Source organism: Sarcophilus harrisii, chromosome 2 (assembly GCF_902635505.1).
Source record: "Sarcophilus harrisii chromosome 2, mSarHar1.11, whole genome shotgun sequence".
Classification (NCBI taxonomy): domain Eukaryota; kingdom Metazoa; phylum Chordata; class Mammalia; order Dasyuromorphia; family Dasyuridae; genus Sarcophilus; species Sarcophilus harrisii.
The window spans coordinates 341,391,728-341,680,085 of record NC_045427.1 but is presented as its reverse complement, the minus strand read 5'-3'; the positions used below and the strand labels follow the sequence as shown (position 1 = coordinate 341,680,085).

Here is a 288,358-nt window from a genome sequence, read left to right as displayed (position 1 = left end):
GCCCTCTAAAGTCATCTCCAAACTAAGTATCTCCAATTCTTTCAAGGAAAAACTTAGAGAATATGATCCTCTCCCTGTAAGTCAGCCTTCTCTGGGTGTTCTATGGCTCATGTCTTTTCTAAAGACCTGAGTTGTAATTCCATTCTTACTCTTATTACCAGTGTGATCTTCAGCAAGTCACAAAGAACCCTTTCTGAACCTCAGTTTCCTCATCTATAAAAATAAGCATTAGACTTGATGGTCCCTGAATGCCTACTTAAAATTGCTTATTTCCTGTATTTAAATTATGATAATGTGGTTAATTTTTAAAGGTACTTAAATAAATATTTAAATAAAAAGTAAATTAGCTCTTTCCAGATAGCTTACTAGTGAGTATATTTTAAGTCATTGTGTTAAATTTCTAATTTCTGTTATATCTTTTTGTTTGACATTGATTAATATCATTTGTAATTTAATTAACTTTTCATTTAGGAATTGTATTAGAGCTAAAGTGAGCATGAGAATAAAAGATATCTTCTCACTCATTGGGATTTGGAGTGGACCTGTGCAGTGTGGTCACCTGGGGAAGGGGAGAAAAGCTTAAGTTGCAGCTGGAAATCACTGGGTTACTTTCTTTCTCTTTCCTCCATGTTCCTGATCAGGTAATTTTTTAAAAATTGCAATCCCAGCTGCCATGGAAGCCAACTCTCCCTCAGGAATAACTATTCTGTCAGTGAGGCCACTCTTCCATGAAGAAAAAATGGTCTCCAAAGAGTGGAGGCAGCAAGAAGGACCTCAACACCAACCTCAAGTATACTTGTCAGTCTCAGAATATGAATTACTTTGAAGAAATGGAATTCTTGCCAGCCAACAATTCAAGGAAGATGGGAAAATGAGAGCCAAAGGTCTTGGCTTTGCTGCTGGCATTGATGATCTTTATCCTGTTGTCCCTCGTGGTTGGAATCTTGTGAGTTTAATTATCAGAATGTATGGGTAGTTGATTACAGATAAAGACTTTATAGCTGACTATAAAAACTCCAATTCTGTAGAATTTTCAAACCTGGCCAACAACATAAAGGAAGCACTAAAAGTGTTAAAGAGTGAGAAAACAGCTGTTGGGTCCTTCTGCAATGAATCTGTCGGAACAACTTTCTGTGAGGTCAGTCAGTTTCTACTACATGTTTAGTATTCCCCTTATGAGATGGGGAGAGGCTGAGCAGGCCATAGCAAAAGAATCTCACAGTTCTTCAACTTAGCTTCAAATGGGCCTTTCCTCACTGAGGTCAGAACAGCACAGACAAAATGAGATTGCAGGTATACTTTTTCCTCCTGAATTGGGAAGATGGCATATTTCAGTTCTCCAGAATTTCTAGATAGCCACTATTCAGAGCCTGCTTGCTGCCAGAGAGCTCTTCAGGAAATGTTGACTCTTCTAAAGCTTTGATGTTGATGACACACCATGGGATGGACTTGGGAGTAATATGGTCATGACACCCTAAGTCCTGAGAAATCTTGAGATGTGATGCATCCTGTGGCCCTTATCCTTCTTCTTATAACTCTACCTTTCCTCCTTTTAGAAAATCATACTCATTAGCAGCATTGTCCAGCATTGTCTTGATTTTGACACCAAGTTCTTCAAGGTGCTCAAATTGATCAGTTGTGGAAGTTACTTAAAAAGAGTGCAATCATATTGGCTGTTACCCAGGTCACTCCTCCCTTAATATTGACTGCACATGGCACATTAAAGTCCTGAGTAACTAAAATGTCAAAATTCATTTCACATGTTTCAATCTGTTGGAGCCCTACAAAGCCTTGGGTACCTGACCCTAGGATGATGTGGATATCAATGAGGAAATATTCTGTGGAAAGAAGTTCCAGTTTGTTGTTACCATCAACAGTAGCAGGATAACCATCCATTTTCCACCACCCATCATTTATGGGTATAGAAAAGGCAGTTTTAAGAGATCATCATGTACCCAACTTTCAATGACCTTTGACTATGGCGTTACTGCTCAATCTGGACAAATCCATCTAGTCTAGCTCTATAGTTTGAGCCTTCTGTCTACTTGCACCTCACACTTTTGCTATAGGTAAGCCCATCCAGGTAACAGACTTATACAAATTTCTCATAGAATATCTCTCCTACAACTCTAGTATTCCTTGCCTTGACAATGTTCATCAGCAAAATGGGATGCTTTGTGAGCACCACCTTCGACTGTGATAGCTAGGTTGACTTTATAGACTTCAATGATTAGCTCTAGTATGTGTGTCTCAACCTTGCAGTTCACTTGCAAGAACAAACTTTGCTGCCCAGCTCAGATCTTCAAATGTGGTGATCAGAAATGCATCTCCAAGAGCCAGAAATGTACTATGCAGAATTAATTATGGAGACAAAAATGCTGCAGCTGAGTATGGTAGTGTTTGGATTGTCCCCTGCACAAATACATATATAGATCTGCAATTGATTATGTAAAAGCAAAGGAAATTCAGAATATGATAAGGAAAGATTGTCACAATAGCTCATGAAAAAGATCATGATTGTGAGCTCAAGACTGTCAATGATTAGCAGAGGCCAGAGCTCAGATGAAGGAGAGTGACCATCACAGGTAAGCCTCCCTATGGAGGGCCATGGGAATCAGGAACGGCTGATGTGTGGCCTCATGAAGCTCCATCTGACTGGTTTCTGCAGACCATTGCTTTTGTTATGTTTCACAGACCTGGACTACATTATGTGAATATATCTCCCTAGTACTGCATTACCAGAGTAAATAAAATTCCTTATAGGTATAAAAAAGACAATTTTAAAAGATCATTATGTACCCAACTTTCAATGACCTTTAACTATATAGCATTACTGCTCAATCTGGACAAATCCATCTAGTCTAGCTCTCTAGTTTGAGCCCTCTGTCTACTTTCACCTCACACTTTTGCTACAGGTAAGCCCATCTAGGTAACAGACTTGGAGCACACTAAGAAAGAGACATCAGGGCATTGATCCTACTTAAGGGAGAAATCTGAGAAATCAACCCTTCTTGCTCAAGTAGGTAACCCCAATTTTAATGTGTTGGTTTCCTTAGAGAGGCTGTTGATGACTGCCAAAGTGATTCGAGGGGCCCTCTATTCAATGTGGTGAGCTGGGACAAAGGTTGTTTTAACAGAATAATGCAGGTATCTACATAGACAAGGGTCTCTATCCTTGGGGATTAGATTAAAGAAAAACAGGAGTAGACAGACTAGATACTCTGTTCCTTTTTCACATAAGTATATGAAAATTGAAAATGGATCAATGGATATGTTTTCCTCCTAAATATACCAAATAATGCTCTACACATGGATGGTCTGCTTGTTAAATACCAAGACTAAGTAAGTGATGCTTTTGAACCACAGAGAGACAATACTTTTTGTGATTTTGACACTCCCCTTGTTCAGCCTTGTGGATTCTTGGGTACAAGTGATGAAAATTTGATACTGCTTCTTTAAAACTTCCTCAGCTTTTTTTACTTGGTATGGCACTATTGGGATTTATGTGATGAATCCTCAGTATTAGAGAAGAAATCAATTTAAATCAGTAGACATTTTGAAAGCAGGTACCATGCAAATAATAATGTCCTTGGCCCTAAGGAAGATATAGAGTATAAACAAAATAGTAGGTTTCTGTTGGAATGTTTACAAACAGTTAAGTCATTAGAGTTGATAGAGACAATAATTATCTAATTTAGCATGGTTCAGTATGATTAATCTGATCCTACAAGGAGATGTTATGGGCCAGAAGAAATAAGGTACTAAGTACAACTGATAGAAACCATGCTTGTGTTTATACCTTTAGAGAGCTCATATAAGCAAGAAGTATTTAAATACTCATTGGAGTTCATACGTTTGGGAGATTTCAGGATTTAGTATGAGATATCCAAATTCACACCTCCCTTGAAGCACTCAGGGCCAGAGAGCACTCTGGGAGGAAACCCATAATCCCACTCTCTCAGAGATCATATATAAGAAGCAGACAGAGGCCCAGTCAAGTGAGTTCAGTTGAAAAGATTCAGGTGGAGGAGCGTCAGTTGGAAGATTGCCACGAGTCAGAGTTGAGGCCGAGGCAGAAGCAAAGGGCTAGCAACAAGAGCTCTCGGAACCAAGCAGAGAGATAGGCCTCTAAGAATCTAGCTATCCGGGCCCAAGGAAAGAGACAAGACTTGGAAGGAGAAAATAAATGTTTGCATTTTGTCAGCTGGCTGCATTTTGGGTAATTATTACTTTTAACTGAAACTAAGGCTGCCTCCAGAAAACCTCCCCAAGAAACCTGCTCCCCAAAAGAACGATCTTATATTTTAAAGAAGAAGAACACCACATTTTGGCACCCTGGACGTGGGACTGATTTCAGTGGAAAAGCTTGTGATCCTGATCCAGTGGAAAAGACTCTTCAACCCAGAAATTAGGGTGAGTACATCAAAGAAATTTTGTTAAAAGAGTTAAAGTAGAATTTCAGCTAAGATGGGACAGATGTTTAGAAAAACAGCCTTCTGTTTCTGTTCAAGGAAAATGTTTATAGAGCATTGTCAAAGTTATGGAAAGCCAAGGTGTTATTATAATTTTTCAGCAGATCACTGAACTTTTAGAAACTGTTAAGTACATATGTCCTTGGTTCTCTATGGGAAAAAAATTGGATTTAGACAAGTGGAAATTAATAGGAGAAAAACTGGGTGAATACTACAGATCTAATTCAAACTGAATGGAGTGGAAATTAGAAAGAGAGGATCTTTGTCAATTTTATAATAAAAATGGACCTGATGCAATTCCCAAAGACATAATTAATACATACAATTTAATACAATTGGCTATAAGAAATTATTTAAATGTTAGAATGAAGAAAAAGAAAGTGCAAGAAGGAGAGGTGCCAACTAAACTAGGTGAAAAGGATGAACAATCAGATAAGAATTCACAACAGGAGAAATTAGATCATTCCACATCTCATGACCCTCCCCCCTCAATTAACCCTTCATGGGTGGAGGAAGAAGGGGGAATGAGAGAGGCAAAAACACAGTCAGCAGAATATGACAAGATTAGAAGAGGCATTAATTAAGGCAAAAAATGAAGGAGACGATATATATGATTTTATAAATGCATATCCTGTGATTGAAAAGCTTGACTCTTCAGGTCAAAAAGAGAGAAAATACGCTCCTTTTAATTTGGTAAAAATTAAAGATTTGAAAAAGGGTTGCACTCTTTATGGGGCTACATCCTCTTATGTTAAGATGTTACTAGATAATTTGTCTTATGAAATCTTAATCCCAAATGATTGGAAATCCATAGCAAAGATATGTTTAGATCCTGGATAAAATTTATTGTGGCTTTTGGAGTTTCATGAATTATGTAGGATTAAAGCCCAACGCAATAGGCAAACAGGAGCTATTGGACAAATCGCTTTTGATCAACTAGCTGGTGAAGGTCAGTATGGAGAGAATTCAGAACAGATTTATTATCCCATACACTGTCATAGATGGGATGGGATAACAGTGTATGAGCAGATTTCTAAGGCTGCAATGAAATCTTGGAATTCTCTTCCTGGACGGAAAGACGGAAGTAAAACTTTCACAAAAATAGAGCAAGGTCCCAATGAACCTTTTACTGATTTTGTGGGACGTTTGCAAACAGCTGTAATAAGAACTATTGGAGATAATGTTGCCACAGAAATAATGACCAGACATCTGGCTAAGGAAAATGCCAATGAGGTTTGCAAAAGAATTATATGGGGACTAGACAAAGATGCTCCTTTAGAAGAGATCATAAGGCGCTGTGCCACAGTGGGCACAAATGCTTATTATACCCAAACTATGATGAATATGGCAAGACAGGGTCCCTCTTGGCAACGGAATTCTAGAGAAACTCGTCGATGTCTTCAGTGTGGAAAAGTTGGACATTTGAGAGCTCATTGTAGATATAGAGATAGAATGAGAAGACAGGGTGAGAGAATAAAATCCAAAACCCCATCTCCAAAATGTAACCAAGGCTTTCACTGGGCCTCTGAATGTAGACTAATTCAGGGAAATGAAAGACGGTGCCCAGTTTCAGGCTCTAAGTGGGGCAAGATGGCAGCCGAGGTTACACCCAGAGAGTTTTTAGAAATTCGATAGTTAAGATATGATCAATCAGCCAAAAGGCAATGGGATAGAAGAAGGAGATTACACAACCAATCAGCCAAAGGGCAATCGGAGAGGAAAAGGGGATTGCAATTAGGAAAAACAGAGTTGTATGCAGTAGAAACTACTGAGATAATCCCCTGGAGAGGTGAAATCTGTTCCTGTCCAGCCTATGGATCCCTTGCCTCTAGGCACAGTAAGCTTGACCATTTTCACCTCCAGAGAGTGCTTACAAAACAGTGGCCATCCACACACTAATATGGGAAATTGGAGAATTTGTAGCTAATATCCCAGTCACTAACACAGGTAGACAACCTGTGATTTATCAACCAGGAAAAGTAGTAGCATCAGGCTTACTGTTACATACTCCTAATAGACAATCTGATGATAGTTGCCCAGATTCTGACTTCAAGCAACAGAGTCCAGGAATATTTTGGACTGCAGCTGTGACAGATGAACGACCTATGCTCACTATGTATGTGAATGGAATACCTTTAAAAGGATTGGTAGACACAGGTGCAGATCGCACTTTCATTAGAGGTGCCAGCTAGCCCAGCCACTGGCCAAAGATTAAGGCAGACACCTACATGTCTGGTGTAGGAGGATCAATAGCAGCAGAAGCTAGGGCATAGAATGCCCTATGAGATGGACATTTGAAAATGGAACAGGAGTTTTTACTCCTTTTGTGGTTGAAAAAATCCTGGTCAATCTGTGGGGAAGAGACATTTTACAGCAGATAGGATTGCAATTAAGTACTTTGGCTTTTTAGGCAGGGCTGCTATTGGAGGCCTCTTATCTTTTCCTATTCAGTGGAAAACTGATACACCAGTGTGGATAGAACAGTGGCTCTTAACAAGAGATAAAATTCAGGCCTTAGTAGATATAGTGCAAGAGCAACTTGACCAAGGACACTTACAACCTTCTCTAAGTCCTTGGCATTCCCCAGTATTTATTATAAAAAAGAAATCTGGAAAATGGAGGCTGCTGACTGATTTAAGAAAGGTAAATGAACAGATGGAAACTATGGGAACTTTTTAACCTGGACTTCCATCTCCTACTCAGTTGCCTAGAGAATGGCCTCTTTGGGTTATAGACATTAAGGATTGTTTCTATTCTATCCCTCTAGATAAGGAGGATATGAAAAGATTTGCCTTTTTAGTGCCCAGTGATATGAATGGACAGTTTTGCCACAGGGAATGAAAAATAGCCCTACTACGTGCCAAATGTATGTTGCTGCTGCTCTTACTCCAGTAAGAAAAGCATGTCCAAAATTATATGGATGATATTTTGGAGTGTGCACCTGAGGAACAAATGTTAGAAGCATGTCTACAAAAGACCATAGAAACACTAAGAAACTACAAACTTCATATCGCTATAGAAAAAATTCAAAGGCAATATTTAGGATATGAAGTATATCCTAAAGCACTTACAGTACAAAAACTTTCTTTAAGGACAGAGAAGTTAAATACTTTAAATGATTTCCAAAAATTAATAGGAGATATCCAATGGATGCATCCAGTGTTAGGTTTAACTACCAATCAATTGCAACCTCTATATGACATTTTAAGGGAAGACAGTGTTTTAAATTCACCACGCCAGCTTACAAAAGAAGCTTGAGAGGCTTTGAGAGAAGTTGAACTGGCTTTATCCAATATGGTTGAAAGAGTAACTCAAAAACCCTTGGAAATATCAGTTTTTGCTACGAAAGAGGCACCCACAGCAGTGCTTCATCAAAGAGACAGTGTGATAGAGTGGGTGAACCTCCCAGCACAACCAGAACAAAGCCTTACACCTTACCCAGTGCTTGTGGCTAGAATTTTATTAAAGGCCATTAAGTGAGCAGTACAATTATCTGGGGCAAGACCTGATAAGATATACATCTTTTATATCAACGTACAAATTAATGTATGCTGTGAGACTATCCCAGAGTGGCAAATTTTATTGGCCATGGCTCCAAATTTTGCACATGCATCTCCATTAAAGATAACTAGACTGTTGCATAATTGGCAATGGATTTTTGAGGAGAAGGTTTCTAAGGTTCTTTTTAAAGGACCAACTATCTTTACAGATGCATCCAAGCAAAATATTTGTGCTGTATACTCTTATGATTTAACCATAACAAGAGTAGTCAGAACTCCTTTTCAGTCCACTCAGCAGAACGAATTATATGCAATCATTCTAGCTCTCACTTATTACCCAGGAGAAATAAATATAATATCTGATTCGGCCTATTCAATAGGTGTGGTACAAAGAATTGCCACAGCCCAAATAAAATTTGCAGCTTCTAATATATATCAGCTCTTTAAGGAACTTCAAGAGCAAGTGAGAAAGCATCCAGGCAAGATTTATATCTTGCATGTCCACTCACATAGTGGACTTTCAGATCCAATTTTTGATGGAAATTCAAAGGTAGATAGCCTTTTAACTATGTTAGCCAGTACTCCTTTATTTCAGGAGGCCCAGGAATCCCATTCTAAATACCATCAGGATGCTCGAGCTTTGCATTTATAATTTGGAATAACAAAAGAGGAAGCTAGGAGCATAGTAAAAAGCTGTACAGCTTGCCTTCCTTTCCACCCTCCTACACTCTCTCTAGGGAAGAACCCTTGTGGTTTGAGACCCAATGAAATCTGGCAAATGGATGTGACCCATTATAAATCTTTTGGTCGTCTGTCTTTTATTCACATTGTGGTAGATACCTTTTCAGGATTCACTTTTGCAATACCAGCAGCAAAAGAGACAGCCCGAGTGGTCACTGAATTCCTCTTACAAGCATTCACAATTATGGGTGTGCCACAAGAAATAAACAGATAATGCACCCAAATATACTTCAAAACATTTTGAACACTTTTGTGCACAGTATAAAATTTTACACACCAGTGGCATACCCTTTAATCCTCAAGGTCAGGCAATCGTAGAAAGAAGAAACAGAGACATCAAGACACTCCTCCAAAAACAAAAGAAAGGGGGAGCCACAGGTAACCTAGAGAATTTCTAAATTTAGTTCTCTATACCATTAATTTTTAAAATTTTTGATAAAGATGCACTGGCTCCAGCAGACAGGTTTTATAACCCACCAGAAGAGCAGTGTCCAGTGCGAGCAGCTCCACTATCTTTAGATAATCGCCAGGTGATGTGGAGAGATCCAGAAAGTGGTGAATCGAAGGGATCAGATAGGTTAACTGCTTGGGGAAGAGGGTTTGCTTGTATCTTCACAGGTGAAGAAGGAATCAGATGGGTGCCAACAAGCTGTATTCGCCTTGTCCATCAGAGAGAAACAGAAAAAGCAGAAAAACCTCCAAACAAAGGAGAAGATTTAAGAAACATCTGACACTGAAGGAGCATGGCTGACAATGAGACTGTTAAAATAACTTTTAAAAATCTTCATGAATCATTGGATTCCTTAACACAAGATGAGACTCTTTCAGTTCTTGAAAACCGGCAGGAATCATTGGATTTCTTGAGATGAAAAATTGTTGATGAGACTTTCAGTACTTCAGAGCTCATGAACTAATGGACAATGGATTCCTTTGGGACTATTTCTAGGACTTATGGACATGTGTAAATTCTTCATGTTGATTCATGTTATTTGTTACATTACTACTAGCCTGTGTTATGATGCTATGTGCTTATGTAATTATGTGTAATGCCTCCCATATTGATGGATTTATGTACACCTTGTTTCATACCTGTTTCAAGTGAGCCCCTTTAGAAACCCCCTGATGTGATTTGATTTTTCTATTTCCTTTGGTGTTTTCATCTCCCTTCCTGAGATGTCAGGGAGGGTGTGACCACCTTCTTTTTATGATGTTTTCACTCCTTTTTTTGAGCAGTCAGGGAAGGCATGATCACCTTCTTTTTGGGGTTCTCACCTCCTTGAGAAGTCAGGGAGGTTATGACCACCTATGTTCTAAATCAAAAGAAAAGGGGAGATGTTGGAATCTTTACAAACTGTTAAGTCATTAGAGTTGATAGAGACAATAATTATCTAATTTAGCATGGTTCAGTATGATTAATCTGATCCTACAAAGAGATGTTATGGGCCAGAAGAAACAAGGTACTAAGTACAACTGATAGAAACAATGCTTGTGTTCACACCTTTAGAGAGCTCATATAAGCAAGAAGTATTTAAGTACTCATTGGAGTTCACATGTTTGGGAGATTTCAGGGTTTAGTATGAGATATCCAAATTCACACCTCCCTTAATCCCTGCCTCCGGAAGGAGGACTTAACCTTTGGGAGATCATACATAAAGAGGCTCTTAGCTTCCAGTGAGTTACTTCAGAACATTCCCAGGGGTCGGAGAGGAGCACTCTGTGACAGACACAGAGCATTCTGGGAGATTGAGAGCCAGAAGCCCTCTCTTGGAGGCAAAACAGATTTACCTTGGTGCTGGCTGGAGGCTGAAGAAAGCAGGGGCAAAAGACAAAGCTGCAAGAGCTCTTGGAACCAAGCAGAAAGATAGGCCTCTGAGTTAACTGGGCCCAAGGAAAGAGATAAAAAATGAAGATCTGAACTTTTATCACCTGGCTGCATTTGGGTGATTATTATTTTTAACTGAAACTAAGGCCGCCTCCAGAAAACCTCCCCAAGAAACCTGCTCCCAGAGAGAACCATTATTATTTTAAAGAAGAAGATCACCACAGATTTCAAAAAAAACGACTAAGTGCTATATATTGTTGTAATTGTTGCTCTCTTCTTGATAGGGACCTTATCCCGGTCTTTCTCAGTTAGCTGTATCTAAGATGCCTGAGTCCAGGAGAGATAATGGGGACAAGATATACATTAAAGAGGAAAGTTTTACATGACTCCAAAAATTATTTCTATCTTTTGTTGGTGAAAGTGTGTAGAGATATAAAATTTCTCCTAAGGCCTAATATTCCAGCATCCAAGAAGTTTAGTCTCTTTATTACCTTTTAATGAAGTTTTCTATTGTTTCTATGGCCAGTCAATCAATAAGTATTTATTAGTGGCCTATTGTGTGCCATGAACTATGCTAAGTGCCAAGAATACAAAAAAAAAAAAAAAAAAAAAAAAAAAAAAAAAAAAAAAAAAAAAAAAAAAAACAAAGGACAGTTCCTGACCTCAAAAAAACTCCCAATATAATGAGGGAATGAACAAATAAATAAAATGTACAAATAGTACATATATACTGGATATACTGGATCAATAGAAAATACTTAACAGAGGAAAGGCACTAGAATTAAGAGGAATTGGGAAAGTCTTCCTGTAAAAGATGATATTTTATCTGAGACTTGTTGTGAACCTGGGGCATCCAGGAGGTAAAAATGAGAAGGGAATAGCCAGAGAAAATGCCAGAATGTGAAAGATAGAAAGTCTTATGGAACAGCATGGAAGCTAGTGTCTTTGGATTGAAGGTTATATGTATGGGGTGGTGAGGTGGGAGATGCAATGTAAGCTATTAAAAGGTAGGGCGCAGGCTGGGTCATGAAAGGCTTTGAATGCCAAACTGAGGATTTTGTAGTTGATTGTGGAAGTGATAGACCACTAGAATTTACTGAATATGGGAGTGACATAGTTGAAGTGACTTTAGGAAACTTTAGACAAATCACTTTGGTAGTTGAACATAGGATGAACTGGAGTGGTAAGAGACTTGTGAAGGCAGACCAGTTAGCAAACTATTACAACAGGCTAAGCACAAGTTGGTGAGGGTCTGTACCAGGGGGTAGCAGTATCACAGGAGAGGGAAGTATATTCAAATGATGTTGCAAAGGTGAAAATGACATGCCTTAGCAAAAGATTGGATATCAGAAAAGTGGGGGGGGGTAGTGAAAAATACTGAAGAATTAAAAATAACACCTAAGTTGTAAGCCTGGGGAAATCTGAAGATTAATAATGCTCCTGACATTAATGGAGAATTTTGGAACAGGAAAGGGCTTAGAAGGGAAGATAACCTCAATTGAGGTTAAGAGAGCAACTGGAATCCAGTTCAAGATGTTTGTATCTCCAACTGTTTACAGAGCAATTAAGGGGGGTAAATAGATTACAGAGATGATAATTAATCCATGGGTACTAATGAGATCACCATATGATGTAGTTAAAAAAAAGAAGAGAAGAAGGCTCAGAATGAATCCCTGTGGGTTGCCCATGATTCATAGAAATGGTCTGAATCTAGCAAAGAAGATAAGAACACCAGGAAAGAAAAAAGCTATCCTAAAAACTTAAAGAGAAGAGACTATCAAGTAAAAGAAAGTGATTATTGGTGTTAAAGTCTGCAGAGAAGTCAAGAAAAATGAGAATTGAGAAAAGACCATTTTGGCAATTCACAAGATAAATTCTAAATGGGTTCATGATTTAGACATAGTGATTTTATAATCAAATTAGAAGAACATAGGATACCTCTCAGATCTGTGGAGAAGGAAGGAATTTGTTTCCAAAGAAGAACTAGAACTCATTATTGAACACCAGACAGATAATTTTGATTATATTAAGTTAAAAAGGTTTGTACAAACAAAACTAATGCAGACAAGATCAGAAGGGAAGCAATAAATTGGAAAATCATTTTTATATTTAAGGGTTCTGATAAAGGCCTCATTTCTAAAATATATAGAGAATTTACTCAAATTTATAAGAATCCAAGTCATTCTCCAATTGATAAATGGTCAAAGGATATGAATAGACAATATTCAAATGAAGAAATTAAAACTATTTTCAATCATATGAGAAGGTGCTCTAAATCACTATTAATCAGAGACATGCAAATTAAGACAACCCTGAGATACCACTACACACCTCTCAGATTAGCTAAGATGACAGGAAAAGATAATGATGAATGTTGGAGGGGATGTGGGAAAACTACATTTGTTGGTGGAGTTGTGAATGGTTTCAGCCATTCTGGAGAGCAATTTGGAACTATGTTCAAAAAGTTAGACTGTGCATACCCTTTGACCTAGCAGTGTTTCTGCTAAACCCAATGGTTTATATCCCAAAGAGATCTTAAAAGAAGGAAAGGGACTCACATGTGCAAAATGTTTGTGGCAGCCCTTTTCATAGTGGCAAGAAACTGGAAACTGAATGAATGCCTATGAGTTGGAGAATGGCTAAATAAGTTATGGTATATGAATGTTATGGAATACTATTGCTTTATAAAAAATGATCAGGAGGATGATTTTAGAGAAGCCTGGAGAGACTTACATGAACTGATGCCAAGTGAAATGAACAGAATCAAGAGATCGTTGTACACAATATCAATATTATATGACGATCAATTCTAATGAACGTGATTCTTTCCAACATTGAAATGATTGATGTCAGTTCCATGATCTTGTGATGAAGAGAGCCATCTGTAGAGAGGATTGTAGGAACCGAATGTGGATCACAACATAACATTTTCACTCTTTTTGTTGTTGTTCACTTGCATTTTGTTTTCTTACTCATTTACTTTCTTTTTTGATCGGATTTCTCTTGTGCAGCAAGAGAATTATATATATATATGTTTATACATATTGGATTTAACATATTTTAACATGCTTAACATATATTGAATTTCTTGCCATCTGGGGAAAGGTTGGGGGAAGGAGGAGAAAATCTGAAACACAAGGCTACACAAAGGTCAATGTTGTCAGATTATCCGTACATATGTTTTGAAAATAAAAAGCTTTATAAAAAAAAAGAACTTGCAACTCAGAGATCATTGATAACTTCGAGGTAGCACTTTATGTGGAATTATAAGATCAGAAGCAGAGTTAAGTAGAATGCAAAGTGAGATGAAGTTTGAGGATGGAGACACATAGGCATGTTTGTAGACAATTAGGAAGCATTCAGGACACAGAGAGATTGAAGATAAGTGAGAGAATAGAGAATACAATAGAGGTGACAAATAATCTGTTAAAGGAAATAGGATAGATTGGGACCATTTATTCAGGTAAAGAATTAGTCTAAGGCAACCTTTTCAGGAGAGATAGGAGTGAAGCAGAAAATAGTAATAAAAGATATCTGAATACTATGATATGAAGAGAGGGAAGAAGAGGGAGCTCTCAAGGAAAGGCCTAAAATTTTGAGTGTGTTCTTTAAAACACACCAGTTCTTTAGAATTAAATTATTCCATCTCCAATTCATTTTGTCTTTAAAAAAAACCTTCACTTGAATATAACTTTATTTTATTGTGGTCAGACAAGGATATGTTTAATATTTTTCTACAGTTTTGTGAGATTTTAAAATCCTAATACCTAATACCCTATATACCATCAAACCTATTTTTTCAGTCTTACTTCACTTTTTGCCATATATTGTACAATTCAGCTTCTGTGACCTACTTGTTGTACTCCACTTGCCATTTCCATGTTTTTTTCCTTAGTTATCTCTCATAGTTAAATATGTTTCTAATCCTCTTATCCCAATCATGGTAAAGGAGGCAGACTAGAGAATTTCTTCTTTTTCTCCAAAGGCAGGATGACAAATGAATAATGATATGACATTTCTCGTCAATCTATTCTGCTTTGTACAGAGAAGTGTTCATTTTATTTGGTTTTTATTGTCAAAATAAATAAAAATGGACATAGGCTAGTAGGTTTGTATTAATATTTTCTTTAACAAAAATATTCTTCTAGCGATGTCAATAAATTAATGTTTAGAGATAACCATAGAACAGTAGAAAGATATATGATGGATGTAAGTAAATTGTACAATATATTACTCCAAAAATTATACAAGAAAAGCAACTTTAAGGATGTCATAAAAAATGTTTGCCTAGAAAAGCAGAGCAGTAATATGGCAAGAGCAGTGGATCAACATTACATGCTCCCCTGGAAAAATCACACAATTTCAAGAGTTCTAAAGGGAGGAAGATTTTGAGTTGGTGATCTCATAAGCTTCCATGTATTTACATACCATCTCAAAGAAGATTATTCTCAGAAATATTTCCAGATCTAGTCTCTCCTGAGTTCCATTCCCACATTATCAATTGATTTTTGGATATCTCAAGACTAGACTGCTATAAGCAAAACGGTGTACATTAACAATTCCCATCCTCTCACTTTTAATGTCATTCTGGACTGCTCATTTTCTCGCACTTCATATATCCAGTCTGTTGTCAAATTGTGTCTTTTATATATTTACATCTGCCATATGTGCTCTCTTTCTACTCACACAGCCATAATCTTAGGGAACATCCTTATCACCTCTTACTTAAACCATTGCAGCAACTTTCTAATTGGTTTCCCTTGTCCAAATCATCCAATTATAATTTTCTTTCATTCAGCTAAGAAACTAAGCTAAATCTTTTTAAATGCAGGTCTGATCATGTCACTCCACCCCTTCCTCAATAAACTATAAACTATTATCCACTGTTTGGCATTAAAAGATCTTCATCACTTGGCCCCTTCCTATTTTTCTAGTCTCACTTCACTTCTTGCCATACATTCTACAATTCACCTTGTGTGACCTACTTCTTGTACTCCATTTGCCATTTCCATGTCTTTTTACTTAGCTGTCCTTCATGCCTAAAATGCTCTCCTTTCTCATTCTAGCTTTGCTAGATTTCTTTCCCCCTTTTCTCCCTTCCTCCATCCAGTGTTTACCCTCTGAACTACCTTCCATCTATCCTCTATCTGGGATGTACATGTTGTCTTCACTATTAGAATGTGCCAGAACATTAATTTTACCTTTCTTTATATAGCCAGGAATTATATAGCCAGTTTTGTGCTTAGTACATATTAAATAATAAATGCTTGTTAACTGACTGAGGGAAGCATTAAAACATGAATTTATTTCTGTCAATTGTGTATTTAATCATGATATAGTTGCCATGATGTCTTTCTGAATCTTTTCATATCTTTATCTCACTTTAACTTGTGATTTTCTAAAGTTGGCTGGTGCATAACACATCTTCCTTAGATTACCATTTTAAACATCTAGTTTTGTATTTTATACATGAATTTCCTGAAGGCAACAAATTGATGGGCTTTATCTTTTTATGTATTTTGTAATTTGTAGCCTGCAAAAATTTCTAATGACATATCTTTCCTCAGGCAGGCAGTCAATTAGCATTTATTAAGCACTTTATATGTTCCAGGCAGTTTAGCATTGTGCTAAGAACAAAGAAAGGAAAAATAAAATAAAACAGTCCCTTTTCCCAAAGAGCTAACAGCCTAATGGAGTAGAAAATATTTAAAAAAGAAAACTGTATATAAACAAGATATATACAGTATAAAGTGGTATTACTCTTGGGTACAAAGTTTGATATTGTGTTATGGGATCCACCTGACTGGCTGCTGGAGATCCAACCCAGACCTGCAGAATGGATCTCCTTGTGTGAGAGGCAGCTGCTATTGGTGTATAGAGAGATTTGGAGGAGGGATTAGAGGGTGGAGTAAGACAAACCAGTGTGATTCCTGGCAGGGAGAGGAAGAGGAGATTCCTGTGTCCATTCCTCTCATTTCTACCAAGAATAAAGACCAAGGATTTTTGTTTATCCTGTCTCCGGCTGATTCTAAAATATTCAGGGTGTTAACTTGGTCCCCACATATTCTCTCTTTTTCTCCCCATGGTTCTTCCTTTTGAATCAAATTTAACTCTACATGTTCCTTTTTTCTTGAGTCTTTTTCCCCTTATTATATCACTGATCTTGCTCTTCTAAGCCTTAGCCTTAGATTACTCCTAACATCCACTGCTTTTGCTCCTGCATACATATTGCAAAATAAATGTGGTAAAAATCATACAAATATATTGTACAAATATATATTGTACAATATATTGACTGGATTCATTACAAATTTATGGGCTTTCATTGTTATAAGGCTATCTTTCTACCTCTTCTCAATTAACTCACCATCTCTCTCACCACAAGACCTTACCTCTTATTTTGAAGAAAAAACTGAGGTTACTTATTGAACATTCCTCTTCTCTCATCCCCTCTTCTCATATTACTTGGATGACTTCAGCCACTCTGTCCTCTTTTACCTCTGTTTCAATGATGAGATGGCCATATTTCTTAACAAAGCTAACTCCTCTACTACACATGTAATTCCATTCCCTGCAACAGATTGCCTCTCTATCATTCCTATTCATATCACTTATTTTTATTCTTTCCTACTGACTCCTTTCTTACTGCCTACAAATATACCCATGTCTCTCTGTCCTCAAAAAATTTCATTTGATCCTTCCATTTTTATTTATGTCTTCTGTCCTTTGTGACTAAACTCCTTAAGAAGTATTCATCCAATAAGAGAGTCCTTTCCCTCTAATTTCCAGTAATTGTGCTAACCATGAAGTTTGTTCCAGTCATGAACTTTTATGTATATCTTTTACACAATTTTTACAGCCTGATTACGTTTACAATGAATCAAACATAGGAAAATTCCTATAGATTAATTTGTAGTGCAATTAAGAAGATAAAAATATATATACATATGCATGTATATGTTTTATGTACACGTTTGTATATATGTTTACATACATATTTACTTATGTATGCATATTTATACATTTGTATGCAAGAGACAGCCCATTCATGAAGTTAAGAAAAAAAGTACCTTTCAAAGACTATAGAGAAAAAAGGCACCTTGAGGGGATGAGACTAGTGGTATAGCAGGATGAGCAAAATAAGGGAAGATTTCTATAAAGCAAATCACAATATAACTCCTAGGTTCTAATCCAGTGTCTCTACTGTCTGACCTGAGGAAGTTTATTTCCTTCTTTAGGCCTATGTTTTCCCAAATACAATGATCAAGTTGCACTGGATAATTTCAGTGGTTCCTTCTAGCTTTTCTGTAGTAAGTAGATGGGCACTAAAGATAAGGTGGACCCAGGTGAGTAACGGGCATCAGGGTAAGGGAGACATTATAGAAAAAGGCCAGACATGCCCTAGATTGGGCTAGACAGGTCACAGCTTGGGGATCTTAGACTTTAAAGGAGGTAAATAATCTTAGCCTTCAGTCCTTCTGGGTGTTTCCTGTGGTCTTACTCTATTCAGCCTCTACAGGAAATTACATTTTTCTGAGCAACAGACTTCTAAACAAACTCTTTTATACAAACAATATGTATTGAATTGGGTTGGCAATTTTTTATGATTACCAGAAGCTGCTACTACTGATAAATCTCCCTCTGAAGTTGAAATGGAGCCTAGCTACCCTAGATTAAACCATATTACACCTCTCTTAGTCTCTGTCTTTTTTCTGTTTTGTGTGTGTGTGTGTGTGTGTGTATGTGTTTCTCTCTCTCAATTTTTACTTCCCTTCTTCCTCTTCCCCTTTTTTACTTTCTTTACTTTACTTTTCTTTACAAAGGCTTGTAAAATGATAGAACCAGATAGATTACCAGACACCAGTGATGAGATTCTAGTCGATTGTTCTACCTAGGGCAGGAATTTACTCCACTCTTGTCCTGGGTCATTTAGCTTCCACTTAAAATTTTTAAATGACTTTGTGAAGGAAAATTAGGCCATCTTTTGCCTCAATTCTGGCCTAATCTTTATTTATTGAATGAGCATTACCTCAGACAAACTGAGACCTGGGAAAGAAAGACCTTAGTTTAAAAAGGTTAGGATCTCCCATTGCATCTGGGACCACCATTGGTCATCTTGGCTTATGGATTTCCATAACCCTGGAGGAGAGAGAGAGGTTGATGACTTTGCACAACTCTGTTTCATTTAAATCAATTCACTTGAAAGTCAAGACATCACTTTCTTGATGTCATTGGTCTTCTTCAAAAATGAAGGATGAACAATAAAAACAACAATCTAGGTTTAATTAGGATGTTTTTTCCCTAGCATCAAGTCTAAACCTGTCACTCTGCAACTTTCACCCATTACATTTTGATCTATCTGTTGGTGCCCAATAGAACAAATCACAGAATCTGAAATCTGGAAAAGAACATTATGAATTATCCAGTTCTATCCATATTACCCTAAATTTACCCTCTTATATCTCTACAAATAGAATATCCATGTTCCTTTGGAAGTAATTCAGAGAGGAGGAAATTTACTGTGTCCAGAAACAACTCATTCTACTCTCAGATCATTCTAATAGTCAGAAAAATTTTAATATAGTAGAGCCTAATTCAGCTTTGGAGATGCAGAATGCAGCTTTGATCAATTATATCTCACTTTTTCCTCCAACAATAAGCAGAAGTCTATACAGCAGCCCTTCAAATACTGGAAGATTACAATCATATTTCCACTTTTAACCTTCATCTTTTTCCCTAAGAAAATCTTTTTAAATTCCTCCAGCTAATTCTTAAATGTTATCTTCTTTTCTCCTCTTGTTTTACTGGTTACTATCTTCTAGGTACAGTTTATTTTATATGTGTTCTTTCTTAAAATGTAGTGCCCAGAATTGAGACCAGGAAAGAGTTCACTATGTCTTTCTTAATGAAGCTTAAGATTATAATATTTTTGGTTTCTTATCTTATTGGTTGTTATATATCACAAAACTGAGAAAGCACTAAGTCTGGAATCAGGAAGACTTTAGTTCAAATCTAACCTCAGATACTTTTTCTCTCATTCAATCCTGGGCAAGTTTGCTCAGCTGAAAAAGTGAGACTACCTCCCAGGTCAGTTAGGATGATAAAATGATATAATATTTGTAGAATACTTTGCTAACCTTAAAGCACTATATAAATACTATTAAGTCCACTGGATCCTATATATTCATTCTTCAAATCTTAATCTTTGAAAAAAAATCCTTCTCTCCATGAAAGACTTTCAATAGTTATTATCTCTTTCTCGCTCCCTCTATCAAGCTCTCTCAGGTTCTCCAGGATAAAATAACTCCAATCACATAGGACATGGCTTCCAGTCTCCTCACATTGTTCTGATTAACTAGTCCTGAAAATAAGAACAAATTAACATCAGAAAAAACAAAACATACTGGTATCCTAGATGTATAGGGAATTGATTTAAATATACATAAGCAAGAGCCATTTCACAATAAACAAATGGTAAAGGACATGGGCAACTCTTAAAAGATGAAATCCAAGCTATCAAAAGCCATATTAAAAATGTTTCAAATAAATAAGAGAAATGCACATTAAAACAATTCTGAGCTTCCACTTAATACTTACCAGAATAGTGAAGATGACCAGAAAAAGGAAAAGAACAATTATTGGATTGGGGAGACAGGGATACTGAGGAGCTATAAATTGATGGCATTATAAATTGGTCTTCCTATTCTGGAAAGCAATTTGAAACTGTACCCAGAAAGTTTTTTAAAAAATCCAATTTTACATACTCTTTGATTTATATTATCACTACTAGACTTATGCCCCTAAAAGAAGAAAGAAAGGAGGAGTGGAGCCAAGATGGTGGAGAGGATACATGCATCTATTTAAGCTCTTCCTTGCCCTCAGACTACTTCTTTTATGAAAGGCCTTGGAATTAGTGCTTGACTGAAAAAAAACCCCATGAATATTGGGAGTACAACACATTAACAACAGAAGATATCCCTGAAATTCACCAGAAAAGGTTTGTTTTGCTCAGGGGTGGGGACAATTAGAGCAGGCACAGTATTAGGAAAATTGGCAGTGAGAGGATGGAAGGCAGCTCATGCTGAGCAAACTAGAAGGGGGCAGGGTATGGTCTCAACCAGTGGAAAATTTGAGGGGAGAACTTTACCACAGTGTGAGCTATTTTGCCCTGGCAGCAAGCCAGTAGATCAGCAGAGAAGCTATAATGCAGGGGGTAAAGATTATAACCCTAAAAGCTAGAGTCTCTCAGGACCTGCACACACCACCAAACACCCAGAGTGACTCAGCATGCTCTCACAGCGCTGTTGCTGTCCCACTACTACTTCACTGCTACTTCCTGTTGTCTGTCGAAGAAGCTTGGTAATAACCTACTGCCACAAAAGCAGACCACAGGTTTTTGTTGTTGTTGTTGTTGTTTTGTTTTGTTTTGTTTATTTCTTTTTTGTCAAAATGAATAAAAAGTTAAAATGGACTCTAACTATAGATACCTTCTATACTAATAAAGAGCAGCCTTCAAAGTCTTAGGAGACTAAAACAGATTGTCTCTATATGAAACCCCAAAGGGGCCTATGATCTGGTCCCCACCACACAAGGCTCTCATAGAAGAAATTAAAAAGGCTCTTAAAAGAGAACTAGAAGAAAAATGGGGAAAGGAAAGAGAACCTTGGCAAGAGGGTCTGAATAAGTTATCCTACTCATTAAAAGATACAGTGGATAAAGAAATCAACTCACTGAAAAACAGAATTAGTGAATTGGAAAAACAAAATAGCTCTCTAAAAAATAAAATTGGTGAAATAGAAAAAAATTCCATAGAACAAAACAACTCATTTAAGAACTCAATTGGACAATTACAAAAAGAAATAAAAGGTAAATAAAGAAAATAATTCATCAAAAATGAGAATTGAACAAATAAAATGAAGACTCGAGGATCCTCGACACCAATAATCAAACAAAACCAAAACAATGAAACAATGGGAAAAAATTCAAACACCTTCTTGGGAAAACAACAGACCTGGGAAATAGATCTAAGAAATAATCTAAGGATCCTGAAAATCGTGAAAAAAAGAACCTAGACACCATTTTCAGGAAATAACCAAAGACAACTGCCCAGATGTTATAGAAACAGAGGGTAAAATAGACATTGAGCCTTTTAGTCAAGATCCCAAAATCAAAACTCCAACAGATATTTTGGCTAAATTCCTGAGCTATCAGGCCAAGGAAAAAATACTACAAGCACTAGAAAAAATTCAAATACAGAGGAGCCACAATAAGGATTACTCAGGATCTAGCAGCTTCCACATTAAAGGATCAAAGGACCTAAAATATGATATTTTGAAAGGCTAAGGAACTTGGTATGCAGCCAAGAATAACTTACACAGCCAAAATGAGCATTTTCTTTCAGGAAAGAAGATGGATATTCAATGAAATGGATGAATTCCATCTATTTATGATGAAAAACACGGAACTAAACAAAAAGTTGAGCTCCAAATATAGGACTCAAGAGAAACATAAAAAGGTGAAAAGAAATCTTGGGAACTATATTTCTGTTAAGAGTATACATAAAGAATATATGTATAATTTGATTTTACTGTTATAAAAAAGAAGCTAGAGATGGAAAGGAAATTGTATCAGAAAAAGGGAAAAGTGGAGGTACTACATCTCATGAAAAGGCAAAGGAAACCTATTATATCTGAGGGAAAGAAAGGAGGGGGGTGAACATAGTGTGTATCTTACTCTCATCAGACTTGGCTTAAAGATTCTGATGAGAATCTGATGAGAAGAGAAAAATATCAGACATATTTAATTTACAGAGAAACTTCTGCCACCTCATTGAAAAGTTAAAAGGGAATGAGTAGCTAAATAGAAGGAAATACAGAAATTGTGAGGAAATGGGGTAAGAAAAAGGGAGGGACTCTAAGGTGAGGGGAGGAATCCTAAACAGGGAGGGCTGCGTGAGGCAAGTGGTGCTGATAAGTTTAATACTGGGGAGGGGAGTAAGGAGGAAAGAAAGGAGAAAAGCATAAGCTGGGATTAACAAGATGGCAGGAAAAAGAGAATTAGTAATTTTAACCATAAATGTGAATGGGATAAACTCCCCCATAAAGTGGAGGAGGATAGCAGACTACATTAAAAGCCAGAATCCTACAATATGTTGTTTACACACTTGAAACAAGGGGATATACACGGAGAAAAGACTAGAGCCGAATCCACTATGCTTCAGGTGAAGTCAAAAAAAGCAGGGGTAGGCATCCTGATCTCAGATCAAGCAAAAGCAAAAATTGATCTAAATAAAAGAGATAATAAGGAAGGGCACTATATCTTGCTAAAGGGTAGCATAGATAATGAAGCAATATCAATATTAAACATATATATATATATATATATATATATATATATATATGCACCAAGTAGTGTAGCATCCAAATTATTAACGAAGTTAAAAGAGCTGCAAGAAGAAATAGACAGAAAAAGTATAACAGTGGGAGATCTCAATCTTGCACTCTCAGAATTAGATTAATCAAACTACAAAATAAAAAAGAAGTTTTAGAATACTAAAAAAGTTAGGTATGATAGATATTTGGAGAAAACTAAATGGAGACAGAAAAGAGTACACTTTCTTCTTGGCTATTCATGGAACCTATACAAAAATTGACCATATATTAGAATATAAAGACCTCAAATTCAAATGCAGAAAGGCAAAAATAGTAAATACATCCTTTTCAGATCACAATGCAATGAAAATTACATTCAATAAAAATCCAGGGGAAAATAGACCAAAAAATAATTGGAAACTAAATAATCTCACCCTAAAGAATTATTAGATGAAACAACAAATCACAGACAAAATTATTAATTTCACCCAAGAAAATGACAATAATGAGACATCATACCAAAAGGTGTGGGATGCAGCCAAAGCAGTAATAAGGGGAAATTTTATTTCTCTAGAGGCCTACTTACATAAAATAGAGAAAGAGAAAATCAATGAATTAGGCTTGCAACTAAAAAAGCTAGAAAAAGAGCAAATTAAAAACCCCCAATCAAACACTAAACTTGAAATTCTAAAAATAAGAGGAGAGATTAATAAAATTGAAAGTAAAAAAATTATTGAATTAATAAAATTAAGAATTGATTCTATGAAAAAACAACAAAATGTAAATTTGATTAGAAAAAGGAAAGAGGAAAATCAAATTGTTAATCTTAAAAATGAAAAGGAAGAACTAGGTACTAATGAAAATGAAATTAGAGCAATAATTAGGAGTTACTTTGCCCAACTTTATGCCAATAAATTTGATAACTTAAATGAAATGAATGAATGCCTTCAAAAATATAGGTTGTCAGCAGTGTTACTACTGGGCTTATATCCCAAAGAGATCATAAAGAAGGGAAAGGGACCTGTATGTGCACAAATGTTTGTGGCAGCCCTCTTTGTAGTGGCTAGAAACTGGAAACTGAGTGGATGCCCATCAGTTGGAGAATGGCTGAATAAATTGTGGTATATGAATTCTATGGAATATTATTGTTCTGTAAGAAATGACCAACAGGATGATTTCAGAAAGGCCTGGAGAGAGTCACACAAACTGATGCTGAGTGAAATGAGAAGGACCAGGAGATCATTATATACTTCAACAACAATACTATATGATGACCAGTTCTGATGGACCTGGCCATCCTCAGCAAGGAGAGCAACCAAATCATTTCCAATGGAGCAGTAATGAACTGAACCAGCTATGCCTAGAGAAAGAACTCTGGGAGATGACTAAAAACCATTACATTGAATTCCCAATCCCTATATTCATGCCCATCTGCATTTTTTATTTCCTTCACAAGCTAATTGTACAATATTTCAGAGTCTGATTCTTTTTGTACAGCAAAATAACAGTTTGGTCATGTATACTTATTGTGTATCTAATTTATATTTTAATATATTTAACATCTACTGGTCATCCTGCCATCTGGGGAGGGGGTGGGGGGTAAGAGGTGAAAAATTGGAACAAGAGGTTTGGCAATTGTTAATGCTGTAAAGTTACCCATACATATAACCTGTAAATAAAAAGCTATTAAATAAAACAAAATGAAAAAAAATATATATATATATATATATATATATAGGTTGTCCAGATTAACAGAGGAAGAAGTAAATTGGTTAAATAGTCCCATTTTAGAAAAAGAAATAGAATAAGCTATTAATCAACTCCCTAAGAAAAAATCCCCAGGACCACATGGATTTACATGTGAATTCTATGAAATATTTAAAGAATACTTAACTCCAATGCTATATAAACTATTTGAAAAAATAGGGATCAAAGGAGTCCTACCAAATTCTTTTTATGACACAGACATGGTACTGATACCTAAACCAGGTAGGTTGAAAACAGAAAAAGAAAATTATAGAGTAATCTCCCTAATGAATATTGATGCTAAAATCCTAAATAAAATATTAACAAAAAGATTACAGAAAATCATTCCCCAGGATAATACACCATGACCAAGTAGGATTTATACCAGAAATGCAGGCTGGTTCAAAATTAGGAAAACTATTAGCATAATTTACTATATGAATAACCAAATTAACAAAAACTATATGATCATCTCAATAGATGCAGAAAAACATTTGATGAAATCCAACATCCATTCCTAATAAAAATACTTGAGAATATAGGAATAAATGGACTTTTCCTTAAAATAGTCAGGAGCATATATTTAAAACCATCAGTAAGCATCACACATAATGGGGATAAACTGGAACCATTCCCAGTAAGATCAGGAGTGAAACAAGGTTGCCCACTATCACCATTATTATTCAATATTGTATTAGAAACACTAGCCTCAGCAATAAGAGTTGAGAAAGAAATGAAAAGAATTAGAGTAGGTAATGAGAAAACTAGATTATCACTCTTTGCAGATGATATGATGGGATATTTAGAGAACCCTAGAGATTCTATTAAAAGGCTATTAGAAATAATTTACAACTTTAGCAAAGTTGCAGGATACAAAATAAACTCACATAAATCCTCAGCATTTTTATCTACCAAAGGAAAGTTAGGAATTATATGAGCAAAACTATAAAACACTTTTCACACAAATAAAATCAGATTTAAATAATTGGAAAAATGTCAAGTGCTCTTGGAGAGGCCGAGCAAATATAAGAAAGATGACAATACTCCCTAAACTATTTATTTAGTGCTATACTAATGAGATTCCTAAGAAACTATTTTAATGACCTGGAAAAAATAACAACAAAATTCATATGGAAGAACAAAAGGTCAAAAATTTCAAGGGAACTAATGAAAAAAAATCAAATGAAGGTGGCCTAGTTATACCAGATCTAAAACTATATTATAAAGCAGCGGTCACCAAAACTATTTGGTATTGGCTAAGAAATAGATTAGTTGATCAGTGGAATAGGTTAGGTTCACAGGACAAAATAGTCAATAACTATAGCAATCTAGTGTTTGACAAACCCAAAGATCCCAACTTTTGGGATAAGAATTCATTATTTGACAAAAACTGTTGGGAAAATTGGAAATTAGTATGGCAGAAATTAGGCATGGACCTACCCAAGATAAGATAATATGGGTCCATGATTTAGTCATAAAGAACAAGATTATAAATTAATTAGAGGAACATAGGATAGTTTACCTCTCAGACTTATGGAGGAGAAAGGAATTTGTGACCAAAGAAGAACTAGAGATCATTACTGATCACAAAATCAAATTTTGATTATATCAAATTAAAAAGCTTTGTACAGACAAAACTAATGCAAACAAGATTAGAAGGGAAGCAACAAACTGGGAAAACATTTTTACAGTTAAAGGTTCTGAGAAAGGCCTCATTTCCAAAATATATAGAGAATTGAATCTATAAGAAATCAAGCCATTCTCCAATTGATAAGTGCTCAAAGATATGAATAAACAATTTTCAGATGATGAAATTGAAACTATTTCTACTCATATGAAAGGGTGTTCCCAATCACTATTGATCAGAGAAATGCAAATTAAGACAACTCTGAGATACCACTAAATACCTGTCAGATTGGTTAAGATGACAGGAATAGATAATGATGAATGTTGGAGGGGATATGGAAGAACTGGAACGCTGATGCATTGTTGGTGGAGTTGTGAATGAATCCAACCATTCTGGAGAGCAATTTGGAATTAGGCACCAAAAGTTATCAAACTGTGCATACCCTTTGACCCAGCAGTGCTACTACTGGGCTTATACCCCAAAGAGATACTAAAGAAGGGAAAGGGACCTTGATGTACCAAAATGTTTGTGGCCACCCTTTTTGCAGTGGCAAGAAACTGGAAACTGAGTGGATGCCCATCAATTGGAGAGTGGTTGGGTAAATTGTGGTATATGAATGTTATGGAATATTATTGTTCTGCAAGAAATGACCAGCAGGATGAATACAGAGAGGCTTGGAAAGACTTACCTGAACTAATGCTGAGTGAAATGAGCAGAACCAGAAGATCTTTATATACTTCAACAACAATACTGTATGAGGATGTATTCTGATGGAAGTGGATATCTTCGACAAAGAGAAGATCTAATTCAGTTCCAATTGATCAATGATGGACAGAATCAGCTACACCCAGAGAAAGAATGCTAGGAAATGAATGTGATCTGTTTGCATTTTTTGTTTTTCTTCCCAGGTTATTTTTAACCTTCTGAATCCAACAAGAGTGCAACAAGAGAACTGTATGGTTCTGCACACATATATTGTATCCAGGATATACTATAACATATTTAACATGTATAATAAGACTACCTGCCATTTAGGGGAGGAGATGGAGGGAGGGAAGGGCAAAGTCAGAACAGAAATGAGTGCAAGGGATAATGTTGTAAAAAGTTACCCATCTATATCGATAGTATAAAATATTTGGAAATCTATCTGACAAAGGAAAATCAGGAACTATACGAGCAAAACTACAAAACACTTTCCACACAAATAAAGTCAGATCTAAACAATTGAAAAAATATTAAATTCTCTTAGATAGGTCGAGTGAATATAATAAAGATGACAATACTACCTAAACTAAATTATTTATTTAGTGCTATACCAATCAGACTCCCAAGAAACTATTTTAATGACCTAGAAAAAATAACAAAATTCATCTGGAGAAACAAATGGTCAAAAATTTCAAGGGAACTAATAAAAAAAATCAAATGAAGGTGGCCTAGCTATACCTGATCTGAAACTATATCACAAAACAGCGGTCACCAAAACTATTTGGTATTGGCTAAGACATAGACTAGTTGATCACTTGAATAGGTTAATTTCACAGGACAAAATAGTCAATAACTATAGCAATCTAATGTTTGACAAACCCAAACACCCCAATTTTGGGGATAAGAATTCATTATTTGACAAAAACTGCTGGGAAAACTGGAAATTAGTATGGCAGAAACTAGGCATAGACCAACACTTAACACTATACACCAAGATAAGATCAAAATGGGTCTATGATTTAGGCTTAAAGAATGAGATTATAAATAAATTAGAAGAACATAGGACAGTTTATCTCTCAGACTTGTGGAAAAGGAAGGAATTTGTGACCAAAAAAGAACTAGAGATCATTATTGATCACAAAAGAGAAAATTTTGATTATATCAAGTTAAAAAGCTTTTGTGCAAACAAGATTAGAAAGGAAGCAATAAACTGGGAAAACCTTTTTACATTTAAAGATTCTGATAAAGGCCTCATTTTCCAAATATATAGAGAACTGATTCTAATTTATAAGAAATCAAGTCATTTTCCAATTGATAAATGGTCAAAGGATATGAACAAACAATTTTCAGATGAGGAAATTAAAACTTTTTCTACTCATATGAAAGGGTGTTCCAAATCACTATTGATCAGAGAAATGCAAATTAAGACAACTCTGAGATACCACTACACACATACCCATCAGATTGACTAAGATAAGAGGAAAAGATAATGATGAATGTTGGAGGGGATGTGGGAAAATTGGATCACTAATGCATTATTGGTGGAGTTGTGAACGAATCCAACTATTCTGGAGAACAATTTGGAACTATGCTTAAAAAGTTATCAAACTGTGCATACCTGTCATGGGCCAGAACTCTGAAACAAGGATTCTTACAAGGTTTTAAGTCAGTAGATTTGGTGATACAATGGTTATCTAGTTTAGCATGGTGCTTAATAGTTCTCTAAGTTCAGTATGATTGATTTAACCTTACAACAAATAATGGTTTCCTAGCAATATAATGATTGGTTTATACTCAGCATAGAGCATATAAGCTGGGACCCTCAGTCAGAGTCAGGGCAGAGAAGACAAAGGCCTGGAGGCAGGAGCTCAAGCTCTTGGAACGAAGGAGAGAGATTCATTCCACCTTCAGTCAGACTCCTGGTGGCTTTCCTGGGGGACTGAGAGACAGATTCATTCATCTCATCTCATACCTTGTGGTGGCAGGCCTATCCCCCTTAGCTTCTCCACTGAAATCAAGACTCCAGAAGACCTTTAAGAAAGCTAACTGGGCCCTAGAAAAGGAGACAAGACTTTGAAAGAGATAATAAAGGATCTGGACTTTAACACCTGGCTATTTTTGTGGTGATTAATCTAGTGAAAAAAAGGCTTCCCCCAAGACCTACAGAAAAAGAACTTTATTCCAAAGAGATATTAAAGAAAGGAAAGGGATCTGTATATGCCAAAATGTTTGTGGCAGCCTTTGTAGTGGCTGGAATTGAATGGATGCCCATCAATTGGAGAATGTCTGGGTAAATTGTGGTATATGCATGTTATGGAATATTATTGTTCTGTAAGAAATGACCCACAGGATGAATACAGAGAGGCTTGGAGAGACTTACATGAACTGAGGCTGAGTGAAATGAGCAGAACCAGGAGACCATTATACACTTCAACAATAATACTATATGAGGATCAATTCTGATGGATGTGGATATCTTCGGCAATGAAAAGATCCAATTCAGTTCCAATTGATCAGTGATGAACAGAACCAACTACATCCAGTGAAAGAACACTGGGAAATGAATTTGAACTACTTGCATTTTTGTTTTTCTTCCCATGTTATTTTTAACCTTTCTGAATTCGATTTTTCTTGTGCAACAAGGGAACTGTACAAATACATACACATATATTATATTTAAGATGTATTTTAACATGTTTTACATGTATGAGAACATAAGAGATTGCAAGGGACAATGTTATAAAATTATCCATGCATATGTTCTGTCAATAAAAAGCTATAATAAAAAAAGAAAGGAAAAAAAGAGGAAAGAAGAAAAGGACTAATATGTACAAAAATTATAGCAGAACATTTTATTGTAGCAAAAAGCTGAAAACCAAGCTCCAATCTTGATTGAGGTAGAGTAGAAGAGTGGGTCATAGAAGTTAAGGAGGAAGCCTATCTTTGAGAGTTAGATGCTTTCTGTGTGCCATAAAAAAAGAGGAATTCTGTTTTAAAGGTTCAGATTGCTTTTCTTTCTACCCAGGAAGAGATGCTATTACTTACTCTGAATCTTGAACTAGGTTCCACTGAGCTCAGGCTTTTGAACTGAAATGTGGTAGAGATTAGAAATGATTATACATTGATAGAGGAGAAAAATAAAAGATTCTGTGGGTTTAGATCTAGTGGCTAAGCCTCTACTCATGGGGAAACAACTGAGATGTGGAGGAAGACTAGAATGGATTGAGAATTTTGGTGGTGAGTGCTTATTGTAAGTCAGAATAAGGACAATAAAATTTTCTCCTCCCTCTTTACCTTCACCTATCTCTGTTTCCAAGTAACAGGCTTTTATTCCAAAGCGTCCCTGCTCTTTGTCTGTAACTCCAGATTTAATTTATTTCTTTGAAATCATCTTACCCTTTATTTAAAACTATGGTCAATGATAATTCTTTTGTGATGCATATCTACATATTCATATTAATTTTGTGCAGATAAAAAATAACAGAGAAAGACTGTGACTAGACAGAAATACACAGAATTCAACCAAACTAAAGATTTAAACTATAATATAAAAGTTTTATTTTCCTAACTAAGGGCTCCACTGTGTAATGATAAAAAAATTTATAGTTTTGTTTAGTAATTCAAAAAAATTATACAGAAAAAACAGAATATAATTCAAATAGAGACACATACAGCATTTTTTACAGCCTTCTTACATTTAATTGTAAGAAAGCTCTTAATGTAACAGAGGCTGTCCTCATGTGGTTCAAAGAAAAGCAGAATAGATTCCTCTAGAGTCTTCTCCTCTCCCCCTTCTCTAAGGAAAATTTTAATTCCTTCTAGGAAAGGAAACAGGAAATTAGGGCCAGAGGCCATTATTCTGCCCTCCTCAGAGAGAATAGATAATTTGCTATAATTATGTCTATCCATTTCCTTGTATATTATTGTTAATCTAAAGGATGTAATTGAATGCAGTCTTAACTTCTGATAGGTCTGTCATTATTTGGGAGGAAGAGGACTCAGATTTATATCCAAAGATTTATTCCCTTTCCACCAAATATCAGTCCTACAATGAACAATGGCAATAACAATTGTCAAAGAAAATCTACTTATCTAAAACAGTAGCAAAATAGAAAAAAGAGAAAGTATACAAAGGAGAACATTTACCAACAATACAGAATGAAAGAGCTCTTCCATTAGGAGAACAGGAAGCAAGAAAGTGAGCTCAACAAAGAGATGAACCTGACTTTTACCCATCTGGAAATTCCCTGAAGTCTTTCATGTAGCAAATTAGAGACAGGAAAATGATGGAGATTGTCAGCTCTGATCATGTTTTCCCAGAGTCTTTTCCTTTAGAAATCTCTTCCTTTTCCTTCTCAAAACTGGAATCCAGAAGCATACAAAATTATTCAAATCTGGGAGAATCCTGAAGAAAACTGAAAAGAGTTACGTCTTTTCACTCTCATCAAGCCTATTTTGGTCTCTCATGATGGTCAGAAGTTATAAGTAGATACTTTTAAAAATGTAATAGAAATTGTATATAAAAGAGGTATCCTTTATTACTTTTTTATACATTAAAATGTTTGCGTTTGTTCTTCATTGCTAAATTCATGGTTAAAAAAAAAAGAAGAAAAGTTAAGTTGGCCTAATTGTTGACTCATAACTCACTGAGGAAGACTGGGTTGAAGATTAGTTTCAAGGATAATCTGAGACCTCCCCTGAATATTAATATCAACTCAAGCCTGTGAAAGTTTTCTTTTTATGAATCATATTGTTCTGATTAAATCAAGTCCCAAACTATTTCAAAGCTTTCTAAAGAATATTTTTAATCATAAGAAAAAATGTATATCAATTTTTTTCTATAGGACATAGATCTAGAATTGGAAGGAATTTTGTCACTAGGTCATCCCTTTCAATGTTATTTTTTACACATTTTTGTGCAAGTTATTTATCATTGGCAATGTGTTTCATCTTATTTACATGAATCTTTATCTATAGGAGGTTCAACTTCATTTTATGCAAGAAACTGAGACCCAGAGAGAGCAAGATGACTTACATAAGATATCAGAGCTAATAACTCCGAATCAAACACTCAGTCCACATTACCATGTTGCCATGATACTCAGCTAGGTAGACCAACCATTCAATTGTACAGGCATTGAAAACAGACAGCAAACTAGGCCTAGAATTGAGTAGAAGGAAGAAAGAGGTTTGGATTGTATTTGGAAAATTTTGCATCCCTTTTAATAACATCAAACTTCTTCCCTGAAACAAAATCCCATTTTTTCAACAGGACTAGGATTTTAGTATTACTACGTAGCTATGAATCACAAATCCACAATTTTTAAGAAATCAAAAATGGAAATCGTGTACTAGGCAACAGAGATGTAGAGTGCATATAAATAGCCTATAACTGATTGTCACTTGTGAATAATTTACATTAAATTGTGTAAAAGCTAGAGAGAGAAATAATAGAAATTAGATATGTCCCATTAATACCAATATAATGTAAAGAGATCTAGGGAAAAGTTGTAGGAGAATCTGAAGAATGAAGAGGAAAGAAAGGAATAGGGGGGGAAAGGAAGGAATAAACATTTATTAATTTATGCTAGGTGCTGTCTTAAGTGCTTTACAAGTATAATCTCATTTAGAAAATATGTTTTTTATGACTTCCTATGTATAATTGATATATTGCTTACCTTCTCAATAAGTGAGGAGGAGAGAGAGGGAGGGAGAAAATAGGGAACTCAAAATTTAAAAAATGAATGTTAAATGGAGAGGATGTGAGAAAACTGGGACACTTGACTGTTGGTGGAGTTGTGAAATGATCCAATCATTTTGGAAAGCAATTTGGAACTATGCCCAAATGGCTATAAAACTGTGATGTTTGATTCAGCAATGTTACTACTGGTTCTACATCCCAAGGATACCATAAAGGAGAGGAAAGGATCCATAAGTGTAAAAAATGTTTGTAACAACTCTTTTTGTGGTGGCAAAGAATTGGAAAATGAGTAGATGCCCATCAATTTGGGAAATGACTGAATAAGTTGTGGTATATGAATGTAATGAAATATTATTGTTCTAGAAGAAATGATGAGCAGGCTGATTTCAGAAAATCCTGGAAAGACATGAACTGATGCTAAGTGAAGTGAGCAGAACCAAAAGAACATTGTATGGAGTAACAAGATTATGTGATGATCAATTGTGATGGACTTGGCTCTTTTAAAAAATAAGGTGATTCAAGATAATTCCAATAGAAATCCATGGAGACTGAATGTGGATGAAAACATAGTATTTTCACCATTTTTGTTTTTGTTTGTTTGCTTGTTTTTTTTTCTTTCTTGTGTTTTTCCCCTTTTGAACTGATTTTTCTTGTGCAGCATGAGGAATATATAAATGTTTAGAAGAATTGCATATATTTAATCTATATCAAATTGCTTGCTGACTATGATGGGGGAAGAGGGAGAAAAATTTGGAACATAAGGTTTTGCAAAAGTGAATGTTAAAAACTATCTCTGCATGTATTTGGAAAAATAAAATACTATTTTAACAATGAATGTTAAAATAAAGTAGAATTATTTTTTAAAATCTTACTTAATTCTTTTAATAGTGCTAAGAAATAGGAGCTTAAAATCTCATTTTATACTTGAAGAAAATTAGGTAATGGAAGTTAAGTGATTAACTCAGAATTATATAGCTTAAACTTGGATCTTTCTGGTTCCTGGTCTAGACCCAGTTGCACCTACCCATTGTACCACTTATTATTTTTGTCCTTCAATTTTGAAAAGAATCAATGACATCACAGGTATTATCTTGATCTGTGCATGAATTAGATTTAAATGAAGCAGAGTTGCACAGTTGTCAGCTTTATTCTCTTTTCCAGAATCATTGAAGACCAGTGGTAAGACAAAAGTCAAGATGACTCTTGATGGTCTAAGAGGCTATGGATAACCTTGGTTTCTTCAATGTCTAATTAAGGTATAAGCACTCCATAGCACCTGGGACCGATACCTTCATGACCATCGAAATAAATTCTTCTTATCTGCCCATTCCTCCAGGGGAAATCTCTACATGTTTGGGTAGCAACTCACTGATGACTTTGAAGTCTGTGGTAACTCAGCTTGGTTACCTATCTCTAAAATGGTTTATTGAAATGTGTCTTCTGTGTATGCTAAGGCTTCTTGGAGCCACAGGTAGATATGGAAGCTGGATGAATGGTCCTGAAAAGGGCCCAGCAATCCCTCATGCCAGAGATGTTAATTTACCTTGAACACACTATGTGTCATTTAGCTTCCATGGAAGTAGAGATACAATAAGGACAGATAAGTTTAGGAGGAGTGAGACAGAATGAGAGACAGAAAGACAAGAGATGATGGTCAGAGAAGAGCATACAAAGGGATTATTGTAACACGAGTGATGATGAGGTCTGAGGTATGACTACCTCTTTGGGTGGTTGATGTAGTTTGAAAATATAAATTTTGGGAATTCTGGCATTTGATGGATTAGTAGATCATGGTGTTTATAGCTTTGTAAATACTGAAATCCCCAGTTAGAAAGTGAGTTGGAGTGGAACATTGTGAAATAGGTATTGATATCCTTGAGGAAGAAGAGAATGACCTATGATTCAGGACCTAGAAGCAACAAGAATCTAGAGTAGTATAGATATATAGTAAAGTCCAACAAACTTCCCTTTCCACTTTGTGTAGGTGACCTTATGCAAATATTAGGAACAATACTAGGGAAGGTATGGAGCGCTCCTAGAACCACTGGACCCAGCAAGAAGCCAGACCAAGAAATTTATATTTTTTTATTCTAGAGGCAATAGAAATACACTAAAAATATTGAAATATACTAACTATGAGACCTTGAATTTTCTAGGGAAACTTTCTTGTTACATCATACTGTCAACTTTTCTCTCAACTTTGTTCATATTGTTCCTTTGCTCACAAACATACAACAATATCTTTCTATCATCTTAGAACTTTTACATGAACAGTTCCTTGTGCTGAGAAATAAAGTGATGATTTTAATACTTTAGGACTTTATATTCTTTATTACTTTTTACCTCTGTATCATAGTTATTATGTATATAATATACTACTTACCTATGTAATATATTTAATATGATATATTAATTGTGTATTATAATTTTGTTTGTATTTTAGCCCCCAACTCTACAAAGTCTAGGTCTTCTTTGCCCCAAATGGAGTGTGAGTTCCCTAAGGAAAAAGGTTAGAGCATAGATAGATATGGAGAGTATTTCCCAGATTAAAGAGCATCTTTTTCCCCCAACCCCTCATAGCAAAACTAGGAGCAATGTTTTTCGGTGACAGAGAGGCAGATTCTATTCAATATGAAGATAAATTTCCTAACAATTAGAATCAAACACAAATCTCAATTTGTCATTAGAATTTTGCCTGAGAATATGAGTCCCAAACTCCTCCCTAAGCCTTCTTTTACAGAGCTCAGACTACTACTAGAGTCAGCTCACTCCTCTTTGTATCTGCTGCCCTGCCTGTTTTCAACTCCAACAGAACAAGATGCCCTTTGGTGTTCTACTCCCCACATCATTTTCATCCCATCCTTTCTTGCCTCTGAATGTGTGTTGTTTCCCCTTTTAGATTGTAAATTCCTTGAGGGTAGAGACTTTTTTTATAATTATATCCTCAGGCTTTGTACAGCACCTGGCACACAGTATGTGCTTAATAAATGTTTGCTGGATTCTTGGATAATGAAATCTGCTGGACACCAACATCTCTAACTGGGGCATACTTCTTACCCATTCCTAGCTCTTACTGGTCTATAGTGGATTCTGTTTAGTTTGAGCTCTTTCCTCCCAGCATCAGCTGGGAAATTTAGAGGTTCTAGAGAGCAATGACATCCTAAGTTTCTGCCTTCTACTGTGTTCTTCCTTCCCCAGCCTACCAACCCATATCACTGCTATTCCAGGACCTAATCCTTCCTTCTGGTGGACATCTGTATGATGAAAAGGAGTTCCCTCTCCCCCAGAACAGTGGTTAGGCATTCAGTAACATTAGATTTTCTTGGGGTACACTTCCCCTAGACTCAATAAACCCCTGGTCCACCCCTAATACTACTTGCCCTAGATAGTAGAAAGTAATCCTCCTCCTCTGCTCCAGCTACTGACTTCTCTGAATTCTTTTCTATGCCAAATGAAATCTCTCCTTCTATAGAAATTGGTCCCCAACCTCTTGATTTCAGTGTCTTTCCTTTATTAATTATCTCCTATTTATCCTGAATATAGCTTTGTTTTGTATATATTTCTTTGCATGTTGCCTCCCCCAGGAAATTGTAAGCTCTTTGTAGGCAGAAACTAGTTTTTTTTCCCCTCTTTTTTGTATCCCCTCATTTAGCACAGTGCTTAGCACACATAGTAGGTATTAAATAAATATGACAGATTCTGTTTAAAAATGATTCAAAGTGGAATGGGCATTAATTTCCCTTCCTCCAGTCTTTAACTGGAGCCTAGTTTAACACTTTTATAAAGTGAATATCAATACAGTTATGAACTGGACCATAATTTTTCTATCTTTTCCCTTCCCTCCTCCTCAAAGCAGCATTCCATATTCATCATGTTGTGCAAGAAAAATCAGATAAAAAGAGAAAAAAATGAGAGAAAAAACAATACAGTTATGAATTGGACCAGCCCCAAGATTCTGGATTCTGGGATTTTCCTGACCCCCACTCCTAACAAAGCAAAAAGAAGTTGCTTTTTTTCTTTCTTTCCCTGATCCCTGTAATCTACACAAGTAGAGTTTGTTGAATGTTGACTCTTGACTTGTAGTGAAAATTTTATGAATTCATCAAGAAAGTTCTTTTGACTATCAGGGAACCATAGACCATGTCTGAGCTTACATGAAACAGACTGCCTCATAGTCTTGCCTATACAGGCTCAGGCAGGTGACCTGTGCACAGATGGTGCAGAGGAAGTAGTGGGCTTAGCCAAGAGGAGGAACCTGCTGAGACAGGCTTCAAGTGAGGTGTTTCACCTGAAATCTGGTGCCTGCTTTGGTATTTGGTACAGACAGAAACTTAATTGCAATTTCTAGCATTTCTGTGTAGAAAGTGTTTTAGAAACTTTTTTAAAATATATAGAAATATGGGATAGAAAGTTCAGAGATTCTTATTATTTTACAGAGAAGGAAGCTGGGCTCAAAGAGAGGAAATAAGGATTTGAGTTCACAATCCTTGCTCCAAATTTAGTGCTCCTTCCAAATAGTAATTTGCAGAATGGTTGGGTTGGGTTTTATTGTTTGTTTTTTTGGTTTGTTTTATGAGGGAAAAAACTGTGAAGAATTAGAGGATGGAAGAGACTGCATGGGAATAAATGTTAAGCATAGGTCTCTTTGCCTGTCCCAGATGATGAGTTCGATGAGCAGTATTTTCTTTCTCCTGATCTCTTTTGTGGACAGTTGCCAGATTCCTCATACTAAGCCTCAAAACTGGTCATTTTCTTTTTATTCCTAGTTATCCCTTGCCTTAGTTAGTTCCCTAAGTAGGAAGTAGTGTAGACTGCTCAATGAAAGATGGGTAAAAGGGAAGGAAGAAACGCAGGCTCTCTGCCTTTTTGTTTGTTTAGGTTACTTTGGATCTGAGGGGATGGGCAGAGAGGAAATTCCCAGGTTACCAAAGATCTGAGTGGAGTTAGTTTTCAACATTCACCTTTGCAAAACCTTGTGTTCCAAAATTTTCTCTCTCTTTTCCCTTCCCTCCTTCTCAAAACAGCAAGCAAACTGACCTAGGTTAAACACAAGCAATTCTTCTGAACATATTTCCATATTCATCATGTTGTGCAAGAAAAATCAGATAAAAAGAGAAAAAATGAGAGAAAAAACAAGCAAACAAACAACAAAAAGGTGAAAATACTGTGCTTTCATCCATATTCAGTCTCCATCTTTCTCTTTCTGGAGGCAGATGGCATTTTTCATCACAAGTCTATTGGAATTGCCTTGAATTATCATATTGTTGAAAATAGCAAATCCATCACAGTTGGTCATCATACATATAATCTTGTTGTTACTATGTACAATATTATCCTGGTTCTGCTCCCTTCACTCAGCATCAGTTTATGTATATCTTTATAGGCGTTTGTGAAATCATCCTGCTCATCATTTTTTATAAAACAATAATGTTCCATTACATTCATATGCCATAACTTATTCAGTTATTCTCCAACTGATGGGCAGCCACTCAATTTCCAGTTTCTTGCAACAATTCTTTAATTCTCAGACATTTATTTTCCAGATAAATAATTTACAGAAATTAGAAGACTCTTCAGTAAGGAGGTGCAAATTCAACTGCTTTACAGGTTTCCTTTGCCTCATCGACACATGTAGTTTCCCTCTTTTTATCTCCCCTTTCCCCTTTTTCTGACACTATCTCTTTTCCATGTTTACTTCCCTTTTTATGCTATATCAGTAAAATCAAATTATACATGTGGTTTTTATGTATATCCACAACAGAAATACAGTTCTCAAGAGTTCCTTTTACTTTTTTCTACTTGTCTTGAGTCCTGTTGTTGGAGATCAGATTTTTTGTTTAAGTCTGGTTTTTTCTTTAGAAACAGATGGAATTCCTCTGTTTCATTAAATGTCCATCTTCTTCCATGGAAAAAAATGCTCAGCTTAGCTGGGTAGTTTATTTTTGGCTGCATTCCAAGTTCTTTTGCCTTTTGGAATATCCAATTCCAGGCCCTTCGATCCTTTAATGTTGAGGCAGCCAGATCTTGGGTGACCCTTATTGTGGCACATTGGTATTTGAACTGTTTTTTCCTGGATGCTTGTAGAATTTTTTCTTTAGTCTGAAAATTCTGAAGTTTGGCCACAATATTCCTTGGAGTCTTTATTTTAGGGTCTTTTCCAGAAGGTGTTTGATGGATTCTTTCCATGCCTATTTTACCTTCCAGTTCTATTACTTCTGGGCAATTCTCTTTAATGGTTTCCTGTAAAATAATATCTAGGCTTTTTTTCATCATAACTTTCGGGTAGTCCGATGATCCTTAGGTTTTCTCTCCTAGATCTATTTTCCAGGTCTGTTGTTTTTTCAAGTAAATATTTGACATTTTTTTCCAATCTTTCATTTTTTTGGTTTTGCTTGACTGATTCTTCTTGTCTCAATGAATCAATCATTTCTATTTGTTCAGTTCTGATTTTTAGTGCATTATTTTCTTCATTAGCTTTTTTTTACTTCTTTTTGTATATGTCCAATTGAGTTTTTAAATGAATCATTTTGCTCTATGGAATTTTTTTCCATTTCACTAATTTTTTTTTAGTGAGTTATTTTCTTTCTCCAATTCACAAATTCTGTTTCCCTGCACTTCTTGGGAGTTTTTTACCTTTTCCAATTCACATTTCAGGAAGTTATTTTCTTTTTCCACTTCATCAAATTTTTCTTTTAGTGAGTTATATGTCTTTTCTGAACTCTCTTGTATAGCTTCTCTTTCATTTCCCCATTTTTCTTCTAGCTCTCTTTTAAGGTTTTTAATAGTCTCTTCTAGGAGAGCCTTTTGTATTGGGGACCAACAATTGTCTGGAGACTGTCTGCTATTAGTCTCTTCAGGGTTGAAAAGCTGTTCTCTTTCTGAGTAGAAACTATCAATAGTCCTTTTGATTTTCTTACTCATTTTGTTAAAGTCGGTCTGCCTTCAGAGCCAGGAGGTTACCAGCTTCCTCTGCAGAGCAGCGAGAGGTGTATGGATGGGTAGCTGTCCTGCTAGCCAGCCACAAAAAGCAGTGAGGTACTGGAATGCTCTGGGAAAGAGTTCCCCACCTGGAAGTAACTCAGGCCTGCAGGGCAGAGCTGGGAAAGTGCCCTGCAAAGAACCTCCGCTGTGTGAGATAACTACTGCCCTGGGGCTAGACAATGAGCAGTGAGAGTTTCACTATCCCAAGCCAAATCCTGCCCTGGGGCTGTGGGTATTAGCAGTTGAGCAGTGAATGGATTTGCAGGTCTCTGCCCCCAGAAGCACAGTCTGCTGGGAAGTTCTATTGCTCCAGGCCGAGTTCCACACTGTGCTGATTAGAAATTGCCCAGACTGTGCCCCCCTGACGTGCCGGTTTATAGCTCCCCCCACAAAAGCCCAGAACTGCAGGATGTGGCTGCAAGACTGCGTTTCAGTCTTCCTGAGTCACTTTGGGTTTGAGTAGCTACAGCCAGATCTTGTTAGGTTCTGGCGTTTTTTTAGAGTACCCTCTGTTTTAGGCTTTAATTTCTCTGCCAGTTTACTGCTTTGTAATCAAGGCAGAGCAGTTAGCCTATAGCAGAGTGGTCTCTGTAACTTCTCTAGCCACAGAGATCACTCCCACCCCTGGTCTGCTCAGGATGCTAGTCTCTCACTGCCTGTGCTCGTCTGTTCCTGGCCCCTCAGGACAAACCTTTCCTGGTGATCTTCCAGATTGACTTCAACTGGTAAGTTATATGCTTCTGATCTTCATGAATTTAAGCAGTAAAGAGCTATTTCTGAGGCTGGATAAAATAGTTGGTTATGTGTGGAATGAGAGGAGCTTAGAAAGTCGCGTGTGCCTTCTCTGCCATCTTCCAGATTACTTTTCTCAAGTCAGAGTCAAGTATTGACTCAAGTAACAGAGTCAAGATTGAATTCAGGTCCTCTAATTTCAAATCTATTACGTTTTCTACTGTATCTTGTTTACAAGGAATTATAACAGAAACCTTACCTCAAATAACCAATCTCTAAAACAGAATCACAAAGTAAATGGCAAGACAAAAATCACACAGAAGACTCATTCTTACCCTCATAATAAATCATGAAAATCTCCCCAGAAAACTCAACTCATGCAGGAATCATAAAACTTTCTTATGGGAGTATATGAAGTGGTAAAAGGTCAATCATTCATTCTCCTAATTTAGGACTTAGTATCTGAGCTGAAGATCTTCAAGCACCTCTCAAGTGAGTTATGCTCAGTCTCAGAGTTAACTGGATTTTTGCCAAGACTTTTTGTATCAGGACTACCATTGTAGACTCACCCTATTTGTATCCTGTGTCCCATATCCCTCAATCTACCTCCTCACATCATAGTGTTTCTATTTTTCATCCAGTCATTACCACCTCCTTGAAAACTGAGTGGAAAGAATTTTCCTCAATGAATATCTTTGGGCCCTAAGCATCAAGAGAAATTAAAACAGAGACTATTCCCTTTGACCATGTCCTCTACAATAACAAGTAAATGACAGTTTTATTTATTTATTTATTTTTGAGAGAGATATAATACAAGAATGACTTCTATAGTTCTTTTCATCCCTATGACATGGGACTTCTCCTTAGGAATTTCCAAGGAGGCTCCATGAAGGAAGTGACACTTAAGTCTGTCATTATAGGTTGAATTTTGAACATCAATGTGTGAGAGCAGTCTCTATGTCTTAAGTACTCCTTACCCCCAAGAGCATCTTCTTTCTGGATGCCCCTAAAAAGCCTAAAACAGTATACCATTATGGGTATTCCCTTCACTGATGAAACTTATAACCCCTTTTTGTTTCAATGTTAAGCATATAATTATTACAATAAATATTACAATTATTACAATTATGTATAGTGAGAGTAGGGGAGAATGGAATTAGATATGACCCCTTTATCCAAAGACTCAAAATTGTCACTGAGCCAACTAAAGTATCTGATCCATTTATTAAATACCTACTATGAGTTAGACATTGAGTCAAGCATTGTGAATATAATTAATAAAAACACAGTCCCCACCCTCAAGGCAAGCCTTAATCTAATGGGGAAAGACAATATACAAAAAGATACAGAAAATTGAGGAGCAGGGAGGTATTTGGCATAGAGGCATTTTGTTTGATGGAGTTGAAGCTAAATAGAGCAGAAGATGCAGAGTGAAGTGAGCTACATATTCAGGTTAGTTCATGTTCATCATGATTATGAAAAGATAATTTCACCTTCCCAGTGTCATTAGAAAACAAGATGCCTCCCAACAATTCCACACTTTGATCCATCAAGGTCTTTCAAGAAAGTAGTTATCCTAACCCTCCCCAAGGTCAATTAAGGGCAGGAGCCATTTTCCTGGAATGTAAAATTCCTTAGCTAAGAGTGGTTGCTATGAATTATAGTGACTGTACCCTAGATGACTGAAGCTGAGATGGCTTAGCTAGCCTTGTGCAGAAAATATTTATAACAGAAATATTTCATAGAGATGGTGTACTTGACAGCATCCATAATATCATTCAATACAGAACATCAAGAATCAGCAAAACAAACAGATCAACAACACAACAAAACCCACAGTGGATTGGATCCAAGGAGTCCAGCAGGGTGAATTTACATAGTATCCACTGAGAAGTAGAATCAATGAAAGCTAATCTGTTGATGTCACCATGAAATATTAGAGGTCCTGCATGATTGAAGATGCATTTCCACTACATTTATATTTTTCATATGTCACCTATGATCCCTATGCATGCTCACTCTCCCCACTGATAGTGTATATATTTGTGGGAAAGTGTGCCTTAGGTTTCTGGGAAGGTGGGAGATTGTATTACAAATGTTCTTACAAATTTTTCTTTCCTATTTTTTAAGTTTTGCTGATGATTTTTGTTATACATTATTGACAATATTTTCATTTCTTGAGAGGTCTCTTAACAAAATAAAAGTAAAATAAAACTATAATACACTGAATTATCTGTCAGTATCTGCAAGGTTAGTACATACCCCATCTCTCTATTTAAAAAAAAATTAACAGAAATGTATTTTCTTGCCCTCTTTGCCCCCATCCAATTAAAAAAGAGAAAAAAATTTCTTAAATCAAATATACATACTCAAACAAAACAAATGTCCTAAGTAGCTATATCAAAAAGCATATGTCTCATTCTGCACCCTCTTTGTAAAGTCATCACTTCTCTATAACAGATAGCATGTTTTGTCCTCTGGAATAATGAATTATCATTTTTTATAATAGCTTCCTTTTTTTAAATACATGCAAAGATCATTTTCAACATTCACCCTTTTTTATTTATTTTTTTTTATTTAATAGCCTTTTATTTACAGGATATATGCATGGGTAACTTTGCAGCATTAACAGTTGCCAAACCTCTTGTTCCAATTTTTCACCTCTTACCACCCCCCCCCCCAGATGGCAGGATGACCAGTAGATGTTAAATACATTAAAATATAAATTAGATACACAATAAGTATACATGACCAAAACGTTATTTTGCTGTACAAAAAGAATCAGACTCTGAAATATTGTACAATTAGCTTGTGAAGGAAATCAAAAATGCAGGTGGGCATAAATATAGGGATTGGGAATTCAATGTAATGGTTTTTAGTCATCTCCCAGAGTTCTTTCTCTGGGCGTAGCTGGTTCAGTTCATTACTGCTCCATTGGAAATGATTTGGTTGATCTCGTTGCTGAGGATGGCCAGGTCCATCAGAACTGGTCATCATATAGTATTGTTGTTGAAGTATATAATGATCTCCTGGTCCTGCTCATTTCACTCAGCATCAGTTTGTGTAAGTCTCTCCAGGCCTTTCTGAAATCATCCTGTTGGTCATTTCTTACAGAACAATAATATTCCATAATATTCATATACCACAATTTATTCAGCCATTCTCCAACTGATGGACATCCATTCAGTTTCCAGTTTCTAGCCACTACAAAAAGGGCTGCCACAAACATTAATGCACATACAGGTCCCTTTCCCTTCTTTATAATCTCTTTGGGATATAAACCCAGTAGTAATACTGCTGGATCAAAGGTCAACATTCACCCTTTCAAAATCTTGTGTCCCCAATTTTTTTCCTCTCTTCCCCCTCCCTTTCTCCCAAATAGCAAATAATTAAGATAGGTTTAATATGTGCAATTCTTCTAAACATGTTTCCACATTTAGCATGCTCCAAAAAAAAAAAAATCAGATCAAAAAGGAAAAAAATTGAGAAAAGAAAAAAACAAACAAGCAAACAATCACCACAAAAAGATGAAAATACTGTCTTGTGATCCATTCAGTTCCCCATGTCCTCTCTTTGGATGCAGATATCTCTCTTCATCACAGGTCTATTGAAAGTGGCCTGAATCATCTCACTGTTGAAAAGAGCCAAGTCCATCAGAGTTGATCATCGTATAACTTGTGTATAATGTTCTCTTGGTTTTATTCACTTCATTTAGCATCAGTTCATGTAAGTCTCTCCAGGCCTCTCTGAAACCATCCTACTGATCGTTTCTTATAGGATATTCCATTGCATTCATAGATTATAACTTATTTGGCTATTCCCCAACTGATGGGTATCCACTCAGATTCCAGTTCCTTGTCCCTACAAAAAGGGCTGTTACAGACATTTTTTGCACATTTTTGCACCATTTTTTATGATATCTTTGGGATATCCAAAGTAGAGATCCAGTAGAGACACTGTTGGATCAAAAGGTATCTATAGTTTTGGATTATGCCCCAATTTGGGCATAGTTCCAAATTACTCTTGAGAATGGTTGGATTAACTCACCGCTATACCATATTTCAGTTTCCCCACATCCCCTCCAATATTTATCATTATTTTTTCCTGTCATCTTAGAAAATCTGAGAGGTGTGAAGTGGTACCTCAGAGTTATTTCAATTTGTATTTCACTAATCAATAGTTATTTAGAGCATATGACTAGAAATGACTTTAATTTCTTAATCTGAAAATTGTGTATTCATATACTTTGGCCATTTATCAATTGGAGATTGGCTTGTATTATACATTTGAGTCAATTATATATTTTAGAAATGAGACTTTTATCATGACCCTTGAAAGTAAAATTTTTTCCTAGTTTTCTGCTTCCCTTCTAATCTTGGCTGCATTGGTTTTGTTTGTACAAAACTTTTTAATTTAAAGTAATTAAAATTATTCATTTTGCATTTCATAGTGTTCTCTTGTTCTTCTTTGGCCATAAATTCCTTCCTTATCCACATATCTGAGAAGTAGACTATCCCTTGTTCTCCTAATTTGCTTATAGTATTACCCTTTATGTCTAAATCATGAACCCATTTTGACCTTATTTTTGTATAGGGGGTTAGATGTTGGTCAATGCCTATTTTTGCTATCCTATTTTCCAATTTTCACAGCAATTTTTTCATATAATGAATTTTTATCTCAGAAGCTGGAGTCTTTGGGTTTATCAGACACTAGGTTACCATAATCATTGACTATTGTATCTTGTGAATCTAACCTATTTCATTGATCCACTGCTCTATTTATTAGCCAGTACCAGATGATTTTGATGACTGCTGCTTTATAATATAGTTTTAGGTCTGGTATAGCTAGACCACTTTTGTTTGCATTGTTTTTCATTATGAATGATCATTTATTTTTCAGAATTCTCATAGATTTCATAATTTGCTTTTAGTGTTTGTTATTTAATTCATTTCATTCTTTATCAGTTTAAAAAACTTCAAAATTGTCCATTCTTTACATTGATGTAGTATAAATTATTCTTATGGTTTCATTTTCTTTACTGTGCATGAATTCATATGTTTTTTCATGCCTTTTTTGAAATCATATATACCCTCATTTCTTACAGTCCAATAACACTCTATCACATTCATAAATCACATCTAATTCAACTATTCCTCAATTGATGGAAATCTGGTTTAAGGTCCGGTCTTTAAGAATCAGTTTTTTCTGTCCTGATCAATTCTTTTTGAATGTAAACAACAGTCATTTCTGCTTTGGCCAAAAACTCTGAGGGTCTTTCCTTCCCAGATTCATTCATTCATTCATTCATTTAGATTTTTTTCGACTATGTGAAAGAGAAGGTTCTTTGTCTCAATTGGTTTTCATTTGATTATTTAAATAAATGAAAACCAATTAAAATAATTAATTTCAGCAAACTTGGAAAATATAAAATAAATTGCCTCAAATTGTCAGCATTTCTACATAATACCAATAAAATCCAGCAGGAAGAGATAGAAAGAGAAATTTCCCTTAAAATTACTACAAACTGTATTTAGCAGTTTACTTTCTAAGAGTCACTCAAATTTTATATAAATACAACTATAAATAATTGTTCACAGAAATAAAGATAGATTTAAATAATGGGGAAAATAGTTAATGAGTAGAATGAGACAACATAATACATAATACTATCTAAAAAACATAGGTTGTATTATAGACTTGTGGAAAAAAATTCTACATCATTACTAATTAGACAAATGTAAATTAAAGCAATTCTTAGATCCTACTTCATATCATCAGAGTGGAAAAGACAAAAATAATAAATAATAGAGGTACTATATGAAAACCTGCATAGTGATATACTGTCAGTGAATCTGTAAATGGATACAAGCATTCTGGAAAGCAAATTGGAATTATATAGCACAAGATGTGTGCCCTTTGACCCAATTATACCACTAATAGATATATTCCCATAAAAGCTCAAAGAAATAAAAATTTCTTTATGTAAAACAATATTTATGGTGGTAGTGGTAAAAACACTAAGTGGATTTCCATCCTTGCTTGTCCTTCATTCTAGAAGAAGACCATGACATCAGGGAGGTGATGCCATAACATACAAGTGAATTGTATTTAAATGAGGGAAGACTGTGCAAGGTCACCTGCCTCACTTTCCCTTCTAGAGCCATCTGGATTCAGTGGCCAGATATAAATCAGGATGACTGGATATATATATATATATATGTATATATATATTAGTATAAAGGAAATTTTGCTTTCTATCTCTTCTGGCTGGATTTTATTGGTATTACATATAATAAATGCTGACAATTTGAAGCAATTTATTTTATATCTTGCAAGTTTGATGGAATTAATTATTTTATTAGGTTTTCATTTGATTATTTAAGATTCTTTGAGTATATAATCATAACATCTGCAAAAAAGTGATAATTTTGTCTCTTCTTTACTCATTATAGCCAGCATTTCTAGTATTATGTAAAATAGAAGTGGTAACAATGTACATACTGGTTTTACTCCTGAATTTATTAGAAAGGAACCAAATTTATATGCATTATAAATAATGGTGGCTCTTGGTTTTAGATATATGCAATTTGTGTTTTTTAAGGAAAGGTTCATTGATCCCTGTTTTCCAGTGTTTTTTTAAATAGAAATTCATGGTGTATTATGTCAAAAATCTTTTCTACATTTATAATAATATGATTTTGTTGATTCAAGTTAATTGTTTATAATTTTCTTATATTAAACTAATCCTATATTCTTAAATCTGATAGGGTCATAATGTATTATTTTTGTGATAAGTTGTTTAAAATCTTTGCATTTATGTTCACTTAGGATATTGGTCTTCAGTTTTGTTTTTCTGTTTTTGATTCTCCCTGGTTTATGTATCAAGAAGGTATCTGTGCCATAGAAGAATTTAATAGAATCTTTTTTTTGCTATTTTCCAGAAAATTTGTCTAATATTGAAATTAGTTTTGATTTGAATGTTTATTAGAATTCAGTTATGAATCTATCTGGCTCAGAAATTTTACTTTGAGGTTTTTTTGATTTTTGTTTTTGGAAAGTCATTTATATCTTACTTATTTTTCCCTTTTAAATTGAATTATTTAAAATGTCTGTTTCTTATTCTATTAATTTGAGTTATTTCATTTAAGCTGTTGATTTTGTTGGTATATAATTGACAAAATATTTTAATATTATATTTTCTTTATTCTTTATGAATTCTCCTTTTTCATTTTTGATACTGATGCTGAGGTTTATATTATTGTTTTCTCTCTCAAAACCAGATCCTAAATTATTTATTAATTTAATGGAGTTCAATTTCAATTTTGTTAAGTTAATTTTAGACTTTCTATTTTGATGTTTAGTTGGATTTTAAAGTTTGTTGATTTTCAACTATTTTAGTTGCACTGATATGTTCTATCTCTGTCTGCCTCTCTCGCTGTCTGCCTCTCTTTCTCTCTCTTTTTCTGTAATAAAAGTATTTAAAGCTAGAAAATTTCTCGATGGGTTTTTTTGACTGCATCTCTAAAATTTTGAAATGTTGCCTCATTGACATTCTTATTGAAAGTATCTATAATTTTTGTAATTTATTCTTTATCTTTAGGATTCTTTAGGATTAAGTTATTTGTTCCCCCATAGATTTTTATTGAGATGCCAGCATATCAAAATGGTTATAAGATTTAGACATAAAGGGTGATAATGATCAAATTAAGAGAGCAAGGAACATTATATATCAAATCAATAGATAAGGAAAAAAATTTGTGATTAAACAGGAGACAGATGTATAATACATAATTTTGATTACATTAAATTTTTAAAGTTTTTGTACAGATGAAATCAAAATTAGAAAGAAAGCAGAGGGAGGGGAAATTACAGCAAGCTATATGATAAATGTATGTAGAGAACTGAGTCAAATATATAGAGAATGGAATGAAATTTATAAAAATAAGATGCATTTCCCAATAGGATAATAATAGAATAATAGATATAATAGAATAATAAATAGAATAAATTCTCAAAGTATATGACCAGGCAGTTTTCAGAAGAAACAACAGTCATATGAAAACATAGTCTACATCACTAATAATTAGAGAAATGCAAATGAGAACAGCTTTGAGGTATCACCACACACCTATTAGATTGGCTAACATGACAGAAAATTAAAATGATAAAAGCTGGAGGAAATGTGGGAAAAACAGTTATATTAATGCATTGTTGGTAGAGATATGAATTGGTTCAATCATTCTGAAGAACAATGTGGAACTATATTCAAGGGATTGTAAAACTATACATTCTTTTGACCTAGCCAGCTCTACTCAGTCTCTCTCTCTCTCTCTCTCTCTCTCTCTCTCTCTCTCTGTCTCTCTTTCTCTCTCTCTCTCTTTCTCCCTTTCTCTCTCTCTTTCTCTTTCTCTCTTTCTCTCTGTATATATATATATATATCTATATATCTATATATATAGATAGATAGATAGATAGATAGATAGATATAGATACAGATATAGAAGAGAGCAAAGAAATAGGAAAAGGACCCAAATATTTTTGTACATAGAAAAATATTTATGGCAACGTTATTTTGGTGGCAAAGAATTGGAAATGGAGGGGGGAATACCTGACAAAAAAGGGAATGACTGAACAAGTTGTGGTAGATGATTGTGACAGAATATTATTGTGCTAGAATAAATGACAAAAGGGATGGTTTCAGAAAATCCTACGAAGACTTAAATGAATCGATTCAATATGAAATAAGCAGAACCAAAAAAACAGAATACAGCAATATTGCAATAATAAACTGTGAAAAAAAGTTACTCTAATCAATATAATCATCCAAGTTAATTTCAAATAAGTCATGATTTAAAAAATGCTATTTATCATCAGAGAAAGAATGTATACACTCTAAGTATAGATTGAAGAGTATTTTTTTCACTTTATTTTTCTTGGGTTTTTTTGCAATTTAACTAATACAGAAATATGTTTTGCATGACTTCCCATGTAAAATGAGTATCATAGTGTTTGTCTTCTTAATGGATAGAAGAGAGCCTAAAGGGAAGGAGAGAACTTGGAACAAAAAAAACTTTTAAAATAATTTTTTTTTAAAAAGCAAACCAACCACACCAAATCCATTCTTTTTGTGATATATTTGTCTATAGTGGAAGGGATTTGAGGAGGAACATCAGAGGAAATTTATGTTTTCCAGAGTAGGGGCTGATTTTTAACCAGAGACACACATATATAAGAAAAAAAATTCATTTCAAGAATTAAATTTCTTGGTAAATTTTTATTTTGGGAGTACAAGTTAAAAGTAGAAGAAGCCTTAGAACTCAAAGTAGTCCATTCTTCAGACAGGTAAAACCAGATTACCATTGAGACTGTGTACACAGGTGATTCTGTCTTCATGGGAGCAGGCCCCAGTAGTCCTGGTATATATGAGATATGGGTTGCCTGCTTTGCAGGCAAGAAGCATTCTCCAGCCTCACAACATTCTGAAAAGCTGAGCAGAAGATAATAGAAAGCATTTATTTTTCTGCCTGCTGGAATTGGGAAGTTCCACAATTATGTAATCAATATGGGTTAAACTGACCAGGAAAACTCCAATACATCCATTTTCCTCCCTTTGCTTATTTTTTTTTTTTTTACAAAGTGTCAGTGTAATAACTCCATATTCTGTGATTATATTATTTTTTAAACTTGTTTTTGTAAACTGCATTATTTTTCAACATGAATTTCAACGTGAACAACCTACCCAAAAAAATCTTTTTAAGATCTTAAGAAGGGGTTAGTGCAGTTTTGAGGTCAACTAAGTGATTCAGTGAGATAGGTAGGTGGCACAGTGAACGGGATTGATTTTGTTAATCTTTGTCCCTTGGGGAAGGAAATGGCAAAGCACTTCATTATCTTTGCTAAGATATTGGCAAAATCTTTGCACATTTTGCCAAGATAACAACAGGGCATCTTTCAGGGGATCACTCTGGATAAAATAGTTATTTCACAAACAATTATTTTTTTAGAGGCAAAAGAAAAACCACCAAAAAAACTAATAAACTTCATTTTAAACTTTAAAAATCCATCAATCCTGCAAGGAAGATACTACAAATATTAATTATTCTCACTTTACAAAGGCAAACACTAATACAATATAAATGCTTCCTATTCCTTCAAATGAATATGTCTCTAGTCCATTCACCATGCTAAATACCCTTCTTTGGACCCACTCCATTTTATTAATGTCCTTTCTTGAGCTGACTACAATACTAAAATTCCAGTCTGGAAGTAATTTAAAAAAATCTAGTGAACCAAATTTCTTAATCTATGGTCCACAGTCTATAGACAGATTTCAGGGGCCTATGAGCTTGGATGGGGTAAAAAAAAATAACATCTTTATTTTCATTAGCCTTTAAATGAAATTTTTTTCTCAGTTTCTTCATTTACAAAAATGAGGTAATGATAGCACCTAGTTACCAGAGTTTTCATGAGGATCAGATGAAGGTATTTGTAAAGAACTAAGCACAACGATAAGCACTAGCTTTTATGCTTGTAAGCAATAAATGATATTTCTAGGAAGGAGTCCCTATTTCACCAGATTGTCAGAGAGATTCTGAATATAAAAAGTTAAGAATTCCTGACTGTCCAATGTCTTCATTTTATAGCTGAGGAAATTGACTGTCTGGTATATTTGTAGGGAATCTATCTCAGTTCCCCACAGACATCATTTTCCCCTTAGGTCCTTTTAAACCTGACAGGGAGTGCAAGTGGAGGAGAAGGGAAGAGTGAAAAAGTCAAAACAATTATTTAAACCCTAGTCCTTCCTCCACTCTCACCTACAAGCACTTCTCAAGTCAGTATAATAGCAGAAAGTTTTCAGGTGAACCCTGGAGAAAGCTTTTTATTATCATCTCTCTTCAAATTAAATTATTGTCTTTTAAGGTCCCTTGTAAGACAGGGGTCACTGTCCATAGTAGAAAGTGCCTCTTTCAGGTCCAATTTCTGGAATTTCCCTTTCCCTTGGACAAGAGACATAAAAATGTGCTACATTCTAGGCATTCTGGTCCTGACTTTTGTATTGCCCTTTCTCCCCATTTTTCACCTTGTTCTTTTGCTCAGGTCCCAGGCCTAGGCCCCATAAGCTCCTGGGGCTGATAGGATAAGATCCTACAGATTGTCCCAACTGAGCTTGATAAGGAAAGGATAGTTTTCCCAGAGCAGCAGCCAAACTAGAGAAACAAATCCCTTAACAATTGAAAGCTTTCTCCAAATGAGAGGAAATTCTTCATCTTTGGTGGCAGCTGTTAAGGTCAAGGCCCTGCTCCTAGATGAAAGAGCATTTCCTTTACATTGTACTCTGCTCAGTACCAGTGTGGGGAAAGACGGGTGGGAGCAGCCACACAGCCTTGCCTTCCCCTAGGCCCTGGCTACTCACTCCACCCACACAGGTTCCCATTGTTCTCAAAGCCCTGGGGTTTCTGGCATTCTTCGTTCCAGGGACCTGGGAGCCTAGCTTTTTCCTTTTGAGACAACATAGAGGGACAAAATCTTCCTGGAGCTTCCTTTCACCATATATTCACAATTTTTCCAATCACCACCTTTTAAAAAAATCAATGTAATAAATAGTCAAAATATATGAACAGATAATTTTCAGATGAAGGAATTGAAACTATTTCTAGTCATATGAAAAGGTGTTCCAAATCATCATTGATCAGAGTAATGCAAATTAAAACAATTCTGAGATACCACTACACACCTGTCAAATTGGCTAAGATGACAGGAAAAGATAATGATGAATGTTGGAGGGGACGCAAGAAAACTGGGACACTGATGCATTGTTGGTGGAGTTGTGAATGGATCCAACCATTCTGGAAAGCAATTTGAAACTATAAGCAAAAAGTTCTCAAACTGTTCATACTCTTTGATCCAGAAGTGTTACTACTGGGCTTATATATCCCAAAGAGATATTAATGAAGGGAAAGGGGCCCATATGTGCAAAAATGTTTGTGGCAGCCCTTTTTGTTGTGTCTAGAAACTGGAAACTTAATGGGTGCCCATCAGTTCAAGAATGACTGAGTAAATTATGGCATATGAATTTTATGGAATATTCTTGTTCAGTAAGAAATGACCAGCAGGATGAATACAGAGAGACTTGGAGAGAATTACATGAACTGATGCTAAGTGAAATGAACAGAACCAGGAGATCATTATACACTTCAACAACAATACTATATGAGGATCAATTCTGATGGAAATGGCTATCTTTGCTAATGAGAGGATCCAAATCAGTTCCAATTGATCAGTGATGAACAAAACCAGCTACACCCAGCGTAAGAACACTGGGAAATGAGTGTGGACCACAACATAGCAATTGCCCTCTTTCTGTTGTTTGCTTGAATTTTTGTTTTTCTTCCCAGGTTATTTTTATCTTCTTTCTAAAACCATTTTTCTTGCACAACAAGATAACTGTATAAATATGTATACATATATTGTATTTAACATATACTTTATTTTTTTTTTAATTTAATAGCCTTTTATTTACAGGTTATATGTATGGGTAACTTTACAGCATTAACAACTGCCAAACCTCTTGTTCCAATTTTTCATCTCTTACTTCCCACTCCCTCCCCCAGATGTCAGGATGACCAGTAGATGTTAAATATATTAAAATATAAATTAGATACACAATAAGTATACATGACCAAAATGTTATTTTGCTGTACAAAAAGAATCAGACTCTGAAATATTGTACAATTAGCTTGTGAAGGAAATCAAAAATGAGCATGAATATAGGGATTGGGAATTCAATGTAATGGTTTTTAGTCATCTCCTAGAGTTCTTTCTCTGGGCGTAGCTGGTTCAGTTCATTACTGCTCCATTGGAAATGATTTGGTTGATCTCCTTGCTGAGGATGGCCAGGTCCATCAGAACTGGTCATCATATAGTATTGTTGTTGAAGTATATAATGATCTCCTGGTCCTAACATATACTTTAACATGTTTAACATAGGACTGCCTGACATCTAGGGAAGAGGGTGGAGGGAAGGAGGGGAAAGTTGGAATGGAAATTTCTGCAAGGGTCAATGTTGAAAAATTATTCATGCATATATTTTGTCAATAAAAAATTATAATAAAGAATGAATTCACAAAAAATCAATATGACATCATGAATATCTATGAATCACACCATTTTTAAAAGTATTGATTTAAATTTCTCATGGTAAGTGCAATATTGTCCAGTTTATCTGTGTTCCATACTGATATTCTATTTGTTCTCTTCTGTGTGTGTGTGTGTGTGTGTGTGTGTATTTGTTCATTTATTTATTTGTTTACTTATTTCACTCTCTCTAGTAACAAAGAATAAAGTCAAGCTACAGAGATTATTATTGGTCATGGCTAAAATATATGTCTCTTTCTGCTTCTCTAGCTCTTTACTTTCATCCTCTCTACCAAGATTAGGATGGTTCCAGTGCTTTCAAGAAATGATTGGTTATTGTACTAATGAGAGTTATTAAATATTTCATTTTCTTTTTTTGTCTTGTAGTCATTGTATGAATTTTTTCTCTGATGCTATTTTCCTCACAGCATGTCGCCCTGGTATTTCTGAATCTGACCCTTCCATAGTTTCTTGTAGCACAATAGTACTTCATTACATTAATAGGCCTTTGTTATATTTCCAGTTCTATACAACAACAACAAAAAATCCTGTTATAAATATTTCAATGGATATATGCAATATCTTTCTTTCTCTGATCTCCTTGGGATATAAACTTAAGAGTGATATTACTGATTTAAAAGGTATGCATAGCTCCGTGACTTTGCATATAGTTTCAAATTGTTTTTCAAAATGGTTGAATAATTTCACAGATCAACCAATAATGCATGTGTGCTTGTCCCTCCACAGTTCTTCCAACAATTGCCATTCTCCTTTTTTCCATCTTTTCATTTGTATGAATTTCATTTCAGAATTATTTTCATTTGTATGTGTCCTACTAGTGACTTGGAAATTTTTTTCATATTTGATGAGGGCTTATATTTCTTCTTTTGAGAAATGACTTTTTATAATTTTGGACCTGTGTTGTTAGTGTTGGCTGTATTCAACATGTAGTAATGAGAGTAAAACTCTGTATGTCCTGAGTGAGCCCTGTAAAATTATGTAAAATCACAAAAAAAAGTCTCCTTTGATGTACAAACCCAAATGGTCTTGCATCCTCTGGAGCAAGATATGCTTTCTTGAGGGAAGTCACAACCCGCAGCAAGATTTCACATTTATTTGAGACTTCCCTTAGACTCATACAGATCACTTCTCTCTTGGGAATGATATACCTGCCAAGAGAATCCCTCTTGGTGTTTCTTTAACAATAAAGTTTTTTTTTTTTTTTTTTTTACCATAGCCTTTATGTTTAGTGAATTCCTTCGCCCCCAACCCATGCCTTGGAAAACAGAACCTCACTCATTCCTGCCTAACCTCTTCTTTGGTACCCTCATCCCTCATCATTTGGTGACCCTTCCATGAGGTTTTCATCCATGATGGTTTTTCTGGTTGAGGTAAGCCTACCATACCACCCTTCTATAATAGGGGATAGCTTGACTTTCCCAGGGCACACACATTGGAGCTGTCTGGACCCTTGCATTTGTGCAGATTTGTCTCTCTTAGGATACTTAGACAGGCAAACTTCTGTGGGGTGGCAAATAGCCCTCTTACTGAGGAGAGCTTTTGTCACATCTTTCTATCTCTCTGGGGACGCCTAGAGCATGAGAGCTATAGAATTGGAAAACTTGGGGCTTGTGGCAGGATAGGTCAGCTTCCTTCCTCCATTCCTAAAGATTATCTCTTAGGCTGTCTCTAAAAATAGGGACAAATTCGGCTTGAGAGATTTAAAATCGAAAAAAGCTCATCCATTTTTGCAATACTGTCTGGCTGCAATATAAGTTAGACAATCAGGAGACATGACCAATTAATGGCTCAATCAATTTCACTACTATTAGGGAACTAGACATATTTTGCAGGAGGCAGGGTAGATGGACCGAGGTTCCCTATGTTTAGGCCTTCATGGGTCTGTCTTAGGATCCTAAATTAAGGTTAAATTGAAGAATGTTGCTAGTTAAGTTTACTGCTGGGGAACTGGAGATAGACACATCTCCTGAATGATCCCCTCTTTTCCACTCCTTTGGGGGTGCAAGGAACATCTGCCCCCCCCTGCAGCCCTCAGCAGGATGTTCCCAAATTGCCTCCAGAGCCACCACCTTATCAGAAAACCTTGGATCCCATGCTATCCAACTCCCCTCTCCCCCAGAGCTGGACTCTGGGACTACCCCACTCCTTAGTCCTTCTTGGAGGAGAAGCAGTGCCTCCTCATCCCACTCCCTCCTGCCTCTTTCTGAGGCCACCCTGCCCCCAAGCCTCTATCCTTCTCTTACTTCTCTCCATGAACCTGATTCAGCTACAGCTGCTGCTCAGGACCCTGATTTGGCTACCTCCTCTAAATTCTGCCCCTTGAGGGAAGTGGCTGACCCTGGAGCAGGGGGGAGGGGGGGAGGGGGGAAGGGAGAACTCTTAGAGTGTGGATGTCCTTTTCCATGTCAGATCTTTCCCAAATTAAGAAGAAACTGGGCAGATACTCTGAGGATCCCACAAAGTATATTGAGGGGTTTAAAGCCATTACCCTCCAATACAATCTGTCCTGGGGAGCTATTAATGCATCATTATCTTCTCTTGTTGTACCATAGAGGAGAAAAGGAGGCTCTGGGACCTGGCCCAGGGGATAACATGGCTGCTTTCTCCCCTGGTAGATATCAAGCAGGAGTCATAGCCGTGCCCATCTCACACCCCAGGTGGAACTATCAGGAGGGGAGGAGGGACAGAGAGAAGAGGGATCATCTCCTAACCTGCCTCATTGAGGGCATGAAAAAAGGGATTAAAAAGCAGGTGAATTATAGAGGCCATGAGGAAATACACTCATCTGGACCCCACTTCTCCAGAGGGGACCACTGTCCTTGGCATGCATTTTGTCAACCAGTCTTCCCCAGATATAAGATGGAAGCTGAAGAAATTGGTTCTAGGGCACCAGACTCCCATAACTCAGTTATTGGAAATTGCCTTTGGGGTATTAAATAATAGGTACTAAGAGGAGGATCAAAAGGCCAGAGCAAAGAACAAAGAGCAGGCCTAGATTCAGGCTGCCACTGTTTCTAAGGAGCCCCAGGGCTCGTGCTTTAGGTCCAAAAGGTACTGCCACTGGACAAGGAATTGCCCTCTGAAAGGTTGGTCTCCAGGCCCTTGCCCTAGATACAAACAGGAAGGACATTGGAAGCACTACTGCCCAGAGAAATGGAGGGCCGCGGCTCCCAGTCTCACCCTCAGGGCTTCTCAAGACCTGGGCTGACAGGACCCAGGGTTTGGCTATGGCTCGCTTTGCTCCGTCACCGCAGCTGAACCAAGGGTTACTTTGGACATAGCAAGTATGCCCATCTTGTCTCTCTTTGATAGGGGGGCCTCTCTTTTGGTTCTGCTCGAACATTTGGGTCCCACTCGCCCCTCCCCCATGAGGTGATGGGAATTGATGGGAGACACTGGAACTGCTTGGAAACCCTCTCCCTGCCTTGTTGGTTCAGGGACCTATTGTTTCCACATACGGTTTTAATTATTGCTTCCTGTCCCACTCCATTAATGGGGAGAGACTTGATGGTAAAGCTGGGAGCCCAATTCTCTCTGCTCAAACCTCCAAATAATCTTTGTGCTCCTTTCCAGATCCTTCTACATTCCCTATGAAATCTGGGGGGACATATAGACTCTTCTGTGTGGGATCAGGGCATCCCTGGAAGAGCCACGCATGCCACCTCAGCCTTCATTAAGCTGGAGGATACTAGTGTGTTTCCTCATAGGCGCCATTATCCAATTAAGCAGGAAGACAGGAGAGGGCTGCAGCCTCTGATTGACAAGTTCCTTAAGTTTAAACTCCTGATTCCCTGCCAATCTCCCTGCAATACCCCGATTCTTTCCATCAGGAAGGCAAACGGACATACTGCATGGTGCAGGACCTCAAGGCAATTAATGAAGCTGTCATTCCAATTCATCCCATAGTGCCCAATTCATATACAATTTCCACACAAGACTCCTTGAATATACGATGATTTTCTACCCTGGACCTTAAAGATGCCTTTTTCTGCATACCTTTGCATAAGGACTGGCAGTTTCTCTTTGCCTTTGAATGGGCTAAGCCAGGGGAACTCCCCCACCAGTTAACCTGGACTGTTCTACCTCAAGGCTTTCAAGATAGCTCCCACCTGTTTGGGCAAGCATTAGCTAAAGATTTGAGAGACCTTGACCTGCCCGGAAGCAGACATCCAATATGTGGATGATATTTTGCTCTGTAGTCCCATCAGGGAGGAGTCCCTAAAAGCAGCCACAAAGCCTCTAGAGACTACAGGATCTCCCTACAAAAGGCCCACATTACCTGACAGTCTGTCAAATATTTGGGCCACAATCTCACCCCCACCTCTCTCTCTAACTGAGGAGAGGAAACAGAGGCTATCATAAGCCTGCCAGATCTTGCTTCAAAGAAGCAGCTGTGTCCGTTTTTAGGCATGGCCAGCTTCTGCAGGATCTGGATTCCCAATTTTGGGATTATTGCCAAACCCCTCTATGATTCTATTCAAGGTCCCAATAATCTTCCTCTTGAATGGGGACCTGATCAGGCCAAGGCTTTTAAAACCCTGACAGCCAAACTGACTTCTGCCCCTGCCCTTGCCCTCCCTGACTTACAGAAACCTTTCACCCTGTATGTGAGGCATGGACAGGCATTGGGAGTCCCTACCCAGACTCTAGGACCTGATCCCAGGCCTGTGGCCAAAGTATCCCTCAGTATCCCTAGGATGGCCTTCCTGTCCCAGAGCAGTGGCTCCACAGCCCTATTAATTGAGGAAGCCTCTAAACTGACCTTAGGTCAGCCATTAGAGGCTCTAATCCCCCCACCCCTCCACAGAGTCCAAAACATTCTAGAAGCCAAAGGTCGTCAGTGGTTCTTGAGTGGGAGGCTTATTGGGTACCAAGCCTGTGAAGACCATGTTAGCATCCTGGATACTTTAAAATCAGCCAGAATCAGGATAAGCAAAAGTCTTTAATCTTTATTCTTTATCAAAGGGAGAGGAGAGAGAGTGGACACAGGAATCTCTCCTCTTTCTTCTACTACCAGGAGTTACCTCCCTCGTCCTACTCCACCTTCTAAATCCTCCTTCCAATCTCTCTATCCACCAACAAATCGAGCCATCACAGAATGGTGGGGCGGGCCATTTTCCAAGCAAATACTAATACAGTATTGTCCAATTGACAATTAGCCTTAAGTGCTTGCTTGTCCAAACCTCAGTGCATGAACTCAAGAGTTTCAGTCCTTTACCTTACTCTCTGAGTCTGTCACACTTTAAATTCTGCCACTCTTCTCCCTGAAGTCTCTCAACTGGGAGAGATTGTCCATAATAACGAGGAAGTTATAGATTCTATCTACTCCAGCAGATCTGACTTGAGGGACACTCCTCTTGAGAACCCAGATGGGGAGTGGTTCACAGATGGAGTTAGCTTTCTTGAGAATGGGGAGAGAAAAGCAGTGGTGCTTCAGTGGTGTCTCTTCATACCACCCTTGAGGCTAAGCAATTATCTCCTGGGACTTCTGCTCAGAAGATTGAGTTCATAGTCCTAACCAGAGCTTTATTTTTTTTAATTCTTTTTTTATTATAGCTTTTTATTTACAAATATATGCATAGGTAATTTTTCAACATTGACAATTACAAATCCTTTTGTTTCAACTTTTTCCCTTCTTCCTCCCACCCCTTCCCATACATGGCAGGTTGACCAATACATATTAAATATGTTAATGTATAAGTTAATATATGTACTATATGTACATATGTACATATGTAATATATGTACTATATATATGTATATATACATATCCAAACAGTTATTTTGCTGTATAAAAAGAGTCGGACTTTGAAATAGTGTACAATTAGCCTGTGAAGGAAATCAAAAATGCAGGCGCACAAAAATAGAGGGATTGGGAATTCTATGTAGTGGTTCATAGCCATCTCCCAGAGTTCTTTCCTTAAGTATAGCTGGTTCAGTTCATTACTATTCTATTGGAACTGATTTGGTGCATCTCCTTGTTGAAGTGGGCCATGTCCATCAGAATTGATCATTATATAGTATTGCTGTTGAAGTAAGTAATGATCTTCTGGTCCTGCTCATTTCACTCAGCATCAGTTCATGTAAGTCTCTCCAGGCCTTTCTGAAATCATCCTGTTGGTCATTTCTTACAGAGAAATAATATTCCATAATATTCATATACCACAATTTATTCTGCCATTCTCCAGCTGATGGGTATCCACTCAGTTTCCAGTTTCTGGCCACTACAAAGAGGGCTGCCACAAACATTCGTGCACATACAGGCCCCTTTCCCTTTTTTTTTAAATCTCTTTGGGATATAAGCCCAGTAGTAACACTGCTGGGTCAAAGGGTATGCACAGTTTAATAGCTTTTTGAGCATAGTTTCAAATTGCTCTCCAGAATGGCTAGATGTATTCACAATTCCACCAACAATTTATTAGTGTCCCTGTTTTCCCACATCCCTTCCAACATTCTGCATTATCTTTCCCTGTCATTCTAGCCAATCTGACAGGTGTGTAGTGTATCTCACAGTTGTCTTAATTTGCATTTCTCTGATTAATAATGACTTGTAGCATCTTTTCATATGGCTAGAAATAGTTTTAATTTCTTCATATGAGAATTGTCTGTTCATATCCTTTGACCATTTATCAATTGGAGAATGGCTTGATTTTTTATAAATTAGAATCAATTTTCTATATATTTTGGAAATGAGGCCTTTATCAGAACCTTTGACTGTAAAAATGTTTTCCCAGTTTATTGCTTCCCTTCTAATCTTGTCTGTATTAGTTTTGTTTGTACAAAAACTTTTCAATTTGATGTAATCAAATTTTTCTATTTTGCTATCAATAATGATCTCTAGTTCTTCTTTGGTCATAAATTCCTTCCTCTTCCACAGTTCTGAGAGGTAAACTATCCTGTGCTCTTCCAATTTATTTATAATCTCTTTCTTTATGCCTAGGCCATGAATCCATTTTGACCTTATCTTGGTGTATGGTGTTAAGTGTAGGTCAATGCCTAGTTTCTGCCATAATAATTTCCAATTTTCCCAGCAATTTTTGTCAAACTGTGAGTTCTTATCCCAAAAGCTGTGGTCTTTGGGTTTGTCAAACACTAGATTATTAAAGTTATTGGTTGTTTTGTCCTTTGAACCTAACCTATTCCATTGATCAACTAGTCTATTTTTTAGCCAATACCAAATCCTAACCAGAGCTTTAGAATTGGGGAAGGGGATGAGAGTCAGCATCTACACTGACTCCAAATATCCTTTTCATATTTTGCATGCTCCCAGAGCTATTTGGAAAGAATGAGGCTTGTTGACAGCAAAACTCTCCTGTTAAACATGAGGGCGAAATTCTGCATCTATTGCAAGCTCTCCATGAATCTAGAGAGGTCTTGGCCATATTCTGTAAAGGGCAGCAGAAGGAAGATTTACTTCAAGCTAAAGGGAACAGGCTGGCAGATTCAGCTGCTAAAGCTGCTGGCCTTTCACCATTGACTATGGCACCTTTGATTCCCCAGCTGCCTGAGTCTTTGTTTTTTCCTATAACACACAAGGAAAAGCTCTTGCAGAGGAAAGGGGGTACACCCTTTCTCCCTCGGGTTGGTTTTTAAACACCCTCAGACTACTTCTTAATTCGGAAGGCAAGTCAGTGGAAACTGATCTCTGGTCTTCATCAAGCTGCGCACCTGGGGAGAAATGCTCTCTGTTCCCTGGTGAAACGCATTTTCACTGGCCACAAGCTGGGAGAAACAATCAAACAAGTCTGCCAGACCTGCCCAATCTGTGCCCAGGTGAGTCCTGAGGGAGCTGCTAAACCCGCAATGTGATGACCGCGTATTTTAAAATCAACTGAAGTCAGGAATTCAGGTTAGGGGAAAATCGTCAATCTTTATTCTTAGCAGAGATGAAGAAAGGTCGGAGGTAGAAGGGAATTGGCAATAGCAATGTCAGCAGCTGAGTCAAGAAGCTAGCTAGACCAGAAGCCACAAGACCAGCAGCTACCAGAATAGAACCCAGCCAGCAGTCTCTCCCAACCTCTCTTCCTGTCTCTCTGCCTCCACCCACCAAAATCGTCATTTCCTATACAACACATCAGGACTTGCACAGAGAGTGGGCGGGGCCATTCTTTCTCCAAGCATGTATATTATTAGAGTATGGTCCAATTACTATTTAGCCTCACGTGTTTGGGACCTCAGTGCATCAACTCAAGCCTCAGCCCATTACACCCCACCTCTCCTGAAGCCAGTCCAGAGGAGAGGCACGTACTCTGGTGAGGATTGGCAACTAGACTTCACACATATGCCCCCTTGTAGGGGTTTCAAGTTGCTTCTGGTATTTGTTGACACATTCACTAACTAGGTAGAAGCTTTTTCTTCCAGGACTGAGAAGGCTAAAGAAGTATCTAAGTGCTTGCTGAAAGAGATTATACTGCATTTTGGCTTGCCCAGCACTTTACAGAGCAATAACGGGCCGGCCTTCATCTCTAAAAATGAACTCAAGAGGTAACCAAGGCACTTAACATTTCTTATCTCCACTCTGCCTGGCTTCCTCAAGCCTCTGGGAAGGTGGAGAAAATGAACCACTTGCTGAAGAGAGTCCGTACTAAACTATGCCTAGAGACTCTGGAGGACTGAATAAAAGATTCTCCCACTGGGGCGACTCAGAGTCAGAATTGGCCCCCAGGAGATAATTAAACTGAGCCCCTTTGAACTCCTTTATGAGAGGCCGTTCTTAAACACTGACATCCTTGTGGATTCCGAGCAGAATGGAGTCATTCAGTTTGCTACTCAGCTCAGTGCATTTCAAAAGGCACTCTCTGAATATGCAAATGAGCACCTTTCTAGGCCCTGGGAGGCTCAGGCTCAAATCCCATCCTCTGGCAAACCTGGGGACTTGGTGTATTTGAAAACCTGGAAGCCCTAGGGATCCGACCCTTTGGGTGTAAAGTAGAAAGACCCATGAAGGGTCATTCTGACCACTCCAATGGCAGTTAAACTGGAAGAGTCCCCTAACTGGACTCATATTTCTAGAATTAAAAATGCTGCTTCTGTTACCTCTCCTTCAGATACCCCAGTGTATTCCTGTGAGCCCATAGAGGACCTGAAGTTTCTCTTTCGCAAGAATCCTGTGAAATCTCTGGAGAAGGAAGGGTGACATTGCCTATCATCTTCCCTCCTCATCATGAGGACCCTATTCCTGATGTTCTCTCTTATTCTGTGGACTCTTGCCAGTGGGGTGACAACTTCCTGGTCAGAGTAGGAGACTTTATGGTCCCTACTGCCACTCCTCTTCTGATTATTATCCTTTTGCTCATATTTGGTCCCTGCATTTTCAGATTGCTTATGAGATTTGTTTCCTCTAGGGCTTCAAGCTGCAAACTTCCAACTTCTCCTGCGACCTGGGGATCATGAGACAACTGATGGGCAAACTCAACATCCACTGGATGCTGCAGCTGCTGTGTTCAGATCTCATTTCTCTCTTTCAAGCACAAACCCCCATTAGGGTCAGCTCTACGGCCATTTTTAGTGGGAAGTAGTTACAGAAGACCTGAGACCTTCAACCCTTTTCCTAAAAGAATTTGTGCTTATTGCTTGAGGGGAGAGATGATGAAAGTAAAACTCTGTATGTCCTGAGTGAGCCTTGTAAAATTATGTAAAATCACCAAAAAAAATGTCTCCTTTGATCTACAAACCCAAATGGTCTTGAATCTTCTAGAGCAAGATAAGCTTTCTTGGGGGAAGTCACAACTCCCAGCAAGATTTCACATTTATTTGAGACTTCCATACATAAAATGGGTCTTCACAAAATGACTCTTTGCAGAATCCCTCTTGGTATTTCTTTAACAATAAAGCTTTTTTTCCCTCATAGCCTTTGGGTTTAGTGAATTCCTTTGCTCAAATCTGAGCCTTGGAAAGCAGAACCTCACCCATTCCTGCCCAACCTCTTCATCAGTACCCTCATCCCTCATCAGTAGTATTGGAGTGTCATTGTATGGCTGAAGTGAAAGGTGAATAGACATCTCCTATGACCCTTCTCTAAGGGAAACTTTAATTCTTGTCAGGAAGGGAAACAGGAGGTAGGGGACAAAAGCTTGATCATTCTGCTCTTTTCAGAAAGAGGGGTAATAGGCTAAAATTATATCTATCTGCTTCTTATATAATAATGTTATGGAATATATTTTTTCATGTTCAAGCTAAACTTCTGATCACTGTTTATTAGTTATGGTAAAGGAGAATTTCACATTTTATGTCCACAACTTAGTTCCTTTCCCTCAAAATACTAGTTCCACAATGAACACAAATAGTGATTAGCAAAGAAACTCATTTATCCAAGTCAGTAGTAAAAAAGAAATCAGAGAGATTACACATAGGAGAATATTGTATTTAACATATACTTTAACATATTTAACATGTATGGGACTACCTGCCATCTAGGGGAGGGGGCAGAGGGAAGGAGGAGAAAAAATTGGAATAGAAGTTTTTGCAACAGTCAATGTTGAAAGCAGGGCCAAGAGTTCATTATATACTTCAACAACAATACTATATGATGACCAATTCTGATGGACTTGGCCATCCTCAGCAATGAGATCAACCAAATCATTTCTAATAGAGAAGTAATGAACTGAACCAGCTACGCCCAGCGAAAGAACTCTGGGAGACGACCAAAAACCATCACATTGAATTCCCAATCTCTATATTTTTGCCCACCTGCATTTTTGATTTCCTTCACGAGCTAATTGTACAATATTTCAGAGTCTGATTCTTTTTGTACAGCAAAATAACGGTTTGGTCATGCATACTTATTGTGTATCTAATTTATATTTTGATATATTTAACATCTACTGGTCATCCTGCCATCTGGGGGAGGGGGTGGGGGGAAAGAGGGGAAAAATTGAAACAAGAGATTTGGCAATTGTCAATGCTGTAAAGTTACCCATACATATAACCTGTAAATACAAGGCTATTAAATAAAAAAAAAAGTCAATGTTGAAAAATTACATATGTTTTGTATATAAAAAGCTATAATTAAAATAATTAATTAATTAATTTGAAAAAAGGAATAAGGGGTAAGGGATGGGCAAACAGGGAAGCAAAAGGTGTGGGAAGAATACAAGGAAGGGATCCATGGGTGGGAAGAGATTAAGTAATAGCAAGGCAAATTAGGAGCAGAATTAAAGTAAAGGATCATCAGGTAAAGGAAAGATATCTCTGTGTGTATATATTTGTATATACATATATCTACATATGTACATATAAATATATTTTTTCTTAACTATAGCCTGCTTGGGGGTGGGCAAGGAATAAAAAGGAGAAAAAGAATAAAATAAAAATGGTTGAGAACAAAAGAACAATTTACAAGGAAGTAAAGAAAAGATGGATGCTCATGAATATAATTTCTTCTACTAATATATGTACTTTCTTGAACTGATAATTTGTTGTTATATATTTTGAATCCTCCCTGATGTTCTAGTGGGCACGACAATGTTTTTTTGTTTTGTTTCATTTTGTTTGCATTCCTTTTCTGTTTTCTTTTTTTCTTATTGTTTCTTTAAATAAAAATTAAAAAATAAAAAAATTTAAAAGTATAAAAATATGTATTGAACATTTTATACATACACACCTACTGTGTCTAATGGTAATCATTTTAAGGGTGGGGAAGCAAAGAGATCATAAAGAAGGGAAAGGGACCTGTATGTGCACGAATGTTTGTGGCAGCCCTCTTTGTAGTGGCTAGAAACTGGAAACTGAATGGATGCCCATCAGTTGGAGAATGGCTGAATAAATTGTGGTATATGAATATTATGGAATATTATTGTCCTGTAAGAAATGACCAACAGGATGATTTCAGAAAGGCCTGGAGAGACTTACACGAACTGATGCTGAGTGAAACAAGCAGGACCAGGAGATCAGTATATACTTCAACAACAATACTATATGATGACCAATTCTGATGGACCTGGCCATCCTCAGCAAGGAGATCAACCAAATCATTTCCAATGGAGCAGTAATGAACTGAACCAGCTACGCCCAGAGAAAGAACTCTGGGAGATGACTAAAAACCATTATATTGAATTCCCAATCCCTATATTTTTGCCCACCTGCATTTTTTATTTCCTTCACAAGTTAATTGTACAATATTTCAGAGTCTGATTCTTTTTGTACAGCAAAATAACGGTTTGGTCATGTATACTTATTGTGTATCTAATTTATATATTAATATATTTAACATCTACTGGTCATCCTGCCATCTGGGGGAGGGAATGATTGGTAAGAGGTGAAAAATTGGAACAAGAGGTTTGGCAATTGTTAATGCTGTAAAGTTACCCATACATATAACCTGTAAATAAAAAGCTATTAAATAAAAAAAAAATAATTACACATAAAAAAAGGGTGGGGGAAGGGAGAAAAAAGAAAAGAAAAAAGAAATTTACATAATTTTGTTGTATATTTGAAATAAATAGCAAGTTTTGCATAATAGATTTGCAGTCTCATGCACAGTCATCTTTTTATTATGGAAAATGTTTCCATATGTTATGGAAATGCCTGTTTTAGTTTCAGAAATTAAAAATAAATTTTAAAATACAAAAAACTATATAAATTTAGATAAATGATCATTCTTATTATATTGGCTCAGTTTACCCATAAGTAATTAACAATTTATCAGTTGTTTGAATCTGTCTTCATTTGACTGAAAATGTTTTGTGATTTGTTCTTATGATCTTGGGTTTGTCTTGGAAGGTAGACTCCCACAAATTTTATATTGTTTATATTTATTTTAAATGAAATTTCTCTTTTTATCTCTTGCTGCTGAACTTTGCTGGTAATATAAAGAAAGGGTCATGATTTAATTGGTTTATTATACATTCTGCAACTTTGCTGAAGTTGCTAATTATTTCATCTAGGTTTTAGTTGATTTTCTGGTATTCTTCAAGTATATTATTATGTCATTTTCAAAGAGTAGTAGTTTTGTTTCCTCATAGCCTATTCTAATTCCTATATTTCTTTTTCTTTTCTTATTGCTATAGGTAGCATTTCTTGCACAATATTGAATAATAATGGTGGAAATGGACACCCTTGCTTTACACCTAATCTTATGAGGAAGGCTCCTAGCTTATCCCTATCACAGATAATATTTCCTGTTGGTTTTGGATAAATATTACTTATCATTTTAAACAATGCTACAAGGGGCAGCTAGGTGACACAGTGGATAGAGCACCAGCCCTGAAGTCAGGAGGACTTGAGTTCAAATATGGTCTTAGACACTTAACACTTCTTAGTTGTGTGACCTTGGGCAAGTCACTTAACCCCAATTGCCTCAGAGGAAAAAAATAAAACAATGCTACATTTATTCCTTTGCTTTCTAAAGTTTTTAATAGAAATGAATGCTATATTACGTCAAAAGCTTTTTTTCTAAAATTGGTCTGTTTAAGTAATCTATTTTCTTATCTATTAATGTGAGAAATTTATATTTTTATAAGTATTTATGCATTTCAATTAGTACACCAGTTTTATTGATATACAATTGGGTACAATTGTTCCTAACTGTTTCTTTAATTTTCTTCTCATTGATTAATAAATTTTCATTTTTCATATTGACAATTTGATTTTCAGAATTTCTAATTTATGTTTAATTGAGAACTTTTGATTTATTCTTTTTCTAGCTTTTTTAGTTGCATGCCCAGTTCATTGAAGTGCTCATTCTCTATTTTACTGAAGTAAGGAGTAAGAGATATAAATTTTCCCCTAAGTACTGCTTTGGCTGCATCCCATAATTTTTACAAAGGCTTGCTCAGTAGTGTCATTTTATGAATTTGTTATGAAATTTCTTTTGAAAATTTTTTTCTTTTATGAAATTGTTGATTATTTCTGTTATTGTTTCTATTGTTATTTGACATCTATTATTTCTATTCTATTGTTATTTGACTCACCCATTCTTTAGTTTCCAATTCATTTTTAATCTATCTTTCTATGGCCTATTATTAAATGTAATTTTTATTGTATCATGATCTGAAAAGGATGAATTTAATATTTCTGAATTTGATTTTGAAATTTCTACCCTAATATTCCTTTTTTTATGTAGATGTTGTGTACTGCTGAGAAAAAGATATATTCCTTTTTATTTTTATCCCTTCACATTCACATTGAGCTTTTGTACCTCCTTTTCCACTTGGTCAATTCTACTTTTTAAGGAGTTATTTTCTTCATTGGGTGTTCGTACCTCCTTTTCCATTTAGCCTATTCTATTTTTAAGGAGTCATTTTGTTTTTCCAAACAGTTGACTCTTTCACAATTCTCTTGCATAACTCTCATTTCTATTTCCAATTTTTCTTGTATCTTTTTTGTTAGATTTTAAAAATCCTTTTGGAGCTTTTCCATGAAGACTTTTTGGTCTAAACAAATTTGTGTTTCTTTTTGAGGCTTCACATGTAGGCATTTTGATGTTGTACTTTTCTAAGTTTGTATTTTGATCTTCCTTGTCATTATAGCTTTCTATGGTCAGGGCTTCCTTTTGTCTCCCCACTACCCTGCCACATACACACACTATTTCCAGACTGTTTCATGACTTTTAAAGTTGAACTCTGCTCCTGTGATATTCAGGGCACTAATCTAAAGTCCTTGTTCTGGGGGCTAGCTTTGGTCAATTCCTTTCTGTGCCAGGGCCTCTAGGCTTGCCATTCCAGAACACTAGTCTGTCATATCAGCGCTGGAAGCCTCATAGCTGGCCCACTGCACTGCTGTCCTGTGGAACTTAAAGCACCCAACCTTGGTTATTGATCTGTGTTGGAGTTAAGAGCCAAATATTCTCTTGTCTGGGCACTGACTGTGCTGAGTTGCATTCACTTCTTACTCAAATGAGACAATCCTTTCCTGCCATCCTTCAAAGTTATTTTGGGCTGAAAAATTATTTTTTCCTATCCTTTTGTGGGTTCTGTTGCTCCAGAATTTGTTTTGAGGAATGACATGAAGTTGTTCTGAGGGAAACTGGAGAGAGCCCAGGCAATTTTCTGCCTTTTCTAGTATGACTTTCTCAGTATTGTCATTTTATGGCTTATCAACAGCTTTTTCTGCATTTATTGAGATAGTCATATGATTTCTATTGGTTTTGTAATTGATTTAGTCAATGATACTGATGTTTTTCCTAATAGTGAACTATGTGGTCATAATGTGGTCATATTCATCTTTGTGATGTGTTGCTATAATCTTGCTAATATTTTATTTAATTTATTTTTACATCAATATTGATTAAGGAAATCGATCTTTCTTTGTTTTGGCTGGTTTCAGTATTTAAACCATATTAGTGTCATAAAAAGAATTAGGTAGAACTCTTTCTTTGCCTATTTTCCCCAAACACTTTATATATTTTTGGAATTTATTGTTCTTTAAATGTCTGGTAGAATCCATTTCATCCTGGACATTTTTTTTCTTATGGAGCTCATTGATGAATTGTTCAATTTCTTTTTTTCTAAAATAGAGTTACTTATTTGATCTAATCTGTTAATCTTGACTTAAGTTATATTTTTTAAAATATTCATCTATTTCACTTGGATTGTCAGATTTATTTGGCATATAATTTGGCAAAATAATTTCTAATGCTTTAATTTCCTCTTCATTAGTGGTGAATTCACCTTTTATGTTTTTTTGATACTGGCAATTTTTCTTGGATTTCCTATGAAAATTTATGTATTTTCTAGATTTTTTTGGAGGAGGTTTGATAAGGACAGAGGCTGCACTCTTTCTTGCTATTCTGACATTTTAGCATTAAGAAATTTCAGGAAAAGATTAAATGACTCTTGTTCTAGTAATCCAAATCTTTATTAAATACAAAATTTATCATATTGTTACCTTTTGCTTGTTCCAGAGTCACATAAATGCTACCACACTATCTTGTGATACATAGATATATGAAGGCATACAGGGGAGAGTGGGCAGGAGGAAGGACTATGTCAGTTTAGACATTCTCTCTATAAACTAGAAATACTTGAATTTAGAATAATGACAATTATTCTAGACAGACGTACTTAAAATGTAGAATATTATATTACTATTTTTTCTTTTATACTATGAACCAATTAGCATTAACTAGATTTTACTAGATGAGAACTAATTGAAGGAGCTGGGCATATTTATCCAAAAAAAAGAGAGCGATGACTGGAAGATGCAATGGGAGGAATTGGGATTTTTTCTTTTTTTTTCCTTTTGGGCCCAAGAGGGCAAAACCAACAGTTTTGGTAGAAATTACAAAAAGGTCAATTGAAGCTGTGAAGTCAGAAAACCTTACTGACAACTGAAGCTGTCTGAGAGGGGAATTGGCTATTCAGAAGATGGTGCATTTCCCATCCTCAGAGATCTTCAAGTAGATTTGTAATGGGAATTCCTTTTAGTATGAGTTGATTTCTGTCATCTTCTCCAACTCTCCAAATTCTGTTTTAAAAAAAAGAAGGAAGAAAAAAAAGATTTTATAAATCTTTATGATGCCCAGGGACCTAGCCAAGGGAAGTATAAAGGAAACTACTTCTAAGCCCCCCTAAATTAATCATTATTTTGTGGAGCTTGAAACACTCAGAGAAATTCCCTCCCTAACTCATGGAACCACTTTTGTTTTCCTGACTAGTTAATAATGCTAGTTGCATTCACCTAGCAATACTTCCTTCTCCTATTTGTAAGGTAATTTATAATTTTCAAAGTATTATCCAATTAAAAACTACCTTTACAAGATTTAGAGCTGGAGAAATTTAGGATCAACCCAAACCCCATTTTGCAGATAAAAAACATTTAAGCTCAGAAAAAGAAACTTGCCCCAATATTACACAATAGCAAGTACATAGGCAAATTAGTTTCCTATTGAATCTTTAGGCATTTAACTCGCCTGCTCAAAAACCTTCATTCATTTTCTCTGAATTCTAGAATATAATCTTTGTAGCCTGAGTATTCAGACTCTCATATAATTCAGACATTATGATTCCAATCTATATATCCCAACCATATTTCATATTATTCCCTTTCCATGGCTTTCAAGTCCAGTCAAACTAGACTCTTCAGTTTCATCCTACCTTTTCTCTGCTCCTTGCTGTCACCTAAGCTGATTGTCCCATACTGCTTCTCATTTAACCTATAGAAATACTTTTCTTCCTTCAAACCCTAACTTGAATATCAGCTCCTCCAGAAAGCTAACCATGATCTTCACTGCCAAGTGTGGACAAAAACAAATTCATTCTTTTTTTTTTTCTTGCATTACTTTACCTTTTCCCCTTTTCCTAATTATATTCTACTTCTCTAGTTTTATCTTTACTCTGCTGTCTCCACTTCTGAGGAACTATATTATTATTTAAGTTTTTGAGTTCCCAACTATTAGAATAGGACTCTGAGAAGTTTTAAAATGTTAGTTAAATTATATTTGATTGAATCTGTTCTGTAGTGAATGGGATAGGGCTTAGTCACTATTGACTAGAAATCAAGATTAAGGCTGTCTCACCCAACTACTTTCAGTCACTTATGTGAGACTCCTGGGCTGATTTAAAAGAATTGGTAGCTGGGGTAACTACGGAAAATAATCTGGCTGGCAGCAGGTTCAAATCACAAAAGGTGAGATAGTCCTAGGACAAGAAACTTAAAAACTCAATTGCTTTTCCTGTGGAGAAAAGCTTCATAGCTGCTGCAATTTAGCATAGGACCGGCAGAGGGCAACAAACGTTTGCAACAATACATGAGCAGCGGAGAGGGAGGTTAAGAGATGGTCCAGCCAGAAAAATGTTACTTATCCTAGCTCTAGGTTGTTTTCTGTCTATATATATTCCCTATGTTTATCAAACCGAATAGAAATACTTCTTAAAGAATAAAGTGCTTAGTACTTTACTGGTGGTAGATAGTACATAGAAAATGCTATATAAATGTGTTATTATTATCTTTTTCTTTATCATAATTTTCATTGTTTTTGTCATTCACTTCATGTGGGTTCCCCACAAACTAGGACGGGGGCTTCTGCAAACATATCCTGATCATTCCTCTGGTTATATGGGATTCTCTGGGAAGGTATATACCTGTGAAGATTTTTTTTTTTTTCATTTATCTTTCTATGATGTTTTAAGAAAGTGTCTTTCACTTTGGATCTGGTAAAAAATAAATATTGCTGGAGTTTGTGAGCTATGATTTCATATAGATGCTAATCCAAATCATGCCTTGAAACAACCTAGATTATATGTCCCTTTTACGGGTGAGGAAAATAAAATTTCTTAGGAAGCTTGCCCAAAGTCATTGTGGGAATTCCTTTCCAATTCAGACATATAAGCAATGTAGGACGTTATGCTTCTGAATCTTTCCTAAGTTCTGAGTTGTCTTCCTGCTAAAGGCCAGACCTGTCCCACAGTCCAGCCTCTGCCCCAAGTTTCATTTCTTCTTTAGACCTTAGCTTTTAAAGTTAGTCTAGATCTTGTTAATCCCTTGATTTGCATATTTGTCACAGTCCTACAATAGACCTCCCCTTTCCCAATCCCTTTACTTTAGCTGGAGCGTAGATAATTGTTCTGTGGAGGGAGGCTTACCTTGAACCCCCTGAACAAATGTTCATTTTAATGGGACTATTGAATTTAGAACTGGAAAGGACCTTAAAAATTCTTAAATATAATCCTATTCATTTTACAGACAAGGAAACTGAAGCTCAGACAGGAAAAGATCCTTGCCTATAATCATAGAATTCAAACTCGGGTTTTCTCAATAGGCACTTCTCTAGTGTTCTTTCCTTTATAACAGAGTTATGGCCTCAAGAAGGGGCCATTGAGGGTCAGGGTGATGAAAGAAGGTTTCCAGGAAAAGCAGGGAGTAAAGCTGGACAATGTAAAGCAAAACACCGCTAGATTTAGAGTCAGGATAATTGAATAATTAACACCTAACTTTGAATTCCAACTCTACTACTGACTACCTGTGTGAGCACAGAGAAGTCATTCAGCTTCTCTGAACTTTTTTCTGGGTAATCTTTACAAATATTAACCTTTCTTATCTATACATAGGATGAGGGAAGGATGATTTTTAAAGTCCTTTCAAACTCTAACTCTATGATGTATGAGGTGATAGAAGGCTTTCAATCCAACAGATATTTATTAAGCATTTACTCTGAATAAAACCCTGAAATTTGAACTTAATCATAATAAAGCTAGCATTTATATAGTGTCTACTATTGTGTCAGGCACTGTACTTAGTATATTAAAAATACTTTCACATTTGCTCCTCACAGCAATCCTTGGAAGTAGGTATGATTTTAATTTATATCTTCCTGACTCTAAGTCTAGTGCTGTATCCATTGGGCCACCTACCTGCATAAAACAAATGAAAACACATTGATTGACTAGAGCTGTGCTAGAGAATCTTTCAGCACCCAGCTGAGAAATCAATTTATTTTGAAACCAAGATGAACTGTTATCATCAGATGCTTAACTGATTAATATCTTCTATGTCTCTTAAGAATATATCATGGGGTGCAAGAATGTTTGTGGCAGCCCTCTTTGTAGTGGCCAGAAACTGGAAACTGAGTAGATAGATGCCCATCGATTCGAGAATGGCTGAATAAATTGTGGTATATAAATATTATGGAATATTATTATTTGGTAAGAAATGATCAACAGTATGATTTCAGAAAGGCCTGGAGAGACTTACATGAACTGATGCTGAGTGAAATGAGCAGGGTCAGGAGATCATTATATACTTCAACAACAATACTATATGATGATCAATTCTGATGGACCTGGCCATCTTCAGCAATGAGATGAACCAAATCAGTTCCAATGGAGCAATAATGAACTGAACCAGCTACACCCAGAGAAAGAACTTTGGGAGATAACTAAGAACCATTACATTGAATTCCCAATCCCTATATTTTTGCCTGTCTGCATTTTGGATTTCCTTCACAGGCCAATTGTACAATATTTCAGAGTCCGATTCATTTTGTACAGCAAAATAACGGTTTGGTCATGTATATTTATTTTGTATTTAATTTATACTTTAATATATTTAACATGTATTGGTTATCCTGCCATCTAGGGGAGGGGGTGGGGGAAAAAGGGGAACAATTGGACAAAAGGTTTGGCAATTGTCAATGCTGTAAAATTACCCATGCATATAACTTGTAAATAAAAAGCTATTAAAAATAAAAAAAAAATAGTCTGAAAAAAAAGAGAATTTATCATGGGGAGGGGTGGGGGAAGGGCAACTAGGTGGTGCTGTGGGTAGAACATCAGCCCTGAAAGGAGGACCTGAGTTCAAAAATCTGGCCTCAAACACTTGACACTTCCTAGCTGTGTGACCAGATCTATCATGGGGAACGCTTTCAGGAAGGGATCAGAGAATCGTGTTTTTAAAGAAGATATCTAGTTCAACCTTTAAATTTTGTAGACAAGGAACCTAAGATGCAGAAGAGTTAAGTTACTTATTCAAGATCAGACAAATAGGGAAAGAATCAGAGAAAAGATTTTAACTTAAGTCCTATGATTCCAGAATCACTACTCTTTCCACTGTACCAGTTTGTCACCATACTTAGCAAGCAGGTGCATACCCCTATAGTTAATGCACTCCTCTCAAACAGTCATATAAGCCAGGGCTTATTAAATTTTTTCCACTTGTGACCCCTTTTCACCTGAGAAATTTTTACATGACCCCAGAAATGGAGTTATATAAAATAGGCATACAAATCAAACATTTACTGATAATAAATAATAATATTGCAAATCCTACATTCATTTATGAGACTCCATGTCCAATATATAGTAAAGCCTTCTGATTTTGTATTGGCATGATTAATTTTAGTTGGACACACTACACATTAATCCCAGCATCATGGTGTCATTTTGGTCCTCATTGAGCATGAAGGACAAACAAGAAAGAAGTGGTATCAGAAGGAAGTATATCAACCCTGGGTCATTTGAAGTCACATACTCTTTCCCACCCATCACTATCACCACTATGGGATCCCAGGTTCCCTTCTCTTCTGACTTTTTGGGGAGGACTCTCTGCAGAAGTAAAGAGTTGTAACTCTTTAGAGTAAAGGAGGAAGGCTGGATCTAAGGTCCAAAATGAACCTGTTGATAACCAGATAGGCTAACTGATCCTGACGTCCCTCTCACCATTTTGCCTAGCTGAAGCTTCTCTTTTACCACAAGAAGAGCTCCTTGGCCAAGTGGCATATAGCCCATGCTTCTCCTACCCTAGATGCTTAGATCTAACTTCTCCATGGCCTAATGGAAGAATGGTTTTTAGCAATTAATTAGTTATTAATTAGTTTAGCAATTAATAAGTGTCCAGACCTGCTCACAGGAAGATTTTGGTACCAGCCCGAATCCTGATCACGGGTGAGGAGTGAAGGGGCAGAACTCATGAAGATGGTCAAATAAGAACCCTTTTATTAAAAATTTTCTCAGCCTTATATACTCTAATACACTTACATAATTATAGCATACTGTGTGTGTACTAACTATATACTGTACATTTGGGACCATGTACACAACTTGCTATTGTGTACAGATGTCTCTTTGGCACTTTAGTATAACTTTGCTTCAAAAACAACACAGGTTGTTATGCCCCCTGACTTCTCAGGAAGGCTGAGACACACTTGGGGGAGATGGCGAGCCAAACCAGACATGTCAGCAGGGTTCCACAGGACTAAAGGGTAGCCCAGGATTCCCCATTATCTGTGACCTTCTACAAATAAGGGGGAAGAAAAGTTCCCTAGCAGAGACCCACTAAGATGTGGCAACTAGAAAATCGAGGGCTAACCTTAAAGTGTTTAGGGTCCTAATACGCGTTAGCTTTTGTAATATTTAGCAAGCAGACTAATTACAAAAAAGCTAAATCAGCTATAAGGAGAAAGATGCCATGAGGTGGGAAATAGACCATGGTGTATTTACCCTAACAAAGAGTTTAGGAAGCTGCTAAGGAACAGTTAAGTCCTTTTATAAGAGACATGTAATCTTAGGGGTTTGATATCATAACTGGGCTTTTGAATTGTATGTAGTAATGTTGAGGTCTAGATTTGGAGTACCTAAATGAAATTAGGGTTTAGTTAAGGTCTAGTGGCAGGTTTGGGGTACAGAGAGTCAAACAGAGTTCCCCTGCAACCCCCTTGGATTCGGCGCAAGGATACGGCGGTATATGAGGTCTAGTAGCCGTGCAGAATTCCCAATAAAAGCATTTATTGGCCCGGAGAGCTAGAGTGATAAAAGAGGTTTATTACTGAGTTTAGAAGTAGGAGATAGGTTAAGGTAGAGATAAGGAGGGCACTGGACAGAGGGTCCAGTGGACAGAGGGTCCTCACATGGCTGGCATGTTTGGAATCTCTGCAAAGAGGGGTTCTCAGTGTGGCCCTTTTAAGTCAGAGACTTAGCTCCAGGGGCTTTGGGGTGTAGCCCCAAAGTTGGCTCAGATGGGGTGGGGCTGGGACAGGTCCAGATCTTCTATTGGAATTCAAAGGGACCAGGATTTGTGAGTCAAAGGGTAATTTACATTAACTGGGGGTGGGGTGGGGTGGGAATCAAAGATTGGAATCTTTCCCTCATCAGTAAGGGAGGGACTGTAATTAAAAGTCCACTTGAACAAAAGGCCTATTTAAGAACAAAAGGCCCACTTAAGGCTGAGATGATCCTATCAATGCTTTAGTTCCTTCTGCTAAAGTCCATCCTGCATTTAATATTTTTCCAATTGGTTAGATCAGACTTAATTTGTGTGAAAAGTGGTCTGTAATTTTGCTCATAAAGTTTCTGATTTTCCCTTGGCAGATAGATTCCTAAATATTTTATATTATCAGTAGTTACTTTAAATGGAATTTCTCTTTGTAACTCTGACTGTTGGATTTTGTTAGTGATATATAAGAATGCTGATGACTTATGTGGGTTTATTTTATAACCAGCAACTTTACTAAAGTTGTGGATTATTTCTAATAACTTTTTAGTAGAATCTCTGGGGTTCTCTAAGTATACCATCATGTCATCGGCAAAGAGTGATAATTTGGTTTCCTCATTGCCTATTCTTATTCCTTTAATCTCTTTCTCAGCTCTTATTGCCAAGGCTAGCATTTCTAATACAATATTAAATAGTAACGGTGATAGTGGGCAACCTTGTTTCACTCCAGATCTTATTGGGAATGGTTGCAGTTTGTCTCCATTACATATGATGCTTACTGATGGTTTTAAATAGATGCTGCTGATTATTTTAAGGAAAAGTCCATTTATTCCTATACTCTCAAGTGTTTTTAATAGGAATGGATGTTGGATTTTGTCAAATGCTCTTTCTGCATCTATTGAGATGATCATATGGTTTTTGTTAATTTGGTTATTAATATGGCCAATTATATTGATAGTTTTCCTAATATTGAACCAGACCTGCATTCCTGGTATGAATCCTACTTGATCATAGTGTATTATCCTTGGAGATGATTTTCTGTAGTCTTTTTGCTAATATCTTATTTAAGATTTTAGCATCAATATTCATTAGGGAGATTGGTCTATAATTTTCTTTCTCTGTTTTCAGCCTACCTAAAGTCCATCCGGATACCCAGGACTCATCATTTGTACCTAAGCAGGAATATTAAAAATATCCTTTGCATATCCTCAAAGCAAATACTGCTTTGTAAAATCTAATCTAACTATAACTAACTAGCTAAATGGAACTGGGATTCAGGGAACAACATTATACTTGGACATACCATAAGTGGAGGACTGGAGCTACTGATAAGGAGCATAGACACACCCCAAATCTTCTTTAAAGTATTGAAAAATTCCAGGAAAGAGGAAAAAATTAATATTCCTGGCCTTCCAGACAGTAAAGGTTGGGGTAATCAATGTTACATAAATAAAAGATACATGCAATGTAGATAAAAAGTTACATCAGAGATGGAGACACTAAAAACTTTAATTCTAAGAGGAATACAGAGATTAAAGAAGGAATAAATAGATACATGAATATGAATCTAATAAAAATATCTAGAAAAGACTGAAAAAAATTTAATAAAGAAAATTATGGGTAAAAATCCTTTTTTGCAAAAAGTCACACACATAAAAACAAACAAACCCTGCCTCCCCAAATTAACAAAAGAATTTGAAGGACACAAGAGGATTTTACTTGATTACTTGAAGAGGAAAAAAGAATTAGATAACTAGAAAAAGGGAACAATACAGAGAAGTACAATAAACCAATAGCATATTCATTAATGAATATCAATTTTAAATTTTTATGTAAAATCTTGTCACACTACAGCAATTCTTCTTTGAAATCATTCTTGCTTCATATTGCTGAATCCTTATGAAATCTAAAGAGGTAGAACTCTTACTTACACAGACACTAGTAAATTTTCTACAGTGGCTCAGTATAAGGTGACCTTTGAGTATGCTCCCTAGATCCACATATCACCACATATACTCCTTCTTTTATAAGAAGGTGAAAACTTAATGGATTTGTTCCATACCTACTTTAAATTATAGCTAACTTGATGCAGATTTACAAAGAACCTTAGGGATTGTAATTTCATAAAACTAGAGGAAAGCTCAAAGGTGAATTAGTTCATCCTTTTAAACTTATTATTTTTCTTAATTAACAAATCTATTTTATGTTCCCTCTACTCCCTATCCCATTAAAAAATTTAAAAATTCTATTTAACAATTATGTATATAATTAAGCATGACTGCATTTAAAAAAAGTCTCATTCTGCAATCTGAATCCAAAATCTTTCTGTCAGTAAGTAGATAAATTGCCTTTATAAGATGAGAAAATAGGCCCAAGTAAGTTAAGTGACATATCCAAGGAAGAAGAAACTGATTTTCTGCACAACTACTGCATATCATACCCTAGTCAGTAGATTTGTGGCAGGTGGGTAAGGCTAATGTGCTGGAGATCATGAAGCCCTGAGATCAAGTCAGTCTCAAATATGTCATCTTGAGCAAGTTGCTTAGCCAGTTTGCCTCAGTTTCTTCAACTGTAAAATAGGACTAACAGCACCTATCTCACAGAGTTGTTATGAAGATCAAATGAGGCACAATGCCTTGTATATAGTAGGTGTTATATAAATATTTATTACCTTTCTTTTCCCTAATCATTTTATATCATAGATCTTTTTGTTAAAGAAAGGCTTAGGGCACGAGGAATTAGTGTAACACCATCTTCAGAGCTGGGCTTACTGATTGCCATTGTTAATTTTATATCAAGAATAGCAATAACTGGCCATGTGTCATCAAAATGATCTCCTAGGAATAAATGTGGAGTAGATAATCACCATTTTGAATAAAGAGAACTGGTTGTAAACAATAGACCAACTATTCTAGCCAAAGCATTTGCAGAAAGTGGTTATACAGATGAATAGAATAGTACTGTAAAGAAGTCCTTATTCTGGAATAGAGAGTAAGGATCTGACTTGGGGTCCTGAAGGGATTAGGATAATTCTTCTAAATAAGTGATACTTCAATATCACCTCTTCCCACAGGTCAACTGAGACTGGTTTAAATATGCTTTGAGTCTTAAGGTATAGGTTTCATTAAAATCTAGGGTTCTAAGACAAAAAGTAAAGAAGAAAGGAGAATGATTGTTTTGCCACTGAGGAACTCTACCAGCGAATAGAAACCAGGATGTAGAAACAGAATTTGAAGGTAAACTGCCCAGAGTTGGCAAGACACTATGCAAAATCAAATGTTTGAAATAGGCAATTGAGGGTGTTTATTTTAAAAATGTTCAGGTGGATGATCCATTAATGGAAAGCATTGGGAGAGGAAATGTAGGGATAATGAGTAATACTGTAGCATTGACTAGTCAGATCAATAATCAGTGCTAGGCACTATGTTAAGCATTGTAGATACAAAGAAAGGCCAAAAAGAAAACCCCAAACCAAAACCCTAATCCCTGCTCTGAAGGAGCTCATAATCTAATGAGGGAGACAAACAGGCAAAACACACACACACACACACACAAAGCCCAACTATGTACAAACAAGATATATATATGTGTGTGTGTGTGTGTGTGTGTGTGTGTGTGTGCATGTGTATGATAAACTGGAAATAACCAGTTGATTAAGGGGGTTTGGGAAAGGCTTCTTATGGAAGGTAGGACTTTAGCAGAGAGAATTCCAGGCTGGGGAACAGAGAAAATCTAATGGGCTGAGGCTTGAGTTGATGCACTGAGGTCCCAAGCACATGAGGCTAAATAGCAATTGGACTATATTCTATTAATATACATGCTTGGATAAAGAATGGCCCCCGCCCATTCTCTGTGCAAGTCCTGATATGTTGTATAGGAAATGAGGATTTTTGTGGGTGGAGGCAGAGAGACAGGAAGAGAGGCTGGGAGAGATTGAGCCTGGGTTCTATGCTGATAGCTGCTGGTCATGTGGCTGCTGGTCTAGCTAGCTTCTTGACTCAGCTGCACACATTGCTATTGCCCATTCTCTTCCACCTCCAATCTTTCTTCACTGAGAATAAAGATTGATGATTTTCCCCTAACCTGAATTCCTGACTCCGGCTGATTTTAAAATACACAGTCTTCACATTTAGTGCCCAAGTGTGGGAACCAAGAACCCTACCTTCACTGAAGAAGTCTCCGGTGACCTGGAACTTGGGTGAGTATGTTAATAGACAAACAGGGAACTTATTTTCTTAAAAACTAAACTAGTAATCTTTTTTTGGATGAAATGGGACAAATGTTAGCTAAAGACTCTCCATCCCCGCCCCCAACCTCTTCAACCCCACCCACGAGTGGTGCTATAGAAAGCATGCTTAAGCTGATAGAAGGACAAGGGCTACTTATAACTTGGGAACAGGTAGCTAGACTTCTTGGTACATTAAACCGCATCTCCCCTTGGTTCTTAGAGGAGGAGCAGATCTCTCGAGATAATTGGTGCCTGGTTGGACAACAATTATCTGCATATTACAGTGAAAACAGTCCTCATTCAATTTCCATGGAGGCATTCTATTTATACAATATAATTCAGTTAGCACTAAGAAATCCTATTCCTAGAAGAAAGAAAAAACCTGCTCAAAGTAGCCAAATGGGGAAGCCTGATATTAAGGAGGAAGACAATGAAGAGATTAATGACTATATCCCCACAGGGCATGGAGACTTAAGTGAGCAAGGGTCTGGTGACTTTCCACCTCAGGAGGCAGCTTCAGTCCCACCTCAGGAGCAGGTGATTGACTCTCTTCCATCAACTCCACCCTCCGGGATGGAGGGAGGAGGAGCAGTGGGGGGGGGGGGGGGAGTGACAGCACCAGCACCTCCCCCTCAGCATCCAACTACTCCTGTGACTAAATTGCAACAGGGCTTAATGAAGGTCAAAGAGAAAGGCATAGATGTAGTAGAACTTCAAACCCACATTTTTCCCATACTACAACAGTTTAATTCCTCAGGTCAAGAAAGTCAAAGATATGCTCCTTTTAACATAGAAATCCTCAAAGACCTGAAAAAGGTTTGCACTCTTTATGGGGCTACATCAGTTTATGTTAAGATGCTGTTGCAGAATTTGGCTTTTGAAATCTTGACCCTTAATGACTGGAAATCTATAGCGAGGGTATGCCTAGAACCTGGACAAAACTACTTGTGGCTTTCTGAATATAGTGAGCTCTGTAGGATACAAGCTCAACAAAATAGTCAAAATGCTGTTCATGCAGCGATCACCTATGACCTACTAACAGGTGAAGGTCCCTATGCAGATGTCATAGTACAGATTAATTATTCCATAGCAGCATATGAGCAAATTGCTGCTAATGCTATCAAAGCGTGGGCTTCAATTCACAATAAAAATGACAAAGGTGAGGCCTTCACAAAAATAACATAAGGGCCAAATGAACTCTTTGGTGACTTTGTGGGATGTTTACAGACTGCTATCACAAGAACTAATGGGGAAAATGCATCAACAGATGTTTTAATAAGGCAACTTGCTAAGGAAAATGCTAATGAGGTCTGCAGAAGAATTAAACTAAGACTGTGCAAGGATGCTCCTTTAGAGGAGTTCATAAGACGCTGTGCCACAGTGGGCACAAATGCCTTTTATAGCCAGACTATGATGCAGACTTCCCAAGATCCCAACATGGGAAGAAAGGGTCCCTTCTGGCAAGGGACTTCCAGAGAGACTCGTCAATGCTTTCAGTGTGGTAAAGTAGGGCATCTGAAAGCTCAGTGTTGGTATGGAGACAGAGTGAGAAAACAGGGTGGGAGAACAAGACCCAGTACCCCATGTCCAAAATGCAACAGAGGTTTCCATTGGGCCTCAGAATGCAGACAAGCTCAGGGAAACTGGATGAGGGGCCCAGCCCCAGGGCCCCAGACAAAAAACACTTGGGGCATGATGGCAGCCAATGGTGCACCCAGAGAGTACCTAGAAGTCCAATACCCCAATATGATCAATCAGCCAGGCAGGCATATGATGGGAGAAAAGGATTACACAATCAACCAGCCAGGAAGCAATCTTGATGAGAGAAAGGGACTACAATTAGGGAGAATAGAGTTGTATGCAGCTGAGACAACTGAGATATCCCCTGGAGAGGTGAAATCTGTTCCTCTCTAGCCTATGGATCCCTTGCCTCCAGGCACGTAGGCTTTGACCATTTTACCTCCTGAGAGGCATACAAAACAGTGTCCATCCACACACTGGATGTGGGAAACTGGGAATGTTGGAAAATCCCAGTCACCAATACAGGCAAACAATCTGTGACTTATCACCCAGGAGAAATAGTAGCATCAAGTTTACTCCTAGAGAATCCTAATAAGCAACCTGGTGATGGTCATCCAGATTCTGATTCCAGATCACAAAATCCAACAATATACTGAAGCAGTTAAAACGACTGACCTATGCTCAATCTAAAAATGGCCTCCATTAGAAGGATTGGTAGACACAGGTGCAGATTGTACGTCATTAGAGGGCCAATTGGCCCAGTCACTGGCCAAAGATTAAAGCAGACACCCATGTCTGGATAAGAAGATAAATAGATGAAGAAGTGCCCCTATGAGATGGACTTTTGAAGGCAAAACGGGAGGTTTTACCCCTTTTTAGTGGAAAAAACCCCATCAATCTGTTGGGAAGAGACGTTTTAAGCAATTAGGGTTAAAATGAGTACTTTTTTTTTAAGAGGGCTGCTGTTGAAGGCCTCTTAACACTTTCACCTGTTCCTATCCAATGGAAAACTGATACACCAGTGTGGATAGAACAGTGGCCCTTAAGTAACGATAAAATTCAGGCCTTATTAGATATAGTACAGGAGCAGCTTGACCAAGGACACTTACAACCTTCTCTAAGTCCTTGGAATTTCCCAGTGTTTGTTGTAAAAAAGAAATCTGGAAAATGGAGGATGTTAACAGATTTAAGAAAGGTGAATGAACAGATGGAAATTATGGGAATGCCTAGAGAATGGCCTCTTTGGGTCATAGATATTAAGGATTGTTTCTATTCTATCCCTCTGGATAAAGAGAATATGAAAAGATTTGCCTTTTCAGTGCCCAGCGTTAATTAGCTGAGCCTTATAAAAGATATGAATGGACAGTTTTCAAGGGAATGAAAACAGCCCCACTATCTGTCAAATGTATGTTGTGCGTTTTGCTCCAGTAAGAAAAGCATTTTAAAAGTTATTATTACTTATATGGATGATATATTGGGATATGACCTGAGGAACAAATGTTAGAGGAGTCTAAAAAGACCAAGAAACACTAAGGAATTTAAAATTATACATAGCAAGAAAAAATTCAAAGACATGTCCTTTTCAATATTTAGGATATGAAGTATATAAGGTGCTTAGAGTTCAAAACTGTCCTTAAGAACAGAGAAGCTAAACACATTGAATGATTTTCAGAAATTGATAGGAGATATCCAATAGATGCGACCAGTGTTAGGCTTGACTACCTATCAGTTACAGTCGTTATATGACATTTGAAGGGGAGACAGTGCTTTAAACTCACCATGCCAGCTTACAAAAGAAGCTCAAGAAGCTTTGAGAAAAGTTGAACTGGCTTTATCCAGTGTGGTTGAAAGAGTCACCTTTGGATTTATCAGTTCTTGCCACACAAGAGGCACCTACAGCAGTCCTTCATCAAGGAGACAGTGTGATAGAGTGGGTGAACCTCCCAAAAATAAAAAAGCCTTATTACCAGGGCTTGTTAGAATTTTATTAAAGGCCACTAAGGAGAGTAATTATCTGGGAAAACCTGACAAAATATACAATTTTATACCAAACACAAATTAATGTGTTTGTGAGACCATCCCAGAGTGGAAATTTTATTAGCATGGCTCCAAATTTTATACATGGGTCTCCATTAAAGATAATCAGACTATTACATAATTGGGATATTTTGAAGAAAAAGTTTCTAAAGTTTCTTTAAAGGACCAACTATCTTCACGGATGCATCCAAACATGATATTTGTGCTTTACTCATGATTTAACTATAAAGAGAGTAGTCAGAACTCCTTTTTTATCCACTCAGCAGAATGAATTGTATGTGATCATTCTATTTTACTTATTATCCAGGAGACATAAATATAATATCTGATTCGGCTTATTCAGAGGTGTGGTAAAAGAATTGCCACAGCCCAAATAAAATTTAGCTCTAATATATATCAGTTTTAAGAAACTTCAAGAGCAAGTGAAAGCACCAGGTAAGATCTATATTTAATGTCCATTCTCATAGTGGACTTCCAGGTCCCATTTTTGATGGCAATTCAAAGGGATAGCCTTCTAACTAGGGTCAATACCCTTATTCTGAAGCCCACGATCTCATTCCCTAAATATCATCAGGCTGTTGAGCTTTAGTTTACAATTTGGAATAATAAGAGAGGAAGGTAGGAATTAAAAAGCCATGGTTGCCTTCCTTTCCATGCTCCTACACTGCCTCCAGGGAAGAACCCTCTTTGGTTTGGGAAACCCAATGAAATCTGAACGGATGTGACCCATCATAAACCTTTGGTTGTCTGTCTTTCATCCACGTTGTTAGACAATTTTTGGGATTACTTTGCAATACCAGCAAAAAAGAACAGCCCAATGGTCACTGAATTTCCCACAAGCATTTGCATTAGGGTATGCAAAAGCCATAAAACAGAAATGGTCCGTTTACTTTGAAACATTTTACACAGATAAGATTTTTTTCAAGATAAGATTTTTTACATACCACTGGATACCTTTTAATCCTCAAGGACAGGCAATATAGAGAGGAAAAAGAGATATTAAGATGTTCCTCCAAAACAAAAGAAAGGGGAGCCACAGGAATCCTAGAGAACTTCTAAATCTAACCTTTTATACTATTAACTTTGATTTTGACAAAGATCCCTGGGCAGACAGGTTTTATAACCCACTGGAAGGTCAGTGTGGCAGTTTGGGAGCAGCTCCACATCTTTAGATAATCGCCAGGTAATGTGGGAGACCGAAAGGGGAATGGAAAGGACCAGATAGGGCTAACTGCTTGGGGAGGGTTTGTTTTATCCACAGGTGGAGAAGGAATCAGATGGTGCCAACGAGGTATTCCTTTGTCCATCAGAGGGAGACAGAGCAGACCCTTGAAACAAAGGAGAAGACCCAAGAAATATCGGATGGTTCTATTGCTGATTGTGCTCACCATTGAAAGAGTGTGGCACAGTTAAAGGTTCTGATAAAGGCCTCATTTCCAAAATATATAGAAAACTGACTCTAATTTATAAGAAACCAAGCCATTCTCCAATTGACAAATGGTCAAAGGATATGAACAATTTTCAGATGATGAAATTGAAACATTACCACTATATGAAAGTGTTCCAAATCATTATTAATCAGAGAAATGCAAGTTAAACAACTCTGAGATACTACACACCTGCGATTGGCTAAGATGACAGGAAAAAAATGAGATTGTTGAGGGGATGGGAAAAACTGGGAAGATACATTTTTGGGGAGTTTGGAAAAATCCAACCATTCTGAGAGCAACTGAATTATCCCAAAAAGTTATCAAACTGTGATACCCTTTGACCCAGCAGTGTTTCTATGGGCTTATATCCCAAGGGATACTAAAGAAGGGAAAGGGACCTGTATGTGCCAAATGTTTGTAGCCCTGTTTGTGTGGCTAGAAACTAGAAACTGAGTGGATGCCCACAATTGAGAATGGTTTAAATTGTTTATGAATGTTATGGAATATTATTGTTCTGTAAGAAATGACCACAGGATGAATACAAGAGGCTTGGAGAGACTTTAATGAACTGATGTTAAGTGAAATGAGCAGAACCAAGAGATCATTATATACGTCAACAACAATACTGTATGAAGATGTAATCTGATGGAATTGGATTTCTTTGACAAAGAGACCTAATTCAGCTTCAATTGATCAAGGATGGACAGAAGCAGCTACATCCAAAGAAAAAACACTGGGAAATGAATGTAAACTGTTTGCATTCTTGTTTTTCTTCCCGGGTTATTTTTACCTTCTGAATCCAATTCTCCCTGTGCAACAAGAAAAGTGTTTGATTCTGCACACATACATTGTATCTAGGATGTACTACAACATATTCGATATATATGGGACTGCTTGCCATGTAGGGGAGGGGGTGTAGGGTGGGAGGGAAAAATCGGAACAGAAGTGAGTGCAAGGGATAATGTTGTAAAAAAATTACCCTGGCATGGGTTCTGTCAATAAAAAGTTATATAAAAAGAAAGAAAGAAAGAAAGAAAGAAAGAGTGTGGCAGTTATGGCATTTGACTCATGGACTTCAAAGATTTATGGACTTCAAAACCCTCAGGAATCATTGGATTCTCTGAGATATGAGATTGTTGTAGGACTTGAAAACCCTCAGGAATCATTGGATTCTCTGAGACATAGGACTTGAAAACTCTCAGGAATCATTGGATTCTTTCAGAAATTATAAGACTGTTACAGGACTTCAAAATCTGCTGGAATCATTGGATTCCCTAACATATAAAAAGACTTTTGCAGGACTTCAAAAACTCAGGGGATCATTGGATTCCCTGACATGTGAAACAATGGACAATAGATCTCTTGGCTGCTGAAGAAGGTGTATGTGTGACTGTTGTTTACATACCCTCCTTCTAGGACTTCTGGCGATCTTTTCCAACACCATGTTGATTTATATTGTTTGCTGTTCTGCTACTTGCATGTACAATTCATGTTTGTTACATCACATTGAACCTGTACTGACTGTGGGGAGAGTCATTCCTAATAGCCTCTGCGTTATTGCTATGTGCTTGTGTAATACCTCCCATGCTGATGGGTTTGTGCATAATAAGACCCTTCATCCCAGACACCCGCTAGCAACTCCCAATTCCCTTTGGTGCTTTTCATCTCCTTTCCTGAGATGTCAGGGAGGGTGTGATCATCTCCTTTTTAGTGCTTTCACTTCCCTTCCTGAGAATCAGGGGGATCGTGATCACCTCCTTTTCAGTACTTTCACCTCCTTTCCTGAGAAGTCAGGGAGGGTGTGATCACCTCCCCTTGGGGGCTCTGACCTCCCTGAGGAGTCAGGGATGGCATGACCATCTGTGTTCTAAAACAAAAGAAAGCAGGAGATGTAATGGGCTGAGGCTTGAGTTGATGCACTGAGGTCCCAAGCACGTGAGGCACGTAATTGGATTATACTCTATTAATATACATGCTTGGATAAAGAATGGCCCCCGCCCACTCTCTGTGCAAGTCCTGATGTGTTGTATAGGAAATGATGATTTTGATGGGTGGAGGCAGAGAGACAGGAAGAGAGGCTGGGAGAGATTGAGCCTGGGTTTTATGCTGGTAGCTGCTAGTCGTGTGGCTGCTGGTCTAGCTAGCTTCTTGACTCACCTGCACACATTGCTATTGCCCATTCTCTTCCACCTCCGATCTTTCTTCATTGAGAATAAAGATTGACGATTTTCCCCTAACCTGAATTCCTGACTCTGGCTTATTTTTAAATATGCGGTCTTCACAAGAAAACAACTGGAATTTTGTGAGACTGGAGTGTCAAATACAGGGGCAAGAAAGGTAATCATCATCTTTAGCATATATAAAAGTGAACAAGGTATAAGAAGACTGGAAAGATAGGGAGTACCAGGTTATTAAGTACTTTGAATGCCAAACAGGATCCAACACAGGAACTTAAAGGTAAAAAGTAGCCAACTAGAGTTTATTGAACTAGGGACAAATGCGGTGTGAGATGAGCAGACCTATTCTTTAGGAAGAACAATTTTCCAGCTAATTTGGGTTGATAGGAGTAGAGGTAAAGATCCATTTCAAATTCCATCTCTCATATCTCCACACTTCCCCAAGCAAGTCACTTAACCTTTCTATACCTAAATTTCCTTAGCAGCAAAATGAGGAGGTTGGATGAAATAGTTTCTGAGGGCCCTTCCAGCTTTCTATTATGCTTTTGTAATCCAAAGGGGTGAGGATATCTGCATTAAACAAGAATGTATGGACTCCAAGCTTAGTCAAGCTTTTATTCTCCCTAAACTTCTGAAACTAAATTCTAAGTGGAAAAAAAAAGTGAAAAGCTATGCAGGAGAATTACTTTCTCTGAACCTACCTGATGGAATTTATTTCTAGTTCTTCATTCTTTCATACCTCGTTCTTTAAGTGTCCATATCTATTAGACAATTAGACATAGACTGGAGTCTATGAACTTTTTTTAAAATTGAGAACTCTATTTCTTTATGTGTAATTTTATAACAAAATATTTTATGTTAAAATATAATTTTCAATAAAACAAAGATTTGTTATGATACAATTTCATAGGGCTTCATTGTGCTACAACATACTCCCCAGAAATTCTAAAGAAATCATTCAACATGCAGAAGCATTCAACATTAGACAATTTATCTGAAGTAGTCCTTAAAAAATTCCTACTTATATTAAAATTTAAAAAAAATTGGTTCTCTCTGCAAAGTATCACATCACTGACTCCTAAATCTGTAACAGTTTTAGGGTGAAGCTAACAATTAATGGCAGTTGAATTCACTTTCACTAAATTAATAGTGAGAGCAATAAAATTGAGAGTAAAAAAAAATATTGAATTAATAAGTAAAACTAGGAGTTAATTTCATAAAGAACAACAAATAATATAAATAATTGATTAATTTGAATCACTAGTATCAAAAATGAAAAGGCTGAATATACCACTAAAATGAAGATGAATAACAAATATAAAATTAAACAATTATGAGGTGTTATTTTGCCCAATTACATGCCAATAAAATTTAAAATTTAGGTAAAATGGAATATTTACAAAAATATAAATTATCAGAAAATAGAACATCTAAATAGGCCTATTTTAGAAAAGGAAATTTAACAGATCATAAATGAACTTCTAAGAGAAAAGCACTAGGACCAGCTAGATGTATAAGTGAATTCTATTACAATTTTAAAAATCAACTAATTTCAATATTAAATTTAGAATATGTAAAGAAGCGACCCTACCAAACTCCTTTTATAAAACAAATATTGATACCTAAACTAGGAAGAGTTAAAAACACAGAAAACAATTAGACCAATTTCATCTTGCATTTTCTAAGAAAATGAATGACATTACAGGATGCTATCTTGATTTAAGTATGAATTGGATTTAAATGGGCAGGGTTGCATAAACTTATCAATTTTGCTCTCTCTACTATAATCATCAAAGTCCAATGGCAAGGTAAAAGCCACGATGACTGACAATGGCCTGGGATGCAGAGGATGACCTTGGCTTCTTTGATGTCTGACTAAGGACTCCACAGAACCTGATTCAGGCACCTTCATGGCCATGAACAAATCTTTTCATTCTACCAGGGCAAGTCTTGAGATAGACATCCATATCTTCAGCAAATATTGCTTTGTAAAACCTAATCCAACTGTTAGTAGTTATGCATACACATCTTTACAGAAAGTTTTTTTTTCCCCTTACCTTCCTCACCTCTGTGCTCACTGACTATTCTGTTTGGGGTCAATTGCTTACATCATAGCTCACTAACAGTTTCTTAAAAACATCTCCAAGAGATGAACTTGAATGTTCACTTTTGATATTTGGATTATAAAGGAGTATAAATACTAAAAATATCTTTAGGTGCATTGGATTTTTTTTTTCCTTTTTTTAATTTCAGGAAGAATATAAACTTTCATATCAAACTTTGTCACTGTTTTTGCAGTCTTCACGATGATTTTTCTTTTATAGACATGGTCTTCCTTTTCTCAGAAGTCTTGAGAGAAAATTGACAGAAGAGTCTGGATACTTCTTGTGCTGCTCAGAGGTCTCTAGTCCAAACTCTTTCAACACAGGGATTCTCTTTCAGTAAGGGTTAACTTGTATCTTCAAATGTGTTCCCTTTTCTTAACTTCAATATGCCATGATTTTAAAAGAAAATTCATTCTGGAAACATAAGACCTCTTGGTCCAAGATAGGGTTGGAGATAGCAAATATGGAGTACGAAATTTAATTTAATTAAGATAAGATCTTCTGTTCATAGCCCATTGGCTATTGATATGACTAGTTTTAAATGGTTAGTTTTTAAAACATACAACCAGGCAACCAGTGATTTCCTTTTCTGTGTTATGCCAAAATAACACCAGTTGAATATGTTTGTTTCAATTGCATTTATGATGTTTGTTCGCAAAATGTTTGATTTTTTTTTTTTTTTTTTTTTTTAGGAAAGTGTAATAGAAATAGGTTGAGAAGAATAATTTTGTAGGATGGAGGAAAAACACTGAGTGCCATGTTTAAGGGGTAAAAATGAGCAGGTTTTTTGATATTATTGTGTGATAAAGCTCTATGTGTTGATCTGGAAGGTTTCCCAAGTAAAACAGTTTATCATCAGCCACAGTACAGTGACATTAAAAAGGAAAAGTTGAGGACAGTATTTCTATTTCATGGCACCCAACTTCCCTGGCTCTTGAGCTGTTTTCTCATGATGGGAGAGGAACTTTTTTCTGAAGTCAGTAATGTTTCTGAAGTCCCAGTATGTTCTGCTAAACTGACATTTCTTACTCCTTGGAAACAGTACTTATTACAGGAAACTAATATATTATTTCTCCAATGACCACCCAAATATTTACTGTGCAGATTATCCTTGGCCTGCTGCACTGGAGGGAAGACTGATATGGGAAGTTTCCTTACCTATAAAATAAAGGAGTTAATCTGCATCTATAAGATCCCTTTGGCTATAAATTTATGATCTTTAGTAATATCCGGTGATGAAAATCAAAAAGCCCCACCAACTCTTGCCCTTGTCTTCTTCCTCTTTCCTCCAGTCCTTTTCCTCTTTCTTCCCTTTCTCATTTCTCATCATTTTTTTCCCTCTCTTGCCTCTTCTCTCATCCTCTTGTCTCTTCTCCTCCCATTCTCCTGTCTTTTCTGTAGACCTCAGTTTTCCATCTGGCTTCTTTCTCATCTGGCTTCTTCCCTTTGCTTTATTTTTTTCTTTGACTTGATTCCTTTCTCTCCTCTCTGATGAATCAATGAAAAATCCAATGTAGGCTTTATGCTCCAGAGTGGAGAAAAATTGTGTTTCTCCCCACAGACTATATCTATCAGACTATGAGGTTTGGATATGACATAGAACAAGATCTGAAGAAACTTATAATGGGAAAAATGGACACGTATATAAATAATACCTAGAAAAGTATCAGATTAGATGTGCAAAGGAAAGACACAGGTAAAGTTCTATAAGAAATTTAATGGAGAGCTCATTTTCAACTTAGGGTGGGATGATCAAGATGGTTTCCTAAAGTAATTCTGTAAATTGAATCAGACAAGGGAAAATTGCATAGGCAGTGATAGGAATTAGAGGAAACAGTTCATGAGCAGAAACACAGAAATGGAAGTGCAAAACTCAAGTAGGAGATGGAAAGTTGATGCGGGAAAACTGGGACACTGATGGAGTGGTGAATTGGTGGAGTTGTGAACGAATCCAACCATTCTGGAGAGGAATCTGGAATTATGCCCCCAGAGTTATCAAACTGTGCATACCCTTTGACCCAGCAGTGCTACTACTGGGCTTATACCCCAAAGAGATACTAAAGAATGGAAAAGGATCTATATGTGCCAAAATGTTTGTAGCAGCCCTGTTTGTAGTGGCTAGAAACTGGAAAATGAATGGATGCCCATCAATTGGAGAATGGTTGGGTAAATTGTGGTATATGAATGTTATGGAATATTATTGTTCTGTAAGAAATGACTAGCAGCATGAATACAGAGAGGCTTGGAGAGACTTACATGAACTGATGCTAAGTGAAATGAGCAGAATCAAGAGATCATTATATACTTCAACAATGATACTGTATGAGGATGTATTCTGATGGAAGTGGATATCTTCAACAAAGAGAAGATCTAGCTCAGTTTCAATTGATCAATGGGAAATGAATGTAAACTGTATGCATTTTTGTTTTTCTTCCCAGGTTATTTTTACCTTCTGAATCCAATTCTTCCTGTACAACAAGATAACTGTTCGATTCTGCACACATATATTGTATCTAGGATATACTGTGACATATTTAACATGTATAGGACTGCTTGTCATCTGGGGGAGGGGAAAAATTGGAACAGGAATGAGTCCAATTACCCTGGCATGGGTTCTGTCAATAAAAGTTATATTTAAAAAAACAAAACAAAAAGGAGATGGAAAGTTGTCTGGTTCACTCTTTGACATAAGTCTTAATTGGACTATCCCTTTTCCTGGCTCTCCCCCTTCTTCCAATGGTGATTTCATTCTGGGACCTCCATTCTGTGAGGGGGGCCATTCTCTTCTGGGCTCTGCCAAAATCCAAATATTATTGTCCTCTCCTTGGGTACTTCCATAAGTATGTAACTGGAGAAGGGCGTTTAATCTTTTTACTTGCATATCAATAAAAGCTTGTTTCCTTTCTTTAAATTCCAGGGGCCCAGCTGGATGTTTAATTGGATTGATTTTAAGTAGAAACAACAGAAACCACATCTTTTTTCTTCTCACCATTCACACCAACCTGAAGGTTAAGCTGACAAAGATTGGGGAACACTTCCCAAGACTATCTTATGCATTTCCTAATTCCTTTCTTTGCACTCAGTTTTTTCTCTCCATTCTACCTTCCACACAGCAGTTGAACCGTTCTTCCTAAAGCACAGGGTTGATCACTACCCACTCCAGAAGCTCCCTTCCAACCTCTAGGATAAAATACAAACTTGAACTTGAGTTCAAGTGCCATTTTCTAGAATGCTAAAACTTTGTTAATTCCCCCGCTGTTAATATTCTCTGGTAGAACTTATTTTATGCATGTTTTATATTTACTTAACTATACATATGCTGTTCTCCATTCCCTATTCCCATTGTTTAAACTGTACATTTCTTAAAGGCAAGGACTTTGCATTCCCAAAGCACAGTACGGTACCTGGCATATCCATATTTAATGTTATTGAATTAATGACTGAATGAGATTGCACTAATGGCAAAGTACTAGAGTGATTAACCTTCTCGGCCTCTTGAATACATTCTTCAATTTCAAGACAAACATTCATAAATAAAATCATGGTTCCTAGAGGCCTTCTTTTGGATGCGTATCATTTCACAATGAGGCTCTCAACAGAAAAAGCTCACTATTTACCACCATATATCAGGTACCTTCTCACCCTGGAAATTCCCTCATCCCCTGTGATCCTCTTACTGATCAGGTCCAGAATAGTGGATATGTTGGGCAAAGAGAAACTGAAGAATTGAAGGCACTGGTAAGAGATCTGTTTAGCTCCATGGTTCCACCCTCTGGGGAGGTTATCCAGAAATCAAAGTTATGTCAAACCCCTGAGACCCACCCTCTTTGGGTGGGTCTCATCTCATCTTGCCATGTTCTGTCAAAAATCCCAGTCATGTCCCTGAGCTTAAATTTTCCCTTTAAAATCTACTTATGGTCCATGTCATGAACTCACTGCTTCTCTTGGAGTCAATCTGCCACTGGTACTCTGCCTCTTAGTCTCTTTTCCCTTACTTCTCCCCCGACTCCACTATGCTCCTCACCCCACTTCTCCTTAGAGCTAACTTAACCCTTTCAGGATTTAGCCTGCCAGCTAAAAGCATGCCCCAATCTCATAGGGTGTTTCCATTCTCCTGAAGTATGGCAAATTCCACTAGGGAACCCCAACTTTTGGTGTCTACATCAGCCACATCATCACTATGGAATATCCCTTTGCCCCTTTGGCACCTCCCACAGAGTTTCTCCACGAACTTTCATTTTGGCAATGGACTCAGCCCTGCCTCCTTCACCACTCTTCTTTCAATTCTGTTTCTATATTTCTATCTTCACTATCATGTCACCATATGGAGTGCCTTTCTACCTCTTATCATCCCCCAATTTTTAAGCTCTTTTTTATGGGTTGTTTTCCCCCATTAGAATGTAACTTCTTTGAGGGCATGACTATCTTTTTTTTTTTTTTTGCTTCTAGTGCTTAGCTTCTCCAATGCTTAGCATAGTGCCTGACATGTAGTAAGCACTTAATAAATATTTATCTTTATGTATCATAGTAACAGATCATGTGAGAAGTGATGAGGGCCTGAATATATATCTTTAGGTATCATAGTAACAGATCATGTGAGAAGTGATGAGAGCCTGAATAAGCACCAAGGCTATGAAAGAGAAAGGAAAGAGATGGTTTCAATAAATGTTGTAAAGATGGCACTGACATGAGATAGCCAGATGGCACAATGAATAGACCAGTGGCCCTGGAGTCAGGAGGATCTAGATTCAAATCTGGCCTCCCTTAAGACCTTCTAGCTGTGTGATCCTGGGCAAGTTACTAAATCCCAAGTGCTTCACCAAAAAAAAAAAAAAAAAAAAAAAGACGGAACTGATAAAATGTGGCAACTGATTTAAGGGGCTAAAGGAGAAGAAACAAAGATCATTTTGAGATTTTGAACTTAGGTGTCTGGTTCTAAGAAGTTTTTGATGTATCAGTAGAGATGTCCCCTAGGAGCAAAAGAGACCAGGTCTAATACACTCGATTGAGGGTCAGAAAACCAGAGTCTGAATATCATTTCTACTACATAACTTACTGTGTGAACTTGGACACATCCCTCACCCTCTTGGGGTCCCAATTTCATCATAAATATGGATGTTGGCCTGGATGATTTTTCTAAGGTTCTTCTTAGGTCTAAATCCTGTGATCCTATGTTAGGAATGTCCCCACTAAATAAGATTTTTTTATTGTCTTGGGGTTATTGTGAGTGAATTTTCTATTTGGATAGAGAGAAATATTGATGTACAAAGTTTTATTTTCAGCAACAAGATTATATTTTTGTTAAGTCCAAACAGCTGGATAAATATTTTACATTTCAGACACTCTGGGTAAAATTTCTTGACAGTGGCAGCAGCAGGGCCTGGGCTACCAAAAGTGGAGCCAGGAAGAAGGCAAAACCCACGCTTCTAACCTCAGAGAGACACAGACTGTCTTTGCTTGCTGAGTAGAAATATTCCTTACATTTCTTAAAACATGATCCAAAAATTAAAGTATGACAAAGCCCAAACTTTTTCTCTGAATGATGAGTTGATATAAACTGATTAAACACAAACTGCAACTAAAATTATCTTTTAAAAAGTCTAGACTGTTCATGAACATGGGGTAATCCAGAAACTCCTTTCACCATTTGCACAATCAAAAGATATATCCAATAACCAGATGTGGTTACAAGTCCTTTAAAAGCTTAAGTCTAGTAGCCATCATCATCATCTAAGTCACAGCCATAATCTGAAATGTAAAGAGAAAACATATATTACCAGCGAATACAACTATGAGTTACAAAACAAAGAAAACAAAAATGAATCACTATTCATGTACAATTATATTGCTAAATTCAGAGTGAGTTCTTTTGACTCTGAATTCATGGTATTTATTACCTCTGCTACTTTAGGCAATTAATTGCCTCCTACCTTGTGACATATTTTATATTATTATTATTATTTTTATCAGTCGACAAACATAAAATGATTACTATATAACAAGTACTGTGCTAAGCACTATGGATATAAGAAAGGTCAAAAAAAAGTACGCCCTACTCTCAAGGAGTATATATACACTTTATAATGGAGGAGATAGTACATAAAAGCTCAACATACAAGATAAATGTAGACTATGATGATAACTGAAAGAGGAAGGCAGCCACTGAAGAGACCAGTAAGAACCTCTTATTCTATAGCAGTATTGTTAATTAATGTGCTTATTTTGTCTTTGTTAAATCTAGAGAGGCTCTGTGACTTAATCCATAATAAGTACTTATCAATGTCTATGAATGTGTGCGAATGATGGCAAAGGAAAATATATATTACTGAGCATTTTCACTGAATTATGTAATTTTGGAAACTTATTGTCAAAAAGTAGAGTGCTGCCCGGAACTTATAATAATACAACAACAATGATGTTGATTACTATTACCACTATTACTACAATTACAACTACTATCAGTAAGGTGGACCTAAAGATAGGAAACCTAGGCTCAAAACCCAGTTCCATTTCTATGTGACCATGAATACCCTTCACCGCAAAGGGCCTTGATTTCCTCACTGAAGGATGGATCTTAAAGAATGATAGTAGACAATGAAAGGGGACAGAAAAGAACTGTGGTAAATCGGATAATATACTACTACATATAAGTAGTCCAACTAACTGATTTAAGTCCCAGGAACTGGATTTACCATTATTCTTAATTTCACTTTCTTAAGCTATATCAAAACACCTTCTCTCCCACTCCCCTCCCCCCCACCCCCAGCCCATCAGCCCTACCTACCATTTCCTCCCATTAATTGAAGGGCACTCATGCAATGATCCTCTTCTTCTTCTATCTCTTCTTCTTCAATATCATCATCATGATTATATAGTACTGGTCCACTTTCAACCACAATATTTGGAGGGTTTACAAGGTCTACAATCTGTGTCTGTGAATTGAGAAGTGATACCTACAAAAAAAAAGAGTTAAAGTGGAAGTTCCTTCTACTTTAATCCCAATAGGTGATACCTATACTTTTTAGGCCCCTTTGAGTTCTAGCATTTGAGAGAGTGATAAAAGACCAGAAACAGATAATTAATTCCATGTCATTTTTCCACATCTGAAAAGCATTTCAAATTCAAATATTTTAAGCTAGATCAAACTTCAGAATGAAATTAAATATAAGACAACTGGTCATTGAGGTTCTTACTCCCACTAATTCAGACAATAAATTTCTGAGATGCTATCATGATGGGACATGAGAAAGTCTCTTCATATGGTGTTAAAATAAAACTGGTGTATTTGCTATTGGTACTTTTATGGAAGAAAAAATGCACTTTTAAATCATGTCACATAAAATAGGGACAAGTTCTTGGAATAAATAGAATGCCAACATAAAAGAAGGTGGCAGAACTCAGCTTATTTTGCTTTTTTTCTCTTTGTCATCTCCAAGAACATTCTTCCCTCCTTTGTTTCACAAACATAGGTCTGGACTACTTTATTGAAACAAAAACTCTGGCAGGTTCTTTAAAGTCTGAAGGACTTTCCAGATCTCTGGAAAAGAGAGTTTTTAGCAGACTTCAGGGACAAGTTAAGCCAAAAGTATAAGATGAAAGATGAAAAAAGTTATGTGATCTTAAACTACACTAAAGTGAATTGGCATCCAAAATATAACAAGGATTTTATGCAACTTTATTCTACCTTAAATGAATCTTTTTTTTTTAAAACAAAGTAAGCCAGTCTCCCCCTTCCCATCAAGACCTGCCCAACCCTAAACCCCAAACCCTCATTTTGGCAAACAGAATCCCAAATTAAAATGCCTTACTTCTCCTAGAAGTGCTAACCACCCCCTTCTATCCCCTTTTCAAGCTTTGTTTTGACTTCCTAGCTATTACAAAGTGCTGCAAGGCAAGTCAGTCACTTGAAGAACATATTTACTTGTTATTTACCTATTTAACAGATAAAATAAAATAGACTGTATAATACTTAAGTGGACCTGTTGTTTTAAAAATATAGAAGCACAGAATTTATAATTAGGAGAGACCTTGGAAATCATCTAGTTCAGTCTCCTAATTTTTATAGATGAGGAAACAAAGTCTGGAGTTTCAGTAACTTGTCTAAGAACATGTAATATATAAATGTATTGTAAAGGTATCGGTTCATGCCCTTACTCATACAGCTTTACATTCACATATAACTGGTTAAGGAGCTAACAGCCAAAGGGAGCCTTTCTTTTTCTGTTCCTCCAATACCTTCAGAAAAAGTCAGGTCCTTAAAAATGTTTAAAACAAAATTCTATTGAAAACAATTTTCTGAACAAGAGTAAGACAACATGACCACTGTCTTAGTCTTTAATAGTATGGCTCATACCATTTTATCCAAAAATCAAAGAGTTTCAACATTAGATAGCTCAGATAGAAACTAGTATTCAAAATTTGGTGTTTACTTAAAAGACTCAACTTAGGAAGATCTAGAAAGCTGTTTGTGTTTTTGCTCCTCTCATGAACTTCTACTCAGTTCTCTAAATTCATGTTGGTAAGGAGCTATAGAACTTAGAGAGAAACTTTATAAAGCAGAACAGACTTGTAGAGCTGATATCAACCTGTAGACTTACACATTCCTTACAGAAGGGAAGTAATCATATTTCCTTCTTTAACAACTGTTAAACCTAAATATAAATCTTTGTCAATGAAAGATTAAGTAGTATATATAGTTTAGATTACCAAAACTCTGGATACCAGAGATAGAAGTTAATCAGACCCACATTTTGGACAAATGTTCTAGATTCTTTATCTAGTCATCTTTACTCCCTTCTTCAGGGTAACTTCTTTTTTTGTGGGGAAGAAAACCAAAATAAATGCCCAGCAAATTGAATGCCTGTCTCAAGGAGGTCTAACACATGCCAGTCTCCCAAGGACTTGAAGCATTTGCGACCTTAGGGAAAGGAATATTTCAGTAATATTCATTTAAGAAAGAGATCAATAGTAAAATGTCAACGCTTTTAACTAACCTCTCTTGTTGAAATCTTTTTAGCTGGTTGTGTAGAAACTAATGGTCTCAATCTGTAAAGAAAAAAAAAAGGTACTCATAAATGAAAATAAGAATAATTTTGAAGGCATAGACTAATTTTACATTTGGATCATCACAGCCCTGAACTAGCATACTGAAGGCACTAAATAATACTTTTGATTTTAGATACATTTTTAATATTTTAAAAAGGCCTATATTTTGTAGAATTTTTAAAAAGCAAAATGAATGCTGTCAAAAAATTTTTCTGTATTTACTGACACAATTACATAGTTTTAGATGTCTTGTTTTTAATGATTACATTGTTTTCCTATTGTTGAACCATCCCTGCAATACTAATATATATATATATATATATATATATATATATATATATATATATATATCCCATTGTGACTTGGTTTTTAAACTCATCACTCAACTGGAAGTGTTCTCTCCAAAGTTAGCAATAATTTCTTAATTTCCAAATCTGATAGTCTTCTTGATCTTAATCCTTCTCCTACATCTTACTGAATTTAATGCTTTGCTACTGTCTTTTTTCAGGGTTTTTGTGACACTACTCTCATCTTCTTTATCTCCTAGTTGTCTAAGCAAATATACACAAAATATTTAAATGTGTGTATTTGCTTTATTTATGCTACAGGTATTTTTATTATGTAGTTGCTGTTCGCCTCTTAGGACAAACACCCATTGAAGGTAGGGATTGTTACATTCTTTGTACTTGTATCTTTCTATTACATTCACATATCACAATTTGTTTATCATTCCCCAATTAATGGACATCTGTTTTATTTCCAGTTTTTTGCTACTATAAAAAAATTTTGCTATAAATAATCTGGTATAACACTCCCAGAGAAAGGGGTATATGGCATTTTTCCTTCCAGATTCAAGTGAAAATAAATGTATCCCGTAGTGTATTTTGGTGTATATGGGTTCTTTCTTTAAAATTTTTTCTTTCTTACAGTTACAAACCTGATGAATAGCAACACAAATTTCAACATGAAAAGAAAAAAAAGGCTCTTAAATGAAATTATCAATCTCTATTATGTACATGTTTTTTTTAAAAAGTATATATTAAATATTGTTGTACCAAAATTACCCTACTTGTCTCTCTGACCATTTTTCTGCTCTCTTTTGTGCATTTTTTAAAAAATTAATGCTTTCCTCCTCACATTTCTCCCTGTCCAATTCCTCTTCCCAAAATAAATGCTTTTCCTTATAATAAATAAGTTTATAAATTCACATACTAATCATTTCTAAAAATATATGTCCAACCCTGTTCATTACCTATCAAGAGATAGAAGTGTATTGCTTCTCTAAACTTTTGGAGTTTTAACTTGTTATGAATTGAAGAGAATACCAGTCTCTCAATGTTGTTTTTCTTTACAATATATTCTTCTTTGTTCTGCTCAATTCACTTTATATCAATTCATAGGTCATAGGTTTTTCAGGATCTATTATTCCTTTCATTATCTGTCAGATAGTAAATTCCATCATATTCTTATGCCATAATTTGTTCAGTCATTCCCCAATTGATGGGTAAACAATTATTACAAGTTTTCTAGAGTAAAAAAGAGGGGATCCTTAAATAAATGTGTGTGTTTACATGATACACATGGCAGTGGTACCAAAGGGTATAAACAGTTGAGTGATTTACAGAGATAGTTCCCTTTTCATAATAGCTATGTGTTCTGTTTCATAGTTTTGTCAACAATGCTTCTCCCACTGCTCCCTAACAACTATCATTTTCCTTTTTATTATTTTTGTTAATCTGATTGAGTGGAAGGTAGAGGTTTGGAATTTTTCAAAATTATGTTTTTCTTATTATTAGTGATATTGAGCATTTTTTGTTTGCTACTAGTTTTCTTTTGAAAACTACCTTTTCATATCCTTTGATGGTTTATCAACTGGGGAATGGTTGTTGTTCTTATACATTTGTATTTATTCTCTATATCAGTTCCAGATAACATGAGCAATAACATGAAAAACTAGATAATTTCTCTTATCCTCATAACCATACAAGCCTCTTTAAAACAGAAATTATGGCATAAAGAAAAAGCTACTTCACCCATCTCCATGATCAAGGTCACCAAGAATAAAAAAGAAGGCAACAACTTCTCAAGCCCCCAAAGAAAACAAAACCATGAACTTATGCTCACTGACCCTGGGTTTGCTACCAGTTAATAAGCTTGCACCAGCAGATCTAAGGATTGGACACACAGTCACAACAAAATCTAGCTCCCCACCGTGGTTCCCTCTCTCTCTCTTTCCAGAGACTCTGATAGATAGGTGGAACAAGAGCCAGGCCAACAGTCCCATGATACCAGTAGGTACTAGACTGGACAACACTGTAGCACTAGTGGAGTCTGGAACAGGAATGGACATCCTGTACCACCAGTGTTGCAATGTTTAAAATGCTAGTGCTAGTCCAAAAGTACCAAGGAACAGGGGACAAAGATAGCAGCACTTCACCAATACATCATACAGCTGGGACTAGGTCTGAAGCAAGCAGAAGTGGGCAGAGACTTAGCGAGGCTGGTGAATGATGATTTGCTTAGTGTAGGAAGAGACTGAGACATTCTGGAATGAAAATCACTATCAGAAAAAGTGAGTGTTGTCAGCAAGACTTTAAGATTAGCAAGTTTAATGTTGAAATTAAATAAGGCACCCACGAGGCAATGAATGTTAGAGCAAATTTACTTTACCACACAGTTAGAATATATAATAAAGAGCAAAGCACTTAAGTCTGGCAGAGAGGTCCTGCCCATCTAAGAGAAGAGGTTTGATATATGCCTATTTCTAGGATTTTTTTTTTTTTAAATGAGGGTGTGGTTGCTGCACAGGTAAGGAGATGACAAGTGAACAACAAAGGTGGAGGAGTAGTCTTGAAAAAAGCTTGGCAAGATCTTCATACCAGAGGTATTATTACTCCTTAAACACCCTAAACCAGGTAGCCAAAAGGCCTTCAACTGATTGATTAGTTGGGGGATGTCTGCCCAAACATATAAAGATTTCCCCTGGTGGAATTAGCAGATGAGAACAATTCCAACAGTCATTTAGGTGGCTGAAGCAGGTGCTGTAAATCACTTTACTTTGGTAAGACATCAAAGACTCCATGACTGTCTATTGCAGTTTGGATCAACTTAAGTTGTCCTGACTTTTGTCATGCTACTGGACTTTGATGATTCTGGAAGAGTAAGACTGGTGTTTTATGCCACTCTGTCTCACTTGAATACAATTCACATGCAAGGAAGACATCACTCTAGTGAGGTCATTTCTTTATAAATGAAAGATAATTCACTACATAATAGCAACAATGATACAGTAATGATTTCCCAATCTGGATATGGCCCCTTGTCTCCATCTGAAAATATGTCTAGTCTGTCATGAAGATATAGTAAATATAGATGAAAATATCATGAAGGATATCTTCATGCCCTGGGGCTTGCATCAAGTCTGAGAAACTCAGAGCTCACATGATATAGATATTTTAAATTAGCTTTAGGCCAAGATGCTTCATTGGACCAGCTGTGGCCAATTAGCTTTCCTGAGGGGAGGAAGTTTTATTAAGAAAGCACCTATGGAAGCTGATAAGGATTAGGTTTAATGATCATTTCTATGTAGATGGCTTCCAAATCTATATCTAGTTCTAGTCACAACTGTTTTCTGGACATTTCAAACTGGATTCCCATAGGCATCTCAAACTCAACATCTCATTTTCCCCATGAAACTAACTTCTCTATTTCTTCCATTCTTCCATGTCAGCCAGGATTGCCACTGACTACTCATCTTTACATATCCAATAAGGTGTCAGATCTTGTTCATTCTACTTTCATAACATTTCTTGGATTTATTCCCTCTATTCACCATCTTATTTGGACTATAACAAAAGCCTTTTCATTGGTTTCCTTGATTTCTTTTTTTCTTTTTTCATCTTTCACATGGCTATCAAATGATATTCCTTAAAAATAAGCCTAACATTCCTCTGTTCTATAAACTCCAATGGTTCAATCTTGTCAAAAGGGTCAAATATTAATTCTTTTGTTACTTTTAAAGTCCTTTACAACCTGGTACAAGTCTACCTTTCCAGACATTATTCTCATTTCTTATTTCTATGCCTTTACTAAACTTCCAACCAATTATATTGCTTTTTGCTACTCAACTCTATAACCAATCATACTTTTCTCAACCTCATGTCACCTACTTTGTCCTAGTCTTTATTTTCTTCTCAAAACTTATAAAAGTGAAGCTGAATTTTTGCTCAGGGTTTGTGGCCAGAGGCAGAGCCACTGACCCTTGATGGCCTTTAATAAAATGTTATTTTGCTCAGAAAAACATTTCTCAGTTTACCTTTTTGTTAAACAAAACATAAGAGAGTAAAGTTTAACCAGTCAATGAGCTTGATTTTGACTATCGTCAAATGTATGAGATCATTAATGAGTTTCTGTAAAAGGAAGCATTAATGGCAAAAAGCCATCATGACTTCATGAAAAAAAGGTAGATCACAGTAGAATAAAAATAGCTAACCAAATATACAAATAAAAAGAAATTAGGAGTTTGCAAGAACTAAAAGAATCTACCTAACAACTTCTGGTTTATATTTTTCCATCTTGTCTAGAAAAACATAAAGAGTAAACCTAGATATACATTTATAGAAACTGGAAGAAAGTACAAGCATCATTTAGGCAGCAAGTACTCTAGCCTAGTTGGATTTATCTTTTTCATTTCATTTCTACTCTATATTTCATTAATCTTTGTTATTATAAGCTCATTTCCACTTCAAAGTATACCCTCTCCCGCCATTATACTCCTGCCTCCATGAAAAAAAAAAAAAAAAAAAAAGAAACATTACAATAACAAAATGATGCCCACACAACTTAGATGGGTACATCCTTATTCAAAACACCATGGCAACACCTTAGATAGAAAGTTATACTGAAGGAAGGAAGTTTATTCTAGAAAAAATAAAGGATTTTTAATTTTTTAATAGAATTCTTTCTCTGGTTTCTTTTTTGAATAAATATCTTCATTATAGTTGAGATTTAGTGAGATTGTTATCTTAACCCTTGACTTTCATTGCATGAAGCCAACTTCTGTCTAGACTTTCATATCTTAATGATATTAAGGAGTGACTTAAACTAACGACTTAAACAACAATAATATAACAATATTATCATCTGTCAAAACAAAATAGTGAATTCATGATTTTGCTAATGGTTCTTCCCAACTGCTGCATGAACTTACACTCAAGAGACTTAATGTAACTATAAGTCTGAAATGTGCTGTTGTTTATATAAAAAGATAATGATAATGACTTAATCATGGGTAGAGTATGTGCTTTAAGTTGTTCTTCTTGTGGTAAAAAGAAGTACATTTGCCTATTCACTACATAGACTTCAAAAGACTGAATTTGTGGAAAGTTAGATGACATAGCTTCTGACCATAAAACAGAACCAATAATCAAAAGCTGAACTTGCCAGCATGGCTACATTGTTCTAGAAAAGAGCAAACCCTAAACACCTGCACAAAAACATGCTAAAAAGAGAAAAAGTCACATGTACTAAATTACCTACATGACAAACCCTGTAATGAGAAGCATCTCCTCCCTAAGGACATGGTCAGTCCTTTTGACAGCATGGTAGTTTAAAAAAAAAAAAGAAAAAGAAAAAAATGATTGCACTTTTGAAAGGTGAAATGCAAGAAGGGACTAAGCATTTATTCAGTGTCTTTAAAATGTTTTAAACACTGTGCTAGAAGCTTATATTATTTTATTTAACCCTGCCAATAATCCTAGAAGGCAGATGCTGTTATTTATTCCTACTTTTACAGTTGAGGAAAATGAAGCAGAAGTAACATGCTCAGAGTCACACAGCTACCAAGTGTCTGAGATTAGATTTGAACTCAGATCTTCCTTATTTCAGGCTCATTCAGCTGCCTCATTCCTCCTAACACTCAATAAATTCATAAAGTTGACAAAAAAGGGAAAAAGACATTCTGGAGGAGCTGTGGGAAAACAAGCAAAAGCAAAAGGAAAACAAGCTCTTTTGGTGAAACTGTCAATGGTTTAGCCATTATGTAAAGCAATTTATTATATACAAAAAACTAACAATGAAATTATCAAACTCATTGATTCCTTCAATGCTACTACTAGATATGTATTATGCGATGAAAGAAAGAGGAAAGGGATCCATGTGTACAAAAATATTTATAACAGTTCTTTTTGTGAGGCAAATATTTGGTAACTGAGTAAGAACTCATCAATCGGGGAATGGCTGAACAAGTTATGGAATATAAATATGAAGAAATATTATTATGTTGTAAGAAATTATTATGTTGTAAGAAATGTTTAAGTTTCAAAGAAATCTAGAACAAGCCGTATGAACTGATGCAGAATAAAATTGGAAGAATCAGGACAGCAATTTATACAATAACAACAATATTACAAAGAGAAACAAATTAAAAGACTCAGGAATGCTGATCAATACAATAACCAGTTACAATTCGACATAATGATGAAATGTACTATCCACTGCCTGATAAAGATGTGAAGTACTCAAGAGTGCAGAATGAGGCAACTATTTTTTTAGACATGGACAATTCTGGAATTTTTGTTTGACTGTGCTTTTTTATAACAGAGATTATATTTTTATCGATTTTTCAATGGGGGGGGGGAAATGATAGAGAAAAAATGCAGAAATTCTGCAGAGAATTAAAATGCAGAGAAAGGAAAAATTTATTCTTAAAAAAAGCATCTCACTTATCAGTCCTTAGGTCAGACATATACTTGGAAATGGAGCAGAGAATAAGGAATTCAGAAATTAATTAGTCTAATAACCAAACTCTTTCATCCTATATATGTAATAAGTCACTTGTCTAAGAACAGCTAATTAAAATGTGAAGCCAGAAATTAGACTAAGGTTTCCTTTCTCCAAATTATTCCTTAAGTCATAGAAGAGCAGATTTAATTTAAAGCAAATTCCACATAATCAAAATTAAATTTATTTTTATATACAAATTTCATAGAACAAATCTAGCCAATTCAACTGAGGCAAATTTGGTGTCAGTAGAGAAACAAATAGTCAGTTCTAAAAGAAAAGGTCAAATTATCTCTAAGTACTGAGAATGTACCCAAATAAGATCTTTAGTACAAGTTAGTTTGGAGACATTCTCTCAAACTCAAAACATGATACTAATCAGTCAATAAGAATAAAAAGCAAACTCATACAATACCTTTTTCCCATGCTGCTGTTCAAAGGATCTGCTAGAGTTCTACTTGAAGGACATTTTCTGCGTGCCAACTTCTTGGTGCTGCTGCTATCATTAGGTGGCTCATTTTCCCTCTTAGGGGTCATACTTCCTTTGCTGTTCAAGTCCCTTAGTACATTGTAATTAATTTTACTTGAGATTTTCTTTTGTTCCAACATCTTTTCAATGGCTTCTCCTGCAGTGCTGGCCTGAATTGGCTCCCGTTTTTTGGAAGACTTCTTTGGCTTAATTTAAACATAAAAACAGATAGATGAGACATAAATAACTGTCAATCAAGAGTTGATTTTATTACTCATAATTAGACAATCTTTCAACAGGTCTCTAATGAACCAAGTGACTGGATATTCCTCACAGTAAGGGCATTCCAACTGTAGGTCACAGGGCCCTATCTAATCAATAGAACTAATGCTTCCATCACATAGATGTTATTGTTGTTCCAATTGTTCAGTCATAGCTGACTCTTTATGACCCCACAAACCATAGCACACTAAACCCTCCACTAACCTTCCAAATTTGTTCAAGTTCATGACACTGTTGATCCATTTCATCCTCTGCCATCCCCTTTTCTATTTGTTTTTAATCTTCCTCAACATCAGGGTCTTTTCCAATGAATCCTGTCTTCTCATTATGTGGTCAGAATATTTCAACTTCAGCTTTAGTTTTTAACTTTCTAGTGAATAGCCTGAATTAATTTTTTTAAGTCCTGACTGATTTGACCTCTTTGCTGTCCAAATGACTCTCAAAAGTATTTTCCAACACCACAATTTGAAAGCATTAATTCTGTGGCATTCAACTTAGCTTATAGTTTAACTGTTGTACTATAGTTTAATTTAAATTCAGTTATTAAATTCATATGATATGCCCTGGAATTTAAAAGAAAAAAAGTTTATTTTATCATGCCCTAAAATCACTGAGGACAATCCAGAAAACTTTGGTCCGGGATCAAATGCTTTTCACTTTTACATTCAAATGATGGGAATTAACAATGACAACAGTAGCCAGAATTCAAACTTTGGAAAGGGAGAACACATTTCAAAGACAATGGATACTGTTGACATAAAACTATACTTCTCTGGACCAAAAACTCAACTGTCAGAACACTTTATTTCCAGTTGAGTGAGAAGTAGGCCTAGCTTAAGAAAGATCTGAATTCAAATCTGATCTTAGCCACTTAATAGATGTGTAACTCTGGGGATACAACCTTATTTGCCTCAGTTTTTTCAATTGTAAAATGAAGTGGAGGTGGAAATGGTAAACCTCTCTAGTATCTTTGTCCAGAAAACTCAAATGAGAGCAGGAGCACTAATTGGACAAGAAATGATTAAACAAATTTTATTTTTAATTTTTAAGTATCTGAAAGAGGAACAAACTCTTTAACCAGTATAGCACCATAAATTCATACACATCACTGCTTGTCTGTTGAAGCATTTATGCATTGCCTTTTCTCTTGCTCAATTACCCAAACTATAAATGGCTTAAAATACAATGCAATGCAATTGTCAATTTAACTGATTTAAGTAATAAGTTGAAGAATTGAGCAAAAAAGAAATAAGGTTTATGACAGGAAGAAAAATATCGTTTCTTTAAAGTTAGTAAAGAATGAAAATAACAGCTTTTCTCATTTCAAACCTTAGAAATATAAAATCATAGAATATCAGAAAAAGCAGAGAATTTAGAGGTCATATAGTTCAAATCTCTTTATTCTAACATGGGGAGATTGAGACTCACCAAAGACTTTGCCCAAAGTTATGCAATTAAAGATCTTTGGTTCTACAAAGTTCTCTAGATTCCCAATTCAGGGTTCTAACACATCATGGTTCTTTTTTAATAAAATTTTTTCTTTATAATTCAAATAAGGAAATATCTATTTGGATTTTATTTTTACATGTTGAAAAAAATTATTTAAAAACTTCAAGCCAGCACACATTAATGCAATTCACTAGCTGAGAGGTATTTTCTTTGGGGAAGTCTGGAATATACAGTATATAACATGGCCACCAAGTTATGTATTATTATTTAATCTTTCTAATATCAGTGAAATACTGCTCTTAGTATGGAAGCATGAATTCTTTAGCCAAATTACAAAATAACAAAAGACTCTTATAAATTTAAGCTCAAAGCCACAAAATTCAATAGGGAAATTTTTATCCAGTAAATTTGGAGATTTACTAGAAAACCGATGATCTTTTTAATAAATTACAATGTTACCTTGTGTTCCTTATAAATGCCAAGTTCCTTCTCTTTTGCTATCCTTGCTTCTTTTTCTAAAAGATAACGCAACCAGTATGAATGACAGTATTAGACAATATTTCATAACATGTGAAGAGGCAGGGACAATAAATAACTGCTTACCCTTTTGTTCTTTTACATAGTCAGCATGTTCTTTCATCCACAGTTCAGCTTTGATTTGTGCTTCATTTTCATTGAGAATATACTGAAGATACAATAAAGTAAATTTCTTTATAAACTTTTAAAAAGCAAATAGAATTTTAACATCTCAAAACTATAAACAAAATGCATATTTAAATATATAAAGTCATTAAAGGAATGAAATGGGACTGCAACACAAAAGAAAAGTATATCTGGAGGCTATCTAAAAATGTGGACCCAACTTTCATCTTCAAGAACAGAATTGTTAATTTGACACTTTCACATATACTCCTTTCTATACTAAACTACACATACTATTTCTGCATATCAAGGACAACTGATCTATTTGGAACTAATGGAAAGCTAAATAGTATACTCCCCTTCCCCACAGAGAATTTTAATAGGTTAATTACCTCATATTTATGGGAATGAATTAAATTTTTCATGAACTGTATGAAGGAGTATGAGGGTCAACTTGGGAACAAAATCATCTATCAAGTACTTGGTTTCAATTCTTCTTTTTAAAAAAAAAAAGATATTTTACATATAAAGAATTTCTATTGAAAACAAAATTAGAGGAAAAGCAAAAAATAGAGGAAAATTTCAAATTGTTAACTTTAATTAACAATACCAGTGACAATTTGAGGATATAATTGGTATTATCTTACATGATTACATTTGGTAATGTCAAACATTACTAGGGCAATCAACTTTTTGCCCTTTTAAAAGTTAGATATTCTTTGAAATCATATTTCAAAAGGGTTCTGACCCATCTGATATTTAAAAAACAAAATTATTTGCTACTATTGCACTGTTTTTCTTAATATAACCTTAAAAAAATCTTATTCTTGCAACTTCATAATCTCCTATCAATGATTCTTCACTTACAACTTTTAACTGCTCCAGAGTCCATTCTTTTAGGTAGTATATGATAGGGGCCACTGAAATGTTTTGGTCACCAAGTTAGTGTCACATAACATAGATTGGTTTATCTGAGGCACACATAACATAGATTGGTTTATCTGAGGCTTAAGAGAGTTTAATGAACTCCCTCTGGAAGACAAGGCACTTAGAATAGGATCCCTGATGCTATTAAAATAGATGGTATCACAAAAAGACTATCATGAGAGTCGGGAATCTGAGAAACTACAATAGCATTTTGATGTTGTCCTAACTTCTAAATGATGCAAAGTATAACAAAACAAATTGAATGGCTAGATATTGCCATGACATTTGATTTATGTTAACAAAAATGGATTGAACACATATTATGTGCAATACATACCATATGCAAGGCTCAATGTTTTAAAAACATTTCAAGAATTCTAAATCAAGGACAAGGTTTCAAGGACAAAATGTAATAACAAACAACTGCAACATACCGAATCCCCACTATGATTAGAATGACATTACCCTATTAGTTTGTAGTCTTATTTAAAAACCAAATAAACCTACTGGGTGCATTTGCAAAAAAAGTATCATTTAGATACAGCATTAATCTGAATCTAGTAAAAATACCTGAGAACGATGTCACACATAATGTACAGAAATAAATTAAAAAGCATTTTCTTCTTTAAGGGTAAAGTATAAGAATAGAAGAAAAATAGCTTACCCTATCAATTTCACTGTCATCAATTCCATTAAGATCTAATTCACCATCACCTGAATTTTCATCTAAATAAAGAAACAACAACCAGTCTCAATTAGAGTTCATGGGTGTTTAAATACAATGTCTCAAGCACTTTAAATTTGCGATTATCTAGAGAATTGTAGGAATGCTAAGTGATTAAAAATTGTATTTTAAAATACAGTATCTCCTTCTTCAAAAAAGCAACCCAATCTGGCCTCAAACACTTAACATGTACTAGCTGTGTAATCCTGGGCAAGTCACTTTAATTGCCTCACCAAAAAACACATGCAAAAAAATCCCTATGCTATTTTCTTGTACCTTAAATTGTAGCTTTGTATCTTTGAAGATCATTCTAAATATAGTTACCCAAATAAGATCTTATAAATACATACTTATAAAGCATATAAGTATGTATATATGTATATAGTGTGTGTAAAGTATATAAACTTATTAAAAATAATTATAAAGTAAAAGAGGGAGATAATTGAAATAGACTATATTGTAGTGGGCAACATATGTTCACTGGCAACTGAATCTGCTCATTGTATTAGAGATTTGAATTTCATTTTAAAATAAAATAATAATATTTTATAGAATAATGTCCTATGAAACTTTTTCTAAGGAAAAAATAGGACTCCTATTTTAAAAAATCTGAATGTCAGGTTTTACCATAAGTGTTCTTAGGGTTTTATAAAATTCAATTCATTTCACTTTACTTCAACATAATGTGATGATTTTTAAATACTCTTTATGTACAGAGCACTGTACTAGGCTCTTTTTTTTTTTTTTTAATAGCCTTTTATTTACAGGTTATATGTATGGGTAACTTACAGTGTAATGGGCTGAGGCTTGAGTTGATGCACTGAGGTCCCAAGCACGTGAGGCTAAATAGTAATTGGACTATACTCTATTAATATACATGCTTAGATAAAGAATGGCCCCCACCCACTCTCTGTGCAAGTCCTGATGTGTTGCATAGGAAATGACAATTTTGGTGAGTGGAGCCAGAGAGACAGGAAGAGAGGCTGGGAGAGATTGGGCCTGGGTTCTATGCTCATAGCTGCTGGTCGTGTGGCTGCTGGTCTAGCTAACTTCTTGACTCAGCTGCACCCATTGCTATTGCCCATTCTCTTCCACCTCTGATCTTTCTTCACTGAGAATAAAGATTGATGATTTTCCCCTAACCTGAATTCCTGACTCCGGCTGATTTTAAAATACGCAGTCTTTACATTACAGCATTGACAATTGCCAAACCTCTTGTTCCAATTTTTCCCCTCCTTCCCTCCACTCCCTCCCCCAGATGGCAGGATGACCAGTAGATGTTAAATATATTAAAATATAAATTAGATACACAATAAGTATACATGACCAAACCTTTATTTTGCTTGTACTAGGCTCTTAAGGACCCATTTTCTGTCTCATTCTCTGTCCTCATTGAGCTCACAGTTTATTAGAAGGCTATGTATGACATGTAACATACATCAATAAGTAGATTACAAAAGTATGAAGTCAAGTACCTTGTAAAACTGAAGAAAGGAAAGGTTATAATTCCCTTGAGAAGGCTGAATAGCATCTGAATTGGGTTTTAAATAGTGGGTAGAAATTCAGTAGGCACATTTTCAGCATTTTCCTGGCACAAAGTAATCTCTTAAAAAAGGCTTATTGACTGACTTATTGAATACCTCACATTAACCATGTTCAAAACTGACCTAAATCTTTTTCCTTAAATCTTTCCCTCCTCCAATCTTTTCTATTTCTGTTGATCACATACTATTCTCTCAATCACAAATTCAAAATTCTGAGGCCATCGATTCTTCCATTCTCCTGATGCTCATGTGCAATTAGTTCACAAATCCTGTCTAACAATTTTTCAGAAAATATTTCACATTCAATCTCTTCTATCCATCACTATTGCCACCATTTTTGTTTTAGCTATCAACACCTCTTGCTATTAATATGACTAGTCTTTTCATCTTAATGTGTTCGCCTTTCCTACCTATCCTTAACATAATTTTCAGAATAATCTTATTATAGGCATCAAAGAATTACAGTTGTAAAGGATCTCTGAATCATTCTGACAAAAAAAAAAATCCTCTGCACCATCAACATAGTCATCTGTGATCTGAAGATCTCAAGTGAGAAGGCACTCTTGAAGGAACCCATTTCAATTAAGGAGAATTCTTAGTAAATTTTATTCCTATCAATCATAAATAAGTCTCTCTGAAACTTTCACTCCTTATTCCTAAAGTAAAACAACAAATTTAATTCCTTTCCCCAGGAAATACTTGAGGACAATATTCAAATACTTGAACAAGGCTTTTAAGTTCCGATACTTAGATTTAGTCTAACTTCTGTAAGGCAGAGTATAGTACACTTCTGTTTAAAGAGCTCCAATGACAGGAAACATCTAATATTTCACTTTTGGACAACTAAATATTAGGAAGTTATTCCTATTATCAAGCCTAAATTTACCTTTTTGTAATCCCATCCATTGCTCTTGGGGCATCTTCTAAGGTCAAAAGGAAGCAGGCTAATTCCTCTTCTATTTAAAATTCCTTAAAATATTTGATTACAGCTATCATAGCTTCTGAATCTTCAAATATAAGTATAAAGTATAAAACAAAGGTTCTCATTGACCTTTTCTGGATATTTTCCAATTTATTAATATCATTCATTACTATTGAACCCAGAACTGAAAACAATATTCCAGATGTAGTATGACCAAGGCAGAATATATATATATAAAAACTAACTACTCTTATTCCTAGAAATTATTCCTCTCTTAATGTAGCTCAAAATCAAATCAGTTATTTTTAGTTTTTACATGGAAATGTAAGAATGTCAGGAATTCTTGAATTCAAAATTGGCCTCAGACACTCACTAGCTGCTGGGTAAGTTATTTAACCTCTGTTTGCCTTAATCCGTGGAGAAGAAAATGGCAAACCATTTCAATCTTTGCCAAGAAAATTCCATATGGGATCATGAAGAGCTGGACACAACTAAACAACAATAACATTCTGTTATCAAGCTTATAGTTATTAAAACACACAAGGCTTTTTTTGGACAAACTGCTCTATGACACATGCCTCTTTCCTAATCCTATATTTATAATTATTTTTGAACCCAAATGTAACACTTTACTTTTGCCTGTCTAGAATTTCATATGAGTACTTTTAGTGCGGTGTTCTATTATAAGGCTATCAAAATCTTACTGAATCCTGTCACCACCATATTAGCTATTTTCCCCATCATTTTGTCATCTCAAATTTTGATGAACTTAACACCCAATTACTGATAAAAATGTTAAAAAGCATTGATCTCTGACATACACTTCCCAGCTGATAGTGTCATTCAGAACAATAGTCCTGTTTCTTCCAAACTAGTCCCAAGATATCCTTATAAAAAAGGAGTCCCACTTTCCTAGATATCACCATTAAATAAACATATGTCAAATGAGATGTGTCAGAAGTGTCAGACACAATCAGAGTGCCAGTTTTTTAAAGAATAATCTTTATTCTCAATATTCCAGAATTATTTTCATAAAAATAATCAATATTTTCTTAATGGCTAAACCCAAATGGGATGTTATGGGGAATTGTCCTTAATAATCTATATGATGTGGTGTTGTTCATGTTGGAGTTAAGATACGGTGAATTCTACCATTTGAGTCCCATGTGAGCTCAGAAGGCTCTACCAGATGTCAGACACAAATAATCTGTCTGACCATTCGGGATGCTTGAACATAGTTTTGGCACATTCTTAGTGATAGCTATAGGTTGAAATCACATGAAATATAAGTTTCATAGTCTTTCATGAACTGTGGATGTTATTTGTTTTGGGGTTTGAATTTTTATTTTTTGAAGTGATGGAAAATGTACACATATTTACATGTTTTCTTTAGTTGAGACTGGGGCAAGAAGGAAAATCAATAGCAAAGCAATCACATAACAATATGAAAGTGCTAAAAAAAAAAAATTTAAAAATCACTTAATTCAAAAGTTCCCTAATTGAGAGGGAATTCCATCTTATACCATGTGTTATCTCTTTCTATCAACTCAAATGGCTTCTGATTACTTTTAGGATGAAATATCAATAGTCCTATTTAGCCTTTTATTTAAAAAAAATATTGTACTTTATCTTTTCCCCATTAAACATTCACTTAAAAATTGTTTTAAGTTTCAAATTTTCTCTCTCCCTCCCTGAGATAAGTAATTTGATATAGATGATACATGTTGAATCATGTAAAACATATTATTAGCTATGTTATTGCTGTATTAGTTATGTCTTTCCCCCAAAAAAGCAAAAACCATGAAAAAAAACCACACACAGAAAGTGAAAAATAGTATACTTCAATCTTCATTCAGACTTTATCAGTTATTTGTCTGGAAGTGAGTAGTATTTTTCATCATGAGCTCTTTTACTACGCATGTTCTGGTTTTGCATTTCACTTTGCATCAGTTTAAATGTTTTTCCAAGTTTTTCTGAAATCAGAATGTTCATAATTTCTTAAAGCATAATAATATCCCATTATTAATACATCCTAACTTGTTTAACCATTTCCCAATTGATGGATATGCCCTCAATTTTCAATTCTTTGCCCCCAAATGTCCATGCCTTTAAAAAAAAAATCTTTTTTTTTATGATACAGATCTAAAAGTCTAATGCTATATCAAAAGATATGCACAGTTTTATAGCCCTTTTTGCCTAAAGGGCTATAATTCCAAATTGCTCTTCAGAAGGGTTGGATCAGTTTTACAACCCCATCAAAAATGCATTATTTAATTTTTCTACATCTTTTAAACATCCATGATTTTTTCCTTCTGTTATGTTAGTGGATTTGATAACAATGAAATAAGATCTCAGAGCTGTTTTTGCTTTCTATTTCTCTAATCAATAGTGAGTTGAATATTTTATCAGATAACTAAAAACATCTTTTTTTTTTTTTCATTTAAAAACTGACTATTCATATCCTTTGACTATTTGTCAAATGGGGAATGACTTGTATGCTTAGAAATTGAATAATTTCTCTAATATATGTGAGAGATGAAAAATTTACCAGAAATATTTGCAAGATCCACTCCCCTACACTCAGTTTTCTGCTTTCCTTCTAACCTTGGGTTTTCTTTTTGCAACCTGTTTTTATTTAATGTAATCAAAATTATCCATCTTATTTGCCTCGATCAAAAATTCTTCCTTTATCCATAGGATCTGATAAGTAATTTATTCTATGCTCTCTTAATTTGTGTATGGTATCACCCTTTTTGTGCAGATCACATATCCATTTTGACTTCATGTTGATATATGATATGAAACATTTGTGTATACCTAGTTTCTGTCAAATTACTTTATATTTTTCCCAGCACTTTTTGTCAAATATTAAGTTCTTGTCCCAAAAGATGGGATATTTGAATTTATCAAACCCTAGATAACTATGGTCATTTACTACTAAGGCTTATGTACTTAATCTATTCTATTGACCCATCATTTTATTGCTTAGTTAGCACTAGATAGTTTTTATGATTACTGATTTATAATTCAGTTTGAGATTTGTTAAAGCCAGGCCACCTTCCTTAACATTTGTTTTCATTAATTCCCTTGATATTCTTGACTTTTTTTTCTTCCGCTGGAGCTTTATGATTTTTTCAGCTTTAAAATTAGTACTTTGATATAGTACAATATAAGTTAATTTAGATAGAAAAGAAAATTTTATTATCTTGGCCTATCCATAAGCAATTAATATTTTACCAATTTTTAAGATCTGATTTCGTGTGAAAAGCATTTCATATATGAGTTCATATAGCTACTGGGTTTGTCTTGGTAGGTAGATTACAGAGTATTTTATATTTATATTGTCTACAATTATTTTAAAAGAAATTTCTCTATCTTTTCATGCTAAGTTTTGCTGGTAGTATACAGAAAGGCTGATGTTTTTATGCAGATTTATTTTATATCTTGCAACCTTCAAGAAGTTATTTCAACTATTTAGTTGACTCTCTTGGATTTACTAAGTATACCATCATATAACCTGCAAAGTGTGATGGTTTTGTTTTTTCACTGCCTATTTAATTTCTTCAATTTTTTTTCCTGCTTTATTGCTACAGATGGAATTTCTAGTACAATATTGAATATTAGGAGATAATGGACATCCTTGTTTCAACTTTTGAAAAGTTTTTTTAACTTATCCCCATTACATATGTTTGTTAATGGTTTAATGTAGATACTGTTTATCATTTTAAAGAAAGCTCCATTTATTCCTATGTTCTTGAGCTCATGTGTCTAGTATGTACTGGGTATTGTATTTTGTCAAAAGCTTTTTTTCTGCATCTATTGAAATAATCATATGATTTTTGTGGATTTTGTTATTGACATAATCAATTAAACTCATTTTCCTAATAGTGCATTCCTGTAAATCCTACATGATGTATGAACCTTGTGATATATAGCTATAATTTCCTTGCTAATATTTTACTGAAAATTTTTACATCAACATATATTAGAGAAATTGATCTATAGTTTTTTTCCCTCAGTTTTGTGTCTTCCTGGTATAAGAATCAGTACTATATCTGTATCATAAAAGGAATTTGGTAGAATTCCTTCATCCAATTCTCCAAATAATTTATATAGTATTGGAATTAATTGTTGTTTAAATGTTTAGTAGAATTCACTTTGAATACATCTTGGCCCTGGGGATTTTTTCTTAGGTAATTCATGGATGGCTTGTTAATTCCCTCTTGTTAATTTGGACATGTCTATCCATTTCACTTAGATTGTCAGATTTATTGCATATGATTGTACAAAATGGTTCTTAATTATTGATTTAATTCCCTCTTCATTGGTGGTAAATTCACCCTTTTCATTTTTGAAACTGGCAATTTGGTGCTCTTCTTTCTTTTTTAAATAAAATTAACCAATGGTTTACCCATTTTACTGTGAATTGTTACCCACCAACCCACCCCCAAAAAAGCAGATCTTACTTTTAATTTTGTTAATCTCTCCTTTGATTTTCAGGGTTTCCCATTTGGTATTGGTGATTTTAAATTTCTTTTTCTAATTGTTTTTCGTTGCATGCTCTTTCTCTATTTTACTGCTGTAAGCATTTAGAAATATAAATTTCCCTCTACATACTGCTTTGGCTGTGACCCATAAATATTGTTATGTTGTCTTATTGTTGCATTCTATTTAATGAAATGATTATTTCTATGATTTGCTCTTTGACCTACTCATTCTTTAGGATTAGATTAATTATTTCCAGTTAATTTTTACTTTATCTTTCCATGACTTTTCATTAAATAAATTTTATCATATCATGATCTGAAAAAAAGGCACTTAATATTTCTGCATTTGACTGTGGAGTTTTTATGCCCTAAAACATAGCCAGTTTTTGGTGGTGGACATGTTCTCCTGAGAAAAAGGTATATTCCTTTCTATCTCCATTTAATTTTCTCCAGAGAGCTAACATTTAATTTTTCTAAAATTCTACTGAATTATCTATTTCTCAGGGAGTAAAGTTGAGGTGCCTCACTAGTATGATTTTACTATTTCATTATAATTCATTTAATTTCTGCATTAGAAATTTTGATGCTACACCATTTGATGCAGATATGTTGATATTACTGATATTACTTCATTGTCTATGGTGCCTTTTAGCAAGATATAATTTCCTTCCTTGTCTTTTAAAATTAGATCTATTTCTGTTTTACTGTGTTTGAGATCAAGATTGCTACCCTGCTTTTAAAAAAAAATTCAGCTAAAACATTATTATGTTTTTGTTCGAGTCATTCACATTTACTCTGTTCCTCTGCTTCAAATGTGTTTCTTATAAACACATTGTAGGATTCTGTTTTTTAATCCAACCTATCCATTTCCATTTTATAGATGAGTTCTTCCTGTTCACACTTAGTTATTATTAATTGTACATTTTCCTCCATTCTATTTTCCCCTACTTATTCTTCTCTCTTTCTCTCCTTTTCTCCTGCCCCTCTTCTTCTGTGCTTTACTTTTGACTAGTGCCTCTGCTCTCTCTTCTATCAGCTCCTATTTTTCTTCTCCCTCTCCTCCTCTCTTATGTTCCCATAAGGTAAGACAGATTTTGATATCTAGTCAAGTGTGTATGTTATGCCCTCTTTGAGTCAAATCCAAAATAGTAAGGTTTAAGTGATGCTTGCCCCCTTCCTTTGTTTCCCTTCATACATCTTCCATTTGCCAATAATATTCCCAAATTCTTTATTATAGAAGCTGCTAAATCCTTGGTAATCCTAACTCTTCTATATTTGAATTGTGTCTTTCTAGTTGCTTGAGGTATCTTTTTGATTTTAGTGTTTTGGAATTTGACTATAATATTCCAAAGAATTTTGATTTGGGAATCTCTTTTAGGAGATCATCAGTGAATTCTTTCAATTACTATTTTATTATCTGGTCCTCAGGTAGTTTTCCTTGATAACTTCTTGAAAGATATTATCTAGGTGTTTTGTTGTTGTTGTTGTTGTTGTTCACGGCTTTCAGGTAGTCCAATAATTCTTAATTTAGCTCTCCTAAATCTTTAACTCTCCTAAATCTCTTTTTCAGGTTAGCATTTTTTCTTTTTCATTTTTTTCCTTCACATTTTCTTCTATTTTTTTTTTTTTCTTTCTTTGGGGATTTTGTTTGACTCTTTTTGTTTCACTTCCATTTCCCCAATTCTACTTCTTAGAAAATTGTGTTTTTTGGACATTCTTTTCCACTTGACCAATTCTACTTTTTAAAGGTAGTTTTCTTCATTAAATATTTTTTGGGTCCTTTTTTTCAAGATTCTTTTACATTACTCTAATTTCTTTTCCCAATTTTTTTCTACTTCTCTGATTTTTAAAATCCTTTTTTTTTTTTTTTTGCTCTTCCAGTTCTTTTTGAGCCTGAAACTAATTCATATTTTTCTTTGATGCTTTGCATGTAGATGTTTAGACATTATTTTTCTTTTTTGAGTTGTGTTTTGATCTTCCCTGTTATCACAGTAATTTTCTATGATTAGATTTTTTTTGGCTTTTGTTCATTTTTACTATTTTATGTATATATGTAATATTTATTTATAAAATTATCTTATTACTTTAAAAGTTTAATTCTGCTTCTAAAATGCAGGGGGCACTATTCCAAGCTTCTTTCACTAGGTGTCTGGTCATTGGCCTACTATGCCAGGGCTTCTGAGCCTGGGAGCTCACTTGATATGTCAAGAGGCAGAAAGCTTCAAAGCTAGCCCACTGTACCACTGGCCTGCTGAATCAGGGCTGCAGTGTTTCGATTTGTGACCTATCTTGGGGCTATAAGCCTATGGCTGGTTTGCCTAGATACAACCTGCATTATATGAGTGAGACAGAACTTTCCTAAAGTCCTTCTAAGTTGTCCTGGAAAATTATTGTCTCTTATCCTTTTGTATGTTTTCTCACTCTAGAATTTGTTTTTAGATATGATTTAATGTCATTTGGAGGGGAATTTGGAAAAGCTCAGGCAATTTTTCCTGCTTTTTCTCTGCCATCTTGGCTTTCCTCCCTCTCAACTAACCTATTTAACTATTTAACTTTAAAATTCACTTGGTTCCAATCTCTCTTTCCAGGTACATTTGCTGTTATTTTTGCTACGATCCAAACTGCCTTTTTCTCTATTCTTCACGTAATTACTCATTTTCATGCATCTGCATGGGTTCTTTCTATGTATCTAAAATTCATTCTCTCCTTACGTCTACTTCAGAGTTTTCCTCTTCCTTCCCAATTAGTCAGTCAGTCAATAAGAATTTATTGTGTTCATCAGAATGTAAGCTCCTGGGCACTTCCAAGATTGAAGCCAAAATGATATCGTACAGGAAGCACTATAGCCAAGCTCTATCAACATTCCCCCCAGACAACTTTAAATTATGCCTCAAAGCAAATTCTGGAACTGCAGAGTCAATAAAAAGTCAGAGTAAGAAGTTTTTGACACAGGAAAACTCAGGAGATTAAAAGGTCTGTGGCCCTGGGATTGAGACTAATCCATAGAACAAAAGGATGGTAAAATCAGCTGCAGGAGATCTTGGCGGCAGCAGCAATTTGGAGGAGCTCTTATCTCAGAGATGGAAAAGGACTTAAGCAATGGGCAAAAGAGTATCTAGTATTAGCACCAGGCATAGAACAGAACTGTTTGGCAACTCCACAGATATGCCCACTTCTGGGTCACTGATCTGGGGAATAAAAGAATATAACCAGAGAGCAGAGGTCCTGAGAAACAATAGTATATGCAGTCACAATAGAACTGGGGCCCTGCAAAAAAAAAAAATGATCACAGAGTATCAGGGCCTTTTTTTGGATAAGAACCATTAGAAACAATGACTATACCTTTCCATGAATCTACCTTGGAAACAACAACTTCCAATTTCCCAGAAGAAGGCTATGAAAACTGCAACCCCATAAAGTCAAGTTCTTGGGACAGGGCTGCCTACCACCCCGAATGAGCAGAATCTAACTTTAATATAAATTTCAAAATCAACAAATAAGTTGGAAGAATGAAAAAATAACAAAAACAAAAAGAACCTGTTCATAAAAAGCATGGTGACAGGAAGAACAAGACATAATAAGAAAAAACAGCTATAAACAAAGGCTCAAGGGATAAAAAAAAAAAAAAAATTGCAACAAGAATTCCTGGAATACCTAAAAATTATTTTAAAATTTAAATTAAAAAAAAGTTGGTAAAAATGTACAAACTTCATTAAAAGAAAACTTAAAAAACAGAATAAACTAAATCATTGAAAAAAATAGTACAAACTTCACTGGTGAAAATAATTCTTGAAAAAGTAGAATTGACTACATATGTAAGAAAAAGAGGTACTAAAGTTCACTGCAGAAAATAATTCCCCCAAAATTAGAATTGGGCAAGTAGAAGCTAATGATATAATGAAACATCAAGAAGCAATGATACAGTCAAAAGAATGAAAAAATTAAAGAAAATGTAAAATATGTCATCAGAAAAACTGATCTGGAAAATATTGAGGAGAGAGAATTTAAGGATTACTGGACAACCTGAAAGCCACGATTAAAAAAAAAAAAAAAAAAAAAAAGAGTATAGACACTATATTCAAAGAAATGATCAAGAAAATTGTCCAGAAATGTTAGAACCAAAGAATAAAATAAATTTAATTATAGGATAAAACAAACAGTAATAACTACCACTAAGTTTAAAATCTTTCCTTCTCAGACTGAGATAAATCTAACAACAAAACAAACAAACTTTTTGGAAAAAAATTGAATGAGAATAAAAAGGAGTATATATTTTTTCTTAGCTATTCATCACATCACAAAAATTTGTCATTATTGGGCACAAAAATCTTAAATGTAGAAAAAGTAAAATTTGATTAAAAAAAACTAAATTACTGGTATCCAAAATGACAGAGTAAATGTGCCAACAATCAAGTAATGAAACAGGAGCTATTTTGTGCCAATGAATCTGACAAATCTAAGTGAAAAATGAATATTTACAAAAATATAAATTGCTCAGAAATAGGACACTTAATATCTCTACCTTAGTCAAGAAAACTGAACAAGCCATAAATAAGCTCCATAAGAAAAAATCCCCAGGACTAGATGGATTTACAAGTGAATTCTACTAGACATTAAAAAAAAAAGTAATTCCAGTACTATATAAAATATTTTAAAAGAAATATATAAAGAAGTAGTCCTACCAAATTTCTTTTATGATACTAATATTTTTTGATACCTAAGCACAAGAGGACAAAAACAGGGAAAGTAAACTACAGACCAATTTCCCTAGTAAATATCGATATAAAAATTTGCAGAGACATTACAACAATATACCATGAAGATCATGAACTACAACCAGATTTTACTTATATTAGAATACAGATTGGTTCAATATCAGGAAAACTCTAAGTACAGCTGATCATATCAATAAAAAGCCCCAAATTATGACTGTTTAAATAGATGCAGAAAAACTTTTTAATAAAATATAATACCCACTCTCATCAAAACTACTAGAAAGCAAAAGAATAAAAGGATGCTTTCTTAAGATGATAGGTACTTAAAATGACAAGTACTAAAGGTACAATTGATGGTTTGTAATCCTGAAGTCAAGAAGACTCATCTTTCTGAGTTCAAATCTGGCCTCAGACACTTTAAGTTCAAACATGGTCTCAGGCACTTAGGCATCAGTTCTTCATCTATAAATGAGTTGGAAAAGGAAATGGTAAACCATTCCAAAATGTTTGCTTAGAAAATCCCAAATGAAATCAGGAAGTCAGATATGACTGAAACAACTGAACAACAATCTATCTAAACAAAGAGTAACCTTTATCTAATGTAGAAGAAATAAACTAAAAGTCTTCTCATAAATTCTGCAATATCTTGAATTGTATATCCTTCAGACATCTTAAACTTAATATACCCAAAACTGAATTTATTATCTTCCTCTCCTCCCCTGTTACTATCAAGGGTACCATCATATTCCCAGTCAGTACCATATGGAAATTTTATAAAAACTGAGTCAAGCAAATGAATCAAGATCTGTTACTAAAATGGGAATAAGTCAGCCAACAAACATTAAGCATTTGCTATATGCCAGCCATTGTCCAAAATAAATACACAAATAAATAAAGTGTTCAAAATGCTCAGAACAGCTAATAGGTGAAAAAGTCTATAATTGGTAGCAGCTGTTTTTAGTAAGAATTCTTCATTTAACCCCACATAAGTGAAAATATTCCCGAATGATATTTTTTTATTCTTATAAAAGCTGGGGTTAATTCCAACAATGGAAAGACATTTAAACTTATATAAGTGGGCTGCTCCCTCTGCTGCTAACTTCTGGCATTACTATTTGGTAAAAGAAAGTTGCTTATAATTTATAATTTAGTACAATAAAAAGTAGTTCTGCCCTGGTACATTTAGTGTGGGCAGAAGACAGGAAATCACTTAGGTAAAACTCATTTATCAATTTTTATACATAATGTATGCATGTTTTTCTTTTGATAATAATGTAGGCATGTATTTCATTTGATAGCCAAGATTATTGGCAAGTAAATAAAATATTAGTTTCCAACTTAAGAAATCATAAGCTGTTAGCGCACACTTGGGAAACATTAAGTCACTCTGTCTTATCAGTTCAATTTTCTTTCAGAAAATATTCTCATTCTTTCTGTTAAAATTTCTACTTTCCAGTGTTGTATTCCACTTAGTCTCTCCAATCCTAAAAAACAAAAACGAAAAAAAAAAAACAAAAACAGACCTTTCATTCTTCTACTCCAGTTTCATTTCATTTCTTTGTTTCTCCATGTCACTTCCCCAACAAACTTCTTAAAAATTGTGTTTGTACCCTAAGCTTCCATTTTTAAGCCATCTAATATCTTTAATCTCTTATAATTTAGTTTTTAAATAAATCACAACCTTCTAAAACTACTTTATCAAAGATTATCACTTTATTAGTGCCAAATTCAACAGGCTTTTTTTGACTTCATCCTATTTGAAATCTACATCATATGAAACCTGATCATCTTTTACAACTTTACATTTTCTTTTACCCTGGCTTCTTATACACCACATTTTCCTTGTTTTCCTTGTCCACCAACCACTCTTCACTGCTCACGGTCCTCTCCTTTGCTCTTTCTAAAAATCTCTTTTTTCTAAATTTCATTTATTTTCATGAATTCAACTCTGACTTGCCTATAGCTTCTGTCTCACATCTCCAATAAGCTACAGCAGTGATTCCCCACATTCCAAGAATGAATAATGCTTTTTAGCATCAAAAACTTAACAGACCTCAATAGTACATTAACAAAAAGTTTTTATGAATTCAATAATGCTTTTAAATAAATGTGTGTTTTATTACATAGAATGATAGAATCTAAGACCGGAAAGAAATTTCAGGGGTCATCTACTATAAGCTGTACCAACAAGAACCCCTTCTTTAAATATCCCCACCAAGGAGTCATTCAGTTTTTATTTGAAGACTTATAATTAGGAAACATCTATTATTTCCCATGGCAAACTATTACACTTTGGGATAAACTCTAGGTGTTAGTTTATATCAATGTTTCCCATTTAATGGTTAAAAGATTCAAGCTAAAAATTCTTTAATGGTGTTATACAATTATGAATGTGCATATATATGTGTGTGTATGTAACATACCTACATATGTATTTATGTACACATAAATATACATAAACATACATATATAATATTTCCTCTGTGACAACTGTGTGTTTGAAGCATTGTAGGTTGATTTCTATAGAAATTCAAAATTATCATGATCATGCACAGAATGATTTTATTTGTGCAGCAATTACATCAAAACTCTGAGCAAAATATTATTGCAGTTTTGCATCCTAAGATCAAATTATTTCCAAATCACCACAAAGGTTTGACTTTCAAGCACAATCAGTTTTAAATGGATGGTCAGGAGTGTGCATATTCCCCTTATTTACATTCTACATATTATATCACAATAGGTCCCTTGATCCCCTATTATTTTGTATCATAACATCAAGATGTTATGAACATTTTTGTTGTTTTGTTGTTCAGACATTCAGTTTGTGTCTAATTCTTCATGACCCAATAGATCATAACATGTCAGGCCCTCCTGTTCTTCACTATCCAAATTCATAGTTTCCATAACTCCATCTATCCATTTATCTGTCATTCCCTTGCCTTTTGCCTTCAACCTTTCCCAACATCAGGATATCTTCCGTCAATTTTATGTGCTCAACTTTCTTCATAATCCAGTTTTCACAACCCTACACAATACACTGCTAAAGGAAAAACCATAGCTTTGTCAGCAAAGCAGTGTCTTTGTTTTTTTAATATGCCATCTAGATTTGCCATAGCTGTCCTTCCAAGGAGCAAGCACCTTTTAATTTCATGACTATAGTCACATTGTAAAACTATTGATAACAAAGAATTCAGAACAAATCATACAATAATGTATTACTAACTAGTACAGGGCAATAAAAATTTAAAAGAAAAACAACAAAAAAACCTCATTCACCCATAAGACTAGATCAGAAAAAATAAGATATTATATTGAAGAATTACTAAAATCTATCAAGTTTGAAAAAGTTAAAGATCTTGAGGTCATTGAAAATCTTTAATGGAAACTCCAGAAATTATACCTAAAAACAAAAAGGATTTTACAAAAACTATATTGATGTCTCAAAATGATTATGAAGAGAATATGGGCATATACATAGAATGGAATTTTGGGAAACTGTCTTTGAACATGATAAAGTAAATATACCAAGCATTCTAATTAAAACAAAACAAAGTAAATTTTAAAAGCTGCTATCTTCTATAAACATCATGGACAAATGGCACTCACCCATAGTATTTGACAAAACACATAAAAATATTTAAGGACTTATACAACATAGGAGGGAAGAAAAAGAGAATAATCTTAAGCATGTGTCAACCCATAGCAGAATTGACTTGAGAGAATAACTAAAGTGGAAAGGCACTGGAAGAAGTAATTGATATTTAACTAGCATACATAACAGAAAATTATATTGCACAAATAAAGTCAACAATAACCAAAAAAAAAAAAAAAAACAAAAAACCCCAAAACTTAAGAAACTGAATCTAGAGAGGAAAAGGGAAATAAAAATTTAAGGTTCTTTTAATTACCAAAAATCAAAATTCTTAAACTTTCACATATATAAGAATCAAAGTAATATATATTGTTACATTCATATAGCTTCACTTAAATAAGTCACTTCCCAACTTATGGACATCTCCTTGGTTCCTAGTTCTTTGCCACCACAAAAAAGATATTATATATTTTTTAACATATGGGATCTTTTCTTCCTCCCTTGAACTCTTTGGGATAGAGGCCAAAAAGTTGTATAGCTGGGTCAAGTGGCAAAGTCAAAAGAGCAGAAAATGAAAAGAATTTATAAGATATCTAAAAAGAAGTCCCATAAAACAGGTCAAGATTATATAATTCAATTATTATTGAACTTACTGAAATACACATCCCCCTTTTAAAAAAAAAGGATACATCTTAATTGCTCAAGCATTTTAGAAAGAAAGGGATGCATAAAAATGAATTGTCTAAATAATAAAAATAAATAATAAAATAAAAATAGGTAGGAACATTGTAGCCAAAATCCAGTTGATTGGCTAAAGAAAAAATACTTCAAGCAACCAGAAAGACATAAGTACAGTGTTGGAATCCTAGTGTTAACACTCAACTTGAAACAAGGTACTAAGTGGAACTGAGAAACAATGCTTGTGTTCACACCTGTACTCACTGGAGTTCACACGTTTGGGAGATTTCAGGGTTTAGTATGAGATATCCGAATTCACACCTCCTTTGAAGCTCTCAGGGCTAGAGAGCACTCTGGGAGAAACCCATAATCCCTCTCTCTTAGAAGAGATCCTATATAAGAAACAGAGGCTCTTTCGGGGAGTTGAGCTGAAAACAAGTTCAGCTGAATTAGATTGAAGAAGGGAGCGTTGGTCAGTTCAGCAGAAGTCCACTCTCGGAGGCGCAACCAGATTGGGAGATCATATATACAGAGGAAGCTCTTAGAGCTTCAAGGAGTTTTTACTTCGGAACATTGTCAGGGGTCGGAGAAGAGCACTCTGGGAGGAAGCCCACAAGCCCTCTCCAAGGCAAGAGAGATTCATTGCATCTTTCACCTTGGTGCTGGCTGGAGGCTGAAGAAAGCAGAGGCAGAAACAAAGGACAAAGCTGCAAGAGCTCTTAGAACCAAGGAAAGAGAGAGGTCTCTAAGAAAATTAACCGGGGTATATTGGAGACAATAAAAGATCAGAACTTTTAGCACCTGGCTGCATTTGGATGATTATTACTTGTAACTGAAACTAAGGCTGCCTCCAGAAAACCTCCCTGAGAAACCTGCTCCCAGAGAGAACCATTATATTATTTTAAAGAAGAAAAACACCACAATACAGTACTAACAAACCAAAATCATAATCACAAAAAACAATACTATTATTAAAATATGGGAGAAAAATTTTGAAAATCTGATGTTCAAAAGGAAAAAGTACTATAAGAATAACTTTCCCTGAAAAACTAAGGGATATACTAGAAGGGAAAATATAGATCTTTATTAAAAGAGCACATAATAAACAATAATAGCTAGCAAAGTGCATTGCAAATGCTATTTCACTTGTTTCTCTGATTTTCAAAGATTATGAAACATTATCTCCTCGCCTCCTTCTGGGCCTCAGGTTAATTTACAGTAAGTCTGGAATGTGTTTCTTCACATGGCTTGGATAAAACAACTCAATTCTTTTTAGTGTCATCTTGCCTGTTATAGCATCACCTCCTATCCAACCCTTATGACTGACCCTGTTTTTACCCCCACAGATCCCTGGAACTGTCTTCTAACCTAATGAAATAACTTTAAGAACTCTTGGACTTTGTCATTTGTCTCAATGCTGAAGCCTTGGAACTTCTGGGCTCTTCTATCTGTCCTGAAGCTGAATTTTCTTTTAAATGGGACTAAAGTGGGAGTTGTTTGAGAGAAGAAGCCATGAAAGTTTTTTATTTTTCAAACTATCCTTAGCAATTATCAGAAGTAAACATTTAGTTAATACTATTTCATTCATTCAATTATTCAAAATGCCAGAGTCTTTTAAAGGCAAAAACAGGACAGAAACTCAAAAAGACAAATATATCTGAGCAATTGGAGTGAATGATGATGAAGAGCTTACATGCTAAAAGAGGAAGAAAAAACATGTGTCTCTTCAGAATCTATCTTCAAGGGTCACAGATGGATTAAAAATAGCCAGGATCTATTGTTAGCAGTTGTTTTCTGTCAATCTGGTTTTAAGAGAGAAAAAACAAAGGAAGAAACCAGAACTAAGTAGGGAAGAAACGAGAAGAGGAACATGATACTTCTTATAATTGGGATGTGTGACAAAGAAGCATATGTAGACAGGGAGAAGGGAGTAAGTAAAGTGGCCATCCTATGAAATAAATAGGTTTATTCAAATTTTACATGAACTGCTTATTTGAAGTTGGAAAAGAATAGTTAAAAAGAGTTTGGTGTAGAAACATATTAAATTCTATAAGGGAAAAAGCAGGGACAGCGATTTTTTTTTTTTTTTTAATGGATAGGGTATTTTAAGAGGGAGGGAAGTCAACAAAACAAACCAACTTCAAAGGGCAAAGCATAAAGAAGAAATAGCCTTCTGGATCTCGACAAGAAAAAGTCCAGAAAGGAATTCAATCAGACCATTTCATTTATAAATTAATAATGCTGATCACATTTTTTTTTTTTTTTTTGTAAGCAATATGATGGTGGTAGGAAGGGAAGGTTAAAAAAAACTTAGAGAAAATGGAGGGAAAAAAATGAACATTTAACAATCAAATCCCCGATATGAATGGCTAAGTTAACAAAACAAAGGAAGAAAGCAAAATTCAACAAAGAAACTTAATTGAATCAAAGATGAGACCCAGAGAAAAAGGGAGGTTGGAACAGAGTTTACTCAAGCAATTGCTTAAGCAATCTTCATCCTCAGACAAGATAACATTAAAAATAGTTAAAAATAGATAAGCAAGAAAATTTTAATGTGGCACCATTAATCATAAAATGCTATCAATATTCGATATAGAGGCACCAAATGAACTAACATCTAAGTACATAGAAAAGTTAATCAAATTACATTGAGAAATACACAGCAAAATTATAATAATTGGGTTCCTCAAAGTACTACTTATCAGGCCTAGACAAATAAAAAAGAAAACCTAAGAAATAAGTTAAGGACTCAAATAGAATGTTATAAAATTTAGATAGTTCTCTGATACCAAATAGAAAATGAAAAGGATATATGCAATTTTCAGTAATGTATACCACCTGACTTAGAAACAAAATGGCTCCAAATGCAAATTCACTATTAAAGAGAATGAAGCAATGAGGCAAAAAATTTTTTAAATGATGAGCATTTATATAATGCTTTAAAGTATGCAATGTGCTTTATAAATGTCTCATTTTATCCTTATAACAATTCTAGAAGGTAGGAGTTACTTATATTATTTCCATTTCAATGGAAGCATACCTAGGTTGAATGATTTACCCAAGACCACCCAACTAGTAGATCTGAGGTCAGATTTAAACTCAGCGTTTCCTGACTCCAAGTCCAGTAATTTATCCACTGAAATATCTAGCTGCTTTAAAAACAAAGCAAAACACCACCACCAACAACAACAATTTTACTAAATATAAACAAAGATATACCAATATCCTGCAAGGATATACACATGTCCATCCATAGATGCAATCTGTCAAATCCAAAGAGTTGCCCCTGTCTTCTTAATATTGATTTAGAAGTAAAGTTCTTTCATCACTACATATAAGGCCTCCCTAAAGTGGGTCTTAATGCATATCTTAATGCAATAATCCTGATTCAGTCCCCTAATGGAATTAAATGATTATGCATGCATCCTAATGAATCCTTAGAGCCCAAGGCATTGCCAAAACAGAAAACCATGAGTTAGAGCATTAAAAAATTCATATATGTGTGTACAGAAAACACATGCACACACATACACACACACATATGCATATCTATCTATCTCAAACACATCACTGATCATAATGTAATAAAATTATAATCAAATTAAATTTGAAAAATTGATTCAAACTTAAATAATATAATCTAAAGAACATTTAGCTAAATGAATTAACAGGAAAAAAAAAGCATCCTCCCCCAAAAGGCAATAATGAAACAACATGCCAAAACTCTGCGATTCAAACAAACAAAAAATCAGAATAAATCAATAAACTGGGCATACAAATAAAAAAATAAGAAAGCAACAAATGAAAAACCATAAGTAAACATAGAAATTATGAAAATCAAAAGATATTAATTTATAAACAAAGTGAAAAAAATAAACTATTAACCAGATATAAAAATGTCAGAATCAAAATTTCATGAAAAATTATTACAAATTATTTTGCCCAACTCTATGGTAACAAAATAAATTAGAATAATGAATATTTACAAAAATATAAAATGCCTATTTTAACAGACTAGAAAAAGTTAAATAACCTAATCCCAGAGGAAAAAAAAATTGAAGTAAAAATGAAATTTTCAAAAGAAGAAAAAAAAGGTCCAGATCCATTTGTATCAAAATTTCAAAGAATATTTCTCTTCCTACTAAATTATAAGCTCCTAAGACTGTTCTTGCCTCTCCCCCCCGCCTTTTTTTTGGTATCCTCACTAGTTTAGCAGAAAACAGGTACCTAGAAAATGTTCTATTCAGCTTTCCCTAAAGCATAGGTCTGATCATGTCATCTCACCTATTCAATAAACCCTCGTGGCTCCCTATTGCCTCTAGGATCAAATAAAAAATGGTCTGTTCAACATTTATAACCTAGCTCCTTTCCCTACCTTTCTATTTTTTTTTATACCTTATTTCTCTTTGGTACTTCCCTCACTCCACACTTTTTTCATACAAATATACAGGTCTCCTATCTGATCTTCAAATAGTATGCCCCCATCCCTCAGCTCCAGAAATTTTCTCTGGCTGTTCTCCATCTCTGCCAGTTGGCTTCCTTGGCTCCCACTAATTCCTAATTAAAATCATATATTCTACAGGAAATGTTTCCCAAGTCTGCCTAATTTTAATGCATTCCCTCTATTAAAGTATTTCTTAGTATATCCCATTATATTGTGAACTCCTTGAGGACAGGGATTGTCTTTTTTCTCTTTCTACAACCCCAGCACCTAGCACAGTGCCTAATATATATAAAAGGCAATTAAAATATTTATTTATTGAATGCTGACTTTTAAACAATGAACAATTAATTTCAATATTACATAAATTGTTTACCAAAATAGAAAAAGGGAATCCTATTAAACTCTTCCAACAAGATAAATATAGTCTTGGTATCTAACCCAAGCAAAGATAAAACATAAAAGGAAAACTAATAGATCAGTATCTCTCATGAGTATTGATACAAAAATATTGTAGAAAATATTGGCAAAGAGTTTACAACATATACAACATGTCTTGGTTATATTTTTATCCAGAATGCAGCACTGATTCAATATAAGGAAAACTGTTAATAAAATAAACCACATTAAAAACAAGGGATAAGGACTATATCTATGATTCTATATAAAGCCCTCAATATATAAAGAGAAGGTTCCCCAAAATGGAACTCATCTCCCAATGCAAGTATGCATTATCTCTATAATTTATGTTATGAAAGTGTCCTAGACTACTGAAAAGTTAAGTGATTCACCTGGGGCCAGTACGTATCAGACCAGATTCAAGTCTTCCTGATCTTTGTTTATTTTAAAATCCTGATATGTAAGAGTCTAAGTAAATCAGATTTTCTGGCCCTTAGTAGCTACATTTCATTCCTTTTGGTCAAAAACAAAAAAGAAATTCAACAGCTTGAAACAGACAATGAAATGAAAGGTAAAAGAAGAATAGCTGTCAAAAGGAATACCAGGTCAGAACACAAATTTATCTGTAAATTCTTACAAAGAAAAAAAGATAATCAATTGTGATGTCATAAAACAGAGAGAAATAGGAAAAGAGTAAAATCAGTCCAAAGGAAGCTTAACAACTCAGCAAAGTTATCCCAGTGGAATATGAGGATGAATTAGGATGAATAATGGAAGAGATTTTCAAAAATTATTCCAACATCCTTTTTCTCTATCAAGGATTGGAACAACAACTATATGTAGACCCCAACAACACATTCTCTAAGGTGCAGATGGAAAAACAACTAGATTGGATCACATACAGATAGAAGAAATCTGTGCTGGATGCAATAAAATTGTGATGATATAGAGGGTAGTTAAGTTTTCACAAAAATTATCAACAATGGCTTTACTATCTCACAACTGTCTGCATAAACATTTATTTGATTAAAAAATGATACTTTAAATCTGTCTTTCACAATTAGATGTTTTATATTCATATAAGATCATCATTTAGGATTTCTATCATTCATAGAAATTGATTATATAAAATTAATAATCATTCACACACAAACCCAATGCAGTCAAAATAAAAGTAAAAGATAAAGATGGGAAGCAGAGGAAGAAATCTTCATATTATATGATTCTGATGAAAGTCTAATATCTAGAATCTACAGGAAATTGACACTTTTTAATTTTTCAATATAAAATGAAGGTTTGGGAGACAGAGTCAAAGCAAGGCATACACTTGACCTCTCCCAAATTCCTCTGAAAACCACTTCAAAATGTGTCAAAATAAACTCTGCAGTGGCAAAACCAACAAAAAGGCCAGATAAACAATATTCAAGCCCAAGACAACTTCAGCAAAAGTCATTCTCACTAGGGTAAGAGAGGTATACATTTCAGCACTTTCCTGGCTAGCAAGACAGTAATGAGACCCTGAGCCCAGGCAAAAGCTAGCAGCAAGGTCCTGACCAGGTACAAGGCCCAGAGTCCACAGTGCAAGCCAGCAGCAGACCTTGGGGGCAACAAAATCTGTGATAGTTACTTCTGAAGCTCTCAGTTCACAGATGGTAAGCAGAATGAACAACTGGTTAAAAAGAGAATACAGGGCACCCTTGGCTGGCACTGAATGTAGGACTCTGTTGCATTGGCCATATGAGAATCCCAGTCACAGTTCTAGGGTGAACACACTAAAGCACAATCATACCAAAATACTAGAGTTTATAGATGCAGAGGAACTAGGATTTTGGTCTACATTCCAAGATGAAAACTGTGCTGATAGTCACTTACAGATCAGAGAATATGCTAAGAAACAGTGACCACATCTCCTTTGGTATGTTCTAATACCAATTCTAATAACTGAAAACTTACAGACCCCTAAGTCCTAGCTCTGAATAAAAACCCTGAAATTTTAGATAGTGCTCTCCAAACCATGGGAGTTGAGCCCAAATTTAACATAAAGCTGGAAGTTAAGAAAGAGACTGGAAAAATGAGCAAAAACCAAAAAAGGAATCTGATTATAGAGAACTCTAAGGTGACAAGAAAGATTCAACTATAAGCTCATAAGAGGGCAATGTCAAAATGACTTCACATAAAGCCTCAAAGAAAAAAAAATCAATTGGTCTTAAGTCCCAAAGGATTTATTGGAAGAGTTCAAAAGTATTTTAAAAATCAAATTAAAGAGGCAGAGAAAAAACTAGGGAAAGAAATGAGTGATGCAAGAAAATCATGAGAAAAGAGTCAACAGCTAGGTTAAAAAAAAAAGCACAAAAATGGGAAAAGATGAACAAAAATTCACTGAAGAAAAGAAAATACCTTCTTAAAAAGTAGAACTGGCCAACTAGAAAAAGAGATACAAAAATTCAATAAAGAAAATAATTATTTAAAAATTACAATTGTGTTAAGTGAAAGCTAATGATTCTATTGGGTATCAAGAAAAATAAAACAAAATCAAGAGAATGAAAAAAGAAAATGTGAACTATCTCAGAAAAAAATTGTTCTAGAAAATAAGACTGAAAAGAGATAATTTAAGATGTATTGCACTGTCTAAAAACCATGATAAAAAAAAGAGCTAGAAAAGATCTATGGAGGATGATTATGGAAATATGGTGTAAGCTAGAAAAATTTTCCTCATAAACCAGAGAAAACATTACTTCAAAGTGAACTCAGAGTGACAGAAATAATTTAAAGTTGGAGTAAAGAATTGGCCCTGTTAAGACAACCTCTACTGGCTTCATTGTAGGGAAGAGGATCATAGGTGTACTACATATAATAACAGATTTTTTTTTATGTCTTGGTTAGTTTGCCAGAACCACTTTCATCTTGTTTTTATTCTTGATTATATGATTCCAAGAATGACCGTGATGGAGGAGGTTAGGAAGAAATACAATGGGAAATGCAGATGACAAGGAAATAAAAGATAATAAATTTTATATTTTGTTACATGACTTTAAGCAAAAGGAGCTGTATAGCAGGAAATAACCTGAGGAGGGGGAACCAGGTGTGCAGAGCAGGAAAACAGGAAGACAGTAGTCAAAGGTTGTTTACCCCAAGATTAATGATTTTGTTATTGAGTAGCCTGTATTGTGACGGGGTAAAGACAAAAGAGAACTGGGTATGAGATGATGTAATGAGATAGTATATATGAAGGAATGTAACTGTGAGAAGATGCAGACGCCATTAGAGAAGATGTAAGGGTGCTTAATAAATGCTTGCAATACTTAGTAACATCTGGTGTGTCGGGTGCTCTGTGGGGAAAGAGAGCAGCTAGAGGGAGCTGCTTCGGAGACGTCCAAGTACCTGGTGAATGGTAAGGAACCCAGTTATAGTTCCCCTTGGTGAGTAGAGGGAACTCAACAATATTTAACAAAATAATGTTTTGCAAGAAGACCCAAGAGAAGATAAATTCTGTGAATGAGTAAAAATAAAAATTGTGAGCATTGGAAAAAAAAGTACCATGGAGTAAAGCTCTTGTCCACTTATATAAACACATTCCAAAGATTACAAAGTTCCAAAGATACAGTCCTAAAAATTTCATCCAGAATAAAACTATTTTTCCATATAGTAAAGATTGTATTTTACACAGAAATATATATGCATCCTACAAAAGTGTAACCCTGGAGTAGCCCTAATTTGCTATAAATCATGGACCATGTGCTAAAAAGAACATAAGTATAAAAAGCTAACAGTTTGTGCTGATACTGAGTAGTGTAGTTCTAATCTTTCTACTGTCCTTCACATATTCATCCTTTTATCTGATAAATTTTCTTCTGCTAAAAAGGTATTTATATGATTATGCTCATTATGGACCACCTCATTTTAACTTCATCAATTTTCACTACATTAGGGGAAAAAACACCAAGTGAAAACCAGTCACACTTGGAAGATTTTTTAAAAAGTGCTAATTTCAGAAAAGATCACAGTTTTTCAGTGGTACTTACTGGGCTCTCTGTTCTGTGGTGAAATACATTCTCTGATGGATTCAGTGATTCCCAAACTGGCTGCTGTAGGCAGAGGACCAAGTAACGTTTCTAAAGCTGGTGGTTTAATAGGATCTATGGTTCCATTTCCACAACTTAAATCATCATCACTGCTCAATCTGTTTCTATCAAGAAGTTCCTTATAAAAGTCTTTATTTAAATGATTTGCAGCTGCTTCTAGTTCTTCATCTTCTGCCTCCTCTTCTCCAAATATGCTGGAAGTATTGTCATCTATGGAATCTATTAAAACAATTTAAAAAAATCACTGTCATGTTACTAAAAATGAAAACAGAAATGAACAGAAAGGGTCAAGTTATTTTTTTAAAAAATGGAAGAAAAAATCCTTCACTAAGTTGCAGAAGCTGATTTCAACTTTTAAAGCAATTATGAAAAGATAAACTGTCAAAAGATGTGATTTTAAAATAACACCTTTTTCTCTGGGATTGATGAAGTTTGTAAAACAATTTACTTTTAAAAAATATTTTATTTAAGAGCACCTAAAATTCACCACAGGAATTATAAATAAAGAGAATGTCATACTAAGACTTTGTCATTCCGACAAGTGTTTATGTTAATAAGAATGCTGTATTTCCCACAAAACAATAAAATTAAGAAACCACAGGCAAATATCAAGCATGCAGAAAGAAAATTAACAGACATTAAAATCCTGTGACATAGTAGAAGAAGCACTGAATTTGATTGCAGAATGTCTGTTTTAATTTAGCTTGCTTACTTAGTACTTAAGTAACAGTTAACAGGTCATTTAGCTTCTATGGGCCTTGGTTTTCTCCTCAAAAGAATGAAAGGGTTGGACAAGATAATATTTAAGATCTCTTCTAATTTTAACTCAGAAACGTTAGGAAGTGATTAAAATTTCACTGATTGTGATGCCTTGCTAACAAAATACAATGACATTTCCATTTTAATGAATCACAATTCAAGTCATTATCTTAGAATCAATGTATTCAGGTCACCTTCCTAACACATAATGAAACTTTCAAGACTATTAATTCTTAAAAATGTATATGAAGGATAATACCTTAAAGGTATATAAATTCATAAAAAGAAATAAAAAGTTATGGATATTTCAAATGCATGTATTAATCTTCTGAGGTGACATTAGGGTGGGCTTTCCATAAACCATCACTAGGATGACAGAATCCAGAACTGGATGATTCTTCAGACTAACTTAATATGGTACTTCTCATACTCTTTATTACAAATAGACCAAGAAAAGATATAATACTGAATTTAAAACTAATTGTAAGTATATATTGTTTAAAATTATTCTTAGTCTGCATATGTAGTATAAGCCATCACTCTATCAACATAGGTATGTGTCTTTGTAGCTATCATAGTAAGCTTCTATTGAGAGCCACAAAGAAATGTTTCCTATCTTAGAATAAAAAAAACAATAGCAGCAGGCTGAAAGAAAATGTGGTATAGTTGAGAGGACCGACTGGCTTTGAAATCAGGAAAACTTGAGTTCAAACCTCAACTCATATTTGACATTGATTAGCTTTATGTCCCTAGACAATATTACCCAATGCCACTAAAGAAAACTAAGTTTAATCATTAAAACTTTTCTTTTCCTTACTACAGAATATTTCTGCTTTGAATAGTTACTATAGTTATTTCCTATAGGAAGTATAAAAACACTTTCAATGTTACTTTGTGACATAATCAGATTTCCCATTAAATATTTGTGTGTGTATAAGCATGTGTATATGTATACGCATACACACACACACATATATATTTAAAACTCTTAATTTTTTTCAACCAAAGAATGGCTCCAATAATATGAATATTACTAGGTTTATATTTTCTTTAGAGATTTTTTAGTCCAACCTTTCATTTAGTGCAGTAATTCTTTTTATATATTCACTGAAAGATAGGCATCCAAGATTTCTTCATTTTGTGATTTTCTGACCATTCCCTTGACCCTAATAGCATTAATAACAATTAATGGATAGCTCCATACATGTGTATGTATATATGTATGTATATACATATATGTGTGTGTTATATGTATATACATTTAATAAGCCATTGTACTTGTAGGCTATCCTGCACCTGAAGAAATCAGTCTATGATAAACAAGAAATCCTTCTAAATTCATTAATTGGCACTTTCTATCACAGAAACTAGTCTTCAGATACAAATTACTATGCATGCTGGAATGCAATGGCAAATACCTTTTCCTCTAATCATCTGACGTAATTTTTTTGTGTGTAATACAAAGAAAATCAAAATTGCTTTATGGAATTGAAAACATAATTCCATAATTTTAGTACAATTCACAATTTATTTAAGAAGATTGAGTTAACTTACCATCTTTAGTGAAATGTGCAAGTGCTCCTTTCACCTTTGGCCTACTATTTTCTAATTCAATCTCTATCTCATCTTGGTAGCTCGATATTTCACCTTTTGCAAAAAAAAAAAAAAAAAAAAAAATTAAAATAATCAGTAGTATTCAATTCCTAAGGAAAAATAAATAATTTGAGATGTAAGATAAGACTGCTACCTTCCACATCCTCAAGTTCTTTTGATAAGGCCTGCTCCAGCTAAAACAGAAGAGGAAAAAAAAGATGCATTTTAGTAAGAAAAATTTTAGTGAGCAAAACATTCTTGAATAAAACTTTTATTCTGAAATTCTTGTACAATTGATTATGAAGATGTTTGTTTTTCCATAGTAAGTTTCTTTTGCTTCCACTTTAAAAAAAAAAAAAGTTACAATAATCAACTAGCATTTCTTAAAAAATTTGGAAGCCCCCTAAAGAGCTTCCTTCTACTCCACTGGAAAGGATGAGAAATGTTTGGCCTTGTCTGAATTATTAGTATCTTGATTGAAAAATGTAATTTGGGGGAAAGAAGACAATATTCTCACAAAATTTTAATAGATATTTAGTTACTTCTGTAGTACTGTAAAGCCTTAAACACTGTTCCAGGAATTCTAAGGATTCAGGAATGCTAAGGATCAGTGCATGTTGGGTGTCTGTATTTGTGTGTGTAATTGATCTTTCTCACTGTGGCACAGACCATCTATAAGTATTATCCATGAACAAATCAAAATGATGAACTCGTAATATCAAACAGAAGAGCGTTCATAATTAAGAAATCCTAGATTGGGAAAAATGCAATTCACAAAGAGGAGAGTTGTTTGAGAAAACATCTAAGGAATAAAGTTAAGACATTCAGTGTTCTGGAGGAAGAACTAAATTACAAAACTAGAAAAGAAAATCTAACCCCAATAGTGAATCAAATAGCAACAGGATAAGGAGTGGGCTTAACCTTAGACATTAGTCTTCAGGCTAGAACTGTAGCAAACTCATAAAAGCTTTTAACTTCATCCTTAACTCACATTTACTTCATTAAAACGCTTTGTTACAAAGGATAGAGTACATGTGTAACAATATAATATAGAATTCATGGTAAGATTTCAGAGTCAGAGAACAGATTTGAACAACATAGATAATATTCCTGAATGTTAAAATAAATGTATAAAGAGAAATTGTTTTTAATCTTATCTGAAAAAGTAAGATTATTTAAAAAATGTTATAAAGAGTTAAGATGCCAATGTACATTAGTCTCAAACCAAATTATTTTCAATTCTTTTATTAACTGCTTAAAGACCTGAATGTTAAGAGCCAGAAGGATCCTAAAGATTATCTATTCTAGCCTCCTCATTTACAGATGAGAAAAACCAAGATGTGACATTTTCAAGTGCATACAATAAACTAGTAGCAGAACTGAGATCACAACTCAAGCTTCTGGATTAATAAAACTTTTAAAGTTCTGAACTTAACACTAAATAAAGTATTTCAATAAATGTAATGGAAGAGAAAAAGAAAATTGTACATTAAAGCAATATTTATTGTATGGAACTTGATTTTCCCTTTAAGTAAAAATATATTCAACATGTAACTTTCAAAGCTATTTAGCTTGTTCCAATATTCTTTTCACAAAAGAATACCTTAATAATTTCATAGCAGAGCTAGTCTCATAATCTTTATCTTTGATAAAGATACTCTACTTAAGTCTTTTTCAAAAATGTATCTGTTGGGGCAGCTAAGCACAGTGGATAGAGCACCAGCCCTGAAGTCAGGAGGACCAGAGTTCAAATCTGACCTCCTAGCTGTGTGACTCTGGGCAAGTAACTTAACCTCAACTGCCTCAGCAAAAAAGAAAAATAAATGTATCTGTACTATTTCAGCACTGGTTTTTAGAAAACAAATCTTCAAATAATTCATTTTTTGTTTTGCATATACATAAAAGATAAGTTTTTTAAGCACTTCTTTTCTAAATTTTTTAAGTATAAATTTTGGAACTTTGAGAAGTCTTTCACTATAATTGTCAAACTATTTGCCAGCCAAAATTACTCTCTCCAAACTTCAATAGGGTCTACTCTGCTTTTTTATGGGACAAACATACCTCTTTCCTCTAATATATGAAGGAAGATTATAATAATTTTAACACTCCTGAATTCCTTGAAAATCTTTATGGCACTATAACTTCTTTAATTGCTCAAATTATCTTTTATCAAGTAAATTTCTGTGCTCAAGATGACAGAAGTGAGAACTGCCTAGCACTCATCAGTTTATCTTAAATCTAAATATTTATGAAACAATCCATTTCACATTCTATTTACGTATAATTGTGAAGAGTTTTCTTCAAACTATATTGGTGAACTATGTGAATAACTACCTCACTTAGCTGACAACTAAAACTTGGCCTCATTTATACATTCAGTAAATTTTTTATGGATCAATTTAACTTTAATAGTGTCATTTGAAATTGTAATTATCATACAAAGAAATGTTAAACACTTTTTTTTTAATAGCATTTTATTGAAAGAACATATGCATGTGTAATTTATCAACAACTTTTCCCTTCCTTTCCCTCTCTTCCCTACCCCCGCCCCTAAATGGCAGGCAGTCTCATACATGTTAAATTGTTAAACATTTTCATATGAATTTTATTAAAGATATATTTATCCTTCTTCCCCCAAAATCTTTTTTTTTGCTGAGGCAATTGGGGTTAAGTGACTTCCCAGGGTCACACGTCTAGGAAGTATTAAGTGTCTGAGGCCAGATTTGAACTCAGGTGCACCACCTAGCTGTCCCATTCTTCCCCTAATATCAAGGCTTTGAATGAGATCCTACTATATATAAAAATCAGACATCTTGAAAAGGCAACAACATTCCTTATATTGTTGTCTGGTCATTCTGTCATATACAACTTTGTGGACTAATATAGTCCACAAAATATAAATATAGCCCTTATAATACCTGCTTTATATAACGATAATCCAATTTTGCTGAGCACTAAAGAAAAAAGACAAAAGCGGAGCAATAACTTCTTTTTTTTTTAAATTAAAAAAAAAATTCAGCACTGGGAAATGAATGTAAACTGTTTGCATTTTTGTTTTTCTTCCCGGATTATTTTTACCTTCTGAATCCAATTCTTCCTGTGCAACAAGAGAACTGTTAGGTTCTGCACACATATATTGTATCTAGTATATACTGTGACATATTTAACATGTATAGGACTGCTTGCCATCTGGGGGAGGGGATGGAGGGAGGGAGGGGAAAACTTGTAACAAAAGTGAGTACAAGGGATGTTGTAAAATATACCCAGGCATGAGTTGTGTCAATAAAAAGTTATAATTATGGGAAAAAAAATTTCAGAATATTGTCACTAACTCAAGATGCGCAAGTTAAAATAGAATGTGTCTGAAGAAAAACAGCAAGGAATAGGCATTTGAAGAAAGGGCTACTTCCCAAAGGCTGACTTCCCTTAAGTTACAGAACACCACTCTCAGCAATAAGTTTAATAAAGTGATTTACACACATTTTGACATCACAATTCAATTAATTAAATTTAATTAAATAGCAATAGCCTTAAGCAGCACATTTGCATATCACTAGCAGTAAAATTTCTATTCTCCAGAGGAAATAAGTGCCTTCAAAGCAAGAAAGGAAGAAGAAGAGAGAGACTGAGATGGCACAGTCCAGAGACCTCACTCAAACTTCTCCAATCTTACAGTGGAGGCTTCAGATAGGCCAGATGTTTCTTCTTTCTTTTTTTTGTTTGCTTGGAAAGTTCACTAACTGTCCACATATCCATCTAAACTGTTCTCAAAAACTGTCTTTCATTCTTTAAGGTTTTTCTTTCCTAGTGCTTCAGTTTCCTATCATTGTGGGCTCCTTCATTACATTTATTTACATAGTACTTTATAGACAATAAATCAAAATAGCTATACTTCTATTTCTTAACTACCAGTTTGAAAAACTCATAGCCACTTTCTACATTTGTAGGTTTTCTCCCCTTCCTATGTCTCTTTTTCATAATATGTTATATAATCTTTTTGTGCCTGAATTATATGGAGGACCCTTTTCTTCTGTCCCTGATCTAGGAGTAACTTATAACCACTCAAAATTTTTTTGTAATCTTTCTACATGAACTTAGTTTCTACCATGATTCAACAAAATGGATAACTGTCTAAAGTACTTCTTTAACTCTCATATTACTTCAAGATCTGTAGAACATCAAATGAAATCATTGTACACAGTAACAAGATTGTGTAATATAAACTGTGAGGGAACTGGCTCTTCACAATAACTCAAGGCAATTCCAATAGTCTTGGGATGGAAAATGCCACTTGCATTAGAGAGTACTATAGAGACTGAAAATGGATTGAAGCATAATATTTTCATTTATTTTTGTCTTTGTCTTTCTTCTTTATTTTCCCCTTTTGCTCTGATTTTTCTTGCACAACATGAAAAATATGGAAATATGTTTAAAAGAATTGCATATATTTAACCTATATTAGATTACTTGTTGTCTTGGGGAAGGAAGGGTAAGAGAAGACGAGAGGGAAAAGAATTTGGAACATAAAGTCTTACAAAAATGAATGTTGAAAATTATCTTTAAATGTATTTGGAAAAATAAAATTATATTGAAAAATTTTTAAAAAGATGTTTGCAAGAGGGGGGGAAAGTAGAGGCAACAAGTTGGAAGAAATTTCTTCCACAAGTTCAGCTGAGAAACAGAAAGAAGATATAGGGTGATAGCTTGAACATAAAGTGTTTTTTTTTTTAATAGGATTATTGAACATCTTTGATGGAAGAGGAGGCCAGTAAATTTCAAGCTCTCTCTGTGTGTTCTCCTGTTGGAATCTTTACAAACTGTTAGAGTTATTAGAGTTGATAGAGACAATAATTATCTAGTTTAGCATGGTTCAGTATGATTGATTTGATCTTACAAGGAGATATTTTGGGCCAGAACCTGAAACAAAGTACTAAGTAAAACTAATAGAAACAATGCTTGTGTTCACACCTTTAGAGAGCTCATATATGCAAGAACTATTTAAGTACTCATTGGAGTTCACACATTTGGGAGATTTCAGGGTTTAGTATGAGATATCCAAATTCACACCTCCCTTAATCCTTCCCTTGGGAGGAGTCAACCTTTGGGAGATCATATATATAATTGAAGCTCTTAGAGCTCATGTGAGTTACTTTGGAACATTCCTAGGGGTTGGAGAGGAGCACTCTGGGAGACTGAGAGCCAGAAACCCTCTCTAAGGAGGCAAGACAGATTCACCTTGGTGCTGGCTGGAGGCTGAAGAAAGCAGAGGCAGAAGCAAAGGACAAAGCTGCAAGAGCTCTTGGAACCAAGCAGAAAGAGAGGCTTCGAAAAAAGCTAACCGGGCTATATTGAAGGACACAATAAAAGATCTGAACTTTTAGCACCTGGCTGCGTTTGGAGTAATTATTTACTTGTAACTGAAACTAAGGCTGCCTCCATGGAGAAAACCTCCCCAAGAAACCTGCTCTCAGAGAGAACCATTATATTATTATATTTTAAAGAACAAAACCACCACATTTTGGCGTCCAACGCGGGGCGACGGGGGAAGGGGTCGGGAAGAACGAGGGGCGGGAAAGATCCGCCAGAAACCACCGGCACGGCCGGCCAGGGACCGCCAAACCAGAAAACTTCCCCAAGAAACCTGCTCTCAGAGAGAACCATTATATTATTATATTTTAAAGAACAAAAACACCACATTTTCCCACAAATTGAACAAAGGTGCTCCTCAAGGTGAACACAGACTAGGGAAAAATCAAGAAGATTTGGAGCAGAACAGGGATCCTCCTGATATAACCCAAGATGATCTGAAGACAGACCTGGAGCTGGGGCTTAACCTGTCTGAAGGGCAAATGCCTCCTAGCTAGCTCCACAGAAATATCAAGTGGAGACCCCTTGGGCAGGCTGGGTGTGGCTGGAACTTCAGCACAAACCACAGAGACTTTCACTTTCTGGACTGTTTGTCCAATCAGGTTTTGAGTCTGAGAGTAAGCCTCTACTGGCTGGTACTGCCAAGACCCAGCTGTGCTGCTGAGACCTAGCTGGGCAAGAAAGAACAAGTACCTGATGAGTGTAAAAGCATCAGGGCAAGGATTGCTGCTGGCAGTGGGCATTTGTATGAAGGTGGAGCTCTTGGTTTGGGGTTCATGGTCAGAATGGAGAGATGAAGAGAAGCTTGAGACACCATCCCCCTGAAGAGAAAGGGAAACTGTTCCCCTTACTTAAGCTGTGTTCCTGTTAAGATTCCTTTTATTGTGTCCCCTTTTCTTATCTCAAGAGATCAGGATCTCCCAAGCTCCAAGGAGTCTAGAAAAGACCCATCTTCCCATGATGAGAGAAGCAATACTATTCAAGGGCAAATCAACTCCCATAGAATTTTTTGAAATTCTAAATTCTCATTCAATTGAGAAATTCTGCTCTGATCCGCTCAGGCTGTCCCAGCCCCCCACCAGGATGCCCTTCAGCTCAGCTCCTTGCAGAAGGCCCAAGCAATTTGCTAGGATCCTGCCCGCTAATTCTCAGCATAAAATTCCATTTCCTAATAGGACTCTGCCACTATAGAAGTCAGTCTCTTAGCAAACTGGTTCTATCCAACAAAAACTTTCATTTTGCAATTAATAATTCGGGAATAAGTGAATTCTTTCACTTTAAATCTGCAGCCAATTAAAAGGGGATTTTTAACAACTCTTTTATTCCCACTAACCTCATCACCACCAGGAATTCAGGGGATTCAAACCTCATCACACCCATCCCACAACTAGAGGGGCTTATCCTAATACCTTTAATTAAAAAAAAAAATGAACTGGCAAAGAATAAAGAACCCCACCATTGAAACATATATAAGGAGAGGAAGGACCAGAGTTCATCTTCAGAGGAGGACACTTTAGTGGAAAAAGGTTTCTTCCCCAAAGAGTAAAACGAAATGGCTCCCCACCCAGAGAGAATTTATACAAGAAATCAAAAAAGAATTTAAAAACCAAATGAGAGAAATTGAGGAAAAACTAAAAAAAAAATTTAAATCAAAGAAAAATAAGAAAATTATATATAAAAAAAGTTAACCAACTAGGAAAAGGAGGTACAGAGATTCAAGATGAAAATAATTCTTTGAAAATTAGAACTGGGCAAGGGGAAGCCAGTGAAGCTATGAGAGACCAAGAAATAATAAAATAGATTATTAAAAATAGAAAAGAATGTGAAACATAAGAAAAAAGATCTGGAGAACAAATTAAAAAGAGAAAATATAAAGATAACTGGACTGTCAAAAAGTTATGAGTGAAGAGGGGACCCTGAAACTCTGAAAACCCTTGAAGGAGAAAAATCTCCATCTCTGCCTCAGTGAGGGACTCTGCCCCAAGGACAGTTTCACCCTTGTTATCTGGGTGGGGTCGGCTCAGGCCTGAAACTCATTGAATTCAATTCAAACACTAGCTCAAGCTGAAACCCAGTGAGGAGCCAACTTGGGACTCTACCCATGGGCCCCTTTCAGCTAAATCTATCATTATAAAAAGAGGCAAACTAAAATCCTCTCTTTGCAGAGGTTTCAAACATGCCAGCTCTATGCTTTGCAGGCTAAGGCCCTCTGTCCACTGGAATACTTTCCAGTGCCATCTCTCTTTACCCTCACCTATTTCCCTAACCAGACTCTATGCCTCTCTGTCAGCATTTCTAACCTTACTTCCAATCCCCATAATAAACCTTTTTATCAATCTGGGTTTTTGAGTCTGTAAATTTAGAGAACCTCTGCCCTGCCAGAAGGGAGTACCCAAAACTCCCTATCCTTGTGCCAAATCCCAAGGAGTTGCATGTTAGGATTCTTACAAGGTGCTAAGACAGTGGAATTTTCAGAGACAATAATTATCTAATTTAGCATAGTTCAGTATGATTGATCTGATCCTACAAGGAGATGTTATGGGCCAGAACTTGAAACAAGGTACTAAGTGGAATTGGGGAGACAATGTTAACCATTGGTTAAACCATGTGGTTTAGCACTGATTTAATCCTACAACAAATAATGTTTCTGAGTGATATAATGATTTTTGTATACTCAGTGTGGGATATATAAGGAGGAGGTCTCAGGGCCAGGAAAGAGAAGCCCACTAGAGGATAAGCCCACTAGAGGACAAGCCCACTAGAACAGAAGCCCACTAGAAGGTCTCAGAGGATGAGACAGATTCATTCCATCTTCCACCTTTGTGCTGGCTGGAGACTGAAGCAGAAACCTTTGGACTCCAGGAGATTCAGAAGCCAGGATTCAATCGAGGAGATTCACAAGTCAGAGAAGGCAGCTTAAGCTCTCCACTGAACTGAAACTAAGGCTTGCCTCCAGAAGCTCCCCAAGAAACCTGCTCCCAGAGAACGTTATATTTTAGAGAAGAATATTACAATTGTATGTGGATGTTTTTCTCTTCCTTAAAATAATAATAATAGTTCTCTCTGGGAGAAAGCAGGTTTCTCAGGGAGATTTTCTGGAGGCAGCCTTAGTTTCAGTTACAATCAATAATTACTCCAAAATGCAGCCAGTTGGTAAAAATGCAAACGTTTATTTTCTCCTTCCAAAATAACCTGGTTAGCTCAGACCTATCTCTCTGCTTGGTTCCAAGAGCTTCCTCCGAATGTCTCCAAATCCAAAGCTTTGTCCTTCCGACTCCAGCCAGCACCAAGGTAGAAGATGCAATGAATCTCTCTTGTCTGGGACAGAGGGTGTGTGAGCTTCCTCACAGAGTGCTCCTCTCCAATCCCTGGGAATGTTCCCAAGTAACTCCCCCGAGTGGCTCACCGGAGCTGTATTTATGCTACTTCTCCGAGAGTGGGATTGTGGGATATCTCCCAGCATGCTCTCTAGCCTTAAGAACTTCAAGGGAGGTGTGAATTCCGATATCTCTTTCTAAACCCTGAAATCTCCCAAACATGTGAACTCCAATGAGTACTTAAATAGTTCTTGCTTCTATGAGCTCTCTTAAGGTGTGAACACAAGCATCATTTCTATCAGTTGTACTTAGTACTTTGTTTCAAGTTCTGGCCCAAAACATCTCCTTCCAAGATCAAATCAATCATTGAACCATGCCAAATTAGATAATTATTGTCTCTATCAACTCTAATGGCTTAACAGTGTGTAAAGATTCCAACAATTGTAGGAGAGCCAAACCTCTCCATTTGGGTCCCTGAACCCTGAACCTGCCATTAGACCTTATCATCTAACTCCCTGACCACCAGAAAACCTAATTTCCCTAATCTAAATCTCATCATGAGCAAAAAGAGGAATCTTGAAACAATAATCCAGGAAATAACCCTCCAGGGAGGGTAAAGTAGAAATAGAAAAAATCCACTGATCACCACCTTAAAGAGAACTTTTGTGGAAAACACATGGGAATGTTACTGTCAAATTTCAAAATGCCCAGATCATAGAGAAAATTTTGCAAAATATAAGAAAATTTGCAAGAAAAAAAAAGATTCAAATATGCTGGAGCTACAATTAGAATTGTACAAAATTTATCAGCAACTGCTGATAATAAAAGACTGTAGGTCCTGGAGTCATATCTACCAAAAATCAAAACATTTAGGCCTGCGGCCAAAAATATCATACCCAGCAAGAGTATCTATAATTCTTACTGAGAAAAAATGGACCTTCAATGAACTTGCAGATTTTCAGGAATTTCTATCAACCAAACCCGAACTTAACAGAAAATTTAACATATAAAAGCCAATATCAAAGATCAATTTTAAGGAACCCAACATGGACATACTATTTAAACATGGACATACTGTTTATTTTTTTACATGAGAAATGTATACTTTATGTTTAAGATTTACATCAACAACAGAGTAGCTGTAAAGAAAGATGGGCAGAGTTAGATAAAAATAATTATCATATTATACAAATGAGATGCAAAGAATAGACACAGAGGAATTAGAGGAAGGAGGTGGTCTCATAGTTCTGAAAATCTACTCACATTGGGAATTGATTCAATAGGCAACAATACATATATACCATGAAGGATATAGCACCCTCCAAAATCTATAAAGAAAAAAGGGGGGGAGGGGAAGCAGAGGGTGAGGGAAAAAGACAAAGGAGGGATCCTTGGATAGGGAGAGATTAAGAAATAGTAAAGCAAGTTATGAAGCAGAATTTAATTAAACAGTAGGGATAGGAAAACCATGTGTGTGTGTGTGTGTGTGGGGGGGGGTTATGTGTATATCTACATATATACCTTAATATATATATATATATATATATATATATATATATATAATCTTCTGAACTGTAGCTTGCTTAGAATGCGGGGGTGGAGGGGGTATTAAAGGAGAAAAAAGAGTAAAGTAAATAAGGCATACATACAGCAGAGAACCAAAGAGGAAGTAAAGAAAAAAATGGACATTCATGAATATAATTTCTTTTACTAATACATATACTTTATTGATCTGGTAATATGTTACGTATTTTGAATCCTCCCTGATATTTTGCTAGTCAGATGACAATGTTCTTTTTTGTTTTGTATTTCTTTTCTGTTTCTCTTTTTTCTTATTCTGTTTTTTCAAATAAATTTAAAAAAACAAAATAAATTTTAAAAAAGAAAACATATAGAAGGGAAGGTTGATCAAATGGAAAAGGAGGAAAAAGAGATACAAAAGCTCAGTGCAGAAAATTCCTAAAAAAATTTAGAATTAGGCTAATGGAAGCTAATAATTCCATTAGGCATCAAGAAGCAATAAAAACAAAGTTGAAATGCTTTTAAAAATCAAAAAACAACTGACCTGGAAAACAGATCCAACAGAGATAACATGAAGATTACTGGAATACCTGAAAGTAGTAGCAAGTGCTACACATCATCTTTCAAGAAATGCACAAAGAAAATTGCCTTGATAATCTAGAACAAAAGGGTAAAATAGAAATTGAAAGAATTCACTAATCATCTCCTGGAAGAGATCCCCATATTATAAGTACTAGGAATATTACAGCCAAGTCCCATAGCTTCAAGTCAAGGAGACTTGCAAGCAGCCAAAAAAATTTCAAATATTATGAAGTCACCAGTAAAGCTAACCAAGATTTAGCATCTTCCACATTAAAATATAAAAGGGCTCAGAACATGATATTCTACAGAGCAAAGGAGAATCACCTACCCAATGAAACTGAATATAAACATTCCATGGGAAAAAAAAAAAAAAAGTCTATTAAATAAAATAGGACTTTCAAAGCATTCTTAAAGAAAAGGCCAGAAATGAACAGAAAACATGCTTTTCAAATACAAGTTTTAAGAAAAGCATAGAAAGGTAAATAAGAAAAACATAAGGGATTCAAAAAGTTTAAACTTTATACTTCTAAATGGGAAGATAATACTTGTAACTTTTCATTAAAGAGGCATGAAAGAATTTTTTGAGTAGAGGGGAAAAATGGGGAGATGATGGATAACACTTGAACTTTACTCTCATCAGAATTGGTGGGAAGATTATGGGAAAATAGTTTCAAGCACTCCAGATTTCCCCCACGAACTAAACGAAATTGCACCTCAATATACTATGACATATTTAACATGTATAAGACTGCTTGCCATCTAGGGGAGGGGGTGGAGGGAGGGAAGGAAAAAGTTGGACAGAAGTGAGTGCAAGGGATAATGTTGTAAAAAATTAGCAAGGCATATGTTCTGTCAATAAAAAGTTATAATAATAATTTAAAAAATCCTAAAAAACCAACCAACCAACCATCCAAACAAACAAACAAAAAAAACAACAAAATTGCACCTCAGGGCTAAGTCAGAGTATAAAAAACAAACAAGATTTGGGATGGAACAGGAGTCCTCCTGGGACAACCAGAGAAGCCCCCCAAGCCTCCCTAGATGGAGGACTAACTAGTATGAAATATAAACATCTCCAGGCTAGCTATGTTGAAATAGCAAAGAGGGAAATCAAGGCCCCACTAAGATAGCCTCAACTCCAAACACAAGAACTTTTAACTCCCAGACAATGTATGGGAAGTCTAGGAAGATTGAGGAAAACTGGGGATAAGGAATGCCAAGTTTATCTGTGCTCCTGAGACACATACCTGGGCAAGAGGAAATCAATATAGTGAGTGCAGAAATAGTGAGGAATGATAACTGCTGGCTGCAGGCACTTATAGGAGGGTAGGGGTTTTTGGTTTTGGTTTCTAGGTCAGAGGGAAGAATTCAAGGAAGACCTCAAGACAGAGGCACCCTCCCAAACTCAGAACAAGACATGATTAAGTTCAACTCAACCACAGAAAGTTACTGTGGTAACAGGGAAGACTGGAGTTTACCAAAGTAAAAATAAAAAAAAGCTTCCCCTATCCCAAATAATAATGTTAAATGGCTACCTTATCAAAAAGAATTTACAGAAGAACTCAAAAAAAGGCTTTGAAAATCAAATGAGATCAAGAAAAAGCTAAAAAAACAAAAAACAAAAAAACCCAACACAATCCTCAATTTCCCCCCCCCCCAAAAAAAAAAACCCAACCCTAGAAGATTATGAAAAGAAAGTCAATCAACTAGAAAAGGAGATCCAAAATCGTAAAGAAGAAAATGACACTTTGGCACTTTGGGGCAGTTAGGTGGTGCAGTGGAGAGAGCACCAACCCTGAAGTCAGGAGGACCTGAGTTCAAATGTGGTCTCAGCACTTAACTCTTTCTAGCTGTGTGACCCTGGGCAAGTGACCCTTAACCAAATTGCCTGGGGGGGGGGGGAGGGAACACTTTGAAAATTAGAACTTGGTGGGGGGAGAGGGAAAGAAAGTGGAGCCAAGAAGGCAGAGTAAAGGCAGGGATTCACCACGTTGTCTCCTCCAAATTCCTTTAAATAATGACCCTAAACATATTTTAGAGCATCAGGATACACAAAAAGCTGGTGGGGAACATTTTCCAGCCAAAAATAATTTAGAAGGTCAGTAGAAAAGGTCTGAGGCATTAGGGTGGGAGTCCAGCAGGCAGCCCCAGCACAGGCCATTGCCAGGATAATCCCAACCTCAGCCCCAAGTCCTGCCAGGCATAGCAAAGAAGTCGTTAGAGTCTCTGAATCAAAGCAGTACTGATGGTTTCTAGATCTCTCAGTCCAAAGACACCAAAAACAGCTTAAAAGGTCAGCAGGAAAGGTTTATCTATTTATACGGAAGGATTATACTTGTAACTCATAAGAACTTTTTCATTATTATGGCAGCTAAAAGTTAGAAAGAGTATAAATAGAGGGAACAGGTGTGAACTGAATATGAAGGGATAATATCTAAAAAAAAAATTTAAGGAGTGAAAGAAGAATGTACCGGTAGAATGATAAAAGGAGAGGTAGAATGGAATATATTATCTGCCATAAAAGAGACAAGAAAAAGTTTTCACAGTGGATGGCAAGAGGGAGAAGGGAGGAAGAGTGAGTGAACCTTACTTTCATCAAAATTAGTTCAAAGAGGAAATAATATATACCATTCAATATGGGTATAGAATTTTCTCTTACCTGTAATTAGGAGGGGAAGGGGATATAGGAAGAAGAGAAAGTGATAGAAGAAAGGATACATTAGAGGAGGGGTTGGTCAGTAGCAAAATACTTTTGAGAAGGGTGTGGGCAAAAGGAGAGAGAGAGAATAGAATGAATGGAGGAAATTCAGTTAGCAATGGTAATTGGGAAAAGAATTTTGAAACAAATTTCTGTGATGAAGGCCTCATTTCTCAAGTGTATAGGAGACTGAGTCAAATTTAAAAAAAAAAAAACAAAAAACAAGAGCATTTATCAACTAGAAAATCAATTGATAAATGATCAAAACATATGAAGCATGCCCAAAGGCCTTTAAAATTATGCATATCCTTTGATCTAACAAAGGATCATTTGATCTAGACATAAATCCAAAAAGAGATTTTTAAAAAAGAAAAAAGGCCAATATGTACAAAAATTTATAGCGGTTCTTTTCTTACGGCAAAGAATTGGAAATTAAAGGATGCCCATTAATTGGGGAATGGATGAATAAGTTGTGGTATGTGATTTTGATGAAATGTTATTGTTCTATGGCAAATGATGAGCAGGATGCTCTCAGAAAAACCTAGACAAACCTCCATGAACTTAAGCAAAATGAAATTTAAAATTTAGAGTATACAAAATAATAGCAATGTTGTAGAATGATCAGTTGTGAATGGTTTTGCTATTCTCAGCAATACAATGATTGATCCAAGACTAGACTGAAGGACTTATTTTTTAAAAATGCTATCCATACCCAGAGAAAGAGATGATTGTATCTGAATATAGACTGAACTATACTTTTTTTTACTTTATTTTTCTTGAGGGTTTTTTTTTGGCGGGGGGAGGAGGTTGAGGAGAGATCTTATGTTTTCTTTCACAACATAACTTTTATGTAAATATTTTGCATAACTTCACATGTGCCTTCTTAATGGGAGTTGGGATAGGAAGGGAGATAATCTGGAACTCAAAGTTTTGAAAAATTAACAGAGAATGTGAAATGTTTTATAAGAAAAACAACAGATCTGGAGAATAGATTAAGAAGAAAAAAACCTAAGAATTGGACTACCTAAAAGCTACGACCAAAAAAAGAATCTTGACACAATAATACAAGAAATAATTGAAGAAAATTGCCCTGGAGAATAAGAGGGGAAAGTAGAAATAGAAAAAAATCCACCAATCATCAGTTCAAAGACTTCCTACAAGGAAATCCTACAGTCATCTAATAGCTAAATTCTGAAACATCCAGATCAAAGAGAAAATTTTTCAAAAGGCAACAACAAGAAAACAATTCAAATATATGCTAGATTTACAATAAAAAATTACACAGAATATATCACTAGCTACAATAAAAGACTGCAGGTCCTGGAACATATTAGCAATCAAAAGAACTAGGGTTGCAACTGAAAATATCATATTCAGCAAAATTAAGTATAATATTGAATGGAAGGGGGTGAAAAGACATTCAATGAACTGTCAGATTTTTAGAATTTTGTCTCAAACAAACCTGAACACAACAGAAAATTTAAATATAAAAGTCAACATTAAAGACTAATATCAATAAGAACAAATTGTTTGTTTGATACATGAAAGTGTAAACCATGTGTCTAAGATGATATTATTTATAGGGTGGTCCAAAAGAAAGACTGAGATAGAGTGGACTAAAAAGCAAAATGGTCTAGGAAAAGGTAAAAATCATAATTATGCTATATGAATAAGGTATGATAATAAAAATCAACACAGAGGAATTTGATGGGATGAGAGGCCTGGTAGTTCTGAAAACCTATTCATATCAGGGAAGGGTTAAAGAGGGAATAATACATATACATATACATATACATATATACATTTACATAATATGTATAAACATATACATATACATATACATTATATATATGTATATAATACATACATACATATACCAAGAAGGATATTGCACCCTCCAAAATATTTAAAGAAATAAGAGGGGAGAGAACAGGACAAGGTAGAATATAGAAGGACAGAAGGATGTTTAAATTACTGGGAGTGAGATAAGGTGTGCAGATTAATAGGAATGGGATAAAGGTGGGGAGGAAGTAGGAGAAAAGATGAGGGAGAGCGCCATAGAGTGGGTGATGAAGTTAAGTATTAACAAGGCAAGTTAAAATGTAGAAGTAAAATTGAAGAGTTAATAGGGATAGAAAATAAGAGATAAACACAAACATAGTAACAATGATCAGTTGTAGAATTTACTACAAAAAAAAGAGTAGAGTATCAATCATTGATTTCAAAGTCAAAGTTTAAAAAGATTCAATTAAGAGGAATCTACTACTTACATGAACTGATGCTAAGTGAAATGAGCAGAACCAGGAGATCATTATATACCTCAACAACAATACTGTATGAGTATGTATTCTGATAGAAGTGGATTTCTTCGACAAAGAGATCTAATTCAGTTTCAACTGATCAAGGATGGACAGAAGCAGCTACACCCAAAGAAAGAACACTGGGAAATGAATATAAACTGCTTGCATTTTTGTCTTTCTTCCCAGGTTATTTTTACCTTCTGAATTCAATTCTTCCTGTGCAACAAGAGAAATATTCGGTTCTGCACACATATATTGTATCTAGGATACACTGTGACATATTTAACTTGTATAGGACTGCTTGCCATCTGGGGGAAGGGGTGAAGGGAAGGAGGAGAAAAGTCGGAACAGAAGTGAGTGCAAGGGATAATGTTGTAAAAAAATTACCCAGGCATGGGCTCTATCAATAAAAAGTTATAATAATAATAAAAAAAGAGGAATCTACTTTATATGTCAGTATATTAATACTGTTTTAGATGTGTATATATGTATTTATATTTAAGTGATGTAAGTATGTATGTGTGTATACATGTATGTACATAAATTAACTATCTGTGTATATATCTTTTATATATACACATAGATAGATATGTATGTGTGTGTAAATATATCCATATTAACTGCAGCCTACTTGGCAGAGATAGGAGAGAAGGGGAAAAAAAGAATAAAGTTAAAAAAAAGGGCACAGTAAAGAACAAAAGAAAACTTGTAAGGAAGCAAAGAAAAGATGAATAATTATGAATATTCTTATCTTCTATTATTATATATATGCTTTTTTGAACTAGAAATTTGTTATATATTTTGACTCCTTTATGTTCTACTGGGCATATGACAATTTTTTTTTCTTCTTTTGGTTTTCATTTTCTATTTTGTTTTTTTCTTATTTTGTATTTGTTTTAAATAAATAAATACATAAAAAAAGAAAGAAAATAGAGAATTGGCTGAAAGGGGAAATAACAAGTGCACTAAAATGGGTAGAGAAATTTAACTTACCTTAAAGGAAAATAGAAGGGGAGGAGAATAAGAAAAAAAGGAAAGGGGAATGAGAGAAGGGAGGTCACACTGGAGAAGTTGATGACTAGAAGCAAAACACTTCCAAGGAGGGATAAAGTGAAAGAAGAGAAAAAAAGAAAGTTAAACAAGAAAAATAGGGTAGATAAAATATACAATTAGTAATAATAATTATGGATACAAATGGAATGGTCTCACCAATAAAAAAGAAGCAGAAAGGAGAATGGATTAAAAACTATAATCTGTCAATATATCTTTCATAAGAAACATACAATAAGCCAAGACACATCCACAGAGTAAAAAGTAAGGGGTTATAGCAGAATATATTATGTTTCAGCAAATATAAAAAAGTGGGGGTAGCAATTATGATGTCAGACAAAGCACAATAAAAATAATCTAATTAAGAGATAAGCAAAAAAGCTATATATTAGGACATTAAAACTTCACAAAAATATAGAAGAGCAGAAAATATTAAAATTCATCCTTTTTAGACAGTATATAGGAAAAATCAAATTCAATAAAAGGCTGAGGAAAGATAAAAATTATTAGGAAACTAAATAATCTAATCCAAAAGAAATAAGTGAACCAAAGAATCATCAGAACAATTTCATTAAAGAAAATTATAACAATGATACAACATACCAAAATTTATGCAAAGCAGCCAAAGCTGTACTTAGGGGAAATGCTTATGTCAATAAATTTAATAAAGAGCAGATTAGTATATTGACCATGCAACTACAAATATTGGAAAAAGAATGAATTAAAAACCCACAATTAAACACCAAACTGAAAATCCTGAAAATCAAAGGAGAAATTAATAAAATGACAGTTAAGAGAATCATTGAACTAATAAATAAAACTAGGAGCTGATTTAATGAAAAAAAAATTAGACAAACCATTGGTTAATTTGATTAAAAAAAAAAAACAAATCATCAAATATCAGTATCAAAAAGAAAAGGTGAACTCACTATCAAAAGACAAAAGTAAAGCAGTAATTAGGAACTATTTTGCCAAATTATATACTAATATATCCAACAATCTATGTGAAATAGATGAATATATACAAAAATATAAAATTAATCACCCAAATTAGCAAAAGAAAAAATAGAATACTTAAATAATCTTATCTTAGAAAAAGAAATTGAACAAGCCATCAATGAGTTTTCTAAGAAAAAAAACCCCCAAATCAGATGGATTTGCCAGTGGATTCTAGCAAATGTTTAATTAATCCCCAAACTTTACAAATTGTTTGAAAAAATAGTCAAGGAATCCTACCAAATTATTTTTGTGACACCAATATGGTGCTGATACTTAAACCAGGAAAACCAAAAACAGAGAAAGAAAACTATGGGTCAATTTCCCTAATGAATATTGATGCAAAAATTTAAATAAAATTTTAGCAAGGAAATCTTATTATATTGCAAAGATCAGGTGGGGGGCCAGGTGGGATTTATACCAGGAATTCAGGACTAGTTCAATATTAGGAAAAGAATCAATACAATTGACATCAGGAACAATACTATTAAAAATCAGATGATAATTCCAATATGCAGGACAATTTATTTTGATAAAATACAACATTAATTCCTATTAAAAACACTAGAAAACATAAATGGAGCATTCCTTAAAATGGTTAATATGATAGGAAAGTAAAATGACAGACAATTCTCAGATGAAGCAATTGAAACTATTTCTAGTCATATTTAAAGATGCTCCAAGTCATTATTAATCAGAGAAATGCAAATTAAGACAACTCTAAGATACCACTATACACCTGTCAGATGGGCTAAGATGACAGGAAAAAATAATGATGACTGTTGGAGGGGATGTGGGAAAACTGGGACATTGATGTATTGTTGGTGGAGTTGTGAATGAATCCAACCATTTTGGAGAGTAGTTTGGAACTATGCTCAAAAAGTTATCAAACTGTGAATACCCTTTGATCCAGCAGTGCTACTACTGGGCTTATATCCCAAAGAGATTATAAAGAAGGGAAAGGGACCTGTATGTGCACGAATGTTTGTGGCAGCCCTTTTTGTAGTGGCTAGAAACTGGAAACTGAATGGATGTCCATCAGTTGGAGAATGGCTGAATAAATTGTGGTATATGAATATTATGGAATATTACTGTTTTGTAAGAAATGACCAACAGGATAATTTCAGAAAGGCCTGGAGAGACTTACACGAACTGATGCTGAGTGAAATGAGCAGGACCAGGAGATCATTATATACTTCAACAACAATACTATATGATGACCAGTTCTGATGGACCAGGCCATCCTCAGCAACGAGATCAACCAAATCATTTCCAATGGAGCAGTAATGAACTGAACCAGCTACGCCCAGAGAAAGAACTCTGGGAGATGACTAAAAACCATTACATTGAATTCCCAATCCCTATATTTATGCCCACCTGCATTTTTTATTTCCTTCACAAGCTAAGTGTACACTATTTCAGAGTCTGATTCTTTTTGTACAGCAAAATAACGTTTTGGTCATGTATACTTATTGTGTATCTAATTTATATTTTAATGTATTTAACATCTACTGGTCATCCTGCCATCTAGGGGAGGGGGTGGGGGGTAAAGAGGTGAAAAATTGGAACAAGAGGTTTGGCAATTGTTTAATGCTGTAAAGTTACCCATGCATATAACCTGTAAATAAAAGGCTATTAAATAAAAAAAAAAAAAAAAAGAATGACCAACAGGATGATTTCAGAAAGGCCTGGAGAGACTTACACGAACTGATGCTGAGTGAAATGAGCAGGACCAGGAGATCATTATATACTTCAACAACAATACTATATGATGACCAGTTCTGATGGACCAGGCCATCCTCAGCAACGAGATCAACCAACTCATTTCCAATGGAGCAGTAATGAACTGAACCAGCTACGCCCAGAGAAAGAACTCTGGGAGATGACTAAAAACCATTACATTGAATTCCCAATCCCTATATTTATGCCCACCTGCATTTTTTATTTCCTTCACAAGCTAAGTGTACACTATTTCAGAGTCTGATTCTTTTTGTACAGCAAAATAACGTTTTGGTCATGTATACTTATTGTGTATCTAATTTATATTTTAATGTATTTAACATCTACTGGTCATCCTGCCATCTAGGGGAGGGGGTGGGGGGTAAAGAGGTGAAAAATTGGAACAAGAGGTTTGGCAATTGTTAATGCTGTAAAGTTACCCATGCATATAACCTGTAAATAAAAGGCTATTAAATAAAAAAAAAGAATAATTAAAAAAAGAAAAGAATAGGAATTCTAGTGGGCAACAAATAGGCAGATAGAATAAAGGAGAATGGAGATGAGAAAGAAATTAGCAAAAAGACGCAAGAACTTATAGGAAACTTAGATTTAGAAGGAATTTAGTGGCCATTAAGTCCCCAGTTTTTCAGATGAGAAAAGACAAGTTTCGAGAAGTCTGTGTGTGGAGAGATTTGTGTGTGTGTGTGTGTGTGTGTGTGTGTATGTGTGTATACATACCATATGAGCATTTCTACCACAGACAGCATGACCATTTGTGTATTGGTTCATTTATTTATTTATTTAATTCTGTGTTTGAGAAACAGTTTGGCTGGATAATGGAAGAGGCATGATATAAAATAATGCTGACAATACAAATTTGAGCCAGGTTGTGAATAACTGTAAAAGCCAAATAGAGTAGTTTTTTATTAGATCAGAGTTGCAATAGGAAACCACCAGAAACAGTTGACTAGAGATAAGTAACATGGCCAAATCTGGACTTGGTAGCTCTGAGGAAGATGCCTTAGAATGGGGAGAGACTTGAAGGAAGAACAAGGAAGCCATTGTAACAGTTTAGGTGAGAGGTCTGTATAGTAACTAAATGAATAGCAAGACAGGGATTGGGCAAGGGGTGTTGTGGATAGAAACAAGAATTGGTAAAGAATTTGGTTAAGTGGAATAAGGGAGGGAGAGAAAACTCGTGAATCTTCTTTATCTGAGATGCTCAACGAAATCCAAACATTATTAAAGTTATTTTATTCTTAAATGGAATGACTTTATAAAATAATTTTCAGCTTAAATAGTCAAAGCAAAGTAAAAACATGACAATAACAATAATAAAACAACTAGCATTTATAAAGCAATAATAGAAATTAACATTTATATAGTTCTTTAAAGTTTACAATGATTTCATTTTATCTTCACAACAATTTTAAGAGATAGGTGCTATTATTATCCCCATTTTATAGATGAGGAAACCAAGATAGATAAGTTAAATGACTTGCCCAAGGTTATATAGCCACTGTTTTGAGTCCATATTTGAACTTAGGTATTCTTGACTCCAAATCTGGAACTCTACTGACTATATCACACATATTTTAGCTCCATTATGTATACTCAGTAATTTAGATAAGAATATCAAGTAGCCCTATTTGTACTTTAAGAATTTGTTTTTGTTTTTTAATCTGTTAATAATACTTTCTTTTTTCATCAATGGCAACAATAGAAAGTCAAAGTCAGAATAACTTACTGGATAATGATGATGATGATGGCTTACAATGTGAAGTTTTATAAAGTGTTACAACTGTGAGATTCCTTACAAAAAACATGTATATTAATACCCTCACTTCACAAATTCAAAATCCCACAGCTACCATATGTCAAAGCCATTCTTCCCAAAATGAAAGATAAAGAAAAAGACCATTTTGATCACTAAAGTAATAGTAGTTTAGCAGAAAATGAATATGAAAAAGTTGAAAATATGAATGGTATCTTTGGAATTTAACATCAATGTTGACAAGATTCTTCCAAACTACATTAAAATGGTAATTGAATATTACCCCTCGGCACTTTATCAGTTCTATTATGATAGGTTAAAAATGTTTTGAAAAAATTAAAATATTACATGTGTTATTATTACATGTGTTATTATTACAGTTGTTATTGCTTTGCATATTTTTTCTATTCAATCTAAGTAAATAACGAGGAGGACGACTTTTTTTTTTACCTGCTTTATCTTTAACTTTCTTTGCCCAGCTATGAAAGAAGGTGGATCACATTCACCTTCCAAATCAATCTTCATGAATTCATCTATGGTCAGCTGACTGGTAGGTGTATCCTCAAATTCTGTTAGCCTAAAAGCATGCAAAGTAAAACTGAAAACTGCTTCCCCTTGGAAAATAGCATTTTAAAATTATTGCAAAATTCTGAACAAAAATATACTACACATATTACCTATAATGACTTACATGAGAAGTAATAACATAAAAGATAAACAACCCTGACTCTTAAAAACAAACAAATAAACAAAAAGCTGTTTGTTTAACAAGATAAAGACCACAGATGGACATACAAGTGCTTCACTAGTCTCCTCAAAAGACTAAAAGGATACATAGGATATATTTCTTCTTTGACCAGGACTGATGAAATATTACATATGGCAAGGCTTAAATAAGAGTTATAGGAAATAAAGTATGAAAGAATTGTAAGATAGAAAGTCAAGATACTCAGACCAATAAAACAATGAATTCACCAAGAAACCAGTAGCAAAAAGTAAAATTTACAAGTGGCTCAATAAAATAAACAGCATTTTCCTTATTAAAATATGTGTCCATTAAACATAACCATTATCAACATTTTCATTTGACATATCCTGCCATCCTGTTATTCTAACTAAGAAAATTGTTGACATTTCAATAACAAAGTGAAAACAGATATATCTTAGTAACCTTCCTTCAAACAAATGTCCCTAGAGAGAGGACAGAGACTCCAAGTAAAGTTCTAGAACAGAAACTGTTCAAATCTGACAATTCTCTGCCAAAACCATTATCACTGTCCTACTCATCATACATAAGAAGGCTGTACATATAACTACTAAGAAGCTGTAAAAATAAAATCATATTTAGCAAATTTATATTTATAGTATGTTTAAAGTGCTTATTGAAAGACATTTGATTTAATACGAAATACAAGAAGCCCAAATAATTTTCATTTTCTTTCTGGTTATCACATGATATAATTTCAAATAAAAATATCAATCAAGTTCTAAAAATTCACAATAAATATATAAATTATATAATTATAATATATAATTATAGGTTAGCAAGTGATATAACTGTCACATTTACTTTGTCAGAGAAAATAACATTTTCATTTTAAATAGGAGAGAAACATGTAACAATTTTAATTTAAAATATGACCTAATAATTCTTACTCACAAATTTCTCCAGTAATATAACTATATTCAATTTTTACTATGTCTTCTCTCTTCAAAAAAATACACTGGTATCCTCAATTTAGCCATAGATATTTCATAGCAAACTAGACAATAGCTAATTGGAGCAAAATGTCCTGTTTGCCTACAAAGCATCAAGCTAAACAGAAAAGAGAGAAGACCCCAGTTAACGAGCTTCCCTTTTTATTAAAGTTCAATGGCTAAATAATCCTGTTACAGGTTTGGCAATTGTTAACGCTGTCAAGTTACCCATGCATATAACCTGTAAATAAAAGGCTATTAAATTAAAAAAAAAAAAAAGAAAAGAAAAGTCATTGGTAAGACTGAAGCTTAAAGCTAAGCATCAGAATCATAAATCCAAATGCTGGACTGAAGAGGAAATAAAATGAGCAAAATGCACATATTTTATTTGAATTAAACTAAATCTCAACTATTTAAAATAAATAAATAAATAAATAAATAATCCTCTTACATTTGTTTCTTGGCTGTTGGGAATTAAATGAGACTTTGCAAGGTTTATGTGGGAAATACTTTACTACGATCATAAATTTTTAATAATATAAGAAAATCAATTTGGAAGTTACAGGGAAAGAACAAGTGATAGCATAAACAACTAGAAACAACTAGCTCAAAAAAAATTTGGAGGCAGCTAAGTGGCACACTAGTCCTGAAGTCAGGAGGACTTGAGTTCAAATCTGGCCTCAGACACGTAACACTTCCTAGCTAAGTTAACCCCAATTGCCTCAGCAGCAAAAAAAAAAAAAAAAAAAAAAAAAAAAAAAAAAAAAAAAAAAAAAAAAAAAAAAAGAAAAAAGAAAAAGAAAAAGAAAAAGAAAAAAAGTTACTGTTCCATAAATATGAGCTTATTGTTATCAATGCACAAGATAATTGGTGAAACACATTTTGTAGTGGGGCAAGAATACGATGAAGACTATTCCTCAAAGGGCTCTACTATCTATAGTTCTACTTTGCTCAATGTTCTGATTAACTACCATTAAATGATAGCTTGGATGGATGGTTCTCAAATTATTAAGTGGCATGAGCTGGAAGAATTAAAAAAAAAATCTCAGAAGATAAGGCAAATGGGATGAGTTTAATATGATAAAGTTTAACAGGGATCTATGTAAAATTCTGTAATTAGCTTTGTAAAAACATTTTAACTCCCAAAGCAAAGGGTTAAGTAGATATAGCTAGATAGCAGATCACATGAAAGAAGTCCAGAAATTTGAGTAAACAACATGCTCAATACGAATGATTTTTTTTTAAAGGGATAGTAATTAGAATAAGAAGAGTGATATCCCATTGTATTATTCATTCAGATCATATCTGGAGAATGCTGATGTGTTCTATTCTAGATACCACTTTTAAATACAAGTTAAATCTGGTTAAGAGAAGAGTAACCAGGAAACCCATAAAGATCATTTGAAGGTCCTAAGGAAATTTAGTCTAGAAATATCTATGACAGGCTCTTTTCCCTATCATCTCTTATCCCTTCATGATAGTTTACACTCATTTCAAATTCTCTGAATGCTTTAATTATTATTGTTTTCTAGTTTTTAAGTATATTGTGTGTTTTACATGTCCAATTTAATTGAAATCAACCAACAAGCATTTACTGGGAAACAACTGTATTTCTTTCATCCTATATCTTCCAAAGTATGAAGAAATCAAGATAAATGGCATGGAACATTAACATACTAATAAAAAAAAATCTTATTCAAACTTTCTACAATGAAATACATTATGTACACAACTTCAAAGCACACCTACCTCTTCCTTAATGTGGATTCACAAACTTTAACCACTCGGATAACCTCTTTAACAGTCCTTCGGAAATCATGCATTCTTGCTGCAACTAGAAGTGCTACAAAATGAACAAGGAAAATCTTTGTAAAACCATATAGTAATTAAAAATTAAGAACCATCCGGGCTATGAATCAATTCACAGATATCTAAACAGGTTGAGTACTAGGGCTGTGAATCAATTCACAGATATCTAAACAGGTTGAGTACTAGATAGAATACAAAGGAGAAATAAATGGTGAAAGTGAATACAAGTTGAACTTGGAGTCAGAAGAGTACTTTGAATTCTGACCCTCTACTAGTTGTGTGATCTTGAGCAAGTCATTTAAAATTCAGTTTCTTAATCTAAAAATAATGAATTAATTAGTGTTTTGAGGATCAAATGAACCAATATATGTAAAGCACTTTGCAAACTTTAAACTACTACACGACATGTTAGGTATTATAACTATAAATCCCAAAAAGATGCTTTTATACACAGTCTTGTATAAATACAGGATGGGCAAAATAAAATTTTTCCTTGAGATTTTGCTTCCAAAAACAAAACAAAAAATTATAGGTTTTAGAGCTGAAAGACAATTCAGATGCTATCTACTCTGACTACAACAGTTTTAGAGAAAAAGAAACCAATAAAAAAAAGAAAAAAGAAAAAAGAAAAAGAAAAGAAAAGAGACTTGGCCAAAGTCATAGAGCTAGAAAGTAGGAGATGGGATTTAGACCCAGGCTTTCTAATTTTAAATCTAATCTAATGCTGTTCCACTAGAAAACTCCTCAGTCAGCAATTTACTCCTTCAATAAACACCAAAGCAGGAATTTTCATTCTTTTGGAGTCTTCAACATTCAAAACCTCTTTGAGTCCCCAAAGTATTATAACTTTCCCTCTTTGGATCTTATACAGAAATTTGTTTATACTTTTTTTTAAACCTAATATGCTTATTATAATCACATTTTTAAAAATTGTTTTTTATATTAACCTCCTACTAAAATCTTAAATTGTATGAGGACCAAAATTATAACTTTTCTAAACTTGTTTAGTTTAGATAAAATTGTCTTCTCTAATACAGAATCAGACACTGGCAATCACATGTCAGATATGTGATAAATGTTTGTTAAATATAATTTCTATTACAAATAAATTTTGTAAAACTTAAATTAAAAGGAATTTTATTGTGATAACATGGCACCAAGATAAAAAACTGGAGATCTAATATTATAAAATTATAGTCTGGAATTACTGTTCTACATAATTGAATACTGTGGAAGTCTAGAAAGGAGCTGTAACATGGGCCTGTGAGACCCAAAATAGTTCCCCAGAACCAATTAAAATTTACTTGGGAAATATTGAACAAAATAAATAAAAACATAATAGTATATAAATAATATTAATATAGTTAATCTTCAGCTTTAACTATTAAGGCTTCAAGAATTTGCATGATTTTAATAGTAACTTCATTTTGACTTTCACAGTGGCAACCATGCACATTCATAGCTGTGTGTTGTAGAAATAAATGAGAGGTACCATGTATGCAAGCTGGTGAGGCTGATATCCTACTAGATGATTCATTAGTCTTGTTCACTCACTGTTATAAAGAGCTGCCCATGAATTCATTGGGTATTTTCATTGTTTGCCTTTAAAATTCCAAGTTCTATGTTGCAATTATGCCCCCAAACTGTAATGCAAGTCTCCTGGGCTCTAAGCCCAAGCACACAAAGTTTGTAATGCAACTTTATATAGGAAATAAAGGTGTTAGGAAAATGTCATGAAAGAATGTTTATTTACAGCTGCTATTGGTCAAGTTACCCTTAAGAAACTCAAATAGCTTATGAAGCAGACATTGCTGATGGTTTATTTCAAACTGGTGCAATCTTCTCCATTATCACCAAGGACAGAATATTAAAGGTGATGTCAAAATCTTGCCAGTCTTGGCAACAACTTAGCAACAGCTAAAGTTCCAGCAACCTTTCCCATGCTCTTTAGAGGGCACCATAGTATATGATACAAAATTCTCATATCACCATCAGATACAATGGAAGATAATGTTCAGATTTTAAAATGTTTTAAGGAATTTTTTTATGAATAGCATTTATGGTACTGTATATTTCATGTGTTATGAGAAATGTCTAAAATCTATAATCATTTTTTAAAAAAATAGATGTTAGTATATCTATACTAAAGGTTACAGAATTCTAGTCAGGGAATTGCTAGCAAGAAAAAAATGTTATCAATTTTATTTTCTATGCTATATTTTATGGATAATGCTGTGGTTTCTGTGTTAGGAAAAATACATATCAGAATTAATGCTTTGTTATAGCGAATTATATGCAGAAAAATGCATTTTTAGCAATCTCTAGCAAAAGATAAGTTTTTGGTGGTCACAAGAACCTAACCCCTATTTCCCATTGTTCAATATATCAACATTCAGTTTTGGATTTTCATGCCATTTTTCTAGGATTGTTATCATTATGAAGTTGAGAACTAATCATATATAATTTTTTAAGAGCAATATGAAGCCCACAAGGATTCTCAAGTACAATTTGGTGGCAAACATTTTCATTGGAACTTGATACCAATAGTAATGATTAAATGTTACTCCTGAACATACTCAAAGGAAGCAGAACAACTTAATACTGACTATCTAAGTTACCCAGTTATACTAGTTGTAATTTCAATTCCAAAAGCTACACAATCTATCTAGAGTGATATCATTATAATTCTTCAGAAAATTTTCTTCTATTGGTTAATCTTCAAATGATAAACATGTTTATACCTGGCTAGACTGGTTCTTAAATAACTCAGGTACTCAAAAATTTGATAGTCTGTTAAAAAAAAAAAACCTGACAGAAATATTATTGCATCATATTCTTATGACTTGAAATAATACAAGGGAATTTGGAAAGTATTGTATGAACTCATTGAGAACAGAATAAGCAGAAGAATAATTTGTATGATGCATCAATAATGTAAGAGAAAATAACTTTGCAAGATGAGAACTCTGATCAATGTACAATTAATCAATATCCTAGTGAAATGACAATAATGCACACCTGCCATATCTTAGCAGAATGGCAATAAACTACAGATACAGAATGAAACATTAATTTTCAGATATGGACAATATAAGGATTTATTTTACTTATCTATATTATTTTGAGGCAGAAATTTTATGGGGAAGAAGAGAGAATAGATCAGTAAGAAATAACAGATACAAAAGAAAAAATGTTTCAATAAAATGTTAAAAATACACATAAGAAAATCAGAACCACTTCAGAAGAGAGCAGTTAAATTTAATACATAATAAATAATACATAAAAAATACATAAAAAAAAACTTGGTCAAAAATTTGGCATTAATCAACACCTAACACCCTATAATCAAGATAAGGTTGAAATGGGTTCATAATTTAGAGATAAAAAGTGATACTTTAAGCCAATTAATAGAGCAAGGGATAATCTACTTGTCAGGTCTGTGGAAAAGAGAGGAATTTATGGCCAAAGAAGAACTAGACAACATGATGAAATGCAAAATGGATAATTTTATTACATTAAATTGAAAAGTTTTTTGCACAAACAAAATCAATACTAAGATGAGAGGAGAAGAAGAAAACTGGGAAACAATTGTTACAGCCAGTGTTTCTGATAAAGGTCTCATTTCTTTCCCTCCTCCCCCCCCCCCCCCCCCCCCCCCCCCCCGTTTTTTTTTTTTTTTTGCTGAGGCAATTGGGGTCAAGTGATTTGCCCAGGGTCACACAACTAGGAAGTGTTAAGTGTCTGAGGCCAGGTTTGAACTCAGGTCCTCCTGATTTCAGAGCTAGTGTTCTATCCACTGGGCCACCTAGCTACCCCTAAAGGTCTCATTTCTAAATATATAAAGAGAACTGACTCAAACTTATAAAAATATAAGTCATTCTCTAATAGTCAAAAGATCTGAACAGGTAATTTCCAGATAAAGAAATTAAAGCCACGTATAGTTACATAAAAAAAAGCTCTACATCCCTATTGATTAGAGAAATGCAAATAAAGACAACTCTGAGATACCACCTCACACCTCTGAGATTGACTAAAATGACATGAAAAGGTAATGATAAGTGCTGGAGAAACTAGGACTCTAATGCATTGTTGTGAAATGATCCAACCATTCTGGAGAACAATTTGGGACTATGCCCAAACTGTGCATACCCTTTGATCCAGCAGTCTCACTACTAAGTCTACAACCCAAAGAGATCATAAAAGAGGGAAAAGGACCCACACATACAAAAAGTATTTGTAGTAACTCTTTTTGTAGTGCTAAGGAACTGGAAATTGAGTGGATGTCCATCAGTTGGAGAATAGCTGAATGTTATTGTATATGAATATAATGGAACATTATTGTTCTATAAGTATTGATTGTTCTATAAGTATAAGCAGGCTGATTTCAGAAAAGCATGGAAAGACATATAAACTGATGCTAAGTAAGGTGATCAGAACTAAGAGAATATTGTATACAGTAACAAAATTATGTGAAGATTAACTGTGATAATCTTAGTTCTTCTCAACAATGAGGCGATTCAAGATTCCAACAGAGTGAGCTGAAAAATGCCATCCACATTCAGAGAGAAAACTATAGAAATTGAATGTGGATCAAAGCATAGTATTTTCACCTTTTTTGTTTGTTTCTCGTTTTTTTTTTCCCTTTTGGTCTGATTTTTCTTGCACAACATGAGAAATATGGAAATATGTTTAAAAGGATTGCATATATTTAACCTATATTAGATTGCTTCTTGTCTTGGGAAGGCAGGAGATAAGTGAGGGAGGGGAAAAAATTTGGAACACAAAAATTCCAAATACAATGAATGCTAAAAACTATATTTACATGTATTTGGAAAAATAAAATGCTCTGGAGAGGAAAAAAACTTAACTGTCTATAACAGATATTCATGGTTTCACGTTCTTTGTATACTGGAATATTTGTGTTTTTTGATTAATTATTAATAATAGAAAATTAAAAGAAAATATAGAATTCTAGTCTAGATTTTGAGAAGAATGTCTCCTTGTTGCCATGATGAAATTAAAAGAGGAAGACTTAAGTAGAGAATATGTTTTAAAAGTAGTACAAACTTTTACATACAAATATATGCATTCATAATTCATCCAATGAATGAGGAACATCTATAAATGTATATATAGTTTATCCAAACGAATGGGACTAACTTTTCTAACTGGTATGTAATGACACAAAAAAAGCTATGACAACTTCCTTAGGATTTGAGGACTAGGAATTTCTGCTCACTTTTTTATACTAATGATATTGGAAGTATGAGAAATGATTTCTCATACTGTTGCATGATTTCTTTAATTGTTTTTACTTGTTCAGTCATGTTCGACTCTTCATGATTCTATGGACCATAAGTCATGCCAATATTGTCTATGGGATTTTCTTGGCATTCTGTCATTATAGCTAGAGAAGTGGGACTTTTTTTTAAAGCACAAACATTAAATGCTAAGACTGTCATAATATAGCAGGATGGTTTTAAAATCACCCTGAAAAGAAGAAGAAAAAAAACAGCCCATCCCTACCTCTCTCACTTCAAGGTTGCTTTCTTGAGACTCCCTCCACTTGAAGATCACTTACTTGCCTAACAAGGCGTAAAGAATAGAGAGGTTGGGGAAAAGAGAAAAGCAAACAAAGAAAAGGGAAGTTGTCTCACAGAATTAGCAGAAAAGTACATTTAAAACTTTTTAAATTTTGAGAAAATAAAAGTGAGTTTTAGAGAATGTAATTTATATTGACACAATAGAATTTTGTTAACATACATTTCCCATACATTTTTGAAGTTGCGGTGTCTTTTCCTGTAACTGAGGCTACATAGCCATCCCTCCCAGAAAGATGATGCTGAAGGAGCTCCTTGTTTATTCTACTTTCTCCTCTGAATTTGCTAAATGGCTAAGTGCTAGGCACTGGGCCTTAGCTAACATTTATAGTTCATTACTTGGATCAGATACCTGCTCCACAGAGGCCTGAGGGCCGGCGCCCTGTGTGCATCCAATCTCTCTTCATCCTCTGAAGCAGTCTCAGGGCTGTCATGGACACTTCATGGTTCTTTTCTCCAAACTCCAGCATGTGTGCAAAGCGAGGAATGTATAGACATGGATCTATTAAAAACAAAACAAAACAAAACAAAAAAACAGCATATACACACATACATACACACTCAATACCTGCATGGAGAATAAGCTTTTTTGTTATTGGCCTCATGTTTTGTAATTTACCCTAAAACATATATAAATAAGATTGAAGAATGTTTTGAAGCCATACTGGTTAAATAACAAAATCCAAAGTGATCAATGTTAACCTAGAATGAGGCTTCCAAAGGAGTATCTCAGGGACTTGTCTTTGACACTATGCTGTTTAATCAAAAATTTGGATAAAAGTATACCAAATTTGTAGATGATCCAATTTCTGAAGAGCAATTTAGAACTATGCCCCCAAAACTTTAAAGCTATGCATGCCCTTTGATCCAGCCAGTGTCTCTATTAGGCCTGTATCCTAAAGAAGTCATATAAGAGGGAAGGGACCCTACATGTACAAAAATCAATGATCCATTAAATTTTGCCTTTGTCAGGCCACATCTACAGGGCCAAAAGATGTGGCCTGACAAAGGCCTGCCAAGTACTTATCAAGTACCTACTATGTGACAAGCACTGGGCTAAGGGGATACAAAGAAAGGCAAAACACAGATCCCACTCTGAAGGAGCTCTTAATTTAGTAGGGAAGACAAAATATGCAATTGAATTAAAATTAATTTATGAAATTATAAAATTATGAAATGGGGACAGGCATACCTGATTTTCTGGGTACTTTCTGGAAATGACTACAATTCATGGTGAGAAATAAAAAAGCTGATACTTTAATTAGTATCACAGAGACAAGTAGTGGGGAAGGATCAAAGAGGCAGACAACATTGTAGGGAAAGGGAATAGGATGGTTTAGAGAGGCAGCTGGGAAAGAAGATGAAGAGATATATTTACATAACCTTGGAATACAGCCCAACTTTTTAAACTGTGGTTTGTGACTCTATAAGGGGTCTTGTAATTGAATGTGAGAGTCATGAAATTATGATTTATTTTAAGTACATATTGTTTGATTTGTATAACCTTATTTTATAGTAAATATACATATATATTTTTTCACATGACCCCTAATAATAATATTATATATATATATATATATATATATATATATATATATTATATATATATATAAAATACACACACACACACACACACACACACACACAAAACATAAAGCCTTCACTGGGCCCAGAAATCACATTCACCATAAAAGTTAGGGGTCATGTGGAAAATTTTGTTAGTGAAAAAAGTGTAAAGAAGTCCTGGATCACAGCTGGGAACACTAGGCAGCATGGATAAATGTTGGAATCTGTACAAAGTGTTAAGCCATTGGAGTTGATTTAATCTTAGAAAGAGTTATTTTGGGCCAGAACTTGAAACAAGGTACTAAGTGGAACTGATAGAACAATGCTTGTGTTCACACCTCTAGAGAGCTCATAAGTATCTAAGTACTCAATGGAGTTCACAGTTTGGGAGATTCAGGGTCTAGAAAGAGATATCTGAATTTACACCTTCCTTAGGACCAGAGAAGCATGCTGGGAGATATCCCACAATCCCACTCTCGGAGAAGTAGCATAAATAGAGCACTCTGGGAGATACAGGAGGGTACTCGCCTCAGCTGGAGATTGAGAAGCCACGAGTTGGACAAAGCTGCAAGATCTCTTGGAGCCAGGCAGAGAGATAGGCCTCAACTAACTGGGCTAATTTGGAAGGAGAAATAGACGTTTGCATTTTCACCCAGCTGGCTGCAATTTTGGAGTAATTATTTCAACTGAAACTAAGGCTGCCTCCAGAAAAACCTTCACAGTGAATAGCATTCTTCATAATGAAATCTCTTAATTTTACAGATAAGGAAAATGAGCCCAGGAAGATTGATTTACTTAGCTAAGGTCACAAAGGCAATAAGCATCAGGAGTAGAATTCAAACTCAAATCCTCAGACCACTGAGCTAAAATTCTTTCTGCTATATCATTCTACCTCAGAGAAAGTGAAAAACCAATAATGCTCTCCATGAAAAGACAATGAAATATATTCAATCTTTTACAAACTGTTAAGCCATTGGAGTTAATTTAATCTTAGAGTTATTTTGGACCAGAACTTGAAACAAGGTACTAAGTGGAACTGATTGAACAATGCTCTTGTGTTCATACCTTTAGAGAGCTCATAAGTATCTAAGTACTCAATGGAGTTCACCTGTGTAGGGCTTAGTCCAAATTCACACCTCCCTTGAAGTTCTTAGGGCCAGAAAGCACTCTGGGAGATTACCCAGAATCCCTCTCCCTCCAGAAGGTGGAGTTAACCTTTGGGAGATCACATAAATATAGGGAGCTTTTGAAGGTTGGTGTTAGTTCTTCTTGTGGGACTTAGGAGAGAGAGAGAGACTCTGGAAGAAAGCCTACAAGCTCTAACTTCAAGGCAAGAGAGATCCATTGCATCTTCTAACTTGGTGCTGACTGGAGGCTGAAGAAAGCAGAGGCAGAAGCCAAGGACCTTTGCTGCAAGATCTCTTGGAGCCAGGCAGAGAGATAGGCCTCAATTAACCGGGCTAATTTGGAGGGAGAAATAAACGTTTGCATTTTTACCAGCTGGCTGAGATTTTGGAGTAATTATTTATTTCAACTGAGACTAAGGCTGCCTCCAGGAAGACCTCCACAAGCCCTCATGTAAATGCAAATAGGATAATTCTGGGTTAGGGAGATAGAGTGGAAAATTTGAGGTCTCTTCTTACAAGATTTTTTTAGGGGGAAGAGGGAACATATTAACCACTATCTGTGATACTTCACAGTTAGTTCATTAACATATTCAAATAGTCTCAAAATTATTGGTAAAATCTCAGTTATCATTCCCTTTTTGATATTCTCCTTGTCTGGAGCTGAGGTGGTCTGAATTTTATCTGAAATTTTTATATCAAAGGACCAGACAAGCAGCACCTAAATAGTTTCTCCTAATTCATATTACTAGGCATATATTACTAGGATATGGATTTTAGTTAATATATGATAAAAATTTTAAATTACGCTCCTTTTATCTTAGGAATAGTTTGTAATTGATTTCTAGGTTCTCTTTTGCCATCTATTTCCCAGCAAAATTTATTAACTCATTAGAAGAGAAGGCTACAGAGTCAGACAACTCGAACGATTTACAATTTTAACATAGCAAACAACTATGTACAAACAAGATGTTCACAGGGTAAGATGTAGATAATAAAGGGAAAGCATTAACATTAAGGGAGAAGAACATATTCTAGGCATGGAAAATGTTTGAAAAAGACTCTGCATTCAGGGCTTCTTGAGTACAAGCCCAGAACAATATTAACTCTGGCCACTTAGCTGTTTCACTTGAACTCCTCTTGGATTCCTATAGACAACAGAATTTTTATTACTTATTTCACGCTCAGAATAAAAAAGATGGTCAGTAAGGAAATGAGGTACTCCCTTTTGTAAATAAAAAAAAAAAATTCATTGTTTAACTACTTGAAGAACCTGCTCCAAAAATAAAACATGACGTAAATACGGGCAATATTATTTCTTGTAGTGAAAGGGCAAGTTTTCTAAAGTGTACTCTTAATTTTTCAATTCATGTTTTTCAAAAACCATTTAATCCACAATTTACCAGCAACACTGCAACTAAATTTTTCCTCCCCATTAACGACCCCAAATAACAATTTCAAAGAAGCTAAACTACCAGAAATAGCTTTCTGTATGGTCACAGTGCTTCAATAAAGAAAATATAATCGTATGTAAAAGGTGAAGCTAGTAAAAAGCAGAGGAGTCTTGCTTCATTCATAATAGGATTTCTATTTCTGAATTTTTGAAATTCAAATGCCGAACCAAAGTTCCTCCCAGAGAGACAAAGGTTTTAGACTTTTTTAGTTGTTGTTTTTTTTTTTAAACTGTTAACTCACTCCAGTAAGATCTTTCACATAAATTTTCTCCAAAGGGGGCAATAGCTCCCATTCCTATAGGAATACTAGCATTGTCAGGCTTTGTAAATACATCAAATATTGAAATGCTATGGGGGCGGGGGGCGGGAAGTAAAGGGGATCGATGTGAAGGGGAGGTGTGGTACTGTGTTCTGGTGGACATGGGGAAAACACAATTCCTATGAAACAATAAGGAAGAAAAGCATGATATATACATCAGCAAGAATAACAGTTCTTTTGGGCAGGTCGAAATCTTTGGTTCATGCTTAGATTAACTCCTCAGAAAAAGAGGGGATTGGGGGCCTTGACTGGGCCCCTAAGTCACAGTCACCATAAAAGTTACTTCCCCCATCCTAAAAAAAAAGCGGATTTAGATCCGCTTCAGCTTCTTGGGGTACTAAATCCCTGGCTATGATTTAGGAGGTAATGGCGAAGGCGGCTCCCCAGGGCAGTTTGGGGGAGGAGGGTACGACGGGACCAGGCAGAGAAGGAGCGCCCTCGCTTGGCCCCTCCAGACAGATGGGTGCAGGCCAGCAGAACCGGGCGGGGATTCACAGCAACTCCAAGCCCCTCCCTTCCCTGCTTGGTAATCATGGCTTCTGTCTCCACCAAGGAGCTTTCTGCGCAAACTTCCCAGTTTGCAAAGGGAGGAGAGAAGGCTGAAAGCCCAGGTATGACCCCATATCCTTTTGGGGCAGGGAAGGGGCCCCGTGCGGGAGATTTTACATTCTGAAGCTCCAGAGATATGGAGTAATAAAGAAGTAGGGGAGGGGAGAGCAGGAAGTTCCGACTTCGCCTCCGCCGCTGCTCTCACTCCCGGGCACTCCTTCAAATCGCTGAGCTCCCGGTACACAATCATTTCTTCCTATGCCCTAAACTGTGTCAGCTTCCGTACTTGAGATCTGGGGAAGTCTCTAAGAGGGGTTAAGTGAGAACAGAAATTCCGCCCACAGTGTCGTGCCTCTGGTCTCGCCAATCCATCTCCTTTCCTAAGCATAGGGGGCCCACGGTCGGATATTGTATCCCATCTCCATAGAGACCCATCTTCCCTAAGCAGCAGTAGGGAGTGGGGAAATGGGAGACTAGAGAGAATGACATATTGTCTGGGTTGGGCAAGGGAGAAAGAAAATGGGGGGAGCCTGGGCCCATAAGCTCTTTCTATTGGAGCTGCTACTGCTGACGTGCACTGAGGCTGGCGATTATTAGGGCGACTGACGAGGAGAAAGGAAGGAGGAAGGAGGGAAGAGAACTAGGAGGAAGGGGGGAGGGGGAGGAAGGGGAGGAGGAAAAAGGGAAGGGGTGGGGGAAGGTGCTATAGAACCGGACTTCGTCAGCACCTACTCAGTGACAAATAGCTAACTTCCACCCCCACTCTCATCCCCAGCACCCTCAAGGAAGTTGCTCCGGCAAATAAATGAAGTGACCCCAATGGCAGAAGGCAAAAACGACGCTCAATGGCACTACTAGCTCACGTTCTAGAGAGCCTCGCTCCAGGATCAGCCCCGCCCTGCGCCCGGCTAGCAACTCTGCCCATGGAATCTACAGCAATGCCGGAGGGTGCGCGCCAAGAGGGGATGCGCAGCAGTTTTCACAGCCTAAGAATTTCGAGCCTGGAAATTAAACGGGGATTGATCTTCATTTGACCCTTTTGGGTTTGAGGCTAATTTGCAGCGCTCCCCAAGGGTCTCGTTATTTGGGTGCCAAAAAAACCACCAAAAACTGATCCCTGAAACTGATCCTATGCTTGGCTGAGGAGCAGGCAAAGTGCCTGCCTTCTCAGCTACAAAGGGCTCTGGATTCATACAGCTGCTGCTACTGGACTATTTGCAATCATCCCTGGAGGGCTCCACTTCTTTGGCCATCCTGCCACAGGCTCGAAGGTTGGCCCCAGATCAGCAGAGGTGAGCACTGGTTATCAGCTCTTCTGCCCCTGAGATTGTTTTGTTCTATTCTGGTCTTCCCTATAGTAAATTCTCATTCTTGCCTCTGGCCTCAAGTTACTTCGATGTCAGAATTATGTAGTATTTCACCTTCTTTCTTCTTCCTTCCAGTAACCTTGGAGTCCAAAAAGAATGTGATAGTTCATGGCAAGGTGCCAACATGCTATGAGGTAGGGTCCTTGTCCCTGCAGAAGATGGCAGCAGAACTTTTCTCTACCAGTGCTAATATCAACATCACAAACAGTAATTCCACTACCACTGCCACCACAGTCACTGCAGCCAATACTAAGAATAGCTCCCTTCACCTTCATCAAGCCCAATCTCCACTTCCAACACAGGTGCAAAACCTTAACAACAACTTCGAGAGTACCAACTGGCAGTCATTCTACCCCACTCTCCGAGAGAGGTAAGAAGTCAGAGCAGATGAATTTAGACCGACAGACTTTACTCCTCAGTAGGAAAATATTTTATTAGAGGGGACTGTCTGAAACTGGGGAAGAATCTGTGGCACTGAGCGGAGGATGAATGTTCTTTTTTTTTTTTTTTTTTTGGACATGTGGTATTTGCCTTTCCAAAAGAGAACGGGATAAAGAAGTTATGGCTTTTCCTTTTTTGCTAATTTGAAGGGCTGGCTCTGCTTCTGTCGAGGTTCAAGTATCTTTCAGTGAGAAGGCTGAGAAAAATCAAACTATATGCTAAATGTTTTTAAGATGCAAACCTAAGCATTTTTTCTCTTTGCAATTTTCCAGGAATGCAATGATGTTCAATAACGAACTCATGGCTGATGTACACTTTATCATTGGCCCTCTGGAGACATCAAAGAGAGTTCCTGCTCATAAGGTTTGTAATCATTTTTCCCCTTGTGAACCACTAAAGACCTAGAATCTTTTAGAATGTAATTTCATATAATGTGAAACTGCTTCCATACATGTTAATTACATTGAGCCACCAAAGCCAAATTTGCTTAGATGTCCCCCCCCCCCCTTTTCTGTAGTCTTTATTGACTAGTAAATTTAATTAGATTGAATACAGCTGTTTACCAGCAAGATGTTTTTCTTTACAGTATGTGCTGGCAGTTGGCAGCTCTGTCTTTTATGCCATGTTTTATGGTGATCTTGCAGAAGTCAAATCTGAAATCCATATACCTGATGTGGAGCCTGCTGCTTTTCTCATCCTGTTAAAGTAAGTCTTGCTTCGAAATTACATTGTTTACAAGGACTTGGGCTGCATTGTCATCAATTAAAGTATACTGAGTGCTTATTAGAAGAAAGGCAGTACACTAAGGACTTATGAAATCGATAGCATTTATAAAACTGCAAGGTAAATCCATCATGGATAACAACAGAGCTGATAAATTTCAAATCTTCCAAATTCTAAAGGGTTATCTTTTCCTGGGGAGTATACTCAGCTATTTAAAACAGCATAGCATTTAAATAATGTAGTTCATTTAAATGGTATAACATCTAAAATAGTGTATAAAACCTCCCCAAACTCCACTATCAGTACTTTCTTAAATCTGTTTCACTCTGATTAGGTACATGTATAGTGATGAAATTGACCTGGAAGCTGACACTGTGCTTGCAACTCTCTACGCTGCCAAGAAGTATATTGTTCCAGCTTTAGCAAAAGCTTGTGTTCATTTTCTAGAGACTAGTTTAGAAGCAAAAAATGCTTGTGTTTTGCTCTCCCAGAGCAGACTCTTTGAGGAACCAGAACTGACACAGCGTTGCTGGGAAGTGATTGATGCTCAAGCAGAGATGGCATTAAAGTCAGAGGGCTTTTGTGAAATAGATCAACAAACATTAGAAATTATCCTTACCAGGGAATCACTAAACACCAAGGAGGTAGTTATCTTTGAAGCTGTTCTGAATTGGGCAGAAGCTGAATGTAAAAGAGAAGGTTTGCCAATTACACCAAGAAATAAGAGGAAAGTATTGGGAAGAGTTTTATTTTTAGTACGAATTCCAACTATGACACTGGAGGAGTTTGCTAATGGTGCTGCTCAATCAGATATTTTAACTCTTGAAGAGACACGCAGCATATTCCTATGGTATACAGCTATCAAGAAACCACAATTGGAGTTTCCACTGACAAAAAGGAAAGGCCTTGCCCCTCAGAGATGTCACAGATTTCAATCATCTGCATATCGGAGCAACCAATGGAGATACCGTGGACGATGTGACAGTATCCAGTTTGCAGTAGATAAGAGGATATTTATTGCAGGACTCGGATTATATGGATCAAGCTGTGGAAAATCTGAGTACAGTGTGAAAATTGAACTTAAACGGCTCAATGTTGTTCTTGCTCATAATCTGACCAAGTTCCTTTCAGATGGATCCAGTAATACATTTTCAGTCTGGTTTGAACATCCAGTTCAAATTGAACAAGACACATTTTACAATGTTAGTGCCATCTTGGATGGTAATGAACTTAGTTACTTTGGGCAGGAGGGAATGACTGAAGTTCAGTGTGAAAAAGTGACATTTCAATTCCAGTGCTCCTCAGACAGTACCAATGGCACTGGAGTCCAAGGAGGACAGATTCCAGAGCTTATATTCTATGCGTGAGACAGTTTGAGGATGGTATTCCAATACTGCTATGCACATGAAAGGGTTCAAAACTAGAAAATTCTACAGCTGTTTCTTGTTCGGCTATTACATTACTCTTAAAATAGCAGCCTCTCAAACTAAGTGAAAGAATGCTCTTGGATTTAATCCTATTTTATTTATTTTATATGTAGACAACTAATTTACAGATTATGGCTGACAGAATGTTCTAAAGTAGAGCTGTTATGAACCTATGAAATATAAAACATTTTTCTTTATTCTAAACATTTGTACATTCATTCAATTTTTAAAAAATTCCTTTGTGTTTCATGCTTTACTAATTCCAAAGCATAAAAGTCAACAAATTTAAATAAATCACTGGGATTAAATGGCCCCTAGAGTCCCTTCCGTCCTCTGTCAATTATCCTATGATAATCCCATGTCACAAAAAAAGATACAAGATCTTACCCAATCATGAGACTTTCATTTCTAATATGAAAAATGCTGCTTTAATTTTCCAAAGTTTTCTAGGTTGCTTTGATTTAACAAAATGTAGAAGATGACAAACTTTTATTACATTGACAATTCAGGTTGATTTGCTGATATCCTTGAGCTTTCTTGTAAAGAACAAGGCTATGGAAACCAGTAGAATTAAAATTCAGTGATATCCATTTCAATACTAACACAGGAAGTACTATTGTGAGTAAACTATCCAGTCAGTATACGACAATAAATAATATTAAGAAATGATTGTAAAAAAGTTTGCTTGTTCTATTTCAACCTCAAAAGGCAAAGGATGTCCCCCAAACAGTATTTATTCTCTTACTGAGTTAATAGGGATCTATTACCACTGATCCAAAAAGACCTTATTTAGAATAATATAATTTAGAACAAACTCTCAGTAACAGGTTAGTTTTATACAGTGTAATTAGTATTCTAGAGCTGTGGAAAAATATTTTAAATAATAAAATCTTATATTTGTTTTGAAAATCCATTCCTTAAAATCTTATGATTTTAACTAGCTTGGGCCAAAGAAGAGATATAATCTCTTTTGCAAAGATGAGGTCCACAGGTATTTTGAAACATTCCATAAATTGTCAGATTTATTTCAGTGTATTGTTCAGTTTAACTGGCTTTTCTTCTCCCCTCTCCTCTTTTTTCTTTCCAAAAAAATTCTTTAAGTAGAATGGTTTTCTGGGAGGGGGAGGATACAAGTTACATAAAAACAAGTTTTCAATTAAAATGTATTTTTAAAAAAGAAAATTTATTGTATATAATAAAATTCAATGGCTTGGCATATCAAGGCTGTATAGAGACAGAAACAGGGAGCAGACTTATAATTCTGACCTGGGACTTAACTATACTAATGAAATTATATCTCCATTTACTAATACATGTTATCATCTCTGCAATTTATAATTTTAAAGACTTACTTAGAACAGAAGTGTCAAACACACATGGACTCATGAAGGCCAGAATCAAATTAAAATGTAATTGGAAAATATTAACAAAATAATTTTAAAGTACAACAAAACATGTAATATAAAAATATATAGGGCTTTGTAACTTCCATTTTTCTTTGAGTCTGACAGCACTGGATTAGAATACTGGGAAGTTACATGACTTGCCCAGAATCACACAACCTGTACATAGATGAGGTAGAACGTGAACAAAGTTCTTGTTGGCATCTACCCTTTTAGCATGTTGCCTCACTGATGATACATTGCTGGATTTCAAATACAAGTGAAAAACCATTAGCACAACTGATAAAACTATCCTTATGAACCAACAATGGAGAAAAATCCCAGATGTCATTTTTTTAAAAGGTCAAGTCAAGAATTTATTAGGGGTCTGCTATGTGTTTGGCAGTGTGTTAAGCACTGGGATTACACATAAAGTTGTTAAAAAAAAAAAAAAAAACTAACACTATTTTTAATAAGAGTATATCCAGTCTTCTATTCTTGCTTTAAAAGGTGGATCCTTAAATGATGCAGCTAAACACTGTTCTAGTACCCTTTTTGTCATCACTAATCTTGCTGCTTCTATCACTTAGAAAGTTTGAAATTAAATAATTATAATCATGATAGAGTAAATAGCTGGCAATGAGCCTGATACTTAAAATGTCTTGATAAGTGATACTGAGAGTTTGGTAAGTATATATTCATATTAAATTAAAATATGATTTTCAAAGTTCTCAATCTGTTAACTTTCATGATATTTCATATTGTCAAGCAGTTCATTCATTTTAAAAAAGACACCATCATATCCTTATGGGCATAGTGCTATAAAGGAAAGGATTGTAGAGGCCATTGAGTCCACTAATAAATGCTTTTATCAGGATCCTTGGTTCCCTGAATATACATCAACTTCCAATAAAACTAACAGCTTTTTGGGGGTCTTGCTGAAAGCTACCTTTATAATATTGATGACCTCAGCTCTGCCTTCTGGTTGTGAAATCCAGGAAAATGAATCCCTTCTTCTCATTCTCCCTAATCATGCCTCTGTCTTACTACTTTACAACCCCCTACAGACTCCCACATACCACCATTTCAGAAAAGTTATGCAAAGTACCATCAGAAATTACTGAGCAGATAAAGGGCACTATGGTACAGGAAAATACAAGATTTAGACTCTGAGAACTTGGGTTCAAATGCCATCTCTGCTCCTTATGTAACTTTATATAAGTGACTTCATCCCTTTGGGTCTGATATGTAAAATGAAGGGATTGTATTAGATAATTTTCAAAATACCTTCTCATCTAAAAATCTATAGACATCAGCAAATTTTATTTTTCTATATAGTCAGGACTGAAAATCATAATGTAAGCAATTTGCTTGTTTTGCACTGAGTCTTAGGCAATTAATCATAAATAGTTTTCTAAAGCGTTCCTACGTCTGTGGCATTAAGACTTCTGGTCTCCTTCCATAGTAGGTAGACATATGGTGATTGTTATCTAGGTAAAATGATAGCTTTCACTACAATATTAGGTTAGTGGCAATAACACCTAATAATTGCCTAATCTAGGACTTGCTCAATAGAGATGCTTGGGCACATTGCATGTAATTTATGAATCTCAAAGATAATATTTGCAGAAAAACTATAGGGCATAGACAGTTCTCAAATGAAGAGTGAGGTAAAAGTAGTTCTAGTTTCTTTCCTTTCCAATGGCTAACTGATACAGATTAACTTTAACATAAAAAGATCACACACAGATAAATGCTTCTAAGAGAATGATTGATTAAAATTGGTGCTCGTAGTAATATTCATCTAAAAAAAAAATATGAGCTGGATTTGATTGGAAAAGGACTCCACAACCTTTTATTCAAGACAATAAAAAATTTATACATCATTAAGAGTTGCTAAGATATGTAATTTTCCGATATATTGCCTATTGCCTTCAAAGGGAATGATTATCTCCCACATCTGGGTTAAATGCTTCAAACAATATTCAAGTTTCTGTACCCCAAAATAGATCTAAATTGTAAGGGGCTTTTTGTAGTTTCACAAAACTTCCTTACCTGGACAATCTCTGGATTTTCAAGTGTTCCTTCCCTACCACTTCTATTTCTTCAAAGACCATGGCACTTTATTCTCTGGCTTCAAAAAAAACAAAACAAAACAAACAAAAAAAAAAAAAAAACCCCAACAACAACCCAATACTCCTTCAGAAAATAAGCCCTGTCCAAATACTTAGAAAACAAAAACATACCTATTGCTGGAGCATTGATGCAGAGTTCTCTGGCCAAAAGAAGAAATGTTTTCCCCAGCACATAAACATTCACCTATTAAAACAAATCCAAAACTTGGAGTTTATATTTTTAATGTTAATATTTTTTAAAGATATTCCACTATAAAACAGAAACAAAAGTTGTTTGACCATAACTCTGATAACAATAAAATCTCAAATTTTAAATAGTATTTATGTAAATAAAGTTCTTTGATATAATTTCTTTTGATTTTCACCAGTTCCAGCCTATTTTTTCCAATCTTATCTTACTCTCATCCCCATATTCATTAATATTCCAACTACATGGACTATTAGCTCTCCTTTACCAACATGCACTTCTCCTGCTTCCATGTACTCTTACAGACACTTGAAATTAATTCCTTTAGCATGTCTAGCCACTGAAATTTTTCTCTTTAAGACCTATAAGAACTGCCACCCCCAGAAAGTTGTTCATAATCCCCTGAGCTAAAAGTATTCTTTCCTTATTTCTTGCATTTTCTTATAGCACTTACCAAACTCTTTTGTCTTTTTCACATTTTATGTTATTTTTACACATATATCTCCCTATTATACTTTTTAAGTTTCAGCTGAAAACTTCCCTCATATTTTACTGGCAAAATTTAAGCCATTTGCTGAGAACTTTCTTCTCTCCTATTTATCACCAAGATGTCTTCTACCATTATGTCCTTCATGCCTGCCTCAGATGAGGAAGTGGCTCTTCTTGCAAAGTAAACCCATCTTTGTGTGTAAGTGTTGCCATTTAATGCCATGAATTGCCTATGATCCTGACTCTCATTTTTATTCAGACTCAGTCAACTGGTTCCTTTCTTATTACCTACAAACATGCTCCTATCTCTCCCTACAAAAAAATCTTCACTTTATCCATAATATCGCCATTGCCAACCCACTGCTAACCTGCTTACTGTGGGCTAAAGTCCTTGAGATGGCTTAATTTTTTTGACTCTCACTTTTAATTCTCTGCAGTTAAGTTTCAACTTATGATTCTGTCTTCAAAGTTATTAATCTTTTAATTGCCAAATCTAATGTCATTTTCTCCATCTTACTGATGAAGGACATGGTTTCAGAGAAACCTGGGGAGACTTTTAAGAACCTATGCAGAGTGAAGTGAATAGGATCAGGAAAACATTTTGTTCAGTGACACTATAGAGATAAACAAATTTGAAAGATCCAGGAGTTCTGATAATTATAAATGACCAAATGTATAAAAAAAGAGAGAGGAGATATACATACATTTAGTGTGTATGTTTACATATTTGTGGTTTATACATATACACAATTTTTTTTTCTTTTAAACATGGCTAATGCAAACTTTGTTTTGCTTGACTATACATGATTCTAACAAGTTTTTTATTTTTCCTTCATTCTCAGTTTTGAAGGGCAGAGGAATGGGGGAGAGAGAGAAGGTAAATTTTTGCTGATTTCCAATCAAAAATAAAAATAAAAATTTACAAGTGATCTTTAAATTTCCAAATTTAATCTCTTTCTGAATTCTAATTCTGCTTGACCTTTTTGTAGCCTTTGATTAGTGATTACCTTCTTTTCTTTGACTTTCTCTTCCAGATTTTCTTAGAACATTGACTTCTCCTGGTTCTTTCTTAGGACACTGCCCTCTCCTGGTTCTCCTATCTATTCTGTTTCCAACCATTTCTTCTTAGTCTCCTTTGCTGGATCTTTATTCATGTCAGACTCACTTCCCACATGTCTGTCCAAAGCTCTCTTATCTTCTCATTCAATCTTGTTTCACTTGATATCATTTGTAGATTCAAGGATCAGCTCTATACTAATGACTCTCAAAACTACTTCCCCAGATTGAACAACTCTTCTGACCTCCAGTCCCTCTTTTCCAATTGCCTTTCAGATACCTTAAAGGCCATATGTTCAAAATTGAACTCATTATCTTGCCCTCAAAACCTTTCTTATTCTAGACTTTCTTATTAATGGAGGGTACTACCACTGTCCCAGTCATCCAGGTTTACATTCTAGGTGTCATCTTTGAATTGTCACCTTTATCCTTTCTATCCAATCAGTTGCCAAAGACTGCCTATTTAACTTTTGTTACATTGCTTGCAAACATTCCTTATCTTCTCTTCAAACTCTGATCACTTTGTGATAGGCCCTCATCACCTCACTGCAACAGCCTGCTGTTGGTCTCCCTGCCATCTATATCTTTCCCTATTCTGATGCATTCTGTAATCAGCTGTTAAAGTGTCTGGCAATGAATTCCCAATTTCCTTTTTACAGATGAGAGTTTTAAGCTCAGAAGAATTGTAAACTGACTAAGGTTATTTGGCTGCTAACTACAGTTAGCAGGTCAACTAAGGGTTTTAGTAGACTCCAATGACAAAGTTCTTTCTATTATACCACAATCTTTTCAATAATGAAGCTTGCTTGAAAGGGAAATTATACCTGAAGAGTATGAAGAAAAAGAAAAGTATATGTTACATTATCAACTACTATCCAATCACTATTCAACATAAGTATTAATGTACGTCACCAGCTATATACAAAAATCTGCCCATTTATAGAAACTGATAATAATTAATCTGTCCCTTTGTTTTTTTTTTTTCCCCAATGCTACTGATTTCTACATCATATAATATATAATGTCTCACCAGGACAATTACAAAAGCCTTCTTCAAAGTAGTATTCTTATTTCTCCATCCCTCCTAGACACAAGCCATGAAGTCCATCTTCCTAAACCTCAGAGAAGATCATCTTTCATATATCTCCTCTCCCCGAAACCCACTGTTTCAAAGCATTGCAAAATCACAAAATTTCTGTATTTGGGATCATTTGACCCTGTCTACAGCCAAAAAGGAATCCCCCTCTACATTCTGAAAAGATGGTTAATTCTAAGTTCAATGTTCTACTATACCACTGTATGTAACTGTGATGAGCTCAAGGTTACCCATTAAAAAAAAAAAAAAAAAAAAAAAAAAAAAAAAGCACACATTCTTACCCACTAGTCACCCAGACCTTTAAAACTAAAATCTTAAACATTTTACTATCATTTTGTACTCATTCTAACTGATTTCCCCCAGAAGACAATATATCCCTAACCACCATCATGAGAATACTTTCTCCCATGCTATTTACTAACACTGTAAATTAGAGGAAGAGAAGAGTTACTACTCCTCTCACCTCTTCAACATTCTTCCTTAATCACTACTACTTGGGAATCCCTCTCCTCCTTTCCCTCAATTCACTCAATATGCCTTTATCAACCTATAAACATTTACTGTGTGCAAGGCATTGTGCTGTACAATGGGAATGTAAAGGTCATCTTCTTTTTCAAGAAGTTCAGATCTGTCTCAACTATCTCAACCCTTGCATATATGCTCCAGGATAGAGTACAAAGTCTTCAGTACTTTTGAAGGGTTATAAGGATAGAGGTGCAGGTGAGAGAATTATAAAGTTATCTAACAATTACTTCCAAAATCTTGCCTTTTGTTAAGATTATATTAACTACCACTGCTACAATATAATGATGAATACAGAGAAGTATGGAAAGACAAACTAATGCAAAATAAAATAAGCAGAATCATGAAGATAATGTAAATGTAAATGAAAAGGACAAAGTAAGAACAAAACAATTGAAAGTGGATTTTTCTTTTTCATTCATATATTATGAGGGATATCTTTCTTAGAAGGGATGGGGATAGAAATATATAAAAATAAATGACATTAAAAACCAAAGATATCAGTAAAATTTTATTTTTAAAAACACCAATATATAAATATACCTTGAAATTTATCTAATTTAGGAAAAAAATTCAAAACCAATATGCATTCCTCAAAAATGTATAGTTTTATTTATTTGGCTTTCAATTCTAGACCATTAAAGGATACAGCATCACCCATATCTGATATCCAAAGGTCTTAGTAGCAAAGTTGCTTCAGAATTTGACCTGAATCATGTTACTGTTTCCACAAGTCCGAGTAACCTTTCCCTAAATCACTCTAGTTCCTTTGGAACTATGAGTCTCTGATTTTTTTTTAAATTGGCTATTGTCAAGCCTAAACAGAATTCACTTTTATCCTAGACATTGACAGCTTCAATTGAAGAAGAGTTGTTTTTTCCTTCTGGTTTTACTGAATTTTCTTGTATCCAACAAAACTGGCCTTAGACCACAGCTTTCCAAATACTTTGCTGTTCTACAAGTCCTGTCTCTTAGATGGTCAGCTTTACATTTAAAGATGTTTGAGTCTAGCTTCATTTATCCTTTTCCCTTCACATCCCCCATTCTAGACAAATTTTCCTAGATATTTCTCTAAGGTAGAATTTCATCTCCTGTCTCTATAAACATTGTATGGGCTATCTCCTCCATGCCTTCTCCCTCCCTCATTTGTATCTCTTAGAATCCTTAACTTTGTGGTTTAACTCACCTCCTCTAGCAGGACATTCTTGATTTCTTCTAATTATTAATGTTTTCTCTCTCCAAATCAACTTGTGTCTATTTATTTTAACATCCCATCAATCTGAATTCTTTAAGTATCATCTGTAAGTGCTATTTCTCTTTCATATGCCCCTGAAGCTAGAGAAAACCATGAAACCATGCTGACCGGATCCATTACAAATTTATTACATAATCTCAATTCTACCCTAACTGCAGCAAAGGGATCCTTTTAAACATATCTAATAGATTCATTATCCTACATTGTCTTTCTTAAAAAAAAAAAAAAAAGTTTATAGTCTTTTTAAAAATAATTCTTGTTTTCCTTCCCCAAAGTATCCCTTCCCTATCTGATAGCCATCCCACCCATGACTTAAAACCTTCTTATTCCTCTTCAAATCTCCTATAGTTCCACTTACCTCTTTCCCACTGAGAGTCTTGCCTTATATGTTACTTTAAACAAAAAATTGAAGTCATTTCCAGAGGATTCTCTTCTTCCCTCCTCCCCAGTTCATGTCATTTACTAGCACCTTTTTCATTCTTGTTTCACAAGAAGATTTTGAACCTCTTGCCAAAGCCTACTCCACCTGTACTTTTGATTCCATCTCCTATTTTTTCCATCACATTGTCCTCATTGATTCTTTTTTTTATTATAATAACTTTTTATTGACAGATTCTTTTCTTAATGCCTATGAATGCACTCATTATTAAATATATTAATATATATACTAATATACATATTTTAAATATATAATTTATACTTTTTCAGTTTTCTCACACTTTTTTCTGTACCCACATACTCCATATTCTTTAGTACAATGATATCAGCCTCCTTGCCAATAATCCATCCCCCAACTCTGAGAATTTAATTGACTGTCTCCTGTACCCCCAAGCCTGAAATTTTCTCTTGCTTCATCTCCTTCTCCAACTTTTCTGAATTCTTTCTAGGACAAGCTAAAATCCTACCTACCATAAGAAGACTTTCCCAAATTCCTTAATGTTAGTGTCTTCTCTCAAAATTATTTCCAAATTTTCCTAATTTTATCCTTTTTGCATATAATTGTTGGCATCTTGTCTCTCCTCTATTAGACCATAATTTTTTTTGAGTAGGGATTTTGTTGTTTTTTAGAGTTTTCCCCTATTTGTATCCTAAATGGTTAACTTGACTTTATAACCCAATTCCTTTGGTTTCTCAATCACTGGGGCAATGTGGCACAATGCATACTGTGCTGGATTTGGAATTGTGAAGATAAAGACTCAAATCCTGAATCTCTAGTTATAACCTCTCTAAAGAGCAGTCTCATCTGTATAATGGGAATAATACAGTCTAACACAGAGAGCTATTTTGAGAATCAAAATAGATTATTATAGGAAACCACTTTACAAGATTAAAAGCTACTCTTCATCACTGCCACTTTCAGTGTCTCCCTCTATCACCATAACTCACAGATTTCTCTTTTAAGTTATCCAATTTTAACAACAAATCCAGAAGTTGATGACCATTATCTACCAACTAACAGTCACCCTTCTTTCTTAATGAGTTCAGTACCTAGCTCATAATGTATTTCTTTATTTTAATACTACCCCTTTATTCCACTTTAGCTATGGACAAAGATGACGACATCCTTGAAATATTACACTTTCTGGTTTATAACTTCCAAATTTTCTTTTATTTGATAATTTTTTTCTAACTCTTTCTTTATGTTTTCTTTGTGCTTTATAATGTTGAGCCCTGCTTTGTGCTTACTTTCATCTCTAATCCCATTCTTCAGCCTAAATTTTCCTCCCTTCTCAATTCTGACCCCTTAGCAAACCAATTCTACTCTATAGTATCCTCTGTGGGCAGCTGGGTGGCCCACTAGATAGAATGCCAGACCTCAAGTCAGGAAGACTACTCTTTTTTTCCAGTTTAAATCTGTCCTCAGAGATCTAATCGCTGTATGTCCATGAGCAAGTTACTTAACCATTTTTGCTACAGTTTTCTCATCTGTAAAATGAGCTGGAGATGGAATGAGCAAATCACACTCCAATAACCTTTGCCAAGAAGGCCCCAAATGGGGTCATGTAAAGTCAGACACCACTGAAAAACAACTGAACAAAACTATCCTCTCTACTCTGTTCTTCAATCTCTTGTAATCTAGTCATATTTACCATCTTTTTTTTTTTTTTAAACAAACCTCAAAATTGGATTACTAACACTCTAACTCCCTCCTATTCAAGTCCTGCTGAACAAAGCTAAAAAAATATAGAACTGTGATGACTAGGTTCCTTATAAACTTATGGATACCTAATTCAACTAGGATATCACAAAAGCAAAGCATTCTACTCCTTCCTAAGCAATTCAGTCTCCTATACACTATAGCAAGTGTTCCAAATTTCTAAGCCTTCATTTTAGACTCCCTAATGTAATGTTCTCTGGGAGCAGGCTTCTTTGGGGGGCTTCTGGGAACAGCCTTCGTTTTAGTTCAGTAATCACCGCAAATGCAGCCAGGTGTTAAAGTCCAAAATTCTTTATTATCTCTTTCAAAGTCTTTATCTCCTACACTTGGGGCTCAGCTAGTTTTCTGGAGGCCTTCCGGAGTCTTGCTTTCAGTGGAGAAGCGAAGGAAGAGAGCCTGCCACCAAGGTGTGGTGGGAGATGGGATGAATCTGAGTCTAAGGGTTCAAGCTCCAGCCTTCAGCCTCTAGCCTTCTGTCTGTCGGCTTGTCTCTCAATCTCCCTGGCTGAGGCTTCTCCCTTATATGCTCCACACTGAGTACAAACCAATCATTATATCACTAGGAAACCATTATTTGTTGTAGGATTAAATCAATGCTAAACTAGATTTAATCATTGTCTCCTCAATTCTACTTAGTTTCAAGTTCTGGCCCATAACATCTCCTTGTAGGATTAAATCAATAATACTGAACCAGGCTAAATTAGATAACTATTGTCTCTATCAATTCCACTGACTTAGTACATTGTAAGAATCCTTTGTTTCAAGTTCAGAGTTCTGGCCCATAACACCTTAACAATATCAAGAAAGAATATTTCTAGGGTCTAAAAACTCCTTTTCCACATTTCCTTATCTGAAGGTGAAATGAAGACAAAAAAGATGTTTCTTGGCAAAATCTTTTTTTTTTTTTTTTTTTTTTGCTGAGGCAGTTGTGATTAAGTGACTTGCCCAGGGTCACAAGCTAGGAACTGTTAAGTGTCTAAGATCAGATTTGAACTCAGGTCCTCCTGACTTCAGGGGTGTTGCTCTATTCACTGCAACATTTAACCACCCCTCTTAGGGAAATCTTTAAGAGTTAACTAAAAAGTTAACTAAAATCAAAATATTTCTAAATGGGACTTTGAACATACTTAAGGGCTCTCTTCTCTTTGTCCATTCCCTAAAGCAATTGGTCCTAAGGCTTATCCTTTTTCACAGAAAAAGGATTAAGGTACAGATCAGAGAGAGGAACTCTATTTATTCCAGAAGGGACACAGTCTAGGAATGAATGAGATGATTACCTTGCTATTTAAATTCTGAAATGTTAACCTCAAAATGGATTTTTCCATTTTGTGATTTTTTTTTCTTATATAAATTTTTTTCTCATATAAATTATCTTGGGGGAAAAAGAAATTGTCAGAAGGCAAGGGGGAAAACTTATGTTAATTTAATATGGGACAAGACCTCTTTCAACTAGAAATGGTTTGGATATTAATGTAAAAGAAAATATTCTGTGACAGACTTGTGTTTAACACTTAAGATGGTCTCAATATTCATTCTTCTAAGAACTCATGCTACCTGACTCCAACCTTGAGTTGAGGATCTTGCATCATCCTTAACACCCCCCCCTCCCATAAAGACTTTATTATTGGTTCCCTTCTCACCTCACATTGTATTCTAATTACTATTCCCTCCCAAATTCTCCAGAAGATTGTCTCCATTAGCATCCCTCTCCCCAGCTCTAATTTTTATTCTTTATCTAATAGCTCCCCTTCCCTGCTGTCATTTAAATATCATCTTAAAAACGAAAAACCTTAACTTGATTTACCTTACAGGCCAATTATTAGCCTATATATTTCCTCCCCTTCTCAACTAAACTTGAAAAAAGTGGTGTCTCCACTCTCTTAATACACTAAAATCTGGCTTCTGACTTCAACATTCAATTGAAACTGCTTTGAAATCACCAATGATACAATTTTTTAAAATTACATATTTTTTTACAATTGGCAAAAGTCCATGTCTTTCATCCCAAATGCACCTTTTCCCTATTGTGCCACAGTTCTCTTTTATTGTCCTGATCCAGTTTCCCAAATTGTCCCGCCTCAGTTTCCTTAATTGTTCTGCCTCCTTCCCCTTAGTTGCAACCCCCCCCCTCCTCTAGTTCATTAAGACTAGTATAACTCAAGAGATTATAAATTGTCAATGTGTAAACTCAAAAAGGGGGAGTCCAGACTTTCTGTCTCTAGCCAGACACTTTCTTACCTCCCCCCATTAGTAAGAATTTATAACCCTACCCCCAACCTGTCAGAACCTGATTAATGGTTCCTGCCTGGAGATTCCCACTCACCAGAGTTTGGACTCCATCCCCTGCCTTTGTTTAGCTACTGTGTATAAATATGTCATGGAGAACTCACATTCTCGGCTGGATGCTGGATTCTTGGAGATGACAGCCTCATTCAGCCCTATGACCAAACCATGGATCCATCTGGTCCCAGTAAATCTCTCCCTTTCAAATAAAATATTAAAAACTCTCTAATCTCTATCTTGCCTCAGTTTCTCCGGCATTATACTCCTCATCCCCCAAAGAAAATGAAAGAAAAACAAACCCTATTTCATACATGTATAGTTTAAAAAATCTGGGGCCACATCAAAAAATTTTCTTTTTATGCACCAAGTCCTGAGTCAAGGGATGGGTACCACATTTCATCATGAATTTTCTGGAATTATGGTTGGTCATTATACTGAAGAGAGTATTTAATTCTTGTGAAGTTGTTTATTTTTAACATGTTTTCATAATTATATAAATATAATATATAAATTCATAATCATAATTCATAATTATCATAATATAACAATTTATAATTGTTCTGGTTCTATGTCCTTCTATGTCCTTCACATTAGTTCATAAAAGTCTTCCCAAGCCTCGTTGAAATGATATCCTTTATCATTTAATAGTATTTCATTAAATTGATATACTTGTCCGATTCTCCAATTTATGAATACCTCTTTCAGATCCTTTTTCTTTGCCACCTCAAAAAGAATTGTAAGTATTTTTGTGTATCCTTAGTTAACAGTTTGTTTTTACTTAGGACTAATTCCTCCCTCCATATATTCTCCTCATTTAACTTGCCCATCTCCCTTTCCTTTCCTATTTCTTTGTAAAGTGAAATATAGTTATGCCTATGTATATATTATTTTCCCTCCTTTGATGAGTTCAAATGAAAGAGGGGTTAAAAGTGATATTGATCCTTCTTATCTACTATGGATATATATCACACACATATATTGTATACTATACTCCCTGTGATGGGGACAGGGGGCAGAAGAGACACTGAAACTGTCCTCCTTGACTATGGGGGAGAAGCTATGGGGGTGAACTCTGAGAAACTCTCCTCTGTTAGATTCAAGTACATCCTTTTAGAGTTCTGAGCTACACTCATTGTACTGTAGTTTTTAAACTCTTGTAAAAAAATCTTGTTAAATTTGTGTCTAAGCTTTGTTTTAAAGTGAGGTTTTCCTTGTAGATGTTTTAGTCATTCTGTTCTTCCGGATCTGTGTTTTCGGTATCCCTATCAACACAATTACTTTTTATGGTGAGATTCTTTCTTTCATTTCTTCATTTGTTTCAAGCCTACTTCCTAACTTTATCAGGACTGGGCTCTATATACTTCTATGGGGAATATCTGGGCTGGTCTTGCTGTTGCTTTATTCCAGGACCACAGAGACAACTCTGGCTGAAAAACTAAAAGTTTTCAGTGCTTCTAAAATAGTCTAATTCATAGTAAAATCTTTTTTTTTTTTTTTTGAAAAAAAGAGAAAAAAAACTTTTACTGCAAGTGTTAGTTCTTTCTAGAAATCAAGTTCAATTACATGATGTTAAAACTTCCATAGAGGTAGTGCAGATGAGAATACAATAGCTAAGTAGCCTAAGTGGATACATCAATCAAAATTTTAAGGCTTACTCTGGGAAAGAATTCCTTGTAGACTATAGTAAAATCTGATTTTGTCACTTTGGTCTAACTTTTTCAAGCTCCTGATGTGGGTCTGAGTCTTGACAAACATCAGACTGCTGTAGGACTCAGACCCTGGAATTGAATCTTGGGGAATAAGCAAACAGAATTGGAGTGACAGAACTACAGGCTTCTTCTTTGCTCTGGAATTCCTTCATTAAAGGCTTCTTCAGATTGGGATAGAAGGTGAAACTGAAATTTGCTGCTTTTGATAAACTTATTCCTTCTCCTTGCCCAGAGCCTTCTACCACTCCATACAGTACCTGAATTTCCAATCTCTCCTCAATTCATTCTGCATCAGAAGCTGGATAATTAAAGTTGACAGCTGGTATCTTTTGCTATAGTGAGTTGATATGAGTGCCCAGTATAGTTCTGGGACACCCTCTTACCCTGATTCATAATCTCTCCCTGGTCACTTACTTATGTGCTTCCCATACAATGTACATCTGGCTATAACTGTCCCCAGACTCAATACTAACTTATGCTGGAAAAATGATTCACCGTGACTTTTTCTTGGATTTCTCTATCAGGATTCAGTTTGATGTATTTTTTAGATTTTGTAGAAGTGCAATTGGTGAGGGGAGCATGCCTTGATGTATGCTTTCTGTTACACTACCATCTTGGCTCCACCTCCAGAAATGATCACTTAATTGTTGAATCTAATGGCCTTTTCTCAATTCTGATCCTTTTTTATCCCTCAATAGAATGACATTGTTGATCACTTTCTCCTCTTGGATATTTCTCCTCTCTAAGTTTTCTTAACAGGGCCTTCTTTTGATTCCCCTTCTACCTAACAATTCCTTTTCAATCCCCTTTGTTGATAATTCACCTTTATCACACCCACCAATTGTGGTTGTCCTCCAAGGCCCTCTTCTACTTTATGTCTCACATTATCATACTGAATCATATGATTCTCAAGTCTATATATGGAGCCAAAGTCTCATTCCTCTATGACCAACTTCCCCTTATACATTTCAAATTGGATATTCTATAGGTGTTGGAATCCTAGTGTTAATTTGAAACAAGTTACCACTCAAGGGAGATGTTAGAATCCTAGTGTTAACTCAATGGAATTGATACAATGCTTGTATTCACACCTTTAGAGAGCTCATATAAGCAAGAAGTATTTAAGTACTCATTGGAGTTCACAAGTATGGGAGATTCACAAAAGTTTTGTAATTTTGTGATTCATACCTCCCTTAATCCCTCCCTTGGAGGGGAGGAGTCAATCTTTGGGAGAGCTTATATAAGAAGTGGACAGAGGCTCAGTCAATAGTTCAGCTGAAAAGATTGAGAGGGGAGCATCAGTTAAGTTGAGGAGAAGCCCTCTCTTGGAGGTGCAACCAGATTCAGCACTCTGGAAGACTGAGAGCCAGAAGCCCTCTCTCGGAGGCAAGAGAGATTCATTCCATCTTCCAACCTTTGTGCTGGCTGGAGGCTGAAGAAAGCAGAGGCAAAGAACAAGCTGCAAGAGCTCTTGGAACCAAGCAGAAAGATAGGCCTCTAAGAAAAACTCACCAAGCTATTTTGGAGGAAGCAATAAAAGATCTGAACTTTTAACACCTGGGGTGATTATTGCTTTTAACTGAAACTAAGGCTGCCTAACCTCCCCAAGAAACCTGCTCCCAGAGAGAACCATTATTATTTTAAAGAAGAAAAACACCACACATAGGTCTCTCAAACACAACATTTCCAAAACAAGACTCATAATCTTTCCTCACAACCTTCTAGTTAGTCAGGTTTACAACTTCAATATTAATTCAGGCTTACAACTTCAGGGTTACGTCTTCATTCAAATATTCACTACCCTAATTCAAGCCTTCAGAATATTTTTGTAATTTAATTTTTTCCTACTTTTCTAGACTTCTTATAGTTTACTTTCCTCTGCATGCTATCTATGACCCCCACCTTTTACTCTTGCTGTTTCCTATACTTGGAATCCTTTCCTTCTTAGAATCTACTTCCTTCAAAGAAACAATTTCTATGATAGACTTTTTCCAACCCCCCAGCTTCTAGTGCCTTTCCTTCCAAAGTTACCTGTATTCCATCCCTCCATCTTATATATCTATGTATATATGACAGCTTGTAATATATATGTATATAAAAGCACACCCACATACCACCCCCACATATATATTTATATTTGGAAAGAGAGAGAGAGAGAGGAGAGGAGAGGAATGTGCTAATTATTTACATTTTGTTTATCCAAGAAAACCTAAGCCCTCATATAGGGTAGAACTATTTATGCCTTTTTTACACTTTGCATCCCTAGACTTCATAGTTCCTGGCACAAGATAAGCATCTAATAAATGTCTCTTGACTGACTAACTCTACAAATATTCGAATAATTCTACAAATATTATAACCTCAGAAATAATGATACACATAAAATATTTTTGGAGAAAAATAGCACAGTTATCTGATAGGGGCAGGATACTCTGCACTACTGTTTATCCTTTTTAGGAAAAATCTATATAAACCTAGGGAATGCAACTATATTTCCTGTTTTTGCTACTCCAAAACTGAATAGAAAACTCAGATTTTAAGGGCCAAACAATTTAGAATTATTTATTTCACATTTATTGGAAAATTACTTGAGATGAAATGAAGTAGTTTTGGTCCTAAGCTGCTTTAATTTAGCAGAAAATTTTAAAGCAATGTAAAGTATGTGAAGCCAACATTTATTAGATTATCACAACACTAGAAGTCTATTTTTAGCTTGATCAAACTATTTGATCAGTAACTTTCTGGGAGATTCCATTCACACAACAAATGGAAGGACCAAAATAACCTATACCATCTGATTGATATGATATAAAACAATTATTACTAAGTGCAAGTATGTTAATATTCCACAAATCAATTGTGTAATTACATATATACAACTATTCATTATTTTATAAAAGATCTCAATTGAAAAGGGAAGGAAAGAAAAGGTATTTATTTAGTGCCTACTATATGACAGACATTATGCTAAGCACTTACCAAATGTTACATAATTTTCCCTTAGTACTTTGAAAATAATTTTATCCAAGGAAAATAATGGCTAACAAACTTTATATAGCACTTGAAAGTTTGCCAAGTACTTCACAAACATTACCTTACTTGATCCTTGTATCAATCCTATGAAGTACAAGCTATTGTTATCCCATTTTACATATGAGAAAACTGAGACTGAAAGAAGATAACTAATTTGCTCAGGGTTGCACATGTCCACAGCTAGTATAGTGGTTGGGGTAGCAGGATTTGAACTTGGATTTATCTGAAGCTACTTCAGCCCTTTATCCAATTTAATATCTAGCTACCTAAAGGTAAATGTGTATGTGTGTGTGTGTGTGTGTGTATATATATATATATATATATATATATATATATTTAAAGAGAGCATCCTCATTTAAAAGCCCCAATTTATAGAAAAGCTTATGGAGGTTTCTTACTCCTTTTGTTTCCAAAGGATAAAGGATCTTACACTTTGCTGAATGCGGTTACATTATGGCAAATTATGTTGAACTAGCTGTTTCTTCAAAATTCCATATTTCTGTAGGATAGCACCATTTTCTCAGTTATCCAAGTTCATAACCAAATTTTTCTTGACTCTTCTTTATCTTTTATTCCTTATATTTAACTGGTTGCCAATCTTGGCACTTCTGGCTCTACAACCTCTCTTTTTCCCCTCCTTTTCTCTTCAAAATAAATAATTCCCTGCTTCAGGCCCTCATTACTATTTGTCTAAAGTATTAAAACATCTTTTTAAGTAGGTAGGCTCTCCTGCTGCCAATCAATCTGCTCTCCAATCTAGCCTCCAAGGAGGTACCAAAACTATCCAAGAACTAGATGTAATCATAGTAGTCCCCTACCTAGAAATTTTCAGTTACTAGAATAACTTAATTTTTCAGTCGGGCTTTCAAAGTCATCCTTAATCTCATGCCCACCAACCATTCCACAATTATTCAACAAGCTTATAGTATTTACTATGTGTCAAAAATTAAACTGAATCTTGGGGATACAAGAAAAGTTTTAAAAAAGCAAAAAAAAAATACATACACACACCAGTTCTACCAATCAGGTAGGAGAGACCACATAAATAACTAGATAAACTAAAAATACAGTAGATGGAAGGTATTCTGCAAAAGAAAATATCATTAGCTGGAGGAGGGCCAGAAAATACCCTTCAAAGTGTGTTTTTGAGCTTGAATTAAATCACGAAAACTAAGAGACAAAAGACATGGGGTAGAGCATTCCAGGGAAGATGGTCATGGGGTACAAAGGTATGTATGGAATGTTTGAAGGACTCTTAAGTAGGCTAGTATAGATAAGTTGTAGAATATGTGGATCTTCAAGAACTTTTAATTAATTTTCTTAATTCTCAAGAAAAGTCAATATAGCATTCCTCAAAATCAACATCTTCATGTTTCTATATAGATTATTTCCCATTCCTGGAATAAATTTCCTTTTCTCAGAAACAACAGCTTCTATTAAAAGTCAGCTCTTGTGCCATTTCTAATACAAAACCTAGATTTTAGTGCTCTCACCTTTTTGAAATTATTTTATATTTACTTTTATCTATAAGTATTACCCTACGACCCCCCTTTCCCAAGTAAAATGTTAAAATTCTTTAATTTTGCATAATTTTTGTGTTTATATCCCCAGCTCTTTACAGAATGGTTTAGGTCAAACATATGCTTAATGATTACAAAATTGAATTGAGAGATAAAAATCTTTCATTTGCTTAAAAATTAAAGTTTTAAAGGTCTTCCAATTTATCCAAACTGGTCTCCCCCTACCAATAGAAAGACAAAAGGAGGCAGACACTCTATTAAATGGTATGCCATGTATTAGCAAGTGCTAATGCTAATTACTGCATTTATAATCTAGTAAGGGGGGAGGGGAAATATATATATATATATTTTTAAAGCCCATACCTGTAGAAGGTCACTGAGGTCAAGTAACATATCTGTGGGAAAAGTCAAGGAAATAAAACTTTTTAGTTGAAGAATTATGAAAGGATATACAATGTCCAAAATAATGTACAAGAAAAAAGCAGTAATAGAACTTATTTTATTACCCTCTTTTTAATAAATGATATATACTACAGATGGTAAATACTACCTCATTTGTATAATTATTTATGTTTGTTTAAAAAGGGAAGCAGGCAGGCTTAAATTGGGAAGTTAAAATGATCTTCAAACATAAAGCTTTGAAATGTTTTTAAAATGGAATGGTTAGAGGCAACATTACATAAATGCTTTTCAACTTGAGCATTGCTTCAAAGTAGTAAAAGTTAAAATATTTTGAATAAGATAAAGATTTCTCTGGAACAGGGAAAATTAATTATTTTTATAATTAGAATAAAAGGCTATATTTAAATATAAAAGCACAATGCACAAATTTATTATTTATTTCATAAAACAGTACCTAAAGATACTTTTAAAACTAATTAAATACATGCAAATGCTTAGTTTATAAAAATAGCTGTCATTTTTATAACATTCATGATCACTTGATTCTCATAAAAACTTTGTGAAATCATATATTACAAGTATTATTAGCCCAATTTTATAGAAAATAAAACTGAGATTCAGGTTATGTAACTGGTCCAAAGTCACACAAATAGAAGAGCCAGAATTCGAACTGAGGTCTTATAACTCCAAATCCAGCACTCTTTCCAGTAGTACCTGTTGCCATAGGTACATACTGATAAAATTTACATTTTAATTCATTGTCTTTGAATTGTTAACATGTTCACAAAACATTAACTTCAATTAATAATAGTAGAATATTTAAAAATTAACTGGGGAAGGGGAAACAGGTATTTACATAGTGCCTATTATATGTGAAGTATTATGCTGATAAACTTTACAAAGATTATCTCTTTGATTTGATCCTCTGAACTGTTATTACCTCCATTTTACAGTTGAGGAAACTGAGGCAAAAAGAGATTAAGTGACTTGCCCAAGATCATATAGCTATTAAATGTCTGAAGTTCTATTTGAACTTAGGTCTTCCAGACTTCAAGCTGAACACTGTATCATCTAATTACCTAAATTTAAAAAAAAACCAATGGGAAAAGATACTTGGCAAATCAAGCCAAAAAGATCAAACATAGAAAAGACAGGTAGAATTTAAACAACAAATAGACTTCTGATGAAGATAAATAAGAAAGCAAAAAGAACTATCTCTCTAAATGAGAAGCATAAGGACTTAACAGATATTTCACACAACTGGAAATTACTTCCATGTTACTTCTATGACCATATATATATATGAAAATACAGAATGGCAAAATATTAAGTGATAAAATTATGAATAACTTTGTGAGAGCCATAAATTAATTATATTCTAATACTGAAACTAAGTATCAACTGTGAAACAAACAGCATAAACTCTGTCATGTACCAAAAGAAATTGTAAGGAAAACAGTAGTATAAGTTGCATGATAGCACAATGGACAAATTAAATTAATTCAACAAACATTTATTAAGTATGGATGTTATGGATGTACCAGGCACTATGCAATGCACCAGGAACATACACACACACAAAAAAAAGACAACAGAGGAGTAGACAATCTAATGGGGAAGAGAACATGCAAATAGATAGATAGATATATAAGTAAGTTATATACGGGATAAACAAGAAATAAAAGCAAGCAAGCATTGGAATTAAGAAGGGTTTAGGGAAGGCTTCCTGTAAAAGGTAAGCTTTTAGTAGGGATTTACAAGACAGGGAGGTCAATAGTCAGAGAGAGGAGGGTGAGTGTTCTAGGTACAGAAGTCACACAGAAAAAAACCTAGAATAGACAGGTGAAAGTTTTGTTCAGGAACAGCCAGGAAGCCAGTGTCACTTGTATGTCTCAGGAAGATAGGTGTATGGGGCTAGGTTATGAAGGGCTCTGAAAGTCAAACAGAACATTCTGTATTTGATCCTGGAGGTAATAGGAAGCCATTGGGGTTTTATTAGGGTGAAGAGTTGGAGATGACATGATCAGAACTGCATTTTAGGAAAATCATTTTAGTGGCTAAAATTAGATTGAAATGGGAAGAGACTTAAGATAGGCAGACCCAATAGCTGGCTATTGCATTAATCAAGGCATAAGATGATGAGGATTTGCACTAGAGGGATGGCATATCCAAGATATATTGCAAAGGTGAAATAGGCTTTGTCAAGAGTTCAGATAATAGGGGTGAGATATGGTGAGGAATCTAGGATGACTCCTGGGTTGCAAATCTGAAGGTCTGAAAAGATGGTGTTGCTCTCTACAATATAAGGGAAGAGAGAGGAGAAGTTCTGGGAAATGAATAATTTCTCTTTTGAATACTGAGTTTAAGGTATCTACTGGACATCCAGTTTGAGATGTCTGAAAGGCAGTTGGAGATATGATATTGGAGGAAGCAGAGAGATTAGAGCAGGAAAGGTAGAGTATGGTATCACAAAAACCTAGAGACAAGAGTACTAAAGAGGAAAGAGATAGAAAGACAAAGGGGGAAGAGGGGAGAGGGAAGGAAGAGAAAGAGAAAAATAAAATAGGGAGAAACGGAGGGAAGAAAGGAAGGAGAAAGGAAAGAAGGAAAGGAGGGAGGGAAGAAAATATCAACAGTGTAAAATGCTAGAAAAGAAGTCAAGGAAAATGAGAACTGAGAAAAAGTCACTGAATTTGGCCTAAGAAATCATTTGGGATTTTGAAGGAAGCAGTTCTGGTAGAATTTGGATGTACCTATTTTAGACCACTTTTTTGAATTTAGCTAAAAAGGAAAGGAAAGAAATCGGACAATAGTTAGCAGGAATAGAAGGATCAAGGAAGAATTGTTTTGTTTTGTTTTCAGAATAGGAAATTGTCTGTGGGCAATAGGAAATAAGTCAGCAGAGAGGGAGAGATGGAAGAATAAGGATGGCAAAGAGAGAAATCTGTTGGAGGAGAAAGGATGGTTAATGTCTTCAGTTTTTTCTGAAAAACGCGAAGCAAGGTCCTCATATGAAAGAGTATGTAAAGGGGTAACTGTGGGAGATTTTATGAGGGATGAAAAGGTTTGGAAAAACTACTGTAGAGTATGAGATAGTAAACAAAAAAAGAAGTAAAGGACAATTTCCTAGAAGACAAGTTAAGGCTACTTGAGGTTGTGTAACATAAATTTGTAGAGGACCAGCACATAGGCACAAAGGCAACAAATGATGGGAGTGATCCAACACTGAGGTGTGACTGGATATAAGTGACATGATAAAAGGGGGTAAAAGATTCAAGAGATGACAGTGCAGAATCAAATTTGTTCACCACGTCATCAAGATGAGAAGAGGAGAAAGTGGCTAGTGCAATGGAGATGACCTGGGAGAGAACTGAGGGAGGGGTCAAGAACTGGAGGTAACAGTGAGGATAAAATAAAGAGTTATATAAGGGAATGCAGAGGGAGAGGTGAAAAACCAAAAGATTTTGTTCAGATAGAATTTCAGGATTCTTGAAGATAAATGTGGTATATCTATCAGTGATAGATTGCCACAAAACATTTGCTATGTGATCTCTTTGAAAAGAAAACTATAAGAAGATGGTGGAGTAAGAATAGGAAGTTATCTGAGTTCTTACCAGTTTCATTCAAAACAACTTTAAGTCAAACATCAAAACAAATTCTAGAGCAGAAGAACCCACAAGAAAGAGTGAATTAAATTTCCATCACAAGATAACTTAGAAGGACTACAGAAAAGGTCCATTTCAGTTGGGTAAAAGAGGAAGGCAGCCCAGTTCAAATGGTGTCCAGGCAAACCAACAGGAGGCCCCAAAGCTTAACAAAGATCACCAACAAAAGACTCCTGGGCCGCAGCTCAGCAGGCCAGCTTTAAAACCCCATGGTTCCAGTTCATCAGGTGAACTTCCAGCCCCAGATGTTTCAGCACAACAGGTGAGCAAACATCCCAAGAGCTCTTGCGCAGAAAGCCAGGGACCAGGTAACTTGGGACAATGCTTCCTATATCCTAGGAATAGAGCTTATCTTTAAAAGTCACTAAATAAGCTGGGAAATGAGAGGGGGAAAAAAGGCAAAAAGCCCTGATTATAGAAAAGTATTATAGAGATAAGAAAGAACAAAGGATAAACTTAGAAGAGGGCAACAATGTCAAAACACAACATGCAAAACCTCTACAACATATATTAATTGATCTTAAGCCCAAAAACTCCTCTAGGAAGAGCTCAAAAAGAAAATTAAAAAATCAAATAAAAGAAGTTGAAGAAAAATTGGAAAAAAGTCAATGGAAAGATAGATTAAAATTAATTGGAAACTAAATAATCCTAATCAAAAAACAAATCATAAAAACATTAATTTCAAAGAGAATAACAATAATCAGAACACATACCAAAACTTATGAGACGCAGCCAATACAGTATAGTAAAAGGAAATTTTCTCCCCCTAAATTCAAATTTAAATAAATAAATTCAATTAAATAGAGAAAAATCAGATCAATATACTGGGCATGCAACTAAAAAAACTATAAAATTAATTTAAAATTCCCAATTAAATAACAAATTGGAAAGCCTGAAAACAAAATAATAAAACTTTATGAAGGGTGGAGCCAAGATGGCAGGGAGAAGCCAGGACATTGCTTGAGTTCTCTCCAGCTTATCTCAGAATTATGACTAGATCAAAGCTCTGAATGGATTTTGGAGTGACAGAACTCAAAATATTTGGAGTATAATAATTTTCCATCTTAAGATATCTTGGAAGTTCTTCAGGAAAGGTCTGTCTTAATTAGGCAGGAAAAGGGAAAAGGAGCAGAATGTGTCCTTTGTCCCCTGTTCCCCTCCCTCCAAAAAAGAGGCTTGGGACAATCTGTGCCCTAAGAGCAGTTCAAATTTTAAAAATAAGCAAAAAAGCAAAGAGTCCTGACCCTAGAAAGCTACTATCATGACAGGATGACAGGGAAAATCAGAACACAAACACAGAAGAGCACAACAATGGCAAAATACCTACATGTGAAGCTTCAAAGTGAGATATAAACTGTTCTCAAATGCAAAAGGCTCTCCTGGAAGCGCTCAAGAAGGATCTTAAAAGACAGAAGAAAAATGGGGAAAAGAAATGAAAGCTATGCAGGATAATTATGAAAGTTTTGGGGGAAAAAGATTCGAAAAGGAAGTACAGAAAATGACTGAAGAAAACAACTCCTTAAAAAAAAAAATTTTGGTAAAATGGAAAAATATATTGACTGAAGAAAGCTCCTTAAAAATAGAATTGGCAAAATGGAAAAAGAAAACTATCTGAAAAAATAGAAGCAAAATGAAAAATAAAAAATCCACTGAACAGAATAACTCTTTAAACGTACAACTGGCCAAATGCAAAAGGAAGTTAAAAAAGCTAATTGAAGAAAATAATTCACTAAAAATTAGATTGAAAAATACTGCAAGCAGCCAGAAAGAAACAATTTAAATATTCAGGAGCCACAATCAGGATTATCCAGGACCTAGCAGCTTCCATTTTAAAGGATTGGAGGGCCTGGAATATAATATTCCTGAAGAAAATCAATGAATTAGTAAGTAAGACTGAGTTGGTTTTATGAAAAAAATAACAACAAAATGGATAAACCATTGGTTATTTTGATTAAAAAGAGAAAGAAGAAAACAAAATTATCAGTATCAAAAATGAAAAGGGTAAATTTACCATCAATAGAGAGTAAATGAAAGCAATTATTAGGAACTTTTTTACCTATAAATCTGACAATCTAAGTGAAACAGATGCATATTTACAAAAATATAAATTGCTCAGATTAACAGAAGAGGAAGTAGAATATTTAAATAACCCTTTTTTCATTTAAAAAATGAAAATGAGCAAAACATCGATAAGCTACTTAAGAAAAAAGTCCCTAAGACTAAGTTGGATTCACAAATGAATTCTACCAAATATTTTAAGGTCAATTAATTTCAGTTCTACATAAAGTATTTGGGAAAACAGGCAAAGAATGAATGCCCCCAAATTCTTTTTATGACACAAACATGATGATGATATTTAAGATAAGAAGAGTGAAAACAGAGAAAAAAATGTAAAGGCTAATTTCCATAATGAAGATTGATACAGATATTATTAGCAAGGAGATTACAGTGATATAACACAAAAATCAAATACTATAACCAGATGGGATTTATGCCAGGATAAAGAGCTGCTTTGATATTAGGGAGATTATTAGTATAATTGATGGTATCAACAGAAATTAGATGATTATCTCAATAGATGTAGAAAAAGCTTTTGACAAAATACAATACCTATTACTGTTTAGAATAGAGAGCTAGGAATAAATGGAACTTTCCTTAAAATGTTTAATATTAACTATCTAAAACCATCAGCAAGTACTATCTTTAATGAGAATAAGCTAGAAATCTTCCCAATAAGAAAAAGATGATAAAGGCCTCATTTTTCAAAAACAAACAAAAAAACCCATAGATATATAGATGGACAGACATATAGATAGATGAGTCAAACTTATAAGAATATAAGTCATTTTCCAATTGATAAATGATCAAAGGATACAAATAGGTAATTTCCAAATAAAGAAATCAATTCTATCTATAATTACATGAAAAAATGTTCTAATATTAAAGAAGGAAAAGGGACTTGTGTGTTAAAAATGTTTGTGACAGCCCTTTTTGTAGTGGCTAGAAACTGGAAATTGAATAGATGCCCATCAATGGGCTAAGTAGAATGGCTAGTAAATTTTGGTATATGAATGTTATGGAATATTATTGTTCTGTAAGAAATGACCAGCAGGATGAATACAGAGAGGCTTGGAGAGACTTACATGAACTGATGCATCACTAAGTGAAATGAGGAGAACCAGGAGATCATTATACACTTCAATAACAATACTATATGAGTATCAATGCTGATGGAAGTGATTATCTTCAACAATGAAAGGATCCAAATCAGTTCCAAATGATCAGTAATGAACACAATCAGCTATACCCAGAGGAAAAACACTGGGAAATGAGTGTGGACCACAACATAGCAATTACCCTCTTTCTGTTGTTTGCTTTCATTTTTGTTTTTCTTCCCAGATTATTTTTACCTTCTTTCTAAATCCGATTTTTCTTATGCAGCAAAACAACTGTATAAATATGTACACATATAATGTAATTAACATATACTTTAAAATATTTAAAATGTATGGGACTACCTGCCATCTAGGGGAGGGGGTGAAGGAAAGAGGGGAAAAGTTGGAACAGAAGTTTTTACAAGGGTCAATGTTGAAAAATTACACATGCATATGTTTTGTCAATAAAAACTATAATAAAAAATAATAAAAAAAAGAAAAAATATTTTAAATTACCACTGATTAAAGAAACAAAAATTAAAACAATTCTGAACAAAAGAAACAAAAATTAAAACTCAAACCTCTCAGATTGGCTAATATAGAAAAGGAAAATGATAAATGTTGGAGGAGATGTGAGAAAAGTGGGACACATACACTATCAGAGTTTTGAACTGACCAACAATTCTGGGGACAATTTGGAACTAGGACCAAAAGGCTATAAAAACCTGCATACCTTTTGATCTAGCAATACTACTACTATGGTGGTATCCCAAAGAGATCATTAAAAAAAAGGAAAAAGAAACCTACATGTAAAAAAATATTTATATAGCAGTTCTCTTTTGTAGTGGCAAAGAAATGGAATATTATTGTGTTGTAATAAAGGATAAGCAAGAAAATTTAAGAAAAACCTAGACTTATATGAACTGATGCAAAAACAAGTGACCGAACCAGGAAAACACTGTACATAGTAAGAGCAGCATTGTGAGATAATCAAGTATGATCGAGTTAAGCTCTTCTCAGCAATACAATGATCCACAATTTCAAGATTCATCACAGAAAATGCTATCCACATCCATTTTTCATGGGTTTTTTCCCCATTTATTCTGTTTCTTCTTTTACAAAATGGCTAATATGGAAATATGTTTTACAGGATTAAACATATATAAATTATATCAAATTGTTTACCATTTTGGAGAGGGAAGAGGGAATGGAACAATGAAGAAAATTTGGAACTCAATTTTGTAAAAAAAAAAAAATGAATGTACAAAATTCTCTTCACATGTAACTGGAAAAAAGCCATTAAAAAAAAGGAAAGAAAAATAAAGGCATATGATAAATAATGAAACCAATTGTTTGCTTTTTAATCTTTTAAAAAACAAATTTTGGAAGGTATGGTCCATATCTGTGCTTGAAATAATGTAACAAAAAAAAATAAGAAATTATACATGTATTATATATTGTTGGAATCTTTAAAAGTGTTAAGCCATTAGAGTTGATAGAGACAATAATTATCTAATTTAGCATGGTTCAATATGATTGATTTGATCTTAGAAGGAGATATTTTGGGTCAGAACTTGAAACAAGGTACTAAGTACAACTGATAGAAACAATGTTTGTGTTCATACCTTTAGAGAGCTCCTAAGTAAGTACTCAATGGAGTTCACAGGTTTGGGAGAATCAGGGTTTAGAAAGAGATATCTGAATTTACACCTCCCTTAGGGCCAGAGATTATCCTGGGAGATATCCCACAATCCCACTCTCGGAGAAGTAGCATAAATACAGCTCCAGTAAGCCACTGGAAAGAGTTTTTACTTGGGAGAGTTACTTGGGAGCATTCCCAGGAGTCGGAGAGGAGCACTCTACAAGAAAGCCTACAAGCCCTATCTTCCAGGCAAGGGAGATTCATCATATCTTCTATCCTGGTGCTGGCTGGAGTCGGAAGGACAAACCTTTGGATTTGGAGACATTAGGGCGGAGCTCTTAGAACCAAGCAGAGAGATAGGCCTCTGGGCTAACTGGGCTATACTGAAGGACACAATAAAAGTTCTAAACTTTTATCACCGGGCTGTGTTGTGGAAAAAGAACACCAACAATATATTACTTTGTTTTCACCATTTGTTGATGATATATAATCTCATAAATAGATCAGAAGGAATGATAATGGAAGAAAGTCTATCTTTTCCAAATACTGGAACCTATTCCCCAGAGTCTAGCACACAACTTTGTACATGTAAAGCACTTTATAAATGTGTGCTGAATTGAAGCGCACATGGGAAACAAAATTAACTTCATACTTAAAACATATGAATTAGTTTAAGAAATTTTATTGTGAAAACATTTTGAATTTTAATTGTTTTAATTAAAAAATTTTAACTACTGATACGTTTTATCATTAAAAGCATTTTTTAAAAATTACTGGTATGTTTTATCATTATCATTACCTCAATTTTGTTATTCTTGTAACAAAATAAAATAATAGCTAAACACTAAGCAAAACTATCAACAAAGTGACCACATCAAAATATTAATTATTTATATCAGCTCTCCAATTGTCTATGTAAAAACAAACAAACAAACAAATAAATAAGATATCTCAATCTCTCTCTTAGCTTTTCTCTATTTTTAAAAAAAGAAAAACTAATTTCCTGGGATTTTTTTTTTAGGGGAAAAAAAAAGGAAATCAAAAAGAAAAAGGTCTTATTCTGCAACTTAAATTGAATTTCTAAAATCATGAATGGTCATTGTAACTGACCACAGATGTTATCTGAAGTTGCTAGTCTTTTACCATGTCGCTGTTACCCAAAAATCTGTTCTTCTGGTTCTGCTCACCATCAGTTTATATAGAAATATCCTCAAAACTGTTTGTTTTTTTTATAATAGTGATATTAGATTATAAATTGTTCTTCAATTTATACAAATTGAACAAAGTTCAAAAATATCAAGGGAATTAATGAAAAAAAAAATTACAAAAGCAGTAGCCTAATAGTACCAGACCTAAAATTCTATTATAAAGCAGCAAACATCAAAAATATATGATACTGGCTAGGAAATAAAGTAGTGGATCAGTAGAATAGGTTAGATATCCATGGCACGATAATCAATGTCTATAATCATCTAGTACTTGATAAACCCCAAAACTCCAGCTTCGATAAGAATTCACCTGGGAAAACTGGAAATAATATGTCAGAAACCTGGCATAGGCCTACATCTCACAAAATAAGGTAAAAATGGGTACATCTAGCTACAAGCAAATTAGTAGAGCAAGAGATAGTTTACCTATTAGATCTTGGAGAAGGGAGGAATTTATGGCTAAAGTAGAACTAGAGAATATTTTGAAATACAAAATGGACAACTTTGATTACATTAAATTAAAACAAATAAACCAACAAACAAAGCCAACACAGCCAAGATTAGAAGAGAAGCACAAAGCTGGGAAAAATTTTTTACAGCCAATGTTTCTGAGCCTCAATTCTAAAATATATAAAGAACTGTGTCAAATTTGTAAGAATACAAATCATTCCCCAATTGATAAATGATCAAAGGATATGAACAGACAATTTTCAGATGAAGAAATTAAAGCCATTTACAAACATATGAAAAAATGTTTTAAGTCACCATTGATTAAAGAAATGCAAATTAAAACAACTCTGAGGTATTACTTCACACCTCTCAGATTGGTTAAGATGACAGGAAAAGATAAGGATAAATGTTGGAAGGGATGCAGGAAAGCTGGAATACTAATGCATTGTTAGTGGAATTGTGAAATGATCCAACCATTCTGGAGAACAATTTGGAGATATGCCCAAAAGGCTATCAAACTATGCACACTCTTTGAGCAGTGCCACTATGCTGTCTATATCCCAAAGAAACATAAAGGAAGGAAAAGGACCACAGATGCAAAAATTTACTGTAGCAGCTCTTTTTACAATAGCAAAAACTGGAAAGTAAGTAGATGCCCATCAATTAGGAATAGCTTAATAAATTATGGTATAAAAAAATAATGGGATGACGAACAAGCTCATTTTAGAAAGGCCTGGAAAGATTTCCATGAACTGATGCTGTGCAAGACAAGCAAAACCAAGAATACATTGTACACAGCAATAGCAAGATTATGTGATGATCAACTATGACCAAGATCATGTGACGATCAACTATGACAAACTTAGTTCTTCTCAGAAGCTAGGTGGCACAGTGGATAGAACACCAACCCCGAAGTCAGGAGGACCTGAATTCAAATTTACCCTCAGACACTTAACACTTCCTGGCTGTGTGACCCTGGACAAGTCACTTAACCCCAATTACCTCAGCAAAAAGAGAAGAAAATAAGAGAAAACAAAAGAAAAGAAAGACATGAGCATTTTTATAGGCAACAGAAGAAATAAGGAGAGATTAAAGATAAATAAAAGACTGGGAATGATCACAAAGTAATCTGCTAAAGAAATCAAACTCGCCAAGAAGGATCCTCTTCCTATAAGATGGAAACTAATAGATAATGGCAAAAGATATCTCAATGATGTGATAAAAGGAAGCTCATCATCAAATGGCATTATTTCAGTAAAATATGAGGCAAGGTTTGAAGCTAAGAGGGATAAAAAGGTCTGGAAGGACCACTACAGTGAATAAGACAATAAACTAATAATTAGGGAGCATTTATGTCATCTAGAAGGATTGCCTTGCAAGACCCAGTTAAGTTTATATAACATAAATCTGTAGTGGACCCAGTATACTGGGTGATTTTTTTCACATTTGTTCAGAAACATTGGTAATACTGAAGGTAGTATATGGTTGAAGTGATCTGAGACCAAGATTAAACAGAGCAAGCATGACAATACAATGAAGGGGAAAAGGGCTCAAGACAAGAGTGTAGAGTTAAAATAATTCACCACAGAGTCAAGAGGAGGAAAGCAAGAGAATATAGCAAGGACAGGGATGATAACCTGAAAAACAACTGAAGTCAAGGATTAGAGGTCCTAGTGTGAACAAAGAACAAGTTTTAAGACTATAAAGCAGAATGACAGTTGAACTAATTGATGTAATAGAACTGTGTCCCCTGATCTTTGTGGAGGGTAGGCCACCTGGCATGGGGAAATTCCAAAAAATGATCCCCACCCACATAAATCTCCCTTGGAAAAGCTACCTGGTTTCCCACAGGAATTTCCCACTTCCAATTAATCTGTGAATCACTCTGGTGTAGGAAACAATCACCACCCTTATTGATATGAAAATTAACCCATAATCTGCTCCCTAGCCTCAAACCATAGAAAGCTAATTAAAAAAAAACAACTCTGTACCCCAAATCTTTGTTAATTCCTATCTGGAACTGGTCCTCTGAGAAATTGTTTCTCAGTATAATAAACTTTTCTTTTTTTTTTTTTTGCCAAAAACCTTGCATGAAGGTCAGGACTGCTAATTCTTTTGCAGAAACCTTTGACACCAGCTCCATCACCATTAGGGTATCTCTCATCCTTCATCTCTCACACCTCAACATAACTACAAATAGTAATTAGGTTAGGAAATTTTAGTTTGAGAACATGGAAGTGGTGTATTTTCTTTCTTTCTTTTTTTTTTTTTTTTGGTGATGGCAAGTGTATGACCATCTTTGTATAGGATTAAGGGGAAGCAAGAGGAGGAAGTCATATGAAATGAGGAAATTAAGAAACTGTGTAGTAGAGTACTTGTAGGAGTATCAATATGTATATTCAAATCCCCTTCTATGAGAGCAGAAGATGGGGAAGAAAAGACTGCACCAGACCTTAAACTTGTTGAGAAAAAAGGGGAAGCATCCTGGGGTTAGTAGATAACAGTTACCAAAATTTTGATTGAGTGGTACAGAGACTGAGTGAACCTCAAAGGAGGTGAGATTACTAAATGATAGTAAGAGAGGAAAAACATGGAAATGGTAATGGGGAGTAAGTGAAAAGTTCAGCCAGAACTTGAGAGGGGAGGCCAAGGAAATCTGTCATCAGGAAGGACTTAGGCTTCAGTGAGAGCCAAGTTTGTGGTCAATGAAGTATGTATTCCAGAGAGCACAGTAGAAGTGATGGAAGTTTTGAAGTAGGACACTATTAGGGGAATACTGAGGGAATGAGCATAAGGGAATAGGTAATGAGGAATGAACAATGGAGAGGAAATACAGGAAAGTGACTTTCTACAATGTGATTTTTCTCTATCCTTAATCTTAAATAGGACAACAGAAGAGAACTGGGAGATCATCAAGCTAATTGTTAACATTTTTGGTGCCATGAACCATCCTCTTTTGAAGTCTGGGGAAGTTTAAGAAACCCTATTCAAAATGTTTTTAAATGCATACAATAAAATACATTGTATTACAAAGGTAACCAACTCTACCCAATTGTATAGTACAAATAATGACTGGCTAACTGAAGTTATTAAAATATCTTATAAAATAAGTTCAACCAAGATTGAGAATCTCCCTGAAAAGGTTCAAATAAGAAAACAGTGACCTAGAAAATCTGAATAAATTGTCCAAAGTCATTCTGCTAGTACTTGTCAAGAGTTCAGGATTTTAATCCACATCTTCTGTTTATAAATCTACTCTCTGCTTTATATCAGTCACTGGAAGAATTCTAGGGAAAACAATATGCACACATTCTAGGTTACAGAAATTAATAGATTACAATTCTCCTTTTAGAACTCTCAGACAAGTAGACTTTCATCTTCATAATTATACATATTTCATTGAAATACTGTATCAAATTCAGAATCAGAGAATCTAAAAATTCCACAACTGAAGGGAATTTCAAAAGTTATCATATTTAAACCATAAGTAAACAGGAATTTCCTGTAACATAAGTAGTCATTTAGTCTCTGCTAGAGGGGAAAATATGAAACCTGAGATTCAATTTTCATTTAAGGATTAAAAAAAGGAATTTTAATTGGTACATTTGATATTTGGAGAAAAGTTACTGAAAAACCAAAAGGAAGAAAAGTAGTATTTTGAAGCTGAAAGGATACGAGGTGTTCCTTCAGTGCGACAAACCAAGTAAAGACATGCAGCAATGACATGTGCCATTTTTCTTCCACGTGTAAGATGCTTGCTCACAGCCATCTTGAAGAAGTTAAATGCTGTATCAAGGCAATGTTGATTTAGTTGTAACTGATTTCCTAAGTGATGAATCTGACGTTTGCCTAGAAAATAATTTTTTAAAATTACAAAATTACAAAACATAATTTTGCACCTAATTCATCACAATTTTATTGAAAAAGCATAAGATTTTGTACCAATTTAATTTCAAAAAAAGATGAGACCAACCCAACAACTAAGGTCTAAGAATAAAATATATATTCTGAATTTATGTAAAATTTTACAAGTTTATGTCAAATTATATTTTAACTATTAATGACTGCAAATGGTATTTGCAATATTCGGCATTCATACTTCCTTACTTCTTGAAAGAAGGAAGATGCTTTTGTCACCTTTTAATTGATCGTGGCTTTCTCACTTTATTTACAGAGCACTGAGTTTTTCAGTTTTTGTTTTTCTTTCCATTTACATAGGTCCTCCTGTTTTGAATGCTGTTTTGCTACTTATTATTTCATTTTGCATAAGTTCATCTAAATCTATTATTCATGCTTTTCTGAATTTTTCTTAGAGTACAATAATGTTACATTTGTGTCAGCAATTACATTATTGACATAATTAGTCATTCTCTTCAACTGATGATCTACTTTATTTCTGTTGTTGTCCAGTCATTCAATTGTGTCTGATTCTTCATGAAACCAAGGCCTTCCAGGTCCTTCAATTCTTCATTATCTTGCAAAGTCTATTCAAATTCATGTTTGTTGTTTCCATGATGCTATTTCTCCATCTCATCCTCTGCCACCCTCTTTTCTTTTTGCCTTAAATCTTTCCTAACACAAGGGTCTTTTTTTTCCCCCAGTAAGTCCTGTCTTATTATGTGATTAAAGAAGTTCAGTATTTGAACTTTCAAAGAACAGTCTAAAGTAATTTCTTTAAGAATTGACTGATTTGATCTCCTTGCTGTCCAAGGAATCTCAAAAGTCTTCTTCAGCAACTCAACTTGAAAATGTCAATTTTGTGGTAATCAATTTTATTTACAATCCAACTCTTAAAGCCATAAGCTACTATTGAAAAACAAAAAACATAGCTTTGACTATATAGACCTCTGTCAGCAAAGAGATGTTTCTCCTTTTTACCATGCTATCCAGATCTTCCATAGCTTTTTTTCCAAATAGTACACATCTTAATTTCATGGCTATAGTTATTACTGCAGTGGTCTTTAAGTCCAAGAATATAAAATCTGACATTATTTTTATTTCTTCTCCCTCTACTTTCCAGGAAGTGATGGGATCTGTTGTTAAGTAATTTTTTGATGTTTAATTTCAAGCCAGCTTTTATATTCTCCTCTTTCACTCTTATCAAGAGGATCTTCACTTTCTGCCACCTGGAGGATATCACCTATATATCTGAGATTGTTAATATTTCTCCCAGAAATCTTAATTCGGCTTCTGATTCATTCAACCAGGCCTTTTGCATGATGTACTCTGCATGTAAGTTAATTAAATAAGATGACAATATACAGCTTTGTCATAATCAATTATTGCTAAGTGTGCTTCTTGTTCTACATACAACTTCCTCAGGAGACAATAAGATGATTTAGTACTCCCATCTCTTTGAAAATTAGCCACATTTTATTGTGATGCAGAGAAGTGAGGTTATGAATATTTTAGTATGTATCAGAGCTTTTTTTCTGTCTTTGATCCTTTGATCTCCTCAGGATGGATACACACACACATGTATATACTTACATATATATACATATATGTATGTGTATATATACACACACATACACCACTTGGAGTATTCTTTTTGCTACTTTTAAAAAAATAATCACAATTTCAAATTATTTTATAGAATAACAGCTATTTGCAATATCCTTTAGTGGGCCTATCTTTCTATAACTCTTCTAACATTATTTTCTTCACTATAACTTCCAAACTCTCCACCCCCTTAATATTGTCCCAGGCTGGTTACATTCTTCTCAAATCTATGATGAATCTATATTATCTTTTATTCTCAAATCTCTTTTACCTTTGTTCCATCTCAACTAACATCTTGCCAAGCCCTAGTTCTGGAATACTCTAATCATCCATTTCCTTTTCTTCTTATGAAGGAGGAAGTCAAGAAATACTAATAAATAGGTCTACTACAAATAAATATATTATCTAATATTAATTGAAAGGCAATCTTTCCACTTCTATTTAACTGACGAAATTCTCCTCTTTCTCAATTCACTTCCCTATAACACCATTTCCAACTACCTCTTCTTACACTCTAGTCTCTGAAAAAGCGGTGGTCCATCTTGCCAAGATCAATCTTTTAATGAACCTTGTATACTTTTGCTTTTTATCTTGTTTAGCAGATTTACCAATCTGGCTTTCAAATTCATCATTCATTTGAAACTACTTTCTCCAAAATTACCATCTTCTAATTACCAAATCTAATGGCTATTCTTCAATCCTCATTCCTTTAGATCCTTCTGCAGGATCTGACACAGTGGTCTACTTCTTTCTAGAAACTCTCTTTTCTAGATGTTGGGTTTTTTGTTTGTTTGTTTTGACATCCCAGTCTCCTTGTTTTCTTATGACCTGTTTAACTATTCCTCTTTCATATCCTTTGTTGGAATTTTATATTTTCTATGTCATTTCTGAGGCCCTCTTCTTTTTCTTCCTTTATACTCTTTTTCTTGCTTCTTCAATTCCTCTATGTTCAATTATGATTTCCATTAGGCAAAGATCTACATATCTGATCCAAGTCACTTTCCCGAGTTCCAATCTTGCATCACCAACTGCCTAACTGACATTTGCACAGATAATCTGAATAGATACCTTAGGCTAACTAAATCCCAAACAAAACTTACTACCTTTCCCTTTTCCAAACCTTCCATATTTCTGTCAAAACCACCAATAATTTTTTTTCCAACCTCTTCAGTTATAAAAACTCTCATGTATTCAAAAGCTCTCCTACGTCCCCTTTTTTCCACTCACATAGACACTATCTTAGTTCAGGTTTTTATTATTTTCAAAGGTATTCTTAATTGGTCTCCTTAGCTCAATTCTCTTCTAATGCATCCCCACAAAGTCACTAAAGTGATTTTCCTAAAGAACAGATCTGACTATGCCATGTAAACCACAATGCCTTCCTATTATTTCTAAAACTAAATAGAAAAGACTTTATTTAGTACTTAAAGCTCTTTAAAACTTGGTCCACTCCATTTTCCACAGTTTGTTTTGTGTTGTTACATATGGTTCCTCCTATTACATTCATTCCATGGCTCAACCATACTGGCCCAATCTCTCATTCACTAATGCCTTCTTCATTTAACACTTCTAAAGATTTCTGGCTTCAAGATTCATCTAAAATACTACCTTCTTCAAGTAGGCTTTTCTGGGGGCTACAGCTTTAAGAACCTTCCTTCAAAGGTTATTTTTCATGCACGTTGTATGTATCTACCTATATACATGTTACTTTTTCCACTAAAATATAAGATATGAATGGAATTGTTTTTACTTTTTCTTTGCATTTACAATACTTAGCATGTTTCTCTTATTGCTGATTTTGAGCAGTCTTTCAAATAATTATTCAACAAGAGGTTTGGCAATTGTTAATGCTGTAAAGTTACCCATACATATAACCTGTAAATAAAAAGCTATTAAATTAAAAAAAAATTTTTTTTGAGAGACATAAAAAAAAAATTATTATTCAAGTGTGTAATTCTTCTTTTGAGTATTGTTTGTCCATATGCACTCACTGCTTATTCATTTGGCTTTTGGATATATATATATATATATATATATGTATATATATGTGTATATATATGTAGTTCTTTGTATAATTTGGATAATGGACCCTTTAGGATAAAGATTTTGTCTCCATCAACTCTTCTTCCTTATCCTAGTTGCACTGATTTTACACATGCAAAAGCTTTTTAATTTCATGTAACTGAAATTATGTTTTGTGATTATATCTTTCTATTCTGTAAACTAACAATCTCCCTAGCCACAAAAAGATACCTGATCTATTTGTCATCTGGATTTTTATGGTATAACCTTTAATATTTAGGTCAAAAATCCGCTTTGTATTTACTTTGCTATGTAAAAAGCATTTATTAAGCACTTACTATTTACCAAATACTGTGCTGAGCAATGACAATGCAAATAAAAATTGCAAAGATATTCCCTGCCCTTAAGGAGTTTATTTTTTCATAGGAAGAGACATAAGTGGTCTGAAATTCATTTCTGCCAAACCACTTTGCACCTTACCTAACAGAATTTGCTAAAAATGAAGTTCCTTCCCAAAAACCATTTTGCTCCCAAGTTATCAAACAGTGAATTCATTTGTTCACAATTCTTCCTTTTTAAATCTGTTCTACTGATCTTTTAAAAATCCTTTTAGACAATAAATGTTTAGATCTTGTTATTCTTCCAACTTATTTTATTATTTTTTTCTAGCTCTATGAAGTATTCCTTTTGCAGTTTGATTAGAACAGCACTAAATCTATTCATTTATTTGGACAGTACAATTAGATGGATTCAGAATTGGTTGAACAACCAATGCAAAAGAATAATCATCAAAGGTTTCATGTCAGGTCTAAAAGACATGACACCTGTTATAGATCATGTATAAGGTTCTATCTTCCAACTCAAATCCTGCTGTCCTGTGACTTCATTTACGATTCTAGGAACTAAGTTTAAACCACTTTGATTAGATTGCAGAGATTTAATTAAGGGGCTCAATGATTCTAGCAGAAGCTGAAAAGATAGGGACTCTATTGTAAACCTTCAATTATAAGGTGAAGAGTCTGCATTTTGTTCTGTACTATATATCTCATAGAGTTCTTTTGAAAAAAGCGCTTTGTAAGCTAATTAATTATATTATCTAAAATTTAAGTAAATGGAAATTTTAAAAGATTCAAATAGCTTAGGGCATACCTTTTCAGAAATATAGCATATGTGCAACAATGGGCATCCCTTAATTATTCCCAATGAAAATTATTTTTAGAATCAATATTTATCAACATATTAGGTCAATTGTCCACATTTTCCTAATATCAAAAACAATATTTTTTTCTAATAGCACATATAATTATGAGGTCACTCAACTAGAGTATCAATATTAATACAAATCTAGCACCCAAATTCAACAGAAATAAGTACCATTCTGAAGAGTCTGAGCTCTGGATTCCTTTCCCAGGTTTACATGGAAGCTTCCTCCTACTGATGGAATTTTGCCTGCACCTATAAACATAAAAATTAGAAGAAATTACTGAAGACATAAGATATTCTGTAATTCCAGTGCTATGATTTTTCCATTATATATTGTCTAATATTCTCTTAAACTACAAATAAAAAGTTGTTGTTCAGTCATTTAATTGCATGTTTGTGACCCCATTTGGAGTTTTACTGGCAAAAATATCAGAGTGGTTTACCATTTCCTTCTCCAGCTCATTTTATAGATAGAGAAACTAGACAAACAAGGTTAATTGACTTCTCCTAAGTCATACTACTAGAAAGTATCTGAGGTCAGATTTGAACTCAAAAAGATATATTTTCCTGACTCCAAAAATAAAGGTAAAATAAAAGGTAGTTTTTTAAGTCAGCTACCAAATAATCCAGATTACTTCAGGTACTATAAACTCAATTAACTAAAAAATGAATTTTCCCCACTATCAAAAAAGCCTACTTGGGAAAACTGTCATTGTCATTATGGTCATTCAGAGTTAGAGGTAAAGCCTTAACTTTCAACATTCTTTCTGCTATCTGCTTAATATACACATACACACATGCAGAGACACTCATACAATCTTAAAATAATAGTGTTTCTAAAAGACTCTAAGTCCATCCCTCACCCTCTACTCTTCAAATATTTAGAAGGCATTTATACACAAAATAAAATGCAGACTCTTCACCTTATAATTGAAGGTTTACAATAGAGTCCCTATCTTTTCAGCTTCTGCTAGAATCATTGAGCCCCTTAATTAAATCTCTCTAATCTAATCAAAGTGGTTCAAACTTAGTTCCTAGAATTGTAAATGAAGTCACAGGACAGCAGGATTTGAGCTGGAAGATAGAACCTTATACGTGATCTATATTAGGTGTCAGATACCTAAGGGGAGGTATTTAGGTAACCCACCTATAAAAATCAATGCTCAAGAATTAAATAAAAATATAACAGGCAGATATTTAACAAATATAACAAAACACAGATAATGTTAATTTGTGGTTTTCTAAGTTAATAGGTAGTCCACAGGCATCTGTTTCTATTTGACTTTGATACCACTGATCTAAGGCATAATTCAAATTCTTACAAATGAAAAATACACATGGAAATCAACTCCCTGAAAAATAAAATTAGTGAATTGGAAAAAGAAAATAGCTTTCTAAAACATAAAATTGGCAAAATGGAAAAAAAATTCCATAGAACAAAACAACTCATTTAAAAACTCAACTGGCCAATTACGAAAAGAAAAAGGTAAATGAAGAAAACAATTCATTAAAAATCAGAATTGAACAAATGGCAATGAATGACTCAAGGAGACACCAAAAATCAGTCACACAAAACCAAAAAAAAAGAAAAAAAATAGAAAAAAATGTTAAATACCTACTTGGGAAAACATCAGACCAGGAAAATAGATCTAAGAGAGATAATCTGAGGATTATTGGACTTCCTGAAAATCATGATGAAAAAAAGGGCCTAGATACCATTTTCCAAGAAATCATTAAAGAGAATTACCCAGATGTTATAAAAAAGAGAAGGTAAAATAGACATTGAAAGAATTCATCGATCACCTACTGAAGGCGATCCCAAAATCAAAACCCCAAGAAATATTGTGGCTAAATTCCGGAACTATCAGACCAAGTGAAAAATACTACAAGCATCTAGAAAAAATCAATTCAAATACAGCTGAGCAACAATAAGGATTACTCAGGATCTAGCAGTGTCCACATTCAAGGATCAAAGGGCCTGGAATCTGATATTCCAGAAGGCTAAGGAACTTAGTATGCAGCTAAGAATAACTTACCCAGACAAAATGAGCATTTTCTTCCAGGGAAGAAAATGGATATTCAATGAAGTAGGTGAATTCCATCTATTTTTGATGAAAAAACCTGGAACTAAACAAAAAGTATGACCTCCAAATATAGGTCTCAAGAGAAACATAAAAAGGTAAAAAGAAATCTTGGGAACTATATTTCAGTTAGGATTATACATAAAGAATACATGTATAATTTGGTTTTACTGTTATAATATAAAAAAGAAGCTAGAGGTAGAAAGGAAATTGTACCAGAAAAAAAGGAAAAGTGGAGGTACTGCATCTCACAAAGAAGCAAAGAAAACCTATTATATCTGAGGGAAAGAAGGGAGGGGCATAAACATAGTATGAATCTTACTCTCATCAGAACTGGCACAAAGAGAAAATATTAGACATATTTGATTTACAGAGAAACTTCTCCCACCTCATTGAAAAGTAGGAGGGGAAAAGTGAAAAGGGAAGGAGAAAGCTAAATAGAAGGGAATATGGAAATTGTAAGGGAAAGGTTTAAGAAAAGAGGAGGGACTCTAAGAGGGGAGAGAGATCATAAAGAGGGAGGGCTGCGTGAGGCAAATGGTGCTCACAAGTTTAATACTGGGGAGGGAGGAAAGTAAAGAGAAAAGCATAATCTGGGCTTAATAAGATAGCAAGAAATACAGAATTAGTAATTTTAACCATAAATGTGAATGGGGTAAACTCCTCCATAAAGGTAGATAGCAGATTGAATTAAAAGTTAGAATCCTATAATATGTTGTTTACAGGAAACACAATAGAAGCAGGGCGATACAGACAGAGTAAAGGTAAAAGGCTGGAAAAGAATCTACTATGCTTCAGGTGAAGTCAAAAAAGCAGGGGTAGCCATTGTGATCTCAGATCAAGCAAAAGCAAAAACTGATCTAATTAAAAGAGATGAGAAAGGACACTATATATTGCTAAAGGATAGCATAGCTAATGAAGCAATATTAAACATATATGCACCAAGTGGGTGTAGCATCTAAATTCTTAAAGGAGAAGTTAAGAGAGCTGCAAGAAGAAATAGACAGCAAAACTATAATAGTGGGAGATCTCAACCTTGCACTCTCAGAACTAGATAAATCCCACAAAATAATTAAGAAAGAAGTTAAAGAGGTAAATACAACACTAGAAAAGTTAGGTATGATAGATCTTTGGAGAAAACTAAATGAAGACAGAAAGGAGTACACATTCTTTTTGGAAGTTCATGGAACCTATACAAAAATTGACTATATATTAGGACATAAAGACCTCAAAATCAAATGCAAAACGGCAGAAATAGTAAATGCATCCTTTTCAGATCACCATGCAATAAAAATTACATTCAATAAAAAGCCAGGGGAAAATACACCAAAAATTAATTGGACACTATACTTTTTGGGAAGGTCTCCCCTATTTTTCTTCTCTTAAGAGTGACCCTTAATGCAAACAAGATTAGAAAGGAAAAGTGGGAAAAAAAAACAAACTGGGAAAACATTTTCATAGTTAAATGTTCTGATAAATGCCTCATTTCCAAAATATATAGAGAATTAACTCTAATTTATAAGAAAATCATTCTGGGGGCGGAGCCAAGATGGCGGAGAAGGCACAAGCGACTTTCTAAGCTCTTCTCTTACCCTCTTTATCAATATTATATCAAGCCTCAAAAATAGTCTTGACTGCTACAATTCGTAAAGATAAGAAGTAGAACAACTCACCGGCTGAAGAAAATCTGCAGTCTCACCAAAAAAAAAGGTTGGTTCCGGGGCCAGGGGGGAGATCAGCGCAGACGGGGAGAGAAATTAGGTTCCGAGGAGAGCCTCAAACCGAAAGTGAGAGCACAGAACTCAGCACAAGCACGCAGCCCCAACCCGCAGTACCGGGCTTTTCCTTGGGGCAGATGTGATCCTGCACGGCAGGAGGACACAGACTGGGTTAGCCTCCAATCTGCGCAGTGGGGAGCTCGGCTTGGGGCCATAGAGCTTTTCCAGGGCCGATTTGCATCAGGCAGAGACGGTGGGCAGAGTTTGCCGGCGGTCTGCGGTCAGCTGCTAATATTCACAGTCCCACAAGAGGCTCCGGCCTGGGGCAGTGACACTTTCACCCCTTAGTCTCTAGCCGAGGGCAATCGCTAACCCACTCAGCCCAACTGGGCACTTTGATAGCTCGGCCAGTGCTGAATCCACTTCCTGTTGGGGGAAGGGAAGACTCTCACTCAGAGCACTCCCATACCTCAGAGCCAGAAATCGGTTTGCATCTCTCCCTGCTCTGCAGAGGAAGCTGGTAAACCCCCTTGCCTAGGAGACACACCCTAAAGGCTTTAAAACATGAATAAAAAGATGAAAAGAACTATCCACAGCTTCTATGCAGAAAAAGAGCAGGTCAGCAAATCTGAAGAGACCTCAAACAGCAAAAATGCATCAGACTGTCCTCCTTTACATGATGCTCTCATAGAACAGACCATTAAAAGTCTCAAAAGAGAGTTAGAAGATAAATGGGGAAAGGAAAGAGAAGCCTTATAAGAGAGCAACAACTTCCTGAAATACTAATTGAAAAGTTAAAAATTCCAGGAAGCAGGGAAACAAAATTTGTGAATTGGAAAAACTAAAAAAATCTCAGGAAAGTAAGAATTCACTAGAAAGTAGGATTTGTGAATTGGAAAAGACAAAGAACTCGCAAGAAAGTAGGATCCGTGAATTGGAAAAGACAAAGAACTCGCAAGAAAGTAGGATCTGTGAATTGAAAAAGAAAATAATTCATTAAAAAAAAAATTAGTGAAATGGAAAAAATTCCACAGACCAAAACAATACATTTAAAACCAATTGGACGTATACAGAAAGAAGTAAAAAAGCTAATGAAGAAAATAATTCTTAAAATTAGAACTGAACAAATAGAAACTAATGATTCATTGAGACAGCAGAATCAGTCACAAAAACAAAAAATGACAAACTGAAAAACCATGAATTATCTACTTGCAAAAACGACAGACTTGGAAAATAGATCTAGGACAGATAATCTGAGGATTACTGGACTTTCCAAAACTATGATGAAAAAAGAGCCTAGATACTCTTTTACAAGAAATCATCATAGAAACTGCCAGATGTAATAGAACAGAAGGTAAAATAGGCATTGAAAGAATTCATCAACACCTTCTGAAAGAAACCCTAAAATAAAACCCCAAGGAATATTGTGGCCAAATTTCAGAACTATCAGATTAAGGAAAAAATTTTACAAGCAGCCAAAAACCATTTAAATACCGAGGTGCCACAATAAGGATCACCCAAGATCTGGCTGCCTCTACATTAAAGGAAAGAAGGGCCTGAATATGATATTCCAAAGGCACAAGAACTTGGGATGCAGCCAAGAATAAACTACCCAGCTAAGTTGAGCATTTTCTTCAGGGAAGAAGATGGACATTTAATGAAACAAATGAATTCCATTTGTTTCTGATGAAAACCAGAACTAAAAAAAAATTTGATCTAACCATAGAACTCAAGAGATGCAGAAATAAGAAAATAACTCTTGAGAATTGTATTTCTGTTGTAGATATACAAAAAGAATACATGTATAATTTGATTGTACTGATATAACATAAAAAGGGAAGTAGATATGGAAAAGGGATGATAGCAGAATAAGGTGGGAAGGAGGGATAAAAAGAGGGAAACCACATCCCACAAACAGGCAAAGGAAACTTATCATATCTGAGGGAATTTAGAGAGGGGGAGGAACATTGTGTGAATCTACTCTCATTAGAGTTGGCTCAAAGAAAAATAATCACATTTGTTATAGAGAAAATTCTCTCAGCCTCATTAAAACGGGGAGAGGAAAAGGAAAAGAAAAAGAGTAATAAGGGAAGGAAGGGGAAAGACTCAAAGGGGGAGGGAGGGATATAAAGAGGGTAAGCATCATGATACAAGAGGGGTACATAAGTTTAAAAAGGGGAAAGAGGTTGGGGAGGAAGAATAAGTAAAGAATAATCTGGGGTTATTAGGATGGCAGGAAATACGATTTAGTAATTCTAACCGTAAATGTGAATGGGATGAACTCCCCATAAAGAGGAGGCAGATAGCAGACTGATCAAAAGTCAGAACCCTACAATATGTTGTTTACAAGAAACACATTTAAAGCAGGGAGATACATATGAGTAAGGTAAAAGGCTGGAGCAAAATCTATTATGCTTCAGGTGAAGTCAAAAAAGCAGGGGTAGCCATCCTTATCTCAGATCAAGCAAAAGTAAAAATTGATCTAATTAAAAGAGATAAGGAAGGAAACTACATCCTGCTAAAGGGTACAAAAAACAAGCAATATAAATATTAAAATATATGCAAAAGTGGTATGGCATCAACTTCCTAAAAGAGAAGTTAGAGAGTTGCAAGAAGAAATAGACAACAAAACTGTAATAGTAGGAGATCTCAACCTTGCACTCTCAGAATTAGACAAATCAAACCACAAAACAAATAAGAAAGAAATTAAAGAAGTAAATAGAATATTAGAAAAATTAGGTATGTTGGATCTTTGGAGAAAATTGAATGGAAATAGAAAGGAATATACTTTCTTCTCAGCAGTTCATGGAACCTATTCAAAAATTGACCATATATTAGGACATAAAGACCTCAAATTCAATGCAGAAAGCAGAAATAGTAAATGCTTTCTTTCAGATCATGATGCAATAAAACTACATTCAACATAAAGTTAGGGGAAATAGACCAAAAGTAATTGGAAACTAAACAATCTCATCTTAAAGAATGATTGGGTGAAGCAGCAAATTATAGATACAATTAATAATTTCACTCAACATAATGACAATGATGAGACATCATAACAAAATTTGTGGGATGCAGCCAAAGCGGTAATAAGAGGGAATTTTATATCCTTAGAGGCTTACTTGAATAAAACAGAGAAAGAAAAGATTAATGAATTGGGCTTGCAACTAAAACAACTAAAAAAAGACCAAATTAAAACCCCCAATCAAATACTAAATTGGAAATTTAAAATTAAAAGGAGAAATTAAAATATTGAAAGTAAAAAACTATTGAACTAATTAATAAAACTAAGAGTTGGTTCTATGAAAAAGCCAATAAAATAGATAAGCCTTTGTAAATCTGATTAGAAAAAGGAGAGAGGAAAATGAAATTAGTAGTCTTAAAATGAAAAGGAGAACTTTCCACCAATGAAGAGGAAATTAGAGAAATAATAAGGAGTTATTTTGCTCAACTTTATGCCAATAAATTTGATAACCTAAGTGAAATGGATGACACCTCCAAAATATAGACTTCCCAGACTAACAGAGGAGGAAGTAAATTGCTTGAATAGTCCCATTTCAGAAATAGAATAGAACAGGCAATTAAACAACTCCCTAAGAAAAATCCCAGGACCAGATGGATTTACATGTGAATTTTACCAAACATTTAAAGAACAATTGGCCCAATGCTATATAAATTATTTGATAAAATAGGGAATGAAGGAGTCCTACCAAATTCCTTCTATGACACAGACATGGTACTGATACCTAAACCAGGTAGGCTGAAACAGAGAAAGAAAATTATAGACCAATCTCCTAATGAATATTGATGCTAAAATCTTAAATAAGATATTAGCAAAAGACTACAAAAATCATCTCCAAGATAATACACTATGATCAAGTAGGATTTATATCAGAATTCAGGGCTGGTTCAATATTAGGAAAACTATCAATATAATTGCCATGTTAATAACCAAATTAACAAAACCATATGATCATCTCAATAGATGCAGAAAAGCATATGATAAAATCCAACATCCATTCCTATTAAAAACACTTGAGAGTATAGGAATAAATGGACTTTTCCTTAAAATAATCAGCAGCATCTATTTAAACCATCAGTAAGCATCATATGTAATGGAGACAAACTGCAACCATTCCAATAAGATCTGAGGAAACAAGGTTGCCCACTATCACCGTTACTATTTAATACTGTATTAGAAATGCTAGCTTAAGCAATAAGAGCTGAGAAAGAGATTAAAGGAATAAGAATAGGCAATGAGGAAACCAAATTATCACTCTTTGCCAATGACATGATGGTATACTTAGAGAACCCCAGAGATTCTGCTAAAAAGTTATTAGAAATAATCCACAACTTTAGCAAAGTTGCTGGTTATAAAATAAACCCACATAAGTCATCAGCATTCTTATATATCACTAACAAAATCCAACAGTCAGAGTTACAAAGAGAAATTCCATTTAGTAACTACTGATAATATAAAATATTTAGGAATCTATCTGCAAGGAAAATCAGAAACTGTATGAGCAAAATTACAGACCACTTTTCACACAAATTAAGTCTGATCTAACCAATTGAAAAATATTAAATGCTCTTGGATAGGGCGAGCAAATATAATAAAGATGACAATATTACCTAAACTAATCTATTTATTTAGCGCTATACCAATCAGAGTCCCAAAAAACTATTTTAATGACCTAGAAAAAATAACATCAAAGTTCATATAGAAAAACAAAAGGTCAAGAATTTAAAGGGAATTAATGAAAAAAAAAATGAAATGAAGGTGGCTTAGCTGTACCAGATCTAAAATTATATTATAGAGCAGCAGTTACCAAAACTATTTGGTATTGGGTAAGGAATAGATTAGTTGATCAGTGGAATAGATTAGGTTCAAGGGATAAAACAGTCAACAAATATAGCAACCTAGTCTTTGACAAACCCAAAGATCCCAGCTTTTGGGATAAGAACTTACTGTTTGATAAAATTGCTGGAAAATTGGAAACTAATATGGCAGAAACTAGGCATTGATCCATACTAACGTGACACCAAGATAAGGTCAAAATGGGTTCATGACCTAGGCATAAAGAATGAAATTATTAATAAATTAGAGGAACACAGGATAGTTTACCTTCAGACCTGTGGAAGGGGAAGGTCTTTATGACCAAGAGAACTAGAATCATTACTGATCACAAAATAGAAAATTTCGATTATACCAAACTGAAAAGTTTTGTACAAACAAAACTAATGCAGACAAGATTAGAAGGAAGCAATAAACTGGGAAAATATTTTTACAGTCAAAGGTTCTGATAAAGGCCTCATTTTCAAAATATATAGAGAATTAACTCTAACTTATAAAAATCAAGCCATTCTCCAATTGAAAAATGGTCAAGGATAGAACAGACAATTCTTAGATGAAGAAATTGAAACTATTTCTAGTCATATGAAAAGATGCTCCAAGTCATTATTAATCAGAAATGCAAATTAAGACAACTCTAAGATACCACTACACACCTGTCAGATTGGCTAAGATGACAGGAAAAATAATGATGATTGTTGGAGGATGCGGAAAACTGGGACATTGATGCATTGTTGGTGGAGTTGTGAACAATCCAACCATTTTGGAGAGTAGTTTGAACTATGCTCAAAAGTTATCAAACTGTGCATACCCTTTGATCCAGCAGTGTTACTACTGGGATTATATCCCAAGAGATTATAAAGAAGGGAAAAGGACCTGTATGTGCACGAATGTTTGTGGCAGCCTCTTTGTAGTGGCTAAAACTGGAAACTGAATGGATGTCCATCAGTTGAGAATGGCTGAATAAATTATGGTATATGAAATATGGAATATTACTGTTCTGTAAGAAATGACCAACAGGATAATTTCAGAAAGGCCTGGAGAGACTTACACGAACTGATGCTGAGTGAAATGAGCAGGACCAGGAGATCATTATATACTTCAACAACAATACTAGATGATGACCAGTTCTGATGGACCAGGCCATCCTCAGCAACGAGATCAACTAAATCATTTCCAATGGAGCAGTAATGAACTGAACCAGCTACGCCCAGAAAAAGAACTCTGGGAGATGACTAAAAACCATTACATTGAATTCCCAATCCCTATATTTATGCACACCTGCATTTTTGATTTCCTTCACAAGCTAATTGTACAATATTTCAGAGTCTGATTCTTTTTGTACAGCAAAATAACGTTTTGGTCATGTATACTTATTGTGTATCTAATTTATATTTTAATATATTTAACATCTACTGGTCATCCTGCCATCTAGGGGAGGGGGTGGGGGGCTAAGAGGTGAAAAATTGGAACAAGAGGTTTGGCAATTGTTAATGCTGTAAAGTTACCCATGCATATATCCTGTAAATAAAAGGCTATTAAAAAAAAAGAAAATCATTCTCCAATTGATAAATGATCAAAGGATATGAACAGACAATTTTCAGATGATGAAATTGAAATTATCTCTAGCCATATGAAAAGATGCTCCAAGTCGTTATTAATCAGAGAAAGGCAAATTAAGACAACTCTAAGATACTACTACACACCTGTCAGATTGGTTAAAGATGACAGGAAAAAATAATGACGAATGTTGGAGGGGATGTGGGAAAACTGGGACACTGATGCATTACTGATGCATTGTTGGTGAACTAATCCAGCCATTCTGGAGAGCAATCTGGAATTATGCCCAAAAAGTTATCAAACTATGCATACCCTTTGATCCAACAGTGCTACTACTGGTACTACTACCCCAAAGAGATACTAAAGAAGGGAAAGGGACCTGTATGTGCCAAAATGTTTGTGGCAGCCCTGTTTGTAGTGGCTAGAAACTGGAAAATGAATGGATGACCATCAATCGGAGAATTGTGGTAAATTGTGGTATATGAATGTTATGGAATATTATTGTTCTGTAAGAAATGACCAGCAGGATGAATACAGAGAGGCTTGGAGAGACTTACATGAACTGATGCTAAGTGAAATGAGCAGAACCATGAGATCATTATATACATCAACAACGATACTGTATGAGGATGTATTCTGATGGAAGTGGATTTCTTTGACAAAGAGAAGATCTAACTCAGTTTCAATTGATCAATGATGGACAGAAGCAGCTATACCCAAAGAAAGAACACTGGGAAATGAATGTAAACTGTTTGCACTTTTGTTTTTCTTCCCAGGTTAATTTTACTTTCTGAATCAAATTCTTACTGTGCAACAAGAGAACTGTTCGGTTCTACACACATATATTGTATTTAGGATATACTGTTACTTATTTAACATGTATAGGACTGCTTGCCATCTGGGGGAAGGGAGTAGAGGGAGGGAGGGGAAAAGTCGGAACAGAATTGAATGCAAGGGATAATGTTGTAAAAAATTACCCAGGCATGGGTTCTGTCAATAAAAAATTATAATTAAAAAAAAAAAAAGTAATTGGAAACTAAATAATCTCACCCTAAAGAATGACTGGGTGAAATAGCAAATCAAAGACACAATTAATAATTTCACCCAAGAAAATGACAATAATGAGATGTCATACCAAAATGTGTGGGATGCAGCCAAAGCAGTAATAAGAGGAAACTTTATATCTCTAGAGGCCTGCTTGCATAAAATAGAGAAAGAGAAAATCAATGAATTAGGCTTGGAACTAAAAAAGCTAGAAAAAGAGCAAATTAAAAACCAAAAACCCCCTCACTCAAACTCTAAACTTGAAATTCTAAAAATAAAAGGAGAGATTAATAAAATTGAAAGTAAAAAAAAAATATTGTATTAATAAATAAAACAAAAGTTGATTCTATGAAAAAACTAACAAAATATATAAACCCTTGGTAAATTTGATTAGAAAAAGGAAAGAGGAAAATCAAATTGTTAGTCTTAAAAATGAAAAGGGAGAACTTGCCACTAATAAAAGAGGAAATTAGAGCAAGCTCTTCACTTCTTTAATGTGGAAGCTACAAAATCTTATCTATGATTCTGACTATGGTATTTTAATGGTTTCTTCCCCAAAATCTCTTTTGAGCTCTTTGCTGGCTTGAGACGAATTCTTATTTTTCATGGAGGCTTTGGGTATAGGAGCTTTGATTTTGTTATCTTCTTCTGAGTGTGTTTTGATCTTCCTTGTCACCACAGTAAGTTTTTATGTTCAGAATCCTTTTCTGTTGTTTGCCCATTCCCCCAATCTATTATTTGGCTTTTAAGTTTTGGTTAAAGTAGGGCTCTGAGACTTACATGAACTGATGCTGAGTAATATGAGCAGGACCAGGAGATCATTATAAACTTTAACAACAATACTATATGATGATCAATTCTGATGGACGTGGCTCTCTTCAACAATGAGATGAACCAAATCAGTTCCATTTGTTCAATAATGAATAGAACCAGCTACACCCAGCAAAAGAACTCTGGGAAATGAGTGTGAACCACTACATAGCATTTCCAATCCCTCTGTTTTTGTCTGCTTGCATTTTTTATTTCCTTCACCGGTTAATTGTACATTATTTCAAAGTCCGATTCTTCTTGTGCAGCAAAATAACCGTATGATATGTAGACATATATTGTATTTAATATACACTTTAACATATTTAATATGTATTGGTACCTGCCATTTAGGGGAGGGAGTGGAGGGAAGGAGGGGAAAAATTGGAACAAAAGGTTTTGCAATTGTCAATGATGAAAAATTACCCATGCATATATCTTGTAAATAAAAAGCTATAATTTTTTTTTTTTAAATAAAGTAGGGCTCTGTTTCCAGAGTAAACGGTATACTTCATGGCTTTTGTGCAGCTCTTTTCTTTTTAGAGACCTGTTAAGTTTTCAGTTTTTCCAAATTGTTATGATCCAAGAAGTGTGTTTACTACTTTTTTGGTCTGTGAATTATCACAAGCACTCTTCTCTGCCCTGGAATGAGGAGGAAAGTCCCTACTCCACTGTGGCTATAAGTTCTAGAATGCCAGTGCTCTTCCTTACCCTGAAAACTACAATTTTCCAGTCCAGAACTGCAAACTGGATTTGAGTATGGACAAAGCAACACAATCCTGTCTTACTACTAGCAAAGAGATCCCTATAATATCCTTCTGAACAGCTATTTGACCCCCTTACCAATGGGAATTGAGACCTTTGGAAGCCACCATTGCTGCTACTGCTGCTGATGCTGTTGATTCAGTGGCCCCCAGTGCTTGTTTGTGGTTTGTTGGGGATTGGACTGGAACTGTGCTGGCATAGCCTGCACAGAGTTGTGCTTCCCTCTCAGTCTGGTGCAACAGAACTTTCCTTTTTGACCTTCCAAGTCAATTTGGTGTCTATGAGCTGAAAGGTCTAGAAACTGCCACTGCTGCCATTGATTCAATTGCCCCAAGATGTCATCCTAGTTTGCTGGGGCCAGGGCTGTGCTTACGTGGCCTAAGCCACACTGCATTCCAATCTCACACTGGTACCATAGACCTTTCCTGCTGTCCTGAACTGGAAAATTGTTTTACTCCATGTTTTTGTGGGTTCTGATGCTCTAAAATTAGTTCAGTCATTATTTAAAGGTTATTTGGAGAGGCTTGGGGAGCCACTGGGGAGAGTTCCTGCCTTTACTCCATACTTTGGCTCTATCCTCAATAGTTTCTTTCTGTATACTTAAAATTTGTTTTATTTATTTATTTTTTTTATGAGAACAGTGGAATTTGACTATGATAATACTAGAGTTTCCATTTTGGGAGTTTTTTCAGGAGATGTTTAGTGGATTTTTTAAATTTTTATTTGACTTTTTGGTTCCAGAGTACCAGGGCAGTTTTTCTCTAATTTCTTTCTTTCTTTTTTCTTTTTAAATTTATTTTATTTAAAAAGAAAAACAGGAAAAAAAAAAAACAAAATAAAGCAAAACAAGAGAGAACATTACCATGTGCTCAGCAGAACATCAAGGAGGATTCAAAATATATAACAACATATTATCAGATCAAGAAAGGGTATATATGTGTGCGTAGAAGAAATATTCATAAATGTCCATTTTTCTTTACTTCCTTGTAAATTGTTCTTTGATTCTCTGTTGTGTACCTTTTTTTTTTTTTTTAAACTTTTATTCTTTTTTCCCCTTTCATCTTCCCAGGCCACTCTACCACCGAAGCAAGCTATAATTAAGAAAAGATATGTTTATGTATAGATATTTAAATATATACATACATACACACTTACACCCCACACATATACATATCTTTCCAAACCCTGCTGCCTCTTTAGATTCTGCTCCATATCTTGTCTACTTCCCTCTCTTATCTTTTCCCCTCACCTCTTGCTTCCTCATCTATCCATTCCTCCCTCCTTATTCCTTTATAAATTTTGGAAGGTGCTATACCATATTTTTTAAAATAAAATCTTTTTTAAAAAAGAGAGCTGCTTTAGTGTAAGCAGCTCTAATTCTTGTTGGGGGGGAAAGAGGGAGGAAAATGGTTCCTCTGGTTTCTCTTCCCTCTGATCAGGAACCCCAAACAAAGAACTCTTCCTCCTTTAAGTGTCCAGAGCCAGTGGAGTCCCTGCCTCCCTGCCTCTGAACTCATGGGTATGCTGGTTCCTTCTAGCCCTGGGCCATGTCTCAGCAGCACAGCTGAATTTAGCTTTTCCAATTAGCCAAGATTCACTCGCTCAATCTTTCTGGACTCAAATTAGGAGACAAAGTCCTAATGTGAAAGTCTCAGTGGTTCCTTCTGAGTTCCAATCACACTTAGCTAGTCTTAAGGGATCTCCACTTGATGTTTCTGAGATGTTAGCCTGGAAGTGTTTACACTTCAGACAGGTTAATCCCCAGTCTGGGGTGGGTCTTCAGAAGTTCTCCTGTTGTATCAGGAGGACCCCTGTTCTGCCCCAAGTCTTCTTGATTTTTTACCAGTCTATGTTCGCCCTGGTGAATTTTGTTTTATTTGTGGGGGAAATCTGGAGAGCTTGAAAATTTATCAACCAACTTTGTCCTCTTACCAGAATCCCCTTCACCTTTCTAATTTCTTGAAATATGTTTAGGTTCTTTTGTTGATTGTAGTTTTCAGGTAGTTCTTAAATTATTTCTTTTTGATTTTTTTTCTGTCAGTTGTTCTGATGAGATATTTCAAAATTTCTTCTTGTTTTTCATTCTTTTGACTTTCTTTTATTGTTTCTTGATGTCTTGTGGGAGTCATCAGCTTCCCATTATCCAGTTCTAATTTGTAAGGAATTCTTTTCTTTAGTGAGCTTTTATGCTTCTTTTTCATTTGGCCAATTCTACTTTTTAAGGAATTATTTTCATAAGTGAAGTTTTGTACCTCTTTTTCCATTTGAACAATCCTGTTTTTTAAAATGTTATTTTATCAATATTTTTTATCCCTCTTTACCAAACTATTCATTGTCTTTCACAATCTTCATATATTTCTTTCCCCAATTTTTCCTCTTACCACTCTTTGATTTTTGAAATTATTTTTTACCTTCCAAAAATTTTGGAATCACTTTCCCGTGAAACTTTGTTTGTAACTGTTTTGACACCGCTGCCTTCTTCTGAATTTAAATTTTGTCCTTCCCTGCCACCACAGTAGCTTTTTATGGTCAGGTTCCTTTGTTATTGTTCACTTATTTTTTCCATCCTATTTCTTCACTTTGAATTTTATGCTAAAGTTGGGCTTTTTTCACTTGGGACTGGGGGGTGAAGGGGCTGTCCCAAGGTTCAGGCTTTTTTAAAGTGCTGATTTCAGAGCTAGTTCTAGGAATTTTGAAAGATTTTGTTTTTTTCAATATGATGTAACCCAGGAAGAGATGTAGTCATGATGTAGTCATCCCTTGGGATGAAAATGATACTGCACCTTAAGGTCTTAGGTCCTTTGACATGAAAACAATACTGCTCCTCAGAATGCCTTTTTCTTTGCAACTGCAAATGCTACTGCTCTTCAGAACCCTGATCTCTCTTGACCAAAAGTGCTCCTCTCTGCCTTTTAAGTGTGTCCCAGAAATGGGTAATGGATAATAAAGCTGCCAAAAAACATTTTATTCTACATAAGACAACTGCTAACACAGGAGTTCCCTGTAATCTCTTTATGATAATTGTTGAACTATCTTACCAATCCTGGGCTGAGAGTCCCAAAGCTTCAGTTGCAAATGTTGTACCTGCTTCCAATGCCCACATCGAGTGTTGACATTAAATGGGTTCCAGGTTAGACCCTGCCCAAATGTCACAGATTTTTTTTTTCTGATCTCCTAAGTTGGCTTGTACTGGAAAAGTATCTCACCCCAACCTTTTATTCGCTCTGCTGCTTCAAAATATCATTTGGAGCATTATTTTTAAATTGTTTAGAGGGGAATGTCAATTTCTTGACTCTTATCTACTAGAGTGCTTTAACTTTTAGAAAGCACTTTAGTCTATCTATATTATCCCATGGACAATCCAGCAAAATGGCATTTTTATTATTAACTGTCCTAATTTTACAAAAGAGGGCACTGAAGTTCATATAAGTTAACTGACTAGCCTATAATCACACAACAGGGTTCTCAACTCCAAAACCTGTTTTTTTTTTCCAATTACAAACAAGTTATCCTATTTAATGCAAGAATAATTCAACATTATATATAAGGCTAGGCTGTAAAGATAAAAAATGAAAAATTACATAGTCCTTACACAGTTTAGAACAATGAATCCTAACAAGATGAATAAAATTTGACAGAGATAAAGATAAAATCCCATACTTGGGTTTAAGTATACTATGGGGAGGCATAACTAAACTATGAAAAAGATGTAAGTGCAATACAAATCAACAATATAATGTGACACCCAAAGAAATCAACTCAATCACAGTATGGAAGTATATTTATAAGTAAAATCTTATTTGTAAAAAGTTTCAAGAACTGTGTGCTACACACTTTACAAATATTTCATTTTCTCCTCACAACCTTAAAAGACAGATGCTATTGTTATCCCAACTCTACAATTGAGGAGACTGAGGAAAACAGCATTTAAGTGACTTGCCCAGTATCACACAGCCTGTACATCTATGAGGCCAGATGCAAAATATAGATCTTCCTAGGTAATGAGGAGACCTAATATAAATGCTCAAGAAAGACTTTAAAAATCAAATGAGATGAAGGGAAAAAAATTTTCAATCCAAGAAAAACAATCATATTATGAAAATAAAGTCAATCAACTGGAAAAGGAGATACAAAATCTTAAGGAAGAAAACAATTTCTTGAAAATTAGAATGGGGGTGGAGGATAGGAAGAGAAAGAAAAATAATTACAATTAGGCAAGGGGAAGCCAGCAAAGTAATAAGGAATAAAAATATTTTAAAAAATGAAAAATAGAAGAGAATGGGAAACATAAGAAAACAACTGATCTGCAGGACAAAACAATAAGAAAAGACATAAGAATAATCACTATATGAATGCTATGATCAAAAAAAGAATCCTGATAAAATAATACAAAAAATAAAGAAAATTTTCCTGAAATATTAGAATGAGTGGAAAGTAGAAGTAGAAAAAATACACTGATCACCATTTGAAATGATATCATATGAGGAAATCTACAGGAATACATAGCTAAATTCTGAAATCCCCATGTCAAAGAGAAAATATAAGCAAAATCAAGAAAAAAACAATTCAAATATAGCAGAGCCACAATTAGAATCACACAAGACCTAGCAGCAGCTACATTAAAAGACTGCAAGTTTTTAAAACACAAACACAACACATACATGGGCATATATGCGCGCACGTGTGTGTGTATGTGTGTGTGTGTGTGTGTATAAAAGCAAAAAAACTAAGGTTGTAGCCAAAAATGTTACATCCATCAGAGTTAAGTATAATTCTGAATTAAAAAAAAAATACATTCAATAAATTGCCACAGATTTTCAGGATTTTGTTGCAATATCAGAACTTAATAGACATTTCATATACAATATCCAAGAAAATATAAGGTAAACATCAAAAACTAATTACAATGGACTCAATAATTCCAAACTGTATTTTATATGTGAGAATGTAAACTATTTATCTAAAATTGTCACTAGTAACTGAAGAGTTCAAAAGAAAGATTGGAGTAGAGCTGAAGGCTACGTGATTCCAAAAAGCAAAACCATATAGAAAAAAGTAAAAAGAGTAATTATCATAGACAAATGAAGTACCAGAGGAAAAACTGATGCAGAGAAATTAGATAAAGGAGGAGAGCTGGTAGTTCTCAAACCCTACTTTCATTAGGAATGGGTTAGAGAAGGAACAATAAAGAAGGTACATTACTTACATATATATATATATATATATATATATATATATATATATATATACATATTCACACATACATACACACACACACACATATATATGTATATACATATACATATACATACATATATATACATATATATATATATATATATATAAAGAAAAAGAGAGAGGGAGAGACAGAGAAAGAAAGGTATAATGGCTTTCTAAATTTCTAAATTCAAAAAGAAATAAGGTTTGGAGATAGGGAGTAGGAGGGAGGGGATAAGGAAGAGATTTAGAAGGAAATATTTTAGAAGTTTTTGAAATTTGTTTAAAAAATGTGAGTGAAGAGAATGGAGACGGGATAATAGAAGAATATGTAGATTAATGGGAATAGGATATGGTTTTTAGATGAACAGGAATGGGATAAAACGGGAACAAAAGGGAAAGGAAAAAGTGGGGGGTGAGGGGGAGAGGGTGGAGGATAAGGGAAGAGATCCTTGAGGGTAATAGGTTAAAATAATAGGAGGGCAAGGTAGCAGGTTGAAATTAGTGTAGTTAGAAAGATATGGAGAGATCTGGACTTCACTTTCAGAGAAACAGAGGAAAAGCAAGCATAGTATGGTCTTACAAAGATGAAGATGACGATATATGTATATGATTACAGATATCTATGTATACATATTATGTACCGTGTACCTGTGTATATAGGCTTCTTGGGGGAAGGAGAAAGAGGGAGTAAGGATGAAAAAAAGAAAAAAGTAAAAAGTGCACAGCAGAAAACAAAAGAACATCTACAAGGAAGCAAAGCTAACTAGTCATGACCACAACTCTATATTATTTGTTATATAGTCTTTTTTTAAATAGAAATGTGTTGCTTTATATTTTAAATCCTTTCTTTTCTTCTGCTGTGCACGTGGCAATGTTTTTTTTTTCTTTTCATAGTACATTTAAAATAAAAACATATTTACATATACACATAAAATAAATGGGGATGTTTAGCCCAGAAAACAGAAGACTTAGTAAAGACATAGTTGTTTTCAGTATATTTGAAACACTATCATGTGGAAGAGCATTTAGACTTGTTGGTTTAGTTTAGTTTTCTATATTTTCTATAGTTTTCTATAAGAAGAGAAGTAGAACATAAAAAGAATTTAACTCTTAGAACCCTTCAAAAGTGAACTATTTCGGGGGGAAAAAAGCTTTCCTGGAAGGGATAATCTCTGATCTAAAACTGAGAGAGAATTTTAATAAGCAAAAATACAAGGAAAATTTCAAATCAAGAAAATACAAAATTGCAAAGTGGTGGGAGAAAATAAGATCAGTGTAAATTGTCCAGTTTGGATAAACTGTAGAGTATAAAGAGGAGAATAGTATAAAAATAAGGTTAGAAGAATAGGTTTTAAAGGCCAACTGTGGAGGTCCTCAAATTAAGCAACTGAGATTTTTATTCAAGAAATATTTGGGACTCAATTTTTTCTGGAAAGAAGAGAGTCAATCAGTACGTCAGTCAATAAGCAGTTCATAGATTCTATTATGTGCCAATTATTGTGCTAAATTCTGGGATTACAAAGAAAGGCAAAAATAGTCCTTACCCTCAGGGAGCATGTATATAATAACAGTAATAATAATAATAATAATAATCTAAGCAGAGAAAAAATGTAAATTATATATAGGATAAATAGCAATAATAATACAATTGCTAAATAGGATAAGTAGGAAATAATCACCAGAGGGAAAGCACTAAAATTAAGAGGAATTGGGAAAGGTTTTCTAAAGAAGATGATTTTTTTGTTAGTACTTGAAAGGAAGCCAGGAAAACCAGAAAGGAGGGAAGGAGAAAGAATATTCCAGGAATGGGGTCCAACCAGAGAAAATGCCTGGAATTGGGAGATCATTCTGGAAACAGCAAAAAGATGTGTCTCAGTGGATTAAAGAGTATGTAGCAGGCAATTATACTAGATGTATGATGGAGAGAGCCATCTGCATCCAGAAGGAATACTGAATGTAAATCACAGCATAGAATTTTCACCTTTTTTGTTGTTATTTGCTTGCCTTTTGTTTTCCTTCTCATTTTTTTCCCTTTTTGATCTGATTTTTCTTGTGCAGCATGATAAATGTGGAAATATATATATAGAAGAATTGCACATGTTTAACATATATTGAATTGCTTGCTCTCTAGAGCAGGTGAGGGGGAAGGGAGGAAGAAGAATTTGTAGCACAGGATTTTGCAAAGATGAATTTTAAAAGCTATCTTTGCATGCATTTTCAAAATAAAAAGCTATTATTTTTTAAATGAAAAATAAATATATTTGTTTTTTTTTTTAAATAACAGAATAAAAGAAAAGGAAAAAACCAAACCAAAACAAAAGAGAACATTGTCATGTGCCCAGCAGAACATTAGGGAGGATTCAAAATATATAACAATTAATTTCCAGTTCAAGAAAATAAACAAACAAACAAACAAAAAAAAAAAAATATATATATATATATATATATATATCAGGAAGTAAGGTGTAAGAAGACTGGGAAGAAATAGGGACAATTAGGTTATGAAGAGTTTTGAATATCAAAAAGATTTTAAGAGACCTCATTTCTAAAATATATAGAACTGACTCAAATTTATAAGAATACAAGCCATCAAAGGATATAAACAGACAATATTTAGATGAAGAAATTTAAAGCAAATTTCTAGTCATATTAAAAAAAAATACTCTAAATCACTATTGATTAGAAAAATGCAAGTTAAAAACAACTCTTGACATGCCACTTCACACCTCTCAGACTGGTTAAGATTGTAATATAATATAATGATATATATAATATAATATAATGATAAATGTTGGAAGGGATATGGGAAAACTGGGACACTAATGCATTGCTGGCAGAGTTGTAAACTGATCCAACCTTTCTGGAGAGCAATTTGGAATTATATCTAAACGACTATAAAACTGTGCATACCCTTTGATCCAGCAGTGTCTATACTGGGTCTGTATACCAAAGATCATAAAAAAGGGAAAAGGACACACATGTACAAAAATGTTTGGAGAAGCCCTTTTTGTGGTAGCAAGGAACTGGAAATTGAATTTCCAACAATTGAGGGATGACTGAATAAGTTATGATATACAAATATAATGAAATATTATTTTATAAGACAAGATGAACAGGCTGATTTCAGAAAAACCTGGAAAGACTTACATGAAATAAGAGAACTATGAAGACTGAATGTGAATCAAAGTATAGTATTTTCACTTTTTTTTTTTTTTTTTTGGCATTGTTGTTTGCTTGTGTTTTTGTTTTGTTTTGCTTTTTTTGCTGAGGCAATTGGGATTAAGTGACTTGCCTAGGGTCACACAATTAGGAAGTATTAAGTGTCTGAGGCCAGATTTGAACTCAAGTCCTTCTAACTTCAGGGCTGGTACTCTATCCACTGCGCCACCTAACTGCCTCCTATGGGTTTTTTCCCCCCTTTTGATCTGATTTTTCTTGTGCAGCATAACAAATATGGAAATATGTTTAGAAGAATTACACATGTTAAAACCTATAGTGGATTGCTTTCTATCTAGGGAAGGGGAGAGGATAAAAGGAAAGGAGAAAAAAATTGGAACACAAGGTTTCACAAAAGTGAATGTTAAAAACTATCTTTGCATGTATTTGGAAAAATAAAAACTAATCTTTTTAAAAGAAGATTTTGTATTTGAAGACCTCAGACCACTGATAACACTGAATGTTGCACATTTCCTGAGGAAAGATTATTAGAAGCCAGATCAGGTATTTTCTATCTATACAAAGTCTATTTTCTTGTAGCTGACAAATAACCAGCCTCCTCAGGTGAGAAGACTTCAGACCTGAGCCTTTCATTTACTGCTGACCGTAACAATCCCCTGAAGAAATGTTGCTAGGAACCCAAACCAGACATCTCCCATCTGCCCTAATGCAGCCACTTATATCTGCATCAGGCAGAGGAAGGTATTTTCTACCTCCTGTTCCTGCTCAGTTCCCTTACCAGGATAACAAGAACCTCCAATATAAATCAAAGTAAATCTCCTTTTAATTTCAGGCTTCCCATCTCCTACTACACCAGTACTTTGAGAGTAGAGGAGTGGTGCTCCCCACTCAATAACTAACATTCTCACACCTGGACACACTTTTCAAATCCCAGTGACTCTCGAATGTTTGTGGCAGCCCTTTTTGTAGTGGCTAGAAACTGGAAACTGAATGGTTGTCCATCAGTTGGAGAATGGCTGAATGAATTGTGGTATATGAATATTATGGAATATTACTGTTCTGTAAGAAATGACCAACAGGATGATTTCAGAAAGGCCTGGAGAGACTTACACAAACTGATGCTGAGTGAAATGAGCAGGACCAGGAGATCATTATATACTTCAACAACAATACTATATGATGACCAGTTCTGATGGACCTGGCCATCCTCAGCAACGAGATCAACCAAATCATTTCCAATGGAGCAGTAATGAACTGAACCAGCTACGCCCAGAGAAAGAACTCTGGGAGATGACTAAAAACCATTACAATGAATTCCCAATCCCTATATTTATGCCCACCTGCATTTTTTATTTCCTTCACAAGCTAAGTGTACAATATTTCAGAGTCTGATTCTTTTTATACAGCAAAATAATGTTTTGGTCATGTATACTTATTGTGTATCTAATTTATATTTTAATGTATTTAACATCTACTGGTCATCCTGCCATCTAGGGGAGGGGGTGGAGGGTAAGAGGTGAAAAATTGGAACAAGAGGTTTGGCAATTGTTAACGCTGTAAAGTTACCCATGCATATAACCTGTAAATAAAGAGCTATTAAATTAAAAAAAATAATAAATAAAATAAAAATAAAAATAGTCAGATTTGAACTCAAAAAAAAACAAAACAAAAAAAACAAATCCCAGTGACTGAAACCAGTGTGTCGTCATACAAACTCCATTCTCTACCTTCAACCACTCAATTTCTCATCCCCTTTTACTCTCCCAAACCAAAGTTAGTCTTAACTCCACCCAACCCTTCCATTTTACCCTCTGAAATGGCTATTCCAGAGGCATTAAATTTCCCTTCATCTTAAATCTATTTCTCTCCCACTCCTTTAATTTAATAGCTATTACTGAAACCTGGCTTTCCTCTGATGACACAGCCTTCCTGGACATCCTTTCCAGTTATGTTTGCACCTTCACTCCCATTCCTAGATTCACTGGTAGAGGAAGTAGAACAGTTCTTCCTTCCCACTGCCACTTCCAAGTTCTGTCATTTTCTCAACTACTCAGTAAATATTCTTCCTTTATGATTCATATTATTCACATCTACCATGCTCAAGACTAAAGGGAAGGGAACAGAGGGAGAGTTTGTGCATGATTTTTTGTTTGCAGATGACTATGTACTCAATGTAACCTTCAAAGCTGAAATGCAACAAAGTATAGATCGATTCTCTGCCACTTATGCTAATTTTGGCCTAATACCACCAAAAAACATAGGTATTCCATCAGCCAACATACCACCATCCATATGTGGAACCACTGATGACAGCAAATAGATTTTGAATGCAGTGAATAATAACTTTGGCATTATTTTCAGGAATGTGCACATGGATAAGGTTGATGCATGGAATGCCAGAGCTAGCTCAGTGTTTAAAAGGCTCCAAAAGAAGTTGTGGGTGGGAAGAGGTTATTAGCCTGCCTACTAAATTGAAGGTCTATAGAGCCATTCTGCCTTCTTCATTAGCATATTCCTATGAAACCTAGAAAACATGCCAGTGCCATACCAGGAAACTGAATCGCTTCCATCTTAGGAAGATTCTGAAGGTCACCCAGCAGGATAAGGTACCAGAAATTAAGGTCCTTTTACAAAATTTAAACTTCCACACATTCAAACTCTACTAAAGATAACACAACTCCAATGGCTGGCCACATTGTTTAAACGCCAAACATACATTTGCCTAAAAAAACTATTACATGGAGAATTTACACAAGGCAAGCACTCACATAGTGATCAGAAGACATGATACAAGGACACTCTCAAGGTCTTTCTAAAGAACTTTGGAATTGATTATATGACATAGGACATGCTAGCAAAGAACTGCCAAACATGGCATACTTACAATCAAAGAAGGTGCTGTGCTCTAAAAGTAAAGGAGGATTAAGTAGCTCAAAAGAAACATAAGATTTACAAATTTATAGAGAATCTATCCCAAATGTTTACATGGACTATTTTTGCCTGAACTATGACAGTGCGGTCCAAGATCATATTGGTCTGATCAGCTATAGTCAGTCACAGTGTAATTTGACTTTAACATGACATTCATTTTGGTTCTCTTCAAGAACAAAGGCCATGAATCATCAGCATAGAGATAATGAAATCCACATAAACTGATGAGATCACCTGTGGTGTTCTCTTCTTTTTTATAATATATGATGGTTCTCTGGGAGCAGGTTTCTCAGGGAGGTTTTCTGGAGGCAGCCTTAGTTTCAGTTCAAAGTAATAATCACTTCAAATGCAGCCAGCTGATAAAATCCAAATGTTTATTTTCTCCTTCCAAGTCTTATCTCTTTCCTTGGGCCTGGTTAGCTTTCTTAGAGGCCTCTCTCCCTCCTTGGTTCCAAGAACTCTTGCAACTTGTCTTTTAGCTCTTCCAGCTTCTGCTTCTAGCTCAACTCTGATTCGTGGCTTCTCAATCTCCAACTGATGCTCCCCTCTCAATCTTTTCAACTGTGCCTGACTGACTGACTGAAGCTCTAAGAGCTTCTTATATATGATCTCTTAAAGGTGTGAACCCAAAGGTTGACTCCTCCTCTGAGAGAGTGGGATTGTGGGTTTCTGATTTGTGAATCTCCCTAACTTGTGAACTCCAATGTGTGAGCTAATTGTGAACTCTCAAAGGTGTGAGCTCTAATGTGTGAATTTTTAAAGGTGCAAACCCAAGCACACAAGCATTGCTTCCATCAATTCCATTGAGTTATCACCTTGTTTCAAGTTCTGGCCCATAATATCTCCTTGTAAGATCAGATCAATCATACTGAACCATGCTAAATTAGATAATTATTGTCTCTATCAATTCTAATGACTTAACACTTTGTAAGGATTCCAACAATCATCAACTGAAATAGTCCTGAGGGAAAGAACCTTATGTGATGCCCATGAGAAGCAGCATGATCTGGAAAAAGATGCAACAAAGAGATTGAGAAGAACAAAGATGATTAGATAGGCTGTGTATGGAATAGAGAGAGATAAGGTGAAAAACTTACAGGAATGTATGAATTCTTTTTCTGTATTTTATTTTCACTATTTCTGTGTTTCCCCTATGACCTGTATAATATGTGCAGGCTCATATTTACTTGAGCCTTGGCCAGCTATAAACATATTTACTTAACCTGAGCTGATGATATTTATCAGTATTTGACATTTATTGATATTAGTCTATTAGCTGGACCAATATCTGCTTGATTAAGCCTGAAGGCCCGATTTTCTGTTTCCTAGAAATCAGGAGATTTTGGGGAAATAGAAACCTTCCATTCCAATCTCTCCAAATAGCAACAACCAATTAGATGCCTCCCCCTCCCCTTCTCAATGCTCTCTTACTTGTGATGTAATCTCTTGTATAAAAGCTATATATCTTTACTACTTCTTTAGCCCTCTTACCACTAGCTTTCTCTTTCTTATCTCGTGATAGGATGGCTCATCCTTTGGAGGTTTTCAATAAACAACGTTTCTGCTTTTTACTGAATGATCTCTGAGTAGTCATTTGGGTAAAGGTCTTCTACATCCCTCACAGCTGGAAAAGACCCAGCGTAGAGTAGTGTCCCAAAAACCTAGAAAGAAGAGAGTGTCAAAGAAAAGAGAGTGATTGACCAGTGTCAATAGCTGCCCAAAGATCAAGAACTGGCATGGTTGAACAGCTAAAAAATCATCAAGAGTAGCTTATACAGTCTTGTGCATTAGGAAAATTGCTCTGTTACCAGCATTTTAAAAGACAGATTAGAAAAAGGACAAAAGAGAAGCAATTAATAGTTCATCACAATATTATATGTGAAAAACAGAGGTAGAATTTTGAATAAAAAAAATCAGAAAAGGATATTTCACGAGAAATATAAGTAACAAGGGCATAGGAACATTAAAATTGGTTCTATTTGGATAGAAGTGTTTCTTGTTCTGAAAGGCCCTATTTGGCCAAGATCACTAACTTGTTTTCCTATGTATATTTTCCTTCCCCCGCCCCCCTCATCTCTTCACCATGATAACCCATCACTTTTCTACCTGCACAGACCTAGCCAAAAATCAAAAGTGATTTAGAGAGACTTACAATATGTGTCTTTACATATGGCAAGGGTTTCTCAGTCATTACACTATGTGGCTCTCAGGCATAGCAACAAGAAATTCTAAGATCAAATACTTCAAAAGTTACTTCATAATTTCAATAATTCTTTTTCACCAGCCAATAGGCCTTCTTGATAATAAAACTGTGTACAGAAAATTTGTCCCATTCTTATGCTGTTCAACAACTCTGTTGACATTTTTTTCAGCGGCACTGCTCTTTTCCTGTTGGTACATTACTATTTTTTTTTTCATTTCAATGGTAAGTCATGCGACTGAAGCTACATCTTAGTTTCAAATATTCATTTAGCAACTCTCTATCAAGGAACTAGCATAATAGCAAAAACAAAAACCACAAATAAGAGTTACTGATTCTTGTCCTCAAAGAATTCAATTACTTAGGTGAATAATATGTGTATATAATATGACAACACAAGGTAATTTCTCTAAGGCCCAACAGAGGTACAAAATGCAACAAGAGTTGCAAGAGAAAAAGATCTCATCCAACTTAAGTAGGTAAGATGACAGGAGATACAAAGTTAAGATATTCTTATCCAAGGAGACAAGAACTTTAAATATTATTAATTATTATTAAAAATTAAAAATTATTAATAACTAATATTAAATGTTAAATAAAACTAAAAATATCTATTGAGCTGAATTTTAGATAGGCTAAGTTGAAAACAGGAGGACACTTCAATGAGCCTGAAGATTAGATACAAGAGATGTTATTTAGCAACATTTAAACTAACTCTGACATAAAAGAGAAAAGAAAAAACCCCTGTGACACTGATACATTGTTGGTGGAATTGTGAATACAACCAGCCATTCTAGAGAGCGATTTGGAACTATGCTCAAAAAGTTATCAGACTGTGCATACCCTTTGATCCAGCAGTGTTACTACTGGGCTTATATCCCAAAGAGATCTTAAGGAAGGGAAAGGTACCTGTATGTGCAAGAATGTTTGTGGCAGCCTGATTTGTAATGGCTAGAAACTGGAAACTGAGTGGATGCCCATCAATTGGAGAATGGCTGAATAAATTTATATGAATATTATAAAATATTATTGTTCTGTAAGAAATGACCAACAGGATGATTTCAGAAAGGCCTGGAGAGACTTACATGAACTGATGCTGAATGAAATGAGCAGGAACAGGAGATCATTACATACTTCAACAATACTATATGATGATCAATTCTGATGCGTGACCCTCTTCAACAATGAGATGAACCAAATCAGTTCCAATAGAGCAGTAATGAACTGAACCAGCTACACTCAGCGAAAGAACTCTGGGAGATGACTATGAACCTCTACATAGAATTCCCAATCCCTCTATTTTTGTCCACCTGCATTTTTTATTTCCTTCACAGGCTAACTATTTCAAAGTTACACTATTTCAAAGTCTGATTCTTTTTGTACAGCAAAATAACTGTATGGACATGTATACATATATTGTATTTAACTTATACTTTAATATATTTAACATATTTTGGTCAACCTACCATCTGGGGGAGGAGGTGGGGAGGAGTGGAAAAATTGGAACAAAAGGTTTTGCAATTGTCAATGCTGAAAAATTACCCATGCGTATATCTTGTAAATAAAAAGCTATAATTAAAAAAAGAGAAAAAACCCCAGTGTTTTTATATGAAGATTGACCATGATATAAGGTAATGCATCCTGATGTCATTTTTGATGACATGCAAACAGAATCAAATTCCTAGAATTAACACACCTCCCAAAGTGATTCATGCCAATCAAGCATTTCTTTCAATGCATTTGAATAATTTCCTTTCACTCTACAAATAGAAATTTTAAAATAATTTCAGAGTTAGTTTCACACATGGTTGAATACTACCAATTAATTGACTAATCTATAAATATCTGTATTACTGAAAGCCTAATATCATTAACACTGTTAATTTGCTCCATCTAAGCATTCTAATCTACTCTGAGTAAAGCTGACATAAGTGTGAATAAAATAAAAGAGATAATATTCTTTCATCTAACTAAAATATATTTATCTGCAACAGTGATCTTAATAGAAAAAGCCTTCCCATATTAAAAAAAGTCCTGAGAAAGAAAAGTTAATTTTTACAATTGTGAGTAGTAAAAGAATTGTAACCATAGAATTAAAGAATTTGAGAAGATGGACTACTGTACCCATAGAATTTAATCAAAGAATGGAATTCCTACTATAACAGTGAAAAAATGGTCACCCTTTGTAGTTTACATAAGCTTTAGCAAAAGCTCGGGCTTGTATTTTATTACAGATGAGGGAGTTGGACTATCTTAGAGGTTCTTAACTGTTTCTGTGTCATGCTCAAAGAATACTGAAACCTAAGAAACCCCTTCTCAAGATAATTTTTAAAAAATTAATAATTGAGCTAAGAAATGGAGTGGTGGATCAGTAGAATAAATAAGGTACACAATATACAATTAGAAGACCATAGTAATTTTGTGTATGATAAACACAAAGATCCAAGCTCTTGGGATAAGAACTCAACATCTGATAAAAATTGCCTAGAAAACTGGAAAGTTTAGCAGAAACTAGGCACAGATTACTGTAATGGGCTGTTGATGCACTGAAGTCCCAAGCACTTGAGGCTAAATAGTAATTGGACCATACTCTATTAATATATATGCTTGGACAAAGAATGGCCCCCACCCACTCTTTGTGTAAGTCCTAATGTGTTGTATAGGAAATGATGATTTTGGTGGGTGGAGGCAGAGGGGCGGAGAGAGAGAAAAGAGATTGCTGGCTGTCTTCTTGACGCAGCTGCACACATTGCTATTGTGATCCCCCCTTCACCTCAGATCCTTCTTCACCTCTACTGAGAATAAAGATTGAAGATGTTCCCTTAACCTGAATTACTGACTCTGGCTGATTTTAAAATACACGGTCATCACAGATTACCTTCTCCATCATATACTATGTTAAAGTCAAAATGGATAAATGACTCAGATACAAAGATAACATTAAGTAAATTAGAGGAACATGGAAAAATTTTTTTGTCGGATCTATGGATGATAGGGAAGAGTTTATGACAAAAAGAAACAGAGGGGATTACAGAAAGTAAAATAGACAGTTTTGATTACATGACATTAAAAAGCTTTTGTACAAACAAAACTAATCATCAAAATCAGAAGAAAACAGGAAACTGGGAGGAAAATTTTTACAAGTTTCTCTGAGAAAGGTCTCATTTTTCAAATATATAAGGAAGTGAGACAAATTTTTTAAAATACCAGTGATTGATATAAAAAAGTACTTAGCAGGAGAAATCAAAATTATTATTGTTGTTCAGTTGTTTTCAGTCATTTCCAACGCTCCATGAATCAATCCCATTTGGGGTATTCTTAGCAAAGATACTGGAGTATTTTGTCACTTCCTTCTCCAGCTAATTTTGCAAATGAGGAAACCAAAGCAAATAAGGTTTTAAGTGTCTAGTGTCACAAAACTATTAAGAACTCATGAATATGAGGCCTACATTTCATCACCTAACTGCTAAAAGCTATTTAAAATGACAAGGAAACAATGTTCTAAATTTTGCTGATTAAAAAAAATGCAAATTAAAACAATTCTGAGATTCTGTCCTACACCTATCAGATTGACTAACATAAAGGGAGATGAAAAATACTAATTCACTGTTGCTAGAGTTGTGAATTAATCCAACCATTCTGGAAAGCAATGTCGAATTATTATGCCCAATGGACTATAAAACTATGCGTACATATCCTTTGATCCAGCAAGACCAGTATTAAATCTGTATCCAAAAGAGAAGAAAAAGGAAAAGGACCAATAGTTACAAAAATATTTATAACAGCTTTTTTTTTTGAAATGGCAAAGAATTAGATGCCTGTCAACTGGGGAACAGCTAAACAAATTGTGGTATTCAGTTGTAATGGAATATTATTGTACTTTAAGAAATGATGATCAGGATGGTTTCAGAAAAACCTGGGAAGACTTATATGGACTCGTGAAAAGTGAAATGAGAACAACTAGGAGAACAAAGTCCACAGTAACTGTAATAGTGAAAGCATGATCAACTGTGAAAGGTTTAACTGCACAGATCAAGATAATAATCTAAGACAACTGCTTCTTTATTGTTCATTTATTTCCCCAATTACATATAAAAGCAATTTTTAACATTTTTTTTTAAATTAAGGTCCATATTTTCTCTTTGCCTTTTTCCTCCTCCTTCCTAGAAAAAAAAAGCAATTTGATATGGATATACATGTTCAGTCAAGTAAACCATATTTCCACATTAGTCATGTTGTGAAAGAAAACAAAACCAAAAAAACCCATAAAAAAACAAAGTAAAGAAAAAGTATGCTTCAATCTGCATTCAGACTCCATCACTTCTTTCTCTGGAGATAAGATAGCATTTTTCTTCATAATCGAAGACAATTCTGAAGAAACCATGATGCTATTTACTTCCAGAAACAGAATGGAGGGACTCTTAAATGCAGAGTGAATCATATTTAAAAAACAAAAACAAAACAACCTTTATTTTTATTTTTACTATTTTTTTTCACAAGATAGTTAACATGTTTTGCATGACCTCACATGTTTAACAGAAATCAAATTGCTTGCCTTTTCAAGGAGGGTAGAAGAGAGGGAGGGAGAGAATTTTTTAAATGACTAAAATTTTTTACACATAATTAATTGCCAAGTATTTGATAAAATAAAATAATTTCTTAAAAATTCATAATTGAAAGAAGCACTTGAAGTTTAGTAAAACTAGAGATACATCTTCCCATCCAAAATTATCCATGAATACCATGTTAATACCTTTCTTTTAGCTATACTAAGGTCCCTTCCAGTTCTAGGTCTAAGATTCTAAATGTGAGAAAACTTTGTAATAAGAATGAGAAAAGCAAATCCAAGAGGATGGTAGAAATAGCTGTAACAATGTAAACAGAAACACTTAAAAAAAAAAAAGCTAAGCTAACATAAGCAACAAAATTCAGGTCAAGTACACTTGTCAATATCAGTATCCAGTTATTAAAAATTAGTATACATCCTTTTCTGTTAACATTCAATAACTACAATACTCTAAAATAGCATGTACTATTGGTCATAATGATGTTATTAGATAGTTTGGAAAACAATTTGTGAAAACTGTGACTTTAGATATTTCTTGGAAAATATCTACTGTATCAAAAACAAAAAGTGCCCCCCAACGTTTGAATTTGTAGTGTATGACAGATTTTCAAAATTCTTATCAGACTCAAGAATTTTACTAGTGATAAAAAGAAAAACCTGTCACTTTCCTGCTCAGTCACCTTTTACTTAAGACAGCATAATGTAGTAAAAATATAAGATCAGGAATTCTAACATCTGGTACTTGTTCTGTTATTGGTTGTCAAATCATTCCTCTCTGGGCCTTAGTTTCCTCTTATATAAAATAATAAGTTGGCTTCAATAATTTATAATGCTAAGATTTGAAGACAAAGATATCTAACTTTTTTTTTTCCATCCTGAACTAATGTAAAGGGCAGCAAGGCCTAATATTTTGTTTCCACTGTCTTCCATTCTACAAATCTATTTTTATCTAGAGTGTAAAACTCTGGAATACAGACACTGTGTTGTATTTAGGTGCTGCTGTACAGCATCTAGAAAGAAGAGGTTTTTGCCTACCTATACTGGAGGCAAGCAATGATGCAAAAGAAGTATAGCAAAGTAAATAAATACAATTGTGGACCTGGAGTCAGGAAGACTCTAGGTTCAAACCCTACCTTTGATCTTACATTACCTGAACTGAACCAGCTACGCCCAGGGAAAGAACTCTGGGAGATGACTAAAAACCATTACACTGAATTCCCAATCCCTATATTTTTGCCCACCTGCATTTTGGATTTCCTTCACAGGCTAATTGTACAATATTTCAGAGTCGGATTCTTTTTGTACAGCAAAATAACGGTTTGGTCATGTATATTTATTGTGTATCTATCTAATTTATATTTTAATATATTTAACAACTACTGGTCATCCTGCCATCTGGGGGAGGGGGTGGAGGGAAGGAGGGGAAAAATTGGAACAAGAGGTTTGGCAATTGTCAATGCTGTAAAGTTACCCATACATATAACCTGTAAATAAAAGGCTATTTAAAAAAAAAAAAAAAAAGATCTTACATTACCAACAATTCAAACATGGACAAATAGACTCTTAAGTCCCATTTTCCTCATCTGCAAAATGGGGATAATAATTTCTATAGTTACCTACCTCGGAAGATAATTTGAAAATTATTGCAATAATGTATATAAAATATTTTGCAAGCTTAAAGATGCAAAATAATAAGATATTATCTTAATAATAAAGATATTAGCTATGTTTCTCTGTGTACTAGGTTTCCCTCTGCTTTGGGGGAGGTTGGAGGGGATCTCTACTTCAGCTTTGCTACTAAACGGAGTTGCTCGGCTTGGCATCCTCAGTTGGTATTCCCTATTCCGTGACCACCCCCAACAGGGATATGTCAATTCCAGGAGAAACCCAAACCCACCTCAGTATCAATAGACCCATTCTCGGATCCGTCGCACATTTCCCTCCCCCACGAGCTAGTAAAAGAAAAGGAAAAAACAAAACAAAACAAAACAAACAAACAAACAAAAAAAAAACACCAAACCTCACCCCGGAGCTCCACCTGTCAGTTCCGGCAGAGGCCCGTCCCTCAGGGCGCAGGGCCGGAGCAGCCGGGGTCCCCTACAAGTGTGATCCGCTTCGTCCAGTTGGGGCCTGGCAGGGGAGGCTCCCAGAACTCAATCAAATCCGGAAAAAATCAGATCACAGCCGCCTCCTCTCGGCAACTGCGGCCAGTCCGCCCCATGCTTCCTCTCCAAGAGGAGAAGCTACTCACCGTCCAGGGAGACGAACTGCCCCACTGCGGAGGAGCCGCCGCCACTATTCTCCACGAACTGCACCTCGGATACGATGATGTTGTCCTCCAGCACGGAACCACATCCCGTGCATACCGCATCGCCGCGGCCTGGGTCTAGTTCTATGTCCGTGCCGCCGCAACTCCGGCACACGCGGCCCGTCATTTTGACACCCACCAGGCCCTCAGCCACTAAAATCCAACTGAGTCTCTTCCCAGATCAAGGAACTGCTCAGCGTCCCAGTTCAGAGCCCCGCAGCTGCAGATGGGGATCGCTCCGCTGCCCTGGAATCCAACTCCCGTTTGGGCCTCTTTCTGTTCTCGCGATGCTGCCAAACGGTCCCGCCCCCTCTATCTTTCTCCCTCCTCCCCTCCCTTTCGGCTCTCTGGAGGCGGAGTGGCGGCAGCAAGGAGCTGCGAACAGCCTTTGGAACTGTCACTAACTGCCACCGATGCTCACTGCTCCAAGACGAGGGAGACGAAGAAAGGGCCTCAACAATTAAGCTGCGAGGTTCGAATAAGCGTCGTAAACCAGTAGTAGCCTGACTCGATCCTGCTCCAGGGAAACAGAGTGGAAGGGGAGGATACCACTGAGGATGCGCTTTCTTGTCTGCCCAGCCTGTCTCCTCCTCCTCCTCTTCCCCTTCTCTCCAGTTCTGCTCAAATGTTCACCAGAGCGTTAAGCATACACGCTTTGATTTGCTGGCGGATGCAAATACGAAGCCAGTTAAAATCATTTGAGAGCAACGGGAATTTCGAAGGAAACACCATGGAGAAATTTCTCTAACATGGATATAAAACAACCTCGCTTTATAGGATTGTTCTGAGCACCACATGGCAAGGCATATATTATACCAAGTTACAGCTTTTGAGTGAGATAAAATACTGTCGTGCTGTTTTAAAAAAGTGATATAGATGGTTTCATCTGAGAAGATGCAAAAGTGAAGTGAGAAATAGAATACTTCACACAATTAAAACAAAAATTTAAAAATAACTATGAGAGACTTAGCAACTCTTATCAAGCACAATATCCCACCACAATTCCAAGAGATTCCTGATAATGTTTGGGGGTGGGGATAATGAGGCATTGTATGGCTGAAGAACAGAATAAATATGTCTAATCTCTTCTCATCACATCCAAGAGAGTTGGAGGTTTGGGGCCAGAGAGAGGGGATGGATCCCTGGCTAGAAATATATCTTCCTGCTCACTTAAATATCATTCATGTAAGAGATAGAGGATTTTCATGTACAATCACTGTTCACTAAGTGGGGAGACACAAAACAACCAGCAATTTGATCCCTTCCCACCAATTCCCAGTTTGATATCTTACATAAAACTTAGCCAAGAATCCCATTTATCCAAATAGATGGCAAAATAGAAATCAGAGAAAGTATACATAAAACAATATATACTAGACAATGCAGTGCAAAGAAGCTCTGCCATTGGGAATCTAAACTTAAGGGGGGGTAGGGAGGAAGAAGGTAAGGAGGAGAGAGAGAAGTGAGAGGAGAGGAGCCTGACTCAGGAAGAAAGAACAGAAAAGAAGAAGTAGAAGGGAAAAAGATCAAGTCTAATGAAGAAAACTAGGAACAGGGATATGACAAAGACTGCCATCTTCTTTCCAGGATTCCATAAGTGACTGAAACAGGATTGGCAATTTTCATTTTTTCTCTAGATTTGGAAGTTAGAAGTTTCTAAAGCAATTGCCCAGGGAAAACAACTCCCAAAAGACTCAAGATCTCTCCTCCCTTCTCCTGTTCTACCCAACTGCTTTCTGACTCTGAGATAAACTGAAGGCATTGATCTCTACCAATGACATGAGAGTCCCATGTCAATGGGTTTGGGAACTTAGATTATAATGAAAAATGCTATCTACCTCCAGATAACAAGCTGATGTAATCAGAGCACAGACTGAAGCCTATTTTTAAAATTTTTTTCTTGCTTTTTAAAAAAGAACATGACTAATACAAAAATTTGTTTTGTATAATTGTATATTTGTAATAGGATTTCTATTTTCTTGCCTTCTCAAGTGGGAGAGGAAATGGAAGGAGAAAGAAACTTTGGAACTGAAAGTAAAATGGAATAAAGAACTTTAAGAATGAGTTGAGCCATGAAAGAAAACAGGAATTCTTCTATTTTCCTCTTTACTTTTGATGTAATATGATTTTGTGATCCCCTAATTTTGGGGAGGGGGACACTTCTGTTCTAACAATAAGTCAGTAAATCCTAATCTTCTGGATTTGGGGTCTGCCTCAGGGACTTCCCACACTCCCAATCTAAGAACAATAATCTGTCTGATTCTGAATAGACCACTTCTCAAATCACTGCTTGTCAGTGGTAACCAAATTCTGGAGAGCATTCCTCTGGACCATAGAATTAGCATGTCAATGATAGAAAGCTGAATAAAGGGGTCTCCTCTCAGTACTTTGCTAATTTCTTTTGGAATTTAGCCTGCTTGTAATGGTGTTACAATTAAACTTTGCCCCTTGACTAGGAAATGGGTTCAAGCCTGCAAATTTTAAAAAAATACCTAGTGACATCAGTCTGTGATCCCAAGTTTTTGAAGACTCCTTCCCAACCTCAACACTTCACATTCCTTTCTTGCTACTCTTTGGTTTCTTCCATCCTTTCCCCACATTTGTTTCATTCTAAATTTAAAGCTTCAGTTTCTTTACTTTGCCTTGATTATTGTCTGCATGCTCTTTTTAATTTGACTCCATTCTCCCAGCACTGCTATCTTCATTTTTTCTTCCAATTCCAAGAATTTATCCTTCTCCTTCTCTTTTCTCCTTATTTTCTCCCTCACTTTATCTTCATTTTTTCTTTCCTCCTATTAACTTCTCCCAGAATGCATTCTCATTTTTACTATACCCATTCTTTACTAATCCTAAAGTCAATGCTGATTACCTAGTCTCCATTCTCATTCTCCTCTATCACCTATCTTCATTTCCCAACTCATCATTTTCATTATTGAAGCCTTATCCTCATTCTTTTTCATCCCAAGCTCTAGTTTGATTCCACTCCTACTGTCCAGACCTTCTACTGTAAGTTCCTTTTCTGCTTTATTCTCCCTTATTCCCTTTTATCACCCACCATTCTTCTATGCCCTCAGATCTATATTATTCTTCTTGGCATCTTCCAATTCTCCTTCCTGTAGATCAGGGGTTTTTAACCTGCCATCCTTGGACTGTGAATTTTGATGAAAAAAAAAAAATCTCATCTTTATATTCACTAGGGCATCTAGGTAGTAAATTGGATAGAGTTCTGTATCTGGAGAAATGAAGAACTAAGTTCAAATCTGATCTCAGATACTATATGATTGTATGCAAGTCACTTAACCATGTTTGCCTTAGTTCCCGCATATGTAAAAAGAGCTAAAGAAGGAAATGGCAAACCACTACAGCATCATTGCTAAGAAAACCCCAAGTGAGATCACAAATAGACCATATGTTGTTGTGAGTAAAATGACTGAGGCACAATTTTCTCCTTACATTTTATTAACAGTTACACATATAGTTGTTAATAAAATGGGATAGACTCAACTGAATAGGTCAGTGACCTGAGCATGATCAGTTTTTTATTTAGGCTAGCAATAATAAATGAAGGCTGACCTCTCAATGGCCAAAGACTCTTGAGTGAACCTAACTAGGTCTTTTTAATGTAGGTGTGTCTTCCTTCTAATTGCTCTGATTGTCCATCATTTGGACTTCCCTTGGGAAAGAAAATTCCAATGGCAGGCATTTTAATGACAAAGCGGGTTAACAGTGGTCTCAGCTCTTTTTATTTGGAAGATCAGGCAATAGGATTAATCTGCATTTAGAGAAAGTGGGTCAGCCTTCAGAAGCTGAAAAAGTCTCTCTGACAATTATGGAATGCTAATTGATTTATGGGTTTCAGCTGCTTCTGGTAATCTTGGCTACAAAAGTAGAACCATGCCAATTAGGATTCCTTCCCCTGATTAACCTTCCAAATTACCCTTACATTTGAGGAGAAGGAAGAAAAGGCAAACAGTTCCTTAGTTCTTTGTTTACCTCTAAACAAAGTAAGGATTTCACTTTAAACTGATTAATTAGCAAAATGTTCCAGGGGATATTCAACTAGCCATTATTTGGGACTGAAAGGAGACTTGCCTTTTGGGTTAGACTGAGAAATAGAGTTTGATAAAATGGGGAATAAAATGGATAACAGTGATATTGATTATTAAATGATGAGACATATTTTTTCCAATTCCACCCTTTGATTCACATAGAAATAGTTTTCTCAATGAATCACTGCCTAATATGCCAATTACTAATGACATCCAACATATTCATCTTTCAGACTTTATTCATCCAGATACAAAAAAGTCCAGAAGACATTAAACATCAAAGACTCTTAATTATGAGGCATAACTGTCCATATGGGAATAGTGTTTGAGGGGAAAAGAGGAGAAAGAGACAGAGAGGAAAGAGAGGACAGGAGAGGGAAAGGGAGAAGAGCTAAAGAATTGAAAGAAACTTGTTGGAATCTTTACAAAGTGTTAAAGTCATTAGAGTTGATAGAGACAATAATTATCTAATTTAACACGGTTCAGTATGATTGATTTGATCCTATGAGGAGATGTTATGGGCCAGAACTTGAAACAAGGTACTAAGTACAACAGATAGAAACAGTGCTTGTGTACACACCTTTAGAGAGCTCATATAATCAAGAACTATTTAAGTACTCATTGGAGTTCACATGTTTGGGAGATTTCAGGGTTTAGTATGAGATATGCAAATTCATACCTCCCTTGAAGCTCTCAGGGCCAGAGAGCACTCTGGGAGAAACCCATAATTCCATTCTCTCAGAGGAAGAGATGCTATATAAGAAGTGGACAGAGACTCAGTAGATCTAGTTCAGTTGAATTAGATTGAAGAAGGGAGCATCGGTCAGTTCAGCAGAAGCCCACTCTCGGAGGCGCAACCAGATTCACTTCATCTCATACAGCTGTAGTGGCTGGGCTCCTGTACTTCCCCCACTGAGACCAACGCTGGTCTGAAAGGCTCTCCAGAAAGCTACCCAGGCCCAGGCAAGGAGGTGCTGGCTGAAGGCTGAAGAAAGCAGAGACAGAAGCAAGGGACAAAGCTGCAAGAGCTCTTAGAACCAAGGAGAGAGAGAGGCCTCTAAGAAAGCTAACTGGGCTATATTGAAGAACACAATAAAAGATCTGAACTGTTAGCATCTGGCTGCATTTGGGTGATTATTTACTTGTAACTGAAACTAAGACTGCCTCCAGAAAACCTCCACGAGAAACCTCTCTCCCAGAAAGAACCATTATTGTTTTAAAGAAAAAGAACACCACAGAAACTATTAGGAGTTAATAGGAACTATTACTTTAGTAAGCAGACCATATAAAAACAGTGGGGAAGGAATGAGAGGAAAGAGGTATATTAGGTGTTTTAGTAACCCATTTCCACTCTACATTTAATTGGTTCATCATATCTTAGGGTTCAGACATCTCATAACAGTTTTCTGGGTTCTAAAAACATCTATAGACATCTGGTCTTTTGAAAACCTCTCAGGCATTCTAGAATGCATCTGTTCTCCAAGTAGATCTGCTTCTCTTGTTCAGGTCACTTGTAGAAATTCTTAGATGTTTCTGTTAAATTTTTTGCAAAAGAGATGTCAGTGCAATTTAATGCAGTTTAATTTGCTTTGACAAAACTAGATCATATGATAAAAGTTAATTTAAATCTTATGACTAATCCAATTGTTACTTTGGAAAATCACTTGGAGTTCACTTGATACTTTGGAGAATTTAATTTTTTACATTCTTCTTTTTTCTTTATTAAAATCTTGTAATTTGTGAAGTTGTGGTTGATTTTCCTTTAAAAATCATGATGTACATCAAAATGAGAAAATCAGTAAATGAAAGCCAAAATGAGTAACTGAAAATCCCATAATATTCAAAGAACAGATAATGAAACTAGTCGTCAGCAAAGAGGCTAAGGGACTATGAAGGTAGCATTATTGCATATGTTTTCAATTGTTTGGTTATTTTTGTTTGTTATAAAAGATAATTATCAGTTGGACAGTAGGTAAATATATCCAGAAATAACTTGTAAAAAGATATCAAAACCTGTTTAAAATAAAATATGTAAGATAAAAAGATTGTAAGGAATCTTAGAGGGTCATAAGTAAATCAAAATGTAGCAACTTCAACAAATTACCATCCAGCCTCCTTCCACTTAAAGATCTCTAGTCATAGGGAACTTGTTGAGGAAGCAGTGGATACTGCTGACTTTTAAAAAAAAAATAATCAGCTAAAAATGAAAAATACAATCTTAAATAAAACACTCAATATTAATAAAGTAAAAATGAACAAATTAATGGATAACAAACAAAAATTTGTTCACTTTATCAAATTGAAGTCCTACCACATTTGGTTTTGTTTTCATGTGTTTACATGCATGCCCACAAACAAATGCATACATATAATTGTATCTACATGTGCATGTACACAAATGTGTATATATACATATACAGACATAGTGCTGCTTCTGTTTTGATTATTTCACATTGACATTTCCATATTTTCATATTTATTTTATGGCACCATAAAAAGTATATCCATTGGAGTCAAGATGGCAGAGTGAAGTCACCTTTTTTGCCAAACTCTCTCAAACATATTTCCTCCACAACAATTTTTAAAATATGCCAAATTGAGTTCAAAGAAGAAAAGATAAGAAAAAGTCAAAATGAATAATTTCTGCAGCCCAGGGTAGGTTGTTTGGGGGATCAAATTATACTAATAATCATAAAGTAGGGCAAATATTAGCACTGCAGAATCAGTGCTTTCGAATCATGGTATATAAATTTAGGTACTATTACAATTATTATGTTATAATTGTCAAAATTATTAACTTCACAAATTTCTGACTGACATACGGGCATGGCCAATAGTGAGGCAAGTAAGCTGCACCCAAATGATTTAATGTTGTTTACTTGCTAAATATCTTTTTTGTTAGTGTTTCATTTTGTTTCAGTTTAAGTAGACCAAGCCTATCAGGCTTGGACTATACACATGATTTTATCTGTATGTGACTCTAAAATCTCTATATTAAACTGTCATCTGTCTCATGAATCACAGTTTTGCATCATCATGTGAATGCTCCATAGTTGCATCAAACTCATCATGCCCAAACTCATTATCTTCACCCAATAAATCTTCTTTCTCCTAACTTTAACTTATACTTCTATGACGGACACCCTTCTATGTTCATAAATTCATTTATATTAAAATATTCCCCTACATCTATTAACTCTCTCATAACTAATTAGAAATTATGTCAATAAATAAGCATTTATTAAGTAGCTACTTTGTGTCTGACACTGGCTAGGCATGGAAAATACAGATTAAAAAAATAAGATAGTTCCTATCTTCAAGTAACATACATTATAATAGAGATATGTTCCTGGCTAAGTATGTTCAGGAAACATATGTGTATGTATGTATATAATTGTATGTACAAATACATTGTAAAATACACATTTTGTGTGGGATTCCAATAAAACATTTTATGTGAAGTCATCCTTTATGGAGGGAGTGGTGGTGGTAGTATCAAGGTCTGATGGTAGCATCCTGTTGGTAAAGTTTGATGTAATAAAATGAGGTACAGGAAATTTATTGAAGACTTACCAAAAGGAGTTTTATTTTGCCTTTACCTTACAAGGTTAACCAGTCAGTCAGTTAACCTACCATATTCTAGGCACCATGCTTGGCACTGGAGATATAAAAAGAGACAAAACACAATTCTTCTTTCCCTTAAGGAGTGCATGATCTAATGAAGACAACAAACAAGTATAAATAAGTTATATAAAGGATAAATATGAAATAATTGAAAGAAGAACACTGGACTTAAAAGAGTGGGAACAGCTTCCTGTAGAAAATGAGATTTTAGTTGGGTCTTAAAAGTAGCAAAAGAAACCAAAAAGGGTAAATGAATATGGAAAGAATTCTAGGTGGAGGACAGTCAAAGAAAATGCCTGGAGTAGAGCAATGTAGTATCTTGTTGGATGATCAGCCAAGAGGGCAGTGTCACTGGATCAAAGAATAGATGTTGGAGAGTAAGGGAGTAAGTATATGCAACAAAATACTATAGTATTTAGCATCTCTAAAATTCTTTCTAATCCCTCCCCACAATTTTTATTACAGTTATCAGGGTAGAATGATTTGAGTGTAGTCTTAAGGAATCTCTAAGGCAGAGCCAAGATGATAGAGGGTAGACAGGACTTTTCCTGAGTTCTTCCTGACTTCTCTTAGATTCAAAATCAGATCAAACTTCTGAATAGATTTTGGAGTGGCAGAACCCACATAAATTTGAAGCATAACAAATTTCCAGCAGAAGACATTGTGGAAGGACTTCAGGAAAGGTTTATCTCAGGCAGGAGGGGATGAAGACCAGCGCAGTTTTGGCCCAGGGAGGCCCAGGGCAGAGAGGCCTTGAGTGAGGAATTTAGTGGGAGGTTCTTAGTCAAAATATAGCAGCATTAGTTACTCTGTCTTGGTTCAGAAGCTATTCTTTCCTGGTTCAGAAGGTAGTGGATCAGCAGAGCAGCTATGTGTTTTGGGTCAGAACTTGAAACAAGGTGTTGACTCACTGGAATTGATGGAAGCAATGCTTGTGTGCTTGGGTTTGCACCTTTGAGAGTTCTCAGTATGAGATTCACAAGAATGAGATTCACACCTCCCATAATCCCACTCTTGGAGGAGTCAACCTTTGAGTTTATACCTTTAAAAGAGCATAAAAAAGAGCTGAGTCAGTGGAGCCGGTGAGTTCAGAAGACTGCCAGGAGTTGGAGTTGAGGTGGAGGCAGAAGCTGGTAGAGGCAAAAGACTAGCAACAAGAGCTCTTGGAACCAAGGAAAGCTATTTTGGAAGAGACAATAAAAGATTGGATTTTAACTCCTGTCTGTATTTGGAGTGATTATTACTTGGAACTGAAACTAAGGCTGCCTCTAGAAAACCTCCCCAAGAAACCTGCTCCCAGAGAACCATCATATATTATACAAAAGAAGAGAACACCACATTTTGATGCCCAACTTCTGTCTTCTAGCTCAACTCCTACTCCTGGCAATCTTCCGAACTCACTGACTCCACTGACTCAGCTCCTTTTTATGCTCTTTTACACGTGTAAACTCAAAGGTTGACTCCTCTTCCAAGAGTGAGATTATGGTAGATGTGAATCTCATTCTTATGAATCTCATACTGAGAACTCTCAAAGGTGCAAATCCAAGCACACAAGCATTGCTTCCATCAATCCCAGTGAGTCAACACTTGTTTCAAGTTTTGGCCCATAACAGCTATGTATGAGACATCCAATACAACTACTGAAGGCAAATAGTGAGCCCTTGAACCCCAGCATAATAAGCAGGACTTGGCCAGGCTAACCTAGTTCAGTGAAGAAGCCTGCAGCACCACCAGCCCTAGGGCATTGTAAAGACCCTGTATCCCTGTTGAGGAAACTTGGAATAATCTCCTCTTTACCCTAGAAGCAGACTTCAACCTTTAAAAATGAGCAAGAAAGCAAGAAGAATTCTGACCATAGATAGCTAATATGGAGACAAAGAAGAATAGACCTAAACCCTGAGGATACTTAAGACAAAATACATTCTGATGAAGTGTAATGGGCTGAGGTTTGAGTTGATGCACTGAGGTCCCAAGTACGTGAGGCTAAATAATAATTGGGCTATACTCTATTAATATACATGATTGGATAAAGAATGGTCCCTGCCCACTCTCCGTGCAAGTCCTAATGTGTTGTATAGGAAATGACGATTTTGGTGGGTGGAGGCAGAGAGAGGGACAGGAAGAGAAGCTGGGAGAGATTGGGCCTGGGTTCGAGACTCGGAGCTGCTGGGTGTGTGGCTGCTGGTTGAGCTAGCTTCTTGACTCAGCTGCACACATTGCTATTGCCGATTCTCTTCCACCTACTGAGAATAAAGACTGACAATTTTCCCCTAACCTGAATTCCTGTCTCCTGCTGATTTACAAATACACGATCTTCACATCTGGCGCCCAACGGTGGGAACCAAGGACTGAAGAAGTCTCCGGTGACCTGGAACTTGGGTGAGTATTGTTAATAGACAAACAAGGAACTTATTTTCTTAAAAACTAAACCAATAAATTTTTTTTTGGCTAAAATGGGACAAATGCTAGCTAAAGACTCTCCATCCCCGCCCCCAACCCCACCCAAGAGTGGTGCTATAGAAAGCATGATTAAGTTGACAGAAATACATGGGTTACTTATAACTTGGGAACAGATAGGGAGATTTGTAGGTATATTAAACTGCATCTCCCCTTGGATCGTAGAGGAGGAGCAGATCTCTCGAGATAACTGGTTCCCGGTTGGACAAGAGATGTCCATGCATTTCAGAGAATGTGGTCCTCATTTAATTTCCATCCAGGCATTTTATTTATACAATGTATTTCAGTTAGCACTAAGAATCCCTAGAAGAAAGAAAAAACCCTTGGCTCCTTCCACTCCTCCTCAAATTAGCCATGATATTAAGGAGGAAGACAATGAAGAGATTAATGACCATATCCCACAGGGCATGGAGGACTTAAGGAGCAAGGGTGGGTGACTTTTCCCTCAGGAGGCGGCTTCAGCCCCACCCCAGGAGCAAGTGATTGACTCTCCTCACTAACTCCACCCTCCAGGATGGAGGGAGGAGGCAGTGAGGGGGCAGGACAGGACCAATCTTGAGTAGGCTTCAAGAGGGCTTAATGAAGGCCAAAGAAAAGGGTGTGGACATCCGGGAGCTCCAGCCACTTATGTTTCCTGTAATTTCCCAGTCTAATACCTCAGGTCAACAAAGTCGAAGATATGCCCCTTTTAACATAGAAATCATTAAAGATCTTAAAAAGGCCTGCACTAATTATGGGGCTACATCAGCTTATGTTAAGATGCTGTTACAGAATTTGGCTTTCAAAGTCTTGACTCCTGATGACTGGAAATCTATAGCAAGGGTATGCCTAGAATCTGGACAAAATTACATGTGGCTTTCTGAATATAGTGAGTTCTGTAGGATACAAGGCCAACAAAATAGTCAAAATGCTGTTCATGCTGCGATCACCTATGACCCTACTGCAAGGTATAGGTCCATATGCAGACGTCACAGCACAGGTTAATTATTCAGTAGCAGCATATGAGCAAATTGCTGCTAATGCTATCAAAGCGTGGGCTTCAATTCACAATAAAATGACAAAGGTGAGGCCTTCACAAAATAATGCAAGGCCAGATGAGCCCTTTGCTGACTTTGTGGGACGTTTGCAGACTGCTATCACAAGAACTAATGGGGAAAATCCAACAACAAATGTTTTAATAAGGCAACTTGCTAAGGAAAATGCTAATGAGGTGTGCAGAAGGATTATACTAGGACTACCCAAGGATGCTCCTTTAGAGGAGTTCATAAGATGCTGTGCCACAGTGGGCACAAAATGCCTTTATAGCCAGACTATGATGCAGACTTCCCAAGATCCCAACATGGTAGACAGGGTCCCTTCCGGCAAGGGACTTTAGAGAGACACATCAATGCTTTCAGTGTGGTAAAGTAGGGCATCTGAAAGCTCAATGTTGGCTATAGAGGCAGAGGAAAAACAGGGTGGGAGAACAAGACCCAGTATCCCATGTCCAAATGCAACAGAGGCTTCCATTGGGCCTCAGAATGTAGACAGGTTCAGGGAACGGGATGAGGGCCCAGCCCCAGGGCCCCAGGCAAAAACACTTGGGGCATGATGACAGCCAACGGTGCACTCCAGAGAGTGCCTAGACGGCCAATACCCCAATATGACTAATCAGCCAGGAAGCCATATGATGGCAGAAAGGGATTACACAATCAATCAGCCAGGAAGCAACCTGATGGAAGAAAGGGATTACAATTAGGGAGAATAGAGTTGTATGCAGCTGAGACAACTGAGATACCCCCTGGAGGAGAGGTGAAATCTGTTCCTCTCCAGCCTATGGATCCCTTGCCTCCAGGCACAGTAGGCTTGACCATTTTACCTCCTGAGAGGACGTACAAAGCAGTGTCCATCCACAACTGATGTGGAAACTGGGGAATGTGTAGATAATATCCCAGTCACCAATACAGGCAGACAATGTGTGACTTATCACCCAGGAGAAATAGTAGCATCAGGTTTACTCATACAGAATCCTAATAAGCAGCCTGGTGATAGTCACCCAGATTCTGATTCCAGATCACAAAATCCAGCAATTTACTGGACAGCAGCTATGACAACTGTCTGACCTATGCTCACAATCTATATAAATGGCCTTCCATTGGAAGGATTGGTAGACACTGGTGCAGATCGGACGGTCATTAGAGGTGCCAGCTGGCCCAGTCACTGGCCAAAGATTAAAGCAGAAACCTACATGTCTGGTGTAGGAGGATCAATAGCAGCTGAAGTTAGTGCTGCCCCTATGAGATGGACTTTTGAAGGCAAAACAGAGTTTTTACTCTTTTATAGTTGAAAAATCCCCATCAATCTGTGGGGAAGAGACGTTTTACAGCAATTAGGGTTAAAAACAAGTACTTCTGTTTTTAAGCAGGTTGCTTGAAGGCCTGCCAACACTTTCACCTGTTCCTATCCAATGGAAAACTGATACACCAGTGTGGATAGAGCAGTGGCCCTTAAGTGAAGATAAAATTCAGGCCTTATTAGATATAGTACAGGAACAGCTTGACCAAGGACACTTAAAACCTTCTCTAAGTCCTTGTAATTCCCCAGTGTTTGTTGTGAAAAAGAAATCTGGAAAATGGAGGATGTTAACGGATTTAAGAAAAGTGAATGAACAGATGGAAACTATGGGAACTCTTCAGCCTGGACTTCCATCTCCTACTCACTTGCCTAGAGAATGGCCTCTTTGGGTCATAGATATTAAGGATTGTTTCTATTCTATCCCTCTGGATAAGGAGGATATGAAAAGATTTGCCTTTTCGGTGCCCAGCGTTAACTTAGCTGAGCCTTATAAAAGATATGAATGAAAGTTTGCCAAGGGAATGAAAACAGCCCTACTATGTGTCAAATGTATGTTGCTGCTGCTCTTGTTCCAGTAAGAAAAGCATTCCCAAAAGTTATGCTACTACATTACATGGATGACATTTTGGGATGTGCACCTGAGGGACAAATGTTAGAGGCATATCTACAAAAGACCATAGAAACACTAAGGAATTACAAATTATACATAGCACCAGAAAAAATTCAAAGACATGCTCTTTTCAATATTTGGATTTGAAGTATACCCTTAAGGTGCTTACAATTCAAAAACTCTCCTTAAGAACAGAAAAGCTAAACACATTGAATGATTTTCAGAAATTGATAGAGATATCAATGGATGCGACCAGTGTTAGGCTTGACTACCTATCAGTTACAACCGTTATATGACATTTTAAGGGGAGACAGTGCTTTAAATTCACCACGCCACCTTACAAAAGAAGCTCAAGAGGCTTCGAGAGAAGTTGAACTGGCTTTATCCAATGTGGTTGAAAGAGTCACCAAAAACCCTTGAGATACTGTTTTTACACAAGAGGTACCCACAGCAGTCCTTCATCAAGTACACAGTGTGATAGAGTGGGTGAACCTCCCGGCACAACCAGAACAAAGCCTTACACCATACCCAGTGCTTGTGGCTAGAATTTTATTAAAGGCCACTAAGAAAGCAGTACAATTATCTGGGACAAGACCTGATAAGATATACACCTTTTATACCAATACACAAATTAATGTGTGTTGTGAGACCATCCCAGAGTGGCAAATTTTATTAGCATGGCTCCAAATTTTTACATGGGTCTCCATTAAAGATAACTAGACTATTACATAATTGGCGATGGACTCTTGAAGAAAAAGTTTCTAAAGTTCCTCTTCAAGGACCAACTATCTTCACGGATGCATCCAAACATAATATTTGTGCTGGGTACTCTCATGATCTAACTATAAAGAGAGTAGTCAGAACTCCTTTTCAGTCCACTTAGCAGAATGAATTGTATGTGATCATTCTAGCCCTTACTTATTATCCAGGAGACATAAATATAATATCTGATTCGGCCTATTCAGTAGATGTGGTACAAAGAATTGCCACAGCCCAAATAAAATTTGCAGCCTCTAATATATATCAGCTCTTTAAGAAACTTCAAGAGCAAGTGAGAAAGCATCCAGGTAAGATCTATATATTACATGTCCATTCTCATAGTGGACTTCCAGGTCCCATATTTGATGGCAATTCAAAGGCAGATAGCCTTCTAACTATGTTGGTCAATACCCCTTTGTTCCAAGAAGCTCAGGCATCTCATTCTAAATATCATCAGGCTGCTCGAGCTCTACATTTACAATTTGGAATAACAAGAGAGGAAGCTAGGAGCGTAGTAAAAGCCTGTACGGCTTGCCTTCCTTTCCACGCTCCTACACTGCCTCCAGGGAAGAACCCTCGTGGTTTGCGACCCAATGAAATCTGGCAAATGGATGTGACCCATTATAAATCTTTTGGTCGTCTGTCTTTCATCCACGTTGTGGTAGACACCTTTTCGGGATTCACTTTTGCAATGCCAGCAGCAAAGTGGTCACTGATTCCTCATACAAGCCATTATGGTTGTGCCACAAGCAATAAAAACAGACAATGGTCCTGCTTATACTTCAAAACATTTTGTACACTTTTGTGTACAGTATAAGATTTTACACACCACGGGCATACCTTTTAATCCTCAAGGACAGGCAATAGTGGAGAGGAGAAACAGAGATATTAAGACACTCCTCCAAAAACAAAAGAAAGGGGAGTTCAGGTGACCCTAGAGAACTTCTAAATCTAGCTCTTATACTATTAACTTGATTTTTGATAAAGATGCACTGGTCTGGCAGACAGGTTTATAACCACGGAAGGTCAGTGTCCAGTGTGAGTAGCTCCACTATCTTTAGATAATCGCTAGTGATGTGGAGAGACCCAGAAAGTGGTGAATGGAAGGACGATAGGCTAACTGCTTTGGGAGAGGGTTTGCTTGTATCTCTACAGGTGGAGAAGGAATCAGATGGGTACCAACAAGCCATATTCGCCTTGTCCATCGCAGAGAGACGGAGCAGACCCTTGAAACAAAGGAGAAGACCCAAGAAATATCGGGTGGTTCTGTTGCTGATTGTGTTCACCATTGAAAGAGTGTGGCAGTTATGGCGTTTGACTCATGGACATCAAAGATTGTTGGACTTCAAAACCCTCAGGAATCATTGGATCTCTGTACATAGGACTTGAAAATCCTCAGGAATCATTGGATTCTCTGAGACATAGGATTGAAAACTCTCAGGAATCATTGATTCTCTGAGAAATGATAAGACTGTTACAACACTTCAAAATCTGCTGGAACTCATTGGATTCCCTAACATATAAAAAGACTTTTGCAGGACTTCAAAACTCAGGGGATCATTGATTCCTGACATGTAAGCAATGGACAATAGATTGGTTTTGGACTATCTCTTTCGTGAAGAAGGTGTATGTGTGACTGTTGTTTACATGCCCTCCTTCTAGGACTTCTGGTGATCTTTTCCAACACCATGTTGATTTATATTGTTTGCTATTCCGCTACTTGTGTGTACAATTCATGTTTGTTATACCACATCGAGCCTGCACTGACTGAGGGGAGGGTCATCCCTAATAGCCTCTGCTTATTGCTATGTGCTTGTGTAATACCTCCCATGCTGATGGGTTTGTGCATAATAAGACCCTTCAGCCCAGAAACCCGCTAGCAACCCCCATTTCCCTTTGGTGCTTTTCATCTCCCTTCCTGAGATGTCAGGTAGGACTTGATCATCTCCTTTTTAGTGCTTTCACCTTCTTCTCTGAGAAGTTAGGAAGGCTGTGATCACCTCCCCTTGGGGGCTCTGACCTCCCTGAGGAGTCAGGGATGGCATGACCACCTGTGTTCTAAAATAAAAGAAAATGGGAGATGTAATGGGCTGAGGTTTGAGTTGATGCACTGAGGTCCCAAGTACGTGAGGCTAAAGAGTAACTGGGCTATACTCTATTAATATACATGATTGGATAAAGAATGGTCCCTGCCCACTCTCCGTGCAAGTCCTAATGTGTTGTATAGGAAATGACGATTTTGGTGGGTGGAGGCAGAGAGAGAGACAGAAGAGAAGCTGGGGAGATTGGGCCTGGGTCTCGAGACTCGAGCTGCTGGTTGTGTGGCTGCTGGTCGAACTAGCTTCTTGACTCAGCTGCACACATTGCTATTGCCGATTCTCTTCCACCTCCGATCTTTCTTCACTGAGAATAAAGACTGACAATTTTCCCCTAACCTGAATTCCTGTCTCCTGCTGATTTAAAAATACACGATCTTCACAATGAAGCATCAAAATGGGGATATGAACTGGTGGTCTCCAACTCAAAAGGCTCTCTTGAAAGACTTCTTAAAAGAGAATTAGAAGAAAAATAGAGATAAGAAATAAGAGCTTTGCAGGAGTTTGGAAAAGGAAACACAGAAATTGTCTGAAGATAATAGTTACTCCCTAAAAATACATTTGGTGAAGTGGAAAACAATTATACTGAAGAAAACCACTTCTAAAAATAGATTTGGCAAAATGGAAAAGAAAACAAGTCCAACTCCTTGAAAAAAATAGAATTGGTGAAACGGAGAAAGAAAACAACTCCTTAAAAAATAGAATTGGTGAGATGGAAAAAAAATTAAATTAAGAAAACAACTCCTTTAAAAATTCATTTGGCCAAATGCAAAAGGAGGTAAAAAAGCTAAGTGAAGAAAATAATTCACTGAAAATTAGAACTGAACAAATAGAAGTGAATTATTCAATGAGACATCAAGAATCAGTCACACAAAACCAAAAAAAAAAAAAAAAAAAGGAAAAAAGTAGAAGAAAATGTAAAATACCACATTGGAAAAACAACTGACTTAGAAAGGAGAGACAATCTAAGAATTACTGGACTATCTGAAAAAACATGATGAAAAAAAGGAGCCTGGACAGTATGTTTCAAGAAATCATCAAGGGAAACTGACCTGATATCCTAGAACCAGAGGGTAAAATAGCCATTGAAAGAATCTACTGATCACCTCCTGAGATAGACCCCAAAATGAAAACTCCCAAAATTATTGTGGCTAAATTCCAGAAGCATCAGATCATGGAGAAAATACTGTGAACATCCAGAAATATACAATTCAATTATGGAGGACTCACAATCAGAATTACCCAAGATTTAGCAGCTTCCACTTTAAAGGATTAAAGGTTGTGGAATATCCTATTCCAGAGAGCAAAGGAGTTTGGAATGCAGCCAAGAATCAACTATCCAGCAAAACTAAGCATTATCTATCTACCAGAGAAAACTAGATTAAAAATTAATTGGAAATTAAATAATCTAATCTTAAAAAATGAGTGTTTGAAACAGCAAACCATAAAACAGTCAATAATTTCATCCAAGAAAATGGCAATAATGAAACATACCAAAATTTATGAGTTTCAGTCAAAGCAATTCTTAGAAGTTTATACCTCTACATGCTTACTTGCATAAAATAGAGAAAGAGAAGATCAATGAATTGAGCATGCAACTAAAAAAGCTAAAAGAATAAATAAAAAAAAACAATACAAAATTTTAAATTCTGAAAATAAAAGGAGAGAATAATAAAATTGAAAGTAATTATTGAACTAATAAACAAAACTAAGAGTTGGTTTCATGGAAAAAAACGCCAACAAATTAGATAAAGCTTTAATTTGATTAGAAAAAGAAAAGAAAAAAATAAAATTGTTAGTATTAAGAATGAAAGGGTGAACTTCCCACCAATGAAGAGAAAATTAGAGCAATAATTAGGAACTATTTTGCCTAACTTATTCCAATAAATCTGATAATTTAAGTGAAATGCATAATAATTACAAAAATATAGATTGCACACATTAAAAAGAGGAGGAAATAAATTACTTAAATAGTCCCATTTTAGAAAAAGAAATTAAACAAGCTATTAATGAACTCCTTAAGAAAAAATCTCCAGACCCAGATGGATTTATAAATGAATTTTACCAAACATTTACAGAATAATTAATTAGAATAATATACAAATCTATTTGGAAAAATAGGTGATGGAGTCCTACAAGTCCTTTTATAACACAGATATGGTGTTGATACCTAAACCAGGTAGGGTCAAATCAGAGAAAAAGAAAATGTAGACTAATTTACCCAATGAATGTTAATATAAAATTCTTAAATAAAATATTAATAAAAAGATTGCAGCAATTTATCACTATGACCTAATAGGATTTATACCAAGAATGCAGGGTTGGTTCAATATTAGGAAAACTATGAGCATAATTAACTAAATTAATAGCCAAACTAACAGAAATCATATGATTATCTCAATATATGCAGAAAAAGAATTTGACAAAATATATCCATTACTATTAGAAACACTGGAGAACAAAGGAATTTTCCTTAAAATGATCAGTAGCATCTATTTTAAGCCATCAATAAGCATTATAAGCAATGAAAATAAACTAGAACCATTCCCAATAAGATCAGGGGTGAAACAAGATTTCCCACTATTACTATTACTATTCAATATTGCATTAGAAATATTATTTTTAGCAATAAGAGAAGAAGAAGAAATTGAAGGAATTAGAATAGGTAATGAGAAAACAAAATTATCGCTCTTTGCAGATAATATGATGGTATATTTAGAGAATTAACTAAAAAAACTATTGGAAACAATTCACAACTTTAGCAATGCTGCAGGATATAAAATAAATCCACATAAGTTATTAACATTTCTATATGATACCAACAAAATCCAATAGCAAGAGATACAGAGAAATTCCATTTAAAACAATTCTAGATAATATAAAATATTTGGGAATTCTACTTATCAAGGCAAAGTCATGAATTATATGAACACAATTACAAAACACTTTCCACATAAATAAAATTAGATCTAAAAAACTGGAAGAATATCAAGTGCTCATGGATAAGCCAAGTAATATAATAAAAATGACAATTCTACCTAAATTAAACCACTTATTCAGTTCCATACCAATCAAACTGCCAAGAAATTACTTTATAGAGCTAGGAAAAATACCAACAAAATTCGTGTGGAAGAACAAAAAGTCAAGAATTTCAAGGGAACTAGTGAAAAATAAATGCAAATGAAGGTGTTCTAGCTGTATCAGACTTAAAACTATATTATAAAGCAACAATCATCAAAATCATTTGGTCCTGGCTAAGAAATAGAGTAGCAAATCAGTGGAATAGGTTGGATTAGGCCTCCTGCACTATGCCTTTGCTTAACACTAACCCTAACCTCTAATGATAACTATATCCATTCTTCAACCTAGTCTGAACACAAACCATATTCTTAATTAATGCAAAGCATAATTTCCTCAGGCTCCAATTCTACTTCAGAATCTAATTCATCTACTATAGCATAAAGTCTTAACATTAAACTTTAACTCTGACACTACTGAAATACTCTGACTCGAACATTAAATTTAACCCTAACCTTAATAAGAGATTCTGCTCCTTTTACCTTTACTCTGTATGTATCTGCTTCAAATGTGTAAATATGTAAACAGCATATTGTAGGATTCTGTTTTTTAATCCAGTCTTCTATCAGCTTTCATTTTATGAGAGAATTCATCATTCACAATTAAAATTATTAACTCTGTATTTCCTGCCATCTTATTTTCTCTTAAGAGATGCTTTTGTCTTTCCTTTTCCTCTGTCCCTCCTCCCCAGTATTTTGCTTCTGACATCATCTCCCACAAACAACTTTCTCCTTTTATAGCCCTTCCCCGTTTTTTATCCCTTTCCCCTCCTACTTCTATTCTCCCTTCCATTAGCTTCCCCCATTCTTTCCTCTCCTACATTAAACTAAATATCTGATGTTCTCTCTTTGAGCCAAATCTGATGAGATTAAAGTAAAGAAGAAAGGAAGTAGAGCATTGTGTGAACCTTACACTTCACACAATGCTCTACTTCCTTTCTTCTTTCCCTCAGCTGTAACAGGTCTTTTATTGCTTCTTCATGTGATGTAATCCTACCCCATTTTAATGCCATTTTCCTTTTCTTCCAGTATAATCCCTTTTCCACCCCTAGTTCCTTTCTTATACCATCACCATAAAGTTAAATTATACCTATAGCCTCTAAATAGATGCCTAACAAAGATCCAGCTCTCAAGAGTTGAACATATCTTCCCATATGGGGATGTAAACATTTTAGCCTTTAAAAACATATTTTTCCCCTTTTTACTTTTTTGCTCCTCTTAAGTTCTGTATTTGAAGATCAAATTTTCTATCCAGCTATGATTTTTTTTTATCAAAAATATATGAAAATTCCTAATTTCATTGAATGTCCATTTTTCCCCTGAAAAATAATGCTTAATTTTTTCTGGATAATTGATTCTTGGCTGCAGTCCAAACTCCTTTGCCCTCTGGAATATCGTATTGCAGGCCCTCTGGTTCTTTAAAGTGGTAACTGCTAGGGCCTGGGCCCCTTAATATTTGAATTCTTTCTTTTTGGGTGCTTGCATTATTTTCTTCTTGATCTGATAATTCTGGAAGTCAGCTCCAATTTTTTTTGTAGTTTTCATTTTGGAGTCTCTTTCAAGAGTTGATTTGTAGGTTCTTTCTTTTTTTATTAAAAATTTTTTATTTACAAAACCTATGCATAGGTAATTTTTCAACAATGATCCTTGCAAAACCTTGTGTTAAAATTTTTTCCCTCCTTCCCCCCACTCCCTCCTCTAGATGACAAGAAATCCAATACATGTTAAATATGTTAAAATATATGTTAAATCACACATCTATAAATATATACACATACATATTTATACAGTTATCTTGCTGCACAAGAAAAATTAGATCAAGAAGGAAAAAAAACTGAGAAAGAAAACAAAATGCAAGAAAATCACAACAAAAAGAGTGATAATGCTATGTTGTGGTACACACTCAGTTCCCATAATCCTCTCTCTGGGTTATAGATGGCTCTCTTCATCACAAGATTATTAGAACTGGTTTGAGTCATCACATTGTTGAATAGAGTCATGTTCATCAGAATTGATCATTGTATATAATCTTTTGTTGCTGTGTAAAATGATCTCCTGGTTCTGCTCATTTCACTTAGCATCAGTTCATGTAAGTCTCCTCAGGCCTCTCTAAAATCATCCTGCTGATCATTTCTTATAGAACAAAAATATTCCATAACATTCACATACTTATTCAACTTCTTCAGCCATTTTCCAATTGATGGGCATTCACTCAGTTTCCAGTTTCTTGACACTACAAATAAGGGCTGCCGCAAACATTTTTGCATATGTGGGTCCCTTTCCCTCCTTTAAGATCTCTTTGGGATATAAGCCCAGTAGAAACGCTTCTGCATCAAAAGGTATGCACAGTTTGATAACTCTTTGAGCATAGTTCCAAATTGCTCTCAAGAATGGCTGCATCAGTTCACAATTCCACTAGCAATGTATTAGTGTCCCAGTTTCCCCACATCCCCTCCAACATTCCTCATTATCTTTTCCTGTTATTTTAGCCAATCTGAGATGTGTGTAGAGATACCTCAGAGCTGTCTCAATTTGCATTTCTCTGATAAATAATGATTTAGGGCACCTTTTCATATGAGTAGAAATGGTTTATTTTCTTCATCTGAAAATTGTCTGTTCATATCCTTTTATCATTTATCATTTAGATAATTGTGGTGTTCCCTTCTTTTGTATAATATGATGGTTCTCTGGGAACAGGTTTCTTGGGGAGATTTTCTGGAGACAGCCTTAGTTTCAGTTCAGAGTAATAACCACCTCAAATGCAGCCAGGAGTTAAAATCTAGTTCTTTATTGTTTCTTCCAAAATAGCCCCCAGTAAACTTTCCTTGGTTCTTAGCTCTTGTTGCTAGCCCTTTAGCTCTTCCAGTTTCTGTCTATCTCCAACTGACTCTTGCTGAGACTGAGAGCTTCTTATATATGATCACTTAAAGGTGTGAACTCAAAGGTTGGCTCCTCCTCTGAGAGAGTGGGATTATGGGAGGTGTAAACTTTGATATCTCCCGACTTGTGAACTAATGTGTGAGGTAATGTGTGAATCTAAAAGGTGTAAGCATTGTTTCTATCAATTCTAGTGACTTAACACCTTGTAACGATTTGCTGTAATGTGTGAACCAATAAGCATTGTTTGTATCAATTCCATTGAGTTAACACTAAGATTCTAAGAGATAATGGCTTGAATTCTTACAAATTTGAGTCAATTCTCTATATATTTTAGAAATGAAGCCTTTATCAGAATCCTTGAATGTAAAAATGTTTTCCTAATTCATTACTTCCTTTCTAATCTTGTCTTCCTTAGTTTTGTTTGTACAAAAACTTTTCAACTTAATATAATCAAAATTATCTATTTAGTATTCAGTAATGATCTCCAGTTCTTCCTTTGTCAAAAATTCCTTCCTTCTCCACAGATCTGAGAGGTAAACTATTCTATGTCTTCTAATGTGCTTTATAATATCACTATGTCTAGATCATGAAGCCATTTCGACCTTATCTGGGTATACAAAGTTAAGTGTGGGTCAATGTTTAGTCTCTGCCATACTAGTTTCTAATTTTCCCAGCATTTTTTGTCAAATAGTAATTCTTATCCCAGAAGCCTGGGGTCTTTGGGTTTTTCAAACACTAGAATACTATAATCATTGACTATTTTATCCTGTGAACCTAACCTATTCCACTGATTGAATACTCTTATTTCTTATCCAGTATAGTTTTGATGATCACTGCTTTGCAATATACTTTTAGATCTGACACAGCTAGGTCACTTTCATTTGCATTTTTTCATTAATTTCCTTGAAATTCTTGACCTTTTGTTCTTCCAGATGAACTTTGTTATTATTTTTTGTACATCTGTAAAATAATTTGTTGGGAGTTTGACAATCACAGATTCTTAAATTGCAAGGAATTTCAACTAATACACATAAAATGGAAATGGAATTATAACCCAGCTTCAATCATTAGCTTAAGCTTGAAAAAGCCTACTTAGGAAGAAGGCCTTGATTTTCTGAGGTGATTGGTATTCAGTCACACCTGACTCTTGCAGGCTCCATTTAGAGTTTTCTTGATAAAAATACTGAGAATAATTTGCCATTTCCTTCTCCAGCTCATTTTACAGATGAAGAAATAGACAAGGTTCAGTGACTAGCCCAAGGTCACAGAATTAATGTCTGAGATCAGATCTGAAATCAAGAAAATGAGTCTTTCTAATTCCCTGTGTAGCTCTTCATCCCCAGAACCACATAACTGTCCATGACCTAAGGGAGCCCACTCTATTATTTAAACAGTGTTCAGTTGGGAAACTTTTTCTTACACTCAGCCTACATTAGTGTCTGTGTAATGTTCACCCATTTCCTTTTGCATCTAAGCTGAATATGTCATCCTTCTTCCCTACTTCCAACTCTTTGAAATCACTTCACAAAATGTTCTCTTCTTTAAACTGATTCAAATCAAAAGATTCTTGGGGGCAGGGATGAGGCACAGCACTGATTATTCCATTATCTCAGATTCTATCCTTGATTCCTCCACTTCATGGTCAAAATCTTTGGTGAACCCATCAGTTTTTTAGTCTTTCCCTGTTTTTCCTCAATCTGTTCATTTTAGTGCACCATATACAGTTAGATCAGAGAAGTAACCTACAGTTTCAGTTGAATAATGAGGAAGAAAGTTAGATTGCAGAAGTTTTAAATGAGTAAGAGGAGAGGAAGTTGGAGTTGCCTAACACAGATAAGTTTTTCAAAGAATTCAGCTGAGAAGAGAGAAGTTTGAAGATACCTAGAAAGTATTTTAATGAGAGTACTTTCAGGAAGGAAGAAATTTGAATATATTTGAAAACATCAGGGATATTTCTACAATATTAATATTAGAGACCTAAGATTAGAGGGTGATGATGAGAATTAGATAGTAGAGTATGCTGTCAGGGGAAAATTAAATAAAAGGGGGGAAAAAAGGGCTATGGAATGATGTGGCTCTCCTGTTGAGGAAGCCAGACTGGTCATATGTTAGCCTGATAAGTGCGATCTACACTTGGTATGAACACTCTAATCCTATTTCTAGGAAGGATTAGAAATCCTTCTAATTTGGGATTGGAAAGGAAATTGAAGAAGTCCTCCTCAAAGCTATTGATTTTTCTAAACTTCTTGTGATTCATTTGAGAATAATATACACAAAGAAATGTCCATCTAAATGCTCTTATAATGTCCACAACCTGGTTGGTGCCAGAGCTTGAGGCCAAAAGAACTCTGTTGATCAGAATACTGGGGCACCACCTTGGGAAAGGTCCATTTCTCTGGATATTGGTGCTGCTTTAACAGGACACCAGCAGAGCTAATAGAGCTCAGTCAGTAAGGAGCATGGAGAGCCTTTTCTTTTAAGGCAGGAATGCCTATAAGAAAATGCTGATAGCACTTAAAAAAAGAGAGAGAGAATTGTTTTACTACCAATGAAGCAGTAGATTGGCTTCATGAAGTAGTAAAAAGTAATAGCAAAGTTCAAAAGCAAGAACTTACAAGAGAAAAGATTATTAAGTTTTTAAGAAAATTCAAATTGATCAAGTTCAGGTCATGGAAGACTATAGAAAGTCTCCATGACAACAAAAATAGAAGAAAATGTAAAATACCTCATTGAAAAAACAACTGTCCCGAAAAATAGATCTGTGAGGGAAATCTAAGAATCATTGGACTCTCTGAAAACCATGATGAAAAAAAATTGTAGACAAAATCTTCCAAGAAATCATTAAGGAAAACTGTCCTGATATCCTATAGAATGAGAGGGTAAAATATCCAATGAAAGAATCCACAAAAAATATCAAGTGCTCATGGGTAGGTCAAGAAAATTAATAAAAATGACAATACTACCTAAATTAATCTACTTATTTAGTGCCATACCAATCAAACTCCCAAGAAATTATTTTATGGATGTAGAAAAAAAAACTAAGTTCATCTGGAAAAACAAAAGATCAAGAATTTCAAGGAAATTAATGGAAAAAAATGTCAATGAAGATGACCTAACTGTGCCAGACCTAAAACTATACTATAAAGCAGCAGTCATCAAAACCATTTGATAACTGGCTAAGGAAGAGAGTAGTTGATCAGTGGAATAGGTTAGGTTTACAGGAAAAAATAATTAATTACTATAGCAATCTAATTTTTGAGAAACCCAAAGATCCCAGCTTTGGGGATAAGTCACTATTTGACAAAAACTGCTGGGAAAATTAGAAACTAGGCACTGACCATATCTAACACCATATACCAAATGGGTCCATGATTTAGACATAAAGAGTGATATTATAAACAAATTAGAAGAACATAGGAAAGTTTATCTCTCAGATCTGTGGAGAAGAAAGGAATTTATGACCAAAAAAGAACTAGAGATCATTATTGAACACCAAATAGATAATTTTGATTATATTAAATTGAAAAGTTTTTGTATCAACAAAACTAAAGAAGACAAGATTAGAAGGGAAGCAATAAATTGGGAAAATATTTTTACATTCAAGGATTCTGATAAAGGCTTCATTTCTAAAATATATAGAGAATTGACTCAAATTCGTAAGAATTCAAGCCATTATCTAAATGATAAAGGATAAAAGGATATGAACAGATAATTTTCAGATGAAGAAATTAAACCATTTCTAGTCATATGAAAAGGTATTCTAAATCACTATTGATCAGAGAAATGCAAATTAAGACAGCTCTGAGATACCACTATACACATCTCAGATTGGTTAAAATGACAGTAAAAGATAATGAGGAATGTTGGAGAGGAGCTTTTGCAAGGGTTAATGTTGAAAAATTATCCATGCATGTTTTGAAAATAAAAAGCTTAAAATTTTTAAAAAAGAATCTGTGATTATGTTATCCTCTGAAATTAGCTTTTTGGTCTCCAGGAGAAAGAATATTTCATCACCTGAAATGGATTATGATGACTGTTTGAATATATTGGCCTCAAATCTATTATGTTTTAAAACTGCTTTTGGATACTAGATTAAAGGATTTTCATTGAGGGTAGCAAAAATTAATTTTTTGAATTTATGCAATAGGTAAAGTGATAAATAACACAGCTTTATCTATTATCAGCAGTGAAGGAGATGAAAGCAAAATGTCCTTTAGACTAGACTGTATATAGTAGAATTATAAAACCCAGGCCCTGGGATTTATGAAGTAAAAAAAAATTTTTTTATTCTTTGTAAATCTGTGTTGCTTTATATGCAATTTATTTTCATAAGAATTAAGTGATTAAGTAGCAGTCTGGGACTGAATGAACAAAAAGCAGGAAATGATAAATAAGCATTTTGATTTTCCACTGATGGTTCAGTAATTTGCATAATGTCTGTGACCCCTGTCTTCTTTTAAAAAGTTCTATTGCTCTCGGGTAAAATTGAAATAAGAGGGGAGGAGAAGACATAAACATAGTAGTATATAAATACTACTGCTATGTACCAGATACTCTATATTTTCTTTTACATCTCATTTAATTCTGACAACAATCATACAAAGTAGAAGCTATTATTATTCCCATTATATAGTTGAGGAAAATAAATCAATAACTGTCAAGAGATTTGCCCACATTCCTACCATTAGTAAGGTTGTACTTGATTTTTTTCAAGGCAGGTCCAAGTTTCTGTCAAATGCACCATCAACTGCCTCTAACAATGTAATGTTTCTATCTGCAAAAAAATTGTGACTAGGACATACTTTTTGCATATAATAGGTACTTAATGTTGATGATTAAGTGAATATAGTGCTTCTCTGAAATAATTACTGATTTTTTTAGGAGACCTGTGTTTTATAAAACATATATGTTCATAAAAATATTTTAATTGAGTTTCTTCATTTCTTTAAGCCTACATTCTGGGGGAAGGATCATGAAGAATCTTGAATTCCCCCATAAACTCAAATGACAATAAATACCTTAACTGATATGAAAGGGGAAGGGAAAAGAGGTAGAGAAATAAACCTGCATAGAAAAAAAAATTGTTCTCAGGAAATCTATCACAAAGAATGACAAAATGTATAATATGCAAAATTGAAAATAGAATACAATGGAAGAATATTGTGGAATAAAAGAAAGCTATTATAAATTTCCAGCAAAAGCCTATTTGGTGAAAAAAAAAATGTACCTCAGCAAGAGAATTTATGTGTCATTAGTTCTTCCAGAGTGGTTAGAATCATAATCACAAAGTATATAAAAGAAAATTCTGACACTGTTAAAGATTAGTAATAAAAATATTAAAACAAAAAGAATGGTAGAAAGTCTTCATATAATTTTGAATTTTCTAAGAGTACAGAGAAGGGAAAATGCAGTAACAGAAGTAACAACAGAACCAAAGAAAATTTAAAAAAAACTAAAAAGACAGATAAATCAAAGCAACAGAATTAAAGGACGGAGACTAATGAGATAATGTGAAAATGATTGATCCCCTGAAACATAAAGAAATTTGTCGATTTTAAATAACTAGTAATTGTAATAAAAATGTTCAGAAATATTGGCAACAGAGGGTAGAAAAAAGTTAGATTTCACCTAGCCACAAGAGAATAACCATGATATTGCCTGAAGTGGTTCAGGCACTATGTCAAAAAGTTAAATTTCAAAATTCCCAAAATTAATCAGTGGTCACTAGAAATGATAAGAGTATCCTGTATGCTAAAATTACTCATCCAGAAAATCTTAGCATAGCATATCACCAGGAAAAATGAAACTATAAAATGTAGTTCTTTCCTTCTGAAATTCAGAGCAGGACAAAAGTTTGGATCAAAATCTTTCACAATTTCCCAAGCAACTGAAAATTAATGATGGAACCTAGACTTAAATGTAAGCAAAAAGAAAAAGATGACTCAATAGTGAGCGACACTCAGAGAAGTAGAAAGAGAATTTATGAATACATTAAGGTTTTACTTCAAGGGAAACAGTAGAATGGTGAGGGAGCTCAGTGTGTCAGGCAGACAGGAGTTTACTTGGGGTCTTAAAACACCTGATAGGTGGAGTTCCCTAGACAAGCCACTTAATCTCTTTTAAAAGCCAGTTTTCTCATCTAAGAAATGCAGATGACAACATTAGATACTTCGCAGGGTTGTTCGAGAAACTCTAGTGATATAATTTTTAAAAAGAAAAAAAAATATTCTGATTAAACTTTATTTTTTGGTGATGCAACTAGTGGATAATTGATATGCTCAAAGTTACACAGCTAGCAAATGTCAAGTGTCTGAGGCCTCATTTGAATGAAGGTTCTTCTGATTCTAGGGTCAATGCTCTATCCACTGCACCACCTAGTTGCCATTTTTTATTTTTCATATACTTTGTGACATTGAATATTTTTGTTCTTGAAGACATGAGCAGGCATATTAGAAACTTCTTTAGGCTGAAAACTGGTGAGTGTGTTTCACTACAAATGGTCAGCAACATCTGAACATTTCCTATGCCTATTTATGTCATGAAATTTACAAATGTAAAAAATGTTAAAAAAAAAACTCATCAATCTCTTGAGAATGGAGAATGGAAGATCTTTTTTATATTTTCTAAATGTTGATATCACAGGCTTCCATTAAATAGAAAGTCATCCAAATGTAAGTCCCTCGTTTTAAAATAATATGCAAATGGTATGTGAGGAAAGGTATTATTCATCACCTTGTGACGTTCCTTTGAAAAGGAATCACCCTTGATTTCTGGAGAAGGAGGCTTTATGACTGGAAAATGAAATTTTACTTTATGAGCCTATGGTGTTCTTTTTCCAAAACACGGCCAGGTGATAAAAGTTCAAATCTTTTATTGTGTTCTTCAACATAGCCCAGTTAACTCAGGCCTATCTCTCTGCTTGGTTTCAAGAGCTCCTTCCAAATGTCTCCAAATCCAAAGGTTTGTCCTTCCAACTCCAGCCAGCACCAAGGTGAAAGATGCAATAAATTTCTCTTGCCTCAAAGATAGGGCTTGTAGGCTTCCTCCCAGAGTACTCCTCTCTGACCCCTGGGAATGTTCCCAAGTAACTCTTTCAAGCTCTAAGAGCTTCCTGTATATATATATGATCTCCCAAAAGTTAACTCCTCCTTCTGGAGAGAGAGGGATTCTGGGTTATCTCCCAGAGTGCTCTCTGGCCCTAAGAACTTCAAGGGAGGTGTGAATTCGGATATCTCATACTAAACCCTGAAATCTCCCAAACATGTGAACTCCATTGAGTTACTTAGATACATATGAGCTCTCTAAAGGTGTGAACACAAGCATCGTTTCTATCAGTTGTACTTAGTACCTTGTTTCAAGTTCTGGCCCAAAATATCTCCTTCTAAGATCAAATCAATCGTACTGAACCATGCCAAATTAGATAATTATTGTCTCTATCAACTCCAATGGCTTAACAGTTTGTAAAGATTCCAACATCTCCCCTTTTCTTTTGATTTAGAACATAGGTGGTCATAACCTCCTTGACTTCTCAAGGAGGTGAGAACCCCAAAAAGGTGATCACGCCTTGCTCAAAAAAGGAGTGAAAACACCATAAAAATAAGGTGGTCATGCCCTCCCTGACATCTCAGGAAGGAAGATGAAAACACCAAAGGAAATAGAAAATCAAATCAGATCAGGGGGTTTCTAAAGGAGCTCACTTGAAACAGATATGAAACAAGGTGTACACAAATCCATCAATATGGGAGGCATTACACATAATTACATAAGCACATAGCAGTATAACACAGGCTAGTAGTAATGTTAACAAATAACATAAATCAACATGAAGAATTTACACATGTCCATAAGTCCTAGAAATAGTCCAAAAGGAACCCATTGCCCATTAATTCATGTGCCAGGAATTCAATAATTCCTGTAACCTTTGAAGTAAACAATTTTTCATAACATGAATCAATATACAGAATTATACATCTCCATAAGTCATAAACACAGTCCAAAGGAATCCATTGTCCATTAGTTCATATGCCAGGAATCCAATAATTCCTGTAAGCTCCGAAGTACTGCAATAGTCTCATTAACAATTTTTCATCTCAAGAAATCCAATGATCCCTGCTGAAACAGTCTCATCTTGTGTCAGGGAATCCAATGATTCCTGAATATTTTAAAGTTATTTTAACAGTCTCATTGTCAGCTATGCTCCTTCAGTGTCAAATGTTTCTTAAATCTTCTCCTTTGTTTAGAGATTTTTCTCTTTTTCTGTTTCTTTCTGATGGACAAGGCGAATACGGCTCGTTGGCATCCACCTGATTCCTTCTTCACCTGTGGAGATACAAGCAAACCCTCTTCCCCAAGCAGTTAACCTATCTAATATTGCCCATGTTGGGCACCAAAATGTTGGGTGTTTTTCTTCTTTAAAATAATAATAGTTCTCTCTGGGAGAAAGCAGGTTTCTTGGGGAGATTTTCTGGAAGCAGCCTTAGTCTTAGTTACAAGTAAAAATAATTACTCCAAAATCGCAGCCAGCTGGTAAAAGTTCAGATCTTTTATTGTATCCTTCAATATAGCCCGGTTAGCTCAGAGGCCTATCTCTCTGCAAAGCTCTTGCAGCTTTGTCCTTGGCTTCTGCCTCTGTTTTCTTCAGCCTCCAGCCAGCACCAAGATGGAAGATGGAATGAAATCTCTCTTGCCTCAAAGATAGGGCTTGTGGGCTTCCTCCCAGAGTGCTCCTCTCCAACCCCAGTCAATGTCCTGGAGAAATTCTTTCCAGAGTGCTCCTCTCCTGTTGGTGTTTCTTTTCCCAAAACACAGCCAGGTAATAAAAGTTTAGATCTTTTATTGTGTCCTTTAATATAGCCCGGTTAGCTCAGGCCTATCTCTCTGCCTGGCTCCAAGAGATCTTGCAGCTTTGTCCTTGGCTTCTGCCTGTGTTTTCTTCAGCCTCCAGACAGCACCAAGGTTCAAGATGCAATGAATCTCTCTTGCCTCAAAGATAGGGCTTGTAGGCTTTCTTCCAGAGTGCTCTGTCTCTGACCCCAGTCGATGTTCCCCAGAAAACTCTCTCAAGAAAATTCTGTCAAGTAACTAACTCAAGCTCCAAGATCTCCCTGTATATATGTGATCTTCCAAAGTTTAACTCTGCCTTCTGGAGGGAGAGGGATTCTGGGTTATCTCTCAGAGTGCTCTCTGGCCCTATGGGAAGTGTGAATTTGGACATCTCTTTCTAAACCCTAAACTCTCCCAAACGTGTGAACTCCATTGAGTACTTAGATACTTATGAGCTCTCTAAAGGTGTAAACACAAGCATCGGTTCTATCAGTTGTACTTAGTACCTTGTTTCAAGTTCCGGCCCAAAATATCTCCTTCCAAGATCAAATCAATCATTGAACCATGCCAAATTAGATAATTATTATCTTTATCAACTCTAATGGCTTAACAGTTTGTAAAGATTTCAACGTCTGAGCCTATACCAGAAAATTAAAACTTCTCTAGGGATTCCTTTATCCTTTCCTTGAAATGACATATAGATGTTGACAAAACTAATAGACACTTGTAGGATTCCAAAGATGATGATAATGTAGCAAGCTCAAGAAGTATAATTTAGCTACATTTTTAAAAAGCACAAGAATCAAAGAAAAGCCTTGTCCAACCACTGTCATAGAGTGATGAGAGCTTTAAATTTTTAGACATAAAATGGGAACAATATGGCTGTGCATTTAATGTATATACATGTAAGGTATAAACACAGAAGCATACACATATTTTTGTTACATATACATATATAAAATACTAACATAGGGATAATGAATATCTATATATGCAGTAATCTTTAAAGGACAAATTTTTGTTTGTCTTTTTTTCTTTTGTCTTTTACATAAATATCATAGATGCTTAACATTCATTCCCATTTTTACTAGCATATAAAGAGTTAAGATTTTAATTGGAATACATGGTTTCTATTATGAAGTACTACCTAAAATGGCTGATGTAGTAAAAAAGGGGAAAAAAGAAATATTCAAGGGAAAATAAGAATATAGAATAAATAAGGAGTATACAGATAACAGATCTTAATGCAATATTACAATAGAATTCTAACATCACTTGACAAGAACTATATCTGAGAGTTTACAATAGGACCTCAGATACTTTAGATATTGATGTTTAATTTTTGTGTAGATTCTGCTTTTTGAGTAGCTTGAGCATTTGATTTGTCACTGTATCATTAGATGCTAAACCTTTAGGAGAATGGTTCTTTTTTCTCCTACTTATATTTTTCTTTTTTATTTATATATATTCTTAGTTAAAAACACAACTTTAGCAATGTGTTTGATATGAAGGCATATTAGATGTGTTCACTGATGTTCAGGTAAAACTATAAACTTTTTTTATATATCTGGGAGCAGGAGTGCAACTTTCACATTTCTCAATTATACCAAATGCATATAATAAAAGAATACCAATAAGGTAAAAAATCACACACAATTCAAGGGAGTAAGATTTCCAAGAAAGATCTACCAATTTTTACACAAGATTGAAAGCTTGAACCATGCTACATTTTCTCCAAAATGAATAAAGTTGCAGTTGACCTAAGTTCTATTATGATCAATTAATGTCCTAATACCTGAGAACAAGGACAGATACAGCAGTTATACTTATTACCTCTAAAACCTTGGGTAAGTAACTTTGCTGGAACTCTTTTTGATATAATTTTGTTTGTACTACCCTCCTAAGACCTTTCTACTTATATTTTCTTACTGTAGCAATATAACTGTAACCTGGATAGGTGTGTGTCTGTGTGGGTGGGTGGGTGTTGTGTATTCATCTATCTGTGTTATCCTATGTAGCATCTCTTAATGCTACTCTAATCTTGTAGCTCCCCTTAGAGCTACTCTAAGATGGGAGAATGCCCATCCATCGATGGCACAGCTAGGCCACACTTACCTGTCTTCGGGCACCAACCCAGATCCCACAGAGGTGAAAGATAACTTTATTCTTAGGTAGCACATATTTATACCCTGCCTGAGGATCCATGGGGAAGGGGAAGTCCTCTAGGAACGTGGCATAATAGGATTAACCCAAAAAGAGGGAAGGAGGGGTGCTAGGCTTTGAGAGCACTAAGGAGGGAGAAGTGGTACCTGGGGTCAGACACCGCGTCTTGGGGCTATGTCCCACCTCCACATAGAACTCACCTGCACCTCGATACCTCTCATCCCTCAGGTCCTCCCACATACCAGAACTGCATTCCTTGTTCCTAGAGGCTTTTTAACCCTTATATCTCCCCCTCTTTTATTAATAAGACTGAGTGTTCTCATGTTGACAAATGAGAAGCTTTTCCCTAAGCACCTCTATAGAATTTTTTAAAGAATATGTATAAAGCATCCTAGCAAAGTAGGCAAAAGCAAAAGAAGCAATAATACAAAAATGGCTCCATAGAACTCATGGGATACAATAGAAGGGGATGAGAAAGGAAGTATTTTGGATCCTCACTAGGCCAGTCCAGCAAAAGTAGTCATCTCTCTGCTATGGCACTGTTTTAGGCATTTCTTGGGTCATTTTCTTCTCTTCTTCTTCAGCTCCTGTTTTAATAGGGACAACTTTCCTTGTTCTTTCTGGAATCCAGTGGTCTTCCCCATCAGGATCTGCAAGACATGAATATCCTGGTCCTCTCCAAAGTACTAAGGATGGACCTTGCCACTGTCTTTCCTTGTTCTTCCAAAGGACTTTTTGAATGTTCTCTGGTGCTTGAGGTGCTATTTTCATGGGTCCTAGTTTTCTGTTCTATCTATAAGATTGTGCCAAATGTGACATTCCTGGAGAGAGGCTGGTATCCCTATCCAGGCACAAAAAAATTATAAGTATATAAGGCCTTATCCACATGTATTGGTGTGGGCCATTGAGGGTTCTCTCTATTTCCTCCCCCTTTCTGTTTAATAAAAGTGGCCTTCGGAGAACGATGGGCTCATTCCACTAGGGACTGGCCCTGTGGATTATAGGGAATCACTGTAATATGTTTAATGATGAACGTGGCAAGGAAGGTGGCCATCTGCTTAGAGGAGTAAGTTGGCCCATTGTTGGTCTTAATGGTATTAGGAACTCCATGACAGGAGAAGCAATTATACAAATGTTTAATGAATGAAGGAATGTTCTCATGGGAGGCCACTGTGGCCCAAAGAAATCTAGAAAAGGTGTCAATACAAACCTAGAAGGCCACATGGCCCAATGTGTCACATCCATTTGCTACAGATCATTGGGGAATAAACCCTGGGGATTAACTCCTATACTAGGTCGAGGAGGGAGAAACTGAACACACTGAGCACACTGCTTCACTGTCTGTCAGGCTTGTTCCCAGGTGAGGCCATAAAGGTGACATAGAGAATTAATGGGTAAGTGGAGAAAATCATGGGCATGTTCAGGGGGTGTGGTGACTGTGAGAAGGTAGCATTGTAAAGCACGGTCCGCCACCTCATTGCCAGCAAATATGCCTCCTGCACAGCATTGGTGAGAATATATATGCAGGACATAAATGGGATGTTTCCTAGTCTGTAAAATCAGCTGCAATTCAGCAAGAAAAGTAGCAAATGGAGAATTCTGAGGTTGTAGGATAGCATCCTCAATGCCTCTGAGCACTCAGACAGCATATAAGCTGTCTGATATGATGTTAATGGGCTTTGGGTGTCTTTGACATTCTTTCAAGATGTCATATAAATGCTGCACCAAAGAAATAGGAATAGGGGAATGAGCTCTTAACCATTGAATTTGTCCAACCAGTTTCTGAAATAGATTCAGAGTATTCACCTTGTCTAATTGTAATTAGGCGGACAGAAATACCCAGAATAAGTGTGATCATCATTGAAGACCCAGAAAAGAATCTCAAAATGAATGGGAATTAAAAAAATCTAGAACAAGTGTTGTCTAGATCAACCATCTTGAAAATAATATAGAATGCAATGCGGACAGAAATATCGAGAATAGGTGTGATCTGGACTAAAGATCCAGAAAAGAATCTCGAAACGAATGTGATTAAAAAAATCTAGAACAAATGTTCTCTTGATTGAAGATCGTGAAAAGAATCTGGAACCCAGTGCGGAGAGAAATACCCAGAATAGGGGTGATCTAGTTTGAAAATCACAAAAAGAATCTCGAAATGAATGAGCATAAAATAATCTAGAAGAGGTGTTCTCTGGTTTGAAGATCGGGAAAAGAATCTAGAACCCAAGGCGGACAGAAATACACACAATTGGTGTGATGTGGATTGAAGATCCTGAAAAGAATGACGAAATGAATGAGAATAAAATAAACCTAGAACAAGTGTTCTCTGGATTATAGATCAGGAAAAGAATCTATAACCGAATGCCGATGGAAATACACAGAATAGGTGTGATCTGCATTGAAGAACCACAAAAGAATCTAGAAATGAATGAGAATAAAAAAATCTAGAACAAGTGTCCTCTGGATTGAAGACAATGAAAAGAATGTAGAACACAAAGCAGACAGAAATACCTAGAATAGGTGTGATCTGGATTGAAGATCCGCAAAAGAATCTCGAAATGAATGAGAATATAAAAATCTAGAACAAGTGTTCGATGGATTAAAGATCAGGAAAGGAATCTAGAACCCAATGCCGATGGAAATACCCAGAATAGGTGGGATCTGGATTGAAGATCCAGAAAAGAATCTAGAAAAGAATGAGAATAATCAAATCTACAACAACTGTTCGCTGGTTTGGAGATCGTGAACAGAATCTAGAACACAAGGTGGACAGAAATACCCAGAATATTTATGATCTTCATTGAAGACCCAGAAAAGAATCTGGAAATGAATAGGAATAAAAAAATCTACAACAAGTGTTGTCTGGATCGACCATCATGAAAATGATCTAGAAACCAATGTGGACAAAAATACCTAGAATAGGTGTGATCTGCATTGAAGATCCAGAAAAGAATCTTGAAATGAATGGGAATAAAAAAATAGAGAACAAGTGTTGTCTAGATCGACCATCTTGAAAATAATCTAGAATGCAATGCGGACAGAAATATCGAGAATAGGTGTGATCTGGACTAAAGATCCAGAAAAGAATCTCGAAAGGAATGAGAATAAAAAAATCTAGAATGTTCTCTTGATTGAAGATCGTGAAAAGAATCTGGAACCCAGTGCGGAGAGAAATACCCAGCATAGGGGTGATCCACAAATGAATCTAGAAATGAATGAGAATAAAAAAATCTAGAACAGGTGTCCTCTGGATTGAAGATCATGAAAAGAATGTAGAACACAAAGCAGACAGAAATACCTAGAAAAGGTGTGATCTGGATTGACGATCCCCAAAAGAATCTCGAAATGAATGAGAATATAAAAATGTAGAACAAGTGTTCTATGGAATAAGGATCGATAAAATAATCTAGAACCCAATGCCGACAGAAATACCCAAAATAGGAGAGATCTGGATTGAAGATGCAGAGAAGAATGCAGAAATGAATGAGAATAAAACAATCTAGAACAAGTGTTGTCTGGATTGACCATCTTGAAAATAATCCCTTGATTGAAGATCGTGAATAGAATCTAGAACACAAGGCAGACAGAAATACCTAGAATATATGTGATCTTCATTGAAGAACCAGACAAGAATCTCGAAATGAATGGGAATAAAAAAATATACAACCAGTGTCCTCTGGAAGGAAGGTCGTGAAAACAATCTAGAACCCTATGCCGGCAGAAATACCCAGAATAGGTGTGATCTGGACTAAAGATCCAGAAAAGAATCTGGAAATAAATGAGAATAAAAAAATCTAGAACAAGTGTTTTCTGGATTAAAGATCACGAAATGAATCGAGAAACCAGTGCCCATGGAAATACCCAGAAAAGGTGTGATCTGGATTGAAGATCCAAAAAAGAATCTTGAAATGAATGAGATTTAAAAAATCAAGAACAAGTGTTCTCTAGATTAAAGATAAGGAAAGGAATCGGAATCTAGAACTCAATGCCGACAGAAATACCCAGAATAGGTGGGATCTGGATTGAAGATCCATAAAAGAATCTAGAAAAGAATGAGAATAAAAAAATCTAGAACAAGTGTTGCCTGAATCAGCCATCCTGAAAATAATCTAGAACCCATTGCAGACAGAAATACCCAGAATAGGTGTATTCTGGATTGAAGATCCAGAAAACAATCTCAAAATGAATGAGAATAAAAAAAATCTAGAACAAGTGTCCTTAGGATTGAAGATCGTGAAAAGAATCTAGAACCCAATGCGGAGAGAAATACCCAGCATATGTGTGATCTGGATTGAAGACCCAGAAAAGGATCTCAGAATAAATGAGAATTAAAAAATCCAGAACAAGTGTCCTCTTGATTGAAGATCGTGAAAAGAACCTAGAACCCACAGTGGAAAGAAACACCCAGAATAGGTGTGATGTGGATTGAAGACCAAGGAAAGAATCTCGAAATGAATCAGCAGAAAAATTTCTAGAACAAGTGTTCTCTTCATTGAAGATCGTGAATAGAATCTAGAACACAAGGCGGACAGAAATACCCAGAATATGTGTGATCTTCATTGAAGACCCAGAAAAGAATCTCTAAAGGAATGGGAATAAAAAATATACAAGCAGTGTCCTCTGGATGGAGGGTCATGAAAACAATCTAGAACCCAATGCTGGCAGAAATACCTAGAATAGGCGTGATCTGGACTAAAGATCCAGAAAAGAATCTGGAAATAAATGAGAATAAAAAAAATCTATAACAAGTGTTCTCTCGTTTGAAGATCGTGAACAGAATCTAGAACACAAGGCGGAGAGAAATACCCAGAATATGTGTGATCACCATTGAAGACCCAGAAAAGAATCTCGAAATGAATGGGAATAAAAAAATCTAGAACAAGTGTTGTCTAGATTGACAATCTTGACAATAATCAAGAATGCAATGCGGACAGAAATATCGAGAATAGGTGTGATCTGGACTAAATATCTAGAAAAGAATCTTGAAACGAATGGGAATAAAAAAATCTAGAACAAATGTTCTCTTGATTGAAGATCGTGAAAAGAATCTGGAACCCAGTGCGGAGAGAAATACCCAGCATAGGGGTGATCTAGTTTGAAAATCACAAAAAAGAATCTCGAAATGAATGAGCATAAAATAGTCTAGAACAGGTGTTCTCTGGTTTGAAGATCGTGAAAAGAATCTAGAATCCAATGCGGACAGAACTACACACAATAGGTGTGATCTGGATTGAAGATACTGAAAAGAATGTCGAAATGAATGAGAATAAAAAAACCTAGAAAAAGTGTTCTCTGGATTATAGATCCAGAAAAGAATCTATAACCCAATACAGACGGAAATACACAGAATAGGTGTGATCTGCATTGAAGATCCACAAATGAATCTAGAAATGAATGAGAATAAAAAAATCTAGAACAAGTGTCCTCTGGATTGAAGATCATGAAAAGAATGTAGAACACAAAGCGGACAGAAATACCTAGAAAAGGTGTGATCTGGATTGATGATCCCCAAAAGAATCTCGACATGAATGAGAATATAAAAATCTAGAACAAGTGTTCTATGGAATAAAGATCGATAAAATAATCTAGAACCCAATGCCGACAGAAATACCCAAAATAGGTGAGATCTGGATTGAAGATGCAGAGAAGAATGCAGAAATGAATGAGAATAAAACAATCTAGAACAAGTGTTGTCTGGATTGACCATCTTGAAAATAATCTAGAAACCAATGCGGACAAAAATACCTAGAATAGGTGTGATCTGCATTGAAGATCCAGAAAAGAATCTCGAAATGATTGGGAATAAAAAAATATACGACCAGTGTCCTCTGGATGGAGGGTCGTGAAAACAATCTAGAACCCAATGCCGGCAGAAATACCCAGTATAGGTGTGATCTGGACTGAAGATCCCAGAAAAGAATCTGGAAATGAATGAGAATAAAAAAATCTAGAACAAGTGTTCTCTGGATTAAAGATCAGGAAATGAATCGAGAACCCAGTGCCCATGGAAATACCCAGAAAAGGTGTGATCTGGATTGAAGATGCAAAAAAGAATCTTGAAATGAATGAGATTTCAAAAATCAAGAACAAGTGTTCTCTGGATTAAAGATCAAGAAAGGATTCTAGATCCCAGTGCCGACGGAAATACCCAGAATAGGTGGGATCTGGATTGAAGATCCATAAAAGAATCTAGAAAAGAATGAGAATAAAAAAAATCTAGAACAAGTGTTGTCTGGATCAACCATTTTGAAAATAATCTATAACCCATTGCAGACAGAAATACCCAGAATAGGTGTGATCTTGATTGAAGACCCAGAAAAGAATCTCGGAATAAATGAGAATAAAAAAATCAAGAACAAGTGTCCTCTTGATTGAAGATCGTGAAAAGAATCTAGAACCCAAAGTGGAAAGAAATACCCAGAATAGGTGTGATGTGGATTGAAAATCCCGAAAAGAATCTCGGAATGCATCAGCATAAAAATATCTAGAACAAATGTTCTCTTGATTGAAGATCGTGAATAGAATCTAGAACCTAAGGCAGACAGAAATACCCAAAATAGGTGAATTCTGGATTGAAAATCCAGAAAATAATCTTGAAATGAATGAGAATACAAAAATCTACAACAAGTGTTCTCTCGTTTGAAGATCGTGAATAGAATCCAGAACACAAGGCGAACAGAAATACCCAGAATATGTGTGATCTTCATTGAAGACCCAGAAAAGAATCTCGAAATGAATGGGAATAAAAAATCTAGAACAAGTGTTGTCTGGATCGACCATCTTGCAAATAATCTAGAATGCAATGCGGACAGAAATACCCAGAATAGGGGTGATCTGGATTGAAGATCCAGAAAAGAATCTAGAAAAGAATGAGAATAAAAAAATCTACAACAAGTGTTTGAAGATCTTGATAAGAATCTAGAACACAAGGTGGACACAAATACCCAGAATCGGTGTGATCTGGATTGAAGATCCCGAAAAGAATCTCAAAATGAATCAGCAGAAAAATATCTAGAACAAGTGTTCTCTTGATTGAAGATCGTGAATAGAATCTAGAACCCAAGGCAAACAGAAATACCCAGAATAGGTGTATTCTGGATTGAAAATCCAGAAAACAATCTTGAAATGTATGAGAATAAAAAAATCTACAAGTGTTCTCTCGTTTGAAGATCGTGAACAGAATCTAGAACACAAGGCAGACAGAAATACCCAGAATCGGTGTGATCTGGATTGAAGATCCTGAAAAGAATCTCGAAATGAATCAGCAGAAAAATATCTAGAACAAGTGTTCTCTTGATTGAAGATCATGAATAGAATCTAGAACCCAAGGCAAACAGAAATACCCAGAATAGGTGTATTCTGGATTGAAAATCCAGAAAACAATCTTGAAATGAATGAGAACAAAAAATCTAGATCAATGTTCTAAGGATTGAAGATTGTAAAAAAAGTCTAGAACACAATGTAGACAGAAATACCCAGAATAGGTGTGATCTAGATTGAAGTTCCGGAAAATAATCTAAAATTGAATGAGAATAACAAAATCTAGAACAAGTGTTCTCTGGATATAAGATCGGGAAAAGAGTCAAGAACCCAAAGCCGACAGAAATACCCCGAATAGGTATGATCTGGATTGAAGATCCTGAAAAGAATCTTGAAATGAATGCAAATAAAAAAATCTAGAACAAGTGTTCTCTGGATTAAATATCAGGAAAAGTATCTAGAACCCAATGCCGACGGAAATGTCCAGAATTGGTGTGATCTCGATTGAAGATCCGGAAAAGGATCTAAAAATGAATGAGAGTAATAAAATCTAGAACAAGTGCTCTCTGGATTGA

At 35.3% G+C, this 288,358-nt stretch overlaps 2 protein-coding genes and 1 long non-coding RNA gene across 6 annotated transcripts; 2 read left to right on the top strand and 1 right to left on the bottom strand.

Moving 5' to 3' along the window:
• Positions 1 to 94,670: 94,670 nt before the first annotated feature.
• On the bottom strand, positions 94,671 to 247,947 carry BRF1 (BRF1 RNA polymerase III transcription initiation factor subunit). Of its 3 annotated transcripts, XM_031952992.1 has the most exons (19): positions 247,595 to 247,947; positions 214,593 to 214,673; positions 209,370 to 209,543; positions 195,536 to 195,567; positions 179,976 to 180,048; positions 167,730 to 167,879; positions 161,718 to 161,811; positions 158,721 to 158,847; positions 153,725 to 153,823; positions 137,101 to 137,140; positions 136,908 to 137,000; positions 134,535 to 134,813; positions 109,672 to 109,733; positions 108,042 to 108,123; positions 107,898 to 107,953; positions 105,654 to 105,913; positions 98,407 to 98,458; positions 96,198 to 96,366; positions 94,671 to 95,161 (listed from the first exon to the last, which is right to left on the bottom strand). In XM_031952992.1, the coding sequence occupies exons 1-19, from the start codon at positions 247,776 to 247,778 to the stop codon at positions 95,124 to 95,126; spliced, it is 2,145 nt and encodes a 714-aa protein (XP_031808852.1). In that variant the 5' UTR covers positions 247,779 to 247,947; the 3' UTR covers positions 94,671 to 95,123. The 3 variants fall into 3 exon arrangements, with proteins under 3 accessions (XP_031808852.1, XP_031808853.1, XP_031808854.1); XM_031952993.1 differs by lacking the exon at positions 153,725 to 153,823 and having other exon boundaries at positions 247,595 to 247,946; XM_031952994.1 differs by lacking the exons at positions 209,370 to 209,543; positions 214,593 to 214,673.
• On the top strand, positions 172,331 to 173,481 carry LOC116421608. Its single transcript, XR_004232065.1, has 2 exons — positions 172,331 to 172,451; positions 173,165 to 173,481. It is a non-coding gene; the product is annotated as an uncharacterized LOC116421608 (long non-coding RNA).
• Positions 173,506 to 209,121, top strand: BTBD6 (BTB domain containing 6). Of its 2 annotated transcripts, XM_012549498.3 has the most exons (5): positions 173,506 to 173,681; positions 173,832 to 174,126; positions 174,470 to 174,560; positions 174,784 to 174,902; positions 175,255 to 178,506. In XM_012549498.3, exons 2-5 carry the CDS (start codon positions 173,915 to 173,917, stop codon positions 176,285 to 176,287), a joined length of 1,455 nt encoding a protein of 484 aa, XP_012404952.1. In that variant the 5' UTR covers positions 173,506 to 173,681; positions 173,832 to 173,914; the 3' UTR covers positions 176,288 to 178,506. The 2 variants fall into 2 exon arrangements, with proteins under 2 accessions (XP_012404952.1, XP_023359254.1); XM_023503486.2 differs by lacking the exons at positions 173,506 to 173,681; positions 175,255 to 178,506 and adding an exon at positions 208,581 to 209,121 and having other exon boundaries at positions 173,836 to 174,126.
• Positions 247,948 to 288,358: the final 40,411 nt, after the last annotated feature.

Bases quoted from the DNA above. Each gene is read 5' to 3' on its own strand.
- BTBD6 (XM_012549498.3), top strand. From the start codon at position 173,915: ATGGCAGCAGAACTTTTCTCTACCAGTGCTAATATCAACATCACAAAC. The intron at 174,127-174,469 runs GTAAGAAGTCAG...GCAATTTTCCAG, and splicing joins TACCCCACTCTCCGAGAGAG to GAATGCAATGATGTTCAATA. The intron at 174,561-174,783 runs GTTTGTAATCAT...TTTTCTTTACAG, and splicing joins AGAGAGTTCCTGCTCATAAG to TATGTGCTGGCAGTTGGCAG.
- BRF1 (XM_031952992.1), bottom strand. From the start codon at position 247,778: ATGACGGGCCGCGTGTGCCGGAGTTGCGGCGGCACGGACATAGAACTA. The intron at 180,049-195,535 runs GTATGGGCTTTA...TTGTTTTAATAG, and splicing joins ACCTCAGTGACCTTCTACAG to GTGAATGTTTATGTGCTGGG. The intron at 107,954-108,041 runs GTAAGCAGTTAT...GTTATCTTTTAG, and splicing joins CTATGTAAAAGAACAAAAGG to AAAAAGAAGCAAGGATAGCA.